We start from the raw sequence: 288,358 nt of genomic DNA, 5'->3' as shown, positions 1-288,358 counted from the left end.
TTTTAACTGAATGTCATCTAAGAAATGTTCAGAAGCAGAGAAGCCTTCAAGAGAATTTCCTTTCATTCCCATCTCTTTTTTCTAGAGCATGAAAGTGATGGCTGCGCATTTTTTAAATAGCTGGTCAAGGCAAAAGTTTGAGGTCTTCTGCAAAATACTGAAGGAAGAAAAGCCTTTATTAGAAGTTGTGTTTTCTTGATGGCTATAAGCTGGTCTGATCTTTTTGACTTTGAAAGCGAGAAATACAACTACCTTCATATCAGTATGTTCAATGGGCATGTAAAGCAAAATGATACAAAAGGTATTAATTCTTATATTAAAAAGTTGACACAAAAATAATTGGTGTTTTCACAGTACAGCATCTTCCCAAAATGTTTTCAAAAAATATCAACACATTATTTCACTTCATAAAGGTAGTGGACAACCTCAAGGACTATGTGACTCCTTTAATGTGTTTTCCACAATGGAATTTATTTTGGCAACTTGCAAACAAGAATTATTGCATTTAAGATCTATATGGAACAATCAAGTTGTCACTAATATACCATTTTTTAATACCAAAAGGAGCCTTCATGGGAACAAAGATCAACTGTTTATGCTGTTGGCTGAAACTCTTCATGTCTAGCAAAATCAGTCACTGTCCCTTTATCTTCTTTTATAAGCATCTCCATGCAGTCAGTGCTAGGGCATTCAAAAGACTATCGCAAATCCACAACAGAAGAAAAAATGAAGGGAGCCACTCTTTCAAATAAGGCTATTTACATGCTTTCCTTCACTCTATTTTTGCCTATTGTATAGAGTTCTCGGCAGTGATGCATTACCGTAATATTTAGCCTTCATAAAATAGTAACGCTGTCCAGGTGTTTGTGCAGTTTTTTATATCCATACTATCAGGAATGCAAAGAACTTGCTCTCTGAGCAAATGTTTGCAAGACACATAAAGACTGTCTTCATTAAGGTCCTCTCTGCAATGCTCAGTCCTAATTTCAAACAAGCAGCAGTCCTTTCCCACCTGCTCGTTCATATCCACAGTTTTTGCCAAAATGAGAGAAAACGTATATACAATTAAAATTGAACTTTTAAACAATTTCCCTCTTTAAAACTACCAGACTGTGTAAACTGCATGAGATATTGTGCATGAGGTATTCAGGAACTCAAACTTGTTTGTATTTGCTTTGCATCTGTATTTCTCCAGGATTTGCCTGTCTCAGGTTTGCAACAGCTTTCCCAGAATTGTCATCAGTACCCCTCCGCCCCCCAGAGTTGTTCCCCTGAGAATTCCTGGAAATGAGTTTTTCCTCCTTGTTGGCCTCAATCTGTAAACACTCATTTATATGCTGTCCAAACATTTCAAGTATTTTCTCCATATTTTGGATGAGGCAGTGAAAGTCCTTTTTACTTCAAAATTCACTGTCAGAAAAAGTCTGGCTCTGTCAAACATTGTGGCACAGGTGGAAGAAGTGTTAACCAGGTTTGGGGATTATGGAGATTTTTTTAGGAACTATAAATGCTTATCGGCACATATCTCAAGTTCAGAGATGGTCATGACTCATACTTTGTAATTCTGAGCCTGTAGGAAGTACACATCCCAGAGCTCATATCCATCCTGCAGATCTGTGAGCAGAATTTTGTTGTTAAAATGTACTGACTACCAATAAGCTTAGGTTTTATTGAATGTTTAGGTATTTCAGGCCACCAGATAATCAAATAGCAGCATCTCTATTAAGATTGATATTGATAAAGAACACAAAGAATACAAGGCACGGTTGGCAGGCTATGGGTATATCTTGTGAAGAAATAGAAAAATAATTTAAAATATATGCTTTAAATAAGGTAAAACTTTCTGTTTGGAGGACAGAAGGGAATCTTTTTTATGAAGATGTGGGCATCTGGTTAAGCTTGTCCGAGGGACACAATACCAGAAAAAGACAGATGGGAGATCAATGCAAGTTGTCATTATTTTTAAACACAATTCAGAGAAACATTTTAATCACTTCTCCAAATTTCTACCAGCATCTTTTTTTCTGTCAGACACATGCATTTCTTTATTGCACATCAAGCTGGAGGACATATTTTTGATACTTAACTTTGCAATTAGAAGAAAGCATAAAGAATCAATGGCTTTGATTCTCCTTAAATGTTCCTCAGTTCAGCCCACAATTATTCCCTTGCACTCTAAAAGGCACATGGCTGCAATTTGCATTACTCTTTGAAATGCCATTTGTTTGGATTTCATTTCACTGATAACCGGTCAGGCGGTCTATCGTGGTGTTGTATAATTTCCATTTGTGAACACTAAAATTTGTCATCTAGCTTCCAGTGCAGAGTAAAATTCAGTGATCAGGAAGCTGGCCAGCATGTCTAGCTTCACTTCTGTGACAGATGTCTTGCATGATCTTAAGAAATGGCATTCCAGCTTTCCCAATGAAGTCAAAAGGCTTTGCTCCAGGTCCTACGGCAAAAGGCATTTCTACTGCTAAGACAGACCTTGGTTAAGATATCATGAACAGGAAGGATCACCACCAGTCCACTCTCCTCCTCAGTTAGCAAGTGATTCTTCTGGTCTGCTGCCATTTTGTTCTTCTTTTCCAAATCATCTTTGTCACCCTCTCTAGGTGAAGTTACATCACAACCATCACTGTGGTCAAAGCTTGTGAAGATACAGATGACCTCCTGAGCAGACAGTAGCCAGCTCGTGTATGGCCCCAGCAGGATGGAGCTCAGCAAACACCAGACGCTCACTTCCTCAAGCAAGCTATTTGCTAATACTGAACTCAGTTCTGCCATGGCTACAATGTTCACAGCACATGAAGTATTAAAAGTTTGTGTGGTTCTAGGTACTCACTGCAGTCCAAGTAGCTCCTTGAGTGGAAAGATCCTCTCTCTCTCTGCAACAGCCATCCATCAGAAACCCCCCAAAAGAGACCAACTGAATCTCAGAGCCTCTCTTTTGCTTTCCTCACCAAAAGCCTTGCAGACTGAATTTGTTAAAAGTCTTATTCATACCTGAGACAGAGGAAGCCTCTCCTGCTTTCATCCACCCACCTCTAGACACCACAGCCCAAATACCTATTTTAAGACTATTCCCATTCTAATTGATTTTTGGTACCTGGAATTTCCAAATGACTGAGTAAATAACACTAATGGAATACAAACACACCAGTCTCACTGTGCCTTTTAAAAAATGAATAGACACATATAAATTTTCAGTAGTTTTATTGAAAAATGCCTCTTTCATTTCAGAAATAAATAATATAAGGCAGTGAAATTCACAATTTGCAGTTAAAATATAAAAGCAGCAATTCTATATCCATAGTCTTGCACACAATTTCCAACTGCTTTTGATAACTAAGAAACATTGTATTCTGAAAAAAAAGTCCATACTAAATATACAACATAAACATGCAATTCCATCTCTGCAGGATTGTCTGCAATTTGGCATAAGTGTTACTGTGTCTACAAACAAGGAGTTTTCAGGCATTATTAAACTGTATCCAGTTGATACAATGATTTCAGCTACTTAATGTTTGTGGTGTTTAAAGGAGATGTATAAGAGCAGTATATGCTCTGCAAAGTGTAACTAAGAATAGAAGAAAATGACAATGATATTGGAAGGAGAGGGAAATTTTTGTTTCTTTTTTAACTAGATAATGCAGACCTGTGATCTGACTGAACTGCAAACATGCATTTGAAAAAGAAGAAAAATGTAGAGCTAAAGCAGACAGTCCTTAGAAAATTTGCAGCAGCTCTGTGGTTATTTTTGTTTTGGTTTTTTGGTTTTCTTTTTTTTATTTATTTGTTTTTACATTATTTTAATGAAAAGGCAGCACTGGGATAACTGAATGCACATATTAACCTGTATGCAGCCACTATAAGCAAAAGTATTTTACAGGCATTTCCAGAGCAATATGAAGTCTCTAGGTACAGACATTGCTATCCCCACATAAGCAAGATACAAAACAGGGATGTGTCTTGATATGAAAAGACCAGAAAGCTATATTGCAAAAAAAATTATGCACTCTCCCTGTGTGTATCTGCAAATGCAAGTATAGCAAGAACAAAAACCACCAACCAAAAAAACCAAAACAAGACACAGATCTTTTAGGGGTTTGGTTTTGCTTTTCTTGACAGCGATCTTTTCCAGCGCATGTGCTCAGGGTATTCTGGTGAATGCATTTCAACGCCATAGTCCTCATACTCGTCCTCTCTCCTTTCTGACTCCATGGGTACTATAAAGGGTTCACCTTCAGGTTGATAGGGTCCAGTTTCAGGCACGTATGGTTCTGGTTGAAAATAGTTGTCCGATTGAACATAATAGTTATCGCATGTCTTTGAATCCACAAATACAATGAAAGTTAGTTTGTCTACATAATGTTAGTCCAATCTTATTTCCATATAATAAATATATAAATTAATCATTCACTGGGGGTATTTTTCAGTTTTGTTCATGAATACTTTTTGGCAGTAAAATAATAAAAAGTTTAAAATTCATTTTAAAAGGCTTTGTATTTATAATACACAAAACATTGCAGAAAGAGTCTCAAATTATGCAGGGGACCAATTATTGTAAAAGAAAAAAAAAAAAAAAAAAAAACAAAGCAAATCAAATAAAAATATTATTTTACAGCTACTTCAGTAAATCCAAGCACTGGACTTGATTTTAGACTGTGTTATTAGTAGAAGACATGGAGCAGGTAAAATGAACAGGTGGGTTTGGCATATACTAATTTTCTTTGAGAATGGGAAAGTAAGTGTACACATAACTATCACCAGCGGCAATATACAGTACATGTCATTTTCTCGTGCTGTTCCTCGTAACAAAGCGAGTTACAGCTGGTGCTTCAGGAACACCAAAAACTACAGCAAAACAGAAGAAAAATAATTATAAAACTTTGGTATTTATAACTGCAGTTACAGAATCCAACAAGATTACATATGAAAAAAGGCACATGCCCCGATTCAGACATGTTGGTAACAAGCAACAGACAGGTAGGTTTCATAAGTTGTCAAAGATGTTATTCCGGCATATAGCAAGCAGCAGCAGGCTTTTATGCAAAAGCATCATGTAGAGGTGTTAACAGATTTTAGTGGATACGGTCCCATACAAATCATTTACAAGCCACAATTAGTTTACTATTTACATAAGTCATTTCTCATTTACCAGGTTAAATCTGTCTCTTCTAATGGCATTACCTTTGCTGGTTAGTAGTTTTATAAGCCTCCTTCACCACTGAGGCTTTTTATGGTCTGGGTCTTTTTTTTTTTAAAAGAAAGACTGTCTATTTTATTATTGAAATGCAACAAGCTTAATGAATTGATATCACTGTCCTTTATCTCATTCATGAGTTGTGTTAGTAAAAAGAATCTCCCCATTCTATGAGGCCAACATGGTTCAAAAACCATATCCGTGGTGAAATATCCATACGGACTCATTTTCTAATAAGCACGTGCGCAAACATCTCAGAAACAGGATTTTCATGTATTCAAACTGTAAGCAGCACTGGCGACTTAGAAAATGTGTTAGCCGAAACCTGAAACAGGTCAAAGATGATGTTAGTCTTTTAAAAAGTCCAACCGATGTGCAAAAACATACTTTCATCCAACTAAATACATAACAGTTAAGTCATAGGCATATATTTATATATGTATACATAGCTGCTTACTAGAAAGGCAAACACTGCTGAATCACAGGTACAATTTTCTTTCTTTTTCATTTAAATAAGAATTTTGTGTGAGATCTGCACAAGCACCTGGCTCTTTAACCAGCAGCACTGAGTCTGCAAGTGTGTACATATATATATATATCTTCTTTTTTTTTTTCTTTTCATGGGTACATGCACAATACACTAACAGAAAACCATATCCAATAGTAGTATCACATACACTAATTTTGAGGTGTTGCAATGCATACATATTAATTTGTTAACAATACTGTGGTCCTGCAGGATCCCCATGTTAAAATGTATTAGAATCTTTCCAGTCAGAAATTGGTGGCCGCTGTGACCCTTTCTTTTGATTCCAGAAGCAGCCTACTGTTTTGAGCTACATCACAGAGTGGAAGGCTGATATGACCCAGGGCTAATCAGAGACTCCATGATGTTTAACTGGGTAGAAATTGTAGGACAGTGGTGTTTTTCAGTTGTCTATACTGTATCACCGAATGGATTTCCTTTGTGGAAAATTTTTATTTCAGATATCAATTTTGTATAAATAATCCTGACATTGCTCAAAAAGAGACACACGGAAATTGCCAACCACAGCATTCTTTTTATTTTTCAAGAGAAACATGGAGAATTCAACCTTGTTCTGAAGACGATTGGAAGGGGTGGGGATGGAGGGGAAAAAAGAAGAAGAAGAAAACGGTCACTTAAATCCTATGAGCAACATTATCAACTACTAACCATCTATGTTAAAAAAAAAAAAAAAAAAAGACTAAAATATTGAGTTACTACTTCCTATTTAAAGTGAATCACACATAACATCAAGTAAATCTGCATCAAAGTCCAAATGACTGCTCATATACCTGCACATTATAATGAGGCAGGCCTGCTCATTGCAACCATTTCCTCCTGATTCAGTATGTCCAGGCTAGCAGGACTGTCTCATGTAAAGCAGCTCAATATGAACAGCCACATCTGTGAAGGCTATTTAAGGCAAGTTAAGTTGTTCATAACCTACCTGGGAATCCTTGGCCATTGTAACGGATGCTAGCACACTGGGATGAATCACAATATCCTGGTGGCCCTGGGGGACCTCGAATACCCGCATTTCCAGGACGACCTGGTGGCCCTGGTGGTCCTCGCGATCCTGTGGAGCCTGGTGGACCAGTTCTAGATTCTCCTTGTGGACCTAATTTTAGAATTGAAAGGTTGGGGGGTTGTTTTCTTTAAGAACCAGCTTGATAAAACAGCTAACATTACTGCTGTCTAGACTACACAGTCTAGGCTATGTCTTTGGTGAGAAAACACTTGCACTTTGTTGCTCTATGGGGGTCAACAGAAAGAAAAACAAAAGAAAACTAGAAATGTGACTCATCATTAGTTGCTTCCCTGTGTGTGGCTTACTGAAGGATTTATTCACAGAAACTGATTTAGTAAGGTTTGAGCCAAGTAAGAAACATCAATGAATTCTCTGATTTATTTCCCCTCTGTGTAAGATACAAAGATCTCAAGGGAAACTACTAGATTAGACAAGCACACTGGATTTCAATTAAAATATAGGAGTACATTAATTCTGCTACCCTGTAGCCCCAGGATAGATGAGGTAATGTTTTTTTTGGAACCAATCTTATTATGGTTAGCAGAAAAGTAAAGCTTCAAGTAACTGGGGTTACAATTTGCTGCAAGCATCTTATGGGTCCTGTAATGAAAAAACACATTTAGCCTAGTAAACTACAAGCAGAAACAAATGATGCAGCTGATTTCTGCCAAGGCTTCAGTGAACAAAATTGCATGGTACAAAGAGCAAAACCAATGGTGAAATCATCTGACTCTATCATCTGGTAACTCTGCATGTGTGAGTGTTTTGTAGTCCGGAGACAATTTGTAGTTCCGTAATCACAAGTAAAAAATGGAACTAGATACTGCAAAAGTGTCATCTGATAACATTTATGAAAATATCCATCAAATATTTGGACAATGCATTTTCATAAAATTCATTTTCACACAAGCAAGCATGCCAGATGAGTAAATCACAAGATAAAGATAAATACCTATTAGCCACATCCAAAAATCTTTCTAAATTGCCCTTTTTTGTGGTGGTTTCCAGTAAACTCTAATACATGTCAAAACCATGAAGTGGACAGAGTAAAGCATGTTCATTCACCATATGTCATCTGGTTCCCTATGAAGAAGTGTTGTCTTTTTGTCCTACTTTTCTGTAATCTGATAGAACAAGAAATATTTACCAGGTGGTCCCGGTAAACCTCGTGGTCCTTGAGATCCAGTTCCTCTTTCACCTTTCTCTCCAGGAATTCCTACAGAATAAAATAAAAAAAAAAATAATAAATAAAAAAAAAAAGGCAATAAAACCCAAAGGAAGGAAACTACATCAACAAATATTTCTTCATGCTCTCTCACTGATATTAATATTTAGTTCCCATTATTTAATGTAACAAGGCTGGTCAAACCTTATTTTGTACAGATGTCCAAATGTGCATTTGGGAAAATAATTTGTATATAAATATACTAACCTAAAAATAAAGTAGGATGCAGAAGTAATTTAGTGTGAATAAACTTTCTCAAACATAGAAAAGTCTCTGAGATACTTAAAACACCACAGAACATTATTATTTTAAACTACAAACAGGAAGGTATTTTCAAGCTTGCATACTTCTGCTATAAAGGATGCTTTACACTTTCTTAGAAACAGTTATGATGAAATAAGTTTAAGAAAGAGCTGAATTCAGAAACTCATTCTTCCTTGATTTTTTCTAGTCTTTTTTAAAGGTTATACTAAAATACACACTAGAAAACACAGCACTGAATCTATGCTACAGTAGAGTAGCTGGAATAAGCAAAGAACACAACATAGTACAGTACAAACACTCCGTGTCATTGCAGTGATCCGCGGTAGCCACAAAATAGGTTTACCCATATGCTCAAACTCAGGTCAGAGTTGCTTCCCTCTCTCAGAGTACTGCAAAGAGCCAAGGATGTAGACCTAATTCTTTCAACTCCTACTTTTTATTCTTGGTAATGACTCATTTTCTCTCTTAATCAGAGTTCTGTTCTGCAAAGAGTTGTGTTACTCTAAAGAGCCTTTCAAGATGTAGCTGTTTAGTGCCAGAAGAGGTCTGAGAACATTCACTTTCCTGGGATATCCTGTGGAAGCCTGAGACAGCAGCCAAAATGTTATACCAACTTGTGTTTCATGAAACATGAGCAAGGGAGAGACAGAGGAAAGCACTGATGTAATTAACCTTGTCCTCCATAACATCAGTGTCCCTCAGGCAATCCAACTGACCTAACAGGCTACTGCTAGGTGTGGGCTTCCTAGTCTGACATGGTAAAGGGATCAGGCAGGTCCTCTGGCAGCCTCTGCACTATGTCCACTGTGAAATATATAGTTGCCTCGGAATTTACTCACCCCTTTCACCGGGTGGTCCTTGGACCCCAGGAGGTCCTGGGAATCCTGGTCTTCCTCCAGGTCCAGGTTCCCCTCTTGTCCCAGCAGCTCCTGGGGGACCAGGTGGTCCTGGTGGCCCTGGCTGGTTACGGTTTGAATAATAATCATTCGGGATTTGATTCAGCATTTGATTAAACCGGCTCATTTGACCTTCAAAAGGAAAGAAAAATGGTTCAATAAACCACGTGAAATGAGTGAAAGTCTTTTATCAGAGTGGGAAGGAATAACAAATTTTCTCTCTTCATTAAATCCTATCTTTGGTTCTATTCAACAGATTAAAGGTAACTAGTACAGATGAATTAGGAAGAGTTAAGATGAATGTCTGATAAGAAGGCTGAACATAAATGGAGGAGGGAGGGAAAAAAGGTAAGGGAGATTCTGGAAAGTCAATAACATCAACAAAAAATAATCCTAAGGCAATTAAAGTCACAAAATAAGCATTTGTTTACAATACTCTTGCCCTCAGAATTCTAATTAGCGGTTGTTTCTACTCTGAAGAACAGAAAAGACTTGTTACACTTCTAAAGGTGGAGTATCACATTTCTATGTACTTTCAGAGCTCTGAAGCTACCACAAACACAGTATAAATTATTTATGTGTATAGCTAGCAGCACACAGTCTATGAAGTCGCTTTTTTAAGCCTGTAGGATGCATCGGCTTGTACCTCTATACCTTCTGCATATAGGCAAATTTCATTTCCAAAGAAAGGTGTCTGAACAAAAGCAACAGCATTGTGAAACTATACAGAAAGAAGCCCTTAATGGGGGGGCCACATCTAGCCCTAACTCATTAGTGTAATGTGCCAGTCCTAGCATAACCCTGAAGAGATGAGCTGAATATGAAAAAAAATAAGGCAGGGATGTTCACAAACAACATGCTAAAAGATCTCAGGTAACACATCCCTATTCATAAGTCTAATACATTCATGAATGTACTTTCCTTCCTCTGCAACAGCTAATCGACATGTTTTAAATAGCAGCCATCACAGACATTTTCAAGGACATACTGTCCTCCTCCCTCCACACAAGCACTCTTAATGATCCAAAAAGGTTTATCTGTTTACCACAACCAGCACTTACCCTTGTTACAGAAACAATGTTAAGAACAATTTATGGGCACATTTGTCTCTGTCCTCCTCAGCAGGTCTACTGATAGCAAAAGGACTGCCTCAGGAATAGAGAGAAAGCCTCTGTAGAGAACACTTTCATGGGCTGCAGAGCTGCACTGCGTGGCAGCAGAGGACTAAAATTCAATTTGGAGTCCTTATCCAAATAAACATAATTTTTACTTGCATAGCACAGCTGATTCTGTGCACAGTATTGACCCAACACTCATCTGTCTTTTCCTGCTAGCAAAGCACCTGCAGTGAGCATCCTTTTTCTCACCGATTCCTTCCTTCTGAAGATAAGACATGTTTAATGAGAAAATATATATTGATTTTTATGACAAAGATAAAGTAATTTTGGACGAGACTGACAAAAGGAAAGTCACCTTCCTTGTACAGAGTACTAGACTTGCATGTGTATTTCCAAAGGTCACAGGTTAGTCTATGATCAAGCTAGCCATTTGAATCCAGTAAAAATTTAGTGCTACATTTTTTTCCACCAAATCACTGACAGCTATCAGATTACTCAAGCTCTTGCTATGCTCTGTAGCCAATATCCCTCACCTTAAATTTAAACCATTGTTTTCTCTTTTAACAAAGTAGTAAATTACTAGTGTGAGAAACAAAGCAAGCAACACCGTTTACCATTTATCAGTTGTTCACAAACTTGTCTTGCAACGGCTCGCATCATGTTCTGAGAAGCAATGTCACCCTAAATAACCAAAACAAGTGTTTTATTAGCAAGTGTCTGTGTTTTTAAAGACATAGTGTTTCATTAAAAAAATCTGAGAAAAACTGACTTTAAAGCAGACTTACTCTGTCACCTTTTTCTCCCTTCATTCCAGGTGTTCCCTAAAATAAATACAGTAAAAATAAAACAGCTGAAGGATTATGTTATTCCACCCCACCTATAGGTTTGAGATATGCAATTTTAGAATACATTTTGACTCCTTCAAGAAGACAGACCTGGTCCTCCTTGAACTTTACATTTCAGAGATGCTAAAGCAGGTGCCAGAAAAGACTGGACAAGCAGTGATCTTTTGTGTATAACCAAACACACTGACAGATGCAGAAGAAAAAGATCTGAATTTGAAGGTTGAATTTCTAGCATCCCATTTCTGTAAATGGTGAATAGTCTTGTGCGAATTATATATGACTCTTTAATTTTAAGTCTTAAGCCAACTTATCATTAAAGAAGGTAAGCTAGGAATAACACATGTCTAGGAAGTGTAGCTGTCTCCTTGAACGCACAAGAAACAGACCCTGTGTTAAGCAAAGATGCGCTATGTAGAGATGACACGTAACATGGAGAGAGATGACATTAAGTGCTTATTCTATTTATAACAACAGCTTCCCTGCTAATTCTCAACCATTTCTAGTCTTACAACAGTCTCACAGACGTTTTAGCTTGAGCTGCTTTATAATTATTGACATTTGCAAGAGCTAACTTTTGTCTAACAGCAATTTCCATTTGCCTTTGAATACTCTAGTGGTTGTTGTGCGTTTTTTGGTTTTCAAGAACACTTTGCAACAAGCCATCCAGAAGGACTGATTCTAATTTTTATGTATGTATGTGTCTATGGCTGGAAAAGTATCACGTATACTCTGAAGATATTTTTAAATGCTGAACTGGAGATATGCACACACAATCTACTCTGCAAACAAAAATTTGTGTGTGCACCTCTCACACAACATTTTGAGATTTTAGCCTTATGTTGGCATTCCAGTGCTAGCAAAGAAAAGCATCAAGAGAGAGCAAACCACACTTTCCAAAGAAATTGTACTTACAATGCTTGGTATGATGGATTTTTAAAGATTTTCAAAATAGACAGCAATGATTTCAGAAGGATGTTTACAACTTGCTTTGGTTTATTTGACATGATTTTGGCCACAGTAAAAATTGCAGGTGTCTATTTAAAATAAGTAGAAACTTAGATTCACAGTCATTTGTTTTAGCCACTATGTCGCCCTTTGAAAAATCTAAAAATCTGCAAAGCGTTTTAAAACTATTCTTTTAATTTTGACATCAAAATACAAAAAGAAAAAAAAAAAGAAAAAAAAAAAAAAACAACCAAAACAAAACTGCATTTACTGCAAGACCTGCTTGGGAAGCCATCATGAATAGCCCTTCCAATGCTCTTGAATACTCACTGTGAAAAATGCCACGTGTGCCAAATTCCAGGGCAGTACAAACAAAACTTTGCCCTAAACTATGGCTCCTGAAGTCGCCAGTGTGAGTTTTACAGGTGACTTCAGTGGATGTAGTTAGGCCACAGCTGAGTCCTTCTAAAAATCTATTGTAAATTCACCTGCCAGAATGTGTCCAAAGAGCACATGAGCTGTGTTAGTTAAGTAAAAAGAGGCTAGCATGAGTTCAAATAGATTTTCACTTGTAGCCTTAATTACTATTTGAATGTAAGGCATATTTCAAAGGTGAAAAACCAGTTTGGTCATCTGCTGCTCTGCATGGTTCTCCACATAGTTACACGTATATCCTAAGTATTACTGCTTTTTACATCATAGTATTTCTTTAAGGAGCCTGTTTATCACCATTAACAAAGCAAAGGCTAAGTGTGGGCTGCAGCTGTTTTTCATAACATTCCCACAGTACCCGCAATTAATTTCAACAACACGACAAATCATTCCACTGAGGCCACAGCAGATACAATTCAAATGCAGTGGCACTGTTTCATAGACTTCCATCGAGGTTTTGGGCAAACAAATTCTGATGGGCTATGTCGAGGTGTGAACTTAGTATGCCATCTGAGCTTCTCAGCAGCAGTGTTGCATGTGCCTACCCCATGATGTGCCACAGAAAATATGAGGCAGTTCATCCATCAGTGAGTTAAATAGTTGGCATACAGTACATTTGCATCATGCATAACAGATCTTTCATGCAAAATTAATTGTACAGACTCAAATGAAAGATTTAGAATGGTGACACCATAAATGTGCCACTAGAATAAATTATGCCACCAGTGAGACAGTTACTAATACTACACAATATACACATCAAACTGATTAACATTCTTTCCCTTCTGTCCTGCACTCTTTCACCTATATCTTTTCTTACTCTGTGAAGTCCACAGGGAAAAAGTCTGTCTTTCAGTTTTAGCTTAGCACAGCCACATGCTGAAACAGACCATGGACTTGTAAATGCCATAACAACATAAATAAACTGTAACAATTAAAACCATCAGGAAAATATGACATTTCTATCTGTCATTCTCTAATAATTAACATTGTGGTAAATGCTGATGTACTGAAGCTCTAAAAGAGATGTAATTTGACTCTGAATTCAACAGACATTAACATCTCAGTTATAAACTATCACATTTATCTGAAATATCCACTGAATAGAATTGCAGGTTTTTCACTTGCACTGGTCTATAACATGAAAATCTGGGGGGAAAAATATTAACAAATTATTTGGTGCTTCTCTTTCTGTTTGAAACTTGGCAATTTTTGCTGTTTTCTGAAAGCATATTCATTTGAAATTATCTGCTGAGTACATATTTATAATACCTGCTCATTGTATTCTCTGTCTTTCTAAGGCTTTCATAGTACAACCTCGTGTTGTTTTGACCAGAAGCAAATCATGCAGTACGTCTTCTCATTTATTCACTAGGTAAGTGCAAGCATTAGAAATCAGATTTCTGGTCTACCATCCTGGCAATATTCTAATAATTACTTAAAGTGCCCTGTTCCAATGAATTCACTTGCTAGAGCATTCACACACCAGAACTATACATAGAAGAGAAAAAAAATGAAGCAAACTTAAAATATTCAAATCCTATATACTGCTTCTGGAAATATTTTTGCTGACCGGTCAAGAAAAGTTCTTCAGGCTGCCTTCAGCCACAGGCGATGCTGGTAAGACAGGAAGGTGCTCTGATAACAACAGCACAACGTTGCTCCAAAGTATTGCCAACAAAGGTTCCCCAGCTAGAAAAATCCTAAGGCCATTCCTTAATTATAAGTAATATACAATCAATTTTACAATTCATTGAAATCAAATGAGCCTCATTCTTCATTTTGTGACCTTGCAAAGATACACTTATTCAGCCTTCTGACTGGAAATCTATAGGCTATTCCGAAGTAATTTTAAAAATTTGAAGATTAGAGGCTGACTGGCCATATTAACAACAAAGTTCATTTTCCACCTAGATATTTTAGAAATATGATTTCCAAAAAATAACTACAACTGCAATTACCGAGTTGCTATTTGCTTCTTCCTCCCACTTGCTTATATTCTTCTTAAATTTCAGTTTATTTTCTTTTAATAGACAAAAACGTGCAATTTAGCCAACTGCTTGCCAGCATTTTGAGAAGCAGCAGCTGCTGCTGACATTCTGTTCTGTTGATATCCTGCAATGAGGGAGTCACTTGGGGTCAGTGTGAGGAAAAGCTAGTTTATGCTGCATGTGGGATTTTTCTGAGCTGTGGGATGAAGGCTGGAGCTGCAGCAGAGTTCTACAGCTGAAGGAGGACAAAACAAAGGAAGTTTTGCTATTTTTACTTTAAAAGATAATGCACTCAATTGTTTTCCCCAAAAGAATGTTTGCTCCCCACAAGAACCACCAGTTCGCTGCTCCCAAAGCAGCGTCTTTTTGAGACTTCATCTAGGATGTCTGCATAGATGGATGCAAGATCAGTAAACACATGGCAGCAGAGAATGGAAAATGCTCAAAAACTGCATTTAACTCACAACAAACATCTCCCTTATGTGCTCGGGATTAACCTCTCAAGGTTTTCACAGCCTGTTTGGTCCTGGAGGCATCAGTCTAACAGCATCTTATATATAAAACATGAATGCCTTGCACGATTTCCTGGGGAACTTCTAGATCAACAAAGTCAGACCCTGTTGTCACAGAGTCTGTTTTAGAAAGACAGCTCTACCTTAAGACGACTTAGTCTGCCTACCCATCCATTACCATTTTTACTCTCAAACAGTAAAAAAAACAGTACTGGAACTTTTCTTCTCTGGTAGTCCAAGATCTGCTATTTCCCATTACATTTATTCACAGAAAACTTATCCATTTCTTCCTGAGCTAATATCGTCTTTTAGCTTAATGAGTCTTTCTTACCCTTGCTCATTGTTACCCTATGATATATGTACAGACTACTACCAAATTCTTGCTCTCTGACCAGACAGAGAGAGTACAGATATTTTAGTCTCCTCTAGGATAGCCAGTGCTCAATTCTCAATAGATTACTGACTCATTTGTGTTCTTACTGTTCCTTTTTCTGTCATTTTGTTACTACACAAAAAAAACACCTGTTTCTCTTGGAAGTACTTATAAGCAGATTATAAAGTCAAATTTCCTATTTCCATGAAAACTCAGTTAACACTTCAAGTATCAACTTGTTCTAGTATAAGTACACACTGAGGTAGAGAAATGTTTACAGCCACTTTCGTGGTGTGGTCTGCCTCAGCTTAGCACATTAGTGGTATTTAACACTTCAGGAAAGAGCTCCAATTGACTGCATTCCCTGGGAATGTCTTCGCAACACCAAGGCTCCTCATAATTTGCATGTAACTGTGTCTCTTTTGCCTGGGGTGTAATGTTCCCTGCTTTGTAGCGGTCTTTCACCTGACTTGCACTGCATAGTACCATGAATATAGATTGTTCAGATAGAAGAAAAAACGGCAGGATCTGGTCAAAAATTATTTACTCCTTGTATTTACCAGAGGCAATGTGAAGCCTCAGTATCTTTCTCCAGGACAGGAAGTTACAAATTCAGGCAGGCCTGAACTATGATTCATGACACGGCAAGTTGCGTTTGGCCATTAGGCTGCACCTTTGGCAATTCTAATACTGAACACAAAGGAAAGCATTGAAATTCTGTCCACCAGGAATCTGATGAAACATCTGTGCAAGGTGCAAGCCAGAATTCCTGCTGGGATCTGTTCTAGAAACATAAGAAATGGTAAATATGATGCACAGTGTCTCATTACAAGAAAGTGCAACAACTGAAAAAAAAAAATGTATTTATAACTGAAAGGAACTCTTAAGATTAGAGTATTGGAGAACTTATACGTGGTACTAGGACAGGAGTTGACTGTCTTGTTTTGCAAAAGCACTGAAACTGGGCTTGTAGCCAAATTTCCTTCTATGCACATTATTTACCTGCAGATGATCTTTGCTGCTATAGTGGGTTAACTATCCAGTGTCCCAGGTGAAGGAAAATTTGGATACACCTGGTAGTTTGAAGCTCACTTGTGAAACAAACCACAACACCTTGTGCCCCAGCTATGTCTATCAAACATCTGACCTGGCAGGAACATCATAGAATCACAGAATGGTTTGAGTTGGAAGGGAGCTTAAAGATCATCTAGTTCCAACCCCCCTGCCATGGGCAGGGACACCTCCCACTAGACCAGGTTGCTCAAAGCCCCATCCAACCTGGCTTTGAACACTTCCAGGGATGGGGCACCCACAACTTCTCTGGGCAACCTCTTCCAGTGCCTCACCACCCTCTGAATAAAGAATTTTCTCCTTATAGCTAATCTAAATCTACCCTCTTTCAGTTTAAAGCCATTACCCCTTGTCCTATCACTACACTTTAGCAATGTATGTCTAAAGGCAGGAAAGCTTCAGTGCTTTCCTAAGACACTCAATGTCCTCTACTGCAAGGAGAAATTGCATTTACAGGCTGGCAAATGCAGACTGAATTCAACATGTATATGAGAAAATTACCCAGCTTCCAGGAGCTCCTGGGAGCTTCCACTTCATAATCATCAAGCTGTCCAGCTTACTATATATTCTTTCAAATTTTCCAGCTGTCGTATACACAATGACATTGAAGTGGGATGGAAAATTCTGGCTGGTTGCCAGACATTAAGGTAGAAGTAATGAATGACTTCCCGTTTCAATTGTTGTCTCTACTCCTGACTCAAGTATAATTTCTCAGAGATCCCATAAATTAATCAATTCAAATTTCTCCTGAAACTGTTGGTGGTGAGTTGAGAGCAGCACCTCCTGCTCTTTCTCCCTATTCAGGATGCACTTTAACTTCAAAGGTTTGAGTAGAACCAACAGAAACCACCCCCAAATAATTTTGAAACCACATTGTAAAAACCAGAAAACATTTGCAAAACAGAAGTGATTACGTAATATTATCAAAGATTGTCCACCTTCAGCGGACTGCACGCACACATACACAAATATAAAGACTTTCCAGCCATTTTGCTGACCCAGTTCTTCATGCTTATGCAGTGTAGGAATATATGTCTTGGCACATAATGCCTACGATCATTTTAGTGGAAACCAGAGACCACAATTTCCAGCCCCAACTATTAAACTCAGCAAAATTACGTACTATAAAAATAAAATAGTTTTAAAAAAAGGCTTGTGGTCTTAGGTCAGCTCCACTGTATTAACCACTGTCATAAGTGCAAGACAAGTATTTAAAGCAAGAAGAAGTCTCGTATTCATCAACAACCTGTAATTTTAAATTTGATACTATAAGTGTATCATTATCTTACTGGTGTCCCACGATCTCCTGGCTTCCCTGGTTTTCCACTTGGGCCAGCAACTCCTGGAACTCCTGGGGCACCCTGCAGCAGAAGACATATAAAGTGAATTGTGGAAATCCACAACAGCCTAAGTGCTAATAAGAAATGTGTTATTGCATTGAGTGCAAAGCAATACTGAAAATGGCTCCTATCAGTTTTGGATTTCTTTTTTTCTATTAGGTACATAACAGGCTTGAAAACTTTCCTCCAGAAAAAATAGTTTGTTTTTCATGGAAATGTGTCCTTTTACATAACACCACAGTTTAACAGGCATTTCTGAATCTAAAGATGCAGAGAGTGTCCATATGTTTTTAGCATCACTCTTAACGACAGATTCCTAAAGAAATACAAGACAGTTTGGCCTTCTAACTTCATCTAGCAGGTCTGTGATCCATGTAAAAGTCCTCAACAAGAAGTCCATAAAAGCCATTCTAGTGATATGAGATAAATATGAACAAATAAAAGACCAGTGTTAGGTTATCTAGCTCATCTGCACACCCACAAAGGAGCACAAGACAGACAATCGTAGGGGAGCACGGGCAGCCCAAATAATACGCTGCCCTAGTAACTCCTGTCTATATAAATGTACATGGTGTAGATGTGTGCTCTGTGAACGTGTGCCTACTGGGAACACATCTTCTGCCTCACTACTGGTTGGACCCGGTAACATAGAGCTGCAGCAACTTGCCTATTTCAGGCTGTCTGATCCAGCATGATACGTTTTTCTCTAACAACCAGCACCTTTTCTAGCATGGTCCCACAAAAGACAACGAAGTAGCTTTTTAAGCAAAAACTAATCCTCAAATACTCTTGTCAAGAAAAACTTGTATTAACAGAGTTTGTTTTCATCAGACCATAAGTAATAAGCTGATTGGTTTCAGTAGACCTAGCTCTGCATTTAAAGATCATGCCTAAAGAACCAGGTAAACTAGTTCTTCCCGTATTTACACTGGCAGAAATCAGTTTCAAAACCACTCTTATGAATGTTTGTGAATACATGCTTTAAGCAGCTGTCTGCTCACCTTTTACTGAGAGTTTCCCAGATCCATTTAGGATACTAAACAGAGGATCCATTTCATATTTGACAGAAACTGAAAATGTCAATGTGGCTCTCTCTTGGCTCAAGTCTTTTATTTCAGAGTATATCAAAGACAAAATTATATTTACCGCTGGTCCTGGTGGGCCTCTGGGACCTGTGGGACCATCTTTTCCTGTGAAACCCTATTAAAAAACAAACACATGATTAGAGATTAACCTAAGATTGTAGACTGATTAAAATGGCCTTTAAGATTATGTAACTGCAATGCTTCTGATTACTACTAGCATGTATTTAAAAACCTACCTACAATATAAGTTATAAAAATAGCTATCACAACTAATGCTGGACAATGCTATAGAACAATGATCTTCAGCCAATTTAGATGATGTTCAGCTGCTGTTGATTAACTGAAGATGGAATGAGTCTCTCTCAACGTTTTTAAGAAAAGGAATCGTTCTATCCCAGAGGACCAAGATCTCCCTTTTTGCTATTCTATTACTCAGAGATTAGCTGGAAAATCTGAGGTTTCTACTTAAATGAAGAACAATCTCCCTCTCAGATACTTCCCCTGTATGAAGAGATGCTGAGAAATCCCATTTCAATAATCTAACACATTCACAAATTAACATTGATGGTCCATGGTCCACTAATGGCCCACCAATCCCATGGTATGTTCTTTGGCAACTGGCTATCACATGGTGGTCTGCTTTCATTTCTGGCTATCGGCTCCCACTAAACGATAACTATAAATGCATATATCAGCTATTTATTTTGACTGTAAAGGTAAGTCATTGCTTCAGTCATCTCAAAGGTGATATGCCACCTTGAAGACAAAAGAGATTTGCTTAGTTGACCCCAAATTAGAAGAAAGGGATTGCAACAACTCCACAATGAAATACCTGTGCACATGCCCTTCGCTATGAAGACATTTCAGGATCCCCCATCCAAAGAAAAGTTCTTAGCTCCAGGTAGTCAAAGGTTAAGGAGCAAACTTGACCTCCACGGTAAGAATGGCACAGACAGATTCTTTACACATATGACACATATGACATCTCCCAGACATTGAGACAAGCAGAATTTGAAAGGGATCCCCTGCAGCAGCAACAGTGTGTGGAAGACAGCAGGGCCGAGTACCTCAGCAGAGCCCTGCTCAGTGGACATACTGCTCTATGGGTGCAGACATCTGAGAACCTAGTCAGGAGAGTGAGCAGTGCAATTTTTACAGAAACTATCTGGCTACCCTATGGCTATCTGGGGAGATTTTCACCTCCAAGTCTTGCCAGTCCTTCCGTTTTTATGTCTCTAGGTTGGATACTGATAAAAGGACTCCTTTTGAAAAAGCACTTGAAAAAAAAATATATGATAAAGAAGGGGGGGAAAAAAAAACATTACTCGGTCTTTTCAGAAGATAAACTGAGGAAACCTTACCCTTTCGCCTGGAGGTCCCGTTGGGCCAGGTGGACCAGGTAAACCTGGGGTTCCCTAGAAGGAAAAGGAATGATAAACTGTATCCATGACACAACAATCATCACTGCTATGCGAATCATCCCAGTATTTATGCACACATTTAAATATCTAACTGTCCTCAATGTTTCTTTTTGGCATTTACAAAAATAAAACAAACCTTTAGGAGAAACCATTTATTTCATATACATGATACAGGAGTCTTCACCCTCACTCTGCTTTTTACTTCCACTTCCTTACCAGCCCATAATTCAACTGCAAAAATAGTTTTCAGTACTGTTCCCATAAAACAGATATACCTGGTTTATTGCCTTTACAAGCATGACTTAGAGATGTCAGCTAATCCTTTAACAGTCTGTAGGATCAGTACCACTGCTGTAGGAATTGGATATTGAACAGCTTTGTATCATGTTGTCATGTTCTTCCCCCTTTTCTGTCTAATCTCACCGTACACTAAAATGTAGCATTGCTTTCTACAGGACATTACTACTCCCTAAATGTATATTACTCAGGGTTATAAGGACTAATGAAACAGGTAAAGAATACAAGGCCCTTGGTTCATGACTGACCTTACCTGATATATGAAATTAAATCTCCCATACAGTCTTTATATCCCCAGTAAAATCAAGGACAATACAGTAAGCAAGGAATATTAGTTGTGTCACGACATGTGCAGATCAATGACCTTAGATTATTAAAATCTGGTTGATTATCAAAAAAACCCTTATTTTTTTCTCCTCAAACCCTAATCCTAGTTTACAATAGAGAAACCTGCAAGTAAGTGAAATTTAATATTTATTTCTTCTTTCAGAAAGCATACAATTAATGTCCAAAGACCATTTGGCTTCCAAAAGTAGAAAGCAATTAGACAACATTGCTGAAGAAGGGTTCAGCAAAGGTTCTGCAACCTCTGTTTTAGGAAGACATTTAACTGCAGGTGGTCAGAAGTTGAGAGATCTGCCTGGGGAGTTATCAGTGTACTTTTCCTAATCCAATGGTCTGTCCCTGTGCATTCACAAGTATCCAGATGGACATTTGGCTTGACTCACTACAGCTGCTCTTTCACTCTTGCTATTTTGAATGGTTTACTATTATTTCCTACATTTCAAATTCCTATGTGTAAGATAATTATGTTTCCAAAACTATTGCTTAGGAAGGTATGAGAAGAGCCCATGACTCCTGGTGGTGTCAAAGACAGCTGTTCAGCTGCCAATCTGCATCAGGAATAGTATAAAATGACATCATCTTGTCTAAGTATTGACTTACCGATCGCCCTGGTAGTCCAGGCTGGCCAGCATCACCTTTCATTCCTTGACGACCCTATAATTTTCATAAATGACTGTTAGAGATTCTGAATTACAGAATAGGTCAGTAAAATAACTAATTTGTGTAAATGGACACAAAATAATTCCTGCAAGATGCCTAAATTAAAGAATCCATAAGCCATTTATGTATTATTATTTATGGTTGGACTCGATGATCTTAAAGGTCTTTTCCAACGTAAACGATTCTATGATTATGGAATAAAGCAAGATACATACACCTCTTAACTGAAGCAATACTGATCATCTCACAAATATTTGGAAATAAAGGATGACTGGTTGGCATTATATTAAAAACATAGGCAAGCAGACATTTGGAAGAGGCACATATTTTGATAAGGAAGTAACACAGACTTTTCAGTAACAGAGACTGATATCAGTGTCTTCACAAGCAGAAAACCAGGGAAGCGTTACATGTTTTCTCCCAGCCTCCCTTATCTTTCTCAACTGGTGAATGGAGCTGTCTACGCTCAGCAAAGGTAAAAGCTCAGTCTTTTTAAAGTATCACAGTTTTTCTCTAACCTATGGTCTAAAAGGCATTACACAGTTCCAGGACGCAAGGTGTAGGAGCATATAAAGAAGCAATGTATTGCCTTTCACAACTTGCTTGCATTCAACATATACTACAGCACTTCAGTATAAATGCACAGTCTAAACCTACATGAACTAAATTTGACAATACAATATTTATTTTCCACAGTGGTTTATGTGATAATCCAGCATTAATAACTGTTGATGGCACATAAATAATCAAACAATTTGTAAACATAGCCTGCCAATGCAAATTGCAATTGATATGAAAAATGAAATTACATGACTCAAAAGTGGCAATCTAACATTGTTAACTAATGAGAAGTTCCAAGAATTATGTTGGGTTTGTTGGTCCTTTCATTCTTCAAGGGTTTTCAAACTGAATGTGACAAACAAAAGTATTTATTGTGTTCCACATGTAAAAGGAATGTGTTTGGCCTTTCTTGCTGTTTGGCACCTCTAGGCCATCTTGATGAAGTTTTCATCCCAGTATATAACAAAAAACTGAAAAGCATCTACACTGGTTAATAAAATGTTTCTACTTTGTCCTTACAAAACAGAAGGTGTATCTAATCTTGGAGCACATTTTGTTTTCTATTTCCCAAATCACATTACAGACTCAGAAGATAACCTGGTTTCAAATGCAATATAAGAGAGTGTGCAATCAGACAACAATTCTATTATTTGTTTTCATAAACTTTACATTTTAATCAAAGACCTCATACAAAAAGCTCCTGATTGTGTTAAAATTCATGCTATTCCTAAACAGGAAACATCAAAATTATATTCCTGCTTTTGGGGTGATTACTTATTAAAATGTGGCAAAAGCAGTCAATACATTCAGAATGTAGACAAAGGGTTACCTATGCTATCTGCTCTAAAAACCCGAATCTGGTGAAACTTCATCAGTGTTAACAGAGTTACTCTGACTTTGAAGGCATGTACATGAAATCAGAAGTAGCCTCTCACTAAAATATGCATGCCGTTGTCAAGAAAGCCCCCTTGCAATGAAGGGTTATTTTGTTATGCCTAGATCTAGGCACCCATTGCCTCTCTGAACTTTCAGCTACTGATTTAGGCTCAGAAAATAGAAGTTGAACATGTAAATCTGTGAGAAAGGCTTCAGAGTAATATTGCATGCTTAATTTTCCTGCCCCACAGTTTGATAGTTTTGAGTCCTTGAACTTGAAGGCCTCGCAACTCTACAGAAAAGCTATAAGAGAAAAAGTGGAGTAGCACAATGTACAGTGCCACACTTAGACTCTGTCCCTTCACAGACATCCCATAAGCATATGTAACATTCAGGATAGAAAATGCTATTGTATTGGAAAAGACTTGTTTCAGAGAGACTTGTTTCGTAATACTGTGTTGCAGGGAAAAACAAAATGTTAGGGCAAAGCTGCCACCCTCTTCCCAAGACCGCCATCCCCTTCCCAAGACCACCACCCCCATGGACAGCTCTGACTCCACACACAGTGCCACCCACACTCGCAACAGCCACTCACCGGTTCTCCTGGGATTGACAGCCCATTGGGGCCCTGTGGACCTGGGGGACCTTGAGGACCAGGAGGACCTGTCTCACCACGAGGACCAGGTGGCCCCTTAAAGCAGAAAATTGGAACAAGATTGTAAATGACAACCCCTTCTTAGATCTATAACCCAAAATCCTTTGGGTTAGACCCTTAGGGTAAGTCAGAAGCCTGGAGACACATTTAATACTTCAGAACAACTGTGGAAACAGTTATCCAAGCGGCATATCCTTTCATAAACTATTCTCTGATTCATGTTGGTGGTCTCAGGCCAATACATGCCTTCTTGCAATGTTAATTAGAAGTATAGCTGTCTCCTCTGTACAGAGGAAAGGACAACAATGCTGCAGAGTGTGTATTAACACCCTGATGCATGTACTCCAGTTTCCTGATGTACAGTCAAAGCCTTTGAGGCTACATATATACATAGGCTGTGTATACATAGTCTCAAATAGGTAGGTTGCACATAAATAACATATAGGAATGTTTCCAATTAAATTTTTAGTCTCCATTCTTAGCTCAGCATAGAACTAAGCATACAAATTTTCATACAGGTAAGCATGTAGCAACATTATAGATGCATTCCAGAAAGATACTTACAGATGATCCAGTCAAACCCCTTTCACCTCTGGGACCTTTAGCGCCTGGGCCACCCTAAATTGAATATTTGGAAATAAAATGTATTTCATACAGGCACATCATATTGGTGAACATTATGAATCATTTTTATCAAACTCTTATGCAAAAGCCCAAAGTTTTGAAGTGTATAGATCACACTGCTAAAAAGAGAACTAGAATAAAAGATGCATCAGAAACTCAGGTAAACCACATCAGCTTCAGCCTTACCACTTCAGCCCATGAAAAATTATTGTCATTTTTGTCTCTGCAGACATAAACTTCTTCAATTTATATTCATCAAAATCTCTGGATACCTCTCTAGTAGACTGCCAGACAACTTAACTGGGCTTCAGATTCCTCATGCAGCAATTTTGATAGTTTCAAAGTAGAAGGACTACTGGGCTGAGTATAACTCCCTTATATTCAAAGCAATTGGTAGGAGCATATCCATTCCATAGATTACTATCTCTCCACATAAAAAAAGAGAGTAACTAATTTATTTCCCTGATAGAGTAAAGAATCTTTCCTTGGAGTGAAATCCTGACTCTGTATTTAGGAAAAATATTTGCACAGTCCATTAAAAATATCTTGTACATGAAGTGCAAGACGGCTGAGATTGGTCCAGATTCTTTCAACCTATCAAACAATGAGGAGCTATTCACGGTGATCAAATTGGGAATATGGGAAAAGGATTATTACATAAACAAGCAGAGATGGTAAGAGCTGCCCAACTGTGTTTTAAACTAAGATGGAAAGGGAACAGATTACCATGATCTTATGGACGTGTTGATAGAAACTCTCTCTGACTGACCTTTGTTTCACAAAACCACAGATCAACACAAAACTACTTCCATAAATTTCAAAATCAGAAAATCTGTCTATTGCGACTAGTTCCTTACAGCTGGTCCAGGGGGTCCTGGAGGTCCCACGCTGTCTTGAGTACAGGTACAAGCATTTGGAAGAGCTGGGCATTTTGCTTCATCCCTCTGAAAATTCAATCACAACAATTACTGTCCTTTTAAAGAAAAGTACTTGGTGGCAGTATACTTTTCTACAACAATAACAGCAAGATTCTCTATTATCCTATTTTTAAGCACAAGTAGAACTCACAAATAAACAGTCGTTTCCAAATGTTTCTACAGGACCTGTCATATTTTTAGCAGATTTTCTCTGAGAGCTATACAAGACACTAACAACAGAGGCACAGGCATAATCAAATTCAGTGCAACTTCTGTTGTCCTAATATTTATATCCATTAGACAATCAGCTGGCACTGACAAAGAATAAACTAGTTACTTTTTGAATTCCAATCTAAGAACAGATTAAAAAAAATATAGCTATTCCATTCATAATACCTAGGATCTTAAATATCACTGAAATACAAAATATAACTGACATTTTTTCCACCATTCCTAAAGGATTCAATTCTAGCACATTACAATCTTTCTCCTTCAGACACAAAACTTTGACGTGCAGTGTTGTTCAGTGGCTGCTCTGAGAACTGTGATTTAGATGTGTTGTCAGTACGAGGTATAATACCAGGCTAACATTGATATTGTTATTTGCTATTAATAATGATTTTCTGAATAGCTTCTCACTCATTTATACTTACCATAGAAGGAAGATCACAGCATCTGTCTCTGCTAGTCCAAACTGGACTGCATACAATGTCAAAATTCTGGATTTCTAACTGTAAAAGAAAGGAGGACTCTTGAAAAATACTAGACATGTTATTTAGTGGCATTATCATTAAAAATGACTCCTCAAACAATTTATTTCTAATGTAGTTAACATCATTCAGACTTTTACTTCTTTTTTTGACACTGACAGAAAAATGATTTTAAAATAATAAAAAAATTTAAAACCAAGCCTACATAAGGCTACAAGAACTTCAAGCACTGATGCTTGCTCTTGTTCTGGGGCAAAAGGTAACCAAATAAAGTGACTCAAGAAATATTTTGCAATACTTAATGAATAACACCGATGAACTTCTACATCAGCTGAGTGCCTGTGCACTTCAACATGAAATCTTGCTGAAAAACTTCTGGATCAGCTCTAAGGACTGCAGGCCTTGGGTCATATATTAATTCAGATTCATGTATGGAATTTTCCACTGACATTAGTAGGGAAAAGTTCTGCAGAAAGGCTAAAGTGGAGACCTTAGATAGACTGTACAGTAAAAGCAGTTTCCTCTCTTTTTTTTCACCCCAAGAGTTATGATCCTGTAGTTTGATACACACAATCAAACATTTGATGGCGAGCACCAAGAATCTTCTTCAGGTGTTAGGGCTTGCACACATGGGTCAGTTTGCAGACTTAAATCTTCTAATACGAACCCCAGGTAATAGCATTGGGTACACATTAAGTATAGTTAATCCATCAAGACAACTGGTGTGCCCTCCATAGCAGCAGACACTTTTTCATTATAGGTTTATAGATCATAAAGCCAGTGGGGATTACTCTGATCACCCACTACAAGACAGACCATAGGACTTGCCAGAATTAAAACCTACTCATTAGAGTATGTTTTTTAGGGGGAAAAAAAAAAAAAAAAAAAAAGACCCCAGTCTTCATTTAAAGATTTCCAATGATAACAAATCCACAGTAAATGGTTCTAATGACTAACTGCTCTCCCTATTAAAAGAAAAACATTTCCTCTCTTGTTTGAATTTACCTGACTGCAACTTCTAGCTATCAGATTTCTGTTCTTGCAATTCTGCTAGAATGAGAAGCTATCAAGACCAAACTTCTCAGTTAAGTATATTGGGTCTTGGAGTACAGACACTTGAAAGCTTTGGGTGCAATACCGGTTTCTTAGCAATCCTTAATCTCTAATCACTTTCCTCAGAAAATTTAAAGGGCTTGCATTAATGAATGGATTAATGTTTATTGCTTACTGTTGCTGATCTCCGGTCACCTTTCAGAAGTTTCCCAAGTATTTCATAGCCATCAGTTGTGATGTTCCCAGCCTCCTTAATTGGTTTTTCCAGTATTTCACTGCAGTCAATGTAAATCTTAACATTTGATGAAGTTACAACAATATGGACCTGAAAAAAGTTTAACATAATATTTGGAAAAGGCACATAAGCATATTTACTTTAATAACAGTATTTCACTGTTTAGGTAATACTGTTTTAAATTTTCTTCCTAGTAATCCTGCTATACTTCCAAGTGGTGGAAAAATTCAAACTCAAGGAAAGTCTATAACATTAGTAACCTCTTTAAAATATGTTGAAGGTCAATAAGATGAATACACAAGCACAGCTAAGAAGTACTACTTAATGTAATAGTTGAACTACAATGATCTATTTAAAAAAGCTTGCCTGAAAATTGCTTTAAGATGGCATAAAAGTAAAAAAAATAAAAAGAATTTTTGAGAGGAAGTGAATATAAGCTTTTCTTGTCCTCTTCTGGTGGCTGGGACCACACAAGAGTTTTATGAGCCTGTGACGGCCCACTGGCTAATAAGAGTCTGTCTGTAGTTCAGAGAGTAGATTGTTTCAGATCCAAAGATCCAGGGTTCAGTTTCCACAGATGACTCAACCAGAGGCATTGAGATACAGGAAGTGAGCAGAGAAGCCTGCCCAGAAAAAGACAAAATAATGGAAGATGCGAGAGAGAAATTTCCATTAGAGAAATTTGGCTACAAAAACATATGTCAAAATAAGGGGAAACAGGGAAGAAGAGGAAGAGATTAATTATTGGAAATATTGGAAAATTCAGAGGGAGAAAGGAATGACTGCAACAAAGGGAGAATAAGTTTACCAGGAGAAGAGAATGAAGTGTTTGGGGAAAACACAGTAAACCTTAAACAGAAGAACAAACAAAATTGAAGCAAACGTTACCATTCCAAAACTTTATAGTACGTATGGTGAATGTTATGCAAGTGAATTTCCTACATATCTATGAAAACAGAAGACATTCAGGAGTCTCCAAGAAAGAAACAAGGGTCTGACATTTTAGTAAATCTAATATACTGTTGATGGAAGAATATCTTAAGGCAACAGAAAGGTTTCAGTGGCTTTATATACCTTATATACTGCATATATTTTATATACAACATTATAACATCTATGTAATTGTTAAAATATCAACACAGTAAGAGCAGCAGTAAAGAATCCTTGAAGTATGTATTTATATTTTAAAGCTTCTGTTATCACAGTACATAACCCTTCAGAAATATATTGCTATTTGATGACTGCTTAAAAAAATTGGCATGAAGTTGAAACAGAGATTCCCTTAAATGTCCTGAGCAAACAAGTGCCTGAACAATCTCCTGAGAATTTGTTCTTTTTTCCATATTAAATATTTTCCCATGTGGAGCTGTCTCCAAGGCATCAGCATAGCTTATCTAAAACTCTTTAAACATTATGTGCTTATGCTTTATATAATTGGAATTAAGACTTTTGAAACTGCCCTCATTTTTTTTTATCTGAAATTCAGTCGGCATCACAGTTTCATTCTCAAGGCTGTGTATACAAGTGGTTTTTTTAATTAACATTCCCAACATTGTTCATTGACCAAATTAAAAAAATAGTGAAAAGATAACTGAGTGTGTCCAAAGCATACTACATACCAACCTTCCCACAAAATAAAATAAGCACCATGCCAAAACTTTAAATTCATTATCATTTATATATCATATACTCAGTCATTTGATTATATGACTAAATTTTGCAGGTTAAGTAATGCATCAAACAGTTTAAACTCATCACAGATGTAATTTATTATTTCTGAAAGGTACCTAACATGCAAATCCTTCTATTGGAACGTTAAGCATTTGTCACAAATTAGATAAAGCAAATGACACCTGCATAGTGAATGCATATTACTGCATTTTCATTTACACACAAAACTTAGGAGAGGTGAGTCTACATCAGAATGCTGAATGGAATCATCAATTTGAAAATGTTCAAACAGCAGACTGCTGAGCTTCGTCTATCTATCCCAAGAAGAAGCAACCCCAGCAGTCAAAAATCAGCAGGGCTCCCCCAAGTCATTGACTCATTTCACTGCTGATTTAATGCCAGCTCTGAATTCCCACCTGAATCTCATGGCCCAAGCATAAATCTGATAAAAGTATGCATCTAATGTTTACAGTAAATAAAACGTCTCTGTATTCAATCATGCTACATTTTGTTTTCAACAAAACATTCTCAACAGAAACATTCTCTTCAGTTTCTAACACACCAACATAAAGCATCACTTCTGACCATTTCCAGTGCCAGAAGGCACTGAGGTTTTAAGAAAGAAAACATACTTTAGTCTTTCTCTCTGGGCCCCTTCTAAGATAAAGTTTGATGGTGTTCTGATCTATTGCTAAATGAACCACATCAATAAGCTAAGCAAACTATTAAACCATATGTACATCAGCAGAAAGACATACACTCATTATCAAATTTCCTGTGGCTAACTACTGCAAAACTGCAATCTAAAAGGAAGTCTAGCATGGTAAGAATAAGAAAGTAGAAGTCGTCTGTCTCTCCAAAACATTCAGTTATAAATTTAATGACTGTCTCAGGCAGTCAGGATTTTTCCTATGGGACTTGCCAGATTCAACAGCTTTCACCATAGTTATGCTACGCAAAGTGTTCAAGTATGCCAAAGTAAATTTCCCTGCACAGTTAGGTGTAGTTAACTGTGCTTCACTGAATGAGCCAGTAAGTCATCGAATGAAAACCACAAAAATTATATTTTGGAAAACATCTTCTTGCATTCTAAAGATTTGTCATTTCTTTGAAACTGGATGTTAGGAGAAATTGCAAAATTACCTTCTGAAATGTGTTAATCTTACTTTCCTTCCTTCAGCCAGCTGAAACTACTGCTATCCTTTATTAGGAGCTAATCAACATGGCTGATACACAAGGCTTTCCCAGCACATGAGCATCCCATGATGCTATCATTAACCTCACTCATATAGCAATCTCAATAATCATCCTGGAAGGAATGCAGAGGAGTCAGCTCAGATAAGTGGTAAAAAATCCCAAATACAGCTCTTTAAATCAAAGCTACTCCAGTTACTTCAAATAATATCAAAATCTGAACTTTTGATTCCTTTCTGGGAAAAAAAGAAGGGGAATGACACACTGCACTAAATAACTGATACTTTTTGCTTAAGAAATAGTCTCATAAGCAAGAATTTCATAGTTCCAGAGCTTTAAGATAATTTGCAGATGGCTGTTACTCCTGCACATCGTTTGGCATCTTAGGATTGTTTTCTGTTCATATGTATGAGTGTATTTAACTACTAAAATAATACAAAATTCTGGATTTTTATTTCCCCTGTAATTGTTTTTCATCAGCAAGTGTAATAAACAGTTATACGTAACTGGTAGTATTGCTGGGGTTGCAGGTTGTTCCCCATCTGCTCTGATAAATGAGCAGAGCTTCACTCTAAGTGCTGTCAGATAATTCTGCTCAGCTTTATCACATTTAGAGGAACTACAATGAAAAATACGACTCTGAATGTCAATGAAATTAGCAGCAGACACTTAAAACAGACTGCTGCCAGTACAGCATGTAGAGAGCTTCACACCACTGACCTGAAGAAGGGAAGTCTCAACTCTCACACTGATATCTGAAAAGGCATGCTACATGCTGCTCTGTGTCTTAACAGTACTTCTTGGTGATAAAATGATTCAACTTTTACACTAAAACAATATCTATCCTAGGCTTTACTGACAATTATTCTCACTCCAGTAGATTGACACATTTCCTTAAAATTCAGTTGTCCTACTAAGCTATCAAAAAAAAAAAAAAAGGCAAAAAGCCAAACGCCAAGGACAAAATAGAGGCTGCCTAAACCAGGTGTGATCGAAGCATACTCATAAGTATCATCAGCTACAACGTCAATGACATAAACATTTCTTCATATATACAAAAAAAAAAAAAAAAAAGCCATTAAATAAATTATAAAACTGAATAATTGGATATAACATAGAAACAGTTTGGGAAATTATCCTCTATCAAATTTTGAGGAAACCAATAGCTTCTATAGTACTGTGTGATTTTCATAGTCAGCCATGTTTTAAACAGATGAAGTCACAAAACATTATAATGCTGGCACCAGCTATCTTTCCCTGCTTTCAGCCTAGCAGAGCTAGGTTGACAATGTGGCCTCCAGTATCAGTAAGCTGACAGAGGCAACCTCTTATCAGTATCCTCAAAGGAACGCTAGTAGTGACTAGTCATGCAGGAGAGGGTATCGTAAAGAAAACAAATGTTATACTCCAGCCATATTTAGTCATCAGAAGAAAACTAAACTAAACAGAAGGGAGATAAACGAAAACATGAGAATGTGCATTTCAGCTGACCAAAAATGTTGCAATTGCAACTCACTTTCTTACCATAAACATATACACTTATCACAGCAAGAAAATATTTTTTAAGATATGTTTTAGATATATATGTAGCCTGAGTCAAATATTTCTTGATGACTAGAGGTAAGGAAGCCCGGCAGGATCAAGTTTTCATAACAGTGCACAAAACTAGAAAAGCAAGCACAAAACTATCACAATTGGAGGCAGATGCAGTAACATGTAAGGATTTCACTAACCATTTTGACAACTCAAAAACCATGAGTTTCATACTAAATCGCAAATAGATTATACGATCTTTTATGGCCTCTCTCTCATTATTGTTGATTCCTCAGTTAACGTTACTTTGGAATATTTTAGGCGCACTGAATTTAAGCCAAAAATATACCAATACACATTCATACATACAAAATATATACATATACATGTATTATGTTTCTTAAATATATGAGTCTTATTCAATATGCTGTTCACCTCCCAAAACTGGTTCCTCGCCTTTATCTATAAGTCAATGGCTACTTACTTTCTGTGGCTATATCTTCCTCCTCTTTGAATGATTTCAAATCATTACACTCTTCCCCCAACCTTTTCCCACCACAACTCCCTTTCCTTTTTTTTCCAGTTTATCTTTTATTCTTCCTCTTTCATGTGCCAGGAGTCACACTACGATGTCTTGTTCAGATATATCCCTCCACTTACACAATCTTGACAAATTCTTGACAAATCTCTTACATTGGTTCAAAGAAGAGCTATAACTTCAGACATCTTGTTTTACACAATCTGTAAGTCCCTATGTCAACTTACAGTACTATATAAAGACCGCATTTAACTGACAGCAACTTCTGCTTGCTTGTCTTTTGTTTCAAAGAACAGCACTTCAGAAAGCAACATTTGTCATTTTAATCCTTTACCTTATGGAAACTTCCATAAAAGATTTTCTTTACTTCATCAGTATCAAAAGTTACAGTTTGAACCTCTCCCCTTGTATCCTTGTTAAAGAATGACAGCACTTTGCTGGCAGCTGCAATAAATGAAAATAATATATTTCATTTCATATGTACTACTGAAACCACCATCCTAAAATACACTTAAAGGTAAAATGTAGTATACCACTCAATTGGGTAAACACAGATTACAGATGGTCTTACTGACCCATAAGTACATAGATGTATTTTCCGTTGGTTTTAGAGGTAATACCAAAGTTGAAACGTAGCTTAGTTGAATTATTCTTAGTTGAAAAAAAATAATTGATGTACAAAGTAAAAAAAAAAAAAAAAAAAAAAAATCTCTTAAAACTAAAAATATATAATCCATTTACCATGTAGGAATGCTTTGGGTTTGGAAATATTTGGGAAGAATGCATGCACAGTAATGTAACATACAAATTCTCTGTACAATAAGCATAATCATCCTTACGATCAAGCACAACTCCAACTTGTGGTTTGTAATCTCTGTCTGTAATCTGCCAAATTGCAAAAGGCTCATTGGGGGATTCGGGTAGAAGACGGAATAACAGAATGATAGTGTACGCCTGCGGCAATCCCTCTGGATGAATCTCCCTGTTAAGACAATGTGAAGACATTTTTTCACATGGAAACACATGAGGAAAATAAGATCTTCATAATTTGCTCTTTTTTAAAGAAAAGACATGAGAGTAACAGGGAAACCACAGTGTTTAATGGAACTGAGTATTTTAACTACTCTCAAATAGAAAAAAACTTTGTGATAAAAAACTCTATGTGATTTGTTAAGATGAACTCACAGCTTTTCTTCAATTGGTCCAGGCACCATGGTTATGGAGGAAGCCAGAATATAACCAAGAACTCTTGGAGATGTATTCTTGTGGCAAGATTCTCTATAAACTACACATATTTTAAATTCCTTGATGATAAGTACAGAAAAAAGGACCACAGCTTTATTCTTTTTTCATCTGGCCTGTTTTAGACAGGCAACGGAAAACAGCACTTAACTATTGCTGTTCATCAGGCACGGCAAGGAGGTATTAAATGTATTCTCTGCAATTGGTGATGTATTTGGGCTCCACCTCATTCATCAGTGGCTGAGGTTTAGATTTGTGATGTTCAGACTGTCAGACATTAACAAAGCAGAAAGCCAAAAGTAAATAAAATCATGCATTAAATGGCCTCCAGCATTTTCTGAAGGGGAAGGGAGGGAATGCAGGAAGGGAACTGTGAGAAAGAAGGTAGCTTCTGCTTCTCCTTAACCATTATAATGGAACTGAGAAGGGGATTTGGCCTCGTGAACATAAACATAGAAACCTTAAAATGAAGAGAGGAGCAGCTCTGCATTTTAGGCAAAGCTTATGTACCCATACAATTATGGACACTCTGCAATAATAGCCATATCACTAAGTCAACAACACCACACAGCACAGTGCAGGAATGAAAATATTAAAGTAGATATAGCAACACTATTTATAACTCGGACCAGGTTATCTTAGATATGGAAACAACTATGCCACCAGGATCAGGATGTTTTTATTGCTTTGCTGACTCAGTCTAAAGTGAGTTTTATTTTCTGGCTTCTCATGAAAAATAAGTGCCCAGAATACTCTGGCAAGTCTACTCCGCCTCTTACAGCAGACAACAGACTATGTATCACAACATTCTAAAAAAAATGAAATAAATAGGAAGTCTGCCTTTTTATCATCTTTCTTACCCTGATAAATGCAAGGTTTATCTTAATGCAAAAGAGTTGCAAAACTGGGATTATATGTACTTCCCTAGATCATAAAAATCCAGGCTGTCGGAGACCTATCACGCCCATAGCTATAATGGCACATCAAAGAACTCAAAAAGTCCTCGAGTCCTCCACTTTTAAAGTTGTGAGCTGAAAACGCTGGCAAAAACAAATTATTTCTTCATACACCTCAGCTCCTGTGCCTGTGATCTGATCTTTACTCAATCTGGCAGGGTTGCAGAAGATTTCAAAGGCTTGTATGAAAAGAAGATTCAATTTCCTCAAATTTAATAGGAATAATGGGCTGTCTTTAGGCATCTCCTCTGACTCAGAATGACTTTTTTGAAACTTACTTATATAGATGGGAGAGGAACAAATGTAAAAAGAAAAGGAGAACAAGTACTGTTCTCTTAGTAAAACTAACTGCTAACTAAGTCTTTTTTTTTTTTTTTGGTGAAAAAATGTTGGAAAGAATGACCATATATTACCCCTCCATAACCAAGCTCTAAGACCACAGGGCCTTGAAAACTCCACTCCATTTGCCAAATACAGCAACTCAGGTAGAGGAGAAAATACCATAAGTCAATGGTGTCAATGTGCTGCCTACTGCAGTATGAATGATGCCCCTGCAAAAAGTGGTGCTTATCCCTCCATGTTGAAACCATTTCCTTCTGGCAATGTGGAGCTTGTTGCACTAAGGAGGCTGTTGTTCAACTGCCTAAGGACAAACTGTGGATTATATGCAATTCGAATGGTTAAGAATCATAATCTCCAAAAAAAGAACAATAAATTACTGGATTAATAGTGAAAAGATTGCAACGGAAGAAACAGATTAGCATTTAATGAGAACAATGACAGACGTTCTTTGGAGTATATTTCTCAGAGTTCAGTGAAAAGAACATCAAATAAATGCATCTTCCATAAGATACTAATGCTATCATCTATAGACTCTATTAATCTTTCCTCACCTGCTTGCTCTAAATATGAGTCTTTCAGGTTTACTTACCGTATTGGCTGGCTGACAAAGGCATTTTTGTGGAGTCTATATGCTACATAGCTTGGGAAAGAGCCTGATTCCAATGATACACCTTGTACAGAGGCAAAATGCTTCTCTGTTAGATTATATGATTCCAGCATCTTGAAACCTTTAAATCCGGAGAGAAAATGAGAAATAAAAACACTGTAGAGCCGTAGAAGACACAAATGAACCTATGCTAAAATATTAGACAGTTACTTACCAGGTGAAGTGTATCCCTCCAAGTAAATAAGAGGACAAGCTAAAAGAAATGAAACAACATATAATTCAAAACTACAAAACCTAATAGGATATGAACATGTATATACTTCAGAAAGTTTTATTACCAAAAAGTCTGTGCTATTATTAGGTATCAGCCAGCTTTTGTAACATTTGTCATACTGTGTTCTGCTCTGTGGTAGATGTACTGTTAAAATCTTTACTCGTAACTTTTAGTAGTACATTTCTACCCCGACAAATTGTATGGAATAACAAATGAACCCCCCAAATATTTTAAGAGTCTAATTCATATGAAGAAAGGAGCACAATGACACAGTCTTTCCATGAATATTTAAGGCATGAGTCAGGCTGCATAATAGCTGTCAGATTCACAAGGAAAAACTTCAGATTTATATGGTTCCTCAGGAGCCAGCGGATGAGGCAGTTAGGGAGTACACAGTTGCACGACAGGCCTGAGAATTTCTCATTTTTGCCATAGAAGGATTTCACTTGAGTAAACATCTGAACTTTATTTAGAGAATTTTAAAACAGCATCACACAGTATAGCTGCATCTCTTTAGCACCCCTAATTTAATTATTTACCCCAGTGGTAAATAAGAGATCTGTTGTGTCTCCCAGTTCACATTAGGCATCATTTTACTTCCTCTTAAAGAGCAGTAGTTCTCACTGACTGTTACTCTTTTTTTGTTACGCCAGTACTTTTGAAATGTGAGACAAGATTACATAAAATGCAATACCTACTTCAAAATTTTAAAAAAGTAACGTGCTCCATTAAACTATGTCCAGTTATTATGAAACTTAACTTTTATATATGAACATTTCCTTGGATGTACCTTAAATGGGATGGCAACTGTAGCAGTACATAAGAAAATGTGTTAATTTGGGAAAAGGAAAAAACAATATCTTCTACTCACTTGAGGTAGCTGTCTCACACACAAAGGTGACAAGGTTATCTTGAATCTTTTCAAAGGCATCAAAGTCATCAACAATAAATACATGACGCTCGCTGGGCTTGCTGGCAATCTTGGCCAGCTCATTGTAATCTACATCAGCCACACCAACCACAAAGACACTGAAGCCTGTAAAAATAACACTTGTTACTTGAAATGTAGTAAACATACATTACCATTTTTTAGGTCAATATTTCACAAACCCTCTCTATCATTGATTTCTCAGGCTCTACCCAGTCTTTTATCTGGCCTTCATTATGAGCATACATTCTGGACATCCTTTCACCCTATCAAAGCTCAGGAGGGATTAACGTGATTTTTGCGTCTTTTCTTCAAAACTTTCTCCTCCTTCCTTCATTGATTTTTGTTGGGCATTATCCAATCTTACACAGCCTTGCCTACATATTCCCCTCGCTCTTTCATACAAAATGTACAATCCTCTCAACTCTACAGTATCTTAAATCTGTTCTGTGTCCAAAATCTCTGTGCACACTATTAGTTATCCATTTATCTATCTGTTGCCATGTCCTGCATTTCATGCTTCTCAATTTCCCTTTCACTTTCTTAGGGTGGTATTCATCTCACCAGTTTTTACTTTCCAAGTTAGCAACAAGTCTAAGTCAGTTGTCTAGTCTTCCTCTATAATCAACAGACAGACATGGGCAGATTCAGAGTGCAATTCATCTCACCTCCCTAAGATGTTAACCTCAAGATAGAATAAGCCATGGTCTGTAGGTGTCTATCTGTTGCTGTCTTCACTAGCCATAAAAAGACCCTACATGATGACCTTAGACTAGACATTTAGTTGTTAGACGGCTTAAGTCAAATGAGAAGAACCCAGACCCTAGAATTTAATCATATCTCTAGGTGTAAAGGCATAATCTATTTCTTTGTCAGGGTGATTTTCCTCTTCAAATCCTTAAATTAGCATCTTCTTGCCTTCTATGTCAAGTTTTTTTTCCTGCTATCTTCTAGCCTTTACAGAATTCTGTCTCTGAGTCATTTCTTCCTTTCCCTTCTTCCACCTAAGCCTCCACATGATAACTTGACCTCTCTTTGCCATACCAGAAAACAAGGAAGAAAAAAAAAAAGTCACTGCACAGTTCAGCATTACATAGGAAAAAAAAAAAACTCCCACAAAATTTCATTGACAAGAAACTGCACAAACATTGGAAATGCTGGTTGGAGGCTGAAAGCAGAATCCACATTTATTGCAAATGATAAAGCTATCTTTATTTACATTTTTAATTTTTCAAAAAGAAATGGGAGATAATTATTCCTCTGTAGCCAATTCTGGCGAAGCTTTGGCTGAATTACTCTGTCCAGCTTTGAGCATGACATTTAAGATGCAAAGAAACCAAAGCAAGCAGAGAGGAGAGCAAAAATGATAAGAGGTTTGGAAAACACGATCATCAGGAGGTTGAAGGAAATGGGTTTGTTTAGTCTAGAAAAGAGAAGACAGAAAGAGGAAATGACAACAGGCTTCAAATATGAAGGCCCGTTACAGTGGACAATGATCAATTCCTTTCCTGGCTAACTAGGGAGATGAAAAGAAGACAATAGTTTCATTTCTCGAGGACATGGTATAGATGGACTTGGCAGTGCTAGGTTAACGGTTGGACTCGATGATCTTAAGGGTCTTTTCCAACCTTGACGATTCTATGATTCTATGATTAGCCTAAAGAAACACTTAGGTGAAATGTGAGGCAAAGTTTTCCAACTATTAGGATAGTTAAGCCCTTGAAGCAGATTATCCAGGGAGACTGTAGAGATTTTTATGAATAGGTTAGCCAAACATCTTTAGAAACTATCTAGACAGAGTTGATTCCTTCAGATCACAGAGGCAGAGAAGACACGTAGTTTACATGCCAGTGATTTCCATAAGGAAGTACATCTCCTTACTCAGGGAACAGGACTCCAGGTGGTTCATGCACTGAAATGCAAAATGGCTGAGTGCATGGACAGGAATAGATTATTAGACTCACATAAGCCACATTCAGCAAACCTGAAGAGGAAGTGCAATGCTTCTCAGCTCAAAAGGCAATGAAGGAGTCAGTTCAGACCCAGCTCCAGTGGGTCTGCCAGTGGGTCTGCCAGCAAGAACAGTTACTTTAACTGGAGATACACTGGTTTATACCAAGTGAAACATAAAGCTCATAAAGCCATGCCCATTACATCAAAAGCACTAGAATGGAGTACACTTCACAACAATCCCTGGGGTCTACAGAGCAAGGAAAGAAAGAAGTAATCAAAAGTCATGTCTATGAAACAATATGCGTGAGGAATTACTTGAAAGCCTTGGGAACCCACATCCTTCCCCAGAGAGAAGGCTAGAGCAAGAAAAATTAAGTCTGGCCCAGAGGGTCTAAACTCTTTACATAGTTTTGAGTTTTTCCCAAACACTCAGAATACATTTCCGAGTCCATAAATGATGAGTAAAGGATTCCCAGATAAATGAAGCACCACTTATAATTGCATTGCTTAATACATAAGGAAGTGAAAGAGCTAGGTACTGTGAATCGCTTACCAGAGTGCTGTATGATCGTTGCTGCTTTCCTCACCTCATCCTGAGACCGACCATCTGTGACAACAACAAGTACCTTGGGAACACCTCGCCTCATGCCACTCTCCCAAGTCAAAACCTTTTCTTTGATAAATGTTAGGGCTTTGCCTGCAAAGTGCACAATGAACAAAGAGTCAGCCATATTATCCACAAGAGAAGAAATCCCTTACTTTACTTTGAAAGGGCAACAGCCACACAACTAAAACAGAACATAAATACCTAATTCTTCAGCCATGCAATATCAGAATAATGAGGCAGTTTCTGAAAGCATTTTATCTTAAAAAAATATAATTACTGCTCAGAATTACCTGTCCTTGTGTTTCCTCCTCTGTACTGAATATTTTGAAGAGCTCCCAAGGCCTGGGCCTTGTCATCAAATGTATTCAGTTTAAATTCGGATTTTGCTTCATCACTGTACTGCACAAACGAAACCTGAAATGGAATACATCACAGTGTTCAGTCTCATACCTTAACGTTCACACCAACTCTCTCCACTGAAGTATGTATTGTGGTATATTAGTAAGCATTAAATAATTGAAAAATCTTTTTCATGTATATATGATTATGCACATACATACATATTTACAAACACAGATATCATCACAGCAATGTACACACAAAATTTTCCTTTCTTTCTCTTTCATGTATGAAACGTGATGTGACCTTAAATACATATGATTAAATTATTGCTATTACTATGATGCAATATATATAGTGCCTATTCTCTGCTTCTGAGCAGATGTACAATATCTAAAAAACCTCTTCCAGGTTTCTTAGGAAATACAAAAAGAGCTTGGCAACAGAACGTCAATAAAGTTGGACATACACAAAATTGTGTCTCTTTTGCTTTAAATACTGAAATACAATCACTGAATGCTTGTTCTTAAATCATCTTTAAATTTAAATATTGTATATGTAAATATTTAATTTTGCTCCTTTTACATGTTCTGTAAAACTGCAATATTATGGTATACTAATTTGATGCTGAAGAGACATCTCTCTATATGTATATATTCCCATTTCTTGAAGTAAATTCCCCTTTTAAAATTATTAGTATCCAATTCAAAACCTGAGATTGCAACTATCTATCTCAAGAGGTATGTGACTTAAATATTTTACTAAATGTTAGCAGTTACATGTCTCTGTCACCTGTATCAGGCCTTCTCTATCTCTAGACCAGGAACTCATAGTAATTCATAGGAAAAAAATATTATCAAACAAACAAACAAATGGAAAGGAAAACTACCCAGTACAGATTAGAGCTTGGAAGGATAAAGAATGTCTGAGACAAAGCAAAGTATGAGGGGTACCTTCTCCTTAAAAATATGTCTAAAGAGTTAAAGATAGGGAATCAAAGACCTAAAAATATGCCTAGAAGATGAAAGGCAGTTCATGAGCAACGTAAATAGTTTTTATAGTTGCTGGGGAAAATCACTCTTCCACAAAAAAAACACACCTTCAGCCTTCTAATCAAGGAACATGCATTGTACCTGCAGGTCATTGCAATACTCGAGAAATACCTTGTTTGAAACTTTCTCACGTCTCATGTTATTCACTTCATCTAGTGAAAGAGAAATGGTTATGGGAACCTAGGCAGTGATCTCATCCAGCTTCCCATAACCAGAAGAAAACCAGTAATGGTGCAAGGCTTACAGTAAGCCTAACAGGAAATGTCTCTGTCATAACCATGATCAGCCCAGAAATCCTGAAAGTCTATTCCTCACTAGCTATTACTGTTCAGTCTTTAAAGATGCATTAATCCATTAAGAGGACTAACTTTTCACCTTTTCATACTTCCACTATGCCCACTGTGGAGTGGACCCACGTTATCTGTCTTTAGGATGGGATGAAGAGACGGCTGGAAGTGCCTCTCTCAAAGGGATTCTACCTACTTACTTACTGCAGTGGGATTCTAGGCAGCTCACCCAGACAAGGCTAATGGCAAGCCAGCTGGACTCTTTACATGCACAAAACTTCTTTCTTGCACTAAGAAATTAAAACATAACCCTCACTCAACGGTCAGACTGTCCCCAAAACAGATTTCTGATATGACACAGACAAAACCTAGCGTATAACAACTAGGCAGTGTGCCAGTTGTTGATGCCCGATACAAAGAAACAAAAATACAAAGTTAACCATACATTGACCATACATGACCCCAGTTTCTCTGCCTTGAGGATTCCCACACACAACTTTTGTCTTTCAAAATAGTAACCTCTCAGAATAGATTGGATTCCCTTTGTATTTACAAAATGCCCAATATATTTTATAAATAGTTATACACATAAACGTACACTTGCATTGTACAACAATCTCATACAAAAAAATAACAGCATTCTGAAAGAAAGGAAAAATCAGATGTAACTTTAGTAATTCAGCTTCATCTTCAGTTTCCCTCCAAAATGTACCCAATGGAAATAACAAACCTACCTGGATTCCAGCAGGATTAATCAAGTCAAAGGCTCCTACTGTATTAAAAACAAATTTCACTACTTTGTTGAAGTTATCATCACCAATACTCCAGGAAGCATCAGTCAAGAATACTATGTCTGCTTTGGCACCTCTGCATACTGAAAGACCAAGAAAACAAACACTTAAAACACGTCATTCATAGCGCTGTTAAATAAAGAGCATTACTTCAAAATTTGAAAATTCAAGAATGAAAAATATTCAGCAAACTTCTATTACCATGCAGTCCACGTGGCATATGGCTTATGCTCAACGCAAAACCATTTATTAAAAATTTTCAAAGAAAAGTGCAAGAAATTAGGAAGAGCTCAAGAATCAAATGCAAATGTTTTAAATGACATTTCTTTTCTGAGCAGCTACCATAAAACATAAGTTGTCTGCTGAGGGCCAGGCTCACAGACTTGCTGCAGAGCTATAGAATATCATCATTTTTTCCCCAAATGTATGCACCTTGCTGTCCTAAACAGCGAAATTTTGGAGTCCAGTAAAGCTCAACAGCAAATTGATGGCATTAGGAAACTGGTCTCAAACTTCATTTCACTAAAATGCTGTGCTAGTTTTGAATCTATTTAAACTTATGAAAAATAGAATTGAACCCTGAAGCAGTGCAACCACTATGTAAAAATACTGAATAAATCTACAAATAAACATACCATCCCGAGCTGGAGGGATTGTGGGAGGTGGCGGAGGTGTAGGTGGCGGAGTTGGTGCCTCTGTAGGTTTGAGAACTGAAATAAAATAATATTTCTTTTTTACTATATATAAATTATTTCATTCAAGGAAAAACTCTAGATTATGTATTATATTACCACACAGAAAAATTCAAATTTTTTCTCACTAACCTAACAACGTATAATTGGCAAGGAAAAATTTCTTGTGTTACAAGAGTAATGAGATTATAGCTGCTGTTGAAACAAAGGTACATGATTTCTTTATAACAGGAATGCTTTTACATGAGTAACACTGCACTCTGATAATGCATCCCAATTTTTCATCCAAGTACTAGGAAAGACTTGGTTTGAAGAAGAGCATAAGAATTTTTCTTCCCCTTATAAAATCCAGTTGACATTACACTGAGAGAAAGAGGAAAAAAGATCACTTAAAAGATATGTTGAAAGCCATTTAGGAGCAAGATAAATTCTACAGCTGAAACAAGGCAAGTTCCATAGCCAAAACGTAAGGTTCACAGTATCACACTATCTATATCTATCTACCTGTACGCTCCCTCATAGAGACTGGAGGTCCCTCAAGGTTAGGGGTCTGAACAAAGACGGTAGCATTGTACTCTGTGTCTGGTGAGAGGCCAGTAAAACAATGGCTTGTTTCTGATCCACGTACTGTGATTTCCTGTCCTCTGGAACCTGTCAAAACAAAGCCCAATGGAAAGAAAGTTAGAACCCACTATTTTCCATTCAATGTGCACGCAGATAACTGTAGAAATTAGAGACCTCTTGCAAGGAAGCTGGAGTGGATGGAATAGCAGTCTTATTCTTGTCCCATAAAAGCTTTTCTAGACCAAGATTATGTGGTGATTACCCACCCTGGACCATACTGGAGAGCAACTACATTCCAGTGTACATGTGAAATCCAGGTAACCAGCAGATTCTCACTAAAGAATGTTAACTTGACAATAAGCAGCACTCCCTCTTTGCAGCTTTTTCACCACTCTACAAAAACAAGTTATGTTCAGAGCTTTAAAGCTCAACCAGATGCATCATGATTTCTGGTGGAGGCTTGCCACCATCCCCAATAAGTGGTGCTGTCACTGAAATAAGACAATTATGTTCCCAGAAAATGCAAAAAATAAAATGCACTTACCATCAGCTGGGTTTAGCTTCAGCCTGTAGGAAGTTGCCGACCGATGAGCTGACCACCGGATACAGAAAGTATCCCAGCCCACTTTGTAACTTGTTAGGTCAGTGACATTCAAGTATACTGTGAACAGAGAAAGAGATAAATTGCTTTCTGAAAAACACTATGTAACAGATGTTAAATGAACCACATCAAAATGAAAATTATATTAGCAGTGCTGGTCCAGAACTCGATTTTTTTTTTAAAATACTCACAGAAGGAAAGGGCAGTTCTAGTCAAATCTCTTCATTTTCTGTTACACCCTAGAGATCCCAGCCTAGCTATTTACAAAGGCCCAAAGTCTGCTACCCTTCCTGTATTGGGTAACAGCCTGTTTTATGAGTTTTCACATGAGGTAAATTGAGTTCTATATAAGATAGGAAACTTCCAAAAATCAGAATCTGACTCACATACATGGCAGTATGAAAAGAATGTGCTGAGTCAACAAAACTCAAGATGCTTGATTTATCTTAACTGAAGAAATTTTTAGAAGTTTCTTAGCTGAGGCCATCAACAAAATGACCTCCTTCCAAAGCTGAAGTTTCAATCACTGGACATTCTTGTGAGATAAAGGCAGAGTAGCAAAAGGCCTAGACCTGCTTAGCATGGTTAGATTCTGTAGTACCCTGGAGACAGTTAAAGATTGACTCCAACTATAGCTGAATAAAATTTTAGGAAGCAGACTAGAAAATTTTATATAATCAAATCATTACTTGAAACTGTATTTCCATTAGTGTTCCCAAGCTTAGTGTTTTTAAGATCTACATCATGGACAAATGATAAGTATTCTCCATGAGAGGATATTGAGACTTTCTAACAACCAGCCTTAAAAATCCTCTTTTAATCAATATTATCTCAGATCAGCATATGTATCTAGCATGACTACAACAAAATTATTTTGACTTACATGTAGTGCCTTGATCTGTCAAAGGTACGCTCATTCCAGAATCATACTGGGCATAAACATTCACATCGTAAGTAGTACTGGGAGACAGATTATGCAAGGTGTAGGAAGTCACTTCTCCCACAAAAACCTCCATGGGCTCATTTGAACCTTGAATTGAAAGGAAGCATTAAGAAAGTACAGAGAGAGAGAAAGATTCATGATTAGGTGAGCTACAAAACTATCTGCTTTTACATGTCATCAATTGTTAATCTCATTTTTTCAAAACCAAAAACATATTAATTTCTTAAATTTTAGCATATTCAACTGTTGCAAACAGAACATACACATAGCTTTACAAGCTACTATGCAATGTTTAACTTATAGAAAGGTTTTTATGTTGTTTCACTGTCACATAAAACAAACATTCTGAAGGACATTGGTACCTAAATACCTGTCCAATACTCATCTCACATACACCAGTTCATATCCTCAGAAGGACAAAGAGGTATTAAAGAGAGGAAAACCAGTTCTGGTCCAGGACTTTATCTAGACACTGTATTAAATTTTAAGTATACAATTCAGTCTCTGTAATTGAACATTGTATTTGATAGTTTGTGCTTCTTATAAAATACTGATAATAAGCTTCCATCAAAATCAGTAAACAAAGGAAATAAATAAACCCTTTAACACAAACATTTCATGATACATATGATTTCTATTCTGATCTCCCATCAGCTACTCACTATTCTGGAAGTGGTATACTCAATGAAAAGGTTTTCTTACCCACAGGTTTGTATACAATTTTATAGCCAAGAACAGGGGATGGTGAAGGATCCCAGGAAACTCTGAATCGTGTATACCATTCATCAGTTATATACATATTTTGAGGAGGAAGCAGGCCAACTAAAAAGAAAAACACTCTAATTAGACTAGTGACAGGGTTTCTACCTCTAGAAACTTACATTGTAACTCTGTCAGGTAATAATCATGTCAAAGATGTAATTAACATAAAGAAACCTTAACAATGTTGGAGTGCTTAAGGAATATGTGCCTTAGATTTAGAAAGAAATATACAATATTAAAACTAATTACCAGTTCTGCCATTTCCAGTCAGTTGTCCACCATCTCCGTCTTCATACACAGCCACAACAGTGATTTTATATGGCGTATCTGATTGCAGTGGTTGTAGTATCACATTATTTCTTATTCCAGGAACTGTTACCTAGAACACAAAAGAAACAGAGGTAAACAAACTCGCAGTCCTGTAACTGATCAATAATGACAGTATCTAGAACTAAAAATTTGTTTTGACACTTGGCGCACTTTTTTTATGTCCACTGTAGATAAAGTCATTCAGGATATCTTAAGGGTTATAGCCTATAAACAACTATTAGTATTTGTTATTTTAAATTATAAAACACTGTGGTCAGCACAAAAAGATAAACCAAATTGACTCTTCAGTCCGTACCCTCACACGAGACTGAGATGCTGCAGTTCCTCACCAGTATTTCAGTACTGTTCCCTCACAGAAAGGAAAAAGTCGTGACGATGTGTTTGGAGAGACAGAACAAGAGAGGGAAAAGCTCCTAAAATGGGGATGAAAGTCAGTCATTCACGCTACTCATCAGTTGCATTTCTACTTTTTCATTATCCTCATCTTAGGATGTTGTTTTCTTGGCAGAAACAACAGTCAGTCTGATAAAGAAGCTCTAAATATTTTGGTATGTAAAAACATGCCTGTTTATGCATCCCTCAATCTCCTCAGCTTCCTGGTGCAGCCATGCACTATTGCTCCCTTCTAATGAAAAGGTAGGTATAATCCAAAAAGTGACACTGCTCCATAAAATGGCCATAAAGCACTGAAACTACAGAAAGTAACTTGAGGTATCTATCTCAAAAGCATGTCCCAGTCAACATTTTCCATTATTACTTGATAAAAATTTTCAGTTGTTTGAGACTTGCTATTTTTAGGAAATGTCCAGTATTTTCTGCAAAGAGGATATGTGTGTTGAAAAATATGTGTGTCCTGGTTAACAGGTCCAGTAGGAAATTTTCAACCACTGACTTTTCAGCATGCCCTATTCAATAATATATTAGCAGTAATAGCATTTAAATAGTGCTCTATACATGTTACATTTTGGCTGGTGGCAGTCAGTAGGAATTCTGCCATTGACCTCTATAGGATCTGAGATTGGCTTTGCTATAAACATTCAGAGAACTTTATAAGCATCAGGTTAACTTGTGCTATCATTAAGCTGCAGGAAATTAAACACAAACACTTACAATTCATACTGAACCTTACAAAAGCAAGTTAGACGCTGAATCAAAGTTACCATTGCTTTATTATTAAACTCTGCCAACTCTCTTCAATTTATAAAATGCAGACTTATGTTTATTCTGTATCTTAGCACACTGACTTCATAACGAATAGCATATGAAGTAATAGATGGCTATTCACTGTAGCACAATGTTTGAACTAAATGTCAGGAAGCAGGTTCTGCTCAGAATCTTCTGATTAATGTGTGACTCATATTTAACATTATTTTGTACACAAGTTGGTTCATTAAACTGCATATGTTCTGCAACTTTGTGAAAAAAAAAACAAACCAAAACAAAACAAAAAACCCACCTGTTTCATACAAATCATGGCTTCTCAGCATTGACAATGACCAAAGAACCCATAGAGCATGCAAAGTGTATTATTACATGTAACTAGGTGTCTTTGTTTGTCTGTAGCCTAAAGTATCAACTGAGAACATCTCGGTGCTTACTATGGAATTACAGGACTTACGTATTCATCGATAGGGTCTCCCACAGTGGGTGAATAAATGATTCTGTACTGCTGGACTGGCCCATCAGCATGGTCCCATTGTACAGAAAGGCTGTTTGTGGTCTCATCGAACACTCTCACATTCCTTGGACCACTGCGAGGCACTAAAGAAAAAAAAAAAAAAAGAAGGTTGTATGGAGCATGATTCTTCCAGTTCAGTGTTGCTCTCACTGATTCAAATGTTGCCCTGAAGCCAAAGCTAAAGACCCTCCCTGAAGCCCTAAATCAACATATATAGGTACGTTTAGTCAATGATAATATAGCAGTGCCTGAAGGTCTTAAACAGAAATAGGGCCTTAACTGGAGGAATTGGAGCAGTATGGAAGGGAGAGAATATCAGAGGCATGTGCAAAGTGAACATCTACATATATTCTTCTTCTCAGACTCTTGCAGAGAAGTATAACAATAGCCTGTCACATCTGCAAGTTTTAGATGAATATGGGGATTTAACAGAGAAAGCATAGAAGCAGCAAAAGAGAGATGACCTCCTATTGCCATAGACAGTTTCTTTACACATTATTTCTAGAATGAATTTTAAAGAAGCCAAGCATAAGCCAACCAACATCCCACAAGCTAAGTTGTAACAAAGAGGTTTTGGTGTTTAGGCATCTCCAGTAAAAAATAAACATCTGGGGAGGCTGATATATACAATTATCATGTAAGACACAGAACATGAAGCACATTTTTTTCTGTTGACAGCAAATTCTACCCATCTTAATGTGCTTTTTTTTTTTTTTTTTTTACAAAAGGCAAATTACTATTTATGTGTAATTACTATTTATGTGTAATCACATAATTTTAAAGAACAGCTTTTAAACTCTTAAACACTCAAATTAGGCTTATTTCACAAGTGAAAATGACTTTGGTGATTGTGCATGTACCACAACTGCCAGAAAACATAGCAAAAGCTCCCTTCCACAGAGGCCTATAATTGCTTCAGCCATAACTCAGATGCATTGATCTCAGAGTTGCACTGAATGGCTTACACTATTTGTGATTGTAGCCAATTTTATAAATTCTTCACACACCAGTTTTGTCATATATTTCACAAAGCAAGTACTGACTGTCTCTTACATGTTCTTCCTTGTGCTTGGCTTGGATTTCCTTCTCCATCTGCATACAGAGCTATAACATTTATTGAGTAAGCAGTGTCAGGAGTCAAGCGCTCCAGCATCACATCACGAGTGTTGCCTGGTACCACAATCTAAAACAGAAACAAAAGGCACCTAAATAAAAAAAGCTTCCTTTTTTACCATGTCTTCTTAGAACGAACAATTTGAATGAAATACAGAAAAGTTGGGAACATGACCGTGCTGCAAATTTTCCAAGAAAAATAATACAAGTTTAAAATAACCAAATAATACTGATAACATTTTTTTTTTTTTGCACCTGCTGTTGAAAAGACAAATACATAGGGAGCTCTCATTCTGCAAATGGAATTGTCGTTTTTTACATTTTACATAAAAATAGTTCAGAAAAAAGAAGAAACCTTCAGGAACAGAAACCAAAAAAGTAAATTTTGCCATGGTTTACTGACATATAAAGGACATTTTCTAATAGGTACTAATAGACAGATTCTCACTCATGTGTGAAGTAATATGCAGTTTCACTTTACAGATGAAAATGATTCATTAAAAATTCTTACACTTCCTTACATAAAAACATATTCATCTGTACATGTACAATATGGGTGCACATTCTGTGTGAGTACATTCACAGACTTAGCTCTAAAACTGTACCTATTTCTACACAAATCCAAGAACTCTTACTTCACATTTGGAGGGCAAATTTTTACCCATATCCAGACTTCACTGCTCACCAAGACCTACTTAAGCACTAATGATTTGTAGTAAACAGATGGTTTAGTGGTAAAAATCCCATAAAATTGGCATCTGGTTTCATAATTAAACATTTCCTAATAAATATTTGTTGTTTCCTTCTCTCTTTAAAAAAAAAAAAAAAGAGTTTTTATTTTAACTTGTCTTTACCTGCAATATGATAAGGGATACTCAATCCTCAATACTCAGTTTTAAATGCGAGAGTCTTATTTTTTTTATTTCACCAAATTAAGCATTTATTTACAATGGAATAAATTTGTGTAGACACAGTGTTTTCAGCAGGGACACTCCTGGGCAGACAGTTGGCCTGAGTTTATTATTATTGTTCTACACTCACTGAAGGAAGCAATATCCTCCACACACTTTTAAGGAACAATATAAAAACTAAATTACTTACAGATTCTGATGGCCTTGGGCCAGACAGTGGAGAGTAATTAATTCTGTATTGCTGTACTGGACCTGGAGCAGGTTCCCATCGGACATTCATGCTGTTTGGCGTGGGATTGTAAACTTGAATGTTTCTTGGTGTTCCTCTCTCCACTAGATCAAGTACAATTTAAATTAAGTTTTACAAAGTTGCTCACGTAAGTTCTAGTTTTACTTGAATTTACAACAGTGCTCAAAGGAAGCTGAAAAGCACATCAGCCCAAGATAAACATGTTACTTTTCTTACCCCAAAATCTACAAATCTAAGAATCTCAATGATTAATCTTTACAAACATCCCTGCCAGGGAGCAGACTACATATGTTTATGCTACAAATTGAAGGTATGATCATAACAGTTTGTTACGCTATTGTTGATCAGACAGGTATGAAACGTAGCCACAAACTACACATTCTAGCTCATGTAGACATTAGGAGATCAAACTCCCTGGAAAATTTTAAGTACATGGTGTGGACATTAGCATGGCTTAACACCAGTATTTGCCACTGGCACTACAATTAAAATTTTACTGTTGTGTGGAAGTAAACAGTAAGTTCACTGCACAACATAAGAGCTGAGTTTGCCTGAGGTAAGTGGACTGAAAGCCTCCACCCAAAAAAAGCAAAGAAAATGGAATAAGTTAGAGCTGCAACCATAACCAAGCAGGTAAACAGAGTTTCTTACACTTATGTTTTAGCTTTGGGGAAAATGAACTTCCACATTTGATATAAAATCAATTTCTAATGATCTGAGCCACTCACACAAAATATCCTAACATTTTCTTGAAAAGGACTATTTTACTTACAAGTTCTTCCAGTGTCAGAGACACGTCCACCATCCCCCTCTGGGAAAACGGGAACCACAGTTACAGTGTAAGGTGTGTTGGGTTCAAGAGTCCTCAGGATGACATAGTTTGTGTTTCCTGGTACTGTGGTCTACAAATTCAAAAAGAAAGGTAGGGGCATGACATTTACATAAATACGCAAAAAGTTTAAGCTTTTTTGTGTCTCCCTTACTCCTCCACCACATCTCATTTCTAGACTGGATGTGATAAAAATTTTACAAAAGGTGAAGCCTGAAGTAACAGGGTTCATGGTATGTTCTGGAATTGCCTTTTAAGGAGGTTCTGTCTTGGACTTAACAAAATTGGTTGTTAAGTCCTATACTCTCCTATACAATCCCTTACGGCTATCTTCACTTTTGGGTCCAGAACCTGTTCTACTAGTAACAGTAGCAGAATCTGCAGTGATTTCTTTAATGACTACTGTTTAGCAGCTGAGAGGCATCAAAAAGTCACTTTATAAATAAAAAAAAAAAAAAAAAATTACATAACACTACAACATGCTAATGACAAGAAGTAATGAGCAGCTCATGTTAGAAAGTAAAACTCCACAGCATTGAAGAATATTTATCATCAGTAGTTCTCTAGACGCCATTGAAAGTGGCAATTCATGTACTCCTCATTTCACAGGCACATCAAACTGCACAGATGTGGAAAGAGAAACACAAGTGGGAAAGAACAATATTTTCCCAGTCTGCAACAAGGGTTCCCATTTTCAAGATTATTTTATCTCTTTAGCAATTAAGCAATTTTAGGAGATTAGAATAAGACACCTATGCGGATTTTTCTGCTTTCACAAATATAATCTCAGCTGACTGCCTACAGTCACATGACTTCTTAAGCAGTAAAAATGGGCAGAAATGAGGTCTGCTGACTTTATAGCCTTTTCTACACCCTGAAGTCAGCTTTACATTCACACGCACTGCCCTAAGAATAAACAAACAAAAAATTGTCTGTGGTATTAAATCCCTGTGCTAAGAACTAACCATTGAAGGTCTACTATATAAAATCAAACATCTGTAATACATATGGGAGTAACTGACTTTCACGGACGTGCTCTGCATTTTCTCCAGTGTAGCTATGAACAGAAAAAAAACCCAGTGCATAGGCAAACAAGACCCACTTCACTCAAGAGTATGTTTCTCACTAGCACCATAAGCTGCAATTTATCTGAGATGGTGAGATCCACACAAAGTATTACCATTTCTTCTGCACCTCCAGCTGTAGGTCCATAAAACACTTTATACTGGCGAGGACTTCCTTCTGCATGATCCCATCGAACGTTCAGAGTACTGGTGGTTGGGTCATAAACTAGCAAGTTCTTCACAGTAGTGAGAGGTTCTGAAACAGATCAATGAGCTGTCAGAAATGTGGAGCCATATTCTCTCATCTGTGCTGTCAGATGACGCCTGTGTAATGTATTACTAGGAAATTTAAAAACCAACAGGTTTAATAGTTCATATTAAATGTTATTTGTCTTCATTAATCAGAACACATCAGCCCCATCCAACAGCAAATATAGTAAGACAAATTTTTTCTGGACATTATTTTATACGATGAGTTCACTAGGATTGTTTTCCTCATTCCTCACCAAACACATTGTTATGTCTGACTTTCCATTGCAGGCTCAAAAGTAAACTAAGTACAAATGAATTAATAACTTTATACTTAAACAATTAAATAATTTAAAATAATGAATTGGTTTTTATGCCTGAAGTGTCTCTGGCAGCAAATCACTCAGTGCTTTCTACAGCAGGATCAAAACAATGCTAACAACATAAGATGGTAGAGTCTGAAAATGCACGCTGTAAAGGTCAGCCTCTGAACTGAAACTGCTGACAGGAAAATAGTAAACTTATACTTAACAGCACACATATGAGAGTCACATGCCTTCAGATGCTTTAAGGTGTTTACTAGATTGTGGCATAAGACAATTAAACTGATTAAAATGAGGAAGAAGTTCCATAGTAGCATCAGGGTTTCTCTCAGCCTTAAAAGCTGGGCATCCAGTCTAAGGTAGTGGTCCAGGGTTTCTCTACATCCAGATGACTGACAGGCCTTCTTACTTTAGATACTTGAAACCCATCAAAGGACAAATGACAAATACAGATGGGATGAATTTCACCACAAGAAATTTTTCTCAGCTAATTTGAAAAGCAATACATCAAGATTGTTTCGCACCTAATAAGAAGATCTCAAGAAGTTACTTACTGGTTCTGCCTCGTCCTGTCATTCGTCCCCCTTCACCATCTGGGTACATTGATGACACAGTAATAGCATATGGTGTGTCAGGCTGCAGCTTCTGTATCACCACACTGTTCTGCCGCCCTCCAACCATAGTCTGCAGTAAAACAAAAGAAAAAGATTAAAATCCCTTTTATGCCGCCCCTTTTATGCTTACTGTTATAGTGAAGAATGTAAGCATTTGATGCAGAGTGGAAAACGCTATGATATATCATATGCTGCAATACTCTTGTGACTGACACCGACAGTAGACATTGAACAATAATGATATTTAGTACATATTCATCTTAGCAAGTTTAGACAGAGTCCAGTGACACAAAGCCAGAATTCTTTAAGACCTCCAAACTTGCATATAACCACAATTATATACCAACTGCCAGTTCTGTGCCAGTCCAGAGCTGTTTCTCCACATTGCCTCTGACTATATGATATTGAAATCAATGAGAGTCTTTTATTCATTTTGACAGACTTTGAATTGGGCTCTTTATGCTCCACTCTCAGGTAGAATGCAAGCATGGAATAAATTACAATACTCTGTAAATCTCTAATGTAGATTTGATACAATATCAGCATTTTCTCTCCTTGATTTCAAAAATTTTACAGCATGATACTTCAGCTTCTAAAATATCTTTGTTAAGAGTCTAAAATCATTATATATCTTTCATTTCATTTTTTATTTTACATATAATCCTGTGATCATAATCTCCACCAAGGAGAAGATTCACAGTGCACTGAGAATGATATTTAGATCTTCAGCATTTTTGAATCATGGGTTTTTGGGTTTTAATTGCGTGAAATTACACTTGGTCAAGGGCATCCGTTGTACTTTTAAGACTATCTGCACTTTTTCAAAGCCTGTTTAGCTAATATGTTTGTCATAACACTTAAAAGCTTCTGATGATGAAGAACTGATATTGAGCAAGCATTTATACATCTTCACATTACATAGAAGTAGATTATTTTAACTTACAAGGAAACTTTTTATTTGCACTCAAGTGTACAAAACTCAGTTCAAAGCATAAATGCCTTCAGCATCCCATCATGATTGCCTCCATATTTTAGTATCTATTTGCCTTTCAAAACCTGACCCTAAATGATCATGATGGTCTCTGGACTTTGGTGTGCAGTTTTTGCAGAATTGTCTTCAAATCACCTGCGCTCTTTCTTGGTGCTGAGGCCATTAAACATCAGACAGAGCAATAAAAAACTTCTAGAAATTCTATTTTAAATATTTCAGTGGGGACACTGCTATTGTCTACTCAGCAACCGCAGTTTAATCAAATATCACAGTAACAAAGAAAGCAGACGAGGAATTACTATCGTATGATTGAGAATTCTTTGCAGACAGACATTAAAATGCCATGGGCATGAGTGTTCTGTGTGCTCTCCTCAATAAGAGGTGTCTTCTCTGACTGCCACTGCTGGACTCTATCCAGTTGTGAATAATTAAATCTATTCTTTGCACAAATTTCAGCAGAATGCCCATAATTCTTTTTTTTTACTCCAGTACCAGCAATTAATTACAGATATTAATTAACCTTACTGTTGTTCCTTATTCTTCTAGTGATATCTCACTAAACTTGCATTCAACTACTCAATTCATATAACAGTTCAATTACCTCAACTCAAATGCATGTTGTTCAGAAGAGAGTAAAAATGGGTGCATAAGTATCTGACTGATTCTAAAGTAAACATTCCTAGATAGGCTTCTGAACGTGTGTGATCTCCAATTACAGAAACTCATGAAATGAGCGTGGTTTTCATCTGAGACTGTTCCTCTGAGTCATTTGGCAGTAACCACAACAGCCTCCCACTGCAGAATAGGGCATTTATAAGTAGCACACATTTCTGATAAAGAGGCTGACTGAATTACCATTCCCAGGCTGTGTTGCGCAGGTCGGCAGTAGTCAACACAGCTCTTGCTGACGACGAAGGGAAAGCTGGCTGATCGTACGTTACTGGCTCTCCCTATCATTACAGTTGCTCAATCATATTAAAGAACACTAAAATACCTTAAACACTTCCCTAGCATATGTTTCGCAAGGATTTGTTTTTGCAACTGCGACTTCTGGGTGGTTATTCTGTCCCTAGCGTGGCAAGAGACAGTCTCAACTGTCCACAGTATGTTCCACGGCAAAGTCCCTCTGATAGCCCATGAACCACACTATGAAAACAATGGAAAACTCTGGACTACGGAAGTAGTCGTGGTACTTCCTATTATTGATTGTTGGGATAACTAAATATCTGTGACTTGTAGTCTCATGTGCTGATTAACTTGTTCCTCAACACAGCACAGCTCACAGCACAGTTTGGGCTGGAAGGGACCTTCAAAGATCATCTGGTCCAACCCCCCTGCCATGGGCAGGGACACACATTTTAACTTTATTCTAGTTATATCTATAGATTCTAGATATATTTATAGATTATGTGATTTTCAAGAAAATCACATGTATCTAAAGTTATTTTTGCTCCACAAAAAGCATTGTATCTTGGATTTGAAAGGGGAGAAAGAAAAAGGTGGGAATATATACGTATTCACTATAAATATAAATCTTCACCTAAAAGGTGATTAATATATACACTGTTGTGCTTCGAAAATAAATTATTCTATATTTTGAAGACCTATCATTTAAGGTTGAATAACTCTAGCACTTCAAAATTAGTTACCGACTGTTCAGGGCCATCCCCACTGATAGGCTGGTAAATGATCCTGTATCTCTGCACTCGACCACTGGCAGGATCCCACTTCACAGTCAAACTGTGTGAAGTTGCATTGTACACCTGAAGGTTTCGTGGGCCACTCTTTGGGGCTGAGAAACATAATAAAGAAAAGAATAAGTATGTAATTCAAGCAAAAAAGCAGGGACAAACACTTCATTCATACTTTCAGGGCTGCATGAATGCCTGACCAAGAGCAGAAGGTATTAAGTACAAGACAACATAAACTGTAATGTTTGTAAAATAATAAACATGTGGTAATCTAGTGTTTAGTATTCTTCCAAATACACAATAATATTTGTTAAATTATCTCAGCTTTTTAATGTCAACATTCCTCACAGTTTAGAAAAAGATAGCTATAAGTTTTCTTTAATAATACCATACCCGGAAATTCAGATTCTTACCTTGTGTGGTGATAGGTACCAAGGGTACTAGAAAAAAGTAGAAAGAGTTTTCAGAATTCTTGTATGTGTATGCCTTCTGATTTAATAACTATGAATAACAACATGCAGCAACTATTTACTTACGTGTTCGTTCACTGCCAATGAGGTCATCACTTTCTGATTCATCGGGATAGATGGCAGTAACTGAGACATCATATAATGTATCTGGATTCAAATTTTCAAAGACCAAACTATTCTCATCTCCATTTAAGATAGTCTTGTGGAGAAATTTAAAAAAAAGTAAAATAAATAAATAAATAAATAAATAAATAAATAAATACCAAAACAGAGAATGGGATATAACTGAGTAACGTTTTACACAGTAACATCGCTACAAGTGGCTGTAACTATGTGTTGTACACATTCTCAGTGAATTTCCATTGAGCACAACAGGAGGACTTGCAAGTTATAGGCCATTTATTAATTACACTTCTGATTTTAAAAATATACCCTCTGAGAGACTGCCCACAAAATCTTATGGTGACCATCTATTCTTACCTCCTGTTTTTCCGATCTTCCATAGGGTCCCCAGGTTATTCTATATAGAGAGACATCTGGAGCTCCATGATCCCAAGTTCCTCTGAAACTATTTGGGGTTACATCTGTGATTCTGAGATTGACTGGTGCTGGCACAGGCTCTATTATGAGAAAAGGAAAAGTATTCCACAAAAGGTAACTACAAAATAAATACAGTTAAACTAAGGAATTACTCAGACAAAGAATTTAGAAGATTACGTAGGAGATTCATCTCTCAGTTACCATCCTTCTAACAACTACAATTAAATGCTGTAGTATAACCCAGCCCACCTACACTAAGCAAATCTTCCTTCATAAGGTCACATCACCAGGTCATCACCAGATAGAACAGACGTAGCTCTACTGACCTCAGTAGAGGTCACAACTCACATGCCTACTCACAACAACTGAAATCCTAGTTCTTACATTTTGGAGTTGGAAGAAGTGATTATGACCTCCCACGCACAGAGGTCAAGCTCCTGCATGAGTTTCTCCCAGATATTAAAATTCTTTATACAAGCCAAATAAGCCATGACTGAATTATACCACTTATTTAGAAAGAATACACAGAGGTTAACTGTAGATTAAGGAGGCAAAATATTATAGCCACTGGAAAGAAATGAGTAAATAGTTAAAACCAGAGAATAAAACTAAAAATAATTTCTTTGGCAGATCTTTCCTCTTTTTCCTTACACACGTTCACACAAAACCACAGCTATAGAAGAAAGGCTAGCACAAAAGCAAGCAAAAAAATCTCACATTTTTAAATACACTGGCTACAAAATTAAAAATTCAGAAGGAAAAAAAAAAAAAAAAGAGAGAGCATGTGCATATTTTTTTCTCTTTTTTTCACATCAGAGTGAGAGGCAGTGATAAGGTAACATTGCCCATTTCTATTCTAGCTCTTCTGGTTAGCTGTCCTCTTAAATCATAAGCCTAGATAAGGATGAGGGCTTCCCTGATATCAGTTTTCTCCTTTCAGTCTGTCACCTCTCTTGTATGGAGATCAGCTCTTACCATTTGTGCGACACCATTTCCTTGCCTCTGTTTGTTGAGATTACTCAAATGCTGCCTTTATGGTTCTCTAAAAGTACAGGCTGGTTTAGCATTCCACGGTACAAAAACTCTCTTGGATCAGAAGCAAGATCATGTGTCTCTAATCCTCTAGCATATGCCCCAGTTTCCTACTCATTTTCCTAGATTCTTGCATAGACTTGCTAAACCCTTCCTCTGCTCTCATATTTTCTTACTAATTCTACCCCTACACTCTTCCTTCAGCCTCTAAACACAAATAATTTTGCTTCAGTTTCTGGTCTGTCATCTCTCTGCAGACTGCAGGCTCAGTGTTTACTGCAGTAAGACACTGAGCTCATCTAAGATTCTCAGGGATTATTGTACTGCAAATAATGCTACAAACGCAAGTAAAATATTTTTCAGATAGATTAAATTACAGTTCCACCTAAACTCAGTAATATTGCAACACACATATTAAATAGAACATAAGGCAAAAGTAACCACAAGAAGGGTTATTAGGAAAACTTACGAGTGACAGCTTCTGCATTTATTGGTAGGGATTCCCCTTCATCGTATACAGCAACAACTTTTACATTATACAGTGTTTGGGAGGAAAGGTCAGAGAGAGTAGTGCTGGTTTTGAGTCTGTCGATTTCCACCTAAGAATAAAAATAGTGACTTAAGAATTGTAAATTGCTCTATTTCTGACTGTGCATTTGATTAAATGGCAGAAATTCCTGTACTGAAAAACAGAAAAGTATTCTGCATTAAATTTTGTCATTTACCCCTAGATTTACAACTGAATATTGAGTGCTATCTACTAACTCCCTTGCAAAGCATATTGTCTAAGATACTAGTACTACTTGTGGATCTTTCACTGCTTCATTCTTTTGGAAACGAGGATGCAGACTGCATCTCCAAAAAATTCTCATTCCCTTACAAAAACATATTTAATCCTCCAAAAGCTGATTCATGCTTAGCAGTGCAATTATGGAAAGCTTGCACATAACTCAAAAGACATCTCTAACAATGCTCACACATGTTCTGACAGCAGGCAAAGGGGCTAACATACCCTTATTCCATAATCCTGTCCTCCTAAGGATGTAAGCTGTTCTTAGAGCTTAGCAAGATAACACTTAGGCAGAGAGTAGAAATGGCTATTTATCAAAGCACAGGAAAATTCTCCAGTCAATTTTCCCTATCTGGAGGAGGAGGAAGAGGGGACTACACAATGAAATCTAACTTGTGCTTATTCAGTTTCCAAGAAATCAGTACTCTTTCCTGACTGCAATCACCATGAACTGATGTTCTTTATTCTCAATGGTGGCTTATAATACTACTTTTACTATTATTTTAGTAACCTAGCTCCTCAAAATAAAACTGCCTTCTAGTACTTTCAGAAATGTTCCTGTCATTTACCTCCTTTACATCAGCTTCATCAGCTATTTTGTATCTTAGGATGTATTTTCGAACTTTCCCTGGGGCAGGATCCCAAAGGACATTCATGCTGCTGTGAGTAACATCCTGAATTCTTAAGCCTCTGGGTCCAGGCAAAGGTACTGTAAAAACAATGACAGTAGTAAGTGAAAATGCTATTCATGGCAGAGGTATAGGTATCTCGCAGAAGGAATTAAATTTTTTTCATGCATTTCATTTAAATGGAGGCAATAACTTTCTGGGAAGTTCATTGCTCTGGTCGTTAGATGAGACAGCTTAGGAGCTTATTGTCCCAGCAATGAACAAAATAGCTATAAACTATGGTAGCTTCACCTTTGTAAATTATAAGCACAATACTTTTAGAAGTATCAGTGCTTAAGATCGTAACTTTTGGTGACAACAGCCACTTTTCACGCACGGTTGAAGGTTTAACATTTTTAAGAACATGTGAATAACCATACTGCGTGCATCTAACCCAGAAACACGCCTCTGCCAGTAGGAAATGTTTAAGGAAAGGTGTTTAAGGAAAGGTATAAAAAACAAAGCCACGTTTAGATCAATTTTTCTCTTGATATGCCATGTTTCCTTAGCATTTTCTACACTTAAGAGAATGTCTGAATTTGGGAACAAGGTTTCTAAGTTAATGCAAGCAAAATTGAGACCTTTTAAAAACACTATAACCTCAAGGTCATCAAGGCAACTTCCTTCATTATTCAAGGAAAAAGCTCTTTTGTTCCTCTTAATAGTTGGTCCCTTTTGATTGAAATTGCCTTTAATAGCTTTTGGAAATGTATGAGTGTTAGAAAATGCATAAAACATGGAAAAGGTGATCTAAACAAAACAGAATATATAAAAAATGTTGCCTTAAATAAAATTAAAATTAAATGTTGTTGAAGCAATAACAAAGCAAAAATCAAGTTGTCCTTACATGTCACTTCCTGGGTGGTGAGTGGGTCACTGGTGATATCACCAAACAATACGTAAGCTGTTAAAGTATACTCAGTATTGGGGATGAGATCTACCAGCTGCACCTCATTCACCGATGGTCCAACACGCATCTGCACATGAAAAATAACACACCATGTTTAAAAACTGAAGAAAGCAATAGCAGAAAAGCAAGCAATGATTTAACTTCAAGGGAATTTTGTTTGTGAGATTCACAGTATATTTACAGCTTCCTGACTGATGTCATTGTATACAATATCCCAGTAAGTTCACTGCACTTCAAGAAGTACATGCCAGTCTCTTTTGACTATTATGATAGATCAAGAAAATCTGTCAGTTTTTCTTAATTTATTTTTGGTAGAGTACAGGCAGTGAAGGCAAATTCTCTTACCTCTTTCTCTGTGGTCGGGACTGTGGCATTCACAGGTTCATATGTTAACAAATAACTAGTAGCTCCATTGAGAGGTTCCCATCTAACTCGCATGGAAGTAGATCCAATGTCATAAACATTCAAGTTTCTAACTGAAGAGATTGGCACTGTCAAATAAAAATATATATTAATTTATTTCCTTCACCTTCTTCAACTTTCATATTTCGTATCGCAGGTAGTACCACTGAGAATATTGCACATGGGTATTAGGGTCCATTATGGGCAGTTGAAAGGTGATCTCCAAGTAGTGGTATTTTAAGTGGTGCTTAGTTTATGAATGAGGTAATGGTTGTCACATTTTGAATGTGCTACAGATTTGCTCTACACACGGCTACAACTATCTTACAAGTCTGCACTGGAACACTTGAATATTCTAAAAAGCAACATTAACTCACACGTATGCTCTCATATGAAACAACATGACTGGTTTGGGATCTGTACTTATAAAAGGATTTTTTATACTTTCTTCTTGTTTTCTATATTTCTCAAATTATTAAATAAACATCAAAAATTACCACAGACTTCATAAAAATCATGTACATACTTTAAGGGTTTATGACAAGCCTAATACAAAACAATCAAAGAAGTGAAATGAACACCTAACATTGACTATTCTTAAAGAGGCAGGAAAGTCACCTTATGTTGCATTCAGCATAAATATACGTAAAATCAGTCATGTAGACCGCCAATAGTAGAAACATGGCTAAGTTATTTCTCACAGAAGTGACGTAATTGTGTTGAACTAGCTTTTTATTAATCTTATAAAATTAGAATTAATTTCTATAGTATTCTGGCTGCTAGTAGCATGAATTAATTATCTAGCATAAAAATGAAGGAGTACATGTTTGCATATGATCAGATTTCAGGAATTTATAAACTCTGTCTTGTAATTCATGTCTGTTGCTCTAGTCTTGTACAGCCGTGCTTTATGAGCCTGGAAAGAAGCTGGGACAAACATTTTTTACCACACTGCAGTTTCACTTTGCTAAAGTTTTCCATCCAAGAACTGAACAACCAGTGTAACACAACACAATTTGGTCATTCAAATTAAAAACTTTGTTTCCTCTAACAAGAAAGCCCATAGTGCTAAAAGTTCTACTGGACAGCTCCCCAGATGCCAAATTGGCTGTTAACGCACTATTCAAGTTCCATTTCTAACTTACAAGTTGTTTCCCTGCCGATTAGAGGTTCGCTGCTTTCATCTTCTACCACAGAAAACACGTTAACAATATATTCTGTTTCAGGTTTCAGATCTTTCAGAACTGTCGTTGTTTCCATCCTGCTTACATAAAACTACATAAAAGAGAAGCAATGTTAACCACTGAACAACAAATGCATTTGTAATCATCTCTACGAAAAAAAAAAATCATTCCTTGTGAAACTCTTCAGAAATCAATGGTATGGAACTAAAAATAAGCATGGTCTTAATCTCCTATGTATTTTGTCTGACGGTATACCATTATTTTTGCAAGGCAAGTTGCAGGGAAACCTCAGACAGACACTTGTTTTCAACAGAGTTGGATATATCTAGCAGCACTCGCTGTGCATCCTGCTTTCACACATGGTTTACGCTTTTATATCACTCAGCGACATAAAGAAAGTGCCAGGGATATATGCTACCACTTTGGAAAAAAGTTTTAAACACCCAGCATAATCTAGATGGTTACAGCACATGGCATTAGCAACACCTTGCAGAACAGAAATGCCAGCAAGCAGTCAAGCTGTAAAAATCAACGTGCACTGGAATGACTGCTCCAACCTTAATCAAAGGCCAGATCCTGAGGTCATGATTTACTAAGACTAAATTCTCCATGAGTCAAATCTGAGTTAAGATTTAAAAGCCACGTTCAGAGATAGGAAGTTCAGAGTTAGGTACACAGAGGCACCTAACTTCATTCTCCTAAATACCAGTCTGTCTGGTTGAAGAGAGTGATGAGCAATTCAGATTGCCTAGAATCAAGGGTTGTCAGTTACTGGCTCTCTGTGGAGAGAAGTAATAACCACAAGAAGAGTTTGACCCTGTGCATTAAACAGTTTGGAGGATATGCTTAGGCACAGATTCAAAGTACCACCATACAACGTTAATCTAAGCACTACCTCACAACCTGTATCACCCATTGTCTTTTTTTCTATTAACAAGAAAACATACTAAAAGGACAGTGAGCCTACCCATGACTATGCTCAGAAAATTTCTAGTACAGATTTATTTAAACCAATCTGTGACAGTGGAATATGAACAGAAAGGAATTACTAGAAATACCAGTCAACTGTTTTTAAGAAATACATTTTACTCCTGGATTCATGATGTTAAAAGAACCAAAGTCATCTTTATGCTCCTACTTTTTGTAATTTTGTGTATCATTTACTGAGGCATGATATTCTTGACCTTGGGAGCCTTTTTTCATTTACTGTTATACCACACACAGCACAAACTTCAAAATGACATTACTGTGATGTGGAAGTCCAAGGTTATTATGGACAATGTCAGAGATGAACATACAGTACTAACCTGTTGAGGGCTACCTCCAGAGGTAGGGTAATATTCAACTCTGTATCTATCAACGCTCTCAGGAGGTGGACTCCATCTCAGTCGGAAGGAACGAGGTGTCACTTCTGAAATAACTAGGTTAGAGGGAGGTGGCAAATCACCTACAAGTGGAAGCAAATTAAAAAATAATTAATTTATCTTATATCATCAGGAATAAAAACATGAGTTAAAAAAAATTGCTTAGGAAAAAAAAAATACACTTCAGGCACTTATTTATGTTTCCGTTTCCTAAGGAATTCTTAAAACAACTGTGTCAAGAGAAAGCTCGCCATCATACCCTCAAGACCAAACCAGCTCCCTATCATTCTTACTCCACCTTCAACACCAGTGTTTCACTGGAGAACCATCAGCTAACATTGCTGTTTTTCCATGTCAGGTTTTGCTTTTGGGCTGTCAGACATTAACACTTGAGCAGGGCTGCTGAAATTTTCCTTGCTGGATGAGCATCATCAAAGAACATGCCACAGTGAGCAAAAAGGTGACACACTGAGCAACATACTTCCTGATTCTGGGAGAAAAGAAGGCACGTCCACCCATGTCATGCTGTGTTAGGTATAACACAGTCATTGTTGAAAGGAAAGGAAGAACTCCTGCAGGGTAGTCCAGGTGGTCTGCACAACTTCCTCACACCAGCAGCTGAAAAAACAGCCCAGGGCTACACAGCGTTCCCAGCAAGTAATAAAAAGGAATTCACAGTGCAAGCACGTAAATGGAAAAAGGATGAATTAGATTAATCAAAATCAAATGAATTAGATTAATCAAAATCATGTCAAATGTGATGTACCTGGACCTTTCACACTGTTGCACAGATTTGTGGTTACATCATCAACAATGCTAGCCAAGAAGGAGAAATCTGCAACATTGTAAGCATGGATGTCATCTGGATCCGTTGCAATCTGCTTCAATTCATTTTCATCTGCATTTTTAATACCTTACAGAGAATACATGAAAACAACGCCGTTAGAAATGATGGCCATGAAACACAATGCCATGAACTTAAGTCCCTAAACACATTCTTTGAATGTCTTTTTAGGTACTTATGTACGTTGCCACTTCCTTGTGCATTTAGCAGATGGGCAGGAGGGGGTTGATGCAGGCCACCTCTTCATATAATACTTACCAATAGCATAAAGTTCCACTCCCTCATCTCTGAGTCTTCTTGAAGGGGTGACTACATCATCTTGTGATTTGCCATCAGTGATGAGAACACCAATCTTGTGAGCTCTAGGCCTTAAGCCTGCATCTTGTTTGAAGTTGTTTTTTAAGATGAAATCCAAGGCCATTCCTAGCATGATACAAAGAAGGTAATCATCAATATAAACTATTTCCACATAGTATTCATGGCAAAGGAGGGTATTTCATCCTAGTGATTTCACTCTGACAACAACATTCCACAATTTACTGCCTTCTAGAACCACTCAGAATCTAGTTGCAGCCCATCATCTAGACTTACCAGCAACTGATACTATTTCAGCCCTTTCAAAGTCTCTAATCTCTTACCTTTTCTGCATCACCTTCCTATCTGATCTCCTGTAGCCTCCCTTCTGGGTCCGCACCTTGTCTTCATCCCAACACTGATAGGGAATTGCCTTTTCTTCTTCTCATATGCTCAACAGCAATCCAAGTTCTTCATCACCCAAGCTCTCCTCCATCACTTTTCTCCAGGTTTCTACTGAGTTTATGTCTCTACAGGCTATGCCTGTTCTCTTCCAAACATACTGAATTAAACTGTAAGGCCCTTTCATCATGGACAAATTCGAGCTCACTGAACAATACTGGGGTCAGCTACTAGAATTATTTTTATTGGAGCTTAAGGAAAATCCTGGCAGTGTGACATACCAGTTAGAGTATTGCCTCCTTTGTATGGTAAGTTGGCTACAGCCTCTAACAAAGCCTGTTTGGTTCGGTAAGCGTTGAGATTCCATTCTGTCCTGGGATCTCCACTATACTGTGCAAGACCTGGAAAAAAAGCCATCATTACTCAGTTATTATGAGGCTGTGTAGCAGTTACACCTCATTTTCTGTCCAACATATGAAGACTTACCAATCTGTACTTTGTCCGGACCAATATCAAAAACTTCAACAATACGGGCAATGAAGTTCCTGACAGTTTTAAAATTTGGCCGCCCAATACTCCATGAGCCGTCCACCAGCAGCACAATATCAGCTTCTGCTCTGGTTCTACATTCTAAACCTGCCATGTCAACCAGAAAAATACAACCTTAGCACGATAGCTTTCAACCAGAAAAATACAGCCTTAGCATGATAGCTTGCTTTCCCCATCCTTGTATATGACATATGCCATGAGTTAACTTCCAAAATAGCTCTAGTTTTATTCACTGGCACTGTGTCAAGTATGACCTATTTATGAACGTTATTCACACTAGTAACTGGTTCCATGGCAAAAGCTGTATAAATTTCTTCATGTATGTTTCCTTTTACAAACAAGCCTTCACAAATGTCAAGGCCAGTGCTCTTCTCTATTGTCATGTCATTATCTATTTTGGTCTTTAAAGATGGTTGATAACTTGATTTCAGAGGTTTTGTAAAAGACTGCTAAGCTAACCACTGACATGGCAGTGAGCATTATCAGATTATCCAAATTTACAGTGTTTTAGTCTGTCATGGTTGGCTAAACTACTGCTTAGTTCTCAACTATGTAATAGTGGAATGAATGGCATATATTACAACCACTTTCAAATAAACAGCATTTCTGAATTTTCAGGGGAAAAAAGACGTAGTAATACAGGTGGTATAGAAGTTTGCACATCCAGGAAAGAAAGAACACAATTTAAAGAAGATACACAAACATAAATACAGGTCAAGAGATAGAGAGGGGACAAGAGCGAACATTTATATAAAGCTGCAATGTTCCGAAAAGGTAGGAAGTATTTTCAGATATCTTCAGTTTACAAATTACAGAATAAAATACGCATCATAATGTTTTCATCACAAGGAAAAATCACAAAATATTTATACAAAATAGACAGACACAATGATTTTATCCACAGCCATTTGGAAAAAAAAAAAAAAAAAAAAAAAAAAATCCTTGCTCTCTCTCTTTTCCTGTAGATTGTGTTACCAGCTGCAAATTTTCTGGCTTCCTGCCATCAGAGCTTCTGGTCTTTATATGGAAGAAATCCCATTGAGAAAAATCAGCCACACTCATCACAGTTGAAAGATATTGTGATTTCATATATGTTCCACATAATTGATCCAACACTGCAGACTCATGAATATAACTATTCCATGTACCTGGGGGTTAAAAGCATGATCCTCTTCTGCATAGAAAATATAGATCTAGTCTTTAGTCAGGACAATAAAATCAGTTGGGAGTAGGGTTTAAGTAAAACCATGTTAGTTCAAAAAACTGCATGCATAACTTCTTTAATATGGAAGTTAAAGTTAGCTTCATGTACAATATAAAAGTTAAACTATTTTGACTTTTATTTTTCTTCCAACTACCATGGTTCCCCACATGGAAAATTCTAGCAAAGGCACCAGACCTAGGGTGATTTTTTTCTCCCTTATTAATAAATAATGTACTATTACATTTACAGTCCCAGATATAAAATTCATTTTTCACATTAACCATGACTCAAATCCATGCATTAGTAAAACTAATTAGCTTAAAGAATATAACACTGAAGACAGGAATGACAGCTGCTGTAATAAAAAATACCAAACCACTCTTGGTGCAATTATTTTTCTGCCAGACTTATTACACCTTTAATGTTAATGGCCTGTTATGTAGTTTTTCTCAGTTTTACCCTCTTGTATTACACAAAGTGGCACAGCAATTAAGACGTTTCTAAAAATGTTGTCAATAAAGTTACACAAGGTGAATATTTTTTACACAGCCCAGTGTGGAAATAAGGCTTCAAAGAGGTTCAGCAAAAAGAATATTGAGGCAACTGTAAGAAACTTTTTTTTCATTATTTAACTCTGAAAGGCCTTTGCAGTTAGGTTCTTTCTCCTCACCAAATCCTCTCTGATGGTTATGCAAGACTTGAAATGGCAGAGGAGAGAAGTCTTTATTTCTACATGTATACTTGGCTATGAAGAAGCAATGACCTGCTTCTTTATGCTTTCCATGAAGGAGGACTGAGCCCTGAAACTCTCTCCATCCAATATTAATTGAGAGTACAGTGGGCACAACTATTAGCATGCGGAGGGCCATTAACCACACCAAGGGAGCTCTTATCATAACATTCATAGAAACTTTGACTGGAAGGTTAAGCCACACAGGGAGAAACTCCCACACAGATACTGGAAAGCACCTAGCAATTGCATTTCTGGACTAAGTCTCCTCCTTCTATAGTAAAAAAAAAAAAAAAAAAAAAAAAAAAAGACTAAATAATGGTTGTGTTGCATATAAACTCAAATAATACACAATAACATTGGGACATTCCCAACTGTCAGATCTTTGTTCATTACACCATCTTGGTCTTAAAAGGAATAGTCTCCATATAAGGACAAGCAAAGGGCTAAAGATCTGCTTAAAATTCTTTGTTCTACTCCTGTGAACACCCCTGTAGATGAGCCATGATCTCTGTTCAAGAATTTGACCTTATATGATTTAACACAGATGTGGATGGCTTGAAAATGCAATGCAGATGGCTTTGAGTAATCAGCAAAACATGGGTTGCCTGAGTTATCATCTTTGTAAGATCATCTAAAGGGTGCAGAGGACTAGAATCATGAACTGGGGCATACTTAGTGGTCATTTCAGACCAGAGGTTATGTCATCTGGGTAGGGAGTAATCTGAATCCTGTAAATAAATATTCATGTGTATTAGAAAAACGATAAGGAAACGCTGGTAAACTTTTAGTCTTTTTTTGTCCAAAAGCCAAGGCTGCCTTTTCTTCAATACAGTCATGTTTACCTCTAGATAAAAATGGCTCCGAAGTAGTATCTGAAAGGGTGGTCATCTCTTGTCCAACCAGGGGGCTGCTCTCTCCTCCTTCAAACATTCCAAAAACATTTACCTTATAGGTAGTTCCTGCCCTGCAATAGTTAAACAAACGTACTGTAACTAAAACCACTTGGCTCGCTAAATGCTGACACTTCACTTATGAAATCCTCATGGAAAAAAATCCCCCATGGAAAAGAAGGTGTGAAAACATGAAGCCCAAAGACTAGCTCTTCCACAAGACAGTGAAGTTTTGACAATTTAAAGGCTGATTCTAGATTCTATACTTAAATTTATAACCTTCTTCATTCAAGTAATTTAAGAGTAATAAACACTAAATCATAATTAATTAATGATCCTATTTTTAATATATTTAGTATACTGGCGTAACAGATTTTGACATGGTCTGAAGCCTGCTTTATAAATCCAAGCCTCTCAGAAAAAAAAATCAACAACTGAACTAGGCTTTTTTTAACATGAGGTAAGGAACTTTTAGGAGGAAACTTTAGAAATCCCAACTTTCTCCAGTGTCCCATTAGCTTTTTCATATGCAAAAAGCAGAACACAGCTGCTGCCCACATCTTTGCCTCCTTCAGTTCCTGTGAGAACACCACAAGTGATGTAAATAATCTCAGAAAGAGCCCTGCCAGGTGCCTTTCAGAGACCACATAACAAGATCCTTGGAGCTTATTGATGAAATTACTTTCTTTGTCACAGTAGATTTTGCCACGCATTTCAATCCCAGATCATGATTAAACAAAACCCTAAGCTAAAGTTATTTAAAAAAAAAAGAAAAAGACATGAATTATCCATACCTAAGCTCCTCCAATACCACTGTGCTGTCGTACGGCCCCACTATTAATTCTCCAAGACTCCCGTCATCTTCAGTGGGGTGGAAAGTTACTTTGTACCCCTTCACTCGCCCTGGGGCTGGCTCCCAGGTTACTCGGAAACTTGACATAGTTGAATCAGAAGTTCTCAGATTTCGAGGTGGCTTAAAGGGAGAGGCTGAAAGGATGGGAAAAAAAAAAGATATAAATCAGGTCTTGTTATGGAAAAAAAAAAATCAACAAGTATTCTTTTATGTAAAAATCTATACGCAAATCCAGTATTAGTGGCAGCCCTAAACTCTTTGTGCCTTTCCTTTGACATAAAGACAAGTATCAAGAGGTGAAAAGTGAGATTCACTTCATCTAATTTCAGCTATCTAACCAATAGGTATGTGGGCTAAGTTTGTTACCAAGGCTCCCTCTACAGTCAACAGACTGAGGGATAGATAGCAACTCCTCTCATCTATCTTAAACATCCATCTGATCTTACAATAAATGTTGACAATGGGTGGACTAACCACCGTCAGTCTTTCTCTCTATTAATTACAGACTAGCCCTCTCTCTTTTAAATGGCAACAAGTGAGCGAGCCATATAAACCAAAAGAGAGAAAAGGAAGCAGCTTCCTCTCAAACCTACACTGAAAAAAATCAGAATTTATGGAAGACAAAAGTCACACCCAGCCAGTACTCAGTCACCAATATCACTTCTCAAGCTGCTTCCTCAGAGCTCTGGGTCCCACAGGTCAGAGCATGGAGAGGGTGGAAGCAAAGACCCTTTTGTAGAAACTGTCCTGCCAACAGTCCTCTCCCTTTACATGCTCAGGGCCTGGCAGCTCAAGCAACTTCACCAACCACAGGTGTGGCAATATGTCAAAAAATGATTCTTCAGAGGAGTGCCAGCCAAACAGCTCGAGGTTTTTAGGTCAAAAGCAACTTCCTCTGAAGACTAATGGCTACCCAGTGCAGGTCAGTCCTCACAGACAGACAGAGTGGTTAACAAGCCTGCTGCTAGCTTCTGCATCACTTTTGCTTTTGTGTAAATCTGAAGTGCAGTCATAGAAAATACTGCAGCAGCGTAATCTCAAAGTTGCAAAAATGGGAATTAGAGTAAATAGAAAGTCACCACTGTAGCTTTGGAGTGAAAAGGTGGAGGGGGAAAAAAAAAAAGAGTTTGTCTTATCCCTGTGCCTAAGCAATTCCCTAGCTATAGCTGAAAGATCATAAATATCCTCAGATGGTGAATTCTGCCGAGAAACACTAGATACACTCTCACTCACAAGGAAAAATACAGCCTCTCTATCTCATCTCCCTTGATATTCCTCTCTGAATTATCATGACAGCTTCAACTAACAAGATCACTCAGGCTCCACTTGCTTCCAAAGCTTGATTACCACTACAATTATTTTCACTGAAAGCACAGAGGCATATCCATATCAAGATGAACAGGTCAAAAATTAAAAGCAGCTGGATGATCTGAGGCTTATCTCAGTATAATTTTCAAGACTGAAAAACTAGGTGCTGGTCAAGACCTGATCAAGTTTTCATGACTCCTCTACACCAACTGCAATTTAATTTAAAAAGAAATTGGCACCTCAGTTACTAAAGGAAGATATGTCCACTGTTAGGAGACTTGTTTCTTACTTCCTGTCATCATTCAATATAACATATGTTCAGAGAACAGAGAATGGCATGAAGTATTTACAGTGTACCTAAGCGAATTGCTTTAGTCCCACATGGGCAGAACCATCTTGAAAAAAATTCTCTTTTGATAATGGCTTTCTATCTATGGAGGCAGAAAACTGACTCTAAATCTGTTTATTTTGATCTGGATAGCAAGAGAACATTTCCTTACAAAATGAAAGACCAGCATCAGATACATACTAAAGGCAGAGTAGAAAATGAATTTTGCTTTTACTGCAAAAATCCCCTGTTTTAGAGTTTCAATTTCTGAGAGACAAGACAGCTTGTCCAAAAGACCATGGTCTCTGAGGTAAGGCTTCCACTGATGACTCTTCAAAATCATTTACTCCCCCTTTTTATTTCCTCAGGTTTTCCACAGAAAATACGGTGACCAAAGAAGACAAATCTAAGTAACTGGATGCTGGGTAGCTATTTAATCGATACCCAGGATCAAAGGTCAAATTATGAAACAACTGACAACACTTGATTAAGTAGTCTGTTGATATACTGTCTTCCTCTAACTTCTGATGCTAGTGTTTCAAAACAAGTCCAGTATTTTCAACCATATTTTACACCATATTTACACCGTTAATATTGACAGCAAAAAGCTGTGCTCAAGCTATGCCATAGTGAAGTTTCCAAAAAACCAAAATATCTTCTCAATCTCTAACCTTTTCTTCAATTTGCCTGTTAATTCATGATCTTGGCAGACTCCACCATACTTTTCTGCATATCATGATTATTAATTTTAAGCACAAAAAACTTTAATTATCAAATCCTGTACAAGCTTGTGATACATACCTGTTGTTCCTTCTGCTTTTCTTGATTTTCCTTGTCCAAAATCATAAATTGGAACAACACTGAGGTCATATGTAGTTCGCGGCTTAAGTCGTTTTAACACTATGCTTGTAGCAGGAGCATTTACTCTTCCAAACATCTGTCTTCCTCCACTGCGTGGTCGGTAGTACACACGATAAGACAAGACGTTCCCAGGTGAAGGCTGCCAGGTAACTCTCATTGTATTTTCTGTCTCGTTGTCTACTGTCACAGTCCTGGCATTTGGTGACACTTTTCAGTGTAAAAATACAGATAAATTTTTACTTTGTCACATAAAGATATGTTCAAATGCATGCCTACAAAATTCATTCTGCTGTATTAAAAAAAAAAATATTGCCTTCTTTAAAATTACAGTATTTGATTGTGGGGAAGACACAGGAGAATCTCACAGACCACTGTTAAATTATTTTTTAATTGTAATGGACTAAACAAACATAAGTGTGCTTTCCACTACACAGAAAAAGAAAGGGAAGTATAAATTACATGATGATGCAGCATAACTGGGAGTTTTATTTAATCACACTTTTCAGTAACCTGTTAAGTAATGGATTCAGCACTCTCAAATGAAATTGATAAATTATAAAGCCATTGTTTTTTTATGAACACAGTGTCCTATAGAGTTAAGATTTTCTAAGTTTCAAGTTTACAGATCTGATAAGGTACTGGTGAATACCTAAACACCTGGCTGTTGGGCTCCATACAAACTATCCTGCAAGTAGTGGTGAGTGACTTTCCAAATGCTTGGAAAATCACTCACCACTATTTGCAGCATAGTATATGTGTTGAAATAAGCACATGGACTAATAAAGCATTTTCTGTACAAATTGCAGCACTCGGCTTCTAAGAGATATTTTCCAGACTGTACAAATGTTACAAACGATCTGAAATGGACTGAAAGGTATGTAGTGCTGGCTGTCAGCTGGAATAAGCCATCCAGGTTTTGGCAAAACAGAACCTTCTTGGCATGCCAGAGTCAATCAGTATTTCATCACACAGTAAGGTAGGCTTTGCAGGCTACAATATCCTCTCCCAGTCCGAGGAACTCAGAATTTCTAATTGTGTTTGCAACAGAAAGATGCAATGCTAGTTAGTGTCAGGTCTGGGTCTATCAACAGGCCTGACAGAAAGTTCCCTCAGGCAGCAAACTGAGAGAAGCAACGAATGATATGGCTAAGCTGCCTACTTAACCTGGAAAAGGCTGGAAAACTAATGCTGTTGTTCTTGAAGAAAGAAGGAAGATGTGGGGCAGCAGTCTCCTTTGACTCTGGGGAGTCGGCTCTTATGAATGGCAGCAATCACTACCCTTGCAAGACCTTAAGAGCAACATACTGGGTCAAGGACAAAGGTTAATGTAGTTCAGCAGCCTGTCTCCAACGGTAGTCAAAATAGATGCTTAGGAAAGAGTACAAGAATGTGTAAACACACATGATGCTTGCCCAGAGCACTCCCTCAGACTTCATCTTCACATGGCCCCCTTAGGCAAACAACAGAAACATCAAGGTTGATCCAGGGCATCCCTTCATTCATTCTGTTTCTTCTACTTGCCAGTTCTTGCTATACAGCAGCAAGCTATTCCTGGCCTCTCAGTGTTTTTTAGTCTGCCTACACTGCAGAAGAGGCTTGAGCCTGCTTTGACTAATAGTACATAATGTTTATCAAATAAGAAAAAAGAAAAGCCTCAGGAAAGGTAAATAACAAACATCAAAATCACCCAGTGAGCCTCAGTTTGAGGACTGTGAAGACTGGAAAGGGCAATAGCTTAGAAAGGAAATTTATCGGTTCTGTGGGAATTTACCCCATCTTTCCTCCTTACTCTATCCATAATATTTCTTCCACCTGATTTCCAGCAGTCACACCAAACCTATGAAAGGCTCACTTCAGAGTAATTTGCAGACAAAATTGCATCTTAAGGTGGAAGTAATTCTTGCTGAATCCAAACCTACATGACATAGAAGAGATTTTCCTTTTTTTTAATGGTAAAAAAAAAGCCAGAATTGACTGATCTGAGGTGGCATTTTGGTTTGGGAGAACTTTCAGAAAAAAAGGTGAAGAAAAATAAGGTCCATTTTCTTTAAAATATGATAATTTCATCAAGAACAGGATGTTATAAATGGTGGTAATGTTGTACTCCACTCACCGTCAGTAAAAGCCTCTCCTTCTACTGGGTCTCCCTCTCCACTGCTGTAGGTTGCGTACACTGAAATCCTGTATTTAGTCTCTGGCTCCAAGCCTTCTAGCACAGCATCCACTGTATTTCCAGGGACTCTCTTCTCTCCCATTGTATCATCGTAAAGTGATTTCCATACTATCCTATAATCATTAACTGCTCCTGGAGCTGGTGTCCATGATAACCCAACTGTAGTGTCAGTTATGTCTGTGGTAACTAAATTACGTGGTGAACCACGTTCTGCAAGAAAGAAAACAGCAAATTGTCTCTGAAGTACAAATAGCAAAAGTTAGCAAAGTACAAATGGAAAAGTAAAATTATCATAAGAGCAAAATCAAACTTTTCCCATCAATATTAGTTTCAATAACATACATTTGTAGTTCCAAGAGAAAAATGATGAATTTTTCACCAAAATGCTTAAAGTTAACTTTAGACTATGAATGATCCTATCCCTTACCATGCAAGATAGTAGTTATGCTTTAGAATATGCAAAATAAAAATGGCATTAATCAAAGACTTGGAATTAAGCCAGTGCTTAAATGTGCTGCAGCTCATTTAGGTAGGCTTTAACTCTCAAGTAAATAATTGTATTTCTTTCATTCATCTTCATCCTCATGTGTGTAACTTTTTTCTGGAGGGTTAATGGAGGAGACTTTTACCTGAGTAAAACCGTCCTTTCTCTGACAACCTTATCTTTTTTATTTAATAGTACCATTTTTATCTTCCAGACTACTGCTTACCAGATCTATCAGCTATTTCATTTTGTTTACAACTAATTTGCAGTGTGCTTACTTCATGTCACAGTTACAATAGAAAACAGTCTCCATCTTTCCACTCATAAGACTTGTACCTCTTTCCTCCCTGTAGTTTGTTCCAGCCAGCTTGGAACAAAGGAAACAGCTCGTTAGTCTGTGAAATCCAGTTGTCAGCTGGATGCACGAGTTTCACCTAACACACCAGAGTCATTCCACTGCTTAGAAATGGAGCTCATTGGTCTAAAGCGGTGCAGTGAAAGGAGCACCTCTGTTTAACGTTTAACATACGTTTATAACATATGTTCAATTTTCCTACTGCAGTGGCTGGCTTTTGATGGCGGGAAAGGAGCGCTTACTGGTGGGTTTAATGCAATGGCCTCACTGTAGCAGAATCTGCAAAATGGATCTACAAAACCAGATCCACGTACACACAGAAGTGCTCGGTTCTTTAGTGTGTATTCTCTGTGGCATACAGGACATTTCTGAGAGACTGCTTTAGCAAGAGGACTTAAACACTTGAGTTGCCCTCATGGCATCATAGTTAAGTTTTACCTGCACTGATAAAAATATATCCCTATATTATACCACAGCAACAACAGGACCAGAGTAAAAATTCCTTGAACACAGAGAAATTCAGTACCTATCCAATTTCCACTGCTTAGGATCATTGCAAGAACAGACCTCACTGTTTTCAGAAGCCTGAAGCAGCTTCAGTCCAAGACTGAGCAACAAGTTGCTCAAAGTCATATACCGTGTTTTCCCTTTTCATATTCTTTTGCCTTTTACTTCCACCACAAATCTGCAATGTTTCCAAACATAATCCCACAGGAGCAAACACAACTACCTGTAGAAAGGCTTCATTTCAGAAATATCTCATTGCCAGCACAACTTCACTAAAACTGAGCCACTGAATCCCACTTGGCTTAATGATGAATGGAAATTAATATCAATCTATCTGAAAACAATGCTTATAGTATAATAAAGATTCATTGGCTACACAGATTATAGAATCAGAGGGTACCACTCCAATCAGGAAGCTGACTCAAATATAGCTGGTAGAGCATGTAATAGAATTTCTCTGTGTTGTGGTGTTTTTCTGATTTTAATTCACAGTCTTCAGATATCCCATCATGTTCTTCTGGAGGCAATTCTTTTCCCATCCTAACTCTGCATCGGTTCTTACAATTTTACTCTTCAAACCAATTTTTAGCCTCACAATATAAATCACCACAATTTATGGCATCTGCTCTTCAAAAAAAGGTTAAAGATACAGAGGTTTTGGTAAAGTTCACTTGTTTATCATTTCACAACAATAGCAGTTGCATATAGTGAAAAAGTTACATTGAAAAGGCCTGATTCAACTCATGCTTCATGCAGTCTCACTGACTTCAGTGACTGCATTAAATGAAAGCCAGGGCAGAACCTAAACTCCAAAAACCAGTTTTCCTGGAAGCCTGAAAAAAAGATTTGCCTTCAAAAGTAAATTACACCAATTTTTCTGTCTGCTCTTAAGCTTCTACTCCCAAATCTTGGCTTTTTCACACAATAAAAAAAATATTAAGGCAATCCAAATGGAAAAAATATGGAAAACCTAACTTGATAGAATGCACAGATGTCTCACAATAAAACCTTTCTTTCCATATTTTAATGTAATATAAATATACAAGTCACTTTATTTTGGCTACTTTAAAACATGGCTCTGCCGCAACATGATTTCAGTATTAAAGTATCTGCTACCACAGCACAATTTTTTTGCAAGTCTACTCTTGGAAGCTACAGCTAATGATATATGTTGGAAACACTGCAAAAATAACTGCATATTTAAAACCATTATTGATTAAGTCATTATTGAGGTCATTAAATAACAGAGGAAAATAATTTGTTTGGAATGGACTGTAATGAACACCAGTTACTGTAATATGTTGGTTGTGAAAGAAATATCCTTTGGAACTAAATGTCTTTTTTATAAGGCAAGGTAAGAGAGGGAAAAGGGACTGGGATTCCTACCAAACCACTAGAACTAAATGGAAAATTTTTACTTCAAATAGTTGGAAACTGCTGACAAGACAACTTACCTACTAAAGGAAATTAGACTTTTTATATGTTACACTGCAACCGAGAACATTTCTTTAACATAACACACTAACTTGATTTGCACCTCATGTGTGAGGTGGAAGTTCACTGACAGCTTTTTTCTACTTCACTGGATCTCCCACAAGTGTTTTTGTATTAGGGGAGCAGCTGTGTTTAAGATGCAGTCCAACCGTAAGTCTTAAATTATTAGGATTCCATCAAGTATTATCTAAGCTGCTACGCTCAGAGTCATGAAACATATTTGTGCTCCACAATAACACTGGTATAATGTAGTGACCAGCAAACATACAATTAGACCTATGAGATATTTTTCCCTTAGATTAAAACAAAATACCTAGTTACCTTGCTTACATTTCACAAAAAAAAAAAAAAAAAAAAAAAAAAAAAATCCACAACTGTGACACCTAAGCAGTCATTCTGTTCTTTGGTCCATGTGTCCAGAAATGCTTGTACGCCTGCTTCTTGCCTGCTTCTTTAAACAGGATGGATAAGGAGTGTGGAAAGACAATGCACACTGTAGGAAAGAAAAGTGCTGCCTGGCTGGCTCGCAAGTAGTTAACTGTCAAAAGACTCCTCCTTTTTCCTGACTTGAAATAGAATTTAAAGTATGCCCATCGCTTCATACAGCCCCCAAGTCATCAGCAAGTGAGGAAGCAGTTGGTTTTTGAAAATTATCCCCTAACAGGCATTAAGTCCTATTATGCTCTGGAGCACCAAACCAGCTGGTGTAAGCACAGCTGTAAGCCATGGTGAGTATGTACACAGCAAAACAAAGTGCTTGCACGGACAGGTCAAATCCCTGCCTGGGCGAGCAAGCCAGTCACCAGTTTCAGGCTATCAGATTCGCTTCAGCCGTCATTAGCTCAGAGCTGCAGCCTGCCTACAGTCCCTTGTACATCTCTACCATCACTCAGTGCAGACACACTCTCAAAAAATAATTTGGTAACTTTCAGTCAGGTGCTTTTACACCCAGTTCTGGACTTCTGCAATGTCCAGTTTCCATATTAAGCTTTTCCACTATAGTATGCCAGAGCCACAATACAATATTAAAGCAGTTTCCCTGTGTCCACTTGGCTCACTTCCCATAGCTCTCCAGCAATCACTGTTGTTATTGAATACAAGACTGTGAATCAGCTAAAATGAAAATGTTGACATTCATAAAAATGAAATGGCCTTATTCAAATGGTCTTTCCCCTCAGAAACATTTACACAACTCCAGCTGATTTCAGTGCGAGTTATGCATGCAGTTTGGGCCCAAAGTTTAAACAATTTTCTGTATGTGCTCTTAAAATCAGCCTTCAAAATCAACCTGCAGCAGTAAATTTCATGCAGACCCATGTTTCATTTCAGTTAAACATAGGATTGAACTAAGCCAGCATCCTAAAAGGTCAGAATCAACTAAATAAATGAGCATTCTCTTGCAGAAGCATATACCAAAACTTTATGGCCAGAGTCCTGCCTTGTTTACAATGGGATATGTCAGGAGTATCCTATTAAGTCAGCAGGCAAGGTTGCGCATCAGATGAGTTGAGTTGGTAGCAGAATCACTTTAAAGTTTTACTATAATGGTCAAACTCTCCTCAGCATCGGAGGAGGCAGTCACTTTGGTTGGCTGATATCCTTCCCTCCAAGCCACAAAGTAGTAGGTTATTGCTGGAGTACCAGCCCTCAGGCACGTAGAGAGGGGATGTGGACATGGTGCAGGGGAGAGTCAAGGACTAGCTACACAAAGGGAATGCTCACTTGGCCCTGTTAGAGCAGGTTTCTTGCTCTTCTGCTACTGGGAATGCAGAAAGAAGATGCAAACCAGGAAAGTTCTGACCCAGAGCAGAGGGACTTTGGACAGATCACTCCTGAGTCCTTGCTCTAGGATAAAGCCAACAGGAATTCATAATCAGTCCCTTTAATATTTTATCTGTCTTTTCCAACAGTTAATCAGTTAACACTAATCTCAACCGTCTAGAAATATCTTTTTATTATTCATTTGACTGTGCCCTGTGTTAATTTTTTTCTGATATGTATCTCATTTCCTATATAAAACTAAGATAATTTTCCACAGATTATCAAAAGTCAATTTCAAATGTCAGACTCAAAAATCTTGGAATGTATAATTTTAAAAATGCATGAAACAGCATTAAATCTCCTGAGGACAGTGAGTCCTTGTTTCTGTCAGGATGGAAGCAGCGCTACACAGACTGAACATTACGTAAAGTCCCTGTGATATGGTAAAAACCTCATTGTAAGAAAATGTCACTTGAATTTGCACTGCTCTGCCTGTAGGAGGTCATTCATTTCTAAAGCATTCTTATGTTACTATAGAAACAGCAAAATGAAATCATTTATTTATCAAAGAACTACTATTAATTTTCTGAGCAAAAAACAAGCTCCCCCCAAAAAATCCACAAACCTAAACTCTAAGAAATGTATATAACAGAAAATAACTTAAAAGTGAAAAGTGACTCAGTCATGACAACTTTTTTTAATATATGGCTTTAATACAGCCCAATTCTTACAGCACAAATAGCTACCCATCAAACGAGATGGCAGGATCGAGCCCTATATCACTGAAACATAAAGATTCTTTTTCCAAAGGAGAAGAGGCTATGACACAATTCTCTCTCAAATTTCTGTCCTGAATATAATACACTATAGCTTTTGTTGTTCATTCTGAAATGTACAAAGGTAAGAAATAAAATGGGCTGACATCTCTGCTGATGTAGACTCGCGGTCTCATTTATTTCAAAAGAACTATGTCCATTTACACCAACAGTGTTTCTAGCCTAGGAACTTCACTGGCTTAAGTGGAAATACTTTGAAATTTCTCAGTGTAAGCAAGATGAGAATCTGACCACTGAATCTTTTTCTGAAAAAAAACGCGTTTTTCCTAAATTTCTCTGAAATTCTTATTAAAAGTGTAATGACTCCCCTGCTTAGTGTCAGTAACTGAAATATTCTTAAAGCTGTTCTGAAAAATATATAACTGCCAGCAAAAGGACACTCATAAAATAGATCTGCAGCTTTCAAACTTTTCAGACATTCATTAGGATTAAACATTTCTGTGTAGATTGCTTAATCTATCAATGTATTTGTTTCTCTTTAAAACAACAGCAAATTATGGAAGTTAATCTGTTTAGCAGCTAATGTACAGTATGTTCTTTTCATCTGACAGCATGCCTTTCAGCAGAAAACCAAATTCTTGCCAGACTTACAACCACCTCTCTTATTAAAAAACAGATTAGAAAAACAGTAGCTCTCACAAACTGCTCACTGTCTGTTGCATTTACGCTCACCACCCTCACCGTGTTTATCATTGTGTTTTATTTCTAGTGTATGATGACTTGGGTAAGATCATACAATCCTCCCAAAAACTGAAAGCCAAATGGTTTGTTTGGGGTGTTTGGAGATAAGAGGGAGGCTTTTTCCTAAGGCATGCCTGTGGGTATTTCTTGCTTGTTCTTCAGTCTGTATTATGTATCATCAAATACAACCATCAGTGCTGATGTGTTTAGTTCCCCCAGTTGTCACAAGCCTTGTCCCACCACAAAGCAAACGGCAGCCTGCACTGATTTAATTTACTTTAGCAGTTTCAATGATTTTGTGTGACCTGAGGTGAATCACAGCCAACAAAATGTGTCTGAGGAAAATTTTTCCATGGCACCTTTATAGAAGGGCTCCAACCAAAGCTGCCTAGTGATGGATCACCATGCACTTTTGAAAGTGAGAGGATAAAAGTGGAGAGTTTTCTACAGCACGTATTTTGCATGTGCAATTATGTTTAATGCAATATGAAATATAAAGCTCCAGAACTTTCACCTCTGGGTGGTACTTCATAACTGCAGACAAAATCAGCCAGTGACTGAAAGAGGCTGTATAAAAGATCAGAGCCCTATAAATTTCTTAAAATCTGATTTACTGTAGAAGGAAAGCACACTCCTTCAACAGAGGGGCAAAAAAATTGTTTCCCTTTTCCCACTTCATAAACACAAAATGGAAATAAACCTATTCTCTCTGAATAACAATTACCTGTATGGTATGGAACAGCACCCTCAGAAATGAGTAACTTTCCGATTTGCTAAACTCTCTATACCATGGTGTCTGTGAATAGTTCATAAAATTCTGATCCTCTGGCATGTGTTTATCTTTGGGCTGGACCAGATAGCTATACAAACAGTTTATAGAAGAGATTGTCTACAGTCACTTGGGGGAATATTTGCCCTCTCTGTTTTATGCAGAGAAACAATAAGGGCAAGCATACATGTAGCAAAAAGAAAAACAAAAGGAGAAGCAGAGATTACCCAGCTGGTAAATAATATCAAGTACACAGAATGATTGCTGTGTTTGTGTGGATTGATTTTCCCAAGTAGCCTGAAACAAACTAGCCACTTCACAACACTGAAAAACCATCGTGCAGAGCAAAGCAGTGGAAGAGAAGGAACTTCCAAGAGCAATTTGTAGCTGCTCCAAAATTCCTCTAGAGGTAACATACATAACTGAGAGACCTTCAATGAATGCCTGGGCAGACATGTTCTTGCAAATCATGTTAGAGCAGTCTAAAAAAATTATCAGTTTTTTGTCTCTGCTGAAGGCTACCCTTGCAACCAAGACACAGTAACTGCCCCTGTGAGTTCTCCTACTACATGCAGAACAAAATAAATCATTACTGAAGGCAGTAAGAATGTTTGTCTACACCCTTAGTCACAAGGGACCATTTAGTGACTCAGTAAAATTCCATGAACATCTGAGAGCTTGGATTTTTCATTTCCTGCCACTTGACTATACAATAAATAGCTGGAGAAGCTACTGTATCCAGCTCCTCTTTTCTCACTTTCCTGTTAGTGCTGAAATGTTCACTACACACAAATCGATTTCTCTTAGACTACGTATCAATACCATAAACTAAGAACTGTCTCAGTTCAAAAGGAAATCTCAAGCCTAGCTCTTGATATGATGATGAACCAAAGTGGGCAGCAACTATGGCATCACTGACTGAATAGGTTTGGTGAGAATTCATATGGTGAAGACATCAAGTAAGCCCCACTGGGATTCCTGATGCAGGAAAATACTTAAGTGCTCAGTACTTCAGTGCTGTTGGCAATGAAAAACACACATAGCACTATTTTGTTTCTCAGACACTGCGGCTCACGGAAAAAACTAACTAACTGAAATACTAAACACTTTTTTATGCTTCCCTTCACAGCTTTTTTGTCATTACTGTTGATAAGTTTATTTCTCCAAGAGTTAAGATCTGTCCCATTCCCAGCCTTAGTCAGACAAGTTATTTCAGCTAATAGTCAAGTATTCACTTCACTGACCTGTGTAACTTTTCAGCCGAGTCCAACCGTATTTATTTTAGCTTCACAGGCAGCATGACTTCTTTTTTCAGGTAAACTTCTAGACTAAGCTTTGAAGTTTGAATGTTACCTTTCAATTCCAAAAATGCAACCATTTTATTCTTAATTGTCTGGTTTTCCTCAAAGGTTTTGTCATGTACCATATTGCACCCTGTCTCAGTGTAAGTAGGTGGATATAGTTGCCATCTCAGAAATACAGTGGGATGACTCGCACAACTGGAGCGCTGCGATGGATAGCTATAAACTCTTCAGAAGGGATAATGATTCTATGACAGGCAAGGAAGGAGAGGTGGTGGGGTAGTCCCATACATTAGGGAGTGTTTTGATTGTCTAGAGCTTAACGATGGTGATGGTAGGGTTGAGTGTTTATGGGTAAGAATTAGGGGGAAGGCAACAAGGCAGATGTCATGGTAGGAGTCTGTTATAGACCACCCAACCGGGATGAAGAGGCAGATGAAATATTCTATAAGCAGCTGGGAGAAGTCTCACAATCGCTAGCCCTTGTTCTCACGAGGGACTTCAACTTACCAGACGTTTGCTGGAAATACAATACAGCAGAGAGGAAACAGTCTAGGAGGTTCCTGGAGTGTGTGGAAGATGATAACTTCCTGACACAGCTGGTGAGGGATCCAACTAGGGAACGTACCCAGCTGGACCTCTTGTTTGTGAACAGAGAAGGACTTGTGGGTGATGTGATGGTTGGAGGCTGTCTTGGACATAGTAATCACAAAACAATAGAGTTTTTGATTCTTGGAGAAGTAAGGGTGGGGGTCAGCAGAACTGCTACCTTGGACTTTCAGAGGGCAGACTTTGGCCTGTTTAGGAGCCTCGTTGACAGAGTCTCTTGGGAGGCAGTTCTGAAGGGCAAAGGAGTCCAGGAAGGCTGGGCATTCTTCAAGAAGGAAATCATAAAGGCACGGGAGCAGGCTGTTCCCATGTGCCAAAAGATGAGCTGGCGGGGAAGAAGACCGGCCTGGCTGAACAGACAGATTTGGCTGGAACTCAGGCAAAAAAGGAGAGTTTCTGATCTTTGGAGGAAGGGGCAGGCAACTCGGGAGGACTACAAGGATGTTGTGAGGTTATGCAGGGAGCAAATTAGAAGGGCTGAAGCCCAACTAGAACTTAATCTGGCTACTGCCATAAAAGACCATAAAAAATGTTTCTAGAAATACATTAACATCAAAAGGAGGGCTAAGGAGAATCTCCATCCTTTACTGGATGTGGGGGGAAACATAGTGACAAAGGATGAGAAAAAGGCTGAGGTACTTAATGCCTTCTTTGCCTCAGTCTCTAATAGTCAGACCAGTTGTTCTCTGGGTACCCAGACCCCTGAGCTGGAAGACAGGGATGGGGAACAGAATGAAGCCCCCATAATCCAAGGGGAAATGGTCAGTGACCTGCTACACCACTTGGACACACACAAGGCTATGGGGCCAGATGGGATCCACCCAACGGTACTGAGGGAGCTGGCGGAAGTGCTCACGAAGCCACTTTCTATCATCTATCAGCAGTCCTAGCTAACCGGGGAGGTCCCCGTTGACTGGAGGTTAGCTAATGTGATGCCCATCTACAAGAAGGGTTGGAAGGAGGATCTCAGGAACTACAGGCCTGTCTGCCTGACCTGGGTGCCAGGGAAGGTTATGGAGCAGATGATCCTGAGTGCCATCACACGGCACATGTGGGACAACCAGGGGATCAGGCCCAGTCAGTATGGGTTTATGAAAGGCAGGTCCTGTTTCACTAACCTGATCTCCTTCTATGACAAGACGACCCACTTAGTGGATGAGGGAAAGGCTGTGGATGTTGTCTACCTGGACTTTAGTAAGGCCTTTGACACCTTTGACACAGGGAGCTGTGGTTGTTTAGCCTGGAGAAAAGGAGGCTGAGGGGAGACCTTATTGCTCTATACAACTACCTGAAAGGAGGTTGTAGTGAGGTGGGTGTTGGTCTCTTCTCCCAAGGAACAAGTGATAGATGATAGGACAAGAGGAAATGACCTCAGGTTGCACCAGGGGAGGTTTAGATTGGATATTAGGAAAAATTTCTTCACTGAAAGTGTTAGCAAGCACTGGAAGAGGCTGCCCAGGGAAGTGGTGGAGTCCCCATCCCTGGAGGTATTTAAAAGATGTGTAGATGTGGTGCTTAGGGACATGGTTTAGTGGTGGACTTGGCAGTGCTAGGTTAACGGTTGGACTCGATGATCTTAAGGGTCTTTTCCAACCTAAACGATTCTATGATTCTATGCTTGGATCATTGTCTGAGACTTAGGTAGTGGGGTAGGCAGGGTGCCTGGCTCTCGGTTGCTCCTTCTACAGTCAGTGGACAGAGAAATGTTCCTTTGAAGGAAAAATGAGATCTCAGATGAACTACCTGCCTTCTGGAATTATCTGCCTTTCTTCATCAGTCACAGAAGAATCCTAGAGAGTCCATGCTGCAAACTCCAGTGTTCAAATAAATGCCTAAATTTTAGTGGGATTAATTCAGTGCGTTGGTGAATCATTGGAACTGATTTTTATTTTTTTTTTACAGTTTCATATTTAAAATAGGTTTTCTGATTTGTTTCCTAACCTATGTCATAAACAAAAAGTTAAACTCATGGAGAACCTGAGAGCCAAGTGTATCCCCACTATAAGTCCATTAGCGTCAATGGACAAGTTTTAATTCCACATAATTTATCTGTAAGATGTTTTCAAGTGCTGTGCCTACACAGCTGCAGTGCAAGACTTTAGCAATACATACCTGGCCAGCACAGAGCACAGTCACACTTCCTTTCATGGCCTAGAAGGCAGCTTTCCCTATCCTCTGACAATTAACAGATGACACTGAGAATGCTCACAGAGAAGGAGTCTGGGAAATTCTCTGCTCAAAGGCAGAGTGAGAGCAGCCTCCCCTCCGTATAAGAAAGTCTTTGGCTCCGACTTATGCTTTTGCCAGCATTTTGTTAATGCTCAGCTCCAGGTTCTTACTCCTATTAGTCAAAAGAAGGATATGATTCATTATTTCTGTGCCTAGACTAGATGTTGCTTCTCTAATGCAAAAATGGTCCCTGAATATCTTTCAGTCTCAGTACAGTAGAAACCCTGCAAATTTTCAAATGGATGAGATGCTTTAAGCCCATTAATTAATCCTGTTACATTAAGAACAATCTGCCACTAAAACTGCTTGGAAATTGAGAGTTATAGGACAAAATATTTCACTGAGGCTGGTGTGGAAGTACAGTAAGTTTTGGTTGGTGCTTCTGGCAATGCCTTTTTCAAGAGACCCAGTCCTTTCCCCAGTCAGTGATTTGACCCCACTGTTTTCTCTGATTTGGAAAAATCAGAGGGGTTTGGAAAATCCCTGTAAAGCAGGAGAATGTCTTTATGCCTATTTTTCATTCATGTATTTACTTCTACAGAAAATTCAGGAAGACAGTACACTTTAAGACACCTTAATATCAAATCAAATAAATGAATGACTGTACAGAAACAATAAATAGTTACCTTCAAGTGTTTCTCCCTCTCCAGAAAGGGCCTCTCCTGCTCCAGAGGCATACAAGGCAGACACAGTCAATGCATACCTAGTGGCTTGGTCTAAGCCTTTCAGCACTTTAGAGGTAGTGTCACCTTTCACAGTCACTTCCTTAGTTTCACCTCCTGCGACTGGAGTGTATGTTATAAAGTACTGCTGCACTTTGCCGGGAGCAGGACTCCAAGACAGCTTCATTGTTGATGTTGTAGCATCAGAAACTCTCAGATTTCTTGGATTTCCTCGGACTGCACATGTCAAAAGATGTTGAAAACAAGTTGAAGCAAGCTTTATTTCTTGGTTTATTTTTTAGGTTACCACAACATAGGACTTAATGCTGAAAAAGTAATTCCTGAATAGCCTGTACTAACACTGCTACAGTATAACTTTACTGTAATCAGGATTGTACAATTCCATCCCCACTCTCCTTAGGCAAAAATGCCCAATAAAGTCTTTTTGCTCCTATCTTTTTCTATTAAAACTACAGCCTCCATCCTGGAACACTTATACATACTAGTACCTGAATATATGCTCAACTTCAACATGCCAAGATCCATGTTGAAGTCACCGTCTGCAGAATCAAGTCAAAGATCACCAATGAAATGTGAAATTAACACATTATGGTTTCCTACAGAGTTCTTTTTGATGATAGTTTTTCTGGTTTCTAATAATTAAAATCTCAGTGAAGTTTCACCAGTGACCAGGACATTCATAATGTCTCTGTACTCTTTGGATTTTGTTTAGTGAGACATGATGCGTGTTAAAGGATCATGCATTTTCATACAAGTTAAGGCTACAGTGGTAACTTTAGCAAATTAAATGTTTCATTCATTCCCTGCTAGCCATTCAGAATAAAGTGCAAACAGGGTCTGAATTTGCTGAAAAGAAATATAATTTATATCATTGACAATATGAAGAATCATGAGGACAATTAATTAAACATACAGGTAGACTGTAGATTCTTCACCCAAGTTACTTTGCCATATTAGGTGTTGCAGGTTCAATATACTGTATTTTAAAATTAAATATTACAATTTTGATAAATTATATTGTCTTAAATTACCTCTCAACTAGGCTTGAGCAATTTTATAATTCCCTGTTCATCTGGGATAATACATATGGAGAATATGGGTTATTCTCTTTTCAGTATGAATATGTCAGCATGCAGGGAGTTTTTCTCAAGCTTACTACATTCACAGCATCGATCATGTACCTTCATCAGTTTTTGCATATCCATTCAGCGAATTTCCAGGCCCAGACTGATACTCAGGAATAACAGACACTTCATATCTTGTATCTTGGATCAAGTTCTGCAGAGTAGTTGATCTATCATTTGCTGAGACGGTCACTTGTCTCCTTTCTCCTCCTGTAAGTGGTCTATATACAAGCCTGTACCGTAGGACATTTCCTGGAGCTGGAGTCCAGCCAACTACAAAGCTATCGGTAGTTTCATCTGTTATCCTTAAGTTTCGAGGAGCACCTTTAACTACAAAAAAAATATACATATATAATTTGTAAATATTTGATTTTAATCAAGTAGTAGCTGAAGTGAAACCATTCTAACCATTCTTTTAGCTCATCCAGTTTACCAAAACAGCAGCTTATATTGCCCTCCCATTGTTTTAAAGTACACAAACCATTAGTCTTTTCTGAAAATTTAGGGCCAGATTTACCATCAGCAGTGTAACAAAGTTGTCCCCACAAGTGCATTAATCCCCGGTTTACACAACTGCTGAAACTTAAGACAGTCTGACCGTGTTTAGTGGTAACAGTAGAACTGAACCATGTAAGGGACGTTTGGGCATAATGGGTAAATTTCTTAGCAAATCGTATAGGTTTCTTTGCTGTGGCCATTTGTTTTACACCACCTCCATTTACAGATAGTTGTCAGATACACCTGACTACACACAGGCAGCTCTCCTATTTTAAAGAAATGACCCAGGTAAATGCAACAGGAAAAAAAAAAAACACCAAAACAATTCTATTTCTTTAAGTTAAATTTTCATAACAAAAAAATATATTCATTGCAATATGACTTGCATCTAATGTTTAAAAAAGGCTTCTGAATTAAGTCTCAAACAGAAAGAAAAGAAATAGCCTGTTATTCCAGAAATTAAGGAAAAACTGTGGTGAATCATTTAACCTAGCCTGCTCCTTGACAAACGATATAGCAGCTCAGGTGATTTTATATGAACTCAGTGGGCACACCAAAGAAGGACTTGACTCTTCCAACATACATTAAGATCTACTGTACTGCGAGTTGCCTAGCAGTGTGTAGCATTGTCATTCAGGCAAAAAAATGTTTTGTTTTTTATTGTTTATTAACTAAAGTACAATTCAATGGGAATGTTATATGTCAAAAGCATTGTTCTTCAGTGTTAAATTACAGATCTGTTAAGAGTGGAGCAATTAATAATCCTAGCTTTAAAGAAACGAACTTGTTTCCTACTAATCAGAAACACAATACTCAATTTCAAATTCTTTAAAAGCCTGAAACCAAAGTTAGTTGCCAAGAAAGCTGTCTGGCCACAACTGTTAGCTAGATCTGCATGGAGAGCTGCTGGCATTTACATGATTGCAGAAGAACTCTGCCTTCTCAGACATGTTGGGTTATCATCAGATCAAGATGCTGACAGTTATTTAAGGCAGTATCAGTTACAACATGGGAACACTGATTATTTTTATTAAAGCTATTCCTCCTCCTGTCCTTTACGATCACAAGCTACATATTCTATCAGCCAAGAGTTTGTCTGTTTTCCTAAGGGAAAGTTATATGTGGCCAAAACATTCTGACTGGTACAGTCATGGAAATATGCACATCAACAGTGAAACCTGTATCTTCCAAACTTAACATCCAAACTAAACTATTTTATAAATGCGTATTTCTATCAGTTCTAAGAGGAAAGAGCAATTAACAAATTTCCATGCTGTTTCTTTTGCTCCCTTGGAATCATTTATGTCACCAAAGGTCACAAATGACAGCATGGAGTAATAAAAAAAGAGTGGATCAATATTTTAAAAAGTATGATTTAGACTAGACTGAGTATTCAACTACTGGAAGAGAAAATCAAATTTACTGTCATCCTTCTCCTTTAAATCAGTGGAAATGCATCATGGCAACTCTATGAAGAAAAAGTACAGCTACTATGTTTAAATTTACAGCCATTGATCACATAAACTCACACTGACACCAATGGAAGTTTTGAATCAGTAAGAGTTAGTGGATCAGACCCATGAAGTTCTGATGAGAAACAGCTGACCAAAAACACAGAACCCTTTAAGCCTATGGTATATAAAATAGAATTTCTATTAATGTAAGTTAGATGTAGATACAGCAAATTACATAGGTACATGCTTGACTTTAAAAGTATTAAATTCAACATGCATTCCTGCATCAGATTCATAATTATTAAATAGAATAGTTCAGTTGGAAGGGACCTACAATGTTCATCTAGTCTAATTTAAGCATATATTAAGATTAATATATGCCAATGAATTTATTATTGACAACAAAACACTTCATTCGAAAATAGGCCGCTGCAGAGAAACACAGCATCCATCCAGCTTTCAGGGAAAATAAAATCCAATCTTAACAATTTAATGTTTATTGGAATTTTATATCTAATATTGGAATTTTAGATCTTTACTAAATACATTGAGAGACAACAATGTTTATTCTCATCCTTCATACCAGTACGGCTTCTCAGCCTCAGCTGGCTGTTCCACATACACCCATTCTCTCAATAAAGCAACTTCTTATTTGAACATATGACTCTCTCGTGTCTGAGAATAATGGGAAGCCTACCTTCTAAGGTGGTTTCCTCTCCATCCAAGGGAGGGCCATCACCATCTTCATACTCAGAAATCACACTGACTGCATAAGTAGTTTCAGGTAGCAAGTTGGTGAGAACTGAGCTAGTACTTGAAGCTGGTACTGAAACAATGAATTCATCTCCACCGACTGCTACTTTATATTTAATGAGATAGGACAAAACCTCAGATCCAGCTGGAGACCAACTCACTTTGAAACTGTCAGATGTTATATCAGAAAAGACCATATTCTTTGCAGGTACGTAAGCTGTATGGAAATAAAAATGCACAGATGAGGCATACTTGCTAAAATATTTTTTAAAACAAAATCTCTAAAATAAATGAAAAATGTCCCTCAATAACTTTTAATTTATTCTAATTGAACAGATATTTTGTTGGACATGCAACTGTATTTGTTTTCTACACTTGTTTATAGCTATCAAATTTCATGACGATCATATCTAGGTTGTCTTAAATCATATGAATGAGTAGAAGCACCAACTCAGTGATTTCTAGATCAAATGAGAACAGTCCATCTAAAAAAATGTACTTATGAAAACTTAAGTTAGAATCTAATAATCAAGTTAGGCTCCCTCTTTCATATGTCCCATGAACAGCAGTAACATTATGCCCTCAATGGGAACTAGGAATCCTTGGGGGTTTTGCAGATCTAGATTAGAAATAGGACAAAATAAATCCCAGTATTTTTTCAGGAATGGAGTCAAAAGGGAAACAAGGAACTTGACATGAGGCACAAACACAAACCTGACATCCTGGGCTTGTTTTGGTTGGCCTAGTCAGCCTAACAGTGGGGATGTTAAGACTGCTTGAGCCCTCTAAAACAAAGGCTGCTTTGCTGGTTTGTTCCTCAAAGCTATCCTGAAACAAAAGGCTTATTTTTAAAGAGAGTGGGGTTTTCAATACTGGGGACTATTCAATGTTAGTGTTCTGCTAATCATAGGTAGGGACACTGAGGGTGCAACTAATCATAAGTAACTTTAGCTGACCAAAAGTTGGTCATTTACAAATCTTTTAAATATTAAACATTATCCAAGCTCACCAAATTTGAATGCATGTGAAGACTTCCATGTGCTACTTCATTTCAGTCTTTACAGTTGGACTGAGATTAACATCACCTAGCATCTGCTGTCTCAAATTGTCTTCTCTAAGCCCATTTCAGAGGGCCATTCATTTTATCCTAAAAATTAACCAAATCACCCTCTGGAGGTGTCAAGCATTGCTCCATTGCCTTTGAAATTCTAAAAGACAAGCTTAGACTAGCTACCTCATTTTGCACAGCTAAAGAAGAATGGCCCTAGTAAGTAACTGTTTTACTCAAGACATTGAGTGTAAAAGTAGAGCATATCCACCAGGTCATTCCAGACGCACACTTTAATAACTTTCTATATACCTAGGAGGGGAGGAAAAAAAAATATTTCTCCAATAATTTTTTCATCTCCATTTCTCCATTAATTTCCCCCATTGCTTTTAATATGTTTGAAAATGAGAACCAAATCCCCAGTTATTAAAATTATCATTTGTATATGGACAATTTCATCAATATCAATTCTTTATGTAACTACAAGCACAAAACATTGGTTCAGATCTTTTTTCATTGCATTTTCTACATTTCTCTAAGTAATAGTAGTTACTTACATTTTTTCCTTATAGCAGCCAGTTCCTGCTCAATCCGTAGGCAGACAGACTGCGTAAGTTCAAATGATATTCTTTGAAAAGCATCAAAATCTTCCACTGTGTAAACGTGGGTTTCAGCAGGAGGTGATGCAATTGCTTCTAATTCTGTACGCACTGCATCTTTCACACCAACTGCAAATATTTCTACATCTGCATCCCTCAGCTTTATTGCAGGTTCTTTAAAAGCATCTGATGATTTTCCATCAGTAATAAGAATCATGACTCTTGGCACATTTGGTCTTGATCCTTTGCTGGTAACAAATACTTTTTCCCTCACATATGTCATCGCTTTGCCTGTGTTGGTAGATCCACCTCTGTAGGGGAAGGTGTTAATAGCCTGAATTATGTCTTCCACTCTGTTGTATCTGTTCAAAGAAAACTCCATATGCGGATCTCTGCTGTACTGGACAAGACTTATCTGTACTTTTTGAGGCGATATCTCAAAGCTTTTAACTAACACTTCCAAAAAGGCTCTTACTTTAACAAAATTGGCGATACCAATGCTGTAGGAACCATCCACTAAAAACACAACATCAGCTTTTACATCCACACCACGTGAGCATTCTGTAGAGAAAAAGAATTACCACTATAAACAGATATTCAATAGCCACAGCATTACAATTGCATCTGCAGTTCAGGTATCACACCCGGTTGCTTACAAAGGAAATAAACCATTATAAGTAAAGCTGTTTCTCATAAAATAATAAAGGTATGATATTAAAACAAGCATCAGAGGCTTCAACAACAAAAAGCTACCATGTGAAGATAACATAGTAGCTCCTAACTCACCCACTTGAACTTTCACTTGTTGTGTTTTTTCCATTATCGTTATTGGCTCACTGGGAGTCAGTCCTTTCATTGCATAAACATTAATTTGATATTCTGTGTCTGGAGAGAGATCTTTAACATTCAGAGCAGTAGTCTGAGGACCCACACTCAGTACATGTTGTTTTCCACCAGCTATCATTGGAATGAACTGCAGCCGATAGCCAGTTATTTGGCTTGTGGATGGATCCCAAGTGATCCTAACAGATTTTGAGGAGACTTGAGTGGCCACCAGATTTGAAGGAGGCTCCACCACTGAAAGTAATCAAAAGCAAACCCAAAATATTAATTAGAATTATAAACATATTTTCTTGCACATTTTTATTGCTGAAATAAATTTTGTCATCTTTGCTTAATCTTTACTAAAAAAACCACATTTTTTTTAACATAAACAAACACAGGTGAATTACAGGACAGTCCAAATGGGGCATCAGTGAGAGGGCAGAAATACAAACAATGCATTTGTGGTCCCCTGAGCGTAGTAGATGTTCCAGAAGAAATGCTGCCTTGCTTTAATTCTATTTCAGCCAGAAGTGAAGGCTACGCCCCCAGAAACACAGTAGAAAGTATAAACAAATGCAGACCTGAGCAGAGCACTATGACAGTGGAGTCATCTCTGCTGCCATTTTGGTCAAAGAATAACTAGTTACTTGGAACCTTACAGGGCCAGAAAGCTGAAATGCTACAGCTTGACGTCTGTGTTTTCTCAGCATTCTCCAGTTTCATTCCTTGGTTCTTAACCTATTACATATTCTGCCCCTTCACCAAGCAGGATTTTTCCTTTTAGTACATTTTTCCATAGAAGCGACGCCTGTGTCCAAATTGACTGCATGAGACTCTGATAACTGCACATCATCGTGTTACCCTTGAAACTATGGAATAATGGAGCTATTCCAAATCTACTGCGTCACATGTTCTGTTCTCCTGTATTTAAATGCAGAAAGCTGAGACCTGTTTTCCACACTTGCTAAATGAGGCAACAGATCAAGCTTCAGAAATAAAGCAAAGGAAGTAGGGATAGCTCCTTAAATACGCATCAGAATAAACTGAAGTCAATAAATCCATTTATATAAAGTATCTCACCTTCTTCTCCGCTAACCAGTTCACCTAGTTGTTCATCAACACCAGAGCACACTTGCAAGATAATTTCATTCTGTATATCCACAATTCCATCAAAATTAGCCACATTGAATACATGCTTCAGTGAAGGCTGAGATGCAATTAGCTTGAGTTCCTTTGCATCTGCTGCTTTGATTCCTGGAATTTGCAATAGACAGGACCGTGTTAAGTGGCCATAAAATACAGACACTTGTGAATGTATTAATAAAGTATCAGAACATCCTGGGGTAAAACTGAGTTTAATTCAGTTCTGTCTTCTGTCATTATCAATAATCAAACTACAAAATAACGATTAATGCAATGAGGTGACATACTCCATTTTCAACCTGAGAAAATAATGTGAGTATCTTCAATAAGGCCAAGGTTGAAACTATGCTTGTCAGTCATCTTAATCTCCATGTAGGAGCTACAGAATTACTATCAAATTAACACAACTGGTATGTTCCACTCTGGAGGGCGCAAACGACCTATTTCGAGGCGTACACATGGAAAGAGCGGCATAGAGAAATTCTTGGAACACAGAATCTGTAAAACATATAACTTACTTCTTTAGGAATATTAATCTCTCAATCATTAGAAAAACTCAACATACCCAAAGAAAAAACTTCAACTCCTATGTTGCGAAGCTCTCTTGCAGGAATTTCAACTTCATCTTGAGCTTTTCCATCCGTAATGACAATTGCTACTTTGGGAAAGCCTTTTCTTGCTCCAGCAGACTCAGTGAAGGTGTTTTGAACCAGGTAATCAATAGCCTCACCTAAAAACACCACCACAAGTTGCATTTTATTAGGCTTGAATGAACTAGGATTTAAAGCAAAATTGAATTGTAAAATGAAATGCTGAATAAACACGTATGTGGGAAATCTGTACCTGTCATTGTGTTGCCACCTTTGTAAGGTATCCTTTTAATTGCATCAATGAGATCACTTCTTCTGAAATACTGATTTAAATTGAACTCTGTTCTTGTATCTGAACTGTACTGAACAACACCAACTCTTGTCTTTTCTTCCCCAATGTCAAAAGCTGATACAAGAGCAACCATGAAGTCCAGAATATATCTGAAGTTATTTCTCCCTACACTCCATGAACCATCTACCAGGAAAACTAAATCTGTCATTGCACTTATGGAGCATCCTGGAACACACACAAACAAAAAAAATCTCTGTTAGCAAATGAGCAATTGCATTCTTTCAAATCAGTCAGAAATGTCTGACAGAAACTTAGTAGGTAAAAGGAGAAACAAACAGATATTTAATAGATTGATATTCTTATCTGGAATATCTTACTTGGGGAAGCATTATTCATATAAATGAACACCCATACGAGCCTTCTAGCTGCCATTACCAAAAGGGAACTATCACCTATATGCTCTGTTTTGAGACACCTCTCACACTATTCCACAAGATCTGTTATGCTACAGCAGATAAAAACTCATATATAAAACTTTTTGCAACAGTTTGATGTTATGGGAACGTTCCATTTTGTTACCACTTCTGCTTTGCATCTTTATCTCCCCATAATATCTGCACAAGTTCTTCTGCAATGCCTTTTACCCACAGCACAATCTCTTTTGTTAACAGGACTAAGACATTCATGGACTTGCTCAGATTAGTTGCATTAAATTCTTGGTTTCAGTACCAACTTTGCATCTTATTCTTTCAATGCAGCTATAAATTCCTTCCACCCCAGTCCCTTCTCAAGTTTTCTTAACTCTGGACAATTTTACAGGTTAACTCTATTGCTAGGTAACACAGGAACAGAGTTTAAATTTATGGGGCCCTAGAGCTAGATGTCACTTATCTCTAAAATGTCAGATAAGTTGAAAGACAAAACGCCTTACTTTGTAATTGAGCCTCAACCTTCTTTTCCTCTGGTATCCCTGGACCACCTGTCTGAACTGCACAAAGCGCAACATAGAGAGAATTAATGAAGAAAATCAGGTTAAATTTGTTAACATAAAAGAAAAGCAGGTAAGGAATTAGAGACACAAATCTGACAAGCCTCAGAACATGAAAACATAAATGCAAGTTATTAATACATCACCTGTACTTACAGATTTGACAACATAGCATTCAGGGCAACACAAAATAGGCAAAATGCAAATAATTAAGAATCTTCTGTATTTGTACATCTTCTACAGTGATTTCCTGAAAATGAACTGCAGCATCTCTGGATAAAATACCAATATTACCCCTCTCTAACACATAGGGGAACTCATCATAAGTAATTTTCCTGCAGTTGTTTGGGAAGCCTGAGATATGCAACAAAATGTGTCATAGAAGATAGTCTGCTGTGCTTAACATTTTTATCTAATTAAATTTATTTTATGCTTTATTTAATTATTAATTATGCTTTATTTAATTATTATTAATTATTAATTATTAAATATAAATTATAAAACTTTAAATTCCATATTTTATTATGCATATAGCTATATTGTGTCATATTTTATTGTTTGCTGAAGGTAGTTTTTTTCTTTTTTTTTCTTTTTCTCCCTCACACACAGGAAGCCGGTCGGATTCATTTGTTACTGAGGTCAATGAGAGACTTCCCCTTGACTTCAGTAGATGCAGTTTATAGGAAGTAGGTTTAGCTCAAAAGAAACGGTGGCCTCCTGCAAAGAATTCTATAGGGGTTGCCAGACACGGTATATCCATGTTGGTCTCCTCTTATCTCTTGCAAATTATCTCTACTTCTACTAGGAATTACACTTAATGGAAAAAGGCTGTTCAGGCAGCTACATCTGACCACAGTTTAGGTATGCGGCAATTTTGTTGAAGAACTGGAACAAAGCCAAGTTTTGTGAATGACCACTCAGTTACCTTACTTGTTTTTTTAATTGTATTACATGAACTTACTTGTCAGTTGGCCAAAAACAGGTAGACTCTCCTCTCTTTCATCATACGAAGCTATCGATACAACATACTCTACATCAGGTATAAGATCTGATAAGACAGTTTGGGTAGTGCTAGGTGAAAGAGTAAATTCTTTAGTAGGCCCATCTGCAATAAATATATAAAACAGTTAATGTAGCCTTTAAGTCTGGTAATATGAATGACAATTTGATCATAAACAAAAAAAAGGAAGTGCAACAGAGAACAATCTATCTAAAATCCAATGATAATTTTAGAACAACACAGTTTCTTTTTTCCTGAAGTGTGAATTTTGAAACATGAAACTTCAAACTAACCTGTTTTCAATAGTGAACAAAATTACTGCAGTGTTTAATAAATTCCAGGAAATCTAAAACTTAAAATGAACATACAAAAGGTACTATCATCTAACAAATCATGGCCCAGTTCTGATTTGATATCACTTTTACACTGATTATTTCTCAAAGTGGAATAGAATAACGGGTGTCTTACACAGCCATTATCAGGAAGTTATATGACATCACTGCACAATTACCTGACACGCGCAATATTTCCCCTGGGAGAAGTATTTGAATGAGGTACAATACAATTCCCTAACATTAAGGTAAAAGCATACAAGAGGAGCAGAGTGATGATTCTACCTTCTTTTCGCTCCTTGCAAAGGAAAGGTGTCCAAAACTTATTACTTGCAGTCCCCAAAGGGTAAATGCTATGATAAGAAAAACTCTAACTCAGAACAATCACTGCTTCTTCCTGTAGGCCCTTTGCTGCTACCCAGTCTTGATCACAAACTTCAGAAGATGTTAATAGCTACTCTCAAACCTAAGTTAGAAATAAGTGAAAATAAACCCAAGTTTTCCAGAAATTTAATGACATAACAAAATCTGATAGAACTCACCATTTGTTGGAACCACAGTTATCCTGTAACCCACTATTGCATCTGGTGGCCTTTTCCATGACATTTGAACATTATGTTCATCTATAATTGTAAAATTCAAGTCTGACGGTGGATTAACTGCAAAAGATTTATACCAGGTGGATGTTTAAAAGTTTGAACAAGCTTTGGCAAGTGAATAAATAAAATAATGTTGAGCAAAGCTTACTAAAATTGTCTTTGCATAAATTTGTTTCCAACAAATATAAAGATATGTTGTTGGAAAAAGAGTAAAATAAAAGCTGACAAAATATGACAAAACATCAAAGAGTATACGCATTACAGAGGACAGCACAGAACATATGTTTCTTGAGTTGCCAAGACATTCAAGAATGGCCAGCAAAATCAAGCACAATAGAAAACATGTTTGGATACATGTACAATGAGTTCACAGATAATCACCACATATGCAAACATTTCACATAACAATTAAAGGAAATTTTTTTCCATGCTGGGTGCAATCCGTACAAGCATGCCAAATCACAACCTGCTTACAATATCATGAGATCATTTTGGACATTGAGAACACAGTACTCTTCTTAATTAGACATCAAAGAATTGATCAGCTTTTTAATATAGTCTCTGCATAGTCGTATTTCTTATCAATTTCACTGAATCTAGAAACTTGGCAGAGAAAAAAATATTGTAAAGAATACAGGAAAAGATTGGATATTTAATATTCAGTAAAGCGATTTCTGTTAGGATCTAGATACGAATATACATGTAAAATGTATATCAGTAATAATAATATACTGATGTATCATTTTATTTCAAAATACAGAGAGCTCCACCCCTTTGTTCCTAGAAGCCACTAAAATGACATACTTTGCATATGGCTGCAAAGGATTCAGGAACTAAGGGGATAATAAATGGGGTTAGTAATGGTTGCAATTTGCTGAAATATTTGAGCTGATGCAAAAGTTCACAAAAATAAGATTCTACCTGTTTACACCAGATTGCTGTACAATTTCAAAGGTGTAAACTACTGTTTTCATGTTCCCTTTGCAGCAGGTGTACCCATACTAGTAGTGGCATTTTAACATAAAATGCCAGTATGGTTCCAAACAACACAATGGTTAATTATGAAAAGACAACATCAAAGTATATTTATGGACATTTATTTTACAGAATTTATAGAAAATAGCAAAGAGGGCACCAGTGATCTGAACAAATGACTGCAAATAAAACTTGTAGGAGCTGATGACAGAAGTAACTGAACAGTACAGAAAGAAATAGTTTACATACGCTACTTTGCAGCATCATGCATATGTAAATGAAATGTTGATTATTATTTTTTCAGCTTCCCACGATGGACAAAAGCCTCCATGTACAAGGTTTATTACACAAAGACGTTTCATAAATATTTTATAATGATATTCTCTTTGTAAAATTGTCATGCTTTTTCATGCAGTATTTTACTGACTCACTGTCAGTGCATGGTAGGTGTATTATATATTATTGTTTAAATAGTTCTACAAAGTAAGATTAGATTCAGCCATACTTTCCTTAACTACTGTGAGACTGTTTTGCAGGAATTTTAAATAGACGGATCTTCTCTGTTTCATGGAAGATCTCCCTTATATGTCAGATTTTGTTTCAGTTTTGAACATAATTTAAAGAACAGATAAAGAAATAAATGCTAGAATGTATATTTATGAAAAGACACTGTTCCATTGCAATAAGTAATATTGAGCTCAAAAAAAACCTGGCAACCAATTGTCTAGGCATTTTTTTCCTTTTAATTTACTGTAATTTCCAACCATAGGATAATATGGCTTTGTAATACTGATACGATACACTAGTACTGAAGTAAATGTTATTTTTCCTATTGTCCATACACAGGCAGTGAGATTAGACCATTAACCTGCATGCACACTTTATTCATCACTCGGTTTATGAGTATCACGATGCTAGAGACAGCAAGGTAGTTACTTAGTATCAAAATCATGCAACACGTGTTAATAGTAAAATACATTTAGGTGATAAGAATATCATTATAAAATATTGTTTCAGTAGCAATGGCTCAGGACAAATTTAATGCAAAGGCAGAGACAACTGACCTGAGCATGCTTTTAAAAAAAAATTCAGTACATGGAAAAAATAGCGCCACCAACCTTGCAAGTAAATTGGCATGTTGCAGCAGAGACTTTAGGCTTTAACTGCTGAAGGACAGCAGCAGCCCAACTTGTTGATATCCAAATGACCGGATTCCAGATAAACTGAAAAAACTGACTGTGAGGAAAAGTCTTTAACATTTTAAAGGATTTAAATCCATTTTATGAAAATTCAGATGCGGATCTTGGCAGGTAACAAGAATAGTACATCGATGCATAAGTGACGTATCCGTTTGTCCAGGTGTTCACAGCCTTTTAGAACAATGGCGTTGTAGGGGACCTCAGAAAGTCCCCTCGTCCATCCCACAGCCAAGACATGATCAGCCACCCCATGTCATTCCTGACATGTTTGTTCAGATCATTCTTAAAAACCTCCACTGTTGGCAAGGCTGCCAGCTTCCCACAGGCATTACTCCAATGCCTCACTCCCTTTACCATCGTGAAGTTATTCCCAACACCTAACCCCAGTCTTCATTGCTGCAGCTTAAGCCCATTCATTCTCAACCTATGGCTGCCTTATCAAACCAAATCACTGAATGCTTCTCCCACTGAAATCCAACAAGGAACCTCGCCTGAGTGGAAAAAAAGCCAGTTTGGATCCAGTGTCATCAAAATGTCTTCTGCATGGCCTGTGAGCTTTGGATACTCAAAGAGAATCTCCAAAACCTCCATGGACCTTCACGTGGGTCAGATTTCACCCATGTGAAACCAGCTGCAGGATGAAGACCAAACCATGGTCATATGATGGAGAGCAGTAAGTCGATCTGAAGTACAGCAAAATGTTCAGATGATAAAAACCTTATTACGATAACCAAACAGGGCAACTGTTACTCCTCCACATTAAAATTCTTCTTCCAGAAGGGAATTCACCAGTGGAAAAATAATACATCTGCAATATGGAATCAGACCAGACTTCTAGGAACAAAATGCCCCTGGTTGTGGTGGGAATTTGTGCCATTACAGGGACAAACCTTAAAACTCCACTCTACCAAGGCTTACGTGTGAGCACAGCTTTACTCAAGCAAGCAGTCTTGATGTTGGGCTATTTGCCTAAGTAAAGTTGCACATATGCTTACAGCGTAGTGACAGTGCTAATCAGTCTGATCCTGTGTCCATCGAAATCCATGCCGAACCTCTCACTGACTTGTCAAGGTACAGGATCATGATCGTAACATGTGATGGTATTACAGTATTGCCTTAATACAGTGATTCCATTGTTGATGCACAGAAATGTATGGTTGCCCTACAGGTTTGCAGCGTAGTAAAAAAATATCTTGCTGTATGACAATAATGTTTACAGTGTTAATTTCCACCATGCTTAGAACTATGATATGATAACTTCCTCAATCAGATATCCTACCTTATGCACCACAAAAGAAAAAAAAAAAAACAAACCACAGACATAATATACTTAATTCATTGCTACTCCTTGTGTTATATGCATGTATAACAACAGTATATTTTCTGAAACAAAAAAAAAATAGAGCAAGGCATCTTTCTCATGCTATGTATGTCTTATACTAGCTTGTATTACTCAACAGGTAAGACAAACGTAATATACAAAAGTCTACAGCTTTTTACAGATAACACAATGTGACTGCTAGAAGATCCTAATGAATATCTTAACAAGACAGAAGTAAAATATAATCAGAAGATCAAGCAATTTAAATCTAGATCCAGACTTAAAAGTGCTATAACTTGGGAGTAATTGCCATCCACAATCCTTATGTGAAACAAAATCTGTAATTCCATCACTGGAAAAGACTCATTATAATTAGCATTCCACTATAATTTCCTCATTCCTTTCCTGTGCCTTTGAAAATCCCTCTGTATTAGGAAACGCAGCACACTACACAAGCCATGACATCATCACAGCATTACCTTGAGATTATAACTAACAGGTTATTTGCATACTAATCTACTTGGCTTAACTATGACTAAAATAATGAAAAAAATTCTTATCTAGCAAAAGGACACAGATTTCCCCCTGGCTCTTTGTTATCACAGATGGAAAAAATACTGCAACAGAAAGAAATCTTGACATGAGGACACACAGGGAATGCACTGGAGTATTGCAGTGCTGGACTAAAAAGGCAAGAAACAACTTAAACAGAGCATAAAATATAGCACCACGCACAAGAAGTTTAAGCTGAGAGAGAGACATCAGAAGGATTGCAAGATAAAACAAGAAGAATTTCACTATAAAAGAAAAGAGCAAAAATGCTGAGCATGAAAACAGATTTGCTGCCTTGTCCAGGGTAAACAAACAACTTCCCCAGTGAAATGCCATGAATGCATTTAGAATATATGTTGGTTTTACCCCTTCTGCTGCTACAGTGAACATCCACCTAGAAACCCCTGCGTTGCTGTATCTCTGTAGAAAAGCTCTAACACCACTACTGCAGCTCACTGCTTTGCGAACAGCAACAGAGAATGGCTCTCACGGAGGACTCACAGAGCAGCTGTGACACTGATGAAGAACCAGTTTCATCCTGGAAGATTTAGGAATCTATGAACAGCAGTATCAGACAAACATCAGATCTACTCCCAGGGGAGACTGAAAAATGAAATCTGAAGGAAGGCAGAAAAAGAGAACTAAGCTTTTCCTTCCCTCCCATCTTCCCACCTCGTATCAACAATCTTTACCACATCAAACGTCCCTCTCCCTTATCTTCCTCTCACTTTTTCATCCCACCAAGTGTCTACCCACACCTCAAGGAAAGAAAACTCAAACTGCATCTCCTGTGAACACAACAGGGAGAGCCAAAGGAACCATAAAGGAAGAGAGAGAGAGAGGGAGGGAGGGAGGGAGGGAGGAAGAGGGAGGCAGGACTGACTGGTTGGGGAGAGCTTTGCCACAATGTGATCTGAAAGTTGAAAAATACACTAAAGGACAAAGGTCCACAGGATAAAGTCAGTTCAGCCGACAGGATTTAAGTTGTAATGATACCAGAACTCAAGTAAATAACATCCAACGTGCAATTTACAAGATGACGCAAAATCAAAGAACAAAATTAAAACCGTGCAGAAGGACGACCAGTATAGTGCAAACAAGAAACACACGGCAAAAAACTCTATGAAAGCAATTCCCACCAGCGCAAGTCCTAAGGTACTCCTAGCTTTGAACTTCCATTCTCAGCACCACTATTTCTCCCTCCATTTTCATCACCACTATTTCTCACTGCACTTCCTACTCAAGACACTTTTCTGCTCTCACTTTAAAACTCTGGAGCTAGGAGAAGTTTCTCTTACAAACTTGATCACTATAAAATAGGTATTTTATTTAACACACATTTCTGAATGCAGAGTAATGTAAGCCCTGTCCAGGAGCACTCTATAACTCACGAGATCAGGCTTTGTCCACTCTTTTGCTTAGTAATGGCACATCCTTCAACATGAGATCTAAACAAGCTTGGCCAGCTTGTCTGGCAATGCATCTAGTCTCACTGTTATAAAACAACTGTGTGCTTCTCCAAATACATTTTTGTAGCTTTCATTAACAGTACTCAAGCTATGACTGGCTTAGTCCACACTATAGCTAAATAAAACACCTTCACTTACATTTTGAAACAACCTACTCCATACATGTAATCAGGGGTGCAGGACAACAGCAACATTACTCCAGCTGCAAGTGAGCTCCCTCCTAAGATGGGGAAGAACGCACAAACACATCCACTCCCTTCCGCCATCAAAACTGTACACTTTCTCCGCTTTCTCTGGCACAGTGGTCCTGCATTTCAAATGCAACTCTGAAATGACTTCAAATGACCTTTTCTGGTTCCTCAGCCAACAACAACACAGTGCAAGAGGGAGGCAGCAGGCTGATTCTCTCCTAGGGTGACCAGATGTTGTACTACTGGCAGAAATATCATCCTTTTCCAGAAAGCCAGTCTACTTTACGTCTGCGCGCCCCAAGCAAGCACCACTGCTGGGGCGCAAACGCCTCAGATGCATCTCTGACACGCCATCCTTTTAGTAGCCATCAGCCAAAGCAACCAGGTCCGGACACAGGAGATTGCGGCAGGCCATGATCAGAGAATTTGTTTCAGTTCAGTACAGAAAGAGAAGGAAGGGAAAAAACCTGAATTATCAGGTGCTGACTTCTGTTTTTTTTCCAGTAAATCCGAGAGAGTTCACACCCAGCCGCTTGGTTCACCCTACAATGGAGTCAGGTCCTGGAGGTCAGATCAAGTCATTTCAGCGCAGGACATTCAGCATCTCTATTTCCCCTGGCAGCCACTGCTGGCAGAAATACTGTTGCTACGAACAGAGCCGCGCAGCTCACACAGAGGGCGACGGGAGGTTGCCCCACACTTGCTGTTAATCCGCTGGGGAGGCAAATGCGCCAGGGCCAGGCCATTTTGAGCCGCACTGCGGCGAGTGCTGCGGCCATGACGGGTTTCCCCAGGTCTTCATCCCTGCAGCTGGAGGCAGGACACTGCCACGGGCTGACAGGGACCTCAACCTCCACAGAGACTGGGCCAGGGCCCTGCAAGGAGGAGGAGGAGGAGAAGAAGAAAGGCCTCTTTGGGAGTGATGGTGCCACATGCGTGCCAGAGCCTTGGGGCCCCAGCCACCACAGCAAGGTCTGGCCCAGGCCCAGCCAGCCTTCAGTGGTGCCCAGGATGTATGTCATGGCAGCAGCAGCATCTCCCCAGAGGTGTCCCCCAGGTCAGACCCACCACAGCGGCCGAAGTGTCCCCAAGGGAGGGTCCAGCCACCCCAGGGCTCAGCCGGGGGTCGCCCCGCTGAGCAGGGGAGGCCGGTGTGCCGGCAAGCTGGCGGGGCGGAGGCGAGGTATCCGGCCCGGACAAATACACAGGCGCAGAGAGCCAGACTCTGTTGGAGCATTTTATTTCAAAGCTGCGGGTTGTTGGGTGGTAGGTTTTTCGTTTCCTCTCTCAACATAACTAAATGAGACTCTACAGCGCAGCCCAGCCACTCTCGGTCCGTCAGCGGGGCAGCACCGCAGGCCCCGGCCGTGCCGGGCTGCCCGCCGGCAGCAGCGGGCTCCTCGGGGCGCTGCGCCCGGGCGGCCGCGCCGGCTGGCCCGCGTCCTGGCTGCGGGGCGGTGTGGACAGCACACCAGAGAGACAGAGAGAGGGAGCTACGGTCCGGCTGACTAGCCGGGAGAAACAGAGCACAGAAGGAGCTGGGCAAGGAAGGAGAGGCGTTTCTCTGAAGGAGAGAAAAAGAGAAGGCGAAGTAGTTACACTCAAAAACAGAGAGGGAGAGAGCCGGTAGCTCAAGGCTGGTTGGGAGGTTTGCTGGTCAGCGGGACACCGGGGGCAAGGGGACAGGGAGGGGAAGGTTACCTTCAGCCTCGATGGAGGAGAGGAGGGCGGCTGCACACAGAGCAGCGACTGCCGAGCACAGCGCTGTCTTCATTTCTGCCCTTTCAGATCACAACAACATGAATGAATCTGCAGTGATGGGGAGGGAAAAAAAAAAAAAAAGGGAGAAAGGAGAAGGAAATGATACGCGTGGATTAGAGGACTGCGTGGGTGCATTCATGAAACATAAAAAAGAAGAACCGTGGATTTCACTTTGTTCCCTTATCCCCAGCCCCCACCCACGGGACCAGGTTGAAACCTCTGGACTTGAAAGCCGTCCAAGACAATGACAGATCTGCATGACTAACTGGAGAGTCTCGTCTTGCCATAATGTACCTTTTGTTGCTGAACCCTTTCCAATCACGGTAAGCACATGCAGCTTTAACCTAGTTGGGGTTAATTTGACCAGGAAAGCGCGGTGAAGATCTGTGCCTCCGCATGGGCAGGAGCCAGAAGGGAGCTCCATGACTTCATCGCCGAGTGTGATGATAGCTAATTCAGAGGTCATTCCTGCCTTGGATCAACTAAATGTCTCTTTCAGCTGGGGATTTTATTCGGCTCCTTTTTCGTAACTGTTGAAGCACTTAGTTAGCTGTGTTTTAGTGGTCTCAAGGCAGTTTGGAAACTGTAATAAAACTTTTTTTGAGGGGTTCTGCCTACAAATGTGCTATTCTTCATTTCTTGAAGGTCTGAAATAGATTATACAGAAGTGTGTGTAACACACAACTGAAACCTGACACGTCTGTCTAGCCATGATGTTTCAACATCTGATAATTCATTTACACGTCCTGAGAGAAAATAGATTTAAAATACACTATAAAAAGCAGGCAGGTGAAAGAGCCTTGCAATCACTGCAGGTTGTCTAGCAAAATAGGTGGGATTAGGCCAGGTTAGTGGTTCCTAATTGCAAGCAGCTATACCTTCATAACCATATGCGCTAAGTCACATCAAATTACTCCCAGTTACTCCAGCAAAACTTCCAAATTATTGCCTTCTCTGAGTAAAGGCTAATATGAACAGTCCTCATTGCACATGCATGTAAAGTTTGGTTTTTTCTATGTCAGGAAGTAGGGGAGGGATAATTTGTTTGAATAAAGTCATAAATGCATCATATATCATAATTAGGCAGGAGGAAAGAGAATTCCAAAAGCAATTAGGCAACAGATTTTATCGGGAAGGTGACAAGAGCAAAACAAAAGAAAAATACATAAATCATTAGTCTGCAGAAACAGCTGAAGGGGAAAATAATATTCTTCTGCCATCTAGAGAACTAACCAGCCAGGCACATTTAGTGGGTAGATGCTATGGAGATCCAGGAATTTCCCAGTTACTGACACTGAACTTAACAGGCTTCTGCCGGGCAGCTGTATATACTTGCCTTAGCCAAATGCCTGCACTGCACATAAAAATATGAAGAGCTCAAAGAAAAACTAAGCAATGGTTTCAGTCCAATGGTACCTCCAGCGGGTGAACAGAAGAGTAATATTGACTGTAACGACTCCCTGACACTAACACAAGAAAGACCAAGGCTAGCATTAAATTGTCCTGAAAGCCTCAAAATTATATCACTGCTCTGCGTGGGAAACGGCTGTCCCTGAGCACTTCTACCGCATTCCGCAACGAGTTTAAGAATCGCCTAAACTCAGCGTAAATGGACTTTTGTCCTGGAACTCTTGTGTGGGCTTGGAGTGCCATCTTTTGATCCTTTTGAAGAGCGACAGAAATTAATCATCTCACAAAGGCATCTAGGAGTTCGCTACTGCTGCAGGTCTCCCATTCCTACACATTTTTCTTTCATGAAATAAAACGTTTTAGCCAAAGCATTCATTTGCCCACCTAGAAACACTTTTTTTTTTTTTCCTTCTTGCAAAATTAGGCATGCGAAAGAAAGCCTGGAGGTGGCGGAGGAAAGGTCCTCTCGCTGGCTCAGCAGAGACACAAGCAGACTTTGTGTCAGGACTAAAGGTTTTCTCATTGATCTTTAGAGACCACTTTAAAAGAAAAAAAGGGGGCTTTCACCAGTGCCAGTCCAATCTTACACTAATTCAACCTACAAAAGCTTAGCCAAAGCATTCCCAAACCACGCAGCGCATGACATTTACTACTTTCAAGAAGCAAAAAAAATAACCTAAACGAAAAACAAAACCCGCAGGAAAAACTCACTACCTATCACAGGCATAAAGAACGGGAAGCAGGAGAAAGCATCGCCGGCAGCGGCCGGCAGGAGGGAGGGGAGCCGGGGCTCCCGCCAGCGCCGCGGCGGCAGCGTCCCTGCCCCAGCGCCGGGCGCCGACGCCGGGCTCCGCCTGCAGCCTCCGGCCGGAGGGAGCCACTGCGGCCGGGACACCGCCGCCTCCCCCGGCACCGCCGCCCGGGCACCCGTCCGCCGGCAGCGCCCCTGCCTTCCCCGGGGCCCGACAGCCCCTCGGGGCGCTCCGCTCTGCGCCGCTCCTCCGCCCTTTCGGCCTCACGCCTGCAAGCCGCTCTGACATGCCCAAGACGCGCAGGCAGACTCACACACACACTCACACACACACGCTCTTTCTGTGTCAGCCTTCAGCCCGGCGCTGCTCATCTCAGCCTAAAGTGCATCAGCAGGGGCTGCGTGCGTGGTGCGTGGGGAGAGGCAAGGGCGGCCGGCCGAGGGGACGGCAGGGGGTCCCCGCTCCTGCGCGGACACAGACCTTCAGGGGCGGCTGCAGGGTGCCGGGGTCGGTGGCGGGGCAGCTCCTCCGACGGTGACTCCGGCGGTGCCTGCAGCAGCAGCCGCAGCCGTCGGACCTGGAGAAAGGGAGGAGGAGAAAGGATGAAGCTCCGGGGGCACCTTGTGGAGGGAGCAGCAAGTAGCAGCGGCGGCGAAGGAGGAGCAGAAGCAGCGGCAATAGCTGAGCGCAGAGGAGGCGCCTCGACGACTGTAGCTCCCGATGCGAGGGGTCCGTCTGGGAAGACTTGCCTTCTCCAAGTGGGAAGAGCCTCTTCTCAATCTGCTACTTAATAGAGGGCTGTTCCCAACTCTCAATTTACCCTCGTAAGCGGTTACGAAACTGCAGGGAAGGTGGACTGCTGCCACCGGGTGATATATGCGCTGCTCCGCTCCAGCAAGGAAGGGGATCCACTTCTGGAAACTGGCGCATACCTCCGCGCATTCCTGCGGCATGAGGCGGGCGGCCGCCGCGGCGGCGCGCCCGGGGGCAGGGGCCCGGCCCGCCGCCCCCTCCCTCCCCTCGGCTTCCCAAACGGGGGGGACACGGGAGGGCAGTGGAAAAACTGAGTGCCCGGGCACGGCTTCGAGGGACGGCGGCGCGGAGGGTGTCCCCGCGCGGGGGTTTCCACGCCGGCCCCGTCCCCCTGGGCTGAGGGCCCGCTCGCCCTCCCGGGGCCGGGGCTGGTCCCCGGGACAGCCTTGCAGAGAAGCGCGGGCAGCTCCGGTACCGCAGCCGGGAGCTTCGGGGGCCGAGAGAATACAGTCATTTTAACACAGTTCAGGTGTGTCTGGCCTCCGCCCTACGTAGCCTACATACATTAAACCACCTCCCTCGCCGCATAGGTGTTTTGCTTCGAGCACCGCCGGTGCCGGCTGCTGCGGGGCTCCGCGGACAGACGGGACGGGGCGCGGCGCAAGGCCCCCACCGCCTCCTCCCTCAGCCCCCGGGGGCAAACCCGCGCCCGTGGTCCCTCTCTGAAACTGGGTACCTTCAAAAAAAACCTGCACTTTCCAAAAATCGGGCGGCCCGCTGGGCCGAGGGTCTCTCGTCGCTTGCTGCCGGGAGCCTGCCCGTGGCACCCGGGTGACGCGGCGGGGCACACGGCCCCTTCCCTGCCCGGGGGAAGCAGGTAGCCCCCGGCCAGGACCAGGCGGGGCTTCCTGGGGCTGCCGCCGGCTCCGCGCCGCAGTGAGGTCTGCTCCCGCACCCGTGGGGAACGGCAGCCCCGGTAACGCTCTGGGAAGAGGCTCCTTCGGGCTAAAATACGGGATGCCACCGTCCCCGCGGAGCGGGTCCGGCAACTCGGGGGGCGGAAAGGGGACAGAGACGGGCGAGGAGCGAGGACGAAGCGGGAGAGGGACGAGCCGCGGGCGCCTCGCAGCCGCGGCCCCGCTCGCCTCCGTCCCCAGCGCCGGAGCGGGGCCATTCGCGGTGCGGGGGCGCCCCCAGGCGGCGGCGGCGGGCGCGGGGGGGGGGGGCCCTCCGTCCCCCCGAGGAGGCTTCGTCGGGGCGCCCCGGGGCCGCTGCTGTTGGGGAGCGACTTCCAACGGGAGGGGAGCAAGAAGGAAAACAAAAGACAGGGAAGGCTGGGGAGGGGAAGAGGCAGGGGCAGGCCCTCAGTGCGGAGTGTAGGACCCCCTCTGTGGAGCGGTCTGGAGGATTTCGGGGGCATATTGGCCCCGTGTCAGCTTTTTGCACAGATGTGAGTTTCAGAGCAATCAGGACGAGTTCCAGCCAGGGTGGAAGTGCCTGATAGCGGAGAGCAATAGTTTTTCGGGGGGCGGCTCCTGGGCACTTTTCCGCAGGACTGGAAGATGAAGGACATGTCGACGGGAGGACTTGTCTCTCCTGAGCTGAATCGGGTTGTCTTCATTTCTGTAATAGACCAGTTATCTGCATGAGAACCCAAACGCTGAAAAGAAAGTGATAACCAGAAGACGTGCGTTGACATTTCCAGGCACTTTGGAAGTGAGTCAGCTGCTCTTAGGGACACGCCACAGTTTCAGCTCTCTGGTATTGATAAAATGCACTTTCCAAAAGCAACATCTCCTCCGCTGATAAACTTTCAAATACTCTTGACCTATTAACCCCCTTGCCCAGCTGTTGAGTTGGATTTTCTCTTTTGGCATTTTGTCATGAGGAATTTAATTTCTTCCTGTCCAGATCTGATATGTAAAAGCAACATTTCTAGAAATAATACTTTTAAAAAATTGTAGTTTCGTTTCCTGAGTGAACACACCAAGAACACCAGTATAAATGTGTTGTGAACAATAATTTCAGAAGAATGGATGTCAGGGTTTACAATGAAATATCTTTCCATAGGAAGTGAACTAGTGCAAATGAGGTATTTTTATCACTTGTGCACTGAGATTTTTTTTTTTTACAACGTACTGTGGATTTTTTCATCATAGGATAACCAGGATTTTATGTTAATAGTTAAAATCAATTAATGCAAATAATGAGGATGGAAGAAAATATTTAGTATTCTATTTAAAAGTTAAATCACTCAGAACAATTTTAAAATATTTAAACAATTTGGTACTGAATCTACAACTGGATTTACGTGAGTGGAGACTTTGAAACCAAGGGGTCTCTTAGGGGTGCAAGAATCTCATAGGCTCTCCCTCGCTGCTGAGGGGGACTCTCTCCCATTCCTCTCAGCTGACCAGCTTTGCTTATTTTCTTGGCATGAAATAAGATTCAGAGCTGGCAAGAGCAAATAATTCATTGACTCCAAGGGCAGCAGGATTTCATTCTTATCTTTAACTCTTTGTTCTAACCGTTCCAACCATGTTCCTCCTAGGATCTTTTACATGTAAAAGACACCAACGAATTGCATTTAGAGTGCGTGCTTCCATACATCACAGTAATTAAATGAGTTGTTTTTAATCAGCTCTGTTGCTATGTACATTCACAGTCTGAGTACATAATATGTGATGCAGAAGGCATTTCTGAAATGCATAAACATTTACTAACACTCTCCTGTCTGCTTGTTTCTTAGACAAGTGTTAAACACATTAAGACCATGCACTCTAGCTCTGCAGTTTTATTTGCTATATCTAAGCTGAATAAATTGAAACAGTGAGAAGTTTAAATACAAAAATCAAGATTTGAATTCATAGTTAGGCTTTTAATAATATTGCCCATTTCTGGTGTAGGTATGTGATAGTTATATTACAGGTAACCAGGAATTTCTTAGAAATTTTGAACTGTTTTTGCGTCTAGAGTAATTCAAGACACTTTGTGCTTCTGGCATCTTTTTTGTTTCCTCAGGCTGCATTGCTAGGGCAGAATAAAACAGGACGTTCTGCATTTCAGCACTGTAAACCTTGCATATCGTTTTCCGTGTGGATATCACACTGGATTTGGCCTCTGACAGTTAGTTGCATCTGCTTTACATATGAATATGGTAAATGCCTTATTCCTATGTATACATATATTTGTGTATATGCTTTACACAGAGGAAGAATCAAAAAAAGTGTCAGCTCTTTGAACATTAAACAATGGATAAATTCAGCATTAAGTGTTGTTACACAGGCAACACTGTGCTGCTACCAGTGACTGACTTACACCTACCCAGGAACTACTTTGCTGGTCGGTCTATCACTGCACCTATCCCTACAGTGTATCTAAATTAGACATTGTCTTAGTACAGTCATTTAGGAGGCCCATTCGTTCCTTACAGCACAAAGGACAACCTTTCCAGTGTATTTTTTATTTCCTATTAAATCAGTCATAAAGCTAATATTGCACAGTGTTATATCCGCATCCATAAAATGCGGGAGGACAAAATACAGCAAACCGCTTCCTCCAGGCCCTGCCTTCTATGAGAGATTTCCAGTCAATGGCATGAGAAGAACTCAGTCTGGTGTTTATTTACTTGGATAATTTCATTTCAGAGTTGGTATTCAGAGAGCAGTACTAGTCTGACCTCTATAATGAGGAATGGCTTCTTATATTAGCAGTGTTCAGAGAGGACTGGTTCTATCTGAAATCTGCGCATTTAGTGGAACAACTATGGAAGCAGCGTCCCTGGAGACTGCTACAGCCATGAAATAATTATCTACCTCACCAGGTATGTTTTCCTTAGCAACTATTTATTTCTTTAGTTTCTCTAACTGATTTTTCCCATCATGTAATGCTCTGAAAGTAAGAAATGATTGTGGCTCCAAATAAGTAGAACTGGAAAAGTAAATAAATCATTCAAAAGCAGAGGTATAAATAGAAAGGAACTGGCCTTCTAATGCAATTTGGGAGTCTTACAAAAGCCAGTTAATTCGTAAGCAGTTGTTTTTTAAAAATATCAGATCTTTAATACTAAAATTGGAAAAATTAGATGCATCAATCTTATAGTCCCTTCCATATACATACACAAATGCACTTTATATTAAAATGTTCCTAAATTAAGTTGCTTTGTTTCAAAGAAGCTGGTTTGTCGTTTCACAACAGAATCCTGATCTATTCAGGAAGCATTCCCCAATGAAGCCAGTACACATCTTGCTTGATTGAAGAGGGCAAGAAAAGAAATTAACTGGGGATAGTGACCCTGTATATTTGTCAGGTAGCACATTATGTATTAACATGACCATTCCTGTAACAGCAAAGGACTAGCCACAAAGACTTGTGGATGAAAGGTTAATAGCCATGGGTTCCCCTACATTTGGTAAGCCTTCAACTATTTCAATGTAATTACTACCTGCAAAGAAGCACACAATATTAGTCTGCAACAAAGTCTGAAACGGTGCAGTGCCAAGTTTTGAATAGGAACATTTTGCTAATTCTTCTTAGCACTTTTATATCAAAAAATATCAATATATATTGTGACGGCAGGGTCTCTGTAGGTGATAGATAGGCTTATGGAGAAGATAAGCTTGTGCCTGAGTGGGCAAGGTATTCAAAGGTATTGAAAGTTTAAGTTGTGTTAGCTAATGAGTGACCTGATCCCGTTGTTGCAGACAGTGGAATAATTAATGATAGTGGGGGAATTTTAATTTGTCATTAGGCCAACTGCTGATGCTGTCCTTCTCTCCCCCACAGGCACAAAAGGCATTGAGTATGGAGGGACGCTGCAATTCCCCTGACTGAGGAGCAGGTAAGAGGGAAGCTGTCAGGGGAGAACACTCAGCTGCTGCTGTGCACTCTCCCAAAATGCATCTTTCCAAGAAGGTTTAGAGGATGCAAAAATCAGCCCCAAGCTTTCTGTCAGTTCAGCGGGACAAACATTCAAAAGCTTAAACAGTCTAACAAGCGAATCTGATACGAATGCACAGAACTATAGTAAACGAGGCTGGAAGATATCCTTGAGAGGCCATTTAGTTCATCCCCCATTATTTAAAGTACACCAGGGCTTCAAAGAGAAATCCTCCGTGCCATACTTAGTACTAACAGCATACTTTGGGGAGCTGTTTCCTAGTGGCTGGCAACAGATAATAACTTGTTTTAGGTGAGTCGCATGTTGTCCATAGTTGGACTATGAGCACAGCAGTCAGAAATAAGTTGGATTGACAGAGTAGAAGTCTACTCTGAAGTGAAGGGAAAAAAGATTTAGGAAAAAAAACCCAAATCTACACCAGAGAAGCCTGTATCTTTGAATGATTCCGCAAAAATAGTCTCAGTTTAGTATGAAAAATTAATTGTTTGCATAACTGGCATCTCTGCAAACCCTCAGCCTGAGAGCAAAGAACCAGGACTGGGAGATTCCTTCCTGCATGTGACTGCCAGAGGTACAGACCCTGCCAGTCTTGCTAAAAACCCTTTTGCTGTTACAGTATGTCTGTACTTGACAGTCATGTAATTTTTTGACCATTTCTAAATCTTAGGGGAAGTCATCATCAACCCTGCTCCCTCCTCCCCCCGCCTTCCCAATCTCAGTGCCTTGATATCCAAACTGGCAGGTTGTGGCATTCACCACAGCTCTTTCCTCGCCAAAAGAAAGAGCACAAGAGGTAAAACTTGGGCCAGGACACAGCCAGGGAATACACCACGCCCAAGGAGCTGGATAGCTGAGGTTATATACACTATGGGGCTCTCATCTGCATGTCACCTATCACAGGTGTTGGTGGACCCATGGAAGTTTTGAGTTTTTGTGGAAAAAAGAGTCAGGCAAGAGCTTAGCTCACAGGCATTAAAAGCACTGCTTAGGTATCACCTGTCAGGACATTTATGAACTCCACTTATGAGCTAACTTTAAAAAATAAATTTGTTTCTTTTGCACAACTCATAATTTGCTAATGACTAAAGGGGAAAATACATGGAGCAAAACAATGCAGATTTAAATTCGCATTTCTTAAGGCAGTCTTGTGGCTGCTGCTTCCCAATATGTTGAATGCTGACAGTTCCAAATACCAGAACATAAGATTTATTTGGATTATAAATAGATGTTGCCCTGTGCTTCAGTATCAGAAGCATTCTGTTGTGTAAACAGAAAACTATTGTTTTTTGTTTCTACTTTTAAAGGTTACTTGAAAGCTCCTACCCACTCTTTGCTGACAGCCTTTTTCACCTGTTGGAGTTCAGTTTCTCCCTCGTGTATCAACACCTCCACAGCCTGCAGAGAGCCTTCACAGGAAGCTGTTAAACTGTCTCCTCTCATATGCCCTTTCCTCTGCTCTCTTGGATGCTTTCCAGCTGGACTCACTGCTCTGTAAGTTTTTAGCCACCCTAGTTTATTGAACATGTCTTGGTTTTGGCATTGTCCTGATTTCTGTTATAACATATTTTTCTCTGGAGAAATGTGTTTGCTACTAGCTCCAGTGTCTCTTATTTGTTTGTTTTTTTTTTTAAAAAAAAGTATTAAAAATCCCCATCTGCTTAGGATTTTTAAACAAATAGTTTTTTAAGCACAAATTACACGCTGAACCACCACCCAGGTTCTTTCCATGCTTTGCTATTACATTTTCTAGAGTGTAAATGTTCAGCTGGTAAATCTGACCTGTTGCTCCTTTACCCTCTGCCCGATGCTCTTTGAAATGTATTTAGGTCATGTGCTGCTGAAGGCACATCACAACATGGGGCTTTACTGCATCATATTCTTCTCCAGTTAAGAACAGCAGCAGCTGCAAGATGAGGTCCCTTTCTTTATGCTAGGAGTAGCTGTTGGGAACTTATTTTCTGATAAAAACTACAGAATCTGCTTCTCTAAGCTCCAGAGAAGCTGTGAAGGCAGACAGGGGTTGTGCTCCTTGACACATGCCCCACCATCGCAGCTTTGCTGCTTGAGAACATCGGCTGCACCCATTGCTCTGTCCTGCGTGGTCACCTCAGGTGGCATTTGGCTCTGGGTTAAGATACTTTTAGGTACCCGCGTGTGAGCCCAGCATCTAAACTTCTGCAATGGCTGATGAAGATCTTGGTAACAAACTCAGTGGTGCCTGAGCAGTTTGGCCACTCACTGTCCATGGGGCTTGGCTCAGCTCCTTTCACATTGGGCTCTAGAGCCATTTGAGTGCCTCGCAGCATCTGAGACCTCTTGTGGAGCTGCCAGCTGCAGCCCAGGACCCATATTTGCTGGCACATGTCAAACTCTACTAGACCATTCAGGAGGCAGAGGCGAGACCCCAGTGCTGTTTTGGGTGCCACAGGCATCCTGCTAGGCCCCCAGCTGCTATAACATGAGAGTGCGAGTCTCCTGCAGGTCCTCTGGTGTATTTGCCAGCCCCAAGAAAATGCTTCAAATATAGCCTGAGATGGTGCTAGACACCCAAGTTTAGGCAACTGGATTGAGCACTTTTACTTTTCATTTCTGGTATTTTTGCCAGCAAAGTCTTCTGCTGGTGCCAAGTTTTGTGGTCTGCTCATGTAAATATCTATTTACTGGGGTCCAGAATGAGACCAGCAAATGTGCCTGATGTTGATCAAAAGATGTTTAGACAGTAGTGATTTCCAGTGTCTACCCATCTGCTTTTGGATCTCAGACCCGAACAGAGAGGTAAAGATTGTGACAGAGGTTCCTGCCTAACTCTGTAAAATACATCATATGCAGCTTTTACTGCCTAGCCAAACAGTTGATGTCTCTCCTGCACCACTCCCAGGTTTTGTGACTTCCTTTCATAAAGTGCATTTACAGCCCATAATTAATTAAGCTGGGGTAACAAAAAGTTGTGATTCCCCTCTTCTTTTCCCAGAAATGTGGCCATACATTTGAGTACTATTTCCAGAAATAATAAAATCCCTTCTCGTTGTTGTTGTTGTTGTAAGATTTTTTCTATTTTATTATTTTAATAGAAGAGAATTTCTTGGTATTGCTCTTCTAAAAAATCAGGCTATTTATGTAAATGTCTGAGCATGGATTTAGGAGTCTAAGTTTAGGCACTTATTTCTGAAAATCTCAGCCAAAGGGAGAAGGTGTACTAACCTCCTGGTGCACTGCGCTCCAGCTCTGTGGCACAGTGGTCCCAGTGCAACGCTCCACACATAGCACATATTAGCACACCCCACTATATTTAGCAAAATGTGCCCTACTGCTCCTAAGAGATGACTGAATAAACCTTGATAACAAAGTTGGCCTGGCTCCTTTGGGACTTGTAACTTCCCACTGAGCAATAGAGATCATTAAAATGTTTTAATTATATAATTCCCTTTTGCATAGTGTTATGATAGATAAGATTGCATGTGTGTGTCAGCCTTTCCATTATAAACTTCAGGTCCCAGGGCATTAGTCATCCAGAATAAGTGCTCATGTTGACATTAAACAATGTGGAACCATTTTGATATTAAACAAACATATATAACTCAATTAGTTAAAGAACACATTCATAGCTTAAAGGTCCTGATGGAATCACAAGCTCCTCCTTGCACCCCTGCAGGAAGAGAAGCTGCTCATGGTTATTGGGAACAAACTGTCTCAGCAGGTGAGACAAGCTCTAGCAGCACTGAATCTCCCTCTCTCCCTTTTCTTCCAAAAAGCATCTCTGAATATCTGTGCATAATATTGTGGTCACATTGATGAGAATGATACCAGGAGATATGTGTATAAACCCATAGAGAAATCTTCATTTGGGAGTAAGAACATTTTGGGCAGACCCTATACTTCAGGTCCTGCACAGCCCAGTTTTCTTGGTTAAAAGGGAAAAGTCCTGTAGAAAATGTAAGAAAGACAGTATTTAAAATTTTTGCTGCTGTTTCAGACATTGTGAAAACTGGACAAACAAACATATGTCTCTTTTGGCCCTGAGAAGTCCCCTACAACATTTTTAACCCAAAGAAATTAAGAGACAGTTCAAGTTGTTTCTGGATCCTTGTGGCAGCTGAAACACTTTTGGATTAGCACATATAAAGTATCTCAATTGAACAACTTACTGTTCTTTTCAAGGAAAACATTCTCTTGCTGCTCCTGATGAAATCTCCGGGAACTGCATCTCTAGGTGAACTTAACAGACAGCCTCAAGAAGAGAGTTATTCCTCGAGGCACCTCTGATGGTAAGGATACCATTTTATTAGACTGACATATCGCAAGACACTTTACTCCTCTCTTATTTTACACCTCTGTTAGCAGTCAAATGCGTGTTACTCATAGAGGAAAGAGAGCGCCTATGCTGCAATATGCTTTTAAAGCAATACCGTGACCTTGTTCGTTTCATACTTAGTTTGTAACAATTCTATTTAGGAAGCCTTAATTTAGGTAACTCTAAACGTCCAAGCCTCCCGTGGTCTTTTCTATTGCAGCTCCTTCCATGTGCTGGTATACGTAAAGCTTACATGTTACCGGATCTTACCTGATCATCCCTTTCCAATTTATTTCCATGCCCATCAGACAGCATCTTGCCTCTTCTGCAGCCAGCAAAGACCCAACAAGACAAGGGACAGACAGTTTCACCAATTAAAATAGCAAAGCTGGTAACACCATAACAATAAAACAATAAAATACTGGGGAGGGAGAGGAAAGATAGTTACATGCACCACATAAACCAGACAGAGGAGAGGAAAGATCCTTACGTTTCAGAAAGTTCAGATTGGCGGACTGGGAACACAAACAAAGAAACACATTAGCAAAGGACAAATTCATCCCCCTTTGGCAGTTCTCTCTAGGACACAGCAGGCTATATGCAATGGGAGAGAATATTTTGTGAGCTGAGTGAACTGTATACAGATATTGGTATGCCTCCAGGAGCTAAAATCAGGACTGCCTGACTGGAGACTCAGTGGGATAACACCATTCTCTCAAGTACCTCCCCAACCCCTGCAAGTGAATTTGGCTTGTCACAACATTTATGAACAGGAATCCCGGCCAATTACCTTTTTTTTTTTTTTTGCGAGGACGTATCTTTTTGAGAAAATAGATCCCAGTGTGCTTTAGATTTACATGTGTTTCGGGGAAGACTGTGATCAGTGAGTCTAACAGAAGACCTCTGAATAATAAGAGCAACTCTTGGGAAATATTGAGACAAGACCAAAACATATATCGTAGACTGTATGCGCTGCCCACCGAGTTTAAGGACTTGAATACTCACACTCAGAAAAAGTACAGTACAGCCAAGAGACTCTTCCCAAATTGTGTTTCTGCACAAGCCATTATTTTTATAGCAGCATTGACTGAGTACTGAAAAAATAAGTGGAAAGGCTCAGGCAAGTTAGACTAGAGAAGGTGGTGTTATTATTAAAAGGAGCTTCTTTAAAAAAATAATCGCACAAGCATGCACATGAAAAGATACGTTGGTTCTGAGTTACTCATCACCTAAATACCTTATTTAGGGTCAAGTCAGGTTGATCAGATTGATTTTGTCTTTTAAAGTCTGATTCACTCTAGCAACTATGAAGGTCAGCCTCCAGCTCTTTGGTATGTAACAGAATTGGGAAAGAATGGGAGAGTAAGGAAGGAGAGCTTAATACAAAAGATGCCAAAAAAAAATCATCATACTTTCTCATAGTTCAGAGCAGTGGTAGCCAAGGTGAGCAACATTAAAAAAAAGTTGTATTTTTATTCTGGGATCTGAAAAAAGTACAGATAGGATCATACACTTAGAGATCTCTCTGGTGTTTTCTTTTTACTTCTGAGCATTTCTGAACTTTTTTCACGGTGTCTTTTAGGAAGCCAGTGCTGTGATATTGTATATTATTAGTCCTCAGAATTTTACTAGGGAAATTTTTATGTGTGTCAGGCTAATTGGATCATATATTCAGCAGCCAAGAAAATATAGCCCAGGGCACAGTTCAAAGATTAGATAGTTCTGAGCTACCTTCCCAATGGAGAAAGTAAAACATGGTCTGTACGTCTGGAGTCTCAGACAGGATTGTGTAACCTAGAACTGCAATACTGAGGATTTAATTTTTGTCTGTTTGTTTCATCTGTCTGATTATTGTTTGAATAGTCATTTCTCTTACAGCACCATGAACAATTTTTTTTTCATTCTGCCAAAGCTGGCACCCTACTAAGCTTTCTTTGTTAACCTTAAAGCCCTATGAGTTCAAAAGCTTATATAATGAAAAATAGGGTGGCAAGGGAAGTGGAAGAGATGGAGTACTCATTGCCTATCTAGCAGAAAATGTCCCCCATATTTTTGGGGTGACGTTTAGAACAATCCGGCTCAGTGGAAGCCAGGACAGTGTTCCCATGTCCTCAGCTCCAGCAGGCTTTCCCATCCTTTAAAGCAAAATATAAAGAAATCGTAGCTACCATTTCTAATAACAGTAACTGAAAAATAAATGTTACATGAACCTCAAATAGAAAATACAGTTTACATGAAATCTCTTTTGGGGAAAGATACCATGTGTATTGCCTAAACACAAATCAAAAGTAGGACTGCAGCAAGGTAGCAATATTGTACATCAGTATAATACCTAACTCCAGAAAATACCGATTTAAGGATGGTAATTAAGCACTATAGTAATAAATCAGACAAGAAAAGCACACAATTTGAGTGTGTTAACTGCTAGCAGTCCACGACTTCATATTACCGACCATTTTATTTTTTTAAATTTATCATTTTTTTACATTAGCAAGGAGTAATAGGTGTTGCTTATTTCATTTTCTTCTACTCATAAAATACCCACAGGGAGACTGAAGGTAAGAAAGATCTTCAGATACTTCCAAACACTTTCTGTTAATTTTAGCCCTAGAGGAGATGCATAGCTCTCTTTTTTGCATTTTCCTAGAGAAAGGCAGTATAGGCACCTAGTTTACACCTTCTGACAGCTTGTTATGTAGACATGCCTGCAACAAATTACACATACAGACCGAGCAGTAGACAGGAATTTGCCTGTTAGCTTTGTAATGCGGTCCCAGAAAATGGTGCTGAGCAGCTGACCGTGGGTCTTGTTTGGTTTCATCCTCCTACTGCTCCTGCAGCAGCAAAAAATCCAGCAGCACTGGCAGAGCGGCGGCCGGCGTACGCCACCCCGTGAGCGCTCGGCAGCGATGCCAACCGCCCTCCCGCCTGCCTCCAGCTGCAGACTCCAGGGACGCATCTCGGGGTTACTACACCCACCTCTACCAGAACAATTTTTTTTTGTCATTTGTTATTCATTTAAATAACATTCCCAGGCTCCGTCTATAAATACTGATTACTTTGTAGTACAAAGATCTTTTTCCTAGCTTGCGTTTACCCCACATGCCCTCCCACTGGGGCTGCTGCCGCTGTTCCTGAGACAGTGGACTCTGAGATGCGGTTGATTGCGAGAACAAGAACGGCTGCACGTTCTGCTTCAATTGAACACAGAAATGCACATTTACTGCCTAGCTCATCACAGGATTTTTATAATTTAGGCTATTTAAACAATTGCCCTTCTTCCAATATTCTTCATAATTCCTGCGGATGGGAAAGGATGTGGGCTTTTTAAAGATTTTGATCTTTTCTTATGCTGCCTTCCAGACGCCCACCACTTGGTCTGCGTCTTGGTAGTAACCCTGGGCACATGGTAGCAGCAGAAGCCTTACCAGTGTCGCAGAGAGCAGACTGATTCCTTCACATGCCGTGAAGTACAGTTCCCTGTGCTGTGAGGTTTCTCTTCCTCGTAGGCATCAATGTTCATCTCAAGATAACCTGTACCCCATTTCCCAAACCTTCTTCTGAGACATCGATCCAGGCAGTTCTTACTCCGTGTCCTGGTTTCAGCTGGGATGGAGTTAATTTTCTTGTTAGTAGCTGGTAGAGTGCAGTGTTTTGGATTTAGGATGAGAATAATGTTGATAACACACTGATGTGTTGGTTCTTGCTGAGCAGAGTTTACACCAGTCAAGGACTTTTCAGCTTCCCGTGCTCTGCCAGGTGCATAAGAAGCTGGGAGGGAGCACAGCCAGGACAGCTGACCCAGACTGGCCAAGGGCTATTCCATACCTTATGGCATCATGCTCAGTATATAAGCTGGGGGAAGAAGAAGGAAGGGGGGGACGTTCAGCGTGATGGCGTTTGTCTTCCCAAGTAACCGTTATGCGTGATGGAGCCCTGCTTTCCTGGGGATGGCTGAACACCTGCCTGCCCATGGGAAGTAGTGAAGTGAATGAATTCCTTGTTTTGCTTTGCTTGTGCGCGCGGCTTTTGCTGCGGCTATTAACCTGTCTTTATCTCAACCCATGAGTTTTCTCACTTTTACCCTTCCGATTCTCTCCCCCATCCCACCGGGGGGGAGTGAGCGAGCGGCTGTGTGGTGCTTAGTTGCTGGCTGGGGTTAAACCACGACACTCTGTTAGTCACGCAGTTGGCCAAACCCACCCATGCAGAGAGAATATCCCTCACTCTCCTTTTTAAAGATTTTTGGTTCTACTAGAGAGTTCCGAGTACACTGGCCCTTCTCTTCCAGTTCGCCTCGAGCTTAACAAGCATACTCTGGTTCTCCAGGATAGCAATGAAAAATTCTAAAGAAACTTAATCCACAAGAGGCTTAAAATAGTACTGTAGTGGGAAGCTAGATTTTTGTGCTCGTTTTCACATTTTGGAAAACCCACTGTTTCCTTGAGAAGAGAAACAAAAGGATTATTTTGCTGGAATTTTTTTTTTTTTTTTGGCAGCTCTATTTGTTACAGAGTCAACACCAGACTTTCAGCATAATAACCCACAAGCAGCAACTTGACAGGAAGGCTACAAAGGCACAAATTGTGTTAGGAACATAAAACCTAACTAGGGATGCACAGCTACTGCTGGTTCCCAGAGGTGTTCTTCCCCAGTAATTGCAATAGTCAAGCTAGTAACAGGCATCAGCGTAGCTTACAAGTGTCCTGGTTTCAGCTGGGATAGAGTTAATTATCTTCTTAGTAGCTGGTAGAGTGCTGTGTTTTGGATTTAGGATGAGAATAATGTTGATAACACACTAATGTTCTGGTTCTTGCTGAGCAGAGTTTACACCAGTCAAGGACTTTTCAGCTTCCCGTGCTCTGCCAGGTGCACAAGAAGCTGGGAGGGGGCACAGCCAGGACAGCTGACCCAGACTGGCCAAAGGGCTATGCCATACCGTATGGCATCATGCTCAGCCTATAAACTGGGGGAAGAAGGAGGAAGGGGGGGACATTGGGCGTGATGGCGTTTGTCTTCCCAAGTAACCGCTACGTGTGATGGAGCCCTGCTTTCCTGGAGGTGGCTGAACACCTGCCTGCCCATGGGAAGCAGTGAATGAATTCCTTGCTTTGCTTTGCTTGTGCGCGCGGCTTTTGCTTTACGCATTAAACTGTCTTTATCTCAACCCATGAGTTTTCTCACTTTTACTCTTCCGATTCTCTCCCCCATCCCACCGGGGGGGGAGTGAGCGAGCGGCTGTGTGGGGCTTAGCTGCTGGCTGGGGTTAAACCACAAGAACAAGTGATTCTCATACTCACCAACTTAAAGATGCTTCCTAGGAGCAGTTTTCATAGAGCAGGCATTTTCACTGACAGCGCTAGCTACTTCAGATATAAGGCCCGTTCCTAATACATGATAGCAGCTAGTAGTTACTACTAAGTATCCCTGCCCAATTCTAAGCCACAATCAAATTTTTCTCCCCCCAAGAAAACGATGAATCTCCAGTTGTATCTGTGGTTGTCAGTGTCATAGCAAGCTCATGAACACCACCTCAGCCACTGAAAGAGGAGGGCTTGGGTAATGGTTTTAAACTAAAAGAGGATAGATTCAGACTAGATATAAGGAAGAAATGTTTTATGATGAGGGTGGTGAAACACTGGAACGCGTTGCCCAGAGAGGTGGTAGATGCCCCATCCTTGGAAACATTCAAGGTCAGGCTGGACGGGGCTCTGAGCAACCTGATCTAGTTGGAGATGTCCCTGCCCATTGCAGGGGGGGGGTGGACTAGGTGACCTTTAAAGGTCCCTTCCATCTCAAAGCATTCTGTGATTCTATGACTTTGGAAAGGATCATGATCAAACCATTAGCTTTATCAGCCATTTGTTGTGTCTCTACACATGCCGAGAACTGTCATACAGTTCCACTGGTGAAAGAGAGCAGGTGAGCACCCCTCAACCACGTTATTGCTAAGGCCCATAACCTAGCTTAAGGCACATAGTCCAAATCGCCAACAGAAAGTTTAGAGTGACCCAGAAATGACATTGGAGCAGAGCTGACAGCTCTCCCAGAGACCATAACATCGACTGAGCTTTAGAAGCAGCAGCTACTGACACCCTGACATGAAGGAGTAGCAGCACCCTAAAACTCAGCCATGCCTACAGCTTTTGCTCTATTTTCTATGAGAGGCCTTCACATAAGACATGGAAAGATACCTGCTTTCCCCTTTAAGTTTGTAAAATTCATGGTCGTCTGGGTGGAAGTAGTCAAGTGCAGTTGTGGCTTCCTTTAGAGCTGTGTTACAGGAACGCTACCAACCATCCTTTAAATACATGCATTCCCAGAAGAGGCAAGACACTCTTCAGAGAAAGGACAGCTCAACCCTGGAGCAGGTTGCACAGAGGCTGTAGAACCTCAGAGACACCCCCAGTGCAACGAGTCAAGGCCCTAGGCAACCCAGCATAGCTCTGCTCCAAGCAGAAGACTGGACCAATTGACCTTCAGAGGACCTTCCCAACCCAAATTTTGCTACAATTGTTTGACACCTAATCCACTTAACCTGGTGTGTACTTATGAACTAGATCTGCTCCTACAGACATGGGGCAATCCTGTTCTCCAACTACAGAAGAGTACAATTCGTGGAGAGAGAAGGCAGTCTCTCTAAGCATTTAGCCTATCCTTGAAGTTACAGAGCATGCTGGAGAAATTCTTCCAAAAGAGCATTAAAAACTGACAAAAATTATTAACAAGAATTTGAAGGTTTTATAAGCACTGCCTTCAATATCTTTAGTATTTCTGGCTTAATAGGGTCCAGTTCAGCCTAGATCAAATTAGCAGTCAACTGCCAGAGTATCTGTCTAATTAACAGTCACCATAAACCTTTCCAATCAGTAGAGAAAATCTAGCACTGCACTAGCAGAGTTCATATTAACACTTTCGGTGCCCCTCTTCCACTTTACTATTTGCTCTAGAGCACCCTCAAATTCTCTAAAAAAACTTTTATTTTATGCTGAAGAACCGATTGCTTTATTTACTCTAATGTCTAAGAACAAGCTGGCTTTAACCACCTGAAACATGAGGCAATATTGGAAGATTATCAAGTCTTAATCATGATTGACACATACATATTGATTTCATGGGCAGCAAGGCAAACACACCATCACTTGCTAATCATATTTGCATGCTTAGAAATCATCATTCTTTTCAGAAAATATGATGTTCCATTAAGCTGTAGCAGAGAAAAGCCACTGGGGAAAAAAAAAATAAAATCTATTAGATGAAGGAGTTCAACTGAGACTACGTCTAAGCCCCTGAAGCTGCAGAGGACAGTGTTATCACCTCTTTATAGTACAAACTGTCACCTTTGGATGGTGATCGGGCATCAGATTCCTCTATTTCTAGCTGCATTACAGTCAACTTCCAGCAGTTGACAGCAAAGACATAGCACAATCATCAAGTCCTCAACATTCATTTCCACACAGGTTTAACCTAATCCTAATCATTTATTATAAGATTAATTTGCTCCACTACAGCAAGAAGAGGAAATTCCTATAATGAAGACAAGATATCACCTCATAGGGATTCAGGGCATTTAACTCACCTTTGAAGTACTAACGTAAACCACATAGAAAGAAAAGAGGCTCACAATTCAAAGAAAGATCTGCATATTGATCAACTCAATGTACATTTACTGAAAGTAAAAAGCAGCCTAATGTAGAACACATGGCAGAGTTCAGACCACCACAACACAACGTAAAAACTGCTTTATTGATTGCAGTTAACATGTTACAATTAAATTATGATTCCAAGCATTAAGCCAGCTGCTCATAATGATAAGCTGCCATCGTAGTCACATGGAATTGGACGAAGAGATGCTAGTCACTGAGGCATCTTGAATGGGAATCATTTCTGCTTCTTGGGCATTGAAGCGACAAGCAGCTCGTAAACCACATAGGCTGTTCCTGAATTAAGAGACAGAAAAGATATTTTCAGAATGGTAAACAGAATTCAAGTCAGCTTTCCTTTCCCAGTTTGTTCCAGAAGAAATATTGACAATAAGCAGCTGCAATTCAGATACAACACATTTTCATAGCCATGTCTCAATGATTTTTTTTTTTTGGTGATTCATATTTTAGAGAAAAAAAATCCTTAAATGGCTATCCACAGACTGCATAAAAATAAATAGGGAAAAAAAAAGGGGAGAGGTATGTTTGTGGAACCTACACAGACAATCATAAAGTAATGGTTACTCATTCTTAAAGTAACTGAACTGAAAATCCATTAGATCAACGTATTTAAGTTAGAGACTATTACAAAACTATTTAACGAGCAATGTAAAGGTTAAATATCTACAGTATCATAAAGCTTGGATATATTCTGCGAGTTTTCACAGCACGTGAAACCTCAGCACAGCAAGTATCACCTAGCACTAAAAAGTCAGGCTAGTGAGAAAACTGATATATGTATGTGCTATACTTAATTTTACTCCTTTTCAGAATAAGCTTTCTAAGCAATTCTAGTTTTCTCTAATATCATACATGAATTCTGAAGGAGTATTCAGCCCATAGTACTATTAGTCAGGGGAAAAAACGCCATCTCAACAGCTAAACTTGAGAAAGCACAAATAAATATATAGCATGTCCAAATGTGTTTTCCCCTCTCTCTACATGCATTTTGCATGTTCTAAAGAACAGACTGAAGGAACTGCGTAACTAATTTACAGAGGAAACACCAGTCATGCTGGAGATTGTACCAAAGAAAACATATATTAATATTAGCACGTTGGAAATTGTACCAAAGCATAAGTATTTTCGTATTAGCCTTACCAAAAACTGAAATACCCATGGTGACTTTATACAACAGAGAATCCATTAGGCCACCTTTAAGATGCACTGGGATGCCATTATCCTCCTAATGGAAACAAGTGACAAAAAGAAACTATTTAAATACAGTTCTTGCAATATTGTGTTAATATAACTAGAATTACCCAGAACAAGAATTGCTTCCCCAAATTATCTTCTCAACTCCCAAAAGACACTGAATCTTATTTAGATTCCTCTTTGTCTTTCAAGCTTTCATTCTGATATCAGGTGATCCCTCACTAGGGAAGTATAGTCAATGATGTGCACGTTCCTTTCTAAAGCAGTGATTGGCAGATGCCTAAACACTTCTGACACCAGTTGCCAGCCCCCGGGTGCACAGGATATGATTAGCACCCCTAGAAACTTCCCATCTGCCTCCACCATAGTCAATTCCTGCTATAGGAAGCGACAAGGGGAGGAGCCTCTACTGCCACCTGGTGTCATACAGGAAATTGTTTTGCTCCGCCTGAAGTAAAACTCCTACACACCACATCCACATGGTCCTCACCCTTGTCAGCAAGTTCACACTGCTCTGGAATTCAAGCCAGGCTCTGGTGCTGGTGACCCACAACCCAGCCCAGCTTAACTTGCTGCCCCACAAGTAAGGAATGGGATGAGGAAGAGATACACCTAGAGATCTCCGCCAGCAGAAACAGAACCGCTGACCTCACCCACTGCCAACACCCCGCTTCCCCTTGGCTCACAATGAACACTGTGCTCCTTAGGCAGTGTCCCAACAAGACCGGCTTTCTCTTTCAAAGTAAAGGAAAGCAACAAGATACAAAAACTATTAAACCGGGGCTTCTAACATACTTTTTCCCTTTCACATCACTGAAGCCCAGTCTACTCTATCCTCAATATGAAGCTACTGCTCCAGGCTACGGCTCACAGTTGGGAGTATGCTCTTGAGTATCCACTGCTTTGGCATTTGAAGAACCACTAGTTCTCACTAGGTGGCCCTATCAACCAGGAAGAGATTAATTCAGAAATTATTTTTAAAGATTCAGTAATTTTCTAGGAGTGAATCCAATCCCTTAAGACCTTTACTGTTTTCATAACTGAGAAGTACAATAATACCACATCCTCATTAAGAATTATGGGGCTTATCTATGAGCTATGGATATAGCTGTGAGATTGCAGGTTTAACTTTTCACTGTACTTCTGTCCTCTCACTCGCTGTTTTTCTCTATTTGTTCTTAGGACATACTCCCCCCTCTCATCTCATTTCAGAGTACTTTGTCTTTATCTTTGTACAGTATCTACTGCTCATAAGAAACTCAGATACAAATTATTTCACAGGGTAAAAAAACCCAAAAGAGTCAGCAAGTCAGGTATGCATGTACAAATACTCTTGATCTCTGTAGAAAATGACTGCTGATTTCAAACACTGTAGTCGTACAACTGATTTCAAGAGCCCACCTGAGATGTAAAGAGGACTTTCACCAGTTCTTTAGAAACAAAATGTATGCAATTATGATCTACTAAAACCTTGTTATTCTACTAACATTATTCTACTATCAATGCTCACTCAATACCTGAAAAAGCTTCTGCTTCTCAGGAACTCTATTTTCAAGCTGCCTGCGTGAAGCAGTGCTTATGGTCCTCTGGGAAATTTGGCGAAGACCCTGAAATAAAAGATAAATGGTGTTTTAAAAGCAGTGACATTTTTCAGCTATATCCACACTGGAGAGAAATAGTTTCTTTTAAAAGTAAGATAGAAGCCGAAAGGACAGGAAGAAAAGAAAGTCTTTAAAGACAAACAAGCAAAGCTTCATGAAAACCCAATGCTTTTGAATTCAGTCAATCTTTCAACAGACTATGCCTGACTACTACTGACTGACTGGTTACCTAAGAAGGAAAAACTCAGAAAAACTCCTTTCAGTAAGAGACAACAGATTTACGGATCTGCAGCAAAACCTTCATAATTAGCATCCTTTTGGGGGAAATCTCAACCTCAGCCCCTTAGATCTTGGCTTTAGGCACCATTTGCTGTGTCTGACTCTAGCAATGGGGACAGTAATATTTAAGACAAACATGTTTGTGCAGACAAGGATCTGCAGTTCACCTGCCAGCCACCTGCACAGCAGCTAACCTTCACAGAGCTGAAGAAGGCACCCCCTCCACACACACACACACACAGAATTTAAAGCCACCCTGCTGTGTCCTAAGCTAGAATCTGTTTCCACAGTCAGATCATATACGTGCTCGTTAGCACAGGTCAGGCCACCAAAACCAATAATCTATAATCCTTCCGATGGCTCAAAGTCTGCCTTCGCTAACATGTCAAGTCTCAAAGTTAAGAACCAGCTGCACCTCTGAGCGGCCAGCAGCCTGCTTCAAGCGACGCTGATAACACCGATCCTCCCCCGCACAATTACCACCACGGGGCAAACATCCAGACGATGCCGGTGGCAAGTAATGGAACAACGCACCTCCTCCCCTCGCCCACCCCAAATAAACCCACTACGAGATTCATCTCCTTAGAGACGGACCAAGCGCGCCCCAGACGCACCGACCCAGCTCCCGTCCCTTAACTACCCAAAGCTCAGCACTAGGTGGAGCGAGCGGGCCGGCACACGAAGCGGAACGCTTCCCTCCTCCCCCAGCAGCTCCTTCAGCAGCACCCGGCATCAGCGCGGCCGGCGGGCAGCTCACCAGGCGGCCGAGCCCCGCAGCCCGGGCGGGCACCGGAGGGAGGGAGCCCCGGAGGGAGAGAGGGAGCCCCTGAGGGAGGGAGGGAGGGAGGGGGGGAGGGAGCCCCCGCACTCCCCGCCCTGCCGCGGCAGCCCCGCGGCGGCCTGACACAGCGGTAGCCGCGGCGGCAGCGGGCTGCTCGCCCCAGCCCAGCCCAGCCCGGCCCGGCCCGGCGGCCTCACCAGCAGGTTCCGCCACATCGCGGCTCTTGGTCCCGTCACCTCCCGCCGGCAACAAGGGCAGCGGAAGCGGAAGCAGCTCCGCCGTCCTCACCGATGGTACCACAGAGGCGGCCGCGCCCAGAGCGCCGCCGCAGAGCCTACAGCGCCGCCCCGCCCCCGCCGGCCGCCTCGGTCCTCCCGGCGGGGGCGGGCCGGGCAGAAGATGGCGGCGGCGGCGGCGGGGCCGGGCGCCGCGCAGGGGCTCGGGGGGGAGCGGGCGGGTGCGTGAGCGCGGCCGGCTGCTTCCCGGCCGGTCTGAGAAAGGCTCTTCCCCCCGCAGACGACAGTCTGTCCCCAGTAAAACATCAACAACCGGCGGCGCAGAGGGCGCCCGCCCTGAGGCGCGGGAGGCCGCGGGAGCGGGCAGCTGCAGCAGGAGCCGTCTCCGGGCGGGCGAGGGAGGGAGGGCAGCCCCGGCTCGGCCCGGCCCGGCCCGGCCCCGGCGCCCGCCGCTTGGCACGAGTCTTGTCCGACGTCCGGGGCCGAGGGGTGTCTGTCCGGCTTCGGGGCCCGGGATCCAGCCCTGAGCCCCGCGACAGCGGGAGCGGGGCAGGGGAGGTGAGGAAGGAGCGGTAGCCTCTCCAGCAGCAAGGGGTACGGGGCAGCGAGCGGCGGCACCCGCCCGTTTTAAAATCGCCTTCCGTTCCAACGTCTCTCACCCCCGAGGGCTGGGAGCGCGTCCCCGGGGGGCACCGCCACGGGCCGCCGCGCTCAGGCGCCCCCCGCTCCCCCGGGGCCCGGACGCCGGGCTCGGCAGCGCCGGGGCCCGACCAGGGCCTTTCCCTTGAGGGAAAGGTCTTGCGCCCTTGGCACAGATGGGGCATCCCTGGTTGAGCCACTACACGCAGGAAAAAACAAAACTAAAGCATGTACCGGCCCGCTGCCTCAGACTCCATTGAGTACTCTGCATGTTGAAAAAAGAAAACCCAACTTCAGTTTCATGTTTCACAATATATGACAGTGAAGCAATGCCAGATCTGTGTGAAACACAAGCCTATCTGATTCTAAAGGAAGAATCTATTTGCCCTTCAAGAAAGTGCTCTGAGAAGCCCGTGTTTTTTCTGCATTGCAGATCTACCCCCATGACTGCATCTCTTCTCGTGCTTCAACCTTACGCGGAAATACAATGCTGTCAGGAACGCTATTTCCTGGCTTTGCTGCAGTTGCAGCGCACTCAGGTTTTGGCATTACACCGCTTTTGCGCTGGGGCCAAGCCTCGTGATGAATAACGTGTGTCAAACACAGCAAATTAGTGCTCGATCTAGTATGGAAATAGCAAGGATCGTATCTCAAAGGACAGCGCTTCTCAATCTGGTGAGCTGCCCCAGAAAGAACTAAAAATGCAAAGGTGAAGAAGTATTTATAGGCATAGTCTTAGCTGAGTAGAATATTAAAAATACCATTTAGAAAGCATAGTCATGGAGAAATAGGATGTGTTGTAACAAAGGAGGAAATTGGATGCATTATATAACATACAGTTTTCAAACACTCAAGCAGTGCTATGATAGAATAACACTTAGAATACACTACTACTACTGCAGGACACATTTCCATTTGTTCCTCTTGCAATCTTTCATCTTATGAGTGCATATAATACTTGTATTCCAATTTTTATACACTCAGTTGTATTTAGATACAGGTAAAAGGATCATAATCCCCAGAGAAATTATTATTGCTTAATTTCCGCTGTGTGGACCATTTCTTGATATGTCTGAATCTGAGCTTCAGTGCTATTGCTTGTCAAAATACACTTTACAACAGAAAGGCCATACTTAAATCTTGGCACGTGGGTTACGTACCAATCCAAGCCACAAGATGACTGCTCAGAGCAAGCACAGCTGGCTTCTTCAGTGTTGACTAATTTATGAAGAAATGAAAACTTGAGGGAAAGAGAAATGGCAACTTGCCACCTCAGGGGTGAGGATATTTCCCTAGAAGCAAACTCAGACTGCTTTTTCAGGATAGAGTAACTTTTAAGGATAGAGTAACTTTTGCATGTATTGTATTGAAAAATAATAAAGTTGTTAATCAAAACTCATTCTTAAACAGTTTTGTTTAAGCCAGAATTAAAACAGGGCTATTAATCTGTATGTTAATAAGCATTCATCACAAAAAGTGTTTTACCTCTTAAACCAATAGCAGAAACCCCACTAAAGAGATCACACAAACTGAGCTAACATTCAACCCAGCTGTGGAAGTGGAAGCCCCTGGTGCAAACCTCCTCCTGACTCTTGCCTGCTCGCTGGTTTAGTTTTTGTCTTGCAAACAAAATAATTGACTAACTCAGTTAAAAGCTACATTGTGTATGAAGAGAGAAAACACAGTGTTCTATCTTAGTATAACCATTTTCCAAGTTACCTTGAGTTGTATAATACACTAAAATTGCATTAAAGGAACTCGCTGACAGAACAAAGATGTGTTCCGAAGTTTACAAGCATCTGTTATGAAGCATTCACTAGCTTCAACCACGTAACTCGAGACAATCATATTTGCATTTCTTCCAAGAATATCACAGTCCAATCTTTCCCATTTTCATAACAGAATTAATGTGGTCATTAATTACATTCCTGGCCCTCTAATACTACTTAAAGCATCTCAACATTTTATTTTGCAGAATTTGAGCACAATCCACTTGCTCAAGTGCAAATTCAACTAAACTTGTACATCTCTGATATTCAGTTTGCTTGAATTGTTTGTGTCATCTTTATCTGAAATCAGAGTCCAGTGAGAAAGAACTCCTCCTACTTTCTATTTTTTTTTTTTTAACTTCTTGAGCTTCATTAATTATTGACTTAGGCTTTTATTCCTCTTCATTTCATTCCAAACAGGAAACGAGAAAGATAATTTTCCAACTTCAGACTTTGCAGCAGCAGTTGGCGTAACTCAAATGATGGACAGTGTTACTTTATTTTCCAACACAGGTTGAGCACATTTGGAATGGGAGGCTTACAAGAAGGTGGTTTCTTATTTGAGACTCGGGTCATATAAGGACCTGTTAAATCTTATCAGGCCATTTCGTAATGGACTTTAGTCTTAATTGAAACTGTCGAGTAAGATTAGACTTCACATTTAGGCATGGAAGGCCATACGGTGATCAGAACAGATTCTGTGAGCTAGAACATCGGCTATTTTTACATGAAAATACTTCTGCTGATCTGAGGAGCTTCATAGTACTACTACAGAAAAAGAACTTTTTACAACTGGGCTTTCTACCTCAGAGTCCATTTTCACACTGCTAGAAGCAGCCTCTTCCATAAACTAGCCACGTTGCGATGGAGAGAGCAGGAATCAAATTGGCTTACATTTTCACATTTTTTTCTCCTCCTTTGAAAGCGGAAATTTTTGGCAGGCTGTTCAATACAGACAAGTATTAGACATGTGGAACATTATGGGGTGTTCGGGTTTTTTTGTGTTTGGTTTTTCGGTTGTGTTTTTTTAGGGTTTTGTTTGTTTGTTTTTTTAAAACTCACTGACTAGGTCAATACAAAACCTTCATGGGACTGGCTTGGTTTTAAGATCAATATTGCAGACCTTCCTGAAGGCCTTAGCATTGTTGCCCTCTTCCTTTCTCGCTCACCATAGCTAGTTAGGGAACAAACCCAGGTAACACAAATATCGAACTTCTAGAAAAAACAAAACCTATGCAGTACCAAGGGTAGATCACAAATTTTCAGGCAATATCAAAAACCGTATTTTTGTCACGGGAACTTTGAGGATCAGAATCATTTGCAGTGCTTCCAGATTATTCTATGGTTATACCTTGTTCTTAGTCTTCAGGGATTGCATTCCAATCAGTGACTTTTTTTTTTTTTTTGAAAGTAACTGTAGGTACATTCTGCTTTAGGCTTAGTCACATTTTTTCCACCAGACACTCACTTCAACTCAGGCTCAGACATCTGTCTGTCTACAGGTGTTGTAACCCTTATTTTCCCACTGCAAATAGGGCATCTGAGAGAAAGGTGCAGGCAGTAACGCTTCCTGTGAATCCAATCCAAACGCCAGCCACATTCATTGCTCTATTTGATGGATTCAAGCAGATAATGTACGCTTGCAGACGTTACTTGACCCTAGATTGTCACGGCCTTTTCTCCCACAGAGATTTCTATAAAAAAGACAACGTTTGCATTCTGCAAGGTTTAACATTCATAATTAAACCACGCGGCTGACAACCCAGTTTCAGCACCACTATGACCTTGGGAGGCAACGGCCGTAAAGGATCCTTCGCATTTGTTATAAGCTGGTAACTCTTCCCTCTGACTCAGCAGAGCACAATCGACAGCTCCCCAAATAGCCTGATGCAGTTAAAAAAATACCCGAGTTGACGATCTGCTTTGTTACAGGGATGTAGGCTTTTTTACAAGAAACCAGAATGAAGTTGGTCTCACACTAGAGAATTTGTTTGAAGAGCTCTTGCGTAGGACAGGGACATATCCTGGTTTCCCAAATTACTCTCGCCACGAAATTCGTTCCGAAGCAGACCCTCGTAACAGCAGCAGCCTCCAGAAAGCTTATAATCTCTCCCACTTTGGGCACTGCCTCAGGTGGATAAGACTCGGGTAGTGCCTAACGGGCACTCAGAAACCAGGGGCATTGCTCTTTGTATTTCTGAACCCTGGTGGCGAATACCTCTGAAGGACACCACTGAAGAACCAGGTCGCAGGTGGTCGAATCCCAATTCAACAGACGACACTGAACACCAGGACAGTGACACTGCCCTGAGACGTGCCAGACAGGGACGCCGTGGTTTCATCCCTGAACACACGACATATGGGCAACTTGTAAGGAATACAAAATCCAAGGATCTCCATAGTTATCAACATGACATCAAGACAAACGAGCATGAGTGAAGGAAGAGTTTACATGTTTGACCTAACATTTTAAGCTCTTATAAGCATTTTAAGCTCCTCAGGCACACTGGCTGTCAGGTATTTACTGCTACAGGCTCTCAGAGAAAACGCCGAATTGTAACAAAAACCAGACAGTAATTCTCACCCTGGTGCACTTCATTAAGAAGATGAAAGAAGCACAGACACCAATAGCTAGTAGAAAAAAGGTAAGGCATTGAAAACTATCTTAAGGTAAAGATAGAAAAATACTTTGTTTTAAATTCTGAACACAGCCCAAAAAGCAGCATTTACTACTTGAAAAAAGATAGGCATTTTGAATGAAGCAGAACGTATTTGCATTTCAAGTGACAAACACAAAAGTTTAAAAATCAAACTATTTTAATAACCAGTAATTGGGAGACGTCCCCTTACTACATTTTGGACTAGCAACTACTCTACAGATGAAAGCCAGTTTAACATTTTGTGCGAGTTTTCTGCCTTGCAATACACAAAGGTACATACCTTATTCTATAATTCCAGCAATATAGATACAACACTAAATGAAATCTTAACATAGTTTGACTATTTAAAGTCCTGTGCTGCCACACTGTACTAAGCAAACAAATTATTATATGGAGTTCCAGAAAGCTAGCACACTGGAAACATTGCCTCATTCCACAGTTTATACTGACTTACACACTTAAACTGCTAGCTTAAAAAGATTACACAAGTAATTCAGTAAAAACAGTCATGTGTTTATGTGATAAATTAATAGCGTTGTTAGAAGCTGGCTATAGATTAAGCTACTGGACCATGAATAAACAACTTCGTGTAAAAAATATGCAATCCCAGAAATACAACTCACTTAAACTGCATTCACAGTTCATGAGAATACGCCTTTTCATCCAGATGAAAATAAATGCATGTTCAAGAACAAAATAAAATCTCTTATTAAATGGTTTGCAGAATTTATTAGGTCTTTTTTAATATAATCAATATTTTATCAAGCTAGTTGCATATAAAGTGATCTCCACCATATACATTACAATTTCTGTGCATCGTCTAAAAAAAAGTCACCAAAAAGTAATATTTTACAGGTTACAGTTAACTTTGAATTAACCTAAAAGTGAATGCTTCTGTAATTTGATTTAAGACACTAACCCGCACACAGCTTCTAATGCAACATTTAAATTAGGTTTCACAGCAAGCTCAACCTGCACTTCAATGAAAAGAGGCTACTGCCATCTCAACTTTTGAATTTCTATAGTTTACTATCTTAAAACCACAAAAATTTAATGTGGTGTTCACTCCAAATAAGGAAAAAGTGTATTACAATTCCTTTACAACAAAGCCTGCTCAGAATACGTATGCCTCAAAAAAATTAGGAAACTCCTCCAGTAAAAGGAATGGAAAAACATTTTAGGTTCTTCTTGATTAACGCTTGGAGCTGCTCATAGAAAGCAAAACCAGCAAGCAGAATAGGTAAACTAGTATTGGATGCGACTTAAAGCAAAGAAAATTAGAAGAAAGCAGATTCTGCCTGCAACATACATTTCTCAATTTAGAAGAAACTTTAAAAGGGACTGATACAGATAATTAACAAATAGGTTTTCTGGTATCTTCATAGGATGCTAGTTTACTGGCCAGGCACATATATTGTAAATATACAAAGAATCCAGAGTGCTGAAATTTACACAGCACTTAAAGGATTTAACATAACAGAGGTGGGTAGGACACAGGAAAAATATTTAACAACTTATATAAATATATTAAAATCTCAGCAAGAAATGTAAGAGCCCATGCACACAAGACAGTAAATTGAAAAAAACATTTAAGACTTGACTTTTCAACAGCACTGACACCTGAACTCCAGAAAGTTAACGATTTACAGTATCTTATAACAGTCTTTCTCCACACAGTCTAAATGTACTGAATCATACCGACATTACACAGCACATGAACAAGCAGCAGATGCATCAAGGGAACAGGAGCTATATGCATCGTGTGGCCTGCCCAGTTAGAGGCAAATATCAGAAAAATTGTTTCTGACGTAGGCAGAGATACAATCAATGTAGCTAATTGTATACCCGTCATTTTCAAGAGTTAATCCACAGTATGGGAAAGAGGAGCTTTAGATAAAAATTATGTACCCAGTCTCAGAAGTGACAGAAGCAGAGATTTATCTTTCAAAAACTGGGTCCGTCCTGGACTGGCCTCGATGCACATGCAGTACATTTGTTTTCAGAATGCAAGATTAATTGGGAATGTCTGCACTAGTGTTTCGATTTCCATATTTGTGATGGATGATCAGCAATACAACTCCTAAGAAGAAGCATATGGACCCAACAGTGATGTAAGCAATTCCCAGAAAGGGATTTTTGCCTCCCATCCACGAGATGGTGCTTAGGATCATTCTTTTTCGTCCATCAAAACTGTGTACAGGATAATCTGAAAAATGTATAGGAAAATAAGAAGCACATTTCCAAATCTAGCTTTATATGGTCAGGCCAATTAAAATTTGGGAACATTTCACTCAGGTTCCAAACACAAATTGCCGCCTTTGAGTATTGGAAGTGCAAATAGCCACTTTGGGAGATGTTAACCACTTTTTAAGGGAAGAGTAAATGCACGATTTTGTGGGTTTTTGAAAGCAGCTTCAATAAAATGAGGGAAATCTGAATTTTAATTCTTGAATGTATTTTAGTACAAAATTTTTCTTAGTGACTTTATGTTCATTCAGTTTTATATGCACTCCCCGTAGTTTTGCAAAGGAAAATACTGCAGTAGCTATTTAAAAATGATCATTAAGTGCTTTCGAATTTTAAGAATTTGGTAACTATGACAACCCTCCTCCTCTAGTCTCCTGCACTTCTACCTAGCCTTTAGTTTGTCCAAAATAGAACGACATACCTCCCCACCTGATCCACAGCTCTGGCATTTTTCTGACCTCCAAAGTCACTCTGAGCTCGATTACATATTGTCATTACACCCTGAAGTTAAAGTTTCTAAGCTACCAGCTACCTCTGTTCTTTCCTTTTTCCTGTGCTTCTCTCAGTTCCTTTACACCACCCAAGCAATCTGATTTCCGTCTCACTACAAAGCTACTCATTTCATTTTATACACAGGTTTGAGTAATTGCACAGCAGAGCAGGCTGCTCTGGAGCAAGACTACAAGTAGAGAATAATCTGACAACAATACACGGAGCTGCAGAAGGGCCCAAAGCAGGCCCTGAACTCCTGAATGAATGTTAATTCCTGCACCCATGAGAAATGTCTCTCCCAGATATTCCATACCCTTCAGTGTCAAAGCAGTAATTAAGAGTCCATAGGAAAGCACAGGAAGGCATCAAAGAATTGGTAGTGCGTACACTGATGAGTAAAAACGCACACTGCAAATTGGCCACGTTATCAAGGGTAGATAAAGCGTGCGCATACATAGTATTTTGCGGAAACTAGAGCCTGGCTAACTGTTACTTAGGCCAGTTAACGGATCTCAAGAAGGCTTATCAGTTCACCTGAAGGCTAAGCATCTCCTGAACTATGCTCAAGTATCTTCCTGTCAGCCAAAATGCAGACCGTCTGCCCAAGAATTATCAGATGGAAACGCTCCCATCCATAGACTTTAGCCTCTGTCCCACATGAGGCAGCTATTGGGGACTGCAAGCCACCATAAACACGAACAAGATGTGTGAGAAAAAAGTGAATAAGGCTGACCATACACCTGTAAGAATTCAAGTTAAGTGTACAGAGAAGACACTCATGTCCTCCAAAATGTGCCTACTGGGTAAATTCTACACTGAAATCTTCCCTAGGATTAACATTTCCATTATCTCCTCACAAAGGCCTCCACTAAAGAGCTGATTTTTTTTTTTAAACTGAACTGAATGTTTTCATCCTGCTTAAAAAATGTAGTTTTATATGAATGCAGTTTTATATGAACTACAAAATAGTTTAAGAATGTTATGATTAAATCTGAACTTACATTAAAGAGTGTAAGTCTAACCCAGTCATTTCATTTATGAAGCTTAAAAACTGGACTGGATTTCACATTCTAACAGGCCACACACAAGTTAATGCTATTAAAAACTTGCACAGAAGTACAAGATGGTAATTATTCTACCCAAGTCTCACTACCAGTTTTCAACCACAGCTCAATACCATCTTTTTTTAGAGACGGTAAGAAAAAAAGACTAGTTCAATTTGAACTTGCACAAATATATGCCTGTGTAATCCAGCTAAGGTCCTTAGCAGGTTTCAAAGTTTTTTTTTCAAAGGATACTGTACGTGATATCCAAAGAATATTTCCCAGCCTGTAAGGTAGGCTGCAAATTATTCTTCCTTTCAATGAGACGATACAGCTTGCGAAATGTTGGCAGAGCAGCAGTACGCATCCACACAATGAAGTCTTCATTGATAAAGCCATTGTTGTCAGGCTCCGAGTCCAGCATATACACTGGCTTGGGCCAGTTCACAGGTTTTGTTGTGCCTAGGATTAAACAAAAATAACAACAATAACATATTTCAAATACAGGACTAAGTAACACACCGGCTTATCAAAATTCCTTCTAATATCACAGAAAAACATAGTAACTTCTAAACAGTATGAACAGACAGGTTGGCTCACTGCTGTTGCAAGACACTGGGCTGTTTAACAACTTTTTATTTTGCAGCTTAAATAGCAGTGCATATCCATTTATTCTCATGACAGCACTGCCCATTTGTTTAAACAAATTTGCCTCCCCTACACATTTATATAGCTAGGAAGTCTCATCTCAAAACATTACTCTACCTTAGTGAGACAGTTCTCCATTATGATGATAGCTCCTCTGCTCACTTGTTAAAAGAGTTTGACTACCACTTCCTGGACCACAAGCAAATAAAATTATGTATAATATTTTAGACGATGCCATACTAATGCTTTTGCTTATTTTATTGGAAATAAAATTCTACACTGTATTAGGGTAAGGTATCTGTTTTCGCAAGGGTAGCATCACATTGGTAACATGCAATTTGGCTGTGACTAAGCAAGAAACCTGCATCAGGTTAAACCTGAAATTATTATACACCTTGCATAAACACACAGACACACCTTAGAGCCCTGAGGAAGATTATTTTCAGCCATAGAAAACTTTGATTTACCAAACTGTATTTAACCTAACAAATGAGAGAAATCAGTCACTTCTAATCAAAAAAAAGAATCAGGTTTTTAGAAAACTTTGCACAATCTACCAGTAGAAGCATTTAAATGAAAACTCCCATATGAAGAGTTTGATTAAACAACTGCAGGATTTCTTTTCAAGTTAAATCCAAGCATTATAGCAGTTGTACTGGTTTTGGGCTGGGACAGAGTTAAATGTCTTCATAGTAGCTTGTATCCTGCTATGTTTTGGATTTGTGATGAAAACAGTGTTGATAACACACCGCTGTTTTATTTATTGTTGGACAGCGCTTACGCAGCCTCAAGGCCGCTTCTGCTCCTCAGACTGCCCCACCAGCAAGCAGGCTGGGGGTGCACAGCTGGGACAGCCGACCCCAGCTGCCCAAAGGGATATTCTATACCGTATGACGTCATGCTCAGCAATAAAACTGGGCAGGTGGGGGTTGGCGGGGGCTGCCATTGCTTGGAGGCTGGCTGGGCACTGGTTGGTTGGCGGCGAGCAATAGTTTTCTTTTGCATTACTTGGTTTTTCCTGGGTTTTATTTTCCTCTCTCTTTGTTGGTGTGGTTTGTTTTTTTTTTTCCCTTTTTTTTTTTTTTTTTTTTTAAATTACTAGATTGTCTTTATCTCGACCCACAAGTTTTCTCACTTTTACCCTTCCGATTCTCTCCCCTCCATCCCACTGAGGGGGAGAGGGTGTTAGTGAGCAGCTGCGTGGTGCTTAACTGCCAGCCAGGGTTAAGCCACAACAGCAGCGCACGTATTAGGCTTTTCTCAGTATTCAAAGTGAAAAAAAAATCAGAAATTAAAAAAAGCATTAATGATTACAGCAAAGTTAAAATCCAAACACATTCACATGAAATTTACAGCTTTCATTATTTAAAGAGAACCTTTCTAGATAGCAGAGTAGTCTTTAGCTTGGATTTCTTCAGAAAACCACAATATTTTTAATTAGCATGTTCACTAAAATGTTGTCAGTGAGGTAAAATTCACTCGAATCAAAATGTGTTTGAAGTGTTTTATTCTTCTTAAAATTTCACATTTTTTTTACCTTGGAAAAGCGCAGTTAAATTATTTCCATCTCCCGTAGGATTCCTGAACTTTACATTTTTATCTGTCCACCACGCAATGCCTTTTTTAATCAAAGTAATAGGAGTCCTTGTGTCATTATCAATGCGGTATAATTCCAATGTATCTAAGGAGAAAATCAAATTAGAAAACCAGCTGACAAAACTTTCATTAGACAGATGATCCTGATAGGCAGTGAAACAGTTACCTCCAGGAGAAACAAAACAAAAAACTGGGCACAGCATTTATTACCTGCCTGCCACAATCACAAGCTGTTCTGTAAGAATTAATGTATGTTAGATAGCAGCATATTATCCATATATGATATCTATATGTCTACTCCACAGCAGTAACTGCTTCTCACAACAGGTATTTCCATCCTTTGTACGCTATCAGATTAAATTAATTCTGATAGCGATTTTGAAAAAAGCAACAGCAGTCCAACACAACATATTTATTTTATTCTGAACAATGAAAATATGTTAATTTAAAACAAAAAAGCCCGTGATGTCTTTACTCAGAACAATTTGCAACACAATACAGAACATACACTGGATCACAAAGACATCTAAGTGATAACTTAAAATTGTGTTACCATACCATTAAACATACTGTTGGCAATAGCTCCACAAGGAGCAATGGGTTTGTCCTCATTTGTGCGGTAAGGCTCACATTCCTTACTTGGATTCTGATGGTTAGAAAGAAAAAAGGCAGATGAGTCTGTGCTAGTTTATCCAACTAACCCGTTTTTTGCTATGGTACCTCAATAATGTGCACATTTTAAATGTAGCACAAAATAATCTTTTCATAAATCAGGTTATTTACAAACACTTCAGCATTCAGTACTAGTTGGCATGATTGATTTTTCTTTCACAAGCAGGAATAAAATCTAAATAAAACATGAATAAAGTCAGAATCCCATCATGGTCATATACTAAAAATAAGGCTTTTTTTGGAAGCTATTAGAATTTTTTTTTCTTTTATCTTTTAATAGAAACAGTTTTCCAACATGAAATACTCAAGCATTCCTTTACTAAAGGTTTTTTTTTTTAAGTATGCATCAGTGTTATAGAATATAAAACTATAAAAAGAAACCAAACATAACATAAAATGCAAAAGGTTGCAAGGCTCCAACAGGATGCCAAAAATGCAAGCAGAAAAAGCCCCCCCAAAAACCCTGTGTCAGTCATCAGATGTACCCTCCTGAAACTCTCCCCTTTTTTAAAGCTTAGGGGTAAAAAGGGAGAATCATGCTGGAGCAAGAACCGAACTGTATTTCAACTCCTCATAAAAATCAGGGAAAGGAGAGGTCTGGCCCTAAACATTACAGAGTGGCTTGAACAGAATACACAGTACTGATATTTTCCAATATTGCTGATGTTCAATATTGAACCAGGGTCTACAAAAACAGGTGCACTTAGCTGCAATATCCAAACCAAGCGCTAGGTAACCGAATATTATTTTATACTGAAAATGAAAACTTCAGACAAAATGGATACAGATAGATACTACTGACTGAAGATAACAAGACAGTTTAAAACTATTCCAATTTGAGAAGTGATCGAAGTACTGCATTGCTGTCCACTTAATGAAATGACTGACATGACATTTTACAGTGTTTTACACAGTTATTTTCTGTAAACAAAATATGAATTCCTAATGGTTGTTTTCTGTTATACAAAAACTCTAGTACCTCATTATTTTTAAACTAAATACTCAGCTATGAGACGATTCATGCAATAGTCAGAAGTTAGTTGGTTATTAATATCCAAGCAGGAATACCTACAAGTAGTGAACTGTTATCTCCATTCAGCTGGCTGTCATCTCGAGATTTCACATAACGACGATGGTTTTGGTAGAAGTTGGAAAGTCCATAATACATGAATACATTGCTCTACAAGAAGCAAGATGCGGTCAGAGGGGTTTTCATTCACACAAAGAACAGATCAATAAAACATATGAACACACTAATTGACATAAAGCTTAAATTTTAACCTCTTAAAATCTGTGTTTACTTTACAGCAACTTTCATAAAGAAGGCGCCTCAATCCTGTCTTCACACTGAGTACACAGAGTACTATCCTAACATAAGCTGGCATCCTGAAGTCAAACAGTATCCACATGGCATAAACTATCAGAATGATATTCACCAGCACTAATTCCAACACCTATCTTGTCTGATGTTAAGCACATAAGCCTCATTTGCCTCTAATTTGTCAGAAAGCACTTATCTGGTATTTCCAATTCTTGTTGAACTGTTTGGTTTTTTTTTTAAATCATACAGGAATAGCTGATCTACTTGCCAGCTATATGACACATACGGTAAATCTAAATGTGTAAAACACAAGCATTCCACTTAATGTTATACATATGCAGACAAACAGAGGCATTAAAAACCATCTCATCCCTGCTACTGAAAAGATACACAAAAATGAGATCCAAGTTCATACGACAACTAGAAATAATCCTTTAAAACAGAAGAAAAAAAAAATTAAGACTTAAGTGATACAGCTGTCCTATCAATTATGAAATAAGCCATATAAACTGTTCTAATTTCACTTTGTATACAGGACAGCATACCTCAAATGAATGTTCCAGTGTGAAATTGATGGTGCAGGTACAAGGTGGCGTGCTGTCCCAGGAAACATTTAAACATTTGTTGCACGGACTAGAAGGCTCTGTTCCTGTGTAGTCAATCTATAACAGAAAAAAAGTCATTAATTTACAATGGGAGAGTAAAGAAAATTGACTAATAAACCAGAAAGTTGACATTGCATTTATTTTGCAGTCGTCTTATACCTCAACTCCAAAAGCCCATTCAGACCTATCTCGTGATCTCAAAAGGTCCCTCCCAATACAAATGATTTTGTGACTGTCTATATGCTCAATTTCAGCCTCAAACAAATTTAACACTGAGGTAGGCCATTACTGCTGAGGGAATAAAAAAAAGAAAAAACACACCAAAACACAAGCAGCAGATACTCCAGACAACATGATGTTTCCAAACACACACACACACACACACACACACACACAATATAAAATATAACAAGCAGAGCTCAGATTTTACATGCTTTCCAGAGATTAAATTTGTGAAAGTTTATCTGGATTTTTAATAAAAGAGTTTCGCATAAGAAAACTTGCTTTGCTGCCCATTTTCGGCCATCTAATTAGTCAGAAGATTAAAATAAATAAATAAAGAATCACTTAATGCCCAAGAACTCTCCTAAAATAGGGAAGACAAAGACACTAATACTGTTTTGCCAGGAACAGGAAAATACCAGTAGATGGACAAGAAAGATGATCAGTGTTAGTTTGGCTTATACAGTATCATCTGTCTTTAATAGCGTAGCTCAAAAAAAAAAAAAAAAAAAAGTATTTGAAATCTGCACACCGAGGCTACCCGAACAGTATGCATAACATATCCTGAGCGGCCCCGAGCTCACCCTACGGCCCAAGCCAACTGAAGCTGCTTGCCCGCATCAGCCCTCCCTCCTGGAGAGCGCCAGCACGTGAATGGCAGGAAATAATCAGCTTGGCCCCAGCAGGCTAGCTCCAAGCGTAGCAGGAGAAAGCTTCCATCTGCCTATAAACTATGTATTTCTACGCTTACTGTGAAATTCCTATTTAGAATTTACAGTCGGATTGGTGCAACATACACGTTACGGCAAGAAACTGCTAAACAGCAGTATCATTTGAACTACAATGCCTATATACTTTTGTGAAAGACTGCTGCAAATGGTTTGCCCTGACTTAGGCTTGTAGTGAAACGCATCATCAAGAATTAGGATGATTTATCATCTGTCCTACTATCTATATTAAGGTTAGCTAAAACAAACACGCGGTTTCAAGGTTCAGGGAACAACTGAAGCCTGTTTTCCTCTGGATCTTCTTCAAGGTCTCTCTTCCGATGATTTCTTCTGTATCTATTAAGCTGCAGCCCTTCCCTCAGCACCTTTACTGGTATCTGCTGCGCTGCCAGATTTCTAACAGATGAGACCTGCACCCTAACGAGCCTAGCCGAAACGAGTCAGCTTCAGAAGCTATTAGCTGGCAGAGAGAGGGAGGATCACATAATCTTTGCTTCCTTTGCTGAATGAGATACTGAGTTTATGCTGCTCTAGAAACAGCACTACTGCAGCAGTCATGAACAGCTCTGTTTAGCTACAGCAGACAGACAGACAGACCACCACTGCTCTCAACAAACAACGCAGCTCATTTGTTCAAGGCTAACTTGGCGGGTTTTTTCTTTTTCCTGCTAAAGTAATCTTAAGCATTTCCTTTAGAAAGAATTTAAATCTCCATGTGCTGGGCTAGTTCTTCAGCGCGTGGAGAAGTTTTAGATCAAGAACAAAACTCAAATACTCTAAGGTTGCAAAAGATCTAAAGACTTCACTTTTAAAAGCATAATTGACTGAATTCTGTGGAGCATGAAATTGATGTGTATTGAAACAGAACCATGCTTTTGACCACTATCAGCTTCAATGCTACCCAGGAGCTTTCCTGTACAGTAACTGCCAACACAAGTGGGTTTTTTCTGCATCCACATTTTCAGGTTACATTCAACAGATAGCTTAACTAAAGGGATAGAGGTATCTGTCTTCGCCTCTTGACAAAATAACGAAACGAGGACTTTGAGAAGTGAAGGACTGACTTCGGGGTCCACAGCAGGAACCCGCCTGACCCAGCGTTCTGCCCCGGGGACCGGCCAGCAGCTGAGCGTGACAAACCCACGCAGAGCGAGCCCTTCCCAACAACCTCTCATCTAAGGACGCTGGCTATATCCAAGTTATCCGGCACCAATGGCTTTTCAGGCTGTTGATGTCCTTCTCAGTTGATTTACGTTACTGCAGCGTAGAAATAACATAACTATTGCATATACATATTCTCCAAGCCATTTATGACTTTGTACACTTCATGCGCTGTTACACATTTATCCTACTCTGCTTGGCCACTTCTTGTACAAAAGGCACCCCATAACTCCGGTCCTCTTTGCTATCCCTCTCTGTAGATTTTATTAAGTTCTGTATTATTTTTGAGACGGGGCTACTGGAACGGCACACAACACTGAAGATGTATGCAACGATAATCTACTTTCTTTCAGTTCTTCATTCCTAGTCATGCCTTAAAGTCTCTCTGGCTTCTTAACTACAATTATGCATTTCACAGCAGCAGTCAGAGCACAAAGATCTCTTTCCTACACAATTAATGTTTTGGATATTCCTCAATTTTTGTCACATTTTAATATGCTCTGCCAATGCTTCTTATCCACTCTAAAAAAAAAAAAAAAAATCAGGAAATACAGAACTCTTTCACCCTTTAATAACAGGGCAAAAAGACACATTTACACAGCTGATTCTCATTTTCCACCCAAATGAGCTATTATCATGATAGACCCAAGATAAATGGCTGTTTGTACCCTTTGAAACAGTGAGAAAGTGCTAGAGAACAACACAAAAACCCTATAATTCTAGTACACTTAAGCTGTTGGAAATCTGCCAGATTTGAATTCAAGAGAGCTTATAAAGGAAATCAATGGAAAAGCTACATTTTGCTGCTCAGCCCTTGCACCTGTATGAGAACAGCACAGTTCACAGAGATACTGATGGCTGCAATATCTAGTTCCAGTAAAGGGTGATTTGAACTGTACACAAATATGTATTTCAGGGGCATAAATTATACATCCTATTCGATTCCAATACACTAAGTTTACAGGCAACTATATATATATATATATACACGCACACATACTTAACAAGTATGCTATTGTCTAGGAGGTGGGTGTAAATAACTACCTCTGCTTCCTCCCCCGATTACATTTTTAAAAGAGCTTAGTCACTGCACCTAGCTTCTAGATGTCTTGTCTCCCAGAGCTAAATTTACAGCTATTTGTGAGTAACATTTGGAGGTTACTAACAAAAGCCAGCATACTAAGCAGGGTCGTATCTCAGCCGTGCATATAGGTGATAGCAGTGTCTTCAACTGCATCCCTCACTGGTGTTTAGAGCCCAAATGCTGGTCTGTAAAATGCTTCATCTATGTTTTGTTGCTGGAATGGTAAAGCCTTTTTTGATTTAAACATTTTTTTTTTTCCCCTCAAAAATTCAACTGCCTTTAGAGTGATAATCTCACTTGCAGAATTTCTGCATTATAACATTTGATACAACACGCATCAGGATCAGAGAACAGAACCCAAGTTCCCCCATTCTTACCTGCGTACCCCGACTGTCTGATCTCAGAAGCCAAGAACTCTGTCCCTCCTGTCCTCACGAAAGCCTAATGATCTGACTTGGGAGAGCTTCATGTGAGGTGGATGACACAAGTCTGAACCCACGCAGTAAAACAAACCAAGCAACCAACCCCTTTCTCGTCTTGAATATCTTAAAATTAGAAAGAGTGGAAGGCCAGCACCCGCCAACTGGTTTCCAAATATAGATGGCTACTACTGCTTTATATATATGCACTCTGATTGCACAGGGCAGCATCAGTCATGCTCCCAGCTCACCTATGGATTTACACATTGCACGTTAGGTGGGAACATCTAGATTTTGGCTCCTACTGGAACTTATTAGGAGTACATGACTGAGCTGCTAAGCAACAACAGTACATAAAAATTCTGTATATGCACACAGCAACAATATAGGGAAAAGGAGTCGCTTACATTTTTTGACTCATGAAACTGATACATTTCCTGTCCCTATGGATCAGTGCAGATCCAGTCATAATGAAAAAAAGGGAGCTATATTTATCCAATTATATTTACCTTACAATCATTATGATCTAAGACGTTGTATTGCTTTACTATAGAAATGGCTATTTTAAATGCAATTGTCAAAAAAATCAGTTACCAAGGATTTTTTTTTTTTATTTCTCTCCATTGAATGTCCTGTTGAACACATGGGATTGTATTTACCTTAAATACGACTATAACGTGACAAAAGTCTACATGCCCGTGACAACTTGGCAATCTTCTCTGAAGCACCTGTGTCAATTTTCTGCGTACCCTCAAACCTCGGCAACAAGAAGCCATTGCTTTTCAAAAATATGCTTGCCTACAACATTCGGACACTGCAAAATACACTTCAGCTGTTTGGTTTTTTTTTCACTTCTGCTTTTCTCCTCAACTGGAATTTTAGTTCTTAACATAAAAGGAAAATGAATCTTATTATTATAACATTTTTTGCATTTTAGCAGAAATATGAAAATACAATACCATTCACTGTCTGCCTCAAGATTTCTTTTGTTAATTGGGCTTCATTGCCACATTGCTACCACTAGCCAAGCCACTGTCTTGAACACTACTTATTTGGAAGTGACAGCTTACTCTGATAACTAGAATGCTTTGATCCACAAAAATTAATATTCTCCAATATAGCAATCCAACAAACAACTACACCTTTTTTTCCCTACGATCAATCTTGGTCGCATTAGCTCACTAAAAGTAATGATAGGCGTCAGTTTGCTTTTCAAGGTTGTCCCTAAGCCCTTCAGGTTGTTTCCTTACACCACAAAGCGATTCTGTTATCAAACAGACCTAGCCGTGATACATGGCTTAGTTTTCAGTTACTCCTCAGCAACTTTTCACAGCAGCGGTGTGGTTAATTATCAGATGTAAACGACGCGGGTTTTTGTAAGTATAATTAGAAAAAGCCACCCTCTTCGATCTTTGTTTCTACGTTTACTCCGCAGACCCTGCTCCCCCACAGAGCACCTGCAGTGTTAAATCAGCAGCGCACGCAAGAATTACGGCAACACGTTCAGCACAGAGTTCTGTCCTGAAACGACAGCTCGATAATCCATCGCCACACGCTATCCCAAGGACGATGCACACGCTTTCCGCACCACCCAGAACAAAACTCGCCTCGGGCCGTGCTGATGAACGACTGGCACCAAGCTGCCCGGGAGGGCGGGCAAGGCTGACGGGAGGGCTCCGATCCGCCCGCAGGCCGCTCTGCGAGTTCAACGCCTACTCGGGGTAAGGAACAGGCGCTCTGGCAGAGGGCACGAAGGCTGCGGGGGACCGGGACAGCCGGGGCGAGGCGCCCGTCCGCCGCGGGGCCCAGGCCAGCCGCCCCCGCTTCCCGCCGAGTACCGGCGGCCCGAGATGTCGCAAGGAGGCGCAAGCCGCCCGCGGGTCGCCGATCCCCAGCACCGCTCGCCCGGCCCGGCGCCCCCCCAGCGGCCTCCGGGGGCTTCCACAGCCCCGCCGCGGCCGGGGAGGAGCCGGCCAGGCCCAGGCAGCCGCCGGCCGCCGCTCTCCCCCGCCCCGCCGGCGGGAGGGGCCTGCGTCCGCGTCCCCGTCCCCCGCCCCGCGCACCTCGTACTCGCGGATGTTGTTGGAGGTGACGAAGATGCCGATGCCGATGGGGATGAAGATGAGGCCGATGATGAAGAAGGCCGGCAGCACCGTGCCCGCCGTCAGGATGGGCTGCCAGGCCGGCAGCCGCTGCTGCTTGAACGCCGTGTTATCGGGCTTGCGGGTCTTCACGGCCCCGCCGCCGCCCGCGCCGCCCCCCGCCCCGCCGCCCGGCACCCCGACGCCGCCCGAGGGGTGCCCGTCCGCCTCCTCCTTCGCGCTGTAGTTCACCGCCATGGCCCCGGCCCCGGCCCGCCCCGCCCGGCGCCGCGCGCTGACACCGGCGCCGCCGGCGACACCAGCAACCAGCCCCGCCTCCCCGGGCGGCACGTGACCGGCGCCCACCGCGCCTGCGCGCTCGGCCGCGGCAGGAGGGAAGCGGGCGGGCGCGCACCTGAACAGCGCGGCAAAGGCGCGCGGCTGATGACGCCACACCCCCCACCCCTCCGGCCACGCCCCACCGCCAGCGACCGGCCGCGACGCAGCTGCGCGTGCGCAGAAAGGGGGGCGCCCGGGCGCGGGGGAGCGCGGGCTGCGCCTGCGCGAGTGGCCGCGTTCCGCCCGCCCGAGGGCGCGTGCGCAGCGGCCCTGGGCGCGCGGGCGGGCGAGAGGTGCGCGCACGCGCTTCCCGCTCCTGCCGCTCGGTGCTTGACAGCGCGCTGGGCGGTCGGTGCCGCTGCGGGGCCCCGCCCCGCCCCGGCCTGGCCTCGTGCTCGTGCCCGTGCCTGTGCCCGTGCCGTCAGGCCGCTGCGGAAAGCACTGCGTCACTTTCCACCTCCCTTGGCGTCTTCCGGCGGCGCAGGGCCTGGTGAGGCAGTTCGGTCCCAGCCGGCCCGCAGGCCCCTCGCCGCGAAGCCCCGCTCCTCCTACCGCTGGTGCGGCCCTCTGGCTCCCTGTGGCCCGGGGCCGGGGCGAGGCCGGCCCGGGGCCGGGGCGAGGCCAGCCCGGCCGGCGGAGAAGCCGCGGGCCTGCAGCCCTGTCACCCCGCTCAGTGCTGCGGGAGGAGCCCTGCCCACCGCCCCTCGTCTTCCCCCTCCATCAGAAGAGGGTTGCTGGACAAAGGCAGCGTCCGTTGGATTGCAAATAGAGACGTTAACTTAAGCTTCCTCGTCTTACAAATAGGAACAGCATCAGTCCCACTGTAGAGATGCAATAGCATAGGTCATCTCAGCAAAGTTACAAGAGCTTATCTTAACGAAGCCATTCATACAAACCATCACTTTGTGAGTTGTTCTGCACTATGTTCCTGCCCTGTTGTCAGGAGGCGTGTGAGTGAATCAATGCAATGAATGCCGGCAGGGGGGTTGCTGTTAGAGTTACTACTTTTTATTTCACTTAGGAGCCAATCCAGCTTCTATTCAATTCATAAAAGAGTCACCTTTTATGGGGGGTGTGGGAGTCTCTCTGTATCCCAGAATACCTTCTTTATCAGGCGTTGCTCAAGCCGACGCAACGCTGAAAGTCCGTATTTCTCACTTTATTGGCACTTTTACATTAAAGTTTGTTCTGTGAGGATGGTGTAGTCCTCACTACACAGAGAGTGTAGCCAAAATCCACTTTCAGCAAGTATTTATGCATTTACTTGATTTTAGGAAAAAAATTATTAAAGCTATTTAATTAAATAATTCTATAAGCACGTAATCCAGTCTAAGCCCTTTTAGCTGCCTGTGGAACAGTTTCCCTAAAACAAACGCCTTTTCGTTCTCTGAAGACTCAAAAGTATCAACGAAGACCACTGGGGGGAGCGGCTGCCGTGTGCAAACGCGGTCTCTCCGGAGGCTCGAAAGACCGCTCTTCACAGACAGCATAGGAAATTCGGGCGCTTAAGCATCTAAAATTTAGGAATTAATTTGGTGCCTAAATAATTATTTAGGGTTCAAAAATTAATCGTATTCCTTGTGGCATCTGTGCTAAAGCTATATCTCATTCCTAATTTATCCTTTCCATTATCTTGTGGGCTCTAACTTCTGCTGTCATTCCCCCTAGGTAAGCCCCTCGCCCCTATTATCACCCTTTTCTTGGTTATCTTTTGTTTTCAGTTACCAGCTTCAGCTATAGTAACTTTTACTCCCTCAGCCTCACAGAAAATCCAGTGAGGTGCGACCTGGGACCCCAAGGGAACAAGACTGCTTGTACACCTGTGCTGTGAGATGGCAAGGAATTTCTCTGGCAGCAGGATAGCCGAGGGGCAATGTCGGGAAGTTGGGAATCTCGTGCTGCCCGGGATGAGAGGACTGGCAAAGAATGGGCACGTTAAATTTGTGTGGGAATCTGTTCTGCAGTGGTTAAACTGGGCACGGGCTCTGTCAGCGGTTGGGGAACAGCCGCAGTAGGGATGCTGTGGGCCACGGTGATGGCTCGCTGGTGCGGTACCATCATATGTGTGAAACGGGCAGAAGAACAGCGGGGCGCTTCCTAGAGGATCTTGCAGAGAGGCCCTCAGTCAAGCAAACACAGGTTGATGTGGAAGTTTTCCTTCCACAAGTTTCAAAACGGCCTGCAAGGGAGACATTTCGCCGAGGGGCCAGACTAAGTCTAGTCCAGGAAAACTTCAAATTATGACCGATGGAGATGGGAAGAGCCCTAGAATTTTTATGTGCTGGTTTGCTCCATTTGTGTCAAATGACGCGCTTCTGTATAGCCATAGCCACAAAACCCTGGGTTAAATCTGGGAAATGTGGAAAAAAGGAGAGAACAGGAGAACCTGCTCCTTTCCACCCCAGTGGAATCAGCTGCTGCCCGATTTTGAACTGGTCAAATTTAGCAAGGCGTGGCACGGTACGCATCCTCGCGGCCACGTCCTGATGCGAGGGTAAGTACCGCCACGCTGACAAAGCAACCACTGACGTGAGGTGTCTGAACTGATCTCTGCTTGCCATTCTGCCTGACGTGAAACAGAAAAACTAACGCACCACACGGATCAGATCCACTGTTACTAGCCAGTTATAGCTCTCTTTTCAACTAGTTGTACCTAAGGCCATATGTTTGTCTGTAAGCTTGGCCTACGCATACACTTTGCACTGTAACGACTAGGTTAATTAGAAGCATGAGTTTTCTTTTTATCAAAATAAATATTATATATAATAATAAATATTTTATCAAAATAATTATATCCTCAGTAGCATAACTGGATGCAATCACAGGGTATATCTTACTTCCTTTCGTTAGAGAAATAAAGAATATCAGCATAAGTACTGCAATATATGGGTTTTACTTTTCACCGCTAAGCTAAGGTCTCGGTCAGATATTATTCCACAGTTTTACACTAGGACAAATTCTTTTATATCCAGGCAAGTGCAACCAGCAAATTTCATGTTCATGAAATCTCACAATGAGGTGCTGTGCGATGTAGTGCACTTCACGCTGGTTTGTGTGCAGTTGTAAGACAAATGGGTACAGAAAAAAAAAAAAGAAAAATACTTATAAAAACATACACTTGTAACGTTCCTTTTTAATATGTGGAATGACAAGCTGATTTATTAGGCATTGACTGAGCAATGAGTGATACACAGACATCTTACATAGTCAAGGCCTCAGTGTGTTACATTTATTAACCTTTAAGGCAAGGAAGAAGCAAATATGTGTCAGACTACCCAAGCATAAATGCTAAAATTACAGAATTTTAATTTGAAAACTGAAGTCTGATTTCAGGGGTATAAAATGTGCCTTAAAATTGTACAAAAATGAATGTATTGTAGTTACTCTAAAAGACCACCAATTGGCATTTACTTTTTAATTGTATTCCATTAAGCCCCCCCAAATGGTCATCTTCTGGCACTTATCCTATCACATTGTCCACTTATTTATAGGAAAGATGTAAATAATTAATACTTTTAAAAATAAAATTAAAGAAATAAGACCTTACGCTGTTAAAACCACTAATATTTAGAACAGGCAAGGCAAATAAATAAAATTCATTAACTGCCAGATTATTTCAGGGAGCAAATCTACATAACTTAAAGCACTAAATACGAAGTTTTCAACTTAGATGTTACTGTCCAGAAGAAGAGATAAACCCATTCACAGTAGGAGGCGGAACATTCAGGGCAGTAACCTCCATTTGGTATCTTGTTATCTACGTTAGAGATGGTTCTACAAAACAGGCAGTTTGTCTCCTCTTTGGCCCAATTATGTTTCACAATGAGGCAAAAGGAAAACTCACTGGTTGTGGAGATTTTCTCTAGAAATAAAAGTATTTGAGATTTTTTTAATAGGTTGATACATCATATTTTATCACCTATAATTATACTAACACAGGTCTTTCAATCCTGTTTAGACAGTAGGAGATCTTTAAGAGAAAAGTACATCTTTCACTGGTTTTCAGTTGCTTAAAAGCTACTGATATCTATAGCCCAAGATAGCCTCTACATTGTCTTCATCTGAAAGCACTTCCTAATTACTTCCTTTAAAATGACAATACTTGTAGAAATTAATCACATCTTTATATTAATAGATTTCTTCCTGAGTGTCCCCAAAATATAGGCTAATTATGTGGCTAATGCACTTTCTTTACTTACTTGTTTTAGATTCAAATCCAAATTAGGTAATGTAAAAAATTGACCAGGAAGATAAATGCATTGAAGATGAAATACACCCTTTGCACACATGAGTTTTACCCTCCGGGCATTTTGTGAAATACTGTAGCTGCTTGCCAGGTGTCGGATCAGAATTTATTATTCCACCTGCATAAACCATTAACAGCGATGAAGTAGTGTGTATCACCATGGATCTTTCATAACCAGTGTTACCAGTCTCCTACTCCAAAGTGCTGCAGTTCATTGAAAATATTTTAAAATCTGAATGATTTCAAATACACCACGACTGTATTTATGCTTTAAACAAACCTTTATTTTTTTTAAAGCTTAAAAACTTAATGTATTTGCAAAATCATATATGTTTATGTATTTGTTTAGAAATTATAAAACAAAAGGGGACGACTTCTTATACATACACTCATACTGAATCGGCTTTATATTAAAATATAGACAAGGAAAAATATTTTCTACTTCGGCTGGGACCTTTTAAATCTGGACTCAACTTAATAATAAGATTTTATTTATATCTTACTCATATTTAAAAGCTGAAGTTTACTTCAGGCATGTCACTGTCACTTTCAAATAGCTGGCAATTTCATTCCAGATAAGCTCAATATAGTCCTTAACATGGATAGCTTTTGATTCCCCAGGAAGGCTTTGAAAATAGAAGATCTGGGTCATTACAATGTGAACACTAATAATAATCATTCTACTGCGCAGTAAATTGAAATGTGGCACACACTAAATTTTATTCACCTCAGCTGTATTACTCTCTGAAAGCTGGAATTCTTCTCAGTTCACTCTAAAATATGATCTACAGACACAGCTATGTTATTGGCATACATTGTCTGCCATAAGGAAAAAAAAACCAACTCCTTAAAAACTTGGTGTACCAGCTGAAGTATAAGATATGCCAACAAAATGACTCTTTTGCAAGGATAAGCAGCATTTATTTTGATTACTCAGTATAGCTGTATTAGCAAACTCTTTACAATGCTGATCAACTCCAAGAAAATTTATACAGGTCCCAGAATATCCTGCCTCTCTACAATGTCAGCATTTGCCGCAGAACTCGTATCTAGAAGAAAAAAACAGCTCCCATGGCCGGCAAGCAAACGAAACCATGAAGATCAAACTGACTACATAGCAGTGCGTTATTACGGCTTCAGAAATGAACTGGCCTACTCATCTCTGTGGGACGCTGAGTTAATGCACTCCTCCTGGCGTCCCACAGCCTATCTCCTGCAAGCAACACCGTTTTCCTTTCCAAAAAATAGCTTCTCCCAGTAGCTTCTGCAATTAAAAAATCTGCAGTATTTTAACAATGTGCCAATGACTTAGATTAAAAATAATTTATTATGAAATGTATAAGAAAAAAAGACCCTGCCTGGGTTGCATCCAGCTTTATATATAATTCATTCAAAAATCATTTTGAGTATAGCTGCCACGGAACTCTCTGGATGCTATTTGAAAAGCTCCAGCCACCAGTGTAAAATGCGCCCTTCAGCATACGGCAGAGCGTGTGACATCTCATTTATACAGTCCTGTTAGTCCCAGACTAAATATGCTGATGGTACCAATCGAACAGCTCTGCCAATGCAGTGGAAGCGCAAGGTTAGAAACCATTACGTCATTAAGGTCTCGGTGACAGATCCCTCTCTGCATCTTGACATCTGAATCAGTTGTACTGTGTACATCACTGTGATACCGCAGTGAAATACCAGTCAGAAAAAGGTAACTTCCAAAGGCATACATTCTGGCCCTACAAACAAATACATATTGTGAGTACTGTCAACCTTAAGAAATTAGAGTTAAAATTCAAACACTTGATTACCTTTGCATAGTTGTGAAAATTTATTAGTTACAGTGTAATGAAAATCAACTTTTTTTGGTACAGGCAGAAGTAAAAACATACATTATATAGAAAAAAAATCACAGCTTTAAAAACTGGCTTACATTGTTTAAAATGAGTAAATCTGGTTGTATTTCAAGGCATTGGACTTTAACACTTAAAATTATGCCAAACCGTCACACAGTGCAAGAAATATTCCGCAATAGTACAAATTCCATACAGCAGTCTTCAGAGTATTTAGTCTCACAGAATCTCATGGTGGCAAAAAAATGCGCTGAATATTTTTCCATTTAAACAAAAAACATTGTTGAAGTTAAATTTTTCTTTCTTTACATACTCTCTATTACAAAAATAGCAAATTGCGAATTTGACAGTGTATTCTACAAATAAATGCGCCATGGACAACAGGAATTGCAACTTTGGGACAGTTACTTTACAAAGTGTATTATAAAAATAAATTATATGGCAAACATCAAACAAAATCAAGCACGTGCCTTAGGCTTTGCAAATGAAAGTGAAATTCAGCTGGCAGAAAGACTGCTTCTCTCTCTCTATGTACTTTCAAAATATCAGCAAGGCCCTTCATTCTTAAAGCTCTACCAAAAAAAAATATATATATAAAATCTAATGGAAGCAATAAATACTTCCACGAAGAATCAGTAGCACAAGTGACCCTGGTGTTGATGGTAGAGAGCTTCTGCAGTGATCCATCCAACTGGCAAGGAGGGTAGTGCACACAGAGCGCGTGTAGTGGGGGCGGTAACTCATCTAGAGTTCATGCGTAACTGGTGAATGATGACACTCTCTAAAAGAGAAGATAGCAAAACAGGTGGTTTTATGAAACTGCAAATGAATGACAAGTTACTTGAAAGAACAATTACAATGGCAGTGCAACGTGTTTTTCTTCTCGAAATGTCTCACAGGCTTACTCTCACATCACTGGTTGATAAAAACTGTCCTGGCTAATGCTACAAAGGGAAACCAAATTAGTACCAGGCTAGGGCTCAGAGGCCCTTGGCTTCCACTTCAGTGTCAAGACCATCATTTGGTCATCCATAGGGAAAAAGAATAAAACAGCTGAATGAATTAAACCACAGGGACGCCAAGGTTCCAGTCCCACACCCGAATCAGGTAGAAGACAACCTGAACTTGGGCCTCTTGCACCTTGTCTAAGCAAATCCATCATAAATCTGCTAGCAATTCTGAAATGGGGATGGGGAAGAGGTATGGGGTCATTTCTCATTTTTTATTTAAATTTGGCTTAGAAACCTATGCTGGTTTTATTCAGCAAGTCTGCTTGAATTTTGCTACTGACTTTAATGGGGATAAATTTCAGGCACAGCACGCAAAACTAAGTGTTGGCATTGTCTTTGAAAGGCTGGGTTTAACTTTGCCCTGTGTGTAATGTAGGAGATCCCTGATCCTGATTAGTATCTGGGCTCTGCTGAAATACTAATGACCTGGTCTTCTGTTCTTCTATCGATATACACTGCTCTTACAGGCAACTTTTTTAATATAAGAATTTAGCTATCAATGACGTTTTTCTCTGGAAAGTTGTATTTTATGCATTTTAAATAATATAACTGTACCAATGCTAACTAGAAACATACAATAATACATTTTCAGAAATACTCATTTTCTTAATTGAAATTATTTTTCTTAAGATTGCTTCCTCTCTTAATAGTCTGAAGATTTTTCAAAATTTACACGACCCAAGAAATGACACTAATCATATCATTATTTCCTTTTACATTTTTATTGACTTCTGCCTTTGTCTGCTTCCTAACTAATGTTTGCAAGATGTTTCATTAAGTTACATTATAGGAAGAAAGAAAAATCAAAATGTTTTCCGTGTACTCTTAATGCCAGAGCTTTGCCACTAGATGGCAGATTCCAGCGATGCTGTTCCTACACGGTGAATCAGAAAAGCAGGGCTGAGGCAACATTCAAGAAAGTATGTTAAGGCAAACGAAATAATAGAATTTCCCGAATAGAAAGCCTTTCTTTTCCATATAATATATCAATAACAAGTGAGTTTCAACAAGATATGTATACTAGTTCTACCAAATTTGAGCAATGAATGTGAAAGAACCGTAAACTACAGTAAGATTTTACCTTACAACCAGTGCTGTTCTCTAACTTCAAGCTCTTGCAGAATATGATGTAAAAAGCTGCATTTACTTCATATCAGATTGTAACCTCAGGTAAACTCTCCCATTAACTTCAATGGGAGTCACACGAACTCTATATGAAACTATTTTTTTCTTAATATTCACTATGCACGTTATATATTAATACAGAGTTTAGATACAAAATTCTAAAAATGGAATGGGTAGCAGAAAAATATCATACTCCTTGTAAAGGCTCAGTCACTGAATGAACAGCAAAACTACAGTAGGTTTCTGAATCAGTCTTCCTCCTACAGACCAAGTATAGCAATTATGCAGAAAAGAGTAGGAGAAATAATTTAAAAAAATCAAATAATTTCCTCTACTAGTATTCATTTGTTCATTCATTTCTCACACACGTATGCTCTTAGTTTGTCTGTCAGTTGTTTGTATTTGAAATGCTTTATATATATATAAAAATATATATATTACACACACACATACATATACACACAGACTCTAGTTACTAAAAGAGGTGTCTGAGCAGTTATTAAGCTAAAATTACAGTAGGGCAGATTTTGTCAGAGTTCTGTTGGACCACCCTCTGTAGGAATATGATGATATCTGTAGGATATGATTACATAAATTTTTCTAGAGTTATAGATGTGAATATTTCAAGGAGCTATAAATTCACTTAAACAAAACAATTTATTTTAATGACAGGAAAACAAAGTTAATGTAAAACTGCTAATTCTGCTTTCAGTCCCAGTGATGTAAATCAGAACTTCTCCAGGAAACACACCATTAGCAGCTGGCCTAGGAAAAACACCAGTTCATACAATGAAGCCCATCAACTGACATTTTAACATGTGAAGTTTAATTTCTTCTTACAATATATACAAACAAATAACACTATATAATACAAATGTAGCACAGATGACGCACGCCCAAGCAACAGAAGAGAATGATACATCCGTATTTCTATTTTTAAAATCCCGAAGAGAGTTTTTAAAGAAGTGAAGAACCATTCATACCTGAGTGATTCATACCTGACTCTCAGAGCTGATAGCTCTGCATCTGAGAGTAGTGAACCCTGATTGCATCTTCCAAAAACTAAGAGCAGTGTGTAGGGAGTAAGATTCAAAGTGAAGTTAACATCTATAATGAGAAATGTTGCATATAGTTTTGCCTGAGAGAGCTCAGGCAAAATTAAGGGAAAGAGGATAACTCACGCTGACGTAGGGGAGAAAAACATTCCCCTAAATGAAAACAAGTTCGAAAGATGAGCTCACAGAAACTCCTGCCAGCAAACTACAGATTTCAAAGACACTCAATGAAATTGGCCACTGATGTGTGATGGGAACATATAATTGGTCTGAAAATTGTCCTGACTGTTGCAGCTTATGCCAAGCACCTGAAACCCAGCAGGACAGTAGCTTGCTCTCTTTAAAGACATGCTCTTCCACATCTCATCAGAATTACTGAGTGTTCCTGTAAATATTGAGCATGTTTTAGAACATGTGTAGCACATTTCAGGCAGTAACATACGACTTGGCACCCAACTGGCATGAATTGACATATTAACGTGACTTTAGAGATTACTCAGATGATGCCAATTACTATGTGCTCTAAGTGGTTTGAGGTTTAAATATGGTAACATGCATACTTTATGGGCATATTCAGAAGAGTCACAAAGTGTTACTTGTTCTTTGAAAAATCACACTAATGGGTGTCACGAAAGGAAAAAAAGGTGGGCAAAATAAATCAAAATCTCTGTTTTTCTTCTATTATTTATTTAGCATGTTTACCAATCTGAGAGAAATCCCCCAGGCATTAGGGCTGAAGTTCTGTGCTCCCTCATTTTCAGTCACACTTACTCAAATGTATTGCTCTGCCAATGACTACGTTAGCAATACTCATATGTAACAGTAATTGAGGTGATGGGATCTAATCTAGGGAAGACAGTGGAAAACTTATTAGGAAATAGATTTAAAGTTGGAGACCTGAGGGTGCACCTTCCCAGTCCATGTCTGCTGCTCATGAATAGGTTGGCATTTTCCCTCTCCACCTTATTGCTGTCCTAAGCCATATGTTCCCACTGCTGGGCTTGAGTTGTCACGACTGCTTATATGGGTCAGTCAGAACACAGCACCTCTCCAGCTGACATTGAATCCTACCACAAGTACAAAGATTGGTTCTCAGCCAGCTCAGTTCCTGATGATGAAGCACTGTAACTATCATTATTACACGGAGTTGAATGCATTTTGCTACTGAAACCGTTCCACTTCATTAAAAAACAAATCAGTACAGAGAAAAAGGTAGGAGAAAGAAAGCATGAAAATGAATCATTCTGGATGATCACCTGGGCAGAAGAAGGCTTGGTTTCTGCATTGTAATCCAGTAATGTAGAATACACAAGAAGCCCTGTAAATAAAGGCCCTAATATTTTCCTGTGGATTGGTGTATCAGAGTTTGATTCTTCAGTGCATTGTAAAACCTGAGGTCTGAACAAAACTTGTCCTTGTGGTATTTCTGACATCACTGTCTTGTGTTCATTCTTTGGTGTTGTACGAAGGTGAGCTCATGCTACATTCTTCCGTGCAGTGGGGCACTGCTAAGGTCTTGCTCGTCTTCTCTGTCGCCCTTTTCATTAAACTGGAAGAACTTCTTATTCTGAAGACCCGTATTGCTTTGTCAGATTTAGTTGAAATTGGTTGATGTGTTCAATGTTATTCATCAACAAAGGACAGATGGAGGGATGGATGAACACAGACACTTCATCTGATAAGCCTCCTTTTCACAGAAGGCCAGGCTCAAAGGCAGCCTTTGGAACAGGGACCAGAATCCGGGTGACCTCCCTCCTCCTAGTTCAATATCCTGACCACTCAACCACTCTCGTTTCTGCTCAGTGAATACCGAAGCCCTCCGTGCAGAACAGCACAGCCTTTACAGGAGGGAATGAGAATGCCACCGTCTTCCCCCTCAACTGTCTGTCAGCACCAGTGGCGAACCTGGCTGGAGCTGATGTGTGTTTGAGTCTCCTCAGATACTGGTGAGAAGGGGGACGCATCTCCTACCTTTGAAGAAAAAGCTTTCAATCAAAAGCTTTTTAAAATAAGCAGCACTACCCCTACATTTGTGTGGTATTTGATCTACTAGGAGGCATTCGTGACTCCCCAGTCACTTTAAAACAGCCACTGGTTTCCTATGCTTGCCTTCGTTCTTCTTCTGTCCCGAGAGCCTGGAACTAAGCTATGTTAAAGCTAGCCTTTATGCTTTTTGCCAGATCCCTTTTAGTTCAGATCAGTTCCCCAGTTAAGTTCAAACACTTGTGCCAGCTCAAGGGACAACCACATGGAAGTGAGTACTTTCTTGGAAGTGAGTACTTTCTTGGCTGGAGGTGACACAGATAAGACTACAGCTTTTGACTCCAGTGTGGGGTTACATCCCGACTTCAAGTGACCATGAAATTGTGGCTTGACTTAAAGCCCTTAGAGGAAATACAAGAATACCTAGATTATGGATCTCGATTAGGTTCTGAGGCTGCATTGCTAGTAAAGCCACAACTGAAACACTGACCAGACAAGGGCAGTGGAAGACCTTCAGGAAGATTTTCAGGATGCCTCTGGGGCTTAGGCACTGTCTTTAGACTTGGTTGTCTAAACTGCCTTCTGGAGCTACCCGACTGAATGGAGAATCTTACTGTAGTCACTAAACATAACTGTCTTTAGAGGAAATTCCAATATAATAAAGACAGTTACGCTTCAACTTTTAAGACTTCTGAACTATAGGCTTTCTTTTATCTTCATCTTACCCTTCTTCTACCTTTAAGAAACAAGAATCTCAAGTCACTTAAAAGAGATGTTAAAAATTATTAATACAACTAAATACCTATTTTTAGCTAATGGTTAAACCAGTTGCCTGATTCCAACTCTTTGGGTTTCTGCTATGGAGCAAAAGTTCCTTTTTGTTGTGCTGGGAAAAATAGCAGGATCCGTGGTCTGACCTGTCTGGAATTTCTCGAGTCCATCTCATGAAATCCTACTGATTCTTTACAAGAGTCATCCCCGGCTTGTGCCCGCAGTTCTGCTTCAGTTGTGCTAATCTGTGTGTCCTGGATTTCAGGTACTGTAAGGCTGGCTTGTTTCGTCAGGTGAATTCGTTTCTTAGATCTCAAGCAACACAAACAAATTTTTCAACCACAGGCACCCATAGAATATTGCCGTGGGTACAGCAACAGTTAACTAAGGAACTAAGTTTCTTTGAAGAAAGGATCTGAAAAGGAAGGCTTACGGCAGCTGTAGTTCATCACTGTATCAAGCCACATTAGCGTGGGGCTCATGTTTGCAATATTATTTAAATGACTGTTTTGACCTGAAGACTTGCTTCAGTGCCAGTATTTAGAGTGAATACCCAGCAAAAAGCTCTTAATAATGTGTTTTCTTCAAACATCTGCTAAAAAGCCTATGTTACAATAAGAACAGTAAGATCTCGGAAACAGTTTATTGACAAATTGAGGCTTTTAAGTGGTAACAATTAGTTGAGAGGATCTGATGTATTTCTGGCATAGTAACTCACATTGCTTGCTAATTCCAGTTTCCAAGTTTTATCTGAAATATTGGGAATTGAGTGTTATGAAAAATGCTACTAATATGAATCTGATTTTCAGATGTCATAGGAACGAGAACCTTAAAATTAACAGGTATTGCAGGTGCTACATGTGTAAAAATTGAAAGCTACTTCTTTTCTGATGTGGCAGCAGCTTTTACACCACAGACAAAATGCCCTTCATGTGAATAATAAAATGCCAGCTTTACGCTGGGATAATGGCCATATCTGGATCTTAAATTGGAGAGCAATGCAAAGTGCAGACCGAAGACTAAACATTGCTTGGACTGAATATAATTTTGCTGACCTTCTGTGGCAGATTCTTCCATCAAATCTCTTCTCCCAGACAGAAAGCCATTTGATATTTCACCCACTGGTGCATTTTCTTTTCTGTGAATTGTATTTATTATTTATTGGTGGTCTTCCTGCCTTGCTTTCTGAAAGCTATTCCTAACCACTGGGACCTTTACAGCTTGCTGTGGTAGTTGAGGTATTCTACAAGCTTTAAAACCATCATTTATCAGTCTGCTCGGCTCCATTTCTTTTGCTTGTGACTTTCTTCTGTGGAAATTTATCACTTTAATAACTTTACTGTTACTAAATAAACACTCATAACAATCGTTGGCATCCACACCATTTCCATGCTGGAACAATTCCTTAAAACATGCTTAAAAATGCAAACATATAAATGAGGAAATCACAAAGAGGGAAGGAAAAACGATGAATCGCCATGGTATTGTGAGGTGGTCTGTATTTAAGATAAAACATTTCAAACAACTGAGAACTGAAAGTAACTTCCATACCAAACCATCTCTTTCACTGTCTGTACCTGAGCTGTGCCTTTGGATAGCAATTTCTGCCACCAGCAGTCTGTGCTGACTTCCCCTCTAAGACGTAAGGATGCTTGGCAGCTCAGGCTTAAATATAGCACAAGTTCATCCAACCAGGAAAGTGGACAACCTAGTGAAGTCAATGGAGTGACTTGCTTCAGAGCCTTTAGTGGTCTTTGGAGCAGGCACAAATGGACTGTATTGATTTTAGCCAGATCAATATTTCTTTAGCTTTTTCTAAAGACTAAACACCTTTTGGCTCACTTGCCTTCATCTGACCCCTGAGCTGGCAGTAACCCTGTGTGTGTAAGTCAGGGACCTGGTTGCAAGTACTGTCTACAAGTGTTAACCCCCTCTGGAAGAAATAAGCTGCTGCTTAGCACTGCTGCTGCCGAACATTGTGCAACCTCCCTGCTCCCTTGCATTTTGTAACCGCCTTGAGAAAGCAGCTCACCACTGAGAAACGCTGATTTGGATGGGAGACTCCTGGAGAGAAGGCTGGTCACACAGTGCCCATCCTTTCTCTCTTCTCCTCCCTCTTGCACCTGAGGTACTGGCTTTCATTAAATCAGGACCTCAAGCGCGCTGCCTCCTGGCATTGCTTCCCTCGGCAACGCGGCATCTCAGTAATGTAATCACAGGCAGGAAGGAAAGTGCCCCATGCAGTAGCGAACGCGGAAAGTGATCCGTTAAGGTGGAAGACAATCTAGTAAAAGTGACCAGACTTCCTTCAATCTATTAAAAAGTGACCAAGTCTACCATTAAGAAATCCTGCGCTAGATTAATAACCTAGTGCAGTTGCCCCATTCTCACTTCCTAGCCTGAAAATCTTCCTGGCATACAACTGCCTTTTTGATGGCTTTTTCTTTTTTAACTTCAGTAAGAAAATAAAAGGATGTTGTTACTTAAGTAGTCAGTGCACACACTTATTAGTTTGTTGTAAGTGACAGCTGCAGGATTCCATTAGTACAGGCAAACGTGAGCAACTACACAGACAGGGGGCTGACTTCCATGGTAGCAGCAAAACCTGCAGAACATACCCCCTGAGCCACCGCCATCAGCCCTGACCCCCGCCCAGGGAGGCAGAGCTGCTGGCTGAAGATTTCTTCAGTTCTATTTTCATAGACTGAGTCTCGGCACGAGGCTCGAATTTTGTCACATTTCCTGCTCCTGGGGCTGCCACTACTGGCTTTCCTGCTTTCATACCTTTTGACACAGGAATGCGGGTGGGTGTAGGTCTCGGGGATGACCCATCCTGTCCTGTCTGCAAAAGAGAGACACAGAGAGAAATTACACAAATGGAGGACTTTTTCTTCTCATATATGCTCATCTTATATTTTTCATTGATTCTTCATTTACCTCTCAAGAAACAATGTCCCAAATCACGCCTATTAGCAAATTAATGTTCGCATTTGGAACCTGGCGGTAGCACATACTGCTAGTGCAGGACCAAGGTACAAAGTCGGGATCAAACAAGTTTCCCAGAGCTGAAGTCTGGTGTTTTGGATCAAGATGTCATGAGGATGGAGTTTGTCCCTGCAAAGCTCCAATTCCACAGCATGACACACTGCAGGATGGCCTTAGAGGCTACCGAAACACTGGCTTAGCTGTCAGACAGGCACAATATTAGCATCTTGCACAGAGACTAGCACGGGCCCTCAAAACACTATAGCCACATGAGGCTAATGCTGAACCCTGAGTAACTGCCATTATTTTCAGAGCTGGGGCAAGATTTCTCAGCAGTAGAGATGCAACTGAACTTTGCTTCCCGAAGTATGCTGGGGCCACTTATTTCTGCACTGGGAAGTGCAGGGGCAGAGGGAAGCGAGAAGGGCTGGGAGGGAGACAGGGCAACGATTTGGCTTTCCTTTTCCTGTGGCTGTGGGAGGAGGGATGTGGGAGAGGGCTCGCCCCTCCAAGCCCTAGCCACAACTTGAGGGAGGGTGAAGCAGGCAGCCCAGATTTCCAGGGATACCTCAAGGCAGTGTGGACACAGTCATTTTACGACCTCTGCCAGCCTGCTGCCCTGGACAACAAGCCTACCAAGCACACTTATCCTCAAGTTTGGGGACTTCAGAATAAAAAAAAAAAAAATATGGCCTTGAGAAATTTTTAATGATTTTTTTCTTCTGGATGGAATCCGGTTGAGGATCCAAGCATGGAGCTGGCAGACCCAACATGATGCCTACCAGGCACGTGTGCCCTGCTGAGCACCAGCTGGAGGCCAGGCTGGCTATCCTATATTTTGAAAATGGCAACCAGTACATACGTTTAGGCAACTGAATCCCACTGTGTAAATGCACAAGGAGCACTTGGATAGGACAAAAAGATTCACAAGGGCCAACTGGTATTTTCTGTCTCCACTGGCCAGATAATGTTGCACATGCTCTGCAAGGCCAAAACTGGAAGCTACCCCTTATGGACCAGGACCTAGTGAAAATACTTATAACCATGACAATTTTGAAAGGCAAATGTGTTTTGTTTTCCGCAGTGTGCAATACAGACACAAATGTTAACAGTGGCAACTTCAGTGTCTCAGCAGAATTTCATATGTGACTTTTTTCTGTTCAGATAATGGACGAAGACTTTGATCTCACAAAAGAGAACACTTTTCATAAGATCCTGGAATCCTAGCTAGAACTGTCTGCTAAATGAATAAATTCTGTAACTTATGACACGTAAGCAAAATAAACTGCTGAAATAGGTTGGATTAGGGGATTGCGTCGACTGCAACATGTATTTGCACATTTACTTAAAAATGCTCTTAAAAAATGCTCCTAAAAAATGCTCCATGAAGGAGCATTTTTCTCTCTCAAAGGATTTCCAGACAGTAGCATCAGAGCCTTCTGTCTGCATCCTGAGTATTCAAAGAAAAAACGTTCCTTAATCTTCTAAGAACAGTTGAAAACCCCATGTGTACACAAAAAAAAAATCACAATTGGAAAACTTGAATGCTGTCTGCCTGGCAGGAAGGAAGCCATTTTCAATAACTAAAAGCAACATTTACAATAGCAGTCTAAAGGCTAATATGGAACTCACATGTAGATGTCAAAACAAGTTAGGCCCATACAATTCTGTAGGGCAAAACATGCAAATGCATTCCATCAGCCTTGGAAAATATGTCAACATCCCAGGGAACCCAAATGACAAACATCTTGTACTCCCTGAAAGAGCTCCACAGTGTGTAAACATGAGGCAATCAAATGAAGTAGCTGGAATCTCAGGCATTTCTTCAGCTTTATTCACATGTAAATTATTAACTAAGGATTTGGGTGCTTTCTAGTTAATCATTTCAAGCCTAAATCAGTCAAAAGCACTTTGTAAAGAACTCTAACTTGCTTTAAATTTCTTAGTTGCCTACCTTACAGCATACTGACATGTTGATCATATGGAAGCTAATGCCTGCTTCACATACAGCTGCAAAAGCATTTTGTGTTTGCTAAGTGAAATGGCACAAAGGTGGCTCTTCAGCAAGCAGTCCCCTTTGGCCAGAGTGACGGGGTAAGCAAGCAGAGGACGCTCTCCGGTACGCGTCTGTAGTATCTGTGCCAGAGAACCCACACGACTGTCTCCCTCTTGGTCATTTCTTCCAAGAACCAAACTCTAAGCAATTCCCTCCAGCCCTGTTTGTCTGTAGGCTGCTGTCTTCTGGTTGACACAGGAATGCGGCTCTAACCAGAAACCAACTTTTACGCACGGAGCGCCTGAGACGTGGCCCCGCGGGACGCAGAGTGACGCTGGCTGGCTCTGGACGGGCAGTACACGGTGCTGGAACAGCACAGGGGGCCAGAGCGAGGTTAGTAAATACATTACTGAGAGGGAGATAAATACATGCAGCCGCTAGGCTGGTTAGGTCAATAATCAGCGCTCACTGCAGACACTGAGGTTGCACTAAGGTTGGACAGTCCCATTCAAGGAAGAAAAGCAATCTGAATGTACAGAACATTTAGGATGTTTTAGTGGTTTATAACAGATCCTGCTTAGTGCATTTTATAGATACACGAAAAGAGTGCTTTCATGCACACGTCTCCTTTTGGAAGATTTTCGTAACAAAGGTGCTTTTTCAGCACTTATTCTCAATCAGATCAGGGACCAGCTTGCCCTGGACAGAAATGGTTCAGTTCAGTGGTTGACACAGGTATCTAGTGCAATGTGAGATGCCCTGGGCTACTCAAGCCATCTGCACAGGGTTGGTAGATAAGACAGAGGACCCAAGGAGACCTGCAGCCTCTCATAAAGCAGCTGGAAGTTAGGTAGGCTACTTGACAGCACTTAAAATGACACTAAAGAAGTATGTTTAGGCAACTGAATCCTGAAAGGGTAGGACTTGAGATCTAGGCAATACAGTCAGTGGAGCCCAGTGGGCAATTCAGCTCACACTGAAGCTAGCAGCATCTCAGCTGAATCACCCTGCAGTCCCCGCAGAGCCAGCATACAGGGCTCAGTGCTGACAAGGGCACTGATGACTAGGGTCTGACTCAGTTGCCCGCACTGAGGCATCTTGTGCCATCTGAGGTATCCCATCAACTTCCACTGCAGAAAGGTACAGGTCTGTGTTACACCTACCAGCCTCATGCACGTGTCTCAACTGCCATAGGGCACGCAGACAGCACCATGCATCTCTATACGGGTAAGTGAGCTGACCCCTGGATCTCTAGTAACTCTAACAGAACCTTAGAGCATATACGGAACACCTACAAAGAGCTAAATTTAGATGCCGATCTCAAACTAAATGCTACCCAAATTAAAGTAGCCTTATAGATGCTTTAACGTGTGCCCAGTTAGCTCTGGCACCCAACGGCCTTTCAGCTGTGCCTTGCTGCCTCAGCCACAGGACGCTCTGCATGGTTGGTGCCGTGCCACGACGCTGGCTCTGCTGCAGCCGGGATTCCCTCTGCTCCCTGCAGATTTGCATGTCACCGGTTTCACTGTGTACCCTGGCAGCGTATACAGCCAGCACTGGATGCCAGCCTTGTAGGAGGTGGGGAGCACAGGGATGAAGTGATTATAGGAGTGACACCCATCCTGGTAGCCAAAGAAAATCCAAATTCACCAGCAATCCCACAGCCAAATGTAAGATCTAAATCAAAAAACAGGATATAGGCACCACAGTTGTTTTTTTTTTTTTTTTCCCAAAGAATATTTGTTTTTGTTCTGTGAGGTTTTTAATGTAAACTATATGAACTGTCCTGGGAACAGAGACTTGGGCTAATGTGCTAAGGCAAGACTAACAAACAGGCTACAGTTTCAGGCTCATTTTGGTCTGCATATCCTCTGGTCTCATAGTCTTGAATTTTTGGTTGTGCTGTGGTCCATCTGTAATAAAAAAAACTATCTGCTAGGTCTGCTAGGGTAGTCCGAGTATTTTTCTGGGAGTTTGACTCTAATCAAGCTAAAGATGACCAAAACCCAGTTTTTCCACTTCTATGGTAATTACCCAAATCCATAGGCTATCACATAAAAGGCAGTTACCAGCTTAGGGTTTGGTTCTTTTTTTTTTTTTTTTTTATCCAAAGTGGCAATGGTTCTGTGTTAAATGCTGAATTCAGTCCAACTGGTCTAACAGTCTCCATCACATCGGCAGTGGGATCCAGGATGCACCAAAGCTCCTGCCATGGAGACCCCTGTGGGACTGGACAGTCTGGGTGGTAGCGCTGGTGTGATGAGGCCAGTTGCTCAGCTGGCCAGCCCTGGGCTTCTGCAGCAGGCAGAACACAAAGCGCCTCCAAAACATTTGGGTCCAGCAAGTTCAGGTGCCAGTGGAGACAGTCACTGACCGGCGCCTTTTTTCATTGATCGTTTTGGTTAAGTCCTCAAAAACTTCCCAACTTCTCCTTCAGATGCCTGTGTCTTTCTTTGGATGAAGGTCTAATTTTTTCTACATCAAAACTGTTGCAGACTCAGAATAGGACTTGGATCAGGGGAATATAAATCTCTAGCTACTCTAGAGTGTATGTCAGTGTAAATCAACACAACCATAACACCCCTTAATCCATGGGATTCATGGGATTCAAAAATCATGATGATCCATCCTGAAACCACAGTCTCTGGTTTTGGACTGACATATGCAGGAAGACACCACAGCTCTTGAAGGCTGAACCTTTAAAAGTACTGTGTGTGCACCTTAAAATTAACTTCACCTGCAGTACTGAAGATAACTCTATAAATTCAAACTGGAAGAAGTGTTAAATGTTTTCAAACACGAAAAGAGTAACTGCAAATTTGTTATAGCAACAGGTGAGAGCTAGGAACTTTAGGATTATTTTCCCCTTTGTAGTTTGGCACTGCATTAGTACATCGTACAGAGCATCTTGCATGAGGAGAGCTAAGAAAAATACTGAAACCAGTGAGCTAAGAAAGCAGTTTTGTATCAGTTTGTCTTCTTTGATTTTATGAACTTAAACACTCAAAATTATATCAATGTTGGTTTCTTCTAGGGTTACTGGGTAAATGGTCACAACTTGTTTTTTCTGACTAGGGGTATTGAAATGTGTTTGCAAAGTAGTCATTTGCAAAACAGATGGTGAATACACAACTTCTATTTTTTTTCAGGGCGTTAGGGAGGAAAAGGCACATTTGGGCTTGTTAGAAGTTCCCTGTTCATCTGACTAGGAACCCTAAAAAACAAAGGAAAGCATAGGATAAAGTAAATCTTATGGTTGAACTATTTTCCTTACATTCCAAATCAGGGAGGATGAAGTGAAGAAAGAAGCCACTTTTTATCCAGATGAAAACAAAACAAAAAAATTTTGTCTGCCACAGTTCAGTGCATCATCACAGTAGAGACAGACATCTAGTAAAAAAGAATGAGGAACTCTTAAAAAAAGTTTTCCAAGCCTCTGAGAGACAAAGGAGTTTGTAAATGAATTAATTCAAGACTTTTTGAAAAATGAGCAGTTGCCTCTAGTATGTAGGAAAACACTGTACAGTAAAGTATCTAGAGTACATTATATATGTGGGGAGAGAGAGGGCACGCACGTGCAATCCCAAACAGATCCGTATGACGAATGCAAATTTTCTTAAGTCAGAGGGCTTAAATGGGAATGGCAGCTTCTCTCCGAAAGTGTGGAAGTGTATCTTAAATACACTTTGACATTTCAGCTTGGAAAGGGATGGCTGAAGAGGCATGTTGTAGGGGTCTGCAGACTCCTGAGCGGCACGGACAAATGAACTGGGGATGACTATTCAGTATTTGTCAAGATACAAGAAAGAGGCTGTAACCAATGAAGGTATTGCATAAAAGGTATCAAACAAAAGAGCATTTTTCCCAGAGCCCACAACTGAATTCACTGCCCCCTGATGCTGTGGAAACAACAGTATAAATGAGTTCAAAAAGCAATTAGAAGAATAAATAGAAGAAAACTCCGCCACGGTCTATTAAACACAAAGATGTGGCTACAGGCCCTGGTTCAGAAAGAAATACCCACCTATTGCCAAAAACTGGGAACAGACGCTGAAGAAAACATTACTGTGTGTTTACCCACTTAAAATAATCTTCCCCTAAGCATCTGCTGCAGGCTCTGTCTAGCTAAATAAGCTTTTGGACTAATGCAGTACTGCTGATTTTCTGTTTTGGTTAAATTCTTCCTTCCCAGGGTATTTCCAACTAAAGGAATGCAAACCCATGTCCAATAATAAACCTGGGGGGAGGACTATCAATAAATATTGTCCAATATGTTTAAAGACAGAGGTGAGAGACTGATTTAAGTATGAAAAAAGAAGCCGGGGTACCACCACAGAGGCACAAAGCAGCAAAAAACGTGTTAGACGAAGCACTATTGTAATACAGAAGTTCAGAATTTCAGAGGACCAGAAAGAGCTTTACTATTCACTGGCTGAAAGAGGCTTGGAGCTATAAGCAATGATACTGTGTCTGGCTATTTATTCCTTTGGAGTTCAGCATTATAGCAGCTATTAATTGAATTATAACTGTAATGGGATTATACCAAAGAAATGCCAGCCTGCATGATCAGACTCTAAAGACCCGCCATCTGGGCCAAAAATCATTATGAGTGTTTTCAGAAGTCAGAAATTGCACTCATCAAAAATAAAAATAGTTTCCTCCTCTGTCATCTCCATCATTCTTTGTCCCTCTCTGTCTCTCCACTTGCAATTTTACAGGATTGCCATTACGAAAATAACCTTAAAGGAACTTTGAAGGGACTTCCTTTGAACGTTACTCCTTTGGGAGATAATGCCAGAAGTATACCAGCATCCAACACTGGTACAAAAATATATGAATCAGGCAAATTCTGATTTTATAGTTAAACTCATATCTGAAACAAATGCAGGGAAGTCAAGAGTTTCTCCTCACCCCACCCATTTTCCCTGCTGGTGTCTCAAACCTACACTATGGTTGCCCTTCTCCTTACCATGAAGACTACATCATGAGACTACACTGCTTACCACTGATTGTGTTCCTCGGGTGGAAGACGTTGTAACAGGCGTTATAGTGATAGTACTTGTCACCTTGCTTGCTGCAGGTCGCGAGGACAGGTTGTTCCGGGGCGATCGAAGGACAGTACCGGTCACAACTTCTTTCTCTGCTGCTATGTTCACTGGTCTGACTGTTATCACAGGACTCGCGCCATCAGGTGCAGCAGTGGGAGAGCGTTTAAACTGGGAACCTAAGTGGATATGGATTTTGTTGTCTTCTGTCGTAATAATGTTGGCGTTGGCATTGTATTTGCGGATTGGAGTCGGGACGGTTTGTTTTTCTGGTGTTACTTTGAAGACAGCCCTTCCCATGGTCATATCTTGTGATTGCGGAGAGACAGAGATTTCTGCCGGTGCCGCGGATGTTGATACTGTCATAATCTGAATTGGCGATGCAGGTCTGTCGGCGAAGGGTGCTCTCCCTCCCTCTGGGGACTTTTCCCTGGAGAATGTTGTTATAGTGACTGGAGACATAGAACGATCTGGGCCCACGGGACTTTCACTGCCTTTTCCTTTTTGTGGCATAACATTTGGAGAGGGAATGATGGTTATTCGTGGCTTCTGATTTCCCAAAGTAGGAATGACAGTGGTACTTGAAAAAAATTCCTCTGAGGTTGGACTGGTTATCTCCAAAGTAGCTGTGCTGTTCTCATGGTCTGGCGTCACCCGAATATGAAGAGGTTGCCCCTGCTTTGGTGAAAGGACAACCTCCCCAGGATGCGCTGGACTACTGTGGGTTCGGGGTCCTTTATCAGGAGTTGCTTGAGCCCCAGTTTCTCTCTTTCTCATCCATGGTATCCAAGATTTCCTCATTGCAAGTTCATTTGCTGCTGGAGGGTATCTCTCGAGCACTGAAGAACGCTCCATGGGTTTTTTCAGACCTACCTGTCGCAGATTGCTCATGATGTGATTCTCCTCCTGGAAGGATTTCCTTATAAATACTGCTGGAGTTTCTTCTTCTGCTGCTTCACTGCTCACAGCATCTGTTTGCACGCCGGTGGATGTCACGGGAACATCGACCATTCTTCGTCCATTTATGCTGGGCCTCAGAGCACGGCTGTAACGCTTAGAAAGCTCCAGCTCTCTTGTTAGGTTCAGAACTTCCTGCCCCATGCTCTTGTTTTTATTTTCTTCTTCCATAAACCTTTGCTGCAGAACCGAATAATCGACTTGGAGCTGAGAAAGCTGGTCTTCTTTGTTCATCAGCTCATGGATTTTTTCCTTAAGAGCTTGAACTTCTGCTTTCAAATCTCTGCTTTTCGCCTCTTCCAGACGAAACCTGTGCCTCAGCTCTGCCTCCTGGCTCACTGCTTCACCTTTTTCTATTGCTTTGGTTTTGGCAATCTGGAGTTTCATCTCCTCCAGCTGCTGAGAAAGAAAGTTAGCTTTATCCTGCTCAGTCCTAAATTTCTGCTCTAGCTGATCATATTCGTCTTCTGTCTTCATCAAATCTCCTTCAACCACTTCCAATTGTTTGAGACGTTTTTTCAGTCTTTCAATTTCAACGGTAAGTTCTTTAATCTTGTTGTCCTCATGACAACCATGCTCTGGTCCTTTCCTGGCTCGACCTCTTGTAATTTCTCTTTCTACTTCCTCCATACCATCAATTCTTTTCTTTAACAGGTCAACTCTACAGCTTAGTTCAGAGGATTTTTCTTCTTCACTTCTCAGTTTGCCAATTAACTCATCCCTTTCCTTTGTCAAACTAGACACTTTTTCCTCCATTTCGGATTTCAGTTTCAAAAATTTCTTACTTTCTTCTATCAGTTTCTCTGTTACATCCATAACTTTCCCTTGTTCAACTTTAAAATTCTTGTTTAGACCCTCAACCTTTTTTTCCTCCTGTTTTATTTTTTCCATCATATTTTTTCGTTCATCAACCAACATTACAGTAAATGACTTCAGCTTCGTAAGGTCATCTTTTAAGCTTATTTCAGCCTTTTCCAACTTGCTTTCTGAGGCCTCAAGGTCTTTCACTCGAGTCTTCACCACTTCCAACTCATTTATCAAATCCTTAGTCAAATTCTTTTCTTTCTCCAAGTTTAAGTGTAGCTGGGTGCATTCAGACTTACTTTTACTGAAAGCCTCTTCCAGCTTCTCTAGTTCTGACATTCTTTTCTGCAATTTTTCCACTTCAAGTTTCAACTCTTTGCTATGGTGCTCTTCCTCTTGCAGTTTATTTTTCAGCTCTTTACACTGGGATTCGGTTTTTGTGATCTCTTCATCTTTCCCCTCCATCTCAAGCACACGCTTGCGGAGGTTTTCCACTTCTGCCATTAAGCTAGAGTTCCCACATTCCCCTTTCGCTATTTTATCTCTTAGTTCTTGAAGTTCCTCCTCAGCTTTTTGAAGATTCTTGTTAGTTTCTTCTAGCTCCTCTATCCTGCGAGTCAACCCCACGAGCTTAAGCCTTAGCTGTCTATTATGTGACTCTTGATTAGCCAGTTTAGCAGTCATCTCCTCATGTTCTTGAGAAAATGATGATGTTTTGTGTTCAAGTTCTGCCTCTAACTTCATCAGTTTTTGTCCATCTTCTTTTGTTTTTGCACTAATAATTTTAAGCTTTTCTTCTTCTTCTTTTAGTTTTTGGTTTAAGTCCTGTATTTTCTGGCTTTGTTGACCAAGTTGTTCAATATGCATTTGTCTTTCATCCACCAGCATGAGTGCAAATGATTTGAGCTTGACTAGTTCTTCTCTTAGTTTATTGAGTCTCTTTGTATGTTCCTTCTCCTTCCGGGCCTGATAGATCTTCTCCTGCTCAAGAAGTTTCTTCAACCTGAAACAAGTTAGAAGAGATGCATTAAACTAAAATATATATATATATATATATAGGTGTATTTCTCCATTTTTTAAATCACCTTCATTTTATCAGGTTTTTTTTTCATTAATAACCTAGGTAGTCTTTCAAGAAATAACTACGTACTACAGTTACATTCCTAAACCAAATATTTTAAATTACAAAAGTTAACTGAAAACTATATAACATCATCTACAAATCTGAAAAGCAGTGAAATTTTATACATGTATAGGTAATAAATACATCAGGTTTTAATTTTTTTACATTTATTTCTCTGTTAGGATGATGTTGGTAAAAGTACATATTATCCCAGCAGGTCAGGTATATCTATTCACCAATCCATTTATACCAAACTTGTTTTATGAGGTGGATTCCTCCTTATATCTTGTATGCACAAAAATGTGTAAAATAAGATAAAAAATGAAAACTAATTGCTATATGCAGCCATACATAAATGGATCAATCCTGGATAGAAATAAACCAGCAGGACAGAACATTATATTAGCACACAAATTATAACCATCTGGGCATCACAGGCATAAGAAATGAGCAGGAAGATAAATTTCCCAGCACAGCAACTATTATGTTAACAAGTTTCTTCTTCCAGGCACATTTCCATTTACAGTAGTAGATTTTGTGGACTGCAAGGGTCAGACTAATCAAGCCTTTGGATACAGCTAACCTCAGCTGGAAAATGCTCTTCTTTATATTGTCTGTAAAGCTGTATTTCCAAACAACATAAAAGCTAGCGATACACAAATTAAGTGTATCCTCAGAAAGATAATGAAGACCTACATTTTCCAGCCTTACCCATGCAACATTTCAATGGAGAAATCATTAGTAATGTAAGTATTTTATATCTGTGATTCATATTCAGGGTACGTTGACATCAGCACAGCAAGTGCCTGCACATCTTGTAAGCACAGATTTATGAGGATGGTGATCCTCAACTAACAGAGAGGTACAGATAGCACAGGGATATATTCCCTACTAATGTAAGAGCCTTATTGTAAAAGCAGCAACATGACTTAGAAAAGAAGATACAGGTATTCTGTGAAGATGACACTGAATTTACTGTGAAATGACCTGTTTTTCAAATCACTGTCAAAGTACCTGCAACTCCCATGTGCCCTATCAACACACGCGTGATGATTCAAATCCACTTGCTTTGCTTACCCTATGTCTGAAGCTTTTCACTTTCTTTGAGACACACAGTGAAGTGATAATAGCAGAGCAATTTACCACCTGTTAACTAACTTGCAATAACTGGAACATCCATACCCTAGCAAAGATCGACTTTCCTGAGTATTTTTATCTTAAATGCTGGGCTGTAGATGGCAGTGGGTGAAGTACAGATATACGTTCCCCTCTGCTGCCCCAGGAATGAAGTCCTGCAGAGAGCTCCGAGGCACAATGCTGTACACAAAGGATGTCGCCCGGAGCCCTCACCTGAACTCTAAACTCATAACAACAGCCATATTAACTTGGTCCTCCAGCAACTGTTAATGTTTCACTCCTTGTTCTTCGGGGACCAGAACGAACAGGAACTGGTAAGAAAAGCTATAAGAAAAGAGAAGGAAGTCAGAAAGCAGAACACAGGATGCAGTAGGTAGGGAAAGAGAAGGCTGAAGAATACATTTGAAAACAAGAGTCGGATAGGATGTGGGAGTAAGAGAATAGTGGGAACCAGCAGGAGAGGGAAAAACAAACAAACCTTACAGCCAACCTTGCTGGGTCACAGATTATTCTAAAAAAAATCTCTTTAGTTTTGGCAGCTCTTTGGAAGGGACTGAAAAGGCGTGCTGGTGGATGCCTCATTGTGGGTCAAGTTAGAATGTCAAAAGGTAAAAAAAGACCCGCTGCCACTCACAAAGCACGCACTTTTCACACTGAAGAAGGAACTTGATTAGCATGCAATATATTCCCTGGCTGCTCTGTCACAATGCTTTATGCAAAAGTTTCTGCCAAGAACTCTCCCTTGTCTCCCCCAGGCTACATTTTTAAAGAAATAGTATGCATCCTTCCACAAAATATTATCTGCCATGACAGAACAACGTGCCCTAACCTGGTGGCGCTCTAAACGACCCATCTCACAAAGTCATGAACATATATATGACAACATGAGATCTTAAAAACAGAGAATGCTTCCAGCCTCCCTTCCAGTCCCACAGGAAAATTTTAAGGTGACCCCTATAAATTAAAAAGACAGAAGACAGCATTTTGTTTTCTTTTTAACAATCTTGCCACTTGAAAGCCTATCTGGAGATGCTCAGAAAACTGCCTATGACTTTGAATTCCTAGGCTGTTCATAAAGGGCACCTGTGATTTTCACCCAGCAGTTGCTACAGGCAGTACACACCAGCCAGGCTGCTAAGCAGAGTGCAAAACAATTGACTAGCCCCAGGATTACCTGAGAGTCTACTGGGGAATACTGCTGAGAAAGCCCCTCACTGAAAAAAACCCAAATACCTGTTAAACTAAGACAAAGAAATGCCAGGGATGAGACTGAGCAACAGGAGAAGAAAGCACATTAGTACTGTCACTGCCTTGCTGTACCTAGCAGGAGAGTTAACAGTGGGGAATAACCGTCCTGACTCCTCTGGGAATAGCAAAAATAAAGCACTGTAACTGCCAGTACGGCCAGGTGAATTTGCTAACTTGTATGTGCTGAACAAGGTAGGAAGCACCATGCAGCATTTTATCCTGCCTCAGCTTTTACACGGTGAAACTAGACTGCCTAAGATTTGACAAGTGAACTTTCACAGAAGATACTTGACAATACTTCTGTTTTCCACATCCATGGAAACTGCTTCTAAAAGCTGGTTCCGCAAGGGATGGATGGGAAAGCAGCATCCAAATCTGTGCAGTTGCCAAAGTAATAAAAAAAATCTACACCTTTTTGGTGTTACTTCTAAAAGAAAGCTGAGTTTAAGTTTGCTCCTGCTTTTCTATCTTCTGTACAACCCTCATACCGCAGTGGCTAAACTGGAATTGCAGCAGGACTGCAAGGTGATGTTGTCCCCTCTTGACCCTTACAACTGATTTATTACCAGGCTTCTCATCTGACTGCTGCTGCTAACATTTGCTAAGTAACGCAGACCTGTGTGAGCTCCAATGCAATGCTAAAAGCACCTCAGAGACTCACAGCACGTGTGTCTTCAATGTGTTATCCAGAGCAACTGCACTCTGGATTGTCAAGAGGTTGAAAGCACCTGCGTTCAGGGTCAAAATAAGCAAAAGGGAAAAGAAAAAACCCAAAACCTTTAATAATGAAATGTGGGGCTAGATACAGCTGGAACACTGACAAGCCAACAGTTTGGTATCCCCAGTCCAGTCCCTGTATTTGCTGTCTTGGTTTGCGTTTTTTTAGAGATGAGGAGAAGTATTTGGATAAAATTGGATAATCTGCATTCATCAGTAAGGATCTCGGGGGCTCAGCATCTGGACCACGGCAGTGAAGCAGGCAGATCTGCTCAAGTTCCCTGGGGAGAAGGGGACCGTATCACCTGCTCCTCTGTGGACAGCACTGCTGAGGTCTGTGCAGCACCTCTTTTCCCCACAGCTTACCACATGCTTCATGTCCAAACATGCAGCCCGAGTCATTCCCTGAATACGTGGTCTTCTGCTACCATGAGGATCCAGGTGGTCTCTCCCTCTCCTTGCTATCTGTCCTCCCCACAGTATTTGAAGAACAGGTGCCCTACAGCTGTCCAGTGCTCAAGACGATCACGCTCCCCCTTGCAGTATATTGGATAAATAAAATAGCAAACCTTTAGGTATGACTATGTGCAAACTGTTAACTGCCTCAGTTAAAAACAAACACCCCAGGACAATGCTGTTCCCCGATTCGGTACCACACAGGAAGATGCCTGACTGGCACGGGGCAGGACGCTGGACTACAAAAGCTACTGGTGCAACCTTGCGTGGTCCCTGCTGCATCAGGGAGCTGCACCTCCTGCATCCCTCCACAGATCGCAGCGTTAGCTGTTCACAGCCACACCGGGCGGCGCTAGGGCAGCAGGGGGAGGTGTGTGGGCGGTCATGCTGGGGAGTTAGGAGCACAAAGACTTCCAACGACCAATCTCAGCTTGCAGAGTGGGCAGACACCGGAGTGGAGGAAGAGCAACTACAGACTCAGTTTTAACCTCCTTCATGAATGGTGTGCTGGAAGTAGCCAGCGAGGAGGAGTGGATGGGCCGTAACCAAGCCCTCCCTGTCCTCCTTCCTTCGGGTTTGGTGCTGAAGCGTTTCATTGCACAAGGTCTTTTTGCTTCCCCTTCCCTCCTCCAAGCTTTAGATTGATGATCAGAAGCAAAACGGGACGCTGATAGCTGCTGAACCCTACCCCTCCAGAGATGTGCCTTCATTTCTTTTATTGTGCTTTGTCCTACCAGTTCTGAGTGCCTTGCTCAGGCTGGGGCTAATCATTCCTTCAGGTCTGGATGGCAATTTTTCCTTAAAGCAAACCCGACCAATACTATACTTTCCCCCTGCCCTCCCACCTCAGCTACACACCAACTGCCACGAAGTCCAGTTATTGTGCCAATGCATTTGTAAGAGACAGTTCTGGGTTACGACATAAACACAGTTTGTAAAACAGCACATTGGGTATGTTGGGAAGAGGTGTCCAACATAGACATGGCTTTGGTCTGCTGCAAGCGAGTGCCTGAGCCTGCCCTGAAGCAGAGGTGGCAGAGGACATGGATGGCTGTATCTCCTCCTTCCAATGAGAAATGCAGAGTGGCTGAAGGACTTCTTGCTGGAGTCTTCTGGTTAGCCATCAGGGTGGTTTAACATTCTCTTTAAGGCTGATCAATTCATTGAATCAATGAAGCTACAAACTTCACTTAACCACATACATTGTTTTCCCTGTTTTATTTCTGCATGTGTGAAGTTCAGTCGCTGAGATGCAAAGGAGGAACCCCACAGCACCATTTTCACTGTGCCTCTTCTGAGACCAGAGCAAGACTTCAACATGAATTATAACTTACAGCTGGAGAATAATGTTTTGGTGTTTTTGAAAGACATTGCAATAGTTTCATACCAGAAGAGCTCTGATGGGCATTACTGGATTTTAGATGGGATTTATTTTATTTGTAAATGGTAAAAGCAGTAGCAGCAGCATGACCTTAGCTAAAATCAAGCATTAGTTCTTGTCTACATTTGCAAAAGAAATTACAAATAGTGGTCAGCAGACATTTTCTTGCCTTCTGAAGGATCATAAACTGCATGACTACATTTGAAATACAATAAATGTAGCAAACTAGTAACTATAAAAACCGTGCTTAGCACTGATAGCTTATAGAAGTCATTCTCCAAAGAAAATATGAAGAAGTTTCAGTTGTCAGGGGAAAGATGCTCAGTGATTTCCAAAAACCTACCTCTCCCCTCAAAAAAGCATTCACTTCAGAATGTTTTAAACAGAGCATGAAAAAGTGAAAAGCTCCCAAAGCATTTATTGAAAATTATACCAGTGGTTGCATTGCCCTTTCCATTTCTACTTCCATCAAGATGAGAAAACATCACAAATGCTCATGCCACCTTTTCCATCTCTAGCATAGAAGTGGGCACTCACGTACATGAGGAAACCCTGGTAAGGCAGGGCAAGCCAGAGGATGACCTGAAGGGACACGAGCTGCCCCTGCAGTTTGCGTACATGAAGCTCATTTCAGTTGTGTTGTCCTGGTTTAGCTCCCTGCTTTGCAAACAGAGTAAGCCAACCTTCCCATGGTGTCTCCCAGTGTTTAATGAAGCGCTTAGAGGAGGGGCTAATGTGGAGGGCAATCTGGAGAGAGGTGGAGAGCTATTTCCCCTGATATCAAGACAGGGGCAGCAGGAGGAACAGCAGGTAGAAGGAAGAGGATGGGAAGGAGGGAAGCAGGTAAGGTCTCTGGCGGACCTTTTAATCGAGTTCATACACAGCCTGGAGGTCCACAGAGCTCCTCACTGCTGTTCTAGCACAAAGCCATCTCAGATGTACTGGTCCTGTAGCACCCAGTAGTTTTGCCATTTAAATTCCAAAAAGTTTGTTGTGATGGGACGTAATGACTTCTATCCTATTTTGCGGATGGCCAGTAAGCGGGGGTTAAGAGAAGCACATTAAGGAGGACTTGGTCACTCTAAGGATGAGCTGACTGATGGCTGATGAAGGCTGCTTCATCCCCAAAGGGCCAACAGCATTTCTGCCACTCACGCAGCAATCCCAAGGACTCACTGGGAAAGCAAATGCCTTCGCAAGCTTGTCTTTCCTCTTCAACCCTAAAGAGTTTGCATATCAGAGCTAGAGAGACTGGACAACTTCCTAGCAGTAGCTAGAAAGCTGCTGCCCATTAAGTGATTTGAGAGGCTGCTCGCTAGAATCCCGGGACAATGAAAACCAGCAAGAAGTGGTTTAATTTAATAAAGGAGTTCCCTCTTCATTTTTTTTCCTGTTTAATGTACAACAGCTGATTCTGAAGATTATTTCTACAGCCACTAGGAAATCCTCCCCATGTCAGGACTATTTCTGAGTGCCTCCGTGTTTGGGGCCAGGCTGAGATACCCAGAGGCTGAGTTTCAGTGATTCTGAGCACTTAAAATTTCAGCTAAAATCAAAGAGAGCCAAAAGGTGGTCAGGCTCTCTAGGAAGCAAAACAATCGGGCCTAACATTCAAGTTGGGCAATTCAATATTAGGTAACACTTTCAAATCATCAGCTTCAGTCCTTCCCTCATATCCATCTCAGATGAGAGAAGAAAGATGTAAATGAGATCAGATCCCATGGCATGAAAAAGAATAAAGCACATCTGTGTTACTTTCTCCTTTCTATCCATTAAACTTTAAAGCCAAGGAACAGAGACAAATGTTTGAATGACCTTGCTACAGAACTTCCTGAGTTGCTGTTCAGTTTATCACAGGGTCAACTCTGAAAACAAACACAAACTTGTAAAGAAATAGTTATCAGTTCTAGTGACTCTAAAGACAAATTTTTGTGGCTACTATACAAAGGTAAAGCATTAAAAACCTGCATATTTTTCATTGCTGAATTAACTTTTGAGAAGTGACTGTATCAAATTATATCAAAAGCAAATTAATAATCTTGCTACTTCAAAACTACGTGATAGTTCCCAAATTATACTGTAGAAAACATTTTCTTTACTTAGGAGGACACGTTGCTTGTCTTCTACCACAATTTTTCCTCCTCTTTTTGTTTCTACCACTGATTTCATAAAAATTAAAATCCAGTTTGCTGAAATACTTCATTTGTGTTGAAACTGTCTTACTCCAACTCAACAGTGAGTTAGGGCAGTATTTTGGAATAAGAACACAATCTAGTAAGATTCAGTGTCCCACCACCTTTCCAGCACCTTGTTCCCGTAAGAAAAGCACCAAAGATCTTTAAGAACAAAACACGACCAAAAGCGGTTCAGGCTATCAAACAGGCACTTTTTTCCAGCTCCCCCCCCCAGTTAAGATATCCACATCAATTTCGCAGGTCAGAGGATGGGAAGGGGGATGAGCAGAAAGCACGCAAACAGCATCTGTGAGAAAAGGAAGCAGCGGCGCTCAGCTGAGAGATGAAATTTGCCAAACCTGTCTCCGAGCTGCGGTTATCCTTCCCTGACCCCTCCGTGCGCTGTCCGGGCGAGGAAGCCCCGCCGCACAGCCCCACCAGGTGCACCTCCCCGGGCTCCAGCCAGATGTTAAAAGCAGCGCCCTTCTGCCCCGTCCAGCCCGGCTGGAGCCGGAGCCGGAGCCGCGGCGGCGGGAGCGGGGCTGCCCCGGAGCATCCCGCCCCCCCGCAGGCAGCCCCCGCTCCAGCCTCCCGCCGGCGCCTACGCGTATGCCCGGTGCGTTCAGTTAGCCAGCGAAGTGCGCATGTACAAGAACAATTAGCTCTGCTCAAATAAAAAAATAAAAAAAATCGGAATTATCTTACCTTATAATTAGATTTTTTTTTTTTTAAAGCAACCAAAAAATATTTAAAACAGGGAAAATTTTGCAGCACGGCTCGCCCCGCGGCGGCTCAGCCCCTCCGCCGGCGGGAGGGAAGGCGCCTGACGCCGCTGCCGAGCCCCCCGCGCCCGGCGAGGCGGCGGCGGGGCCGGGGCCGAGCGGGGGGGCCGGGGCCGGGGCCGGGGCCGGGCGGCGGGGCCGGGGCGGCGGCGCGGCATCGTGCGCTCTCCCGGGGCAGGGGGAAGGGGTGGAGCCGCCGCGGCGGGGCAGGAGGGGTGGAGGGGCTTCACCGCGTTGGTGGCCGGCAGCTGCCAGCGCTTCCTCTTAGCACCGCTTTCCCGGAGTTTATTATTGACAGCCCCCTCCGGGCTCACAGTTTATAGATTAACGATTAAGAAATAATAATTCGATGGCAGAGAAGCCTTATGAATTGCTTTCGGTTAACTGAACTAGGATGCACAAAAGCGATGCTTCCCAGTCCGAGCTGCCAATTCGTTCCTCTGACTCAAGAAAAGTTCCTGTTGCTCGTCTCTGGTCTTCCTGCAGTTTGAAGTGGCGGTACGACTGTTGGTAAGCGCTGGCTGATCTTAAGGTCAGTTGATAAAGGCATGAATGCATGAAGAAAATCCCCTGTGGATTTAATATACATGCATATTTGGTTTTGAAAATTCATGCACGGTAGCAAGGCTAACTGAGAGTCTGCTGAGGTCTGAAAAGCACCATTCTGCAAGCTCCCTGCATTAAAGAAGTCCTACATCAGCCCTTTTGTTCCCAAACCAACATAAACGAATTTGAGGATTCCTTCTGTTTGCCTAATGATTCCCTAGGCTGTCTACAGTCAACTTTCCAGTCTTTACCAGGGGAACTAGAAACCACTCTTCCCTTTCCCTTCTCCTTCCCTTTCTCCTTCTTCACCTTTTCTTCCCTCTTCCCCTTCCCGTTCACCTTCCTCTTTCCTTAAGAAGTTTGTAATATCCAAAAACACTGAAAGCATATCATGTCAAATATTATTATCCACAAAAATGGACCAGTGTGTGTTTACATTTTTGAGAAACTCTAATTTTGTGTTCTTTCATTATTTTTCCTTAGGACCCTTGCCTCATTCAGCATACAAGCTGGACAGTGCTCATTTGAAAAGCAGGTGCTTAATGATGGTTTTTATGCTCTTTATTCAAGGCCCTGTTTACTACACACTCCTCAGCCTCTGCTGAGAACAGAATTATTAATTTCTGGGTAGGAGATAGAAGCACAAAGGGAGTAGGGTGTTGGTTGGGACACTTGCTCTGGGGTACGTGGGACGTGGTTTTCAGACTGCTGCAGGGTGGGTGCTGTGTGTGCTCAGATCGCAGCCCTGTTTGCCTCCAGCCCAGGACTGGATGCTCCAGACTCCTGCCCAGATCTCCAACAAGCTCCCCAAAATCAGAATCATAGAATCATAGAATCATAGAATCATTAAGGTTGGAAAAGACCCTTAAGATCATCGAGTCCAACCATTAACCTAGCACTGCCAAGTCCAACACTAAACCATGTCCTCGAGCACCACGTTTACCCTTCTTTTAAATACCTCCAGGGATGGGGACTCAACCACTTCCCTGGGCAGCCTGTTCCAATGCCTGACTACCCTTTCGGTGAAGAAGTTTTTTCTAATATCCAACCTAAACTTCCCCTGGCGCAGCTTGAGGCCATTTCCTCTTGTCCTTTTGCTTGTTACTTGGGAGAAGAGACCAACCCCCACCTCGCTACAGCCTCCTTTCAGGTAGTTGTAGAGAGCAATAAGGTCTCCCCTCAGCCTTCTCTTCTTCAGACTAAACAACCCCAGCTCCCTCAGCCACTCCTCATAAGGCTTGTACTCTAGACCCTTCACCAACTTCATTGCCCTTCTTTGGCCACGCTCCGGCACCTCGATGTCCTTATTGTAGTGAGGGGCCCAAAACTGAACACAGTACTCGAGGTGCGGCCTCACCAGTGCCGAATCAGTCTTAGAGGGAAAAACGTTCACAACCCATGGAAATTAGCTTCACATGACTTAACTAGCGCCATGTAGGAAATCCGTCACAGAAACTCAACAGGGGTAGAGTCACATTTTCCAGGGAAACATATACCAGCCTTAATCATTCTCTCCCTTTTTATATTCCCCTACCTCATTTACTAAATACTTTCCAAAAGATGAAGTTGGGGTCCTACAGAAAAATCATTGCCTCCTGCGTGCAAAGCTGATGCATCTCAATATGCTTCTATTTTTCCAGTGTCAGAGGAAAGGTTTCTGTACAAAACTTGTGTTTGATTGTGCAATTACAAATGATCACATGCATCGAGTGGACAAATGTTCTGTGTAATCTACTTACGGTGTCCTTTGCAATCCTAATAACTGTTCTGGTAGAGCTACATATTCTTTAAAAAAAGGAAATTGCACACACAATGGCAAACAATAAAATGGATATCTACCATTGAAATTTAATGATGTGGCATTATATTGGCACTTAGGGACATCGTCAGATGAGTTTAGATCTTTAGACTGCCTGCATAAAAGTCTGCCCTCTGAGTTAACAAAATAATTGGTAGCAAGTTGTCAGCCTCGAGGCAGTTTGATACTAGAAAGGCACAGAGCACTTTGCAAGCAAGTTTCAAAACTATCTGCTGACAGACAGGTTTGACTGTGATCAGCAGCTGAGAGCAAGGCTCTGCCCTGCCAGCGCCGCTGGCTCTGCAGGAGGATATCTGGTCATGCACCCTGTCCTGGCTGGCTCTGGGCTCTGAGCTTGTTGCACAGCTTGTCCCAGTCCTGCTGCACCCACCATTCAGCCCCAGGCTCCTCCTCACCTCTGCACTCTATTTCTAACCCCCACCTCTCCCAAATCCACAACCCTCCTAGATGTTCCCTTGTATCTGCTCTGGCTCTTCTTTCATCCATGATGCCACACTTGGCCCAGGCTGGAACTGCAAGTGACACATCTTCCCTCATCTGCGTTTTCATGGTCTCAGCTCAGAGCAGAAATTTCAGGGACGTCAAGAGGATCCTAATATTTATATTAGGAACGCAGCTGTGAGTTTATAGCAGTCAGCTTTGTACAGATGTGACGTGAAGAATGGAGGGGACACTGGGGGTCAAGGCCAGAAGGGATCACCCGTCTCATGAAGTCCGACCACTCACAGCAGCCATGCAGTGGACTCCTGGCCACATCAGAGACCTCAAGGGATTACCACTACCCGTCACAAATTTGGCAGCGAAAAAACAGCACCTAGAGCTATAATGTGCCACAAGAAGACCAGAGGGTGACTGAGGGCATTGCCAGTGTCCCTACCTGGCAAGGGATGTGTTAAAGGGAACGCCCAGAGGATGCCACAGAGCCTGACCCAGTTTAAGCCATGGCCTCTTGCCCTGGTGCAAGCAAAGTCATCAGGAAAGGCGTGGTGTCCTCCAGAGGGTGCTGCATCATAAAACCACGGAAAGGTTGAGGTTGGAAAGGACCTTGGAGATGTCTAGTCCAGCCCCCGGCAGGTCCAGTTAGAGCAGGTTGCACAGGGCCTGCTCTACTTGAGTCTTAGCCACCTTCAAGGACAGAGACATCACAACCTCTCTGGGCAACCTGTTCCAGGGCCTGACCAACCTCATCTTGAAAAAAATCTAAATTAGGCTGGATCAGTAATACAAGGCGACATATACCACATACACTGCCTCCTGATAGTCACCAGCGGCACCTGTGACCACCAGTGATCCCCAGAGGGGACTTATTCCAGGCTGCCAGCTCCCTCAGCTTACTCTGCAACTTAGAAATAAAAGCACAGGGAACGTGATATAGAGTTACTGAAGTTGTTTAGATGTGAGCCAACTGGCTGCAAGACTTGTTAGAGAAAGTGCAGTATGGTAGTGGTGAGCCTACATACCCTGCGCTAACTGAGATATATCTGTACCACCACCAGACTTCATAATTAAAGTGAGCTCCATCACCAGTCCAGCTACTCCTGGTACCCACCACTACCAGAATGATAGAGGACATCATATAGGATGTCATAGCTAAGGTCAAACGGGCCTTTAACCTTTACAACCTTTGTTTTACTGCATAAGAATCAAATTATGTGTATATATAAGAATATAAAGGTACTCCATATATTGTTATTTCTCAAGAGTACCTTCACTTTTAAGTCACATCAAAGGCTGGGAAAATCTAACTTGCTCCCCAGAATTTCATGAATCTTTTTGTTTATGCTTTCATTGGGATGAAGTAGTCCAAGAAACGCATTCCTGAGTAAAGCAGCACTTGCAACATTGTGAGACCAGATAAGAAAAACACCAAGAAATAAAAGCAGGAGAGGGAATAGATAGGAATCCCAAATTCAAACTCACCTCTGAAAGTCAGAAATTGTACTGTGCATCTGGCACAGTTGTCTGCTATAGAGGAGAGTAACTGGGAAGCAAATGATGGAATTGGTTTAACTATTTAATGATGTGCTAATGGACTACACATTTCTTTGGTAAGTTGCTGTCTTTAAAAATTGACTAAACTCTGCACAGCAATGGATTCGTCTTGTGGATCTTAGAGACTTGTAACAAATGATTGCCTGATTATAAAATTCTCTGTAAACAGGGCTTTGTAACCTTTCCAGCAGACCGCCCTGCTCTCTGTTGGCTCTTTATCTTCAGTGCAGAAACATATGTAACATTTACAGTGAAGGCAGCACTTGCAACTCTCTCCAAGTTCTCTAACTTGTTATGAAAAACCCAAATATTTCTGTTTGTGCAAAACAAAACTTCTCCTAAAATTGTGTTTACTTACATACATGAAAAAGTACACTGTGTTGCTTGCCAGACTTAATTTTTTCGTTCATAAAACCTTCAAAGCAGTGAAAATCTTCCATCATTATTTTGTTGGGTTATTTTTCCCTTCCTTTGGTAAGTCAAACTCATTTGGTAAATCAGAGCTGTCCTCCACTTTCTACTCAGCCAGTTGCCTACTTTGAGTGTAACAGATATTAATGAATTCAGTGGCACCTTGACAGAACATGAAAACTTTGAATATTGAGGGAAGGGAGAGGCTGATTTTAATTTGCTGCCGAAGATATACTGAACTGAACAAGGTGATCCATTGGGCCTTTTGGAGACAAATAAATAATGAAGATAAATACAGTAAATTCTTGAAACATGACTTTGTAGGAAAAGCCTGAGAAAAAGACTTGAAGTTGGACCTTGTGCTGTTATATCTCAGGCAATACATTTTATATGGCATACGTCATGCACACTAAAAAACTTCATTTGGTGAGCTGCACTGACAACTGGCTTTGTTCACCTTTGTTCTTATTTAAAACAGGTTGTTCCATGCAGCTGTTAAAGAAACTGTGTGCACACACACACGCACACACATTTGCACACAGGCTTTTTTATTGCTCCTCAGATCTTTCTAAATAAGTCATGCTGCCTAGTTTTAAAATTCTTTTTGCAGCATGAAAATTGCCCTATGTTAGGATCTGCTGCCTTTTATGGAAGCATGATTCAAAAGTTTAACAAAAGCATTTGTGGCTTTGCTTTCCTTTTCCACTTTTTTTTTTCCCCTTCTGGTTTTCTGCTTTCTCAACACTTGTGTGTATCCTTTTGATACCTGGGAAAGTTCAGTATCTCTAATACTGGTGGGACTCCCTGAAGTAAAAGTGATTACGGCTGAAGTAGGACACGTCTACATCAAGGATACTGGTTTATAGTATGACTTGATCATTATTTTGTGAATAAGCACCAAGAGTGTCATAGAAGCAGGCTGTGGCTCTTTGACCAGAGCATCTCTGGAGTCAGGGGAAGAGGTGTCCAGGACCTCAGAGAAGTGCACATGGCAGGATGGTTCTTTGCTGCCTCCTGTGGACCTGCCATTTTTAGCATTGGCTGCTTCACATATCTGTGCTTTATCAGAGCACTCCACTAATGCAATCTTTACCTGCTCTGGTCTCCACCCTTGTTCTTCTAAATGACTCACTTTTGATGTGCTAGGTGTTCATAAGGAAAAGTGACATGGAGGAGTGAGTTTGAGGCTTTGAGAGCAGGGAGAGCCGTGGCTGTTCTCAGCTTACCAGGCAAGACTTAGACTTTTGGCAGTGTCTTGACTTCTTTTGCTCAAGCTGAGTCTGGGACATGAATTAAGCCTGGCTGATTTTCACCTGTGTGTTATTTTTGTTCTGTTGGCAGCTGGCTCTCTCTTGTTGCCCCTTCTGCTGCCTCCCCCTCACCTGACTTCTATGAGAGTGGGTTTCTAGAACAGAAATACTCCATCTAGAGATAAGGGTCACATTTTTAAGCGTGACAATAAGTAACTCATGAAGAACAGTGGTAAATATTCCCTTACTGGAAACTGAAAATCAAGGCAGAATTACTTTTTTCCCTAAAGTGTATCATCTGTTGGTGCAAGCAAGTTCTGGGAAGTCCCAGTGTCTGTGCTATACTGCATCAAGCCACATCGTCAATATGATGCCTTCTGCTCCATTTTTGCTGTATTTTTCTTTATATGTCTTCTGCTTGCAGCTCAGTCTCTCTTCCATCTTCATCTCTTCACCATCTTTCTCCCCTCTGTCACTCACCTAGAAGGCTCTGCAGGGCTCTACTTTCGCCAACAGCTAGTTCCCCTCACCACTCCCTCTGTTCTCATTAATCTCCTAATTCAGATTCACTTCCCATATTCTTTACCTTGTGGCTGCCATCCCCTGCCCTAAACCTGCCTCTTCGCTATTCCTCATCCTTCACCTTCCAGTTCCATCAGTTCAGTTCTTGCCCCGTTGCTCTAACTCCTGCTGACCTTTTCTGGACTTCCTTTTCTTTTGTGCTTCTTCTCACAGACGTCTCCTCAAAGCAGGGTGATCCAGTGACTGACTGGGACTAAAAGGCACCTGAGCACTAGACCTAAAACTAAAGGTTGTCCATCTCACTGCTTCCCATTTGATATGCCACTGAAATAATGTATTTGATAGAATGAATAAAACAAGTGGGCAGGAAAAACGAGAGAAAACAGGCTCCAAAGAATTGCTTCTTTGTCTTAGAATCAAGCAACCCAAGTGATAGTGTCCAGAATGACCATGACAGGATCTCAAGCATGGGAAAGTGTTTAAAAAAAAAAGTGAAGAGGTTTAAAATCTGGATTTAGGAAGTAGCATCATTTATATAATTGCACACACTGGGCTAGTCAAGCATGGAAAAGCTCACACAGCTGTACAACAGCAATGCAGCTTGAGAGCAAGAGTCCGTTCAAGTGGAGTCAATATAAAAACTCCATCTCCCTCAATGGGGAGGGTCTCAGATTTTCTTAGAAATACAGGCTATGTGTGCACTGGTTTATATCGTATTTGGCCACCTCAGTCACAGCTTGACATAAGGATAAAACAATACACACCTATAAAAGTGGAGAAAAGTAAATAATCTTATGAAGATTCCTTCCTGATTTTTAAACGTGACTTCCTGTGAGCACCATATTCAGTGATTTAGCAAATAATGAATCCTCAGTAAACTTTTCAAATACTGTACAAGAGCAGTCAGTGGCTGCTTTTATGACCTAAAGAGAGACTGATAGATTTTAACAACATCAGCGCTGAGTAATCCTGGCTGTCACACCACATCCTAATATGCTGTGTCCCAACTGTCAGTCTGAAGGGCTATGAAGGTATTTCTGTTAATTTTCGTGCCAGGACCCTCAGTTCTTGCCCTGAACACAAAGGAGCACACACCTGCCCACCACATCCATCTCACAACCCTACCTTTGCTAGTGCTTTTTGCCCCTGTGTTCTGGAGGTGCAGCATAAATGGACACCTCCCCCCACTAAAAAAACCCGAAACCAAAACCCACCACAACCTTGAAAAAAAAAAACCAAACAAAAAACCCCGACACCTACACAAAGCTTTTCTACTACCACATCACTAATTACTACAGCTCATGCAATTCTTAGGTTTGCTGCTTGCTTTAGAAGATTTGTGTCTATTGAGAGGCAATTATAGAAGACACTGTCCCCACTGTACACCCCACAGCACTCACCAGGGGCTAGACTCTCCCGAGATCTGAGCCTGCTATTTTAACCTCCTACTTGTACTTGCTTAGAGCATGATCCAAAAAAGACCCGCATAGATTTCTGGAATGCAATTAATGAAGAATGTAAAGAGGGAAAAACAATAAAAAAAAAAAAACAACACACATATAAATCTGAATGTTCATAGCCAGATCTGTATCTTGGTCGCCCAAACTTGCTGTTGCACATCTTTGGAAGTCCCATCACCTTGGCTAAGCTGAACATCATTCTCCACCTGAGGTTATTTGGGCCTCATGAAATACATGTCTTTACACACAGAATGGCGAGGGGCTTGTTCTGAGGACCAGGGAGACACAGGCTGACCACAGCCATCGCACAAGGACGGGAGCCATAGGTGCTTCCATTCAAAGGGAAGCTGCCTCTTGCACCAGCGCCTGCGAGCTGCATTACTTGCCCAGGGAGTGGCATACCTGGTTTTATTTCTCTCCTCAGTCTGAAATAATTTCAGCTTGCACTACCGCTTTCCAAGATGATATCCTGACCACCAGCCTGTTGAGCATTTGGACGGCGAAAGGAAAGGACAGGGAAAACTCATGTACCCAGATGGAAAGCAAGCAAGGAGAAACCAAGCCAGTTTCATATAGTAAGTGTGAATTAGAAGGTGCTCTTCTTGCCTCTGCTTGCCTTAAAATTTCTTTCTACCATGTCTGTGTTGCCCTCTGAATTAACTGCAGGGCTTATGCATCCTGGTCCTGTTGTTTTCTAATCAGGTATTTGGTTGCCAGCTATTGACTTCCACTGAGCACCCTCACTTACAAATCACTGTTATTTTTAAAAATGTTATAATGACATAAGTCCAAATGATGCCTCATGCACAAAGAGAGGCAAAATCAGTTTGGAAAAGCTTACAGCCTCCTTGGTAGAATCAATAGGCAATAATGACCAAAAATAATTCAAAATACAAAGGTGTTATTTGGCTGTAGAAATGATGTAAAAATAATATAGTAATAAATTATTATTATCATAAATAGAAAAGTATATAGAAGTTATATAAAAATATAATCATACAGAAAATAAATATTGTTGATAAGTTATTTTGCTGGAGAGCAAACTCTTATCCAGGAGCTATAACTCCACTCAAGAAACTGCTGTATGTAATACATTTATATATGCATATATATACTTCTACAGGTACATACACACACACACACAATTTTAACATTTTCAGAGTTCCTATCCTGATTCTCATTAATCAAGAAGAGCTCTACTGACTTCAAAGGAATTGCACCAGTGCCAGCTTTGTGCTCATAAAATCCAGTGTCATGTTGGCGTTTTTATGGATTAGTTATTTCGTAAGACCCAAAGAAGCTGGATGCAGAGAGCTGAGTGTGCTAGTGATGGGCACAAAGCAATAGTACCTGCCACCGAAAGCAAGTTGGACCAACAGCACATGGTCTGTCAGGTAAGGACATGAGCCAGTCAAACCAGGACACACTCTTCTCCATCGCAGGATTAGCAGTGCCCACAAAGCGTGAGCTGTGCAACGACTGCAAGTGGCAATGCTCTATCCTCTTCACTACCCACCTGCCTTTCACCAGTATGGACACTGTTTTGCCCCTGCTGTTTTTGGAAACCAGGGTTATATCTCAGCCAGTAATTTGCAAAATGAAAAAATGGTGAAAGCTATGCATCATTTTAAAACAAGTTAAGTCATCTAGGAAAAGTCTGATATTTAAATGATGAAAGAGAATAGATCTATCCCTTTCCAGTTCCTCTGAAAATAAACATTTTAAATGGAACTGTACAGGAACTTTCATCCTGTGATATATATACTTGTCACCAAGAGATACTTTTTCACCTATGACATAATTGCTATCATCAGAAAAGCATTGGTGTCACTCTGCTGTAATTTAGCCTCATTTTCTGCTTGCTTCTTTATCTTTTCTCATTGGGGCATTACACAGTCAGCTACATTACTATTAATCATTCCCTAATATAAGCAACTGGATAACGGAGCTGTGTAATCGATTTTTCAGTTCCAGAGCTGAACCAAAATTTCAATAAGTAATTATCAAATAAAAAAAAAAACCAAAACACCACCACTTTCTTTTTCTCTCTCATTCAAGTGGAAAAAAAGTTTCATGAGGATTTCAGTGAAACATTTGTTCATCTTGAGTAAGTAATTTAATTTCCATCTTTGTCATTTTAAGAAAAGCAGCAGATAGAGAGGACCATATCTTGGCACCATTCACCAAGCCAACAAGTGAAAAATCCTCAGGTTTTGGGAGGTGGAGAGACCAGGCTCAGTGAATTCCTGTGTCTGGGGGGATTTGAATACCCAGGCATTGACCTGCAAGAAGATTTTCACCCCTTTGGTGAAAAGAACTCAAAAAGTATAAAAGTGATTTGTAAAAGTGGAAAAATTTTACCTGAGAAGAGTGGGAACAGACACCCCAAGAGACCCAAGGACATGACCAGGAAGACCTCCTCAGAGAAGTGGGTTCAGATCCCAACAGGTTGATGGGAGGATCGAAAGTCTCCCACAGTCCAGGTGAACGGCATAATCATAGGGTTATTTGATATGTTTTTTTGACTATCTGGTCTTGTGAATTAAGCCATCAGATTTTCTTTGATGACATTTATAATAATTATCTTACACCTAAAATGGCATTTTTAATGAGTTTTTAAAAAATTAGTCTAAACACTAACTATGGCAACACAATATTATAATCACAGATGCTTTACAAATATGCACTGAATTATAGATTTTGTGTTCTGCATTTCTTCCCCCTCACATTTGCACAAGCTTTGGCAAATATCACAAGAACATTTGGTTTGGATTTTTGCACCCCCTGGGTTTTTTCTTCTGCCTTAAAATTTTCCCACATATAAGCCTTAAAAAGAAATGAAAACTGAAATGGTGCAAATAAATATAAAATTCATTATTGGTATCCTCCACTGCTGGTGGAGATACTGCAGGAATGAGAAGGGATGCACAACTTAGCACCCTTTTTGGGAAAGAAGATGGAAAAAGCATTACATCTGTTTAGGGTTAGGAAAGCTTCTATATAGGCTCACTGAGTCAGAATAACCCCACAAGTCAGATGACATCTTGAGGTTCTTCACACAACTTAGTGGAAGTTATCTGACCATGTAGAACAGGTCTTGAATATTTGTAGGGCATTCATCAAAATAGTAAGTCAGTCATATACTTCGCTAATCAGTCTCCATATCTCTGCACAGGTAAACTTCCATTTAAACATAAAGCAAATATGCAACATATTCAAGCTTGAGTGCCTATTAGCATATATTTATACTTGTAAATAAGTGGCATCTATCTAATTTTTTTAGAAATTCACTGAAACCTGGCACTTCAACTGAAACCTGTTTCTAATCTTTCTGAATGAGGAAGCAATTTTCCCTACATGACCCTGATTCAGTTCTTGTTTTCTTTGCCTAAAAAAATGACAACTTAAAAAGATGGCCTCAGTAGAGCTGTGAACTGATATTTATTTCAGTAGTATAATAACTCTGAAACATGCCAAAGGCCCTTTAAATGTTAAAATTATTACCTATTGCACCCTGGACAGAGTTTGGGTTCGTGAGTAGATTTTGAATGAAGTCATTTTTTCCCCCCGTCTGACCCTGGGAGCATTTGAATTGATGATTTTAGCAAGCAAACTTGCTAGGAATAATGAACTACATATAGTTTTGTATAATAATTCTCTCTCAAGGGCTGTGAAGCTGATGCCTACTTAGAAATAATTTTGGAAGAATAGCTGAAACAACACATGATGCCATTTTATATAATCCCAGAAGTGACTGAAAGACTGGACAGTTTTGAGGACTATCCAAGTGTGAAGAGATGGATTTGGATTAGTCCCAGCTCATGGCAAGCCTCACATTGTGTAAGACTCGCAATACTTTCATATTGTTTCTCCACAGTCCAATGTGGCTGTTTGTTCTCACGTTTTTAAATTACCTTTGTAGCCATTTTGTTGGAACTTGGGACCAGATTCATTAGTTAAAACATAAATTTTGAGCATTCGCTGCCTTGCAGTCAGCTGGAGCTGTAAAACAGGACCTGCAAAATGGATGACCATCAAATTTATTTAACTGTGCAGAAATGGTATTTGTCATTGCCAGTTTTTTTCATTGATTTCTTTTAATAGACTACCACAGAATTTGTGATCTGTGATCCTGTGAATACATTACATTTGATAGAAAATATAGCCAGTGTTTCCAAACCATACAGATAGCATCTCAACCTAAAATAAAAGAATAAAAACTGTACCATTGTCTTTGTCTTCTACATTATAAGATGATTAAAAGTTTAGAGCTGCACTTACTGAAAAGTAGACAGAAAGTGACTCAGTGCTCTACTACGGCCAGTAATGTGCGGTAAGATGAGTAACTACTGTAGGCAATGGTGAATTCCCACAGTCCCATTGGGCTGGCTTTTCCTTTTTTTTTTGGGTCACACTTTGGAAACCAGGACACAGAAACAATCACCATATGAGAAAAAAGTCAGAGTACAAATATGGCTAAGAACTCTTGGAGAAAAAAAATGGCAAAAATCCTTCTGTAAAGTAACTCAATTTCCAGACTTTAAAGGAATCGCCAACAGATTGCACAGTTACAGGCCAAAATCTGTGCTATATGTTTGCACCATACACCTCACCCCAATATCTCTGTATGGGGCTATTCTTACCACAGAATTTGGCCTTAAACTGGTAAATCACAGAGATTTGTTAGCCCTGAACACTTCATACTTTTGGCTTCAGTGTTCTCTAAACAAGTAATTGACTGATGGATACTCTGCCCTGCTGTCTTCCTGCCAGCTTCTTTATTTTACAAGCTCCATAAAAATCAAGAGAAAATGCAAACTGGAAAGGTAACGCACACAAAATCTCCAAGCTATGTCACACTGCAGCCTTTACACTTGCTTGGGTCCATGAAATAAAGGGAAACAAAAAGGCAAGCACTTCCCAATGAAAGGCTTGGTGCTGCCGTCTCGTGGGAAAAGGGAGAAGGGGACCTTTGGTAATAAAAGCAGAAATGCAAAAAGGGGAAAAAAAAGATTTTAAAAACTTGCTAACATCAACACTCCCATTTTTGTTTCAGGACGGCTGTGTGCTTTATTGCTCACAGATCAGTTTCCTTTGCAGGTGATGCGGGCCCAGAATTACATCACCAGCAGAGCAGCCAAGAGCATCTCGGTGCCAGGATGACCGAAGCCGAGAGGAATGTATTATCACAGACCTCCGAGGGACTTGCCAGTGCATTCCTTGCTGGGGGTGCTGCGATGGGGGAGGCAGAGAGGAGGCAATTTTACTTGAAGACTGAAAGGAAACTTTGTGGAGGAAAGATCTGGGGTCACAGTCCTGCTGTCTCCTCTAAGCAGATCTAATTATGGCCATGTACTTCAAAAAGAGGGTTTAACTAAAACCAGATTTAGCAGGGCACTGCTTAGGAAGTACAGACTGAATCCTCAGCCTTGCCTTTGAGGAAAATGTGAAATGCTTCAGTGCACTGGGAACACTGTCACTGTGGTTGTAAAGAATGATTTGAAGTTGCAGCAAGGAAAGCAAGAGCCAATTTAAAATCCTCATCACTTCAATGAAGTTTTAAATAAAATGTGACTAAATATAATATTGATGCTTTCAGACAGACAATACTTACATTAGGTACTGGGTGTCTATTTACTGACATGTAGTGCGGTGGGGTAAAAGTCTCAGCAGTCTCAGGGATCGTGCTGGAAATGATCAAATTATTCACAAAGCAGTTGCACAGATCTCCCTTAATAGCTCCAACAAAGCCTTTCTGCCACATCGCACCCTCTATTCGGCAAACCACGTCCCATGCATATGAAAGAAACTCCTTCCTCCCCCCATTTTTGAAGGCTTTCAAGCTATTTCTCCTCTCCGTCCTGCAGGACTGGCTCAGTGGTCCTCACCACAAGCCTGTTTCTAAACCATTAAAATCAATGGGAGCTTTCCAGTGCTTTTAATAGCAGCAAAACATGCTGTCAACAAACGGGATTAAAAGAGTACAAGACAAATTGTTCAGAGATTAGCACCTCTAAAAATGTCAGGATTTTAAACCTCATCTCCTAGGTCAATCAAGAGGTCAAAGCTGTGCTGAGGTTACACAGAGCTCTCCCCTTTTCCACCAGAAGAAAAAGCCCTGCTGATCAAATAAACAAGTTTATAATTGATCCAAAAGATTTCTTCCCCTACCCAGTTCCCTAAAGGGGAAGGCAAGAGGGCTGGGACTAGGCAGAACAGACAACAACCAAGTACTGCTTCATGTTAAGCCCGCTTTACACAAGAACTTTTTGGGGTAGGGAAGTGCCAATAGCTGGTCCAGCGGCAGCCAGCTCAGCCGATGCCCAAGCTCACGCTGCCAGCTCAGTCCCCAAAGCGTGGCTGAAGATCAGGAGATGCCTGTGCTGGGAGGGCTAATTTTATCATTGCAGCTGCTGCTGCATGGTCTGCTGCTCTTCAGGTGTCCACTGCAAGCCACGTTGCCAGTGAAGCTCCAGTCAGACCCCTCATTCTCCACCTGCCAGACCAGAGACTCCTTACCCCATTGTCTGCCACCAAAGTTCTCTGAGGGGACCCAGGGGCCTCCATCTCTTCCCCTTATTTCTCAGCCTCATTAGGAGGCTTCAGAAAGATGGCTGCTTTTGCACTCCCGGGGACAGGAGATCACCAAGGGCAACTTGATGTTACAGTAACAGCAGCTGAGGTGCGCAAGCGTGGAAAAGGGGAATTTTGGTTGAATGGTAAAAATAAAAAATACTATCCCTAACTTTCAAAACATTCCCATCTTTAGATATGATTATAGCATACTATAGGGAAATTTGCAAAGCACTTCAGCCACCATGTCTGCAGAAGCACCTTCTACTAAAAGTACTAGATTTCTTTCATCTCCGTCTGGCAAACAGTTGTCACTACTCTTTTCCTGTAACATGCCAACCTTTTCCACAACCTTTCTACAGCTTAGTTGCACTTGGTGTTGCAGAGCCAACACCAACAGTCAGGCCCTCCAACTTTCTCCATTTACCCCTCCTAGCTGTCTACATTTTGAATATCCCTGTGTGCATTTTTCTCTTTTTTATACTTTTCATGCATAATTATTCTTGATAAATAATGTTTTCCTGTTACTTCCTTCCTGTGCAAGGCTGACCTAATAATTAGTCCCTCATAGGGACTGTTTGCTTTCATATCATATTGTTGTGGATGGATTAGAGATAATGTATGAAAGTGTATGTAAAAAAAATATTCCAAAGTAAATACATTAAGAGAGTGCTAGAAATACATTAGAACTGAGGCATATTTCTGCTCTTAAAGAATTTCCCTTTTTATCTTGTTCAAACTTTCGCAGGCCAGCAAAAGCAGATGTGGCCTCTAAAAACTGGTGTGGACAACAATGGTTAGAAAAGATTGGTAAAATACTGCGAGGAAAGAAATTACTTAAATCCAGGACAGAAGTTATTACTGCTCTCATTGTACCAGACTGCTGTGAGATGGCCGTCCCACAGGACTGTTCTTCCTCCAACTCACCCTGTCTCATTAACATTATAACTGTGAGTGCAGCAGAGTAGCCGACGGGCAAAGTTCACCTCCGTGTCCCTTTTCTTTTTCGTGGAGACCATAAGTCTGTTCAGCTCTTAATAAAATAACCCTCAGGCCTCAAAGCACCACAGTAAAACAAATTATATATATATATATAGCGGTACTTATAAAACAAGAATGCCTATGCAGGAACCTGAGAAATGCCTTTGGGCAGGTCAGTTCTCTATCCCAATATGCAGATTAAGTGAGTATGGGAATTTTTTGTATGTTTTAACCTATTGCAACTTAATCTTTCCACTGCAAACTCTTTCTTTTTGACAAAAATCTATTGCTGATTACCACTGTGGGGCTTTCCTGAGAAGACATCTCATCACCCTCTCTTTCTTCGTGAATATAGCCCTCAAATGATACTACTTCCAGTTTTTAATACCTACAAAGATGTGGGTGCAACCTCAGTTTCATGTGCACTCAGCAAACAAAGATGAGGAGTTGAGATCATTTAAGACTGTACACTAATGAGTGTTTTCCAGCCCATCCTGATTTTGCTAATCTGCTCTGCAAGTGATCTGGGAGGAAGACCCTGAAGAGGGAGGGAAATGCACGCTTGGTTTTCTATGTTTAGCTACATGCCGTGTTCTCTCTGCTTGGTCGCTACTAAACTTGAAACGAATTTTCTCATTAGTGCCTTAGACAAACAAAATGGATTAAATAGCAAACATCAGGTTTCTTGTGTCACTCAACATAAACCAAAAGGGCTTCAGCACTGCAGTTTTTCCCCTGCAACCACCAGTACAGAGGCACTGGTGACTAAAGCCGATGGATTTTGTTGATCTTAAAGATCTGCTCTCAATAGAAGTTCAAACGCAAATTCTCCTCTTTTTATTGCTGTTTCTCCAAAAATTGTAGAACCTGGGAAAACTGAAGTTTAAAAGACACGAAAGAGCAGGAAGAGTATGAAAAAATGTCTACAGAGATGGGACTTGATATCTCAGCAGTGGTAATGTGAGACAGAAAGCTTTTTAATCAGTTCATTGAAGGAAGTCAGTTCAAATCAGGTCATAATCTTAGGCTATTTAGTGGCCTTCACAAACTGAGCTGGAATAATAAGTCAACAATTGTCAAATTAAAGTGAATATAAAATATAAAGACAAATGTAAATGCTATTTTAATACCACTTTTGTATCATTTTAGTTGCCTGCATGTCCACACAGACACAGATATCCAGCACAGAGAAAAAATGGCATCTATGAGAATCAGATGTGAAATTGCTCCTTACTTGGAAATACAACATTTTTTTTTATTTTCTGCAAAGAGAATCAAATTGCTAAGATGAAGAAGCATTTTCACCCTTTAAAGTTTGCCAATCAACCCAGAAAAATAGAGAGACAGAAAACCAGCAGCTATTAAACCAGGAAATATGGTCACTGTAGCTCATGTGCCACCAAAGCTCATGCGCCAAAGCTGGCGCTGAACTAAGCTCAGGAAATACACTAAACAATTTAGCTCCTGGCTTTTTGTAAATGTCTGCCACCAGACTGTGGTTTCCTCAAAAGCATTTCTTCTTTGAACTTGCCTTAAGTATTTTTCTCAGAACTTTTTTTTTTTAAAAAAAGTTGTGGATTGATTTCAAGCAGTTTGGTATGAGCATGAAAATTTCGTATTGAAAAACTGAGGCTGTTACCGAGCGCTCATTCTTCACCTAAGGTAGGTGCTCTTTCTTTTCTTAGAGACTCAGAGAACAAATTACTCCCACAAGGAGGACAAACACTTGAAGAAAAAAACCTGGAGTGTATGAGCTTGTGAGATAAACACTGCAGATAGATAGTCCATCGCAGGCTGGGCATGTTTTATAAAACACGAAAATATTTTCTTCCAGGGGAACATAGATCTTGCCTGAGGCATGCGTCTTCAAAAATATGAAAAATAATGCAAATCATTTATGACTTTGCAAGCCTAAATGCAAAGGGCATGGCAAAGTCCATACCACTTGTGTGCCAGTATCCTAATGTGTGTTGTGGTTTTCCTTGCCTTGTCCTCCTGCTGTGACAAACAGTGCCCCGTCCTTCACAAAATGCGGTGCTTGGCTAAGCAAGCCAGCTCCAAACTTAGCCAACATAAATAACATCTGATCTAAAGCTACCAGGAGGTGAACCCAAAACGGCCATGAGTAATGCAAAACAAATTCGTTTCTTAATTCACGCGCACGCTACAGGAACATTCAATGGTATTCCTCCAGCTCTAGACTTGCACAGTAATGTACTTACTAATAACATGAGTGAACCAACATTTACAAATGGTTTACACATGAGTTTACTGTCATTTAAACACAGAAAATACCAGACCATGTCACTGGTGAACTGACAAGCACTGGGTCACTGGGGATACTCTTTGCACTGTCTCAGGTACTCACCTCTCCCGCTCCTGTTCCAAGAGGTTGGTAAAGTCATCGCTCTTGTTCATGTAATCTGTATGTTTATGTTTCTCATTTTCTAGCTCATAAACTGTGCGGCGATGGCACTTTTCTGCCAAGAGGAGCTGTTCCAGCATGCGCCGATATGTCTCTTTCTGCTTTTCTTCAAGTCTGTCCAGCTGGATTGTAGGAAAGGAGAATAGAGTGTTTTAAGGCTCTCCTTGCTTACTTCATCTGATTTATTAACCAACAATGTTGTGTTTGGTAAATGTGAGTCCTATAATTTTATGTCTTGGGCTTTACATAAAACAGTGACTAGAAATAAGAGTAACTGTCCTGTAAAAGTAATGATTTCTTTGGACGGCGTGTTTCCAATGAACATTTGCACGGTTCTCAGATACACAAAGGACAGAACTTCGCTTAGTTTTAGGGTAACAAATAATATTGTTGCAGTGCAGAATTTCCCCTGTGGCAAGGTGCTGTGCACTCTTTCCTAATTTCACACGGCAAAAGCTGTAGCAAATGCCAGGGCAGGACACATGCCCTCAGACCCTGGGAGCCTGGGTTCATGCACCTATATGGGGACTAGACACCTACATGTGGAGCGTAAGGTGTAAGCTCAAGGCTGAAATTTGAGTTATGCATCTTCAACGTACCTGTAGACTGATGAGATAGAAAGTCTAAACTATTTAGATTCAGCGTAAGTTCAGTTTTACATTACCAAATACAATTCATTATAAGCCTTAGGGTTTCCCCCTCAGCCTGTTTTTTGACAGAAATTTCTCTTTCTTTATTAGAAACACTTCACCTTTTTTGTCTTCTGGGGTTTTTTTATTAATTTAATATGCCAATTATTATTCAAACAAACACTAAGGCCAGGGAGGTGTGTCTAAAAAGTTGCCAGGGCACTCTCAAGCCACCACGGCTATTCATGTTGCTCCTTTCACTGTCTCTTAGGAGCAGATGACAAACTCCATTCTCCTCCCTGCCGAAGCAGCCCTCAGCCCTGGCGCTTCTCTGCTTGCCTGCACCCCGGCACAGCAGCTGGCAGAGCCTGCTCTGCCCACCCTAGCCCTTACCCTGTGGGAATTGCACCTTCCTTGGTCCCTGCTGCACCGAGCAGTTGCTGTTTCACAGGGTGCCTCAGGCAACTGAGGGAAATAAGAGGGCAGGAGGACCACAGCGATTTGCTCTCCAGAAGTTGACCATGGGAGTCAAAAAGTAAACCAGTCATTTTGTAAAGGAGCCAGGTTGGGTTCAGCCTTTGAGAGTAGATCTTTTGCACTTATGGAATTTTGTCACCATCCTATTTTAGCTCCAACATAACCCTTGCAGACCTACACATGACAAAAGTTTTACACTGAGGTCCCTGTCAAATTATCGGCTTCTTTAGACAAAAGCCCTGCTAAGCTCTTTTAATCTTGTTCGACAGTATTTCATGCATGATCCCACATGCTAATGTTTGCTTTTCTTATTTACTATCATCCAAAAAATTCCAGAAGATGCTTCAATGAGAATACACAGAATAAAGATATGCCATGATAGACACAATTTCTGGTGAAAAAATTAAATGTTCTAATAGGAGGAACTATGAAGATTTGGACAGGCACTTCAGTATTTTACGCTGTACATTGTTGCATGCTCTTTCTCCATGCTCTGGACTGTTATGAAACTATAAGCATGAGCAGTGGCTGCTTATTTTGGCGTTCATGCTGGCCTCAGACATTCCCAGGTCTACTCTACATTCATTTACTGCATAGATTTTAAAGCAAGGGTTCAAGTGCTTACAGGTCTCCTTTAGGGACTGAACTGACTTTGCAGTCCTAGAGCTTAAGTGATGTAAAATGATTACGGATTTATGTTCCCATAAATATGGTCAAAGTCAATCTCTGAAGGTTTTCTTTTCCTAACTACCAACATGATAGTGCTCTAGTATGCCAAGAAAATCAAAGAGTGCTTACCAGGGCTGTGAGCAGTAGAAGTTGGAGCCTATAATTGAAAGGAATTTAAAAAACAGAAATGTAACACCCAAAGATTTTGTTCTCGCTTAACGGCACCAGCCCTAAGGAGCATACAAGCTCTTTATTGTTTGTGTTCACACACAGTGACTTTGCCTACAATTTATTCTGCAGTTGAGTGAACAAGAATATTCAATTTTTCTTCGATTTCTTGTCATTTGTACAAATGCTGTGTTATCATCTTGCGTGCTTTGCACACACCCAAAATATGTGGAGTCTCACTTCTGGTTAGAATTCCCCCTGCACAGACATAATGGTGTAAATCAAGAAGTTATTACCTCTGAAATTGGTTTCTCATAGACGTCTTCCCCTATAGATTTTTCTTGGGCGAGGATGGCATCCCTGTGTAGCACTCGGAGCACGTTCCCTGGAGCTGCAGACCCATAATGAGCTTCTAAAACTTCAGGTTTGGTTTTCTCTGTCTTCAGCATGTGGATCACATCCTCCCTTGCCTGTAACATTGCAAATCGCTACCATAAGCCAACCTATTAACCAACATGGAAAACAGGGAAAATGGGGGCATTTCATACATATGGACTGCATACACAAAAATAAAATAAATTAGAAGAATGCCGGGCTGCCAATGCAAATATAAAAACTTTGGGAGACATCAGAGTAAACATGATCTGTGCAATCCGAATGTCATCCTGGTAGGCATTAATTATGCTATTCCTGTCTGCCATTACATTTGAATGCTATGAATTTTTATCTGGGTTGTAACTATAGCCAGGGAACATCATTAGTCTTCATATACTTCACCTTATGCACTGTCCATGCTGTTCCCTGAGCAGGGTAAGCAGATGAGTAGAACAGGCAGCACAAGTGGGCTGAATTAATATTTCTCAAACAGCCTCGAATCAAGTATTTCCTCGTTATTCCCTACCTGACTTTGTGACTAAATATTCTCTTCGAGTAACTTTTAAAATAAAGTTTTCTAACTTTTGTTTGTTTAAACAAAACCCTAGAAACATTGCAGACCCTGGCTAACCGTCATAACTGGCAGCAGACCCAAAGAGGCTGAGCAAACCCTCCCGGCAGCAGAGGAGGCTGCTGACGCTGGAGTGGGGGACGTACCTGGGAGCAGTGGTGCTCCTGTGGCCGAGGGGAGCGCGGGTCCCAGCTCCTGCCCTGGGTGGGAGCCCCCAGTTTCAGGCAGCACGAGCAGGCATCTGGGCATGATGAGACTGCTCTGCAAGGCCACCTGGCTATGAATAAGGGGCGTTTTAGGGCTGTGCTGCAGACAAATGCTTAATCCCGAGCTCTGTTTCTAATGATACTTGCCAACATCTGTTAAGCCATCTGTAAAATGGGGGCAGGGCACTTGCTTGTCCTTCAAGGCAGGTTTATAAGGCCATGATCCAGGCAGGGGCTGTAAAAGGTGCAAGTTTTCAGTGGGCACAAGGGAGCTCCCAGATTTCCCTGAAGAGCATCTCTCCCACAAACCCAAAGGGACGGGGGGCAAAAGAGTATGGGCACCAATTTTTCTCTCGCCTGCCCTTCCGACACTCAACCTATGTGAGCTTGGGAAGCAAATTAAGGGCTAAGGAAAAGTCCAGATATTTTAGAAAAAATCCCTTACAAATACTGCCCCTATGTAAGCAATGACTGTTTAGGATTTATGAACTGACCAATGCTTCATGCTTTTCCACAGTGTTCGTAATGGCACTGCATATTATCCCTGTAGCAAATCTTAAATCTTTACCCAGTACCACAGAGGCATCACAGCTCTACAAAACCACCTGCTTTTAAAATGGGCAAGGAAATAACTTCAGGAAATGGCAAAGACCCTTTAATATTTTTTTTTTTTAATAAAACAGAGTAACATGAAAATAAAACAAAAAATGAACTTGAGGCAAAGATCATGCCACCCAACTGAGAACTAGCCCAATTATAAACAGTTAGCTGTAGGGGCTTACTCTCTGCAACATTTTGTAACCTTAAGTAAAAGCTTTGCGTGTGTCTGCAAGATACAAAATACAGACTGGAATGGTATTAATGTTGTTTCAGCACAAGTGTGGGAAAGGTGCATCACTCATGGATGTCAAAACTGCAGGTGAATTATGTGGGCTAGTCCCAAAGAGTGCCAAAAGAGCATGTACACCTCACTACATCACGTCCTGGGAATATGCCACTCTCAGTTCAGGAAAAATGCTATTTTAGGAAAGTTTTAGACAGGTTTGAGAATATATCATTTTTTATATCCCTGTAAAAATAACAGTTATCTTAGTGTCTCCGTTACTGTGAGGCCAATGCTTCTATATTGAAGAAAAAGCCCTTAAAAAGTCTAAAAGGATAGCATGGCAGTTTGGGGGGATTTATATATATCCAGATTTTATGACATGTTGTCTTAGGCCCTTTTAGGGAGAGACAGTTTTGGGGCCATATCTGTGTCCTGCCCCCGTGAACAAAATCGGTGTCCCACTGTGTGCCTCGCAGCAGGGGCCCCATGCCACAGGCGTGCTCAGGGAGAGCGCTGTGCAAAGGGAGCACCGAAAACAGCAGGATGAGGGGGCAGCCCCCTTCTACCCTGTGCACCAAGGGCCACAACCAAGCATGCTGAAACCTCGATTCATTTTGGTCCTGAGCACAGAAAGCTTCAGGCCCCACACACCCCATTCCTCAGGGACAGACACACCTCGGCCCCTAGGCTATTTGGGAGGTGAGGAGGATGAGTTCATTCTCTCCTGTTGAAGCTGTCAGGCTCCGGACGGCATAATTAAACATTGACAGGGCCAGGCAGAGCAAACAGAGACAACTCGGGCTTGGTGGTTTAACAATGTGACTTTGGAGAGCAAAGAGCTGAACTCCAGTCCCTGCAATGCTATTTAATACAGTAATAGCTGATGAAGGGATTGAACACTTTTCTTCCCAGCGAGTGCCCCAGCCCCTGTTCAGTTGTACACTGCCATGCATACTTTCCTTCCAGCCTGATTAGTCTTTAATCATTGACAATTAAAATGGAGCAACTTTAGCAGGAGGGAATGAGAGTCCCTGAAACAGCTTATAACTTGTCAGCTAAGAAAGGTTTCTGGAAGCTGTGGGTTTAGGTCCCCCGAGAGCCAGAGGGAGCTGAGCCAGAGGAGCAGGTGATGCTGAATGGAGGAACAAGCACCCCAAGCAGGAAAGAAGGTGCCCAAGCTCAGTTCAGACCTTTGAAGGAAACCCCTATTCATTGCTTCATCTTTAAAAGGAAGCAGTGACACACTTAGCTCCAGGGGACAAGGCAGGGCTGTCAGCCCTGAAAAGCCCTCGCTGCATGGGGAGGGTACTCAGCCTGGGGACAGGCTGGGTGGCACCATCCCCAGGGCGCAGGAAGCTCCCCGCTCACGTAACCCTTCTTGAGCACCCCACGCTCTGCAGACACTCGGGATCTGGATCGCGTTAGCGTGGCAAGGGGCCTTCTGCCTTTTCTGGGCTTGGCCAATGCTCCTATCGTTATCTTTTCAAGGGTATCGGCTAATTCACCAAGTACTCTGTTTCCATGGATTTATGATAACAGTTTGTGAAAAGCAAACTAACAAACAGACACTCAGGTTGCTAGGAAGCATTGGACCAAAAAAGGGCCCTCGTGCTAATAATAAACTGGAGAGAAATTTGCTTTCATTTGGTCAGCAACAAGCCCCAGCATAGGAAGATTCTGAAGTGCAGCTAACCTAGGTCAGAGAGGGGCCCGGGCGACATCCTAACTTCCCATCAGCCTCAGGATTTGCAAACTCCAGTTAGTCTCTCTGAAACTCCTTAGGATAAATGTAGAGAGAAGGAGCTGAAACAGCAGGCCTGTGTAACTCACGATTTCATGTTTCCTCCAAATGACTAATTTTCCACTGAAACAACTAGAAGAAAGCTTATGTGGAGATGTTCTCTTTCAATGTATAGTAAACAACTATCATTATACTAAACTGCAGGATACAGACCATTTTCAGAAAACAAGTCAGAATAATCTTGTAGAGGAACACTTGGGCTACTTCAACACATGCACCTGGAAAGAGGTACAAGAAGCTCAAAGCTAAGAAGAGGGAACCATACTGGCAAGCTGTTTCATTTCTACTAGTGGACATCTACTGTAGGTGCCTCCCTTGTCTCAAAGCACAATGCTGTTTAGCATAAATTATAAGCTAGGAGATAAACACAAGGAAGAGATTTCAAATTGGAAGTAAACTTGTATGTAAATCCCAGAGGAAAGTTGTTAGCTGTTTTGATAGAAGGAACATGGTGTTTGGCACAGGAAAGCCATCTCTCGAGTTCTTATTTTTGTTTTATTGACGCTCTGATGAGAGAGAGTATTCAAGCATGAGAAGACCACATATTGCAACAGCTTCTAACACAATGAAACTTATTTACGTAAGTTCAGAAGACTGCAATTAGTCAGAGAAGCTCTTTAGAGTCAAGATACAGAATTTAGAAAATACATACATTTACTTTTATTGCTTTTTCGTTACTTAAATTGTCCTACAGAAAACTCCAAGCTAACTTTCTATCTATACTTGTTCAGATTGTGGGTTCTTGAAAATAAATAGACTTTTCTGTTAATAAAGTGCCCCCAAGTACCTGATTCTCTAAACAGTAGGAGCAATGAAGACGATTTAATGAAAAGGCCACTTTTACCTCTTAGTAATACTCTCAAGGCAAGAAACACAGAAGGCCAGATATGTTGAGGGGTGTTTTTCTACACTCATTTTCTCCAGGAGCAAAGCCTGCTTAGAGACTCTCTGTCCACAAAACTTATAGAACCGTAGAAGAAGAAGGTTGGAAGAGACCTCAGAAGATCATCTGGTCCAACCGCTCATGAGAAGGGAAGCCTAGATGAGATCATCTAGCACCACGTTCAATCACATCTTGAAAACTTACAGTGATGGGAACTCTACCACATCCATGGGGAGGTTGTTCCAGTGATCGATGGTTCTCACTGTAAAAAATTTCTTTCGTATGTCGAGACAAAACCTCTCCCAGTTCAACTTGTACCCATTGCCCCTTATCTTCTCTGTGTGGCTTCTTGTGAAGAGAGAACCTCCATCTTCTTTGTAGCCACCCTTTAAGTACTGGAATACTGTGATGAGGTCCTCCCCCAGCCTTCTCTTCTCAGGAGAAAACACCTAACTCCTTCAGTCTTTCCTCACAGAACAGGTTCTCCAGCCCTTTGATCATCTTCATGGCCCTCCTCTGGACCTTCTCCAGCCTGTCTGCATCTTTGTTGAATTGTGGGGACCAGAACTGGACACAGTACTCAGTTAACTCCTTTGGCTGTCCCTGCTGATAGAGGAACTGCAAAATTGAACTGAATTTAAGCCTCATTTTATGCTTACTGGACCTGCCAAAATCTAAAGGCTGGTGACCTGAGATCTCAAGTGCATCCACAGAGGGGCTGAAGTGCCATGGAGCACTGCTGTCCCACACAGCTTCGCCTGCTCTCCTTTCTCTCCTCTCTACTATGCAGTGATTAGTGCCCTTACTTAAGATGTGGGGTCTGCCTTTCTACCTGGGAAATACGAAATCCCCAAGACAATGCTTCCCTCCCCTCACGAGTGCATGCTAGCCGCCCAGCTGGAAGGCTGATGTGAGGCCACTCTTTGCAGGGTTACCCTGAAATACTCCTTTTTTTTTGTCAGAATAAAAGAGAAGGGCTTTCTTTTGCTCACTGGCTTCAGCAGAGCAGGCGTCTGAGTTCCAAACCTTGCTTTACTATGTGCTTAGTAAAATATTTAAATGATATAGAAAGGATGTAAAGAGGTCCCTGCATAAAATTGAAACCATTTAGGAAACAATAGCATGTCTCTGCTGCTTGTAAAAGGGGACCGGCAGCCTAGCAACCAAATTCTTGGTCAACGGAAAGACTGTTACACAAGCTCGGCGTTCGGACGTGCTTCCTCCTCGTGCCCTGCCCTGCCAATTTACTACAGCCCTCTCTCCCCATTCCCACAGTCTTTGGCCTCTCCCATGAGACTGTTAACAAAACTCAGCACCCACTAAACGGGGAATTTTTGCCACAGCCCAGTTGTCACCTGGGTAATGGGACTGAGCTGATCAAACTCGTTTCATGTAAGGCATCTAGTAAATCGGGAAAAAATTTCGGTTGTATTCAAGATGGGCTGAATGGAGTCAAAGTAATCACTGTCAGCTGGGAGTAAAATCCAACTCAAGATACTTTGCCAGTACATCTTCTAAACTCTTCTCCTGAATTTCATTTGTAAGTAGCCTTCCCGCAAATTCACAGTATGCCTCTCTTGAAATCTGTTACCAGTAACTATTTCCTTCACAGCTCCATGTTTGGAGCCATCTGAAATACAACTACTTCAGACCATTATAAATATTTCAATAAAACGATGACAATCCTCTCAATTTCAAGTTTTGAAAATCTGGGAGGAGGAGTATTATTTACAGGGAATACACTTATGTAATATTTGGAAGATCTGATATTTCCAGCTTTTGACTATTTCTTTTCTAATTATCATGACACTTTGTTATTCCTGCATAAGTGAAAGCACCAAGTTATAGAGGTTTAATGTTTATGAAGTCATGTTTTTCTTGTCAGTGATTAATGGCAAGTAATAACTATCAAACCACAGTCAGGAACCTTTACTTCTACTCGTGTTGTTGTTACTCGCATTTCACACAGTTCAGGTTATTTATAGTGCAGCAGCTGCTCTGTACTGCATCAGAAACTAGATAAGGTCATAGGTTCTCCAAGTAATGTTGTGATCTTACCAGTGGCTGATTTCCTAAATTCCAGTAGACTTTACAAATGTTTCACCTAGCGCTAACAAACATCACAACCAAGGCATCCTTCTGAGGGAGATCAGGAGGATGTTCTCACACTGCTTTCTGTGCTATCCAGGACAAGCTCATGCTGTGTCACTGCCAGGGCAGGAATAGTCTTGCCTCTGAAAATCCCCATTAGAGACCTCAGAGAGTGAATATCGTGTGTTTGTTTAGTTTACTTTAATGAAGAAAGCATCTTCAGGCAGACGTACTTGAAAAACTGCATCTGCAAAACTTTCTTAACGCTAATCCACTAACCCATGTTTAAACTCAGTAACTTCCCTTCTTTTCTTACCTTAGGAGGAAATTCAAATAATTAAAAGGAAAGTACACTTTCTTCATTTTATGTCATGATACTATGAATATGAATAGAGAAAGTAATAAAAATTACCCCTGCCTACTGGAATGACACTTTTGTTAAAGGCCTGATTCTTCAAGCTATCCCTATGTAGGGATACAAGGACTGGGTAGCAATTTGTCTTCCAGGTCAGATGTACTTACTGTACAAAGCATGCTTTGAAGCTGGGAAGTTAGATGCCCTGCTGTATATTGCATCATACAAAGCTCCTTTTGGCAAAAAACTCAAGAAATATTTTTCTCTCCTATATCAGATATCTGAAGTAGCCTTGTTCATATCACTTAGTGATTCTAGGCATGCAAAATCCTGGCTATTGCCATGTATACATAGTTTTTCTTGCAAGGAAGACTCTATGTACAGCAAAATTTTTTTCTTGCCTTTCATCTTAGCTTAATTTCTCAATACTTGAAACTGTGGACTTCACTTGTACGAATTTCTTTTAACATTTCTGGACTCAGGTCTATGTATGTGATTTACTTTGGAGGTAAAGAGATGACTTCAGTGATGAAAAGTGACCATGGGTGTTTTTGTACAAAAGTTTAGTGAAATATATCCAGAAATGCAAGTGATCTCTCATGACTCTGGGGTTATGAAACAGAATTGTCCTCTCTTCACACCATGCAGAACTTTCTGGCCTTGTATGAAGCCTTTGGAGCTATACAGTGTATTTCATTTTGTTGTACGTTATCTTACAGTGATAACACAGAAAGTCCTTCTAAAATCAATACTGGAGGAGAGGCACATGATAGACCAGCTCATCCACTGCACAAACCCTCTGAACTGGCTCCAGAAGAATTACCTCAGAGATTAATTTGGCCTCTTATGTTTAAAAGAGTCCACGCTCAAGATTTCAGAGCTGGGGAGAAGCAGCACGGAGCAATGTATTACTTCTTACAGCAAGCTTCGAAACAGATCAAATGAGCACTAGAAGACATCTGTCTGTTATTTCCTGCCCACACAGCTTTGTTCTGCTTTATTGCCAGAGAGCTCCATGGATGATGTCACTTTTTTCTGAAGAAAACAGGCCACCAGAGCCTTTCACTGACATAATTAATTATCTGTAGTCTGGGCCACAGCCAGAAAATTCCCATGGCAAGGCCCCGAGAAGTATTAACTCCACACTGCTTGATGTTTTCAGAATTATTAGGGTCTGGGATATCCTGTCATGTCTTTTCACACTGAAAGAGCGCTTTGCTCGGTATTATCAAATCATGGGGCAGTTACAGCAGCATATAGAATTATGGTGTCATGATCCAGTCAGCATAGAAAGACCAATGCAAGGGGTCACTGTGAGTTATGTACATGAATCTTCATGTTGGGATATGGTTTACGTGCTTCAGCAATGCATCACAATGGCTAAACCCGCTGTTTTGGGTTTGCCATATCCAGTCATATAGTTTATGTCTCAGACAACATTAACCGTATAATAACATTTTGCACATGACCTGAAGCCCAGCAGGAAGCAGAGACCACAAATTTATCCAACTAGCCAGCAGGGAAAGGAAGGAACATCTGTTAAAACACCTTTTTGGACACCTGAACGGGAAGAATCATTAACAACAGCGCACGAATGACTGTATTTGCAGTTCAGGGCTGGTATGTGGCTGCGCGATGCAGTGTGCATCCTAACAAATGAGGTGATTAACAAAGCAACTTTAGGTCTTTTGTCTGACCAGCACTAGTCACCACAATGCTTGCAAAGGCAGAGGAGAGATCCCTGGTTCAGGTACTCCAAATCAGACATGAAAACCCAAATGACTAAGTCCCTATTCTCGTTTATTCATGCTAAGGAAATGATCTGCCGCTTTCCATATCCCAGGCGAATGGCCAATCACGAGCTACTATAGCAGTATAGGAAGTCATTAAAATTGCAGCACATTTCCCACACATCGAGGTGTTTTTATATTGCTGGAGTTGTGGGGTAAGTTTCCATGTTCCTTTTGTAACCACAACTTATTTTGTGATCAGTTAGCACCTCTTTAAGAAAAAAAAAAGATGGCTAATGAAAGGGTAATAACAGAAAAAGTATTTCTTTTCCTCTTTGTTGTGTTATCATCTGCCCCTTAGTCCTAAGTTAACCAGTCAGTCAAGACTCAAGAGATCTATGTTCTGTTCATGGACCTCTTTCTCGTGCTTCACACATAACATTAACCTCACCATGCTCCAATTTCCATTCCATAAAGGAAATAATACTTCCCAGGTATGCTGTGACATTTAATTCATATGTATATATAAGACCTAGGTACTAATGCTATGAATACCACAAAAAATATGGCACTCTGACATCAATATCATTCTTCTCCTTTTCATTTTTCCCCCACTCATTATACTCTTTGATTTCCTCCATGTTTATGTACTTCTCTACTATCATCCAATTTGTTGAAATCCATTGGAAACTAAAAAGTATCTTCATTAGACATGTAACTCAGGTTGTCTAAATTGTTCTTTGGAAGTGCTTCATTGACTGTATAAGGAACTGAAGCATCTGAAATTAGGTGCTCTGACCTGAACTTCAGGGAGGCACTTGAAACTGCTGGCGTAAGTACCCCCTCTCCAAGAGGAACAAACCTGCCCAGGGATTTTTTTTCTGCAGTGATCTAGCTGTCTTCTGGCAGGAATGAGCATGTGTGGAGCAGGACGGAGTGAGAGACAAGCTGGTGCCAGCGGGGCCATAGCCGTCAGGATGATGAAGTTCAGAGGAAATCCTTCTGCCTCCTCGCAGAGATGCAAGCATAACTCAGAGCAGGATACCAACAGACGTAAGTGTGTATACATGTGTAATAAACTGTATACACAACTTTCTCTTGTCCAAGCATTTTGCTGGCTTCAACAAGCTGTTTTTCAGTGCTCAGTGCTACACGGATGTGCATTCAAGTTACTGATGACTGATGAATGGGCAAGAACAGTAGGACTGCACTACAGTGAGCACTTACCAGCGTAGCCAATTATTTGAACAGAGGAGTTGTCAGAGGAAACGCGGGCAGTGGTGTGAACTCTTACAGTGAAGTAACTTAGAGAGGGCAGGCAAAGAAAGGCTCAGAGCGAGAGCTCCCAGCCATGCCCACGATGCCCTCACAGCCTCCTGCTGTCTCCGAAATCCCCCTGATTCTCCCCAGTGTCTGTCTTTCCCCTCGCCCTCCCCAAGCCCCACTTGGACATCCTCTCCCCTCTCCATCCTCCCATTGCATTCCCAGGAATGACTCTGAAGCCCTTCAAAATGCCATTTTGCCTGAACTGCCGATACTGCCTGAACCAATACTGGGGAAACAGGTTTCCATTATGAAGCTGACCGCATCAATACTTCTGTTTCTGACTTGTTTAAACTTGAAGGTGACAAATGTCTGGAAGTTACCACGCAACTGTACTTGGGTTAACCAGTTCCACTCATTTTGCTGGCATGGAAGAATTGATGCTAATTTTTTTGCAAAGAAAATCAATCATTTCCAGGATAAGAAAGACTTCACTTGCAAAATCCAAACCATTCCTGTCTTAGGAAAGGACTTCCCTTCATAGTGTCTCAGCAGTGCATCATTTTGGGTTCTGCATGTGCACAGCCCTCAGAAATAAGTCACTGAGCTCATTTTATTTTGGACATCATGCAAAATTCTACACTGAAGCCAGCAATTTTGTAAACATGTGGCAAGACACAGGATGTTCGGTAGGGCCAGCAGTTTTCTGTGTGAAAATGTTACATTTCTCTCATTTTAGTCAACCAATAGGTGGAGCCTTTAACCCTAGAAACAAGACACTTTCTCAGATACCCATGTTCTCACAATTATTATGTAAAGAATCATAGAACAGAATCATAGAACCGTTTAGGTTGGAAAAGACCTTTAAGATCATCAAGTCCAACCATTAACCTAGCACTGCCAAGGCCACCACTAAACCATGTCCTCAAGCACCACATCTACCCTTCTTTTAAATACCTCCAGGGATGGTGACTCAACCACTTCCCCAGGCAGCCTGTTCCAGTGCCTGACAACCCTTTCGGTGAAGAAATTTTTCCTAATATCCAACCTAAACCTCCCCTGGCACACCTTGAGGCCGTTTCCTCTTGTCCTATTGCTTGGTACTTGGGAGAAGAGACTGACACCCACACCAAGTACAGTTTGCATGTACTGCATGAATCACATGCATGTGAATGCTATAAAAGGTAAAAATACCTGTGCACATACTTTATAAATCCAAGCATTTCTACGTAATTCATAAAATTTTCATAGCATAAAATAGCTGTGATTCAGAACAGAAATTTTACAGATAAAACTGCATGAATGTCCCAGTCAAACTGTGCCTTTCTTGGGACCAACTGATTTCACCCCATGGGTTCAACACTCAGCTTGCTGTCAAGTTTTTTACCAATTTTGATCCCATCCAGTGTGATGTAGTCTCTTCACAGGGCTTCAACGCTGCCCTGCAGCTGTACATCACAAAGCACCCTTAACAGAAGGTGTTTAAAGGTGTTTTGAGGCCTGATGGCAGCACTTCTGTGGTGTGTGGGAGGGAGGGAGACTGAGGACGACCCCATGGCTTTGGTGGCCCAAGTCCAGCACTCACCAAAGGGCACATGTGAGCAGGCATGTGCCCTGCTGAAAGACATATTTGCTTTTATTAAAGCTCATTTTGAATGGAAAACAATGCAGTTTGCTCTCAAGAGCTTATCTGATCCTCAGCTGGAGAATAGGAGAAACAAACTTAATAAATACACAACTGGGGCTGCAAAGTTAATAAAAACAGACTCAGCTACAACTGCAATGTTAAATTAACTGGTGACTCAGAGTACTGGACAGCATTATGACACATAAGACATATGCTCATTGCAAGCTCTCCCAAGAATCCCAGACATTTTAAAGCCAGAGAGTCCATGCATCTAGCATTTATTGCAAAAGGGTTGGCCATGTCCTCTCCCACAGAGTGAGCCTTCTCTCAAGAAAATGAGAAAAGATACACGCTTTCTCATTACTGTTGCACTGAGTATAAAATTTCTATTAAGTAAATGAAAAAAAAAAGAATCAAATTACATCAGTTGATTAAATTTTTTTTAAAAAGATTGCAAAGGAGGATCAGTTAAAGACACTAATCCCAACGGGAACAAGACCAAAACTTAAAAGTTCACCGGGGGCAGTCCTTATTGTTCTGCTTTGGACAGAAGAGCAAGAATTTTTGAAAAAAAACCCCAAGCTGCTTGTACTCTCCCTTCCACTGTAGACAAGATGTTCAATGGATCAGAGACACCTGCCAATTATTTCTCTCTCTTCTGACCCTCCAAGCCTAAATAACGTGATAGATGTAGCTCTATCAAGTACAGCTCAGGCATTAACAGAGAAGGATGCTAAAATGTCTTTGTGAAAGAGGTTTTCAGCCTACAGCTGTCCAGTGACAGTGCCATTTTATTGAGGATAATTACTTTGAAAAACATATAATTCTAAAGCAATTTTATTACCAAAGAGATGGCTATCATCACTATGGTTGATAGTACCTCTGCCCTTAATTTCAGAGGGAGCAGGAAATTGCATGAATAGCACAATTTAACTATATTTCAGTATACTGTCTTATCTTTTTTTTTTTTTTTCTCTCATAGCACAGCAGGGTTCTATTTTAAAATTCATGATTCTGGGACTTGCTAGACAAGACCTGCTTACCTCCCATGGTATCTCCTGCACTTCACACAGCAATGATTGCAAGCTACAGAAAAAACATAGTATTCTGGACAGAATTAATCTCTGTTTATAAATTATTCAATGAAAATAGAAGAGAGCATTTGTGGTCTGAAGTCTATCCTAACTTAATATTTTTGTTCTGGAACAGCCTACTTCACCAGGAAAACACAAACAAACAAACAAGGGGTCAGTCAGAGGGGAGAGATTTTTTTAACTCATTGTACTGATATTCTTATGCCAGCCATTTTTAGGGATTTTTTTAGGCTCTCATTTTGCTACAGTGTGGATACCATCTTTCTCTTCATTGTCTTGCCTTTTCTATGTCCCCTTTCCATGTCTCTAGCTTGGCTCCTTTTATCACTGTTGTATTCTCCCTTTCCTTACACTCTTTTTCTTCTATTGCCCAACCTCTTTCCTCTCATTCCATTCTCCTTAAATCACCTCTCCCTCCTCACATTAACCCTATCTTCTCTTTTTCTCTGTAGCTCTGTACATGCCAAGGTTTTTCTCTTAGGAACTTGAATTTCATCTGTATGATATGCTCAGATAATCCTAAACTATTTCAATCCAATTAACAAGACTTCACAGTTATAAACACTTATGCAAATCTTCTCTACGTGCACTTTTCTCTGGCTTTACCTATTCTTTCCACTCAGGCTCCTCTTCAGCTTCTCAAACTGTGAGATATTGCTAATGACCATTTGAAAACCTCTTCTCTTCATTCTGTTATGTACTCTTTCCTCTGGTGCCAAGGCATTTTGTCCTAACTTTCTCTTCTGACTTTAATGTTACCTAAAAGAAACACATCCGGTTTCCACCCACCTATCTATCCCATATTCCTTGCTTGAGCTTTCAGGCAGCTCAATATTTAATAATATTAGTCCAAGAGTATCAAGAAAGGCACTGAAGAAAAAAATATAGGAGTTTGTACAGTGTTTTTAACTAAGCAATACCTAGGTGGCTATCACAATGTTGTTTCAACATCTCAGGAAATTCAAGTTCGAAACAAAAGCATTTCAAGGCATTACATGAAAGTTTACGCATTGCAGCAAGAGGAAAAAGTGACAGAGAGAAAAACGTCACAACTACAGCTACAGAGTCAAACTCTCTTTCTTGTATCAATCAGACTGAGAAGTGATGGGAAGGCCAAGTAAAGCCACATCAGCAGAGAAAGGGAAATATTAAACCCAATGTACAAGGCACCAGTGAGCTCTCCCCTACTGCACTGTGCGCAGTTCCAGCTGCAGGTTTTAAGATGAACCCAAGGTGTAACTGGCGCTGATCAAGGGGTGATGGAAGATGTAGAAAGTCTGTTTTGCTAGAGGAGACTAAAAGGACGTGGCAGGGCTAGCACAGCAAAACAAAGGCTCAGAGAATGTGAGACGGCCGTTCACAAACCCATCAGGCATTAAACAGTAGGAAGAGAGGTAGGCTTTTCAAAGCATGATTGGTGTATAACACAAATTTATAAAGGTTTCACTAGGCATAATTACAATTGCAACAGAAATTAAAAGAATAGATTTGCTAAACTTTAAAGCTTTTCAGTTCGGGAACTATTTTCCAACAGGAGTACTCAAGGTAAACAAACCACCTAGTCTTAAAACACAGCTTGATAAATTCATGACAAAGGTTGAATGAAGTGCTTGCCTAAAGAATTAGCAGCTGGGACTTGATTTACGGCAGATCTTCTAGAGTTTTATGTCCAGGATCCTCAGGAAAATTGGTCAGTGAATGCATCTGCAGTATGAGGATGAGGAAGTGACAAAAAGGTAGAATAGGGAAACAAGTCACAACTAGAGAAATAAAGGAGAAGAGAAGGAAAGCTGAAGAAAGAGGGAAAGTTAGATCTTGGGAAAGAGAACAGAACAGAATAATTATAGAATAGAATGTATTAATAAAATATGTAGCTATACAAAAAGGAAAGAAAGTAGAAAAATGGAAACAGTAAACAATTTTCCTTTCCCCCTTTACATTTAGAAAGTTTAGTTTTCTGATAGAAAGACAGATGGTAAAATACCAAAATACCTTTAAAAATGTCAGCACACAATAGGTAGTATATCACCTATACCCATGTGGGTACCTGTTGTTTGAGTTTGTTAAGAGAGAGGATTTCCCTCATGGCAGGATGTACAGCCACTGGTATCTAAGTGTTTCCCAAGGACTCTACCAGAGAGAACAAAACACACAGCCCTCACCCACCTCTGCTAACCCTTCCCTGATACACGCAGTTCAAGAAGAAAGTCTTGCAGCCCACCTGAAGGTGAGCTCCTCCTGGCTTTGTTGGATCAGAGAGCTCCTTCCCCCAACGATTACCCTATTCCAACCACCAGCAACCAGCCCCCCATACCTGCCCCACAACAACCCCTCCTGCAGCTGACAAAGCCACAGTGGCACAAATGCAATTAAACTACCAACACCAGTCTTAATCCTGGAATGATGTTTTCACTAGCAACCTCATCAGCGAAACCAAATCAAACTGGAGATGATGAGAAGTGTTGGCTTTAAGCTAGGACCAGAGATATACTGGAAGCACACCTTGCCATGGGGTGCATTGGCTGCTGCTCCCCAGGCAAGGGGAGACATCCTTCCCAGGGAGCTATCACTCTGACACCTTGTGTGAGGACTCAAATTAACCATTAAATTCAGTCTTAATAAATACAGATTAACGGAAAGGGCTTCTTTGACAGTGGAGTCATTTGGACTTGAAGGAGGGATGCTATGCAAATAGGTTTACCTCTGAATATCTGCTACACAGTGTTTCCCTTCAAAAGTCAGTCCAAACCCAGTGTTACATTAGACCATTTGGAAGTCTGAAGACTTCTCAGGAATTGTGGCTTGTGATTAATCTATATCTAACTTGTATTTTATACATACTGTTCTCCAAGACATCATGTTTCACATATTGCCCATCCACATCCTCAGGCCTGCAGCAGAAGAAATGTACAACTGATACCTTAACATGTATTTCATTTGCATCCCACGCTGTTGCCCAGCTCTGAGGAGGAAAGCTCTGCTCCTCCACAGTGCTAGGCCCTCAGGAAGCATTTCCCTCTGCCCTAAAGCGTACAAGGGACCTCAACAGGAATTGGTGGTTGAGCTGCAGGGGATGAATGCCCTTTCTGCACTGCAGAAACACAGTAAAACACAGGCTATAATAAAGGCCTCGAGTGGAAAAGTTGCTCCTATTTGAATTGGTATGAAATATAAGAAACTGTCTCCCAAGCTTAAATTGTCATCTGGCAATAGGCACAGACCCTGGCTAAGAAATTATTTTTCTTGAAAAATCCAATGATTTGTAGTGGGATGTTGTCTTCATAAACGAACTTTTATTATTGTGGGGTTTTTTTCCAAACACGCAATAGAAGAGCAAATGGTAAACATGTATGAATTCTGCTCCTCATTTCCTTTCAGGCCCCTAATCAGGAAATGTTGAAAATCGGTGTTGGTATTGCTGGAGATTAATCGCTGCTGCTCAGAAAGTGTACAGGGAATATATTCCTGCCAGGACGAATACATAGGCTGTTGGACAAAAATCTGTGAACCACAGACAGGATTGTATCATCATTGTAAAGATGCACGCTGCCTGTGTTGCTCCATAGTTAATAATATTCACATGTTGGTTTGACTGAAATCACTGTAACTACCGGGGAAATTAATACTGTGCCTTCATGGTCCGATTTATTCTACTGGTGTTTGAAGTTTTCTTTTCAAATCAGTTTTGCAGTATTTAAAAATTAGAGTTCTGTTTTTCAAATATAGGAAGAAATCCTTCAAGGATTTTTTGTCCCTGTGTATTCAATATATGTTTAAAGACCATGTAATCACTGCTTTTTTATATGAGCAATGAGATCTCACAAGAGAAAAGACACTCTACTGAGCTATAAGGCCTTTAAAATCAATTCCTGTCATCAGTTCATTTATTTCCCACTCTCCTTCAGAGAGGTTGCACTTAAGAGCTCTCCTGGTATGTATATTGGGATATGTCACCCCAGCTTCTGTATACTTTTTCTCCCCTTTTGTTTTCTTCAAAGTAAAGCCTAGGCTATGGTGACCTCAGTGGTTTATGAAAACCTTTCCTTCTCTATATTCGGTAAGTGCACAGGGCCCAGTCAGAAAATCTGACGACAGGCAAAGCCAAGTCTAGCTTGGCCCTAGAAGATACAGCATAGGCAAGCTACCTGAAGTCATTATAATTTAAAAAAAAAAAAAAAAAGGAAGACACAAACATCACTGGTAGGGCATGTCTCCACAGTTTACTGGCACATTCACCTTCAAAATGAAGAGCTGGGAGGTCAGGTCCCAAAGTAAGGACTCAAAAGGGATACCGGCAGCAACATGGCATGGGTCTATGTTTGCTATATTGTTAGATTGTGTGAATAGTGAACTAAGCACATGAAGCCTATGTATACATTATCAATTTACCCTGCTAACACTATGGTTGTCATGACCAAATTACTTCTCATGGCTGAGCTTGCTGTTTGCGGTTTACAAGGCAGTGTCACCCTACTCTGCTTTCGGTAGTGCAGATATAAGACCCGTCCTGCTCATGATTGCTGAGTAAATAGTCATGGTATTTTATCTCATTTTTTTCTTCAAAAAATATTGGATCTCCCTACAGGTATAGCCTGCTGTTATTCTCAAAACAAAATCTTCTTACATATGCCTATATAATGTTTGCTATGCCAGTATTGAAATGGCTTCAAAGTAAACGCACAGTCTGATTTTGTCAGTCGAACAAAATGCCAGCCAGCCACTAGAGATGTCCGAACAGATCTGAAAATGAAAAGCCACGAAATGACTCAGTGCATTAGGTCACTGTGACAGCCAGAAGGTAATACCAGAGTATGTACTTTGGCTGGAGTCTCCCTTGGCTCATCTTTGTTTGTAGTGTCAAAGCCAGGCTCTCATCTCAAGCCAAAGTGCTGTAGCTTGCCCACTTCAGTGACGGTTCAACCCAGGTACCAGGTGAATAACTAATTCAAACGGGTATTTTTTAAATGAAATTAAAAACTCCTATGGATTAAAAAGAATAATGATTCTCTTCCCTGCCTGGCAGTAAGGAGCTGAAGAACAGATGCACCCTACAGCTTCCAGTGTGGTTGTTCTCACAATCCTCTCATGATGCCGGGAAGTTTTAGCAGTGCCTAAACATGTCTATGGGGTCTGTACGTATGAATGTCCCTAAAAGTACTGTCCAGGGCAATGGGACTATCATCTTGGTGAGGATTTTCAGCCCATATTACAGTGCGGATAGCAGCTATCCCCACCATGCCTGTAGGGATAATGAGAACATGGGCAGTCCTTTAAAGGTTGTGTAACTCCCCAGCAAAGTCAAAAACTATGGTGAAGAGCCACATTTCCATGTATTGAACAGGAAAACTACTCAGAGGTAAGGATAAAGACCACATTTATTGCCACCCAGGAAACATTAGTGACTTTTTTCGCCTCCCCTTTCCAGACCACAAAGGTGACTTTAGGATAAATCTTTCTGAACAACATGAGCATGATACATTTCTAATGAGGTTTGGCTCTATTCACCACTGAAGCTCCATGCTAGCTCCACCTTTTAGAAAATGACATATACAAGTTTTTGTATACAGTAAAATGAAGCACTACAAATATGGATACTGTTCTGTAATGATAAAAGTTTTTTTTCCTCTGCAAAACTGCTTTCAACAGATTTTCTTGCTTATTTCTCCAGTTTTTCACTGCAAAATGACTGTTCTCTGTCTTTGTGACAAAATTACTTACTTCGAATGCATATTTCCTGAAACTTGAAAGTACTTTCTAATAAACTGAAGGTGAATTATGTACGGGAAGAGTGATACTTAATAAGATGAAATCTCAGCGTTGTGGTAATGATGCAACTCAGGTGACTCATATACCAAAGAAGTTAACCAATCAATCACTTCCAAAACAATTGCTTCTCTTAATCAGATAAGATGCTAACAAGTCCAAAATTAAAGTAAAAATGTTATGAATGTGGGTTTCAGGGAAAAAGTAAAGCCTTATATGAAATGCTAAATAATGATGGTTAACTAGAATAAAGCGATTGAGACGTAAAATGTTTTCACACAGGCTGGGCAGGTTTTTTTCTGCTTGTCCATGGATTCAGTGAAAAATACCATTAAAATGCAAACAAAAGAATGTATACATTTGGTAAGCAGTTCTACCACAAAAGGGGATAAGTTTTGAAAAGTCACAAGTCTTCATATTGACTTTTTGAAATACCATGTTTCAGCTCTTTATTTTGAAATCACATTTTCCCTGACGGCTGAGGCTCCTGAGAGCTCAGTGATTTATTAGCAATTAAGAGAATCCTCAAAACTGGATGGAAATTTGGGGGATGTGAGTTAAGCTCAAAATCAGGCTGCCTGCCATCAAGGACTTACTACTGGGCTGAATAAGCATGCAAATCAGGACAACTGAGAAAAATTTCAAGCAAGCCCTATTCCAAGAAATAAACTAATGGGCTTTGCAAGGCAGGGAATGTGCAGAGTGCTGGAGGCCAGGTGGGACAGAAGGTCCAGGGGCCATCTTAAGTCCTTTTTTCAGTACTACTGATTTGCAGATTTGTCCCTAGAATATTTGCATTAAAGATTATAATTACACTCACTGTATTTGCTTGCCTTTTTCTGAACTGATTCCCCTGTGGTTGTTTTCTGCCTCTTTTTAAGTGTTCAAGACCTTCAGATTCCGCTTCCTTCATCAGTTCTGACAGGTGTTTATAATTTCTCTTGCTTTGGTAGCTGCAGATAGAGATGGTAAATAAAGCAGTACTTAAAACTACGACTATCCTGTTAAACACCAACTACCACTGCTCTCTCCTTATGGTCCTTTGCCTTAAATTTGCATGTCAGTTGAGCCCTGTGCATCTTGGACAACCTAAAAATAAATAGATATATAGAAAATATAGCAAAAAAAGATGTTTAATTTACCTGCAGTTCTCCTTCCATTATACTGAGGAGTTTTATCAAGTCCTCTTTAGAAAGCTCTATGGACTTCTTGTTCTTTCGTTCAGTAGGTCCAGGTGATTTTGAGTGCCGTTTGACAGTGGCTGAAACCATGACCTCATCTTCCTTCCGATGAGGTTTGTTCTTTTTCTTGGCATCCTCCTGAAGTTTTTCATTCTCTGCATGGCTGATGACAGGCTTGGAACTGGAGAAGTGCCCGTTAGACGAGCTTTCTCCACCTTGGTTTCGGGATCTCATCCCTACCTAGAAAGAAACAAACATAAAGATGCATTTATAAACAAAATTACTTACAAAAAGCCACAGTGGAAATACTGCCTTTCGGAAGAGTAACAGTCTTCTAAAAACTGAAAAATACTGTCATGCTCAAGAGACTGCAGTAGAAAGCTCAACCATTTCAACAACTCTGTGTGTGGCAAACAGTGAATCCAGGACATTCATTATAAATTTAACAGAGTCCTAAATTAAGGGCAACCATCTTTTTCAGTATGCGAAGATGCTGATATGAGTTTAAATGTACGGAGCTTAAAAGTGATGCAGGAAAACGATAAAGAACATTTTCCAATGTTCCCTTTCCTTCAGTCAACATTTTGATCATTCACAATTCATCACTACAAAACAAAACAGGTTGTTAAGTAGATCTTATTTTAATAAGAGGTTTACTTGAGAGACAGGTATGCAATTAGATTTTAGAAAAGCATATTCCTTGAGTATAAATTCTCTATGAGAGTGGAGTGACAATGCATGACAAACAAAGGTCACTCTATAGTTTCCTGAGTGAGGCAATGGTTTTATTCCAGGTAACAAAGAAAAATAGGGAATGCAGACTAAATCAGGTGGTAAACTCCATCTTAAGCTAAATACCACATGAGACTATATTAGACAGTAAGTGCCATAAGGGAAAGTTGAAAACAAGTTTGACAAAAGAGCACAGAGAGCATGAAACCACTAAGAGGTAAATGGGCAAGATTGATGCAGTCCTTCCAGAAGATTCAGGGCTTCTCCAAAATGTCAGGTCATGGTTATTGAATGCTCACATCTCTACCCTCTTAAGAACCTACACTGCACTCTTAGACTATGTCTATCCTAGGAAATTAAATGGTGACAGCAAATGTTCCTCAGCTCTGGCACTTGACCTACTGTATTGCTAAATTTTAGCACACTCCTTGGCATGCTTCTGGTCCAGGCAAACTACCACTCTCCCAACCAGTTCCAGTTCCTGGGCACAATTCAGGAATTAACCCAGGCCAGGTCCAGATGCAGCCACCCTGTTCCGGAAGAGAAGAGAGTTTAGTAGTATGAGCATGGCTGGGTTGTGCTATTTGACTCCAGGGACAGAATGGAGGCCCTGGGACTGCTTAGTTTACAAGTAACATAGCCTTGCTGTCACACAAAACATAGCTGTGAAAATCATCCTTCCTGTGTATCATCCTCATCAAACAACAGTCTTCTCTGATTCCCTCTGCTGAATGTCATTCAGCAATATCAAATTAAACCACTTGCCCTTATCTTCAAATCTTTTCACAGTTCTTCTCTTTCTTACCCATCATCCCTTTTCAAGTTGTCATCCACACAACACATTCAACTAAAATTAGCTTAGTCTGCCTCTCTGTTGTGTTCTCTTATGAGCATCTCTCTCCTTTCTTCCCCCTTGACCCTGCAGATTGGCCAGGGAGGTTGCTAGCCCTTAAAATCCCATTTACCCTGTAAGGTCTGATCCTGTGTCACTAACAATGGCACAGAAAACAAGATGGGTTTTATACACATCAGTGTGTATTTGATTTCTTATCTTTATTAAACAAATGTGCATAGGATACTCTGACATGTTTATATATGGACCCATATTGCTATCCTGCCACCTTGCTATCCTGTCACCTTCCTACGTTATGTAGAAGTAGGTCTTCGTAATTTTTTTCAGTGTTTAACTGTAGAAGACCTTGGTTGTTATTTGTAATCAAGATATTTGTCATACACAATACAAAGGCAATAGTGAATTTAGGCTTGGTTCAGGGCCAAACTCAGATGTAAAAAGTAAGTTGGTCTCCTAAAAATTAGATATTCTTCATCCTACTTGAAATTGCTTGTGTAACAGACAAGGGAAACCATCAGGACTTTATGTTGCCTTACTCCAATTTACTTTTGTATATGGTCATAGTTTCTGGTACCTTAATTTTTTACTTAAATCCAGTTTACCCAAGATAGTCTAAGAATCCTAGAAAGCAAGATCTGCACTGAGAAATATCTTGCTTTAGATCAACTACAGTTTGAACAGACTGAAGAAAGGTCTGTATGTCTGAAACTTGCCCAGTTTTTATATCAATAGATCTAATGAATAGTATTCCACTGCTTCCAAATCTTTCCTCTCACTTAAATTCATCTCTGGATTTAGTTTGCAGCTTGTTCATTAGTCAAACAGATGCTTCTCAACATTGTTAACATCACACACTTTTCTGATAAGGATCTTAGAGCAGCGGTTCACTAGTGATAGGGCAAAACCTAAAATACATTGACTAATCAGCTTGGCTAATGTTATACTGGGCCTGCTATGGCTTTCTACTGACTTGACTCAGGCCAGTGTTATAAATCTCTTGCTCACATTAGCCTTGCATTTTGGTAGTTTCACACTCAGCAGTAAGATTGTCTTTTTATTATCATTGGTAACTCATGTCTTAACTTCATTAATTCAGTGGAATTCATCCAGCAGTGTAAATGGGGAGAGAATTAGACCCAATGTTTTTGAGTGAGAGAGTTTCACGATGACATTCCTTGCATTGTAGGTCTGCTCCTATCCAAACAGTATGTGATACAGGTATACAATGGCCTTTAACTTCCTGAATTCTTATGCAGTGTGTTTTTCATCAGACAGTTTGGATTAAACACATGAATTATACTTTCTAAAAACAGATCTCCATTATAGGCATGAACAATACCTGAGAACCTCAGGAAATCTTTTAGGTCTCAGGTTTGTAATGGAAAAATAAACATTGTACTATGTTTCCTCTCAGATAGGGCTTTTCAATTTGTTTAACTTTAATGGGTTTTAAACTTTCCAACCATGCTTCCTCTCAGGAGAGAGCACTTGGGATTCAATCTGTCTCTATTTTCTGAGTGTTTCCTTCTGAGTCCCTGTGGGTCACAGCCTCCAGCCACTTTCATCTCTAAAACAAACCTATTTTCCATGGGTTACAGTGAATGGCTTCATGGCTCTAGAACATCCTACATGTTTTAAGAACAAATATTGCAAGTCTGTCTTACATATGTTTTCCAGTGGAAAACAGATTATTACATTACAGTGTATTCTGCTTAGTAACATGCTGCGTTAGTGATTTCTCCATAGTAAGATGACTCAACTGTTAGACCTGAAGGTGCACGATTAATTTTAAATTTAACTCATGACTAGTTGAGCCACATCATCCACCTCAACCATTGCATAATCAAACAGATGCACTTAGCTGGATATGTTAGACTTCACCAACGGTGGTGTGTCGCCCTGTCACGTCATAACTCAAGACAGCCACTTTGATCCATCTGTCCCTCTGGGAGCTGAGATAACAATTCATGAAGCCATGTAAAGACTGAGTAGTTGACTATAGGTTTATAAGCATGCTAACAGAGAAATAAGGAGTGCATATTTAAAGTGTGCTTTTACTTGGTGTAAATCAATATAGGTCCACAAAGGACAGATACAAATTTATCTTTTTTTTAAATTCATTAATACAGCAGCAGAGCAGCTTAACCAATTGATCTGGAGTTTTGTATCAACTAGCTAATTAGAATATGATTGTCACTGAAGGAAGTCAAACTTGGCCTTTTTAAAAATTTCTTTAGCACTTGTAGATTTATTTTGCAGCAAGTCTTACATCACAGTAAGTGTGGCAGACGGTCTGTCACTCTTGGGGACATTGCCCCTAACAGCATTTCTTTGTGTGAAAGCCTGCCAAAATCAGTGTAACACTAATACCTACGCTGTCTTCAGTTACGATGTTGATGATACTTTTCCAGCATGTTACCCAAATGCAAAGGTGTTGTGTGCTGAAGCCAGAGATGCAGGTGAACTCAAGCTTAAATGGTGACAGAAAGGGCCAAAGTTTTGATATTCGCACAGTAATTTCCAAGGAGTTGAAGGGCCAAAATCAGCGGCATGATCCAGCTGTTGTGCAGTGCTCTAGGAATACAAAGCAGCTGTAAGGATGACTGAATCTTAATTAGAGCAGCGTGAAGTAGCCAGAACATACCAGTGATCTTGGCTGAAATACTGTGCTGGAAAGGAGTGCCTAGTATTATCATTTTGGACATCCATCTGTATTTCTGATGGCATCATGATAAAGAAGAAAAGTTTCTGACCAGTTGCACAACATTATTTTGGTATGCAAATACCAAAATCCCCAAACTTTGCCTATCTATCTGTTGTTTCACCAGGGTTCCAAAATCGATTCTGGGGGCACTGCTAGTCTAACACTGTTAGCAAATGTCCTCCTGCTGTCCGCCCTGATCACGTCTCTGTATCTTACAGCATTCCTGATCTGCTGAAGGGATTGTATTCCCTGAAGAAATAGCTGGTACGATTTATAATGACTTTAGCATTTAATATTTAACTCTACTGTTTTTTTTCCATCCCTCATCATATTGCATATTAAGCTGGAAACCTTTCCTAACAGTCTCCAGTCAAACAAGAAGTCTTTATATGATCAGTCACCTTGATTTCGACATTTATTGGCTACTCTTTTCAATATGTGCTCACAGCATTGGTACTTGGCATGGGAACTCTTCAGCCTCTCCTCTGTTTCAATCGTCTGTTAAGCTTTAAGCACAAAGGACAAAGCTAGGGTTATTTACTTGAGGCTGTGTTGTTGTTCTAGGCATGGGTCCTTTGGTTTTCACAAGTTAGCAGTCCACACAAGATTTTATGAAATAACCTGACATCCTACGCAGGAATTTGCTGAGTAGGATGTCAGGAGAGGACAGGCTGCATGCTGTTCCAAACCTTTTCCCCGTCGACAGCAATTTGTTCTCCCTATAGCTCTTGAAATGACAGGTTAGATTAGGCTCTGTTACTAGTGCTATTAGAATCAGATAACGCAAAAAGGTTCTTTGAACTTAACTTGTGGTCCCTTCTGCTAATTGGACATGCTGATTTTGGCTCTGTAGTGCATTCCTTTAAAATAATAACAATAACAATAACAATAACAATAACAATAACAATAACAATAACAATAACAATAACAATAACAATAACATAACAATAACAGTAACAGTAACAATAACAACAATGTTATAATAAAAATTGATTTACAGCCATGATATGGTTGTTGCCTTTGGCTGTAAATTTGTAGTCTGGAGTTCAGTTGCAGATGTAACTGATTAAGTTATCACATGAAAGCGCTGGTTTTCTGACAGGCTAACAATATATTGTAGGATCAGTGCAAAATTGAGTTATTAGTGAGCCAAAACTGGAATTGTTTCTCAGCTGTGGCTTTGGAAACTGTATGATGGGGAACTGTATCTTTCAGAGGTCCCGCTGCGCAGGTACCGCCCGGTACACAGGGGAGATGATTGCTGAGAACTCAGGCACTGAGCAAGCCAAATCTCTGCCCGGTGATTACCGATCAATGTATAGCACCAGGAGTGAAAAACAATTTAAATATACTCAAAATGGAGACCAAATGACAGAAAACCTCCATCAGATCTGAAATACCCCATAAATGAGGAGGAGAGCTGGAAAATGTTTTAAATAGTATCAATCTGTATCTGCAAGTAGTAGATATGAAGAAAAAAACACCAAACAAAAATACAAAGAAAGGAGACACCTTCTCAGAAGTTAGGAAGAGAGGAAGATAGGGACACCAAATTGACCTTGTTGGCTTAGAAGTCCTCAGCAAGGACCACCCCAGATGGGGACAGCTGGCTTTAGCCCCAAGGGATCTGGATAGCCAGAACTAAGGCTACACGGCCTCAGTGGTGTGGCTTTCACAGGACAAACAAGTAGAGATGTGACTGTTCACACCACCTCAGAGATTGATTAAAATTATTCGTTTTATTATTAGTTATTCCAGGCTGTTTTCCTGGACTCTGCAAATGTTCATTATTATTGTTTTGTCTGACTTGAAGAAATAAAAAGGAATCACGCTACCGAGAGGTTGTCATAGGACCAGGTAGGAACTGATGGCTGCATTGTGTAGAGGTGCATGCTGAGCAATGCTGCCCAGTTGGACTTGGATGCTGCATGAAGCAGACACATGTCAGACTCTGGACTGTGCGATAGCTGAAGAACACCGTGCCAAGGGAACGCAGACCTCATTCTTGGTTTTGCTTTTGCAGATGACTCCAGTGTTTGTTTCAGTCATGCTGGTCAGAGGAGAGTGCTAAACCAAATGACTAATACAATGAAGAACGGAAAAAATATCTACTCTTAGCAATTCTGGAGTTTCCTGAACTTCTAAACGTTCACGCCTAGAGCACTAATCCATTGTGCTCTCTAACCCTCCCCCAGTTTCTTGCCCTCAGATGCATCATGACTTATCTGCAAGAGCAAACAAGAAAAGCTCTTTGTTCCTTCTGACATTATTATACATTACTTGTGTGCTTTTGTGAGAGCATGTGTTAGCTGCTTGCCCTTGTTGTTAGAGTATTGGCATGGAGGTATGGATACTTTATGAATCAGGACAATTCTCTACTCAGTAAACAGCTTGAGTAACCAACCACAGGGCTGTAATTCTTATACAGACTGGGAGAGGACTTGTGGCTAGTCTAGCTACATAACACCCCTACTGCCTTCATCCTTTCACTTGGTCTGCTTGCTGCACTGGAAAAGCATTTGTCATACAGGTGTTAGGAGGAGCAACGCCCAAGCACACGTGCTGAGCCTCACGCACTGAAGAAGAAATATTCATGTCATCCTGTTGACGCTACCTCCATAGCGGGGTTTGCACCACCTGCATTGGGAGTGCTGCTCTGTGGGCTCCTTACCACCCTGTAAGTCCTTCGCCAGATGCAGCAGATTGGGCTGGTCCCTGGGCTGCACCCACTGCCTGCGCTTGAGTGAGGGGGAGAGGCTTTGGCATTGCTCAGAGGAGCCTTCACAGGGAGGAGATATTTCCCCGTGGCAGACGGATGTCACGGTGTTTCCCTCATTTTGTCATATCATACATGGAGGCTCATTGGTGGAAGAAACTTGAGTCTTCTTAATTACAAGAAAGAAGCAGAATTTGTCCCTGTTAATGGTATCTGACAAAAATGCAGTGACTGTTTTAGATGCAGGACACAGATTATTTTCTTCTATCAAGTCATCGCTATTTCATTATTCTCTAATATATTTTGGTGAAGAGAAATTTTCTTTTTATGCTGCTTGCAAATAGTGTAGAAAAGTAGCAAAGTTATAGCAGACACTCTTGTTGAGGTACAGCATGAGAATGAGCAAAGCCTTTTTGCTTTATCAAAGATCTATTTTATAGCTTCTAAAATTGATTATTATAACAGTGGAGCATAGTAGCACATGGATTATATTCACCAAGGATTATGTCAACAATAGTTCCTTTGCTTAAAAAAAGAAATGAGAGGAATAAGCATAAATGTATTCTCAAGAAGAAAAGAAAAAGATTTCTGAAAATTCCATATCCAGGTGCCATTCTGAATGGGTATAATCTGTGTGAAAGCAGAAAAGGATTTCACAAAACTAAAAGAGGAAACACAGTCATCACTAAGGCAGATTTATACCACTTTAACACCGTTTTCTTAATTCCAAGATAAACTCTTCTCTGGCTAAATTATGGTGCAGATTTACAAAGAACAGAGTTTATGCTGGTATAATTCCATTAATTTTGTCATTTTCAGGAAAACTTGTGGTTTCAGCTGGAATACTTTTACTTGAGTAATGCATACTGACCAACTAAGGAGTAACATAGGCTTGTTTCACAAAGATTCATGTTTCCCAGGCTTCATCTGGAAAAACATCTTGGATACATGAGGCATGAGGAATGATAAGCTATTAGATCATGATTCAGTCAAAAAAATAAACTTTTATATATCATTCTACTCGTGTTTTGATTACTGTGCTTCCCAGCTGCCAGAAAGTACAAACAGGAGTCATAGAGAAGAGACAGCTCAAGTAGCTGACACCACTAGACAAACATGCCGCTAGGTCTGACGAGGGTTTAGATATTTATTCTCTGGAGTGGCTATGTGGCTGAAGGGGACTGGCCAGGAGCAAGGTAGGTGGCAAGAGTGCTAACTGCCTGCTGTGCAGCCTTTCTAGCACGTTTCAGCTGATCTGGGAGACATGGGAGTAGGGTGGTTCCTACTCATCCCGCTTCCCAGCCTGTTTCCAGCCCGCTGGAGTGTCCTGTGCCCAGGACTACTCCTGATTTGAAGGAAAAGCCTGGAGGAAAATCCCTGGAGGAAAGAAATGCCCCTGCTTCCTGGGGCTGCGTACCTTGCACCCAGCTGATGGAGCCTGTCTTGAGACATAGCCACCCCTTGAGGGCTGGATGAGCACTGTGTCCTATCATGATTCTTCACATATTGTTTTACAGCTTTCTGCCCTTTTGAGTTATGCCATTTCAATTGAAAAACCCACCGTGGACTTCACATGAAGATAAAGCTAGCAATGTCACCATTAGTTTCAGTCCAAACTCACTAAACATTTGTTTTATCACCTGACAGCCAGAACGTGCCTGGAAAATGGTAAAAGAGGTGATGCAGATTAGCTGGCCTACCAAAGATTTTTCACTCCTGCAGATGGGTAATCTTTGGTGTTAGGTAAGCATTAGTCATTTCTTTTTGTTGACAGCATAGAACCAAGCTGATAACCTGCAAGATCAAATACACTGTGAACTTATGAACCACGCAATATCACTCATAAGTAGTTTCTAAAGACCACTGCTCCTATAACAATGCATTTTCTGCTTCCAAGATGGCAGGAAACTGCTGAAAGCAGCAATAGACAGGAGCAGGCTGATAATCATCACAGCTCTTGCCTCCGAGTCCCTTGCCCCCATCCTTACAATGACCAACAAAAACACCTAAAACTGATATATCACTGAGGGAACACAGGATGGAAAGTAAAGTAATTATGTGGTCCTTGCAATCCTACTTTAACCTAGGAACAAACCACAGGGCAAATAGGTAATGCAGTTAGGAAATGAGGAAACTAACTCTTATTAGCTTTCTACAAAATCTATTTCAACTTTTCACTTTAAAATTATTTTTTATTTCAAAATTAACTTGGATTTTAACAAGTGTGAGACAAGACAAAAAGCTAAATGTCCCAAAAGCAAACTTCAAGCTTTGGGTCGAGGGAAGTATTTTGCTGTCTCTTGCTGACCAGACGTGAATCGTGAATCCCGTATTCTTTTCGGTAGCCGTGATTTGCACAGCTTTGATTTTGCTGAAACCAGTAAACAACTATAGCTACATTTTACATTTGACTAATTTATCCTTCTTGTGTTTTATAAAAATAACAAAAAATAATCACAATGTAGATACCCTTACAAATTTTACAGCAAAGGGAAAAAAATTATACAGAGGACCTGTATCTTCTACAAATATTGTCTCCAAGAGACAAGAGTGTAAAAACACATCTGCAGCATCTCAAATTTCAGCTGTCAACCAAAGCAGGGAGCAAGTTCCAAATCTCTCTCAGTGAATCTTTTGTAGGAAGTTTCAGTTGTTGATAGACACAGTGTACCAGCTTGCACATGAATGCCTGGTCGTTTGGTGAGAGGTGAATTTAACCCCCTCCGTTAGACTGGGCTGCCTTCCACCTCCCAAAAGGTTCCTCCTCTGTGAAGTTTAACTGGTTTCAAAACAAGGAGTTAAAAATAGTCTCTGATACTAAACCTGCCCTTGAGTTTCACTATCAATTTTGGTGGTTTTACAATAATATTTCTCCTGTTGGGAAAAAACAAAAAGGAATTCTCTGGCTACATGTATACTGGAGATTAACCATGTCCAGGACTGCTCTCTGACTGTGAGGCCAGCTGTCCTGGAAAATCCTTCAGGCTCTTAAGCCCTCTTAGCATCCATAACATGCTGGCTGCCTCCACACTGCCCGCTGGGAATTGCTCCTAGCCCATGCTGACTCCCGGAATATGCTCTCAAATGGTTCGGGAGGGTGTTAAGTGGCCTGGCCAAAAGTGTGCCGGGGACCACTCCAACGGTTTAATAAGAGTACGGACATTCACCTTCCAGTATCTGTGCTCATGCCCTGGCACTCTTTAATTTACAGCCTTTCCTTTCCACAGCCTGCTCTTTTACAAACAAAGGAAATGGAAAACTAATCAGCCGTGCAAAGGGAAAGTGCAACTCACCACAAATGCACAGTCTGCAGAGAGAAAATAAGCAGAGTGGTGGGAAAACACAAAAGAATCCATACTTTTTCAAGTAAGTTACATCAAGGCATGCAGAAGTATATTACTTATTCTAGAGGCGTATTTTTAAGTTGCTACTGAAGGATGGTCTGGAGATAGAGCAGTTCAGCAGGGGTCAGGAAGAGACAGGGCAGCTGAAGCAGAAAGAGAGGTTGCACAATATCCCCACTTCACACCAGGCTTCTACTGGCTTTTGCTGGGCTTGGTGGCACAAACTTTGAGCTCTTCTGCTTCATGTCACTGATAAGAGGACTAGCACTGCAGGGCTCCAGAGTGGCCCTTGCATAATTCAAAGCCCTGGCCTTCACTTGTCATTACTATTTGTAAAGAGGTAGAAGGAAAGGAGAGTCTTACATCATTCCTGGCAGTGCCAGCCCAGTGACTGTCATTATTTCCCAGTAATCCTGCAGGCTTTCCACTGACTTCAGAACTTGTGGCAAAGAAAGTAAAGAAGTAAATGTCAGCCTAACTGATTTAAATAATACCAATGTCTCACACTGACAGGGAGCAGCACAAAAACCTGCAGATACCTCACCTGGGCATTGAAAATGGCCTCATCTACTTTAATAGCTTTCATTTATAGAAACCATATTTACATGCCTCGTCTAATGTCTTGGTTTCAAAATCCCTAGACAATTTCTTCACTTGAAAAGAATGAAGTTAAAGAGTTATCCTGCATCTACAGGTTGAGCTGGTTTTGATTTTTTTTTGTTTTAACAGCCTGTCAATGTTAATCTGCTCAAATCTTCACCTGGCTTTTTAATTCAGAGCAAAAAGTCAGGCTAAGCTGAAAACACAGCATAGCTACTTTGAGTAGGGAAGGAAGAGACAAGGAAGGAACAAATAAATACCTCTGCATGGGCTTGGTCTCGCATTAACATAACTAAAATTACCTGCTGCCAGATTCAAGTTGCTTTAATGTCTGTGACTTCTTAAAATCCAATTTCAACAGGGATAAAATCTAAGTGAATTGTGTTTGCCTTGTTGCAACTAGCCAAACACCCTACCTTACTTAACTTTTTAAAAGTTTGAATTTTTTTTTTCCACTAGGATAGAGTAAAAAATCCCTAGCTGCTTTTCTTAGAAAGTAATTTCAGTTTAGAGCCATGGAAAGATATTAAAAAGAGCTCCTACAAATGGAGTGGGTGTTTTACAAGCCTACATGAAGATAAAATCATCCGCACTGGCACAAATTCACACTGTTCAGCTTTAAGTATCTCATTTGTGTGACTGAGCTAGGAGTTTAGGTTTCATCCATAATCTGCAGTGTCTTTGAAATGAAGCCTGAGCTCTCTGCGGCTATGTTAAGACTTCAGGCCTGTCCTCGTCCTCAGCCATGCAGCTCCAGTGACCACTGCTGAAGCCTGCCATGGCTCCTGTCTATCAGGGAAAGCATCCCCTGATTTTCTTTCCATGGAAAAAGGTGCTGGGCAGAGGGTGGTGTTGATCCAGTCTCCCTGTGAGAGGACATGTCTGGAGGACACTGCTGCATCCTGCCCCTGGGATGTGCTGGGAGGTCTCAGTTTTGCCCCTCTGAGCCACCACTGACCTCTCTAAAGAGGTTGTGCCCCTAATTTGGGCACATCAGTAAGCTGACCGATAAACTGTTGCTGGATCCATAAATGCATCATCACAAAGGCTGATTTTGCTGTTGGATAGGGAGGCGATAGCAGGTATTGGGCACCTCATTATCGGCATCTGACACAGTGCCACACTTGGTGGCAAATGTTAGGACATGACAGAGGATGGGGGACTGTGTCCATCCCTCACAGTCCCTGCTATAACCAACCCTGCCAACTTTGTGTTAATGAAGTTGCAAACTCAAGTGTCTTGTGTTGGGATGGATTTTCTACAAGGCATCAGTACACAGACCACTGCCGCAGGGACGCTTCTGGCCAAGAGGAGCAGAGAACCCAGTATTTGTAAAAAGTACTGAAAAGAGTCAAAAGCTCACCCTGATTGAGCTACCTAACTGGGAAACGAGCTCATTTGACTCTCCAGCCACAACTCCTTGTCCTGAACTCTCTTTCTTGGGAGGAAAAGCGGGGGGAATTTGGCCACTATTGCCCAAAACAAGTAATTTAAGAAACAGCAATAAACAATGGATCTATGTTAGCTTTCTTTTAGTTAGAGCAAGTGAAACTAGAGACTCATTTTTAATAAGTAAGGTAAACCTGAAGAAAGGTTAATTAATCATAAAATTTTCAAGCTCCTATTTCCCATGAGGAGTTGGATGACAGAAAAGCAATGTGGGTCTCAGTGTTGCTGAAGGAAATTGGTGGGTGCCTCTAAATATTAAGGCATCACTGGGTCTCTCAATACAAATTTAAAAGACTGATTTGACTTTTCACAATAGTGCCAAAAAGTTTGGTCATCATCCAAAAAGAAAAAGGGAACGCATATACAGATGGTATATGATTGGTAAATCAGGTAAGAAAGCAGGTAAGAAAGCAGCATATAAATAAATGACTGTTTCTCTTTATTTAGTGAAAAACTGTCTGAGCCAGCAGTTATGTAATGTCTCAGCATTACTTATTTATTTACTTAAATATTTTTCAGCTGCCTTCAAGGAAGTTTAGGTGACTGAGAAATTACTTTGGGCTGCTTCTCCTGTGCATGTGTGGTGGACCCATGGCCTTGGCAAGGACCTGCTGCGGTTGCTGTTGGCAGCTCCATCACGTCTTGGCTCCGTGGGGAGCGAGCTGGGCCCTGTGCTGCCCAGGCAGCTGCTTTCTTAGATGTAAGTGCTAGTTATGATCAAAAGCCTAATCTTTCCTCCTGCCTCTGAATTGCTCAAAATGGTACTGTTACTGCTTTTTAGCTTCTCACCTGTGGTTTGGGAAAAGGAAGGTTAACCAGTTTTCCTCCTGCAAGGGTGCAAATTCACCTCTTGTCATATTAAGGTGCTATATTTAGTCATCTTAAGAAACAAGATGTAACAGAAAGTATTCTCATGTGTTCATTTCACATTTCACGTACTGTTTTACTCCCAGCGAGAATAAATCTCACTCGGGTTTCTGTCCCTAGTGACAATGTCTAGGTGAGCTTTGAGTACCACCTCTTTCCTCTTAATATTCACTGCATAGGCCACAGATAAGAGCTTTTCTTTATCTGTATTTGTCCACATGCACACTGCAGGAATTTCAGAGGTGAAAGAGTTTTTTTCAGACCTGTCCAGATGAAAGTTAAAGGGCAGCTCTCCAGAGCACCCAGTAGCTGACTGGTTAAGCACAGCTGTCCAGAAAAAGCAAGCTCAGACTAACCAGCTGAGCCTCCGCTGTATATATACTGAGAATACTTCACAAGGCTTTCAGAAAAGCCAGGACAAAGTCCTCATGTTGAATAAATATTTCCTTACTGAATTATTAGGAGTATTTTATATCTTTAAACCTGAAAGACTCTGCTAAACTAAATGTAATTTGAGGAATAAACACATTTGTTCATTATTATAATATTTATCAGCTAGGAAACTAAATTAAGTTCATCAGTTCATGTTCATTTCTATTCAGTTGCACCTTCAGATTCTCTTTTGTCAGCACGGTGCTTTAGGATTTGTATATCACTGTCTTAGAGAAATTAGTAAACTCAGTCAAAACCTGAAAAAACTATTTGCCTCCATATTAAGTTCTGTAACTCTTTTAATCAAAGTTAATTCCAAGATCTGATTTCCTACTATATCTTTTAAATTCATCCTGTACAACATCGACTGCATGCCAAACAAACAGTATAAATTAAAAAAAAATCAGTCAGCAGTTTGTCAGTCGATTCTAGGCCTGCAAAACTGACCTGGTATGGAACGGCGATATTTAGAGAATCTCTGTACAGCTGGGAGGTTGCCATGTGCTTGACCTAGGGTAGCTGTCATGCTTGCAAAAAAATCTTTATTATAATTGTACTTACTGATACAAAAGTTATTACTTTTTGGCATCAAGAAAAACCAAAAGCCTGCATGGAAAAATGCTTGGTAGCACATGCCAGCATGGTAGCATGGCTCAGCTGTAGCACTGGCCTTCCAGGCACTAGAAATCATCTGGCCATACCCTGTGGAAAGCAGCAAACGCTGAGTATCAACAAACCTCGGACTTGTTGAAATAAGCATATGTGTCGAAGATAAGGGATTACAATTAGAGGGATTGGAAAGCCTAGAAAATAAAAATATTGTCAGAACCAAACATTTAGGATTATGGCACAGACATCGTGAACTCATCTCAGTCAGCGAGGCACGCGGCGGCAGCAACGGTAAGTCCTGCAACTGGGTGCTAGATTGGGGTGGAAAAGGGGGTTTCCTGTGCCGGGGAACCCAATAAAGAGCCTGGTGGGGCCCTCGCGCCAAAGAAAAACCAGTTGCACTCACGAGCAAGGCAGATGGGGCTTGGGCATTGCTGGGGCAACCGTGGGAGATTTAAACGGGCCCCTAGGGAGTGCGAGAGCAGCGAACAGGACAGGCAAACAGGGTGTGGCGCATCAGAAAGGACGCCGTGCAGCAGTTCGCGCAGGCAGAGTGAGCGGGCAGCTGGTGAGCTCTCCTTGTGGTCTATGCCCTCCTGGAAGAGACTTAGCCATGGTTTCCACTCGGACAAAAGCCATCGCCAGAAGGGATGTGGCGACGCAGATGGAGCTGCCACTAAAACATGCAGCCACCCAGGTTTCTGGCTGCAGGGAGTGCCAGAGCCTTGCTCTAGTGACGGAGGGCTGCCAAGACAACACCTGCATGAGGTGCGAACAGGTGGAGGGTCTGCTCAGCATGGTGGCAGAGCTGAAGGAAGAAGTAGCAAGACTGAGGAGTATCAGGGAGTACGAGAGGGAGATAGATTGGTGAAGCCACTCCCTACCATGCCTGAGACGAGCATGCCAGATGATAGAAGCATCAAGAGAAGGAGAGGCTCCCCTGCCCTCTTGCCACCAGGCAGAAGGAGGGGACCTAAGAGAAGGAGGAGGATGGAAACAGGATCCCTGCTTGGCACAGCAGGCAAATCCTCTCCCGGCCTACCTCGCCCCCCCAGGTGCCCTTAGGTACCCATACGTATGAGGCTCTGGAACTCGAGGGCCAGGAGGATGAAGATACGGACAGTGATCCATCCAAGGGGTTGACTAGGGAGAACCAGTCAGCCCCACCCATGACAATGGCCACTGGTAAGAAAAAAAGAAGGGTAATTGTCATAGGCAACTCCCTTCTGAGGGGAACAAAGGGCCCGATATGCCGACCGGACCCATCCCATAGGGAAGCCTGCTGCCTCCCTGGGGCAAGGATAAGAGACGTTACCAGGAAGCTCCCTAGGCTGGTAAAATCATCCGATTATTATCCACTATTGGTTGTTCAGGTTGGCAGTGATGAGGTAGCTGATAGAGGCATAAAGACGATCAAAAGGGACTTTAGAGAACTGAGGCGATTACTTGAAGGATCAGGAGTGCAGGTAGTGCTTTCCTCCATCCCATCAGTAGGCGGGAGGCATACGGAAAGGAACAGGAAGACCCATCTCATGAACACGTGGCTCAGAGGCTGGTGCCAGAGGTGGAATTTTGGGTTTTTCAATCATGGGGCAGTTTACATGGCACCAGGCCTGCTGGAGACAGATGGGGTTCACCTGTTGCAAAGGGGGAAAAGGACTCTGGCTCAGGAGCTAGCAGACCTCTTTCTTTGAGAAAGCTTTAAACTAGATGCGAAGGGGGAAGGGGATAAAACCAGGCTTGTTAGGGATGAGCCTAGGGGTGGCACGCCTGTGTTGGAGAAGAGATCTATAGCCCAACTGAAGTGCATTTACACCAATGCACACAGCATGGGCAATAAGCAGGAGGAGCTGGAAGCCATTGCGCAGCAGGAAAACTACAATGTGGTCGCCATCACAGAAACATGGTGGGATGACTCACGCAACTGGAGTGCTGCAATGGATGGCTACAAGCTCTTTAGAAGGGACAGGCAAGGAAGGAGAGGTGGTGGGGTAGCCTTGTACGTTAGAGAGTATTTTGAGTATCTAGAGCTCAATGAAGGTAATGATAAGGTTGAGTGCTTATGGGTATAGATCAGGGGGAAGGCTAATAAGGCAGATATCCTGGTGGGAGTTTGTTATAGACCACCCAACCAGGACGAGGAAACAGATGAAGTATTCTACAAGTGGTTGGCTGAAGTCTCACAATCTCTAGCCCTTGTTCTCGTGGGAGACTTCAACTTACCAGATATCTGCTGGAAGTACAACACAGCAGAGAGAAAGCAGTCTCAGAAGTTCCTGGAGAGTGTGGAAGATAGATAACTTCCTGACGCAGCTGGTAAGCGAGCCAACCAGGGGAGGTGCCCCGCTGGACCTGCTGTTTACGAACAGAGAAGACCTGGTGGGAGATGTGGTGGTCGGAGGCTGTCTTGGGCTCAGTGACCATGAAACAATAGAGTTTTCGATTCTTGGAGAAGTAAGGAAGGGGGTCAGCAAAACCTCTACCCTGAACTTTAGAAGGGCAGACTTTGGATTGTTTAGGAGTCTGGTGAACAGAGTCCCTTGGGAGGCAGTCCTGAAGGGCAAAGGAGTCCAGGAAGGCTGGATGTTATTCAAGAAGGAAATCTCAAAGGCACAGGAGCAGGCCGTGCCCATGTGCTGTAAGTCGAGCAGGCGGGGGAGAAGACTGGCCTGGGTGAACAGAGAGCTTTGGCTGGAACTCAGGAAAAAAAGGAGAGCTTACCACCTTTGGAAGAAAGGGCAGGTGACTCAGGACGACTACAAAGATGTTGTGAGGTTATACAGGGAGAAGGTTAGAAAGTCAAAGGCCCAGACAGAACTTAAACTGGCCACTGCCGTTAAAGATAACAAAAAATGTTTTTACAAATATATCAGTGACAAAAGGAGGGCCAGGGAGAATCTCCCTCCTTTGTTGGATGCGGAGGGAAACTTTGCCACAAAGGATGAGGAGAAGGCCGAGGTACTTAATGCCTTCTTTGCCTCAGTCTTTAATAGTCAGACTGGTCATCCTCAGGGTTTTCAGGCCCCTGGGCTGGGAGATGGAGATAGGGTGCAGAATGAAGCCCCAGTTGTTGAAGAGGTGGCAATCACTGACCTGCTCCTCCACCTGGATGCTCACAAGTCCATGGGGCCAGATGGGATCCACCCAAGGATACTGAGGGAGCTGGCAGAGGAGCTTGCCAAGCCACTCTCCATCATTTATCAGCAGTCCTGGTCAACTGGGGAGGTCCCAGATGACTGGAAGTTAGCAAATGTGACACCCCTCTACAAGAAGGGTTGGAAGGAGGATCCAGGAACTACAGGTCTGTCAGCCTGACCTCGGTGCCGGGGAATGTCATGGAGCAGATCATCTTGAGTGCCATTACGTGGCACGTGTGGGACAACCAGGGGATCAGACTCAGCAAGCATGGGTTTATGAAAGGGAGGTCCTGCTTCACTAACCTGGTCTCCTTCTATGACAAGATGACCCGCTTAGTGGATAAGAGGAAGGCTGTGGATGTTGTCTACCTGGACTTTAGTAAGGCCTTTGACGCTATCTCCCACAGCATTCTCCTGGAGAAGCTGGCTGCTCACGGCTTGGATAAGTGAACTCTGCGCTGGGTTAAAAACTGGCTGGATGGCTGAGCCCAGAGAGTGGTGGTGAAATCCAGTTGGTGGCCGGTCACGAGTGGTGTTCCCCAGGGCTCAGTACTGGGGCCAGTCCTGTTCAATATCTTCACTGATGATCTGGAGGAGGGGATTGAGTGCAGATGACACCAAGCTGGGTGGAAGTGTTGATCTGCTGGAGGGTAGGAAGGCCCTACAGAGGGATCTGGACAGGCTGGATCGTTGGGCTGGGGCCAACTGTATGAGATTTAACAAGGTTAAGTGCCAGGTCCTGCACTTGGGTCACAACAACCCCATGTAATGCTGCAGGCTTGGGGAGGAGTGACTGGAGAGCTGCCTGGCAGAAAAGGACCTGCGGGTGGTGGTTGACAGCCACCTGAACATGAGCCAGCAGTGTGCTCAGGTGGCCAAGAAGGCCAATGGCATCCTGGCTTGTATCAGGAATAATGTGGCCAGCAGGACCAAGGAGGTGATAGTGCCCCTGGACTCAGCACTGGTGAGGCCGCACCTCGAGTACTGTGTTCAGTTTTGGGCCCCTCACTACAAGAAGGACATCAAGGTGCTGGAGTGTGTCCGAAGAAGGGCAATGAAGCTGGTGAAGGGTCTAGAGCACAAGTCTTATGAGGAGCAGCTGAGGGAGCTGGGGTTGTTTAGCCTGGAGGAGGCTGAGGGGAGACCTTATTGCTCTCTACAACTACCTGAAAGGAGGTTGTAGTGAGGTGGGGGTCGGTCTCTTCTCCCAAGGAACAAGTGATAGGACGAGAGGAAATGGCCTCAAGCTGCACCAGGGGAAGTTTAGGTTGGATATTAGGAAAAACTTCTTTACAGAAAGGGTTGTCAGGCACTGGAAGAGGCTGCCCAGGGAAGCGGTTGAGTCTCCATCCCTGGAGGTATTTAAAAGAAGGGTAAACGTGGTGCTCGAGGACATGGTTTAGTGTTGGACTTGGCAGTGCTAGGTTAACGGTTGGACTCGATGATCTTAAGGGTCTTTTCCAACCTTAACAATTCTATGATTCTATGATTCTATGATTCTAACTGGTGTGCCAGCAGCAGGCTTAGCTCCCCTGCCCTCTGCTCAGCCAGGGTATGAAGTAATGTTGCACAAACAATTTCTGCAGGTAGCCAAATACATGACATTATCTCTATTTAAATAAGCAAGAACAAGGCTGGGGAGTTCTGTATAAATACTTGTCACTGACTGATCTCTTACACCTTGAAGATTCATTTCTAGAAAGGAAAAAATCCAGAATTGTTCTTCCCATTGTATCTTCAAAAAAGCTGAAAAGTGCAATTTTATTAGGCTTTCTCAAACCTCAGAGAAACTTTTCCAAATGCCTATAAAGGTGGAGGATTAAATAAATGGTTTGTTGAAGTAATGGAACAGTTATTGGACTTCATAATATATGCATTTTTTTTAAACAAAAAAGAAAATACTGTGCATTTTTTTTTATTTGGTTTTAAAATTCCATAAGTAGAAACACATCATTAGCTGTTTGTACTCACATCAACTTTGTATCAGATAAAAATAAAGTTTTGTTTGTGCAACATTGTTAGGCAAAATAGTAACTATATAAATTTAAGAAAGAAAATAACTTATTTATGCCAAGTTAATGGAAATTAGCATTATGAATGACAGTTTAAGGAGGATTATATGATGTATTGCAGGTTTCAACAAATTAAAAATAGAAAAGCTATACAAGCCATAAAAATTGCACAATGTACAACTTTCAATTCCAGGAAGACTGTGTTTGCAGTCCTTGACTACAAATAGAGTTGCTTTTCTGCCTGTTGAGATAGATCTTCTGAGGCCATAATTAATATAGACAATCCCAAGCTTTCCAAATGAGTCAGACATTTAAAAGTATGATATGATATGATATTGGCTTAAAGTTGTGAAATTTTTATAAAATCAGTTAGTGATTGCCTTCCAGTTTTTGAGCTGTGTTCATAATTTCAAAGTATGTTCCAGCACTGTCAGGCATTTTAAAATGGGAAATAAAGATTGCTGTATAACCAATGTGGTACTAGCAATGGGTCTTTTTTTTAAAAGCCCCAAAATCCCAGATGAATATAGTGAGACACTCAGTATGGTCATAAAAATCAGTGGTACCTGCTGAAGAGTTCCTTGTGACACTAGTGCATTAACTTGGGATGCTTATTATTAACTCATGCTAAAAAATTTCAGGGACAGTAATGTACATTCAGGATGTCCTCAGTAATCCTCAACAGCCCCTGAGGCCTTTGATAGCCCTGCAATTCAGATGAGCCTTTGAAAGACAAGAGATAGCATAAGTCATTTTGGTCACCTCCTGGAGCTGACATCTGCAGGAAGCTCAAGTGTTGCTTTCCAGCCATGCTATTGCAATAGCATCTCCTGACTGTTATTAATTTAGGAGCGTGGCTCCACCTGGAAGCTCCTGCGTGTCAGCCAGATAGCCCGTGGTGTGGAGTAATACCTGTGTCGAGGGATGCTTCCAGGGCAGGGGCTTCGCTAGAATCTAGGTCCGGAGGGGGGAGGAGGGAGTCGAGGATGGAGGTGTCCCTCTGCCATTGCTCTGCTGCTCCCACCTGAGGCTGACTGGGGTCCCTGCTGCTCCCTAAAGAAAAGATAAGGCTCAGGGGCTGCACAGGAGGACAAAGTGAGAAGCAGCGTGTTCTGCTTGCTCTGCCTGCCAGTCAGCAGGCCAGCTAGAAAACACAGACTTCCAGACTTAAAGTGGCTTGAAAATACTTATATTTTTTTAATTTAGAGATTCCCATTGACTTTATCCATGTGTCTCCAAAGCCATAACAGAGCACAGTGACCTGAAGAATCCAGAATACACTAGGCGACATGTTTGCAGGTATGGTATAGTATACCAACCCAGGTGGTAAAAGCTTGCACTCCTGCTGCCTCCTAAGAGCTGGTACCACAAGTTGCAGCTTTCTGCTTTAATTTAGCAATCAACACCAAGTAACCTCCTCCACCCAAAAAAAAGCAGCCGTAACGAGGGAAGGAAAAACCTGGTAGGTAATGTGCTGGGTTCCTCATTGAGAAGACTAGTTCTGCAGAATGTGTGCAATGCAATGAAATGACGAAATGACAGCAAAGAAGTAACATGTCCAGCTTGGCCCATCTATTAGTCACACTGCACACAGTCTGCAGGCTTCTAGCTGCTCAGTGAGAATGCATGACTCCCTTAGCTGGCCAAGCTGGGCAATCCATAGCACAGCAAGAGCTGCAGACCATTTTCTTTCACAGCTCACAAAGCAAACAAAGGAAGGCTGGGGACATGGTAACAACTCCAAATACCATAGAGGTATAGCAGACACGGAGGGAACTGGGAGCATTGCTACTGGAAAGCTGGGGATGTTGCAGGGCATATGGGGAACAGAGCCATAACATTGGAGGAAGGCAAGGTCTCACGTTGATAAAAGCTCATTCATGCATTTGATTAGTTTGCATAAACAAACAGAATTTAAATCCACCTTGTGGTTTCCCTGAATTCTGCCTTGACCTTCTCAACTGTGCAGCACGGCTATGGTATAAGCAAAGTTTGGTAGGTCAAACCAACTTCAGAGACAGCTAGCATGGAAAGATCAGAGCCAAAGGATCTGAGCAGTGATGTGTCCAGGCAGACTCAGTTGCAGGACTGGTGGTGCCAGAGAGCTTCTGAGGGCTGTGAGACCATGGAGGTCTTTTCCTTTGGCAAAACATTTGGTCAAGGAGAACATGGTGTTGTGGAAAGCTGTGATCTTTTTAAAGAAAACAGTAACAGTTTTGTTCAACTCTACAAACTGTTATTTAAATAATTTATATAGTTCTCCTAATAACAATGTAGTCATGCAAGGGACATTACCATTTAAGGAATAAAGCAGAACTACTATGGTGTCTAAGTCAATAGCAGTTAGAACAGTGTATGGTACATTTCCCCATTATTTCTTAACAAACTGTATGTGAATTCTTGCAAAATAGTAAATATCAACTTGGTATTTGTAGATTTCTTTTGTCCTTGCTCTGAATTGAAGGAACAAGATTTATTGGATTATGAACAACACAAGGATAGACACAATAATGAAACCTTAACCAGCTGTAATCACAATTAAATTGGTGCAAACACATTAAGTAAAACTTGGCTTTATAGGAAAAAAAAACCAGATTATTTTATTGATAAATACATTAATTGTCTTGAAAATTTGTTTAGGAAACTTCAGTCTTGAACAGCTAGTTCTAGGAGAGAATTGAGCAAATATCCGTCTATTTATTTATTTATTTATTAATTGTAGAAAGCATTTCCTACAAGTGCAAGAATTCAGGTTATCACGCTATTATACCCACAAGCTGTTAATCACATCTGGCATGACAGTTTACAAGAAGCAAAGAAAAGGTAATTTGTATGAGGCACATGGGATTTACAGAAATTAATTCTTTGCCCTACAAAAAGTCTGTCCTTCAAAAAAGTCAGTGAGAGTTTTCTCATTAATTTGAACAGAGGAAGGATCAAGACTATCGTCTTTAAAAGTTACTGTGCAACTATCTAGAGCTAACAAAAGACAGTGAGCCATGTTTTCACAATGAATAGCTTCATTTTCAGTGCAATTCACAAAGCCTAAGAAACAAAGAATATTTTTCTGTCAATCAGCTCATACTAATTATTAAGATTACACAAAGGGTGGACCAAGGCTTAATGGGTCAAATTCTGACCTCATTTGCCTTGACTCTTCTGAGTGTGAAGAAGTTACTCCGGATTTTCATCAGCTAACTGAGATTAAAATCTGATATACTGAATGCAAAAAAAGTGGTGTTCATGGTTTGCAGAAACCTTGTTCACAGGAGACATGGTTTAAAAATAGGCCCTTAAGAATACTTTCCCTCCACTATATATTGTTTTAAAGTCATCTTACAAGTGTAGTAACTACACCTAAATCTTCCCAAGAGGAAAGATCCTGCAACACAGTCAGGACTTGAGTAATTTATATCCTCTGATGTTTTACCAAGCAGCAGGATAAGGTAGATGCTTTACACTACTCTGGAAAAACTTTTTCTTCATTAAAATTTAAAATCTCTTGAGATAATGTTTATGCCTATACGTGTCTTATTCTGCATTTTAACTAAGTGATGCCATAGTAAATATGGTGAGCAAAAGAAACAGTCAGGATGAATATCACTGTATTTAATTAAAATACTCTCCATTATACAACATCGTGTTGTACTGAAAAGCCCATGGGATTTTGCAACTGACTTGAATAAAGCTGGTATTTCACTCACAGCCATCACACAGGTACATCAAAAACACTCCTAACCACTCGTTAGGCTAATGAAAGAAGCAGCTTTGCTTGCAGACTTTCCCTCACTAGCATCTTTAACCTAATAGGGCTACAATAACATCACAGCCCTCTGCACAGCAGGATGCCTCTTGGGCTGTTTTTTCCATGCCAGTTGTTGAGAGTTTTAATCACATGCACTAAATAGAATCATTTTTGTTTGTTACTGTCAGTGCAGTAATACGAAGCTATTGATTCTCTGTAGATTTGTTTTGGAGAAAGCCTCTCAGCTTTCCTTGTTCAGATACACATGCTCCCTTTCCCCTGATGCACCATGGATCAGAGAACCAAACTTAGCAGAAGGAAAGCTGAAGTTTTCTTTGGCAGGTTGGCCAAGATATTCTAATGACAGCTTTGATGAAAGTCCCCATCTTCCCATTGATCTACAAGCCACAGTTCCCAGGACCCTCAAAGGAACAGCCAGTGAAAGCAAAGAGCTTTCGAAGCTGCTTTTCACTCCCTTGCAGCTCCAAGCCCCAGCTGTCACACTGGGGATGGTACAACAAAGGGCAAGTCCTTCTGGATGGACAGCCTGGTGGGGCTCTGTGAAGGTCTGGCTACACACAGCTAGTCAGAATAGGACACAAACTGAAGCTGATTTTGGCAAGCACCCTACGCCCCACCAGCATTGCTGGAGAAGGCTTTGGAATGCATGAAGGGGCACCTACTTCCCACGGCCCACAAGCCACCATGGGGGTGGGTGGTGTGTGATGGCTTCCACTATCAAATCAACTATTTGATGATGACTATTATTGTCAGAAATGTTTGTTAAAATTACAGTTCCATTTAATTTATTGCCAGGGCCCTGAGGGCCCAGGATCCCATGCCAGCCCCCCCAGGGCCATCAGCCCCTGCCCCAGGATGGCCGCAGCAGGGCCAGTCTCCAGCTCCCCACAGCCCTGCCCTGCCTGGCCATGGGCCCCAGTGAGCTAGGCCTACTCGTGGGCCCACAGCCCATCCCAGACTCGGCTCATCCCCATCCCCAGGAAAGTGCGTGATGTCCAGGGCTGGGGCTGCCCCCAGCCCACTAGTCCCCATGGGGATTCCCCCTGCTCCCAGCCCCCAGGGAGCAGCCACCCATGCGGTGCCCTGACATGTATTTCCTTAATTATGTATCTAATTGCTTGCAATCACGGTTGGGATTTCCCTTTGCTCTTGCTTAAGAAATTGCTTGTATTTTAAAAGCTTTTCATTTTCATTGATCTTTGTGTGTGCATGTACTGGCTTAAATTTGTGCTTCTCTTTTCCTACAGCGTATTACAAAAGCTCTTTTTTCCTTATGCTACAGGACAGAGAAAAGCTAAAAGAGAAATCAGTGTGTTTATTCCTGAGAAAAGAAGGATTATAGAAAAACAAATGCCCTCCCCAACCCAGCAATGTCTCTCCACCATGCTAACAGAGGCATCCTACACTCCAGTGATCGTGGCCCCAGGTGCCGGGATGGCAGGCCTAGCATGACTGGGAAAAAGTTTCTGTATGAAGCTCCCCTTGAAACTTGATTAAACTATCGACTGAGTAAGGATTAAAAGTAAAACAGCCAAAAAAGATTGCTGTCACAGTCTTAACAGCTCAGAGTCAGGAGTGTCCTGGAGTTTTCCACGAAGCTATGGCACAAGAGACCAGGGGATACTGGATTTGACCAAATATCCTTTTCTCTGCGGTCTTGGGAGGTGGTGGGATCAGTTGTTCCACATTCTCTTCTGCTTTCCAGTGGCTCACGCTGACAGGAACACTCGCAGAGCTAACTCCTGGGAACCAACCCCCTGAACACTGCCATTGAAATTTCTTAAAGACAATGTGTGAATGCAATTGTGGCTTCTCCAGGAAAGATTTATCACATACTATACAGTGTTCACAGGAATTTTCTTAGTCATTATTGTCAAACAAACTTCCAAAATGCCAGACCCATTTCTTCAATGATTACTGTCACAAATCTAATCAACTGCATACTATGCTGGCTGAAGGTCTCAACCAAATCATAATTTTCATTGATTTCCCAGCTTTTGATTAAAACCTTACAGCCTTTGATACTGCAATATTAATCAACAACTTGAAAAAACCCATTATTTCTAATAAAGATCCCTTTAGAAGATTTCAAAACCTTTACTCAACCTCCTAAATATTTGGCACAGCACACCATTGCAAGCCTGAAGTTATTACTCTGTTTGCTATGGTTTCTTTTATTATGCTATTATACAAGACTGTTGTACTTGGTCATTTGTAGCACATTACCTCAGACTTGTTCAGGTACAAAGATGGACTTCTAGGATGATCAGGGGAACAGAGAAACTATCATATGAGAAGACAGAATGAAGAGCTTGGCTCATTTAGCTTAGCAAAAATAAAGGCTGTTAAGGGATCTAGTTGCTGTGTATAAATATATCACAGAGGCAAACATCAGGGAGATGGGAGAGCCATTTAAACCAAATGACAATGTTGGCAAGGGAACCCATCGGCACAGACTAGCTAGAATTTAACCTATGCTAGAAACCAGAAACAGGTTCTCTCTTGGAGCAATGAGATTTGGGAACAATTTTCCAGTTGGAGTGACAGCAGCAAAAATCCTAACTGCACTTAACAGTGGAACTCGATAAGTTTATGAAGAGGATTATAAAATGGGATTCCTGCAATATTAGGTCAATAGATTCGATGACCCATTAGATTCTATCCAGTCCTGTGTTCCTGTATAAAACTCTACTATATCATGCAGATTCTGTAACCTTCAACAATGAATGCTTCAGAACAAGATATGCCAGCATACTTTATACGCTTCAAGCTATTTAAAAACAAAACAAAACAAATAAAACCCCCCAACCAAATAGTTCAGTTTAAGTGTATTTGTTCAGGGTAGTGGTAGCACTTAAATAACTTTCTCTCCCACAATGACAACAAATTGAACAGAACCCAAATGTATTACAAAATAAACATCTTTTACATTCAGTTGTCTATTACTGAAATTCCTAAGATTATTGATAAATAGTTCTACTTGTCCTCTAGCACTGTTAAAGGTTTATTACAAATTTTATACAATAGCTTATCCATGACTTTAAAACCTTTGCAGCTGAAGTTCAACTGTTATTTATGGTATTCTGCTCTAAGCTATAAATTAATTAAGGACAAGTACATTTTTGTGCTAATGCATTTTATGTTGGAGGGTATCCAAAAGATATAGCCAAAGGAACAGAATTATGATTGTTTCTCATTTACTTTGGTCATAACATGGGTTGTACATGTGAGAGGAAAGACATTTTGTTAAAAACAGAGCCGTCTGTTTTTGGAGATACTTTACAGAACTTCAATTTTGTCATGCTTAAAAGATTGCTTATGCTGAGCTTGAAGTAAAACCCATAAACTTCTACAAAACAGAAAACTTCTTGGGTAAAAAAAAAAAGTTTGGAAAAAAATCTACTTTCACCAAAAGCAGTAAAATGTTTACATAAAAATAAATCATTTCCAAAAAGTATTTATTTCTAAATGCACACATGTAGACACACACACACACACATAGAGACTCTCTGACAGGATGAAACTATGGCCATGATGGAACTATGCATATTTTCACTTTCCTGTAGCTTCCATTGGAAATTTTGATAGAAATACCAGCATGCTATCTTCCTACAAAGGGTACTAGCACAGTGAAGGCAAATTGTACTATGAAGATGCCCAAAACATTACTATAAGATTATATCTTATGGTAATTAATAGTATTTTAATCCGATTCACTCTACTCCCACCTAAGGTGGCTTCATAAACCTAATATTAGTTTTGCTGGTTTTGTTATTATCAGTTTGCTTTCTTAGCCAGTGAAGTTAAAAATCTCTCACCAGTTCCTTGTGAACAATGCTAATTTCAGCTCTTCAGATTCAGCATTAGATGCTCAGGAAGAAAGGATCCAGTAGAATGGAAAACATCTCTCCATTGTCATCAGTTAATGGATGGCTTAGGACCTGAATTATTGACTTCTAATGTCTTTTCCTACCTTATATAAAAATTCTTTTGAAAGCATTCTAAGCTTCTGGCTTTAATCAAACATGGTGAAAATCAAGCACCCATTTACATCTGTGTTTGTCTACATAGCTTTGCACGTATTTTTTCATTTTAATTTTGTTGTCTTTTGCTTTTACCATATGCACATTCACTCATGCACTGTGAAGGAGCATCCATCCATCTTCTCCAGCCTCTTCTTATTCAACATCCTTCCTTCATGCCTCCCTTACACTTTTTTCTCTCAACTAAGCAATCACAGTTTCAGTTTTGACTCTGACAACGCTAGTGATTTTCATCATAGCCTCTGTTCCTATCCCATTATATATTTTTAAGGATTCAATCAGAAGAGATATGCATTTTTCAAGTTCCTGATTTACCTCAGAAGTCCACATGATGTATATACATCAAAACAGTCTCGTTTCCTCCTTAAACTGCTACTTTTGTCTCAAGCAAAAATAGTCCTTGATTTGAACAGAAACTGTCCTTGTGCTCTGATCTCTTTCGGGAAGAAACTGGTCATGAATAAATGGAGACTGATGAGTTTTCAGAAGCCTGATGTTCTGAAACATTTTTTCGTACGTGGGGGGAAATGTCTTTGCTATTTTTAAGAGAAAATTTGATCCATATTCAAAAGAAAATTTATATACTTTCTGACACTAGATTCTGAATTCAGTAATCAGTAATTCAAAATATTTTTCAAAATGTACTCCTTCAACTTGTCAAGATTTATTTGCCATCAGACTGCTAATTCTTAACTTCTTCCTCCCACATTAAAAATAATATAAATCATGTGTCACCTACTAATTTAAAGCATGATGTCCGATCTCTTTTCCACCATTTTATAATGTAGTTCTAAAACAGTAACATGTTGAATTATGCTAATCTTCAGTTGAAAATTTACAGATTATTCTTAAAGGCTTGTGCAAAAAAGCACGGTGTTTATGCATTTTCTGCTTTTTTTCCTCAATGCTTAATATGTGCTTTACTGTGTAAATAGACTGATTTCACCAATCTATAAATTAAATCATCTCCATGTTCAGTGAAAGGGGTAACTACTCAGTGCATTGATTTAGACAAGATGAATTAAGCATGGCTGCTACACTCAGCAAGAGCTGACCAAAACGCAGCACTTACTTACTTAAATGTGCTTGTGTGACGGTAGGCCAGGTTGGTAGCAAACAGGAGCCTGTATTTTCTCATTACTTCTCTGCTGTTTATATGGAATAAATTAATGGTTGCGGTGGGATTCCTAACAGATGCTTATTCACATAACAAAAGCACCATGGTATCTTGCATACAGATCCTACGCAGAGCTGCCGAACATTGACAAGGCAAAGATCATGAACTTATTTAACAAGTGAGTCAATGAAGAAGTGTCGGGGCCCTGAAAGGTATCTGAGAAAATCCTAATGGGCCACATTATTTTGTTCAGGTTTGTTTATCAGATACAAGAGATGGCTTCACTAAGGAATCTCCAGCACTGTAGGTTTTAAGTTTCCATTATGACTGGTTTAAGTACAGCAGAGCCTCCGTAAGGACTGCTGGTTTCTGTGCTTCTCTGAAATATTAGGGAGAAACAGTCTAGGGATGGTGAGAAAGTTTATAGTACTAATTCTAGATCTAGACCCCTGGGCAACAATTTCACATGCAGGCTTTTTATTCATTTGCTGTAAGAGGCAAACTTATTCTCAAGAATCTCCCAGAGTTATCAGATCATTTCTGTGCATCACGGCAGCCAGAGAGTGTTTGCCTTCACCCTTCCTTGCTCGTCCGCAGCTCGGGGAGCTGGGCTCCACAGGGCTCCAGCGTTGACTGCCTCCCATCCTGGCTGTGTCTGGGAAGGAAGCCAGGAAGGTGGGTGACTGACATCTTTCAAACCCATAGAGTTTTAGTAGAAAACTAGTCTATGCTCCTGTCATGTCCTGGCACCTGCTCTCTTTGGCTGGTTATTTTTGCTTTACACGGGCTTTGAAGCAGTCTCCACCAACAAACAGAATGGTGTGGTTCTTCATGCACTGAACAGCAGATCTGCAGAAAGTTTTGTCCATGGATGCAGAAGTTAACGTGGCTTAGAGGGAGACAGTTCAAATACTCAGAAAAAATACTCCCTTATGGTTGCTAACCAGATAAACCACATCAGGTTTGGGCAATCTCTTCAATTGAAAATAGCTGGAGGCAGCAAGAGCACTCAGAGGAAGTTTCAAATCCTTGCCCTATACTTGCTCTCCCCTGCTAGCTGCTTTCGGCCTTTGGTTTGTGTGTTGGTTGGTTTGTTTGCTTGCCCAGAGCAGAGCACAAATGCAGTCCCCAGCTGCCACAAATTATGCTGTGGAGTTCCCTGCAGTTGACTGAATTGCAGGGGTTGGCACAGAGAGAGTGAAAGGCTTAAATCTCACCTTGGAAAAACTAGTCAGTGGCTTACTACTAATTTAGTAAACTTCTCTCTTTTCATCTGATTGCTTATGACAGGACATGGCTCTAAAACTGAAGGACTTGATGCTCAGCTATTTTAAATTACTATGGCTTGGCTTGGGCCCTTGAACGCAGGCTTCTTTATCCCACTGTAGTTCTGACATGAAAAACATATTGTTATCTCACAGAGGATGCTTTTATTGAATTGTTTTGAATGTAAATGTTATGTTTCCTTTATTGTCCAAATGCAAAAGAGTTCTATTTTTAGAAGAAAAACTGTAATTCATACCCAGCAACAACACAAACTAACTGTATCCTCAGCTGAAGTACACAAAAATCATAATATCTCCCGGCAGGTGCTCTGGAACTGGCTTATGTCAGTCTTAAGCCACAAACATTTGTTGTCATTACTGAGCAGTTCAAATGAGAAAGCTGTTCTTGCAAAACAGTATTTAATGGGCCTGCAAATAAGAACAGAGCAGCAGGGAACTGCAAAATGTTATCTCAAAAGCACTTGCCTCACCCTTAAATTAAATCCAAAATCAACTCTTCCCATGGACAGAAAGAAGGACAGAACATGCTGTTTGTCACTGAGCATGTGAATGAGTTTGCATGCCATGGCTCAGATGTAACAGCACTCTTTTCAGTAATATTTTTAAGCTTTCAGTAATGCCTCAAGCACCTAAAATTAAAGGTGAATATCTTGAACAGCAAGCATCTTAATCTTACATATATTTAGAGATTTATGTTTATTGATGTAACAGTTGTTCCTCAGAAACTTTTCAGCTGAATTAGTGCTGGAGTTGCAAGTTTTTAAACAATCTGCTTCCAAATTTTTGCTAAGCCAGAAAGACTCTTTAAGATAAAAGTACTAGAAACATAAATTACATTTTCAAAGCTACAATTTAAAAGTATATTGAATTTCTTCTTAATTGCAGAATAGTCTGATATCTGAAATCATTAGCAATGTTCACGGTGCATGTCACAACTAAAATTCCACATAAGCATATTTTTTAAATGATCTCTTCTTTCACTTAGACAGTTTGTTCAAGAATCCCTTTCTCATGGATGAGCTGGTAAAATATGCATCACTCAAAGCTCTCTAAAGAATGTAGCTTCTGCTCTGCTTTATGTCAGATGATTTCATCAGCTCTTGGAGAAGGATTTGAACAGGGATGTTGGGAGATAAAAGTCCTTTTGCTTTGCTTTAAAATTGTGATATATTAATTTCTAATTTTAACAAAACATGCATTGTACATGGGGCATTGGAAACTTATGCAAGAAGAGGGGTGGTCTTTTTTACTTCATGCTATCACTTCAGGAGGGAGTTGCCTCTGAGGTTCTGCTTCACTAACAGGAGGAACAACTCCTGGGGGTCTAAGGCACTGCCACTGTCCTTTCACAGGAGAGGAGGGCCAAGGGATTCAGATGGCATCAAATCCTTATGAGTTGCTGCAAACCCCAATGCTCTACTTCTGCATGGAACAGAGGAGAAAGCCCTGCATGGCCTTTAACTACGTTGAAGTTGTGTGCTCCATTCTGCTGAAGCCAAGGGTTCAAAGTGGTTATTTGAGTTTCTGGTTGGTTTGTTGACTGTTTATGGTTTAGCTGTTGATGCACTGAGAAATAATTATTATTCTCTTCTCTGACAGAACTTAGAATTGCCTGTACGAGTTTTTTATGTTACTCATTGAACTGCTGTTCAATAAAAGACAGTCCTCCAAAACCATATATGGTTAAAATAAGCTTTTTTTGCTGGCATTTTTTTCCTTGCTCACGTTTCCTTTTGAAAAAGGAGATAGTCCAGTCAAAACCTGTACACAATTGTGCCTGTAGCTCTAAGCACTGTTTATCCATGAGGAACTACGAAGATGCAATGAAGTGTTATTAGTTTTGACTCATCTGACCAAAGTATCATCTGCTATGCTCATTAATTACAATAGTTCAGGTGGAAACATTGGTCCCCAAGCTTTATTACAATTGTTTGAGTTGTTTTTTTTTTTTTTTTCCCCCTCATCTAATAAAAGGAGAACAAGAAAACAGACATTTGAAACAGAACAGTAGAAAGCAAAAAGTGCAAACAAAAGTGCATGCAGAGGAGATACTAAAATAATGCCTAAGGAACCAACTAAAAAAAAAATCAGTTTAAACATGTGTCACAAAATTTTTTCCAATGCTAGAATTTTCCAGCTTTGGAAGTTCAAAATATTCTTGGAAAGCAGTCATTCTATCTGTAATCTTCAAGAAGTCTGATTCAATAATAATAAAATATATCTTTATAATGCAGAAAGGGTTTTATGTGATTGTTCAGATGATCCCAGGCGTTTGATGTGTTCAGATGAGTATGACATGAGGATTATGTCTAAACTAGTAGATAAAACAGTGCCAGGGCTTCGTCAAAATTTTGGCAAGGACTAAACAGTGGTCCTCCTTGAATGGTTCAGAAATTAGCCCTGGCTGGGGACCAGCCTAGCCAGGGGTTGGCAGCCTGGACATAGCCAACCTGTTTTGAAGGCTAAGGAAGTTTAATAATGTAGCTATGACCAGCCAGCGACAACTGGACTGAGGGTCAGAGAACCAGCATTGGCATTGTCTAATTTCCTGAAAACAGACATGTGTCACCCATAAATTCTTAACAGTTTCTGTATGGCCGTTACCACATTGCTTTCAAACAAGGATAAAACTGTGAGAAATGGAAACGCATATTGTTGCTCCACAAAACCACAGCAGAACTGCAAAGCCCTGATTTTTGAGAGGAGGGCAAGCAAATGAGAAGCACTCAGACAGATGTCACAGTCAGATGGAATGAATTCCTGAGGGGGAGTGCAGCAGAGAGAAGAGGAACAGTGAGCATGGTAAAAATATGGGAATAGCAGCTGCCATAGCTGTTTTTACATAAGTAAAGCAGGTTGAGCAAATTTTCTCAGGAGCCTGCCCTGTGCCCAAGCCCAAAGGGAAGAACTAAGAAGGCAGCTTTGCAGTGAAGTGTAGTGCCATGCAGATGGGTGAGGTTGGACTTTGCACTGTTGCAGCTGTTAGAGGGGGGTTAGAGATGATGACTTCCAAAGCTCACAGCTGGAAGGTCAGCCAAGGTGGGCACTGGAACCCAGAGAGAAGTCCAGTTCACCTGGCAGGCAGTGGTGAATGCCAAACAGAGCAATGACACAAATCTCAGACCACAGAGAAACATGAACTGAGATATTTTTGATTCCAAATGATTCAGCTGAAGATCCAGATAAATTCCTAATAAAAGCATATGTACAGTGGCAAAGTGTCAGTGTGATTGTTGATTATCCTCTGCCTTCCCAAAGACAGTGTTTCCATCCCATGGCAAAGGTGATGGACAATACCTATCACTGGCAAAGAGATCCTGACGGACAGGTACAAAGGTTTCATACAAGGGCTTGTCACAGTGCTATTCCTTCCCAGTGTTCCTCCCTAGCAGCAAGAGCAATCATGCTGTCCACACGTTTTCCCACCGTGGCACAGGCTCTGCTGTGGAAGCATTGTTGAAACAGAAAAAATAAGAGCCTTCACCTTGTTTTTTTGTGCTGTTGTGTTGTAGCATCAGATTAAGAAGTAACTGTGGGAAGAGTATTGCTTAACCCTGTAACCCTGAGATGGAGGTGCTCTCTGGAAATGGCATGTGCATAAGCCAGCTGCAACAGGTGAGATGTGAGAAACTGGGACAGCAACAGCATATGTGGGCTATTCTGAGAAGTTAGCTACAAATCTCTACCAGGTATCCTTGGTGAAATGTTTTTTTCAGTGGCTCTTAGCCTGGCATAATTTTCACAGGGATGGCAAAAGTCAATTCACTGCCACAGAGCAGTTCCCTGGCTGAATTTCAGTAGATCACTCTGGAACATGGAGACATTAAAGCTCTTCAGCAAAATGGTTATGGGATTGTTTTCACATGGGCAAACAACAATTTTCTCTCATCTCATTCTTGGAAATGCTCAAAGCATTCTAGTTGAAACTTCCAAAAACAATTCAGACTCAGCCAGACATCCAGCCTGAACAACCGAAGTTTGGCAAAGCTGAAAACAACTGGGCTTCATACAGGACTAGATTTTTTAATGAAAAATGTCAGCCAAACTTAGATAGGGGTCTTGTTATCAGCTTGCTCTGTAGTATGTCTTCTTTTCTATGTCCCAGCTTAAGATCGCATTTGTAAGTCAATTGGCATACCTGACTTTTAATATAGTATTTAATATCTGCTCACATTTATAGTTCCCATTTTTATCTATCGCTAATTTCCAGTTGATTAGATATATTTTGCTAACACGATGACCAAACTTGAGACTAACAGAAATCCTTCAACTGCCTCTATTAACAGAGATTCAGATTATTTTCTAGATCAGAGAAATCTGCGTCAGCCTCACAAGAGTATCTGGATGGAACATCTTGATTTTTCCCAGTTTTCTCATGACTTTAAGGAAGGACTCACAAAGAAAATTTAAGAGAAAGATACTGGAGCAGTTGACTTAGATCAACTAGTTCTCTTTCTAAAATTAAACAGATGAGACTCAGAATGTACCTATGTTGATAAGACTGCTTCTCAACAAACCCATTCCCTCCCTCTGTGCTCAAAAAGAAGCATTTTTAAAGATGCTAAAAATAAAACCAGAATATTTATTAAATAGATTCGTCTATTTCTGTTTGTAACTGAAACATCAGAAGTAGTGTCTGCTCTGACTTTCACTATCTTATTCTCAGTGGATTTCATGGTTTCTTAGAGAGTACATGAAAAAGGGAAATGGTCGTGATTGGTGAGCTGATATACACTGCACATTCTCAAGGATGCCCTAAGAAATTTCTAAATATTCCTTATAATGCTTTCAGCCAAACTTGCTAAGTTTTTTCCTTTATTTTATCTGCAAATGACCTATTTTGGCAGCACTCTGAAAATATATAAAAATAAGATAATGTCTACAATTTATGTTTTCCTGCCTGCAGTGCTCTGTGACAGCATTTTTAAGATGAACCTATCTGACACTCTGCCAGAATTCTGTGATGTCCTTGGGAATTTTGACCTATTAACTACAATGCATTTTTAATGCAAGATGTTTAAGGCAGGCTTGTTTCCATAAAGAAACTGTTTTGATTTTAGGGGTTACACAGATGAAATGCTACTCCTCAGAGTTAGAATGCAGATGATTCCACTGAACTGCATGACAGAATTGCAAAGTTTTTGCCATTCTTGAGAAGCCTGTGGAAGGAGAGGTGTACCAAAGAAGGCAAAATAAAACAGAATTAAAATACAACAGTACCTACACTAGGTATTTCTTAAATGGTCAAAGGCTACATAATCTAGTATCATCACTGGACTCACAGAAAACCTAGGTTCTTTGCTTTCTTCATAGTATAGTGACACCATATTATTTATTTGTACTGGTAGATATTTTTTTCAGTAATGACTTTGTGCTTGCTTAGGTTCTCTCTATGGAGAGAAATGGGAATATGAGGTTAATACCAATATTCTCCAGCGCTAAATCAGTTCCCGTGGCCTAGAGAAGGGTTGGAACACCTGCACGCTATCTCTAAAGGCTCAAGGATGTGCTTTTCTCACTTAGCCCCTGATGTTACAGGGGCTACAGTGCCAAAGCTTTGGCCCTTGGGGATTCCCACCGCAGAGGGAATGGAAGCAGAAGAGTCTAATTAGAGCCTGCAGCTGAAGTTATACCGGGCAATTCCTTCTAGTAAACAATGCATGCCGCCTAAAAGCATGGGTTTGAGTACTCTGAAGCAGATTCGGGTCAAGTTCAGTATAAAGTTTCAGAGAAACAAAAAATGAAAATGGAATGTATGATGAACTGCAGAAACAGTTCCTTTTGCTATTTCTGATCTTTTTTCCCCCCACACTAGCATCACAAGAAGTCAGAGATACCATCAGAGTGAAGCAGAAAAAGGATGAGAAAATTATTTCTCTGCCCTCTTTTTCCACGTGTCCCAATTCCCTGTCAAAGCACAGTAATGTTTTAAGTTCTTACTATACAGAAGGAAACTGTTGTTCAAATTGTCTGCATGATTCAAAATGGGTATTTGAATAAAAATGGGTGAGTTTTAGGTCACAGGGAGTAAGAACAACTCTATGACTTTGTATGTAGCTTCAGGTCTTTCCAAGTGTCAGCTCTTGCTCTGGTGAATATTTAAGTATTTTATACAAAGTAGACTTTTTTTTCTGCAAAGAGTGAAGCAGTCATCTCAGAATACCTTCTATTTAAAGTATTTTCCTGGGAGGTGGAAGACTGTGTTTTAATCTCTATATTGTAGCAATAAAGTATTCTAACCTTTTCCTTTCTGGGTTGTTTTGTTGTTTTTTTTTTCATGGTTCCAAACTCCCACTTGTCTTCCTGTTCTTTAAAGTTTGCTAGAAGAGCCCCATAATAAAAACAGTATTTTGCAGTCTGGTAAAATATTTAATCCAAACAAAAACTAATGTGCTTCACTCCAAATCCTGAAAAAACATAGCAAAGCATTTGTTTGTTTTTATTTTTTAGATTCAGCCATCAATCAAAAAAGTACAGATATATGCAGTTTTAATCATAATTAATTTTCCTGGGAATTGAAGGACTAACTAAGCAATGCGTCCTTCCCACTTTTCCCTTTGTCTCTCTCTCTTACATGCTGGCTACTTCTGAAACCTATCCTCCACCACCACCTTCTCCTCTCTTACAGCTTCAGAGGTTCAGGGGCAGAACTGGGAGCACTGTAAATGTTCTTGTTTTCTGTCTGGGAGGAAAAAAGTGCTGCATTTGTGAGAAGTTCCTTTTGTGGGTGAATCACTACAGTATTACTGAGTGATTGATTATTACATGAAAACTTTTATGAACCAAGAAATCAAAGCCTGTTTGCTAGGGTATTATACATTAAGATGGATAAAATATTTTTTATATTGACCATGGTAACAAATATAACTGAAACAAAGATATAAGGTGAAAACTAATGTAAAATGTAAACTATCAATTGACATATTGCATAGCTATATATGCAATATTATTTTTATTCGCAAATTCAGGTGCCTGTTTTCTTAGATGATGGGAGAGGAGATGAAGGGAAAGAAGAGGAGCTGTTGCTGTGCCATTAGCAACCGTGGGATGGCTGATGCTCTCCCCCAACACACGACCTGACTGCAGCCCTATTTCTGCTGCTCCATTGCAAGTGACCAGTATGAATAATTGCATAGCTACAGAGTTGCACTGTGATGCAGGTAAAGCCATGAGGAAGGCAGCATTTTCAGCCTAAGTAAGGGACCCTTGAGATAGGGTTGATGTTGGGGTGAACTGAAATGTTATCTGTCAGCTGTAGCTGTCAGCAAAAATATTAAAGAAAGAGCAGCTGCATCATGCCACAAGCAGGGGAGTGGAGCAGTTGTAGCTCCAAAATAGACTTTAGAGTCAGAGAGAGTTTTCTTTTAATGAACCCCAGTAATAGTCATGGACTGCTTATTTCCAAACCTGCTTTGAGCCAGTTGATAATGCTACTGCTTTTAAAATGTTTTAAAGAAATGCTTGAGATGCAAGTAAAGAAAAGCTATTTAGAATAGAACTTACTGAAAGATATGTTACTACTCCTATAAAATGTAATTTTTCCTACTAATTATTTTCAGCTTCTGTAGCTTTACATTTACCCTCACCATTTTAGTGTATAAGTACTGATATAACAACAAAATTGATATGACAACAACAAATCATAACCATGTTTCTCAGCTGGAAGAAAAATTATTGTCTTATTATAGCTTCTGTAGCATTTATTCTTCCTTTTCAGAATATTTAATTAATAAGATACTAAGCTATCTTGAAAATATTTATTAAAGAATAACATCTTACAGTCTTTTTGGGTTGCCATTAAAGGAAATAATAAGCAGCAGTCTATTCTGGATCTTGAATTCCAAGATAAATGTAATAAAGCTTGTGGCGGGGTGTTATTGTTTACTGGTTGGAAAAACTTATGCAACAGCAGAATACTGTCCTGATTTTTGAGCTGCTGCTAATGAAGTACAACCAGACAGGGTACATATTGCCATGAGTCAGGAAATCTGGATGTTCCTGGACAGAGGCCAAGGGAGCTTAGACACATCAGAGATGTGATGTATATGTATCCTCTGGAGATACAGTGAGTTGTTTTCAAGCATCTCAAGCTGCCTGATTCAAGAAGCAACCAAATGACCACCCTGAAAAGAAGTTACTAGCTGTCTGTTTCTCAGAGTCCATTGTTTTTACACCAGGAAAACAAGAATGAAGTAGGCTGTCCAGGGGAGCTTAGAGATTAGATATTAGGTTCAGCCTTGAGACAGTAGGTCCAAAACCCTGAGGGTTTAACTTTGTTCTTTCACTACAAAAAGAAAAAAAAAAAAAAAAAACCACACAAAAAAAGAACAGAACAAAAACCCTAAAAAAAAATTATATGCTACAATTTACTGTGAGACTTTAAACAAACCTTTTGAACTCATGGTCTGCTAAAGAATGGTATGACTTTTTTGTAAGAAAGAGCATGGGTGCTACCCTTGTATACATGGGAAGAAGCTCCACTCTCCACAATGCTAACTCATTTGCTGAAATGCTGCTATGTTTCAGTACAGCCCTGTGGTACATATGCAACTCCCTAGCAATTTTTGAGCCTTCAAAATATTGTTACTGTGGGCCCCTATTTTTTGAGTGAAATTAACTGGTTTTCTAAAGCTAATTGGGATCACATAAAAGGGTGGCACTGGTTTCTTTTCCTTTCCACTCCCCTTTCTTGCAGCTTAACATAACCTCTCCAGGAGACTTTTCATTTTTCACTCTCCTCTGCCCTTCTTTGGTAGGTATGTTTTCCTTATCTTCCCACACCCCTTCCCTGCATCATGCCTCAAGGGAGGACTATAGCTTTCACTGCCTCTCCCAGCAAAGCAGGACATGCAGAGCAGTTTTCTCCCTATGCAGCCTGTGCTGGTACACCCAGGTGCATGGAGGGCTGCTTGGACTTCCACATTTCACACCTTTTATCAAGGGAAGCTCTCACAATAAAGACTTGACCTCCCTTCATGAAATCCAAGGAAGGGTCATTTATTACCCTATTCTTTTCCCCTCTGGAAAGGCTCTCCAGTAAACTATGAAATAATTTCCAGACCTCCTACTTTGATCTGGACTAGCTTTGGGCCCGCCTTTGCAGTTGCCACTGCCATTACACCGCGGCAACGCATGATGTGGTAGACCTGCGTTGTCTTCGATGGTGTTTTGGCAGCTGTGGCTGCAAACCTTGGCCTGCCTCTTCTGTGCCGTGGCACATACATAAGCATGGGACTCTGCCCTGCTCTCGGACTCACTGTCCCTTCTGTCTCCTGGTATTGCCAACCGCACACATTAAAAATCTTGAGATAATCTTCCAAAGTTGTGTTTCAGGAGATTTTAAAGCAATACATCATGGCATCAGATCATCTAGAGCTCATAGACTTCAACTCTCTTGAAGCCATCACGACTGTTTTTTTCTAATTTTCTCTGTTTTTAATTAAAGCTGAGAGTCACGTAATGGCAACCTAATCCCTAGGCTAAGTCCTTATCAAAAATCTCAGTTGCCAAGGGAGTCACCTGAGCTGCTGCCATTGCTTTAACAAAGCAGGCAGGACTGGAGACCCTGGCTACTTGCTGAGCCTGCAAGAGACAGGCAGCACCACAGGACATTTCTGTTTTCCAGGTGCTCTCTCTTCCCCTAGCCAGCACGTGGCTTTCCTGTGGCCTCCCCCCAGCCTCACAGTGGCTCCAGGGCTGCCCCACCACCAGCTAATTTGAGCAGTCACCACCTCCCACCCCTTCCCTCAAAGGTCCTTTTTCCTCCAAGCTGTTTTTTTTTTGCCAGCAGTCACCTTTTTGTACCATGCAGCTTGTCCTGAGCACTCCCAAAATAACAACAAGCTCACGAGCTGGCAGCAGCATCTTTGCCCTATGAATTACTTCTGGTACAACTGAACCTGAGGGAATGGTTTTGTTTTTCCTGAAACATCTTAGTATTGACACTAGTTTGGTTTCTGTTTTGGTATGGTTTTGTTCTTGCAGCTTCCTGCTTACATCCCTGGTCCTCCTCTTTCCTTTTTCTGCTGTTCTTTACCCGTATGGCTGATTTCTTGCTACCTGCAACTCAGGGCACAGCTATATTTCCCTCTGGGGAGCTCCTCTAAAAAGACATATTATTGTCATTCAGACTAATTCAACTTGTATTCCTACTTCTCCCAGCAGAATCTGGTTTCCAAGGAGGGCTATTTCGGTCTCCTTACTCAAAGCTGTTGACATGATGTTCAGTACTGCAACATCTCAGGGTGTCAGAGTCACTACTATATTTATTCTTGTAACATCCCAGGTGTTATTAAAAGTGTAGAAGTAAATAACTTGCTGAGAGTCATACAAGGAGTCACTGATGCGAAAGCCAGCCATTTAACCAGCCTTTCTCTCCCCCAGTACGATACCTAGCACCTCACATTTTAAGGTGACATTATTTGAAAGGGATAAACAACAAAATTCAAACATGTCATGAATATTTTGGAGAGGGAACCTGAATTTAGCAAAGTGTTTCTGATTAGTAAGCAATCTATCAGATGTTCTGTCACTCTTACAGCCTGTTCCCTGAAGCGTGATTTAGTCTTTTTTTATACAAATGCTGCAGGTATCTAAATTAACCCTCCGTGTGTGCAGTTATGCTTGCTTCATTTTTAGATACTCACTGCTGTCTTGGAGGGATTTTTTGAGTTGACAGCAGTAGCTTGTAAAACTGTTTCCACTCTACTTATTCCTTAACAAACTATTACAAACTGTTGTATTATGTTCAGCGTATTCACCGAACACTTACATAGATTATTCAGTTTATTTCTGATATTTTCCTGTGTTTCCTTTGTGCTATCTAAGCTAAGGAGAAACTCATTACGCTATCTATAGCTAACATCACGTATTTTTCTAACACTTCATTAGTTCTCAGAGACCTGTGGTGACATAGGCTGTGTGGCTAGCAGTAATACTGAACAGGGGCTAGAAACTAGTACTGCTGCAGGGAATTTGTTTTCTTTGAGCCAGGCAGCTGTGTCACTGTCATAGAGAGGGCTCTGAACAGGTCCTCCTGGGTCCCCAAGTACCACAGAAATCCTGTTGTGTATTTCTATTTCCAAATAAATCAAATTCTGTATCAAAGGTACTTACATTGTACCCCCTCCATCTTTCTAATAAAAAGCTGTTCCACAATAATTTGGGGGTTAAGAACATGTTCTCTGAAAGTGGGAAAATCAGTTTAGGGTTTTTTTTCTCCAACCCATAAGCTACTTTTAAAACCACTGCCCATATGGAGTCAAGGCAGGGTAGTTAAAGATGCTGTTTTCTGGTTAACCCATCGTTTACAGGCCCCCAGCTCTAAAACACTAAGCTTCCTGGACTTCTGCTGAAGCACCTCTTGTCTGTCCTAGACCATTCTGGTGTCTTTCAAAGCATGATCCCTTCTTCCTATATCTCACTAACTTTCTCAGTAACTTAATCCCCACCGGAGCATGTGGCAGCTTTTTATGATTAAAATGCTGCAAGTGTAATTTGCATGACGTGTGTGTGTGCACAAGTCATACTAGCTCCTCAAGTTCCTCTCTGCAGCAAGTGCTAAGTTTGCTCTAGAAAAGTACAATGGGATCTGAGACCTCTGTACTCCACCGGCTGTGAGAATTCCCTAGCCTTTTTCCACTCATCTCTACTGATGATGGCAAAATTTTAGTTACAGTATCCAGTTTTAGGAACATTACTTGCTGATTCTTCTAAAGAGAAGAAGAATATCTGTCTTCAGTGGTTATTCTTAATAGGTATGAGAAATCCTATGTGGAAAGACTGCCTGCCACATCCTTTTGAGGGCCACAAGGCCACTACTTTATCCTTGCTTCATGCTACAGTAATCATCACCAGGTAAATTTAGATGCTTCCACAACCAAGTGCTTTTCTAAACCAAAATACCCTAAGCTAGTCTCAGGTTAACCAGAACTCCATCTAGGAATCCTGTTTGCCATATGTGCATCATGCTCTGTTCCTGATTAGGATACAATTTGAAAGAGATGTTCAGTAAGAAAAGTGAACTCAGCAGTGGAAGCAGTCTTCAGGGTTTCCTTCCTCAAAAGCAGCATCTCTGTTTTCCTTCTTTATTTGCTTATTACTTACAATCACAATGCTAGCCTTTCAGCTTATTGGACTACCTGGACAGATAAAGATGGAATATACTTAACCATTTTTTTCAGACTTCTTTTGCAGAGAGATGGCACCTTAATGGCATCCTCATTCTAAATGTCTGGCTTTCAAACAGAATATGGCAGGCAGGAGGAGGAGGAGGGTTTGCTTTCTAAAAGCTGGAGTAAACTAGAATAGAAAATTACAAGATTTTTGGTTCTTATTCTTATTTTAGGATATAACACATCAAACATAACAAAGTCAAACAAAAAAACCCTACAGGTAATGCTTCTTTTGCAATTCTGAAAGTGCCAAAGGCCTGTGATTTATGTTACTATCAACCATCTGTCCAGTCATCTTTTATTCAGCGTATGGATTTCGATACGCTGATTAACGTCACTGGCAAAATATTCCTCAGCCAGCCACGTTCAAAATTTTGTGATCCAAATAAGATATGAGACCTTAGAATAATTACAAATTAAAAATACTCAAGGTAACTGAAAATAATCAAAGTCCCAACCAACCTGATTAGACTGTGGAGTTAGTCCCGCTTTGAGTGAGACTGGACGACTTCTGTCAGTTCCTTCCACCTAAATTCTGGTTCTGTAACTCCATAAGTGGCATCTCTCATTCAGAGGACATGCTACTGTGGCCCTGCCTTTTACTATTTGCAATGTGATGCCTTTTGTGACTTGGATTCTAGCGTCTGGCTCCTGCCACTCGAAGTGGCAGTGGTTCCCATAGCCAGCTGCCTTGTAACGCATAGTTCCTCTGGCACTCAGGAGCTCTGTTGCCATGTGTGTCCTTCTGTGCAGAAGGGACATCTGTGCTGTGTTTGACATGCTTGAGGACATCTAGCATGGCATCATTCCCTTTCTTCTGTCTCCTGCCCAGAGTAAAAAATCAGAATGTTTATTTTTCTCTAAAGAATTTTATCAGATTGAGGAACTGAAATCCTTATCTACTGGAATATAATTTGTGTTTCTTTTTATTACAGAAGTCCTTGCAGAAGAATAAAAGAACGAGAAATAAGACGCTATAGTAAAACTACTGTAAACTTTACCTTAAAAGATAGATCCAAAGGTTTTGTGATTACAGATGGTGGGACAAGTGAGATTTTGGTGATAAGTATGAATGACAAACACAGGAATTGAATAGCTTTAGCATAAGAAATATATGCCTATTTTTTTTTTTATTTTAGTCAGCCCAATACTGAACTAGTCAAGGCTAACCACATGTGCTTTGCCATCCTTTCATTTATGTCCTTGCTTATGGCTTTTAAAGGGACATTTTTTCAACAATCTGGATTATATATTTTAAAAGTAAGAATGTTCTTTGAGGCACATAACTAGATAGTGTGAGGTTTTATGAATATCCTATCTATCTACTACGTTCACAAATTTGAACTTGAGGATAAATTGTATGTTTTTCTTTAGTGTATATTTGTTGTCACAGTAACTGGAGTTTTCCCAATAAATGGAAATTGCATCGTTTCCTTAGCATTCAGGTTATTGCACTGAAATAGCACCATGAACTCACCACCACTTCTCCCTTCCTGTTGTCAAGCTAGATCTCATTTAGTTACAGGAACAGGCACTAAAACAGGTTAGTTTAGATATGTGCACATTAGAAAGCTGAAGCAAGTCTGCTTAGCCCCATTACATCCTATGACTCATGCATGTGTGGGAAAGACCTTATTTTCACAGAGATCTCTTAGATAAACAAGGCAAGTTGGCAGCAATTTGATTGTACTGATGTTAGCAGTCTCCTGCTTTCTGTTGCGTTCATTTGCTTTATATTTTCTGAAAAATGCAAGCAGTCTGATAAACTCTAATGAAAATTCTTGTGCCAAGGACACATGAGCTTTCATTTTCAATTACTTTTTTTTTTTTTTTTTAATAGGAGCAGCCTTAAAACCAGTTTCTAAAAAAAAACCTTTTCTATTATTTCAATAGAATCTACTTTTCCTCATTTTTTTTTAAAGGTTGTTAGCGAAGCTGTAGCTCTTGCTATCCACAGCCATAACACACTAGTTAGATACCTCACCACACCCAAACCTACAAGCCTCTAAATACTGTGTACTTCAGATGATAGAAAATGGATTAACTTCCAAAATATTACTTTTACATATGCACTGGAACAAACTTTTGAACAGCATAAATCACAAAACATTACACTATTTGACACCATTACCCCAAGAAGGAAAAGCAATGAAAGCAACCCTTGCTGTATTAAAGAGGTCTTAAAGTATATAAATCAAACTGAAAAAGTTTACTGAAAATTCATTGAGATTTTTGCTCTTGTTCTCAAACCCTGCCTGTTTATATCTGAATGAGTCTGCCTACATCATAGATACTTAAGGTTTTAATTGCCATTTTATCGGCTTTGAAATGAAACTCATTCAGACAATGTACAGCAATCTTTTAGATTCACACACCCCTTTGCTTGAGTCAGCTAACAGCAACTAGACGGGTTGCCCATTTAAGGGAAAAAGTACAAGCTCCAGCCTATTTCCCTGTACTTCGGATGTGTTTGTCCCACTCCTTCAGCAATGCATTCTGTAATGCCAAAAAGCATTTCTTTTCTTACAAAAGGCATGCACACGTGCACACACATACGCACATTTCTGATTAAGTTTCAGCTCTCATAGAGCTGCAAAATTGAGGAACTGGATGTTGGAATTCTTCATTTTCTTCTCAGTTCTATAATACTACGTACAGCAATTTTCTCTTAACTGGGGAAGGAAAAAAAGCAATGCCATTTCATTGCCCCAGAACACTACTCAGTAAACAGCCCAGGATAAATCATGTATTTTAACAGCTGTGTATCTATAAAAGAATGATTTCAAAATAAAATGCAATTGCAGTTTTAGGATATATGCTTTTAATTGTAGGAATTGTCTCTTTCTCTGTATTTGAGAAGTGTATTAACCATTTTGGAGGATACCACAATCTATGTAATCTTACACATCATCTTTAGAGCTACCAATTGCATGCTTTACTTGTGAAAATGATTTAGAGATAAAGTCCAGCCAAAGCAGAATGAGAATGACAGGAAAAGCCATCTTGAATTAAAAAAAAAAAAAAGGTTGTCCCAATTTAGGAAGACTTTGTGTTTGCATTGATATTAGCACTTATTTTGCTATGATGGTAAGAATAAAAAGGAATACAGAAAATGTAGATTATCTGCAGAAGCTGGAGGAGTATGCAAACAGACCCAAAATGAAAGGTAAAATCTAATCAAGTGTCCAGAAAGGCACAATTTTCACAAATACATTAGGTGTCACTCAATCTTCAACATGATTAGAGACTCCCAGTATCTCTCCTGAACAGGAAATAGGCACAATTGTTCCTGTCCTTTGGACACCAGTACCTCAAAGAATAACTACAGAACTGTGTTATAAATGCTTTATTTTTCTAGTATCACTAACTTGGTACAAACACTAGCTACTAAATGAGAAAAAAGAGAGATTAAGAAATCTTAATTCTTTATGAACTAGTTGTTTCCTCAGTTATCCAATATCCTCCAAGATCAAGAAAAGCCTGTATTCCCCAAATAAGTCCCAGTATTCTGTATAAAATTAGGAAACAACCTTCAGTAGAAAACACAGAGACATGAAAAGAGAAAAGGCTAAAAATGAAAAGCACCAGAATGAGATGGTAAAGCTGAAAAGTATAGATGTTTGTGCTTCTTGTAAAGAAATATTTAAATTTTTCTATACAACAGATTATCATTATTTTATCACATACACTATTTTATCTCTCTAGCTTTCAGCTCTTGTCTTAGGTTTTATATACTAAATATTTTTGGTGAATTAGGAAGTATGAATAGATGAAGTGGAGTTCCTTCTCCTTTGCCTTGTTTCATCTGGCTTCTTCACAAATATTATAGCTCTATTTCTCCAAATGGCATTTTAGACATGCAGAAGGACAAAATCCCTGCCCCCAAATTCAGTTTATATATTAAACCAAATTCAGTTTATATATTAAAGTAGTATGGCAAACTGCAACAACAGATCTTGAGAAAGGAAGGGAAGAAACAGGAAATTAGAGAAAAAGTAAAATGTCTCCGAGGACAAAAATTGGACAGGAATATAGATGATCCATTTTGTTAAATGCTCTTGAGGGGACTGGGAATTTATCTGTTAATTATTGAACACTAAGATCTGATCTTATTAAACTCAAAGGAAATCTCACTTTGAATTCAGTGGCATAAATCTGGCCTCTGACTCAGCACAGCTCTGAGGCACACTTTTAATTTATGCCTGGGGGTACATCAACTGAGTTTGATGAGATTACCAAAAGCTTTAAATTAAGCATGTGTGGAATCTGTGCCAACAGAAAGATCCTGTATCAGGAGGAGTTTTACTGACACACCTGTTTCAGTAAAAATCTTTTAGTATGGAAGTGGCTACACTGTCAAAATTGTGACCCAGAGGAACAAAACAGGGCATACTAGTAAAAGGAGAGATTTCCCAATATACTTATGCTTACTCCACAAGCTGCTTCCAGGAAGCACAACTATATCTTCAGGAGTCCTACCTTGGTCAACACAGCTCTGTTAGCAGACAAGTTTAGTCTTTCCACGACATTAGTGTCAGGCGCTACAGTGAGAGGCACTATAGAAAACTCATATGTCATTAGGTCAATTTCAAACTTATTTAAAGCCAGTAGCATAGAGGATGGACCAGTTAACACCAGAGCCGAAGGTTAACAGTCTACCAGATATGAGTGGGAGGAGTACGGGAAAATCAGGGCAGATGTAGGCAGGGACAGAACAGTGCTGAGCTTTGAAGATTAATTTTGAGTCTTTGAATTTGGTATTAAAAAGAACCAGACATTCTATAAAGAGATTGAAAGATTGAGGTGATGACAAAACACTCAGTAAGATGATGACTTTAGCTGTGGCTAGATTGGCTAAAAGAGACCATGAATTACAATATTGCTGTAATAAGGGTGAAAGAATGAGCCACAGGCAGAGTCTGGAAGTGGATTCAGATTGGGAGGAATACACAGTCTTTAGCACCATGAAAGGCACCATTCATTCCACAGTTATGGGAATACAAACAAAGTCAAAATAATACATAATGGGGAAAATAAACAGGTATGCTATGTCTACTTGCCTTCCAAGGAAATCTCTACAATGGAGTCTATCGCCAAAACCTAAATTACTTTTTGATTTGATATAAAATTGAGCTTGGTTTCACTGTAGTCATTAGGAGAATTGGCTATTCTTCAAATATGAAACCATCTGTTGAATAGCCACATTACATATTCCACAGATTTGATTGGAAAATCCCAGAGCCTCTTTGCGGACACCTGTTGAGAAGAGTAATTTTAGCCTCCTCCTCCATTTTGAAGTGGAAAGGAAGACAGATGTATGTAAAACCATAACTCCATGTGTTAGAGTTGGAAGTTGCTATCAGGCTGTTCAAAAGACACTTCATTTGATAGTTATCAGGCTAATAAATTTGCCTTTTGCTTTTAAAAACTTTGCTAAAAGTAAACTGTGCAATAAAACTAAAATTGTAAAACCATACATTATGCTGAGCAGCAACTAAAATCAAAAAGCAGCCAATAATTAGTATACCATTTTCCCAAATTTTGTCATCCCTATATATTCAGAAGATCAAATTTGCCATTTCTCCACAGTTTATTATTTGCCATTTAACTCAGGCAAAATAAGAAACAGTAATTTTTACTCTAATGTCAAGATGACAAAAACTGCACAAATCATATTGTCTCAGTTTCAGTTCTCACAGTACAGCTTTCTTAAAAAAAAAAAAAAAACAACAAAAAAAAACAACTTTCTCAGGATATGTCTATATTAAAAAGTGATACCAAAGTTTCCTTTTGAGATTTAGATTTGGGATACCATAGTGCTGTAGTAATTCCACAGTAATGACTATCACATTAAATCATGTCCACCAAAAAGTATTCCTATATAGTGCTTAAGTAGCATGCCCCTTGCTATGAAATAAAATGTAGACTATATTATTTTTGCTTTTAAGAATGTTCCTCCATCCTAATACTTCATTTATCTTATTGTTACACAGGCAGTTACATTCTCAGCCACCAAGTCAAAGTTGCTTCAGAGTATTTTAATTTCATCCAATCTGTAAGCATGTCACTGCTAAGATGTGGTATTGATGTCATTTATATAGTATGCAGAGATGAAACTAGAATTATTTAGCTAAAGCAAGACCTTCTCATCTTCCTGAGGCGGTCCCAGAGTCCACAGACTAAGTGTCAAACACCGCAGACAGTCAGCATAGACTCAGTCAGCTCATTCCTTCTTTAGGACAAATATTTTTCATCTGAGACAATTCTACATAAATCTGTAAACAGGGTTTTTGCACGGGTTAAGTGCATTCTTTAAATCTTTACCTTCATAGCTGAATTGATCTTGCACATGAATTCATAATCGGTACGTCTTTTAAAAATTAATGCATACTAGATTTCTTTTGTGTGGAGAAAATGGCTTTAAAAGATGGGGTGGGGGGATTCATTCTTCAACTGACCAAACAGCTTTTGTCAGCTTAGACAAAGCAAAGAGTACTAAGCAATTCCTCCCTTAAATTACATGACCATTATGGAACCGTAGGATATGCATTTCCAACAAACAGGCTTCCATTCTGCTGTCAGGGTAAAACATCTGAGAACTGGTTTCTCATTTATTTTCTAAAAGAAACAAACACTTTAACAACAGTGACCCAGCTCAAGCACACTTGGGTACAATAAACATAAGGTCAGTCTTTAGGACAGTGACATTATACAGCTAATAAATCGAGCAGAGATTAATATTCGTTCTATGTAAGTAAGTACAAGAGGAGGAACCAAGAGCTGTTGTCGCAAGGATAGTATGAAAGGCACCAGGTGTGCCTGTGTGCTAAAAGTTAGTAAGGAAACAAAAAGTACAAATGCGCTGGGTCACAAAGTATTCAGTTAGTTCAGTTACTGAATGGCTATTTCCTCTTAGTTATCACACAGGCTGTCACTGTTTTTAATAGCTGCTAGACTATCACTGGTAAGGGATGATATGTATTCTATTCTTAAATGTTCGTTTGTCTTCTCTCAGCATGTAAGCAGATATAAGCAAGACACATGTCAAAATCTATACACATTTTTTCATACTACTACTAGCTATTTGATTATGCTCATTCTAAGAACTGCAAAAGTTATTCAAGCAACGTTTTCCTGTGATAAAAGCATAAAAAAATATCTAAAACTTTTATCCCAGCTTTCATCTACTGACATTTCCAAATCATGCAGAAGATTGTTCACAGAAGGAAAGACACAATAGTCACTAGAAAAGAAAATCACTTCTTTTAAAAAGAATGCCTTGGAATGGTTAGCTCAGTCTTACCTGTCAGCAATGTGAATTTAGGAATATATCCTTTACACCGCAAGATCGCAGTAGCTCGTCCCACAGCACTACCACAGTAGTAGACTGATCCAGCCCAGGAGAACACAAAGAGAGAAACTTTTCCCACTTTTCTAGGTCTACCAGCAGCTGAAGTAATGAAGGAAATGGGGTAGAGAACAGAAGACCAGAGCTGCTTCTCACAGAAATCCCAGGCAGGAGAAGTAGGAGGTATACTCTGTCTGTGTCTCACCCAGACTTTTGTTTAAAAGTTTTTTCAACTGTTGCTAGGTGGTGTTAGGCTTTGGCAGTTTAGTTCTCAGATTGTATTTCCCCTCTTCTGGTCTCTTCACACAGTGTTACAGCAATGACTTTGTTGAGCTCAGCTCGCTTGTGCTATATTTAACCAGTGTTCTCAGCAAGTCAAGCCTGTCAACAGCTGAGAAGTTTGGAGCAGGCTTTGCTGAGTTCCTCAGCTGCTGAATTATCAGTGGATGTAGCACTGCACAGCCCAGCTACTACATTCACTGAAAGATTGTGGGGAAACTGTCAAATCCTTTTAAGGGCTTCCAGTGACTTCACGGGAGTAATTACTATTTAAAGCACTAAGTACAAGATGTGTGTTTAGGCATATATTTTAGACTGCTAGGGAAAGAATACTGGTGTTCACAGCAGATGAGTTCAATTATTTATACAGTGAGGATTTTCCTAGGACAAGTAGGAAGTTTATAATTTGAAAGGTATGCACTTCACTTGAGGAAAAATTACACGTGGGGAGAACTTTTTGCAGCATAATTTTTTACAGAGTTTAAATATATTAAGATGACACAGAGAAATTAATGAAAGGTTTAGGCTGGAAAGTTTTCAGTGTGATATTTATTCCAAAGACAACCTTTTTCTCTCAGACCAAGCGCTTCCTACAATAATTCCTACTCTGTCTCTAACTTTCACCAAAGAAGAAAACGAAAGCCACACAAATCCTGATTTGTTTGATATGAGTATTAGGAACGCATTACTCCAGGGCTGTATACATTCTGATGTATGCACACTTGCTTCTGGATCTAATTACTGTTCCTAATTCTAAGCCATAAGCCTCTTAATCAACAGATCAGCAGTAACATTGGGCAGCTTTCAGCCCACAAACCACCATGATATCAAGATTCTCCAAAGATGTTGCAGATCTCAGACTCCAGACCAAAGTTCTACCACCTCATGGCAGAACAGCCCCTGTAAATGTCTTTGGCAAGGAAAATTCCTTACCCCAAAAACTCTGTTCTCATCTGAGTTGTGCTTCAAAGTGAGATGCAGAATGGGCCTCCTTTGGAAAACTTTTCCCTAGTGATGATTTGTGATATCGATCTAGGGTTAGATGAAGAGGAAGGAAAGAAAGAAGAAAGGGGAGAAAAAAGTAGAAAGATGCTAAAAAATGTGCTTGTCGATATTTATACATGGAGACACCCCAGTCTTTCAGAGCAAAAGAAGATTCAAGCAAATCATAACAGTACCCTTCAGTGATGCCAGGTCACTACGCAAATAGTAGGATGGGTAGTGAAAAGGTATCATGCTCTTTGTGGCAATTTCAACATGCAGGACCCTAACTGGCCACAACTATATGAGATACCAGGGGGTGAGTACAAGCCCTTATGGGAAGCAGCTGTAGGATTAGCTGTAGCCTGGTGCTCTAACCCTGTCTCTGGAATGACTTCTGCTGGATCTGTGTTATTGTCTAAACAAGCAAGGAACAGTGAAAAAAATACTTTCATTCCCAAGGAGCTTATAAGGAGAAAATGAAGTAAATATTACGTATTATATCAAGTAACTGATATTTAGACATTAGTGACACATTTATAAATGCCCCAAACACTTCCATCATGTCAAATATATTTTATTTTGGACACCAAGTAATAATCACTAATTTCATGTTGTCCATTTCAATATTTGACTTGGACAGAATAGCTAGAATGTGTAAAAACAGAAACACTTCTGTTTCACAGAAACAGCTATTTGGAAGATTATTGTAGAGAGAGAGAATATATTGGCACAAAGTTTGGTGTTACATGCTTACACTTTGAACTGAAGTGAGTTACATATACCCACATTCTAAAAAGAATATCTGATTTTGTTCCCTCATATAAAATTGAGGTACTCCAATCAGATGAGTAACGTTTTGCCTATTCTGGCCTTAAATTCTTGCTCAAAGTGCAATATTAATAGTACTTTATCCACTTAAATATAATAAATCAAGCAAACAAAACAATTAACTTGGCTCATAAATCTCAGAAAAAACGAATGATTCTCAACATTTCTCTCCCATTAGTTGGTGGCACACTCACTGAGTGGAAAACAATACAACTTCTTAGGAGGCAATCTCTGCTGCCAGCCCTTGTGGGTGGGTTTCAATAGTGACCTGCTGATGCAAGTCTGCTCATTCTTGTACACTTGCAAACTTAGTCCCCAGCTGTGCACCATAGATATTAATCCTGTAACACAGTGGGAATTTCGGCAAAAAATTGTGGAAAATAGAAGATTTTGCAAGTGAATCAAAGAAAATATAAGGACTTCCAGCATAGGAAAGAGTGTAATCAATCGGCATTACTGAGAGTGTAAAACTTCTAACTTTGTGTAGTATGAAAATGGTTCACATCTAAGTATTTCCCGTACAGAATGGTAGAAAAAATAGTTATAAATAGATAGGTTGTGGAGACTGGGGAATAAGAGAAAAAACAGAACCACCAAAGAGACTTTTTAGTTTGGCATCCTACATTAGGTCCTTATGTCAATATAGAGCATCATCCTAAGTCCTAGTGACATCTTACAACTAAGTCTAAAAAGCAACTTTCTTGTAATTTCTGGTAATTACGTTATCTCTTAATTAAGCTACCAGGATACTAGAGTCCAAAGTAAATACTTCTAAGAAAATTTTTAATGGAAGCCAAAGCTCTCAGCATTATTTCAGTCAAAACACCAAAGGCCAGTGCAATGCACAGCAAAGGGGACAAAATGTGGCTCTAGAGAGTGAACAAGAGCAGCAGCAGGACCTGTTGCCATTTTTGGAGACAATGCTAGTCACAAATGCAGAAGAGGGATTGTCATTGTTCACACTAATGTATTTCTCTGTACTTACTTTACTAGAAAATGGAAGAAAAATTTTTATGACCTGAGCTGCTCTAGAGAAATTCCAGGCTTGAGGCAGAAATTACTGGCAGAAAATCCATGTTTTTTTATAGAGAAGATCAAAACAGATGTCTTCTTCTGACCTTACTGGTCCCTCTTGACCTTAAAATGTGTGCCTGTAAATAAGCTTTTTCTGGAACACATACAATAGTATTACTATATAATTTTTATCTCGACTATCCATCACTGTAGTGTATATCTCATTCTTTTAAGTGATAGTGGCATCCAGAGATACAGCCTTCTACTTCTATTTTCCTTATGCTGTTTACTCCGTTTTTCGACATCTGCCAAACATATGCCATTAATCTTAATTTTGCTAGTGATAAATATGTCAGATATATAAGAAAAGTCAGTGCCTTAAGATCCTTGCCACAGTCACAAACTTCCAGGAACACTTGCTGGAGTTTTATAGTCTTTTCTGTAATAGTTTTGCATGCTTTATCAGTGAAATAAAAACAGGGTGTCTTTCATTTTGATTCTTCATATGCTGTCTTGATCTATATTCTGTCTTCAAAAAGGATTTTTGGCTTTTTTTTTTTTTTTTTTTAAATTTTAATGAAAGAAACATATTAAAAGACTTGGCCATTTCAGTTATTTCAAATTTCGTATGTCTCCATTATGCCAACAAAAATACTGGCATTTCGTAAGTCTTCTCCAAATGAAGTGTGGTCCAATTCAAAGGTGACTTGACACAGTTAGATACATAGCCACATCAAGAACATCAGCCCGTCAGATTTAGAAGGACACAACACTGTCTGTGAAAAATGACAGAAAAAATAGTGATAACTTTAAAATCATGTTTGGACACTTTTGAGTCCAAAGCCCCAGAACCTGGCTCTCGCTTACAGTTGAGTCAAATGGAGACAGTCTGAAGCATGAGTCTGGAAGAAAGTGCCAACTCAGACCTCTGGAAATGGAGTAAATCATCTTATTTGCTTCGCTGCCACACCCCAGGATTGGTATGCAACTTACTCAAAGACTATGATAAAAATGAGCTGAACATGCATTAATTGCTTTTAAGGCCAGAATAAACTATTTTCGTAATCTAATACAGCCTCCTACACAGGAAAGGCTGTGGAATTTTCCTCATGCAAAACAGCAAGTTGCAGTGAATTAAGGCACATCTTTTAGAAAGATTATATAAATCAAATAAGGATAATTTGCCACAGCAATGTATAATGCAGTCCAACAGTTAATTGCACTTACTGTTTCAAGCAAACCGAAACTTTGCAATTTATTTCCAGTTTGATGTTGGCTGACTTTATCTCCTAGCCCATGAGAAGGCTAGTTAGTGGCCTTCAATCTTTCTCAATTTGTTCAATTCTAGAAATGCTCCTGTGAAGATTAACAACCCTGCAGAGAAAATCTAAGCCTACACAAGCTAGCTATGTTTTTCCTGGGTTTTGTGGCCCCTTGGAAATAGGGCACAGATGTCCTTCAACCACAGAGTGAAAACAATTCTATGCCACTTTTCACTAAGTAGGTAATTAAAAATCATTATCAAGTCAGTTCTGAGCCTGCTCTTTTAGGGACTAAATATAGTGAGCTTCTTACTATCCCTAAGCAGGTATTTGTATAGTATGAAAGAACCCACTCAGATTACCTACAGTTAAAAAATAATCAAGCAAATAAGCAAGCATGCTACTTGTCTAATCCTGTGACATTAGATTACCCATCAGATAAATATGGATAAATACGGATAAAAATAGAATACTATTTTGAGGCGTAAATATTTCCTTGAAAGGACACCTAGAATATGTTTCATGAATAGTCCCATAATGAGATGTTGCACTGAATGAAAATAAGTCTTCTATTTTCTCAAGCTTTGTTTGTGCACTCTTCAACCCTGAAGAGAGTCCAAAAGAATTGCTACAGATTTTTGTAATGTAGTCAAAATATCTCCTTCCATTTAATATTAGTATTAATCTCACTTTTATAAAGATCTATCTAAAGGAAAAAACACTTGGAAAGGAACATGAAGATATCAGCTGCAGGTAGGTAATTATTAGTAGCACAAGCAAAGAATACTATAAACACTTGTTCTTAACGAATCAAACACAAACTTCACTTACACTTTTAATGGAATAAGACCAAACAAAACATTCTTCTCCTCGTAGCTCAGCTTAACTGTGTTCAACCCACTTAGCACCCCAGTCTTTTCAGAAAATCTAACAAGCTATGAACCAAAAAACTGTAGCTTAATTGCAGTCAGTAGATCAACGTCTATTTTATACCAGTGGAGGGTCTGGCCATTTATATTTAAGATGGCTTCAATTCTTTATGGCTGTCTTGCCTTCATTAGTCCAACAGCTTTCAGGAAAACTTCATTAATGAATTATCAAATTAATTAATGAATTAATGAATTATCAAATAGATGCAATTCCATTATTGTAATTGCCTAACAGTACAGATATCGACAGAACTTGGTGAGATCCCTCTGCTGTAGATGTGATCTTTACCAGATCTCTCCCCTCCATACAAATAAGCAATCTTCAAATGAAATGCATCAGTCTGAGGTGAAACATGGCTGTCTTTGTAAACTAAGAATATTACACTATAAATATGCAGACCAGAAGTAAAAGAATATTTTATCCAAACAAAACAGATCATCTGAATGTATTACTAAAGCTGCAACACCTAAGGGCTAGATTACCAAGAACAGCATCTCTATCCTTGCAAACAGTGTCATGCACTCTTGGACGCCCATAGCGGGTGAAGCGCTGGTTTTGACATCTTCAAGAACACAGTGCCACCTATCTATACGTTAGAGTTAATTCACGGTAGGCGGTGGGAGAGGATGGGGAGAAGGAGCTGTGTTCCTTGCACCCAGTTCAGCACCATCAGTTGCTCCCTCGTCTCCTGCGGGCTGGGGGAAGGTTGCTTCCACCGCACATCCCCAGACTGCAGCTGCATTTTCCCTAAGACACTGGTTTCTGCCATCAACTCAGTGCCATTTACATGTTTCCTTTCAAGTTCTGACTGGTTATACCTTACTTCACTTAAGACATTGTAAGCTAACACTCATATCATTAGTACTGCAGATTTTATTGACAGAAGTCTGAACTCATTATTACATTATCTGTGGACCTGTAGAACTTGAATCGCTGAGGAGAAAGGAGTGGCTAAAACATGTATAAGCATCCCGATAGCTTCAAAATAGGTACCTGCCTGGAGTTCTCTATCTAGGAAAGGGCAGGCTGGCGGGAGCAGCCTTTCCTAATTTTGTCTCCCTGGAAGCCCCAGAGATGAGCCACAAATGTACTCCAGATGTACATAACAGTCCAACTAACTTTTTAATGAAGAACTATCTCCAGTCCCATGACCAAACTGTGCACATACACCTCTCAAGGACAGTCATAGCATTTGCAAGAATAATTTGTGTGCACTGAGCAGGAGAACAAGAGGGAAGGGACAAGGTATTCAGATTCAGGCACAAATCCATGCTTGAGGATCATCTCTGCAAGGGGCCAGAAGCAGAGTTTTGAAAATCAAAATTATAATCTCCATGAAGTATCAAAGAAATAAATATAAATAATATAAATATAAATATAAATATAAATATAAATATAAATATAAATATAAATATAAATATAAATATAAATATAAATATAAATATAAATAGGATATATGCAAAATAGCTTACTTCTGTCAAACTGTTCAGCAAACAATAGGCCCTGTTTTCCAGATATCTCTGAACATTTGCCGTAATTTACATTTTGTGGTTTTACTTTCACAGATGTGGGGAAGAGGAATCTGCTGAAGCACTTCTTTCTATTTCCTATTATTTAAGAATTTGGTGAACAGTACTGAAGAGGTCTCTGTTAAATTGGTGTTCCTTCACTTGCATGAAGAGACATTGCTTGCCAGTGACAGTCAAAAATAAAATAGTCTTTCAAAATGCCTTGTTTTTAAGCACTGTTGTTTAGAACAGTTCTCTAAGCACACAGTTTACTGGGAAGTGTTAGGAGAGACTTGTTTTGCCTTTTTTATTGACTGTTGAAAGGGCAGGAGAATTTAGTTAACAAAGTTTTAACACTAACAAATAAGGATGAAAACAGGAAATTTGGAAAAAAAAAAGGTTTTATTGCTTTAAGGCCAGTTATGCCCTGACTTTTCCATATTAGCATATAAACTTTCTGTATATTTTGGCACTAAAACTATACAGCTACTTTTTTTTTTTTTTTAAATAGCAGGAGGATTTGTATTTTTAAAACATATCTGTTGGAAAACATTCTCTGTAAAAAAACGCAAATGCTACTCCTGTTATTACCAGTAAGTCAGCAGTTGGAATAAGAGAAAAAGTTTAAACTATAACATGTTTGGCCTGAATATAAAATCTGCCACCTTCACTCTGACTACAAAGCACCATGCTAGAACATCACCCATGGGAGAATTTAGCACTAAAGTAGGAAAAGGAGACCAGGGTCACATCGGTACATGACTGACTTAAACCATATGCTCATAGTGCTAAACAGTAAACTGACAAATATAACCCCTTTTCTTCCATATATATTGACTATGCAATTGCTTAGAAAATGCACCTGAACCAAAACCTACAATGAATGTCTGATAATCTCACTACAGATTGGTCTCCAATACCTGTCTAGTAACACAAATTACTGAGATGAAAACCCCTCTAAGTTAGAAGAAACTACTTGAGGTTCCTCTCAGCCCTTGTAAATAAGAATGCAGTTTTTTTTAGAGAAACCAAAATAGTGATGGTAGGTGAGATGGGCAATCCCTAAGCAACAGGGAAATGTGTTACTTGACAGTGCAGAAATCAAGAGAGAGGATATACAGAGGAAACTGAACCCACGGTAGCAATAGCACTGCAGAATGCCTCCTTGCAAGGCACCTCTTCCTAGAAAATGAAAGGGAGACAAACAGAGAAAGCACCTTAACCATTCTGCATCCACTAAACTATTGGCTTTCAGGGTATAAGAAACCTCAACAGCACAAGGTACATACTGTGAAGTCAATTGTAAGCAACAATCACCACTGATAGCTATGCAGGTTTTCTTCTTTTTTATTACCTGGCTAATCTAAGCAGATCTGTATTCAGCTAATTCCTGAGTATCCCTTCTTTCAGTACTCTAAAGCATAACAGCACAAAGACTGCTGAGCAGAGAAGCCAGCACTAGTACTGGCTAAAGAAATTTGTAAGGAAATTATATTATACTATTTACTTTATTAGGCCACCTTTCTCTTTACAAATTAACAATATTGCTACTTTCTACTTGCAATGCCATCTTTCTTTAAAAGATGTCACAGAATCAGACAACGGTTGAGATTGGGAGGGACCTCTGGAGGTCATCTCATCCAATCCTTCTGCTCAAGCAAGGTGACCTAGAGCAGGCTGCCCAGGACCATGTCCAGACAGCTTCTGAATATCTCCAAAGATGGAGTCAACACACAAAACGAACAGTACATCAGAGCAGATTTCATCTCACCTAAATCAGCCACAAAGTTAGGTATAAAATCTGAGCTGCTTGTTTATGCTACCTCTATAGTCAACCAAAGTGAATCATTTCATCCAGAGGAGATGATTAAAGACTCATTTTTGGATGGTCCAAGTAATGTGAGAAGAATCTAGTCTGCAGCACAATTCCACATCTTATATTTATCATTTTTCCAGAGTAATAATTTGTATTAATTTCATTAGTATATCTAGTATTATTTTCCATGTGCTATTTTATGTAATACATTTTTAAGATGTAAATAAAATTTAGGTTCAACAAGAAAGTAAATAAAGCAGATAATTCTTTTTTCCCCCCAGAAATTCCTGAAATTCTGGTTATTTTTATGTTTTCAAGACTCCAGTGTGTCAAGACCTAAGTCTTCATAGTTAGCTAAATAAAAAGTTGCACTGCTGGTTGTTCAAACCAATAGTGCTCTCCTGGTCATTTAAGTGCTACAGGTCTTCCAACACCGAAGAGCACAGTATCTAATTGCCTTTGAAAGTCAGAGTTTAACTGTCTAAGAGAAATCCAAAGAATCTCTTGAACTACACATTTAAGTGTTCTTCAGGGTTCAATTGTAGGGCCAGTCCTGTTCAATACATTTATCAGCAATCTGGATGCAAGAATTGAATGCACCATTAACAAGTTTAATGATGATACCGAACTGGGAGGTGCTATTGACTCTCTTGAGGGACAAGATGCCTTGAAGAGGGATCTAGATAGATTGGAGCATTTGGCAATGGTTAATGGGATGAAATTTAACAAGTCCAAATGCCAGATTCTGCACCTTGGATGGAGTAATGCCAGGCACAAGTATAAATTGGGAGAGGAGTGGCTGGTGAGCAGCCCTGCAGAAAGGGATCTGGGGGTGTTGGTTGATAGCAGGCTCAACATGTGTCAGCAGTGTGCCCTGGCAGCCAAGAGGGCAGACCGCATCCTGGGGTGCATCAAACACAGCATAGCCAGCCAGTCAAAAGACATGATTATCCCACTGCATTCAGCGTTGGTGCAGCCTTGCCTTGAGCACTGTGTGCAGTTCTGGGCCCCACAATTTAAGAAGAATGTGAAAGTCCTTGAATGTGTCCAGAGGACGGCAACAAAGCTGGTGAAAGGGCTGGAAGGAATGTCCTATGAGGAGCAGCTAAGGACTTTGGGCTTGTCTAGTTTGGAGAAAAGGAGGCTGAGAGGTGACCTCACAGCTGTCTACAGCTTCCTAAGGAGGGGAAGTGGAGAGGGAGGTGCTGAGCTCTTCTCCCTGGTCTCCAGTGATAGGACGTGTGGGAATGGTTCAGAGCTGTGCCAGGGGAGGTTTAGACTGGACATTAGGAAGCATTTCTATACTGAGAGGGTGGTCAAGCACTGGACCAGGCTTCCTAGAGAGGTAGTCAATGCCCCAAGCCTGTCAGTGTTTAAGAGGCATTTATACAATGCCCTTAATAACATGCTTTAACTTTTGGTCAGCCCTGAACTGGTCAGGCAATTGGACTAGATGATCATTTTACGTCCCTTCCAAATGAAATATTCTGTTCTGTTCTGTTCTGTTCTATTCTATTCTATTCTATTCTATTCTAAAGTGATACTGAGGAAACACATGATTCAATTAATATTTAGAGCTGATGCACTCAGTGCTACTTCTGTTATATTATCCCTAGAATCTATATTAAGCCTAAGATTCCTTTAACCAGAAACAGATCTCTTTTTGGCAAATATTACCCTGACATTCCTACTTTTACAGAAGGCGGGAGGCCAAGATTTTTAAGTGTTTTGTGCTTCCCTCCCACACATATACCTTTTAAAATTGAAGCTTACTTTATTTTGTCATGTTTTTCCCACAACTCTTTCATATTAAGCAGATTTTCTTTCTCCCTCAGGTCTAAGTAAATCCTTCTAGAAAGTCAAGAAGACACTTATGAATCTCAAATTATTCTTCTGTATTTCTGTCAAAAGGATGCCCTCCAGATCATCCACTAAGTGCTTCTGCATTGCTTGCTTTTTAGTGTTGCATGTATGATTCGTTGGGATATAAAAAAATTTCCAGCAAATAACAAATCTCCAGGGCACCATCACTAAGACTCTTCTATGGACAGTTTACCCTTCAGAAAACAAGTAACAGAAAAAAGCTAATCCTCTCCAGACCATAGTGACATAGCTGGGAATTAACTCAAACAGAATAGAACAACATGACCATTTTAAGTTAAAAACAAGAAAAATCAGAAAAACATTGCAAAACAAGTAAAATAAATCATTCTCAGCAGAGGGTAACAAAGTACTGAAGCAGAACCTGAGCACCTGAAGAAAAGATTAATTCTGCTGTAGCTGAAGGATATGGCTGGTTTGTCACATACAGCTGTAGTGCTCTGTAAGACAAAGAAACCAAAAGAATTGCTAGCTAGTCAAAGAAGGCGGAAAATCTGATGAAGAGCTCTGTATCCTTCACCTTAAATATTAGTAGGATTCGTACCTTCTCTATTAAGCAATAAGCTGACAAATCTGAGAGAAAAAGCTCTTCAGAAACAGCCAAACAAATCATCCAACCAGGAAAGGGAAGGAAATAGAAAAATGTCCTGATGCAGACAGGAAAAGAAACGAGTGTAGAGGTGGGATGGGCAGTTAGTGCACCCAATATATTGTAGCAGGAGTGCAGAAGTTGCAGTGATGAGGGCAGTCTAAGAAACTAACTAGGCACAAACGAGTGTTTTGTGCAATCAGTCTGGCTTACACTGCCAGCTGACAGACAATGTTAAATGTAAGTCTCTCCAAATCCAAGAATAATAAACACTCTTTAGTAGGAGCATGAGTCTCACACCTTTACCTGCACTGAGGTTTATTTCCACCATTCATAACAAAAACAGGGGCCATCACACAGAGCAATAGATGGCCACGAAGATAGACCTTTAGCTGCAAACATGGGGATTTTTTTTTTATACATATATATATATATATGAAGATATATAAAGACATACAATAAACCAATTTGACTCCAAACATCTAAACAAACTTCAGCAATCATTAAAGCAAAAGGCACGCTCATGGGTTACTGTAACATCAGAAGAGAAATATGATGAGAAACAATAAAGTAAAATAGTAAGGGATTTAAAATAGTTTTCTGTACTGATAAGCCAGTTAACTATTACACTGAAGTAGAAAGTAGCTTCCTGTGAACACAGATTACTGTAAACACTCTAGCTTCACTCAGGCCTGAGAGAAAGACTTTAATTCAGGATGTTGAAACCCATCTGAGGGCAATGTTCATTTCTAAAAGGCAAAAATATTGTACAAATATTGTGTCCTCAAAACGTTTTCTTTTTGGAAGGGAGCAACAGAGAGGAATGGGCAGCCTATCACAATGTACAGTAAAGGTGATGGGCAGGCAGTGTGTATGCTTTCCATCTGTTTCCACACATAAGCATTTCATATCTTGTCACTCATAGGATCAGCCTAATCACTGTGTTCAAACTGCAAAGGAAATATTCTTTGCAATCCTTCAGGAAGTACAGAAAAAATAGACAGAAAAAAGTACAGAAAATAACTTTTGCATTTGCTGAACAGTGTGTTTGGAGTAGGTCTTAGAAACAACAGAATGCACCAGGCAGCAGCATAGAGACAGTCACTGGAGATGTAAGTGGGTCCTGCACAGTACAGCAGCATCACAGGCCTTTCACACCCTGTGAACACCTTGAATGGATGGGACAAAGCAAACCTGGACAAACACTGTATTTAAGTGTAGTCGGTAATCTATGCAACACTCCTGGACAACCAAACTACTGATCTCAAATCATCAGGATGCCAGACGCGGTACTGAATTGGGTGTAGAACAAGCGCTACAGATGAGAAGTTTTATTAGGATGGTAGGAAAGGAGACAGCTCCTCACCAGCTGCCTGCTGCACATTTTTCCTCTTGAATATAAGGGATTTACCAGTAGTTGAGTGTAGTTTGCCTCACAGAAAGGCAAAAGATGGCCAAGGTTTGAAGTTACAAGTAGCACTTGACTGCACAAAGAGAGCCTCCACTGTGCTGGCAAGGATACAGGCAGGACTAGTCACCCTCAGGAAAACACTACACCCTAAAGAAAAAGGTACTTGCTTCCCAGTGAAGGGTGGTATCTCCTTACTTTGAGATCTTTCTCCATCAAAACCAGTAAAACGTTTTCAGGGTCACTGTGGGAAGAGGTCCTTCCACTACTGTCTGCAGGTCATGGACAGAAGCAGAAGGGTTTTTAGTGAATACCCTCTGACTGTTTAGTTACTCTTTTTTTTTTTTGTTACCACTGATTCCCTGCTTTTTTCTTTAATCCTAGCTAGTGTATGTCCTTTTATTCTATCCCAGATTTTTTTCCTGGATACATTACAAGAATGAATGGAAAAATAGGTTACTCCAAAAATACTAAGATCCGTACGTTTGAGAGATTCCACAAAGAACAAAATCTAGTCCAAACATACATGGGTCATATAAACTTTAAACCCATTTATAGAACTGAATATGAACATCTCTATTCTTTTATGTAAATATTTCTGACATCCCAGATCTCGCCTCAGGTTTCTTCAATGAATAAGTACAAGAGAAGGCAGCAGAATAAATTTTCCATGTTTTTAATAATTCTCCAACATAATTACCTTCACAAATAAGAATTTTAGAAATATGATGAAATTACCTCCTTGTTACAACAGAATAAGCACCCTATAGCAAACTCTATTTATAAGGAATAACTTCAGAAACAAAGTCTTCTATATTGTTTCAATAAAATAAAAATAAATGAGTTAAAGCATATAAAAGCAAAAGGAGAAGCACTGAAATGTTGTTCTGGAAGATCACTAATGAGCAAACCCTCCCAAATTCCTCTTCTTTGACTTCACCACAATCATGAAATTAATTCCTCTGGAATGTAAATAGGTTTGTCTTCTGTTTAGCTACCAACAAAATTAAGTTAGCCTTCACCTGACATTTGCAAAAAATGGAATCACAGTGATACACATTCCCCTGGACTGCCCACAGCTTCTAAAGCCTCTCCTTCTTTTTGTGGTACACCTCATGCTAAAACAGCAATGCACTATTTGTTAAAAACGCAGCATGGCAGTTCCCCAAATAACTTCTGTTACTTCTCTAGCTCCACCAGTTTAACAAACTGTACATTGCAGCTTTTCAGTGTATTATAATATGAAAATATTGCTCAAACTGTATCCCACAGCTCTGAGACTAATTCAGGATGCTAATAATGGTTACACAGAAATGCACCATTTTATTACTGGTCAGAAGAAATCCCACAATTGCTCTTCATACAAGCAGTGCAGCTGTGAGAAATCTGATACCTGAAGAGAATCATAGAATTATAGAGTAGTTTGGGTTGGAAGGGACCTTTAAAGGTCATCTAGTCCAACCCCCCTGCCATTCGCAGGGACATCTTCAACTAGATCGGGTTGTTCAGAGCCCTGTCCAGCCTGACCTTGAATGTTTCCAGGGATGGGGCACCTACCGCCTCTCTGGGAAACCTGGTCCTGCGTTTCACCGTCCTCATCGTAAAAAATTTCTTCCTTATATCTAGTCTAAACCTACCTTCTTTTAGTTTAAAACTGTTACCCCTTGTCCTATTGCAACAGGCCCTGCTAAAAACTTTGTCTCCATCTTTCTTATAAGCCCCCTTTAAGTACTGACAGGCCACAATAAGGTCTCTGTGGAGCCTTCTCTTCTCCAGGCTGAACAAACCCAACTCTCTCAGCCTTTCCTCATAGGACAGGTGTTTCATCCCTCTGATCATTTTTGTGGCCCTCCTCTGGACCCGCTCCAACAGGTCCATGTCTTTCCTGAAGATGCTTCAGATTAGATATTTCAGTCTAACAAAACTTCCGGGGAGTTTTTGTAACTTTGTGCTTCAGCCAATGAACTTCACATTAAATGGAAGAAAAACACAACCATAACGAGCTTGAGATAACTATGCATTATATGGTAAGTAGAAAGATGTCTATGAATTGCAGCTAAAAACTTGCCCCAACTTATTCATTTGGTACCAAACACCTATTGATTTAAAAGAGTTTTGCATCTCAAATCTGAGGAAGTTCTAGAGGAATGGGGGGCCAGCAGGGGCAGAAGACTCTTTCCCCCATGCTCTGATTTGAGCAGCAAGAGACAGCCCCCATCATCACTATATTACGATATCCATACCATGGACCATATACATTATTATCAGCTTGGGGCTCAGCTCTACTAATATAGAAATCTCTAGTGTTCATGAATGCTTTTGAGCTAGTTGTCCAGTCTCCCTGTGCTGTTGAGAGAAACAAGCATTTCTAAACTGTAGTTCCTCTCCTGCTAATCCAGGCAGTGAAATCACTCCCTTGAAGTGCTTATTTCCCTCCACTGATCATAAGATGCTGAGGTTAAATCAGATGTCCCTCACATTTGAGATTAGATGACATGATTCTCACCCTTACCATCCTAACTCTTGCTTTGAGATACCAAGTATCTGTTTGTACCCCTGAAAACAAAACTGTATTTCCTTCACAAACCTGAAGTTTTCATTTAAGCATCTATTTTAAACAGCTGATTTTCTGTTCTCCATTGTCATTAAATTAAGCAGCCCCATGTTTTCCATTTTTTCTTCAGCCTTTCTGTCTAGCTAGAAAATCACGCCACAGCTAGCAAAGACTACTGAGACCTACTGACTGAGGGTCAATAGAGATATGTACCTTGGGAATAAATGCACTTAGCTGAGCTAATAATGTTTTTCTCCAAGTTTCATTCCAACTTTTCCACTTGAGCTTGATGTAAACTAATGCGGTGATCATGCTTATGACAGCTGAAGCCAGTATAAACAAGGAAGGGCATAGCACAAAATACCAAAACCTCTTGAAAGCATCTTGGTTATCTCAGGAAAGTTTAATGAGTCTGATCCAAACCTTATTTATATCAGATCTTTATAAAGAACACTACCTCATACTCAGTGTATGCAAAAAACAAAAACAAAAAAAAAAAAAAAGAAAGAAAAAAAAGGCCAGAAAATACTTAAACTGCCTCAGACAGACTTATGTTGGTAGCAGACAGACTTACCATGTTATATTAGTTAGCTACATTTCTATGTATATGTCCCCATACACTATATAGTAGATGTTATAAGGCTTGGATGGGTGTACTCTTTGCTGGATAAAAAACTGGCTGGGTGGCTGGGCCCAAAGAGTTGTGGTGAATGGAATTAAATCCAGTTGGCGGCCGGTCACCAGTGGTGTTCCCCAGGGCTCAGTATTCGGGCCAGTTCTGTTTAATATCTTTATCAATGATCTGGACGAGGGGATCAAGCTCACTCTCAGTAAGTTTGCAGACAACACCAAGTTGGGTGGGAGTGTCGATCTGTCTGAGTGTAGGAAGGATCTACAGAGGAGTCTGGACAGGCTGGACTGATGGGCCGAGGACAACTGTATGAGGTTCAACAAGGTTAGGTGCTGGCTCCTGCACTTGTGTCACAACAACCCCATGCAACGCTACAGGCTTGGGGAGGAGTGGCTGGAGAGCTGCCTGGTGGAAAAGGACCTGGGGGTGTTGGTCGACAGCCGCCTGAACATGAACCAGCAGTGTGCTCAGGTGGCCAAAAAGACCAATGGCATCCTGGCTTGTATCAGAAACTGTGTGGCCAGCAGGACTAGGGAAGTGATCGTCCCCCTGTACTCGGCACTGGTGAGGCCGCACCTCGAGTACTGTGTTCAGTTTTGGGCCCCTCACTACAAGAAGGACATCGAGGTGCTGGAGCGAGTCCGAAGAAGGGCAATGAAGCTGGTGAAGGGTCTAGAGCACAAGTCTTATGAGGAGCGGCTGAGGGAGCTGGGGTTGTTTAGCCTGGAGGAGGCTGAGGGGAGACCTTATCAGTCTCTACAACTACCTGAAAGGAGGTTGTAGCGAGGTGGGGGTCGGTCTCTTCTCCCAAGTAACAAGCGATAGGACAAGAGGAAAAGGCCTCAAGTTACACCAGGGGAGGTTTAGATTGGATATTAGGAAAAATTTCTTCACCAAAAGGGTAGTCAGGCATTGGAAGAGGCTGCCCAGGGAAGTGGTTGAGTCCCCATCCCTGGAGGTATTTAAAAGACGTGTAGATGTGGTGCTTAGGGACATGGTTTAGTGGTGGCCTTGGCGGTGCTAGGTTAATGGTTGGACTTGATGATCTTAAAGGTCTTTTCCAACCTAAATGAGTCTATGATTCTATACTACTATACTACCCAGTGTAGAATGAATTTGTGTGACTGGTGAAAGAACAGATTATGTTTATTATACCTGTATTTGAATAAGACTTAATTAGGTTAATCCTAAAAAGAATAAAACTCAAAATAACATCTATTTTTATATCTTCTGCTCACATATCCTAATGACAAATACTAAAAGCATATGGGATGGAAAGCTTCTTCCTGTAGTGATCCACTGAAGAGTTTGCCTACTCTGCCATTCACTAAAAAAGCTGCCTTCTGGATTTGAAAGACACTTGTGCCACAAATGGAGGATTTCCACCATGAACAGCTCTGGAGACTGATATATCTCTCCACTCCTTGCTGGTACCATTACCAACAGCCCATATGAGCTACTTATCACCAAACTGTAGTTATTATTACAATTCCTTTTTTCAGAGAAACCAATGTCATGCAGCAGAAATTGTGTGAAAGGTCAAAAAGAATGGCTCCCTTTCCTGCTTTGTAGGTGCTACTGGGGAACAACATCTCTTTTCTGTTGCCAGACCTGTCAAACAACTTACTTACACAGAGCATGATATTCATTTGACAGGAGTTTCAGGTTCTCCCACTGCTGCACTTCCATCTCAGACACCAATAGTTGCATGTCACAGCCACTCTCCTGCCCCAGCACTGAGCACACCATGTGCAGCTGGCTGGCCTGTCCCAGTTGTAATTTTGCCTGGTGTTGCAGACTGACAGGGACCTGCAGCAGAGACATCACTCAGCCTGTTCCTAGGCTCACAGAAGCCCCACTGGCAGGCACAGTTTCAATCTAAAAGTTTATGCTTGAAGCCCTCTCCCCGCTAAGACGGGACATGCATGTGTCATGGACCTTATGGGTAGGCTTTTCCCTACTCTCATCAGACAATGCAGCATCCAGGAGCTGACATGCTGGGACAGTACAAAATTGAGACAAAGCTTGGCCTTTCCTCACCTTAAATAGTGTCAGGATTTATTAGTCTAGTAAAATGGAAAAGGACTACACAGTTTGCTCAATATGAGCATTGTTTTGTCTATTTAATACAGGTCAGAAATAAGAAAATTTTTAGGAAATTAAACTAAAACTATTTAGAAACAAGATTTACAGATAAGTAAAATTTGATTTTTTTATCAAGATTCTTGAGAAACTTAAAGACTAAATTTGCCCTCATTTATAAAGGTGAGTCAACAAGAGCTATATGCCTGTAGAGAATTGGGGTTATTACTAGTAAGACAAGCCTTTGGGCTACAGGCATTGTCTGCAGAACTGAGACATTTGAAAACTAGTTTCTCGTGGATATTTTATCTCATTATAAAGCCATCATAGCAACTGGTAAGCTGAATAGGCTTTGTTAAAAAAGTCCCAAGGGCCACAGTACTTTTGGTAGAGATACACTGAGGCTGCAAATTTTGGATCTGAGACTGGATTTCAAGCACACTAAAGTTCATGAATAATTGGTTCCAGGAGGTAGTCCCATGCTAAACGTGGGGAACATTTGCAAAATTCCTAACTGGAAATGAGTGTTGAACACCATCAGGGTTTGAAGTTATTAATCTCCAGGGTTTTAACTGAGACCCATCTGTAGTTGTAAGTCAAGGCTGGATACAAATGGAGGAACTGCAGAAGAAACCTTATATTGTATGAGCACATTGCACTCACAATGCCTTTGTCATCTGTCCCCATTTTTAATATTACTAAATTTTCCAGAGATCATTTTAAGTGCGTACACACTGCTAGTCTGAGTTAATAAGGTAGCAATTACTAGCACGCTCTTACAGAAACAATATTCAAATATAATATCTTATGTCCCCCCCTTACAGTGATACCATTAAAAGTTGTATGAGGTGTTTTTATTACAACTTGAAAACAAAAAGATTTATTGTGGTGCGGTAATACTTACCCGTTTTCAGGTTATCTGTATGGGTTGTTAGTATTCTGCGCATTTCCATAGTTTCTGAATGACTACATAATGCCATCTAGTGGTATAGGGCTTCCGTTCTTTTAAAAACTGCTAAATTTCCATTAAAGTTTGTCATTTAGGGTGTCTAATTGTCCAACTTGTGACCAAAACCATTGCAATTACGACTTCAGTGTTTAAAATAAACTGATCCTCTAAACCTAAAGATTTCAAAGCTTATTATTATCCATTTAGATTTCAAAGTGTGTTATTATCCATTTATAACCAGTTTAAATAACTTTTGCCTGGAGTCTCAGGGCAAATATATAGCGCCCATTCTCACAGCTGATGCAAATATATTTCAGCTATTAGTGAAAGAAAACACAAGGTACATAGCAAAAAAACTAATAATAATGTGATTATATATTTATAACTGTTCACATTTAAGATATATGCTCCACCTGTGGAAGTCACACCTCAGAGTCAGTGCAGAATGGGCCACATAGTACACAGCCCCCTGTTCCATGCCCTGTAAAGCAAGATGAACCACAGAGGCTCTTATTCTACTGGATTCTTTATACAACTCCTTTGGAAATAAACCCTTTTCTACCAGCCTTTAAATGTCTCCATTTTACCAGTCTCATTCCACTGAGTCTGGGCTTCTGGCTTCACCATCCCTGGCTACACCTGTATTAGTAACTAACACTGTGGCCACATGGCTCTCCTTTACCTTCTTCCAGACTGCCTACTGGGAGTAGACCCTGGCCTGTGCTAACCGGAACCTTTCCCAGGCCCTATCTAGGAAAATGTTGGTTGGCACAAACCAAAATTGTCACAAGGTCTACTCTGATAATTTAACGGTATGGTCATGAGGGCTCAGGCCCATAGTTTGGATCAGTTAAATTTACCAGTAAAGATGTACCCTCCATTTTTTCCTAGCTGTTCTTTCAGTTACATCCGTTAAGCTGAATCTCTATTGGAGAGCTTCCCACTCGGTAAGAATGCAAACCTCTGATGTTCTGGGAGATGATGGGGC

The 288,358-nt window shown here is 40.3% G+C and overlaps 4 protein-coding genes across 5 annotated transcripts; all 4 read right to left on the bottom strand.

The window, feature by feature from the left end:
- Positions 1-3,836: 3,836 nt before the first annotated feature.
- COL12A1 (collagen type XII alpha 1 chain) lies at positions 3,837-103,363 on the bottom strand (the record flags this gene model as incomplete). The annotated part of the gene is made up of 65 exons (XM_082305629.1): positions 3,837-4,283; positions 6,679-6,849; positions 7,907-7,975; positions 9,088-9,276; positions 10,877-10,943; positions 11,048-11,083; positions 17,721-17,792; positions 18,918-18,971; positions 20,218-20,271; positions 21,520-21,573; positions 23,612-23,707; positions 24,236-24,289; positions 25,153-25,239; positions 25,866-25,943; positions 27,151-27,300; positions 32,481-32,590; positions 32,986-33,128; positions 35,276-35,414; positions 35,508-35,546; positions 36,439-36,603; positions 39,002-39,145; positions 39,346-39,469; positions 41,468-41,607; positions 42,160-42,234; positions 42,721-42,867; positions 43,325-43,441; positions 44,265-44,411; positions 45,027-45,146; positions 45,336-45,465; positions 47,035-47,177; positions 48,148-48,277; positions 49,309-49,451; positions 50,141-50,270; positions 51,378-51,517; positions 52,388-52,517; positions 55,088-55,230; positions 55,543-55,569; positions 55,666-55,798; positions 56,080-56,219; positions 57,641-57,770; positions 58,531-58,670; positions 59,477-59,606; positions 59,885-60,030; positions 61,087-61,216; positions 62,433-62,572; positions 63,256-63,402; positions 63,592-63,756; positions 64,311-64,430; positions 64,516-64,665; positions 67,358-67,479; positions 68,200-68,392; positions 70,696-70,962; positions 72,869-73,138; positions 84,581-84,853; positions 85,819-86,091; positions 88,411-88,683; positions 90,072-90,674; positions 90,900-91,190; positions 92,019-92,192; positions 92,647-92,811; positions 92,925-93,188; positions 93,895-93,951; positions 94,913-95,056; positions 95,826-95,942; positions 103,291-103,363. The coding sequence occupies 65 exons, from the start codon at positions 103,361-103,363 to the stop codon at positions 4,102-4,104; spliced, it is 9,369 nt and encodes a 3,122-aa protein (XP_082161755.1). The 3' UTR covers positions 3,837-4,101.
- Positions 103,364-123,182: 19,819 nt separating this feature from the next.
- Positions 123,183-127,277, bottom strand: COX7A2 (cytochrome c oxidase subunit 7A2). Its single transcript, XM_082306359.1, has 4 exons — positions 127,173-127,277; positions 125,832-125,921; positions 124,261-124,345; positions 123,183-123,396 (listed from the first exon to the last, which is right to left on the bottom strand). Exons 1-4 carry the CDS (start codon positions 127,188-127,190, stop codon positions 123,338-123,340), a joined length of 252 nt encoding a protein of 83 aa, XP_082162485.1. The 5' UTR covers positions 127,191-127,277; the 3' UTR covers positions 123,183-123,337.
- A 5,049-nt stretch (positions 127,278-132,326) lies between these two features.
- Positions 132,327-146,856, bottom strand: TMEM30A (transmembrane protein 30A; the record flags this gene model as incomplete). The annotated part of the gene is made up of 7 exons (XM_082307158.1): positions 132,327-134,485; positions 136,317-136,523; positions 138,247-138,390; positions 138,864-138,951; positions 140,050-140,157; positions 140,844-140,960; positions 146,581-146,856. 7 exons carry the CDS (start codon positions 146,854-146,856, stop codon positions 134,292-134,294), a joined length of 1,134 nt encoding a protein of 377 aa, XP_082163284.1. The 3' UTR covers positions 132,327-134,291.
- A 6,175-nt stretch (positions 146,857-153,031) lies between these two features.
- On the bottom strand, positions 153,032-268,740 carry FILIP1 (filamin A interacting protein 1). Of its 2 annotated transcripts, none has more exons than XM_082306326.1 (7): positions 268,611-268,740; positions 219,429-219,707; positions 199,998-200,171; positions 197,702-197,880; positions 168,959-171,764; positions 161,593-161,816; positions 153,032-153,811 (listed from the first exon to the last, which is right to left on the bottom strand). In XM_082306326.1, the coding sequence occupies exons 2-6, from the start codon at positions 219,699-219,701 to the stop codon at positions 161,610-161,612; spliced, it is 3,639 nt and encodes a 1,212-aa protein (XP_082162452.1). In that variant the 5' UTR covers positions 219,702-219,707; positions 268,611-268,740; the 3' UTR covers positions 153,032-153,811; positions 161,593-161,609. The 2 variants fall into 2 exon arrangements, with proteins under 2 accessions (XP_082162452.1, XP_082162453.1); XM_082306327.1 differs by having other exon boundaries at positions 161,759-161,816.
- Between the last annotated feature and the right edge of the window lie 19,618 nt (positions 268,741-288,358).

The sequence above is a fragment of the Platalea leucorodia genome (genome assembly GCF_965183815.1).
Source record: "Platalea leucorodia genome assembly, chromosome: 3".
Taxonomy (NCBI): Eukaryota; Metazoa; Chordata; class Aves; order Pelecaniformes; family Threskiornithidae; genus Platalea; species Platalea leucorodia.
Note: the sequence above shows the minus strand (reverse complement) of the source record. Positions and strands in the feature narration are given on the sequence as shown.

Bases quoted from the DNA above. Each gene is read 5' to 3' on its own strand.
- FILIP1 (XM_082306326.1), bottom strand. From the start codon at position 219,701: ATGAGATCCCGAAACCAAGGTGGAGAAAGCTCGTCTAACGGGCACTTC. The intron at 197,881-199,997 runs GTAATAACTTCT...CCTACAATCCAG, and splicing joins ATGAGAAACCAATTTCAGAG to CTGGACAGACTTGAAGAAAA. The intron at 171,765-197,701 runs GTGAGTACCTGA...AACTTGTTTCAG, and splicing joins TTGGAACAGGAGCGGGAGAG to GTTGAAGAAACTTCTTGAGC.
- COX7A2 (XM_082306359.1), bottom strand. The intron at 124,346-125,831 runs GTATTGAGTGAG...TGTTTCCATTAG, and splicing joins AGAAGCAGAAGCTTTTTCAG to GAGGATAATGGCATCCCAGT. The intron at 123,397-124,260 runs GTAAGGCTAATA...CTCTTAATTCAG, and splicing joins CATGGGTATTTCAGTTTTTG to GAACAGCCTATGTGGTTTAC.